General features: G+C 41.5%; 1 protein-coding gene and 1 non-coding gene across 3 annotated transcripts; one reads left to right on the top strand and one right to left on the bottom strand.

The window, feature by feature from the left end:
• Window positions 1–64,738: 64,738 nt before the first annotated feature.
• Window positions 64,739–236,926, top strand: LOC126278070 (transforming growth factor-beta-induced protein ig-h3-like). 2 transcript variants are annotated; one of them, XM_049977900.1, is made up of 16 exons: window positions 64,739–64,920; window positions 121,874–122,017; window positions 164,388–164,536; window positions 169,340–169,463; window positions 207,502–207,651; window positions 209,056–209,150; window positions 209,756–209,928; window positions 210,070–210,216; window positions 214,543–214,759; window positions 221,019–221,162; window positions 221,478–221,693; window positions 222,098–222,408; window positions 227,342–227,527; window positions 230,220–230,376; window positions 230,466–230,644; window positions 236,364–236,926. In XM_049977900.1, exons 1-16 carry the CDS (start codon window positions 64,892–64,894, stop codon window positions 236,451–236,453), a joined length of 2,511 nt encoding a protein of 836 aa, XP_049833857.1. In that variant the 5' UTR covers window positions 64,739–64,891; the 3' UTR covers window positions 236,454–236,926. The 2 variants fall into 2 exon arrangements, with proteins under 2 accessions (XP_049833857.1, XP_049833858.1); XM_049977901.1 differs by lacking the exon at window positions 64,739–64,920 and having other exon boundaries at window positions 121,650–122,017.
• Trnas-cga (transfer RNA serine (anticodon CGA)) lies at window positions 196,809–196,883 on the bottom strand. Its single transcript has one exon. It is a non-coding gene; the product is annotated as a tRNA-Ser (tRNA).
• Window positions 236,927–288,358: the final 51,432 nt, after the last annotated feature.

Here is a 288,358-nt window from a genome sequence, read left to right as displayed (position 1 = left end):
ATTCTTAGGGAAGATGATGTTTATTACTTGGTTGCTATACTGGATATGATCTGACTTCATTCATATGCTGAAATGATTGGCAGTAGTCAACGCTCTTGCTTGTGTGCTCTAATGAAGGAATAGCAGTAACCTTTACCTACATTCTAAGGAAGAGGGTGCTGATTTAAACGACTACAGTAAAAGCCTTAAAGCTGCTGAGGGTGAGGGGAACGTGGGTGAAAACAGACTGCCCAGTTGCTCGGTCTCATTGTGCAGACGCGTTGGATGGCGCCGGTCGGTCGGCGGCCGCGTCCGGGCAAAGCCTTCTAGATACAAGGCCTACGCACAGCGGCCATATTGGAACGTGACGTCACAAACTGTTGGCCATCTTATCTGAAAGTCGGCAGTCCTGTTGGCGTGTATGTTGTGTTGAAAATGTGTGCCACGTGAAAGTGATATATATTTCATACACTATTCGCCTTCAGTTCTTCAAAGTATGGGATACAAGTGTTGCGTTCCCTTTTGCAGGGAAATTATAAAAAAGGCATGAATGTGCACATGTTTCGATTTCCCAAATGTGTGAAGTTGAGAAATCGCTGGATTGCAGCTATTCCCAGACAGGAATTTGTGTCTACGCATAATTCAAGGGTAAGTAAATGACAAAACTTTATAGCATATTATATGTTTCCAGAATGAGATTTTCACTCTGCAGCGGAGTGTGCGCTGATATGAAACTTCCAGGCAGATTAAAACTGTGTGCCCGACCGAGACGCGAACTCGGGACCTTTGCCTTTCGCGGTCGAGTGCTCTACCAACTGAGCTACCGAAGCACGACTCACGCCCGGTACTCACAGCTTTACTTCTGGCAGTACCTCGTCTCCTACCTTCCAAACTTTACAGAAGCTCTCCTGCGAACCATGCAGAACTAGCACTCCTGAAAGAAAGTATATTGCGGAGACATGGCTTAGCCACAGCCTGGGGGATGTTTCCAGAATGAGATTTTCACTCTGCAGCGGAGTGTGCGCTGATATGAAACTTCCTGGCAGATTAAAACTGTGTGCCCGACCGGTCGGGCACACACTTTTAATCTGCCAGGAAGTTTCATGTTATATGTTTCCATTGCACAACATTTGCCAACTGTTTTTAAAAGCAGTTATGTATCATGTACCAGTATAATTTGTTTCTTCATTCTGGACCATTGCTGCGAGGTTAATACGAAGCTGGCTGTGAAATGTCTCTCATATTTGCAACTATTGTCACACAGAATAGTTATATTAATTAGTGTGGCTCGAAAATGTTTAGTATTCCTTATCATTCCTACCAGATTATTGAGGTTCAAATGGTTCAAATGGCTCTGAGCCATGGGGCTTAACATCTATGGTCATCAGTCCCCTAGAACTTAGAACTACTTAAACCTAACTAACCTAAGGACAGCATACAACACCCAGTCATCACGAGGCAGAGAAAACCCCTGACGCCGCCGGGAATTGAACACGGGAACCCGTATTGAGGTTTCCGTACTTTTATTTGGAAGAGCTGCAAAATAATTTTGTGCAGTTTTACATATACAGCTATACTGAAATAATTTCAATTTGAGTAAACTACCTTAGAAAATTGCTTCAATGAATTCAGTGTTCGACACATTAAGCACTATAAAAAGCAGAATTTCGATGTAAGTGCATTGTGATTAAATTAACAGCACTCTGTGACAGGAATATCAGTCAAGAATATACACTCCTGGAAATGGAAAAAAGAACACATTGACACCGGTGTGTCAGACCCACCATACTTGCTCCGGACACTGCGAGAGGGCTGTACAAGCAATGATCACACGCACGGCACAGCGGACACACCAGGAACCGCGGTGTTGGCCGTCGAATGGCGCTAGCTGCGCAGCATTTGTGCACCGCCGCCGTCAGTGTCAGCCAGTTTGCCGTGGCATTCGGAGCTCCATCGCAGTCTTTAACACTGGTAGCATGCCGCGACAGCGTGGACGTGAACCGTATGTGAAGTTGACGGACTTTGAGCGAGGGCGTATAGTGGGCATGCGGGAGGCCGGGTGGACGTACCGCCGAATTGCTCAACACGTGCGGCGTGAGTTCTCCACAGTACATCGATGTTGTCGCCAGTGGTCGGCGGAAGGTGCACGTGCCCGTCGACCTGGGACCGGACCGCAGCGACGCACGGATGCACGCCAAGACCGTAGGATCATACGCAGTGCCGTAGGGGACCGCACCGCCACTTCCCAGCAAATTAGGGACACTGTTGCTCCTGGGGTATCGGCGAGGTCCATTCGCAACCGTCTCCATGAAGCTGGGCTGCGGTCCCGCACACCGTTAGGCCGTCTTCCGCTCACGCCCCAATATCGTGCAGCCCGCCGCCAGTGGTGTCGCGACAGGCGTGAATGGAGGGACGAATGGAGACGTGTCGTCTTCAGCGATGAGAGTCGCTTCTGCCTTGGTGCCAATGATGGTCGTATGCGTGTTTGGCGCCGTGCAGGTGAGCGCCACAATCAGGACTGCATACGACCGAGGCACACAGGGCCAACACCCGGCATCATGGTGTGGGGAGCGATCTCCTACATTGGCCGTACACCTCTGGTGATCGTCGAGGGGACACTGAATAGTGCACGGTACATCCAAACCGTCATCGAACCCATCGTTCTACCATTCCTAGACCGGCAAGGGAACTTGCTGTTCCAACAGGACAATGCACGTCCGCATGTATCCCGTGCCACCCAACGTGCTCTACAAGGTGTAAGTCAACTACCCTGGCCAGCAAGATCTCCGGATCTGTCCCCCATTGAGCATGTTTGGAACTGGATGAAGCGTCGTCTCACGCGGTCTGCGCGTCCAGCACGAACGCTGGTCCAACTGAGGCGCCAGGTGGAAATGGCATGGCAAGCCGTTCCACAGGACTACATCCAGCATCTCTACGATCGTCTCCATGGGAGAATAGCAGCCTGCATTGCTGCGAAAGGTGGATATACACTGTACTAGTGCCGACATTGTGCATGCTCTGTTGTCTGTGTCTATGTGCCTGTGGTTCTGTCAGTGTCATCATGTGATGTATCTGACCCCAGGAATGTGTCAATAAAGTTTCCCCTTCCTGGGGCAATGACATCACGGTGTTCTTATTTCAATTTCCAGGAGTGTAGGAGAAACAGTCTTTTCATGTTTAAGGTTCTAACGTTCTGGAGAAACAGGGAAATAAAATATTTTTTCAGGTTTTTTGTTTTATAAAATATTATGTCAGGAGGTGCTCCATTTCGTCGAATGATTTGAGTTTCGTGTGACGTCGGCAAATTTTGAAGTGGAGAGGAAAATTTACGAAAATAGCTAGGCAAACAAATTCTTAAATTCTGTAGTAGCTCCAGCTGCTTTATTTAAAATCGAAAACGTCTGCTTGTTAATGCATATTGCCGATTTTTTACTGCAAGAAAATGTAGCTCCTGAGGTAAAAGACAGAATTTAAAATTACAGTTTGTATTCAAGCCTAGAAACTTGTATTTAAGGCAAATCGTCAAAATAATTTTACATCTTGAAATAACATAGGGCAGTTTTGTTCACTTACTTTACGCAATGATATAAATTTCCATAATTTCATTACAAGGCCATGTAGAAGGGGAAAGCACGAGAATCCCTATGCGGCTTCATGTCTAAAACTCGTAAAGTTCGTATAGCTGCAGAGTGCTTTTACAGGAGCGTTCCGATACAGACCTGGTTATCAGTTTGTGACGTCACAAGTGTGAGCGCAGGCCTGTAGTCTAGGTGGTGTTGGTCCACGTAGGCTGGCTAGCGCCGAGGAGTCACTGCTGCTATGGGAAGAGCGTTGATGACTGGCAATAAAGTGGAGGATGGGCCCTTGTTAGGCAGAAAGCTGATGAGACGACTCTGTGTGTCTCTGCGAATTTCCGTGGGACAGGTCAGTGGCGCCCAGGCGTTCAGACTCTGCTACAAAACATATTTGTGAAGGCACGAGGCTTTTAGCGAGTTTATGGCTGTTCTTTCGAAAGTTAGAAATGAACGCAACAGGGGAGATAACAATCTTTTTGTGGAGGGCTGTGGTTCCATCCTGGTCATGGTTTTAGCAAAGACACGGCGTAAACGCGTGGGAAAGAGGCCACTTAGCTGTATCGTTTTTCCTTTTTTTTTCAATTAATTTTAAAGTCGGTGCTTGGTCAAATCTGTGAATGCAGAGCAAGGGGCGGTCTCCCAGCTTCAAATGCCGCTCTCCAGCTCATGATTGGCTTGTGCTAAAGTGGGAGTAGTCTAAGATGTAAATGTGCTATACTCCCGAGCTGCCAAGGAAAGGTGAGAGAAAGGGAAGATGACTCTGTTGTACGGACACTTCACTTGTAAAGAACTACAGCTCTTTGCCTAAATGGTGAGACTTGTGCCCTTTGCTAGTGTGTCACTTAGAGCCTCTGCCAGTCACCATCTGAACTGTCAGAGGTACTGCTTCTAACATCACGCACACAGCGACTGATGCGTGGGTGTACTTATTTGTCTTTTATTTTGTTTATTTAAAGTTCTGTGGGACAAAATTAAGGAGAAGTCTCCATGGTCATGGAACGAGTCAATACATGAAATTATAACACGATTGTAGAAACAGATAAAATGAAATATAAGAAACATATTCAGGCGACAAGTCATAAGTTTAAATAAAGAAAATCAACAATGTAACACTGGAATTTGCTTAATTTTTTAGCTCTTCCAGGAGCTCCTCGACAGAATAGAAGGAATAAGCCATGAGAAAACTCTTCAGTTTAGACTTAAAAGAGTTTCGGCAACTGCTGAGATTTTTGAGTTCTTGTGGTAGATTATTGAAAATGGATGCAGCAGAATATTGCACTCCTTTCTGCACAACAGTCAAGGAAGTGCATTCCACATGAAGATTTTATTTCTGCCTAGTAGTAACTGAATGAAAGCTGCTAACTCTTGGGAATAAGTTTGAGTCGGCCGTCCAAACATTTAACATATTCCGTCACGCATAGTCGTTGCACAGTCAGATTGGTTTGGCAGACCAGTAAACAGGTCCACCTGCACACTGGAATCCACTGGGGTTTCAGAGGCTCATATGGAAGTTCCTGCGTTCCGAATTAACCGAGCACGAGACCGCGTACTTGCATTTTTCGGGCACGCGCTATTAATAACAGACTGCTGCAGTCGATGACTTCAGTCGCCGAGTGCATCGTGGTGTGCTGCCCTGATCTGCAGAAGGAGAAAGTATTCGCTGCTAGCGTAGGACTCCAATATATGCTTCTCAGCACCTTGTTCTTTGGAAATATATTTTTCTTTATGGAATAGTAGAGTATAGATGCTTTATAGTAGCGTAGTTTTTGGGCCATATCGCGAATTCACTTCTATGAAATCAGGTTCAAAAGGTTCAAATGGCTCTGAGCACTATGGGACTTAACATCTGTGGTCATCAGTCCCCAAGACTTAGAACTATTTAAACCTAACTAACCTAAGGATATCACACACATCCATGCCCGAGGCAGGATTCTAACCTGCGACCGTAGCAGTCCCGCGGTTCCGGACTGAGCGCCTAGAACCGGTAGTATGAAGTAAGGTAAAGCGATTAGTTCTGGGCAGTGTCGTGTATTGATCCCCAGCTGATCACTTTGTGCACCAAAACAGTATATCATTGATAGCGTTTGTCCAATAAAAAATGTTTGTGTGCCGTTTCTTTATCCATTTTTTTATCTTGTGATGCTAAAAATGAATCAATCTATTGTTATTTTCATCATGGCAGCGACAACAGCAACCGTTACAAAACTGTCTCGAATGAAAAGCAGCCCACAGTTGCACTAAATTATGCTTATTTTAAACTTTGACCGTAGTCATAGGTGCAACTGTGGGCTGTTTTTCATTCGAGACAAAATCTAGTGTTATTTAGATCATACCTCCTCCCAGTGTTCTGATTAACATTACCTTTGCCATTTTCGTTAGTCTTGATTATAATTGAAAGTTGGAAGTTTGCAGTCGCAACAATGGTCGCCGCACTGACGGTCTGTAGGTCTGCAGAGGTCGTCACACTGGCCTTGTGGAGGCTCTACTTGCTGCTAATAAACCTGTTTGCTGACCCAAGATACATGAATGGCACTACTATCCTGCACATGCAAACCGAGGGAAGTGGCGCAGCGATTAGCACACTGGACTCGCATTTGGTTGGACCATGGCGTTGTAATAGTCACAAACATATGGCTCACAATTTTAGACGAACAGTTGGTAACAGGTAGGTTTTTTAAATTAAAATACAGAACGTAGGTACGTTTCAACATATTATTTCGGTTGTTCCAATGTGATACATGTACCTTTGTGAACTTATCATTTCTGAGAACGCATGATGTTACAGTGTGATTACCTGTAAATACCACATTCGTGCAATAAATGCTTAAAATGATTTCCGTCAACCTCAATGCATTTGGCAATACGTGTAACGACATTCCTCTCAACAGCGAGTAGTCCGCCTTCCGTAATGTTCGCACATGCATTGACAATTCGCTGACGCATGTTGTCATACGTTGTCGGTGGATCACGGTAGCAAATATCCTTCAACTTTCCCCACAGAAAGAAATCCGGGAACGTCAGATCCGGTGAACGTGCGGGCCATGGTATGCTGCTTCGACCACCAATCCACCTGTCATGAAATATGCTATTCAATACCGCTTCAACCGCACGCGAGCTATGTGCCGGACATCCATCATGTTGGAAGTACATCGCCATTCTGTCGTGCAGTGAAACATGTTGTAGTAACATCGGTAGAACATTACGTAGGAAATCAACACACGTTGCACCATTTAGATTTCCATCGATAAAATGAGGGCCAATTATCCTTCCTCCTATAATGCCGCACCATACATTACAATGCCGCCATGCAATTCCTGGTGCATAGAAATATGGTACTGGTGCAATCGATGTATATAGCATTCTCAACACCGACGTTTTTGAGATTCGCGATTCTCGCGCGATTTGTCTGCTACTGGTGTGCGGATTAGCCGCGACAGCAGTTAAAACATCTACTTGGGCATCATCATTTGTTGCAGGTCGTGGTTGACGTTTCACATGTGGCTGAACACTTCCTGTTTCCTTAAATAACGTAACTATCCGGCGAACGGTCCGGAAACTTGGATAATGTCGTCCAGGATAGCGAGCAGCATACATAGCACACGCCTTTGGGCATTTTGATCACAAGAGCCATACATCAACACGATATCGACTAAAACATTCATAACAATTTGTCCATTTTATTTGGACTGTTGAGCTCCGTGGCCGTGGATAATAGTATTTCACTGAAAAAATACAGCAACCAGCCACTTTTTAATGCGTTTTTTATTTACGCCAATATGCATTTCGGGTTTGCACCCATCTTCAGCTGGCAAATTACATGGATCTTCAGTTACTACAGTAGTACAATCTCGACAGCAGTTTGGATGCTGCAGCAAGCCTGTGCAAAGCAACGACTCCAATCAGTTACTTCAATTTCGCGAGTTTAAAGTCACACACTATCAGCTGTTCATTTTACTTACTTTCTCCTCTCCTTGTTTTTTCCTGAAGAAAAGCCAGGAAAAAACAAAGAGAGGAGAAAGTAAGTAAAATGAACAGCTGATAGTGTGTGACTTTAAACTCGCGAAATTGAAGTAACTGATTGGAGTCGTTGCTTTGCACAGGCTTGCTGCAGCATCCAAACTGCTGTCGAGATTGTACTACTGTAGTAACTGAAGATCCATGTAATTTGCCAGCTGAAGATGGGTGCAAACCCGAAATGCATATTGGCGTAAATAAAAAACGCATTAAAAAGTGGCTGGTTGCTGTATTTTTTCCGTGAAATACTAAAACATTCATATTTCTGTACGTACTACACGAATGGGTTGCTATTTAAAAAAACCGCAGTTGATATCCGTTTCACCTATGGCAGCGCCATCTAGTGGGCCAACCACAGAACCATCTGCTTTCCCCCTTCACGCTAGACAAGTTTCGTTCTTTGTAGTCTATGTTTCACTTCCATTCATGACTACACCCCAATCAAATACTTTCCGAAACGCCTTCCCGACACTTAAATCTATACTCGTGGTTAACAAATTTCTCTTCTTCAGAAACGCTTTCCTTGCCATTGCCAGTCTACATTTTATATCCTCTCTACTTCGACCGTCATCAGTTATTTTGCTCCCCAAATATCAAAACTCCTTTACTACTTTAAGTGTCTCATTTCCTAATCTAATTCCCTCAGCATCACCCGACTTAATTAGACTACATTCCATTATCCTCGTTTTGCTTTTGTAGATGTTTATCTTATACCCTCCTTTCAAGACACTGTCCATTCCGTTCAACTGCTCTTCCAAGTCCTTTGCTGTCTCTGACGGAATTACAATGTCATCGGCGAACCTCAAAGTTTTTGTTTCTTCTCTGTGGATTTTAATACCTACTCCGAATTTTTCTTTTGTTTCCTTTACTTCTTGCTCAGTATACAGATTGAATAACATCAGGGAGAACCTACAACCCTGTCTCACTCCCATCCCAACCACTGCTTCCCTTTCATGCCTCTCGACTCTTATAACTGCCATCTGGTTTCTGTACAAATTGTAAATAGCCTTTCGCTCCCTGTATTTTACGCCTTCCATCTTTAGAATTTGAAAGAGAGTATTCCAGCCAACATTGTCAAATGCTTTCTCTAAGTCTACAAATGCCAGGGACATAGGTTTGCCTTTCCTTAATCTTTCTAAGATAAGTCGTAAGGTCAGTATTGCCTCACGTGTTCCATCATTTCTACGGAATCCAAACTGAACTTGCCCGAGGTCGGCTTCTACCAGTTTTTCCATTCGTCTATAAGGAATTCATGTTAGTGTTTTGCAGCTATGACTTATTAAACTGATAGTTCGGTAATTTTCACATGTGTCAAGACCTGCTTTCTTTGGGATTGGAATTATTATATTCTTCTTGAAGTCGGAGGGTATTTCGACTGTCTCATACATCTTGCTCACCATATGGTAGAGTTTTTGTTGAGTACATAGTTACGCGTAGTGAGCGCGTACACAACTTTCCCACTAGAGCACGCCCCGCTAAGCACAACAGCGCAGGCGCAGCGCTCGTCCGTCTCCGCACTACGAGATAGCGCTGTCTTAGAGACGGAACAAATTCTGCTTCCGCCGATCCGCGTATTAATATGTAACGCAGTCAATGAGATTGCTGCTAACGTAGAATCTTTTCTCCTCACGGATCACACTCGTGCAGTGATACCTGAACGCTCAAGGTATTATAACGAGTGTACAGACCTCCGATTAGTCAGTCTGCATTAGTCTGCATATGTCTGTACCAGACTATAGTCAAGTTTCAGTCTGCGCCTAATAATATTATCATATTCCTGTACATAGCCATGCAGATAAATGTATAGACACTTTGTCAAGTGTCAGAGATATGTGAGAATAAGATTAACGTACCAAGACCAAAGGAACTTCTGATTGTCAATTGTAAACAGTATCCAGAATCAAGTTACGTAATCTCTATGATTTTTATTATTTTAATAAATGTGTGTGAAAATTAATCAAGTTCTGTTTTAAGTTGGTCACCGTCAAGTGGCATTTCAATCGTCTGACCTAACGGCAGAAGATAAACACGCCACGATTAGACCACGAGACATATTTCTGACACTCGCCTACTTCGTTATAGTGACAAGTCAAATAATCTGATGGTGTGTGTACCGAAGGTCTTACAGTACGCACACCACAGTTTTGTGGGCAGTACCGGGTTTGTGAGCTAGTCTGTACGTAACTTTTCGTATCACGGAAAGAATAAAAGGTTTGTGACAAGAAGAACTGCGCAGATGCGATGACATAAGGGCGCGCAGGGAGTGCGGTAGCAGCTGTGGCCGAGACGCTGACGCAGCGCGGCCGTGGGGCCCGGCAGGAAGGCGGCAGAAGCGACCAGAAGCCGGCGTTGCGCCACGCTGATGGCTCACTTCCCACCCACGCGCCACTCTGGCCAATGAGGCGCGGCCGGCGACACACAGGACGCGGCACGCCGGGGCCCTCCGCCGCGGCCCAACGAGCGACCAGTTAAGCAGCGGTGCCGGCGCACTTCACCCACACCGCCGTGGAAGGCCAGCGGGCGCGTGCACCGAACGCCGGCCACCTGCGTCCCTACGAACTGAACAGCACGTCTTTGGACGATGTCCAACCAATAATATTACTGTTTCTGTTTTCAAGTCCGTGTTCACTTAATACTGGCGTCCGACATAAAAATAGCAGGAAGAGGATCCCGAAACACAGAAAGTAGTTACTACAGAATTGTTAAGGCTTTCGTGGCCATCTGTTGACAAACTGCCTGTTCGCTTCTGTCTCGGGTTCTTCGGCCGACGTTCATCTGACGATTTTTCTGACATTTCGCCAGCACGAGACAAAGTTTCACCCTCCATTGCTGTCTAGTCACCAGTTTCTGCCTGCGCCAGAAGCCGAAGAGCAAAATCAGAATGGTGCTGCCGATCATGTGGCTTCGTTGCTGAACCAACTAGATCTTGTACGGGTACCAATCTAAAATAGACCGCAAAAATTTCCCTATTGTAGGCCATGGGCTGGACGACTGCCGTGATACTGCACGAGCACTAGCACTAACTGGGCCACACGCTTCATGCTCAGTTACAGCAACTGGAATACGATGCCTTCCTCTTCCAGGTGTCTCACCAAGTTCACCCATGTTTTCGATTCCACCCTCTGTCTCCCTCTACAGTTTTTACCCTCTACAGCTCCCTCTAGTACCATGGAAGTTATTTGGTTGGGTTGATTTGGGGGCAGAGACTAAACAGCGAGGTCATCGGTCTCATTGGATTAGGGATGGATGGGGAAGGAAGTCAGCCGTGCTCTTTCAAAGGAACCATCCCAGCATTTGCCCGAAGTGATTTAGGGAAATCACAGAAAACCTAAATCAGGATGGCCGGACGCGGGATTGAAACGTCGTCCTCCGGAATGCGAGTCCAGAGTGCTAACCACTGCGCCACCTCGCTCGGTCATGGAAGTTATTCCTTGTTGTCTTAACAGGTGTCCTGTCGTTCTGTCCTTTCTTCTTCTCTGTGTTTTCCATACATTCCTTTCCTCGTCGATTCTCCGGAGAACTTGACTCATTCCTTATCCTATCAGTTCTGTCCGGGCGGTTCTAGGCGCTTCAGTCCGGAACCACGCTCCTGCTACGGTCGCAGGTTCGAATCCTGCCTCTGGCATAGATGTGCGTGATGTCCTTAGGTTAGTTAGGTTTAAGTAGTTCCAAGTCTAGGGGACTAATAACCACAGATGTTAAGTCCCATAGTTCTTAGCGCCATTTGAACCCCCCAAGGCCGGCCGGAGTGGCCGTGCGGTTCTAAGGGCGACAGTCTGGAACCGAGCGACCGCTACGGTCGCAGGTTCGAATCCTGCCTCGGGCATGGATGCTTGTGATGTCCTTAGGTTAGTTACGTTTAATTAGTTCTAAGTTCTACGCGACTGATGACCTCAGAAGTTAAGTCGCATAGTGCTCAGAGCCATTTTAACCAACCCTCCAAGACGCCACTCCAGGCGGGTGTAAAATGAATGTGCACAACGTAAAATAATAAACCCTAACATGAAGAATTGCCCCTGTCTGACTATCCCCTGAAGCAGATCTTTGGATCTCTTAATTCTATAAATTACGATCTAAACATAAATGAATGATGAAGGCAACTAAACCTACTAAATGATAAGAGTTGTTCCAGCTTATATATTTATTGTAAATTTAAAAAAAATCTTTATATTAAAAAGTTTACATTTCCTAAGTAAAAATACTTATCAGTTTCCCCACTCTGCCCCTTATTATGATTGCGCGGTCTAATATCAATAACGCGAAATGACTGACATCATCTACGTACCAAACATTACAAGACACTACTTTCAAAGATGATCTACAGTGGTGTGGAACCTCAGAGGAAATAAACTAATGTGATCACAGCTGTTTACCTTTTATAGCCCTAATAAACCGAAGCAATTTGCGATATCACCGTATGTACTGCGTCCGGTGCGTCGAAGTGGTGGTTCTCGTCCTCGTCTGCGACGATGGAAGAACTCCAGCCACAAAAATAAAAACTCTTTCAAACATTAGGACGGCAGAAGGCGGTCCACTGACTAAAATACTCTTAATACTGTCTTCTCCTCTCTGTGTTCTACAGACGAGAAACGCGAACTCCCAGCTACAAGGACGAAGTTCCGATAAGGTCTCAGCGTAAGTATAGGCAGAGGAAGTGCTCTCAATTACTGAACGCTGCGTACTCAACGACGACTTCCAACCTGGAGGTGAAGTCCAGAATCGTATAGGTTCACAACAGTACAGTGCCTAACTGTTCTAACTATAAACTCTCCTGAGAGCAAAGACAGCAAGTCCGTTTGTACCAACAAAGCTGATATCGAGCGACCGCCACACACGGGCGGTCACAACGGAAGACCTTGTCTCTCCACGTCTAGCTTCCCAGCAATGCTCAGCTCCCCACCATCGTAATTCCGAATACGAATCACATTCCCGAAACCACGGAATATTCTCCCTCTCCTCAGATTCTTCCGAACGCCGACCAACCATATTTTAGTCTTTTGTCACCCAGCGCGGAAAGTTTGCGAGGTAAAACCTATACTCGTACAATGATACGCTTCTGAGTAAAAATGTGTGGAAATAACCCAACCTGCGTGATTTAAAAGGTGACACTTCCTCGTTCCTCTCACCTGCTTCCAAGATTTTCAGCGTACGGAAGTATTATCCGGTTATCCTTCCGGCCCCTACTACAATAGCAGCCGGCCGTCACCCTATCGTGCTCCAGAGCTCAGGTGTCCTAACGTCCATCTTGCTACTTCTGTGTTTGAGCAGCACCAACACACCTGCGTGGGCCTTCCACCTAGGGCTTGAGCTCCGCCTGCCGTTTCATTTACACTGTCGTTCCAACCTCTACTAGTATTGGCAATCATTCATTACGCCGTTCTGATAATAAAGACACTCCGTCACCTTTTACGCAATAAGCATTAACAATTTTTTAAAGGCGTACGTGACAAAGTTAGTCTCCTTTATATATTCATATATGCGATGTACAGACTATCACATGATACCTAATTGTGTTTGTAGATCACAGCAAAGTATGTGGATGGGTGCTTGTAAGGTGCGAAATTCTAGCCACCTTACAACCCTACGAGTCCATCTAGTTTTCAACATTCTTCTGCAGCACCACATGTCAGATTCTTCGACTCTCTTCATATCCGGTTTTCTCATAGCCCATATTTCGTTACTATACAATGTTGTGCTTCAAACGCACATTCTCAGAAATTTCTTCCTCCATCTAAGGCCTATGTTTGACACTAACTGACTTCTCTTGCCCAGGAATGTCCTTTTTTCCAGTGCCAGTCCACTTTTGATGGCCTCCTTGCTCCGTCCGTCATTGGTTATTTTACTTCTTAGGTAGCAGAATTCCTTAACTTCATCTACTTCGTGACCATCAATTCTGATCTTAAGTTTCTCGCTGTTCTCATTTCTGCTACTCCTCATTACTTTCGTCTTTCTCGGATTCACTCTCAATCCATATTCTGTACTCGTTAGACTGTTCATTCTATTCAGCAGATCATGTAGTTCGTTCACTCAGGATAGCAATATCACCAGCGAATGGTGTCATTGATATCCATTCACCTTGAATTTTATTTGCTCTCTTGACCATTCTTTTGTTTTCATCATTGTTTCTTCGATGTACAGATTGAACAGTAGGGGTGAAAGACTACATCCCTGTCTTACACCCTTTTTAATCCGAGCACATCGTTGTTGCTCTCCCGCTTTTATTATCCCCTCTTGCCTCTCGTACATGTTGTAATTACCCGTCTTCCCCTATAGCTTAACCCTACTTTTCTCAGCATTTCAAATATCTTGCTCCATTATACGTTGTATTCTTTTTCCAGGTCGACAGATTTTATGACAGTGTCTTGATTTTTCTTCAGTCTTTCTTCCATTATCAACCGCAACATCAGAACTGTCTCTCTGGTTCCTTTACCTTTCTTAAAGCCACACTGATCGTCCTCTAACAGATCTTCAACTTACTTTTCTGTTCTTCTTTATATTATTCTTGTCAACAACTTGGATGTATGAGCCGTTAAGCTGACTGTGCGTTAATTCTCGCACTTGTCAGCTCTTACAGTCTTCGCAATTGTGTGTATGATATTTCTTCGAACGTCAGATGGTATGTCGCCAGACTCATCATTCTACACACCAATATTGTCACTTCCCACCATAATTTTAGAAATTCTGATGGAATGTTATCTACCCTTTTGCCTTATATGATCTTAAGCCTTCCAAAGCTCTTTTAAATTCTAATTCTAATACTGGATCCCCTATCTCTTCTAAAACGACTCCTGGTTCTTCCCCTATCACATCAGACAAATCTTCACCCTCACACAGGCCTCCAATGTACGCTTTTCACCTGTTCGCTCTCTCCTCTGCATTTAACAGTGGAATTCTCCTTGCACTATTAATGTTACCGCCCTTGCTTTTAATTTCACCGAAGGCTGTTTCGACTTCTTATATGCTAAGTCATTCCTTACGACAATCATTTCTTTTTCTGTTTCTTCACATTTTTCATGCAACCATTGTGTGTTAGCTTCCCTACACTTCTTTTTTATTTGATTCCTTCTTTTACACATGGTTTCTTCGCAGTTATCTTCTTTGTACCCATCTTTTTCTTCCCACCCTCTGTCACTTCAGCCTACCCTTCATCACGCTCCATTTAAGTCTATAATTGTTTCTGGATACTCCCTAAAATAAAGCATCTGATTTCGGAATCTTTGTCTGATCATGATGTAATCTAACTGAAATCTTCCTGTATCTCCTGACATTTCCCAAGTATGCCTCCTCCTCTTTTCATTCTTGAATTCGCTATCAGTAGCTGAAATTTATTACATACTCAATTAATCTTTCTCCTCTCTCATTCCTACGACCAAGCCCATTATTAAACCCTTTCTTCTCCTCCTTCCCCTTCACCCGCATTCCAGTCCTCCATGACTATTAGATTTTAATCTCCCTTTACGTACTGAATTACTCGTTCAGTACCCTCATATACTTGTTCTAACTCTTCATCTTCTGCTTGCGACGTCGGGATGTATACCTGAACTATCGTTGTCGGTGTTGGCTTGCTGTTGATCTTGCTGAGAGCAACTCTATCACTGAACTGTTCACAGTAACTCACTCTCTGTCCTACCTTCCTATTCATATAGAAACCTACTCTCGTTATACCAGTTTCTGTTGCTGTTGATGTTACCCTATACACATCTGACCATAAATTCTTGTCTTCTTTCCATTTCACTTCACTGATCCCTGTTGTTGTTGTTGTCTTCAGTCCTGAGACTGGTTTGATGCAGCTCTCCATGCTTCTCTATCCTGTGCAAGCTTCTTCATCTCCTAGTACCTACTGCAACCTACATCCTTCCGAACCTGCTTAGTGTATTCATCTCCTGGTCTCCCTCTACGATTTTTACCCACCACGCTGCCCTCCAATACTAAATTGGTGATCCCTTGATGCCTCAGAACATGTCCTACCAATAGATCCCTTCTTCTGGTCAAGTTGTGCCACAAACTTCTCTTCTCCCCGATCCTATTCAATACTTCCTCATTAGTTACGTGATCTACCCATCTAATCTTCAGGATTCTTCTGTAGCACCACATTTCGAAAGCTTCTATTCTCTTCTTGTCCAAACTATTTATCATCCATGTTTCACTTCCATACATGGCTACACTCCATACAAATACTTTCAGAATGGACTTGCTGACACTTAAATCTATACTCGATGTTAACAAACTTCTCTTCTTCAGAAACGCTTTCCTTGCCATTGCCAGTCTACATTTTATATCCTCTCTACTTCGACCATCATCAGTTATTTTGCTCCCCAAAGAGCAAAACTCCTTTACTACTTTAAGTGTCTCATTTCCTAATCTAATTCCCTCAGCATCACCCGACTTAATTCGACTACATTCCATTATCCTCGTTTTGCTTTTGTTGATGTTTATCTTATATCCTCCTTTCAAGACACTGTCCATTCCGTTCAACTGCTCTTCCAAGTCCTTTGCTGTCTCTGACGGAACTACAATGTCATCGGCGAACCTCAAAGTTTTTGTTTCTTCTCTGTGGATTTTAATACCTACTCCGAATTTTTCTTTTGTTTCCTTTACTTCTTGCTCAGTATACAGATTGAATAACATCAGGGAGAGCCTACAACCCTGTCTCACTCCCATCCCAACCACTGCTTCCCTTTCATGCCTCTCGACTGCCATCTGGTTTCTGTACAAATTGTAAATAGCCTTTCGCTCCCTGTATTTTACCCCTGCCACCTTTAGAATTTGAAAGAGAGTATTCCATTCAACATTGTCAAAAGCTTTCTCTAAGTCTACAAATGCTAGAAGCGTAGGTTTGCCTTTCCTTAATCTTTCTAAGATAAGTCGTAAGGTCAGTATTGCCTCACGTGTTCCATCATTTCTACGGAATCCAAACTGATCTTCCCCGAGGTCGGCTTCTACTAGTTTTTCCATTCGCCTGTAAAGAATTCGAGTTAGTATTTTGCAGCTGTGGCTTATTAAACTGATAGTTCGGTAATTCTCACATCTGTCAAGACCTGCTTTCTTTGGGATTGGAATTATTATATTCTTCTTGAAGTCTGAGGGTATTTCGCCTGTTTCATACATCTTGCTCACCAGATGGTACAGTTTTGTGGGGACTGGCTCTCCCATGGCCGTCAGTAGTTCCAATGGAATGTTGTCTACTCCGGGGGCCTTGTTTCGACTCAGGTCTTTGAGTGCTCTGTCAAACTCTTCACGCAGTATCGTATATCCCATTTCATCTTCATCTACATCCCCTTCCATTTCCATAATATTGTCCTGAGGTACATCGCCCTTGTATAGACCCTCTATATACTCCTTCCACCGTTCTGCTTTCCCTTCTTTGCTTAGAACTGGGTTTCCATCTGAGCTCTTGATATTCATACAAGTGGTTCTCTTTTCTCCAAAGGTCTCTTTAATTTTCCTGTAGGCAGTATCTATCTTACCCCTAGTGAGATAAGCCTCTACATCCTTACATTTGTCCTCTTGCCATCCCTGCTTAGCCATTTTGCACTTCCTGTCGATCTCATTTTTGAGACGTTTGTATTCCTTTTTGCCTGCTTCATTTACTGCATTTTTATATTTTCTCCTTTCATTAATTAAATTCAATATTTCTTCTGTTACCCAAGGATTTCTACTAGCCCTTGCCTTTTTACCTACTTGATCCTCTGCTGCCTTCACTACTTCATCCCTCAAAGCTACCCATTCTTCTTCTACTGTATTTCTTTCCCCCATTTCTGTCAATTGTTCCCTTATGCTCTCCCTGAAACTCTGTACAACCTCTGGTTCTTTCAGTTTATCCAGGTCCCATCTCCTTAAATTCCCACCTTTTTGCAGTTTCTTCAGTTTTAATCTACAGTTCATAACCAATAGATTGTGGTCAGAGTCCACATCTGCCCCTGGAAATATCTTACAATTTAAAACCTGGTTCCTAAATCTCTGTCTTACCATTATATAATCTATCTGATACCTTTTAGTATCTCCAGAGTTCTTCCATGTATACAACCTCCTTTCATGATTCTGAAACCAAGTGTTAGCTATGATTAAGTTGTGCTCTGTGCAAAATTCTACCAGGCGGCTTCCTCTTTCATTTCTTAGCTCCAATCCATATTCACCTACTACGTTTCCTTCTCTCCCTTTGCCTACACTCGAATTCCAGTCACCCATGACTATTAAATTTTCGTCTCCCTTCACTATCTGAATAATTTCTTTTATTTCATCATACATTTCTTCAATTTCTTCGTCATCTGCAGAGCTAGGTGGCATATAAACTTGTACTACTGTAGTAGGTGTGGGCTTCGTATCTATCTTGGCCACAATAATGTGTTCACTATGCTGTTTGTAGTAGCTTACCCGCATTCCTATTTTCCTATTCATTATTAAACCTACTCCTGCATTATCCCTACTTGATTTTGTGTTTATAACCCTGTAGTCACCTGACCAGAAGTCTTGTTCCTCCTGCCACCGAACTTCACTAATTCCCACTATATCTAACTTTAACCTATCCATTTCCCTTTTTAAATTTTCTAACCGACCTGCCCGATTAAGGGATCTGACATTCCACGCTCCGATCCGTAGAACGCCAGTTTTCTTTCTCCTGATAACGGCATTCTCTTGAGTAGTCCCCGCCCGGAGAGCCGAATGGGGGACTATTGTACCTCCGGAATATTTTACCCAAGAGGACGCCATCATCATGTAATCATACAGTAAAGCTGCATCCCCACGGGAAAAATTACGGCTGTAGTTTCCCCTTACTTTCAGCCGTTCGCAGTACCAGCACAGCAAGGCCGTTTTGGTTATTGTTACAAGGCCAGATCAGTCAATCATCCAGACTGTTGCCCTTGCAACTACTGAAGAGGCTGCTGCCCCTCTTCAGGAACCACACGGTTTTCTGACCTCTCAATAGATACCCCTCCGTTGTGGTTGTACCTACGGTACGGCTATCTGTGTCGCTGAGGTACGCAAGCCTCCCCACCAACGACAAGGTCCATGGTTCATGGGGGGGGGGGGGGGGGGGCACTGATCCCTACTGTACCTAAATTGCTTCTTGGCATTTTCCTTTTCAGATTTTATAGCTTCCCTAGCACGTTCAAGCTTCTGACATTCCTCGCTCTGACTCATAGAATGTTTTCGTTTCGTTGGGTATTCAGTCTGTTTCTCATGGGCACTTACCCCTTGGTAGTCCCCTCCAGGAGATCCGAATAAGGGACTATTTTGGAACTTTCTGTCAGTGGAGAGATCATTATGACACTTTTTCAGTTACAGACCACATGTCCTGTGAATAGCCATTGTGTGGCTCTTACTCATAAAGAAAAGTGAACCTATAGCAACAAATGCAGACAACAGTAAGTGAAAGTATGATGTAAAAAAATTATTTTGTTATGTTTTTAACTTCCAATGCTATGAGAGTGAATCCCGAATCTTTCCTGGTCATGCTGACAATGTTTTATGAATTTATTTGCAAAAAGTATAGACAGTGGAAATGAAAGTGTCCTTTGGTGCCTCTGCTGCACCAAGTCGGCCCGTTTGACATCCTCCCCCCCCCCCCCCCTTCCCCCCAACCCAAACTGTAAGTTGGAAAGCAGTACCATTGTATATTTGTTTGTTACAGAACAATTAAGTTACAATAGTAATTACATGTGTGTTTTGCACTGTCGTAGAAGAAATCTTTGTGTTCTTCATAAATAATATTGACTATTTTATTTTGGTGGAAAGATCAAATTTTCGTTTGAGATCAGAGATCTGTGTGGAAGCTTGTCCATCATTGTCTTTGACTGAGAAATGTTTATGAAGGTAACATATCGTATTTTGTGCGTTTGAAATGTATGCTTGGCAAATAAAAAAAATATGCTCTTTAAGTGGAACTATGCATGAAAGGCCTCTTCAAAACACGTCATTGCAGTACAGGGTTGTTGTCGTCAAGTGACCAAAAATATACATTCAATAATTTAGTAGTTGATCATGCAGATCCAGTCTGTAAAAGTTTTTAGATAGCCTTGGTGTCATAGATCCGATCAGTAAATGACACAGCCTTCCTCGAAAGTTCGTTTTTGTACACCAGTGGTATAAATATAACCACAGGTAGTTCCAATACCAAAAGTAATTAAAATGCTGTATTAGCTGGTAAATATCAGTCATATTTTTCTTGATATTATCTTCTTACTCTAAAATACTGCTTGGTCAGGTGATGAAAGTTTGTAAAAGGATAGACAGTGGAAATTAAAATGTCCTGTGGTGCCTCTCCTGCTCCATGTCGGCCCCTTTGACGTCCTACCCCCCCCCCCCCCCCTTAAACTGTAAGTTGATTTTTTGTATTACCAGTAATATTGCCTGAGTTAAGCATCAGAGGAAGTGTCAGCTATTACTGCATTGCCTGATTAGTATGTTATTTTCGCCACACATGTTTTGTGCTGTTATAGAACAGTAATAGACGCAATTTAGGCGTGTAAATAACATTGTGTCACTTAATTTGAGAGTCCGCGTTTGTGTTGTATGAGGCTAGTGTATCCTAACCTGTAATTTACATAATAATTGCATTCTTCCAGATGGTGACAAATTATTTTAGTTAAGATTTGTTTTGTATAACAATACTGCAAACAATTTTGACGTGCAAATATTTAATTTGGGGCTCCATTGTGCCTTGCACCAAGTGTAGACCAAAGATAAAAGTTTGCTCATTGTCCAGTACAACATAACATGTAAGGAAGATTAGTAATGTCACATATAATATGACAAACAAGTTAGAGATGGAAATAAAATTGACACAGCACTTGGGTGAGTGCTTAAAGATTTTTTAGATGGGTAAGTACTGTAAGTTACTCCTTTTACATATTTTTGACAGACATTTTAAACATGGAAATAACATAGTGACGAATTTCGGGCTTGCAGCCGATCGTCGTTCACTACATCACACGATATTTTATCTCGGCACCTGCCAGTCATCCTCAGGTCACGAAGACTGATGATGACGTCTTCCGTTTCACAACATACAGCTAGTCCGCGCATGCTTCAAAACCAAGTCGACAGATGGACCACACTTCAGGTGGCAACGCCCTCGCCGGTGGAGTCGCAAAACTCAGCTCTCCTGTGCATTACCGCTCGCTGCGGTCGTCGGCGCACTCTGTCGTCTTCGAGTAGGACAAATCGTGGAGATGGTGCGATTCCACGCTCTGTCCATCTGGTGGCCACTATCACGGCTCATCAAATTTTTCGCCAGGCGTAGTTCTACGGATTCTCTAACAGTGAAGTTCCAAACTGATGTTTCTGCGATCTAAATCATTGTTTTATCGTGCTTCATTGTATGACTAGTCGAAATACAGTGTACGGCAACAGAAGAACTGCTCGGTTGTAAAAGCTTTGTGGTTCCACCAGCGAGGACGCTGCCGTCGGGGAGTGTGGTCCGCCTGTCTACTTGGTTTTGACGAGTGCGCGGAATATTCACAGCGCGCTGTATGTTGCGGATTGGAGGACGTCTTCATCAGTCTTCGAGAGCTCATCTGCGGATGACTGGTTAGTGCCCAGTGCTTCATACCGAGGGATGTATTGAACGACGACCGGCTGCTAGCCCGATATTTGTTTGAACATTCAGTTTCCTGGGAGAATCTTAAAGTGCACAACATTGTGACACTTGATGCAGATTGTTAGGTCTTTACGTATTTTTGATACTTAATACAGACATTTTAAACATGTAAATAAAATTGTGACACTTCACATGGTTTGTCAACATTTTATGCATTTTTAATAAATAATACTGACATTTTAGATTAGTAAGTGCATTAAGTTACACCATTATTGTCAATACCTTTATGTACTTTTGAACACGGCACCAACTTAGATTGTGAAGTGCGAGTGGTTGCAATGGATAACTGGACTAGTTCCGTCATCTTGGAACTTCTTGAATTATTTTTCAGCACAAGTGGGATAGTTATGCCCTCTAACATCTTCGAATTTCCTTCTACCACCATCTTAGCTGTTTCGTCATTGCTCCTGGATCCAATCAATCCGCATGTATGTTTCAGAGGTCAGTCACTGCGCTTAAGGTGGCCGGGAGTTGCTACAGCTATGCTACAGTCCACTAACCTTCAACATCACTTACTACTAAACAATGCTGTGCTCCAAACGTACCTTCTCAGAAACTTCTTCCTCAAATTAAGGCATGTGTTTGATACTCGTAGACTTCTTTTGACCAGGAATGGCCTTTTAACTTGTTCTAGATCGCTTTTTATGTCCTCCTTGCCCAGTTAAGTAATGTGTTACTTTGCACCTGAGATAACAGAATTCCTTCACTTCATCGACGTCTTGGTCACCAATTTTGATGTTACGTTTTTCGATAATTTCTTTTCTACCACTCGCCGCTACTTTTGTCTTTCTTCGGTTTACTCTCAACGCACATTCTGTACATATTAGATTGTTCATTCATTCAATTCTTCTTCACTTTCCCTGAGGATAACAATGTCATCAGCGAATCTTATCATTAAAATCATTACACCCTGAGTGTTACTTCCACTTTCGAACCTTTCTTTTATTTCTGTCGCTGCTTATAGAATGAACAGTAGAGGTGGAAGACCACATCCCTGTCTTACACGCTTTTTTATTCCTAGTACTGTCCGCCTCCGTTGCTTAGGATTTGATTGATTGTGTTTCATTCTTTTAAAATACCTATCAGAACACTCAATTTTACGTACTTGAAAAGGTGGGCACTCACAATGAAAAAGTTGGAAAGATCTCGTATTGTCTCATAAACTTCTGATTTACTGTATAAGACGTAACCTGAAATCAATACTAGAGTTGTAATTTTTAACAACACATGAATTTTTCTGAAGCTATGGAATTGTGATCTGATACTGAAAACACTGTTTGGTGATTGAAATTTAGGTTACCATGGTTCCCCAAAATATCTTAAGGCAACTGACAGTGTTATTTCTTTGAAAAAGGCGCCTATCATTTTCCTCCCCATCCCCGTCCAATTCGAGTTTGACTTCGTCTCTGTTGATCTTGTGTCGAAGAATCGTAACATCAGAGGGTTTACAATTGCATAACTGGGATAGTTCCACCATGTTAGATTTTTTTAATTTCCTACAAGCCCAAATGGGTTAGTTCCACCATTCTGAATATTCCTGAATTTTCCACTACCATGATGCATGGATTCTGCCATCTTGGATTGTGATATCATGTCGCGCCCCTGCAGCTAGGCAATCCGTAAATGTGATGTCATGCATTCAGAGTCAGAGACGGTGTCCAAAGTCAATGTGCATGGCGGAGAGCATATTCCGTTGCACCAGTTATGAGGGCTCCTCCAGTTGTATTCGTGTATGGAACACGGGAAGAACGACTGTTTAAATTCCTTTGTGCGTGCTGTAGTTAATCTAATCTTGTCCTCAGTATCCCTTTGGGAGTGATATGCAGGGGGCTGTAAAATATTCTTACAGTCATCACTTACAACAGGTTCTTGATGCTCCGCATGTAGGCTTTGTCAGGAGTCTGCCAGTTCAGTTTCTTCAGCATCTCTGTAAATCTTCCCCATATATCAGACAAACCCATCAACATTCATGCTGCTCTTCTCAGTATACGTTCAACATCACCTGCCAGTCCTACATGGTATGGGTCCCACATACGAAAACAATATTTTAGGATGGGCCACACGTGATTGTAAGCAACCTCCCATGTACATTGACTGCATTTTCCTAGTATTCTGTCAGTAAACGGAAGTATGCTATCTGCTTTACCCACTACTGAGCCTACAAGCTGTTACACCCAGGTATTTGTATTAGTTGACTGATTCCAATCGTCAATCATTGATACTGTAGCCGTAGGATACAACATTGTTTACGTTTTTTGAAGTGCACAGTTTTACATTTCTGGACACTTAAAGCAAGTTGCCAGTCTGTACTCCACTTTGAAATTTTATCAAGATCTTAATAAATATTTGTGCTACTTCTATCAGAGAGTACTTCATTATAGATATCTACACCGTCTGCAAACAGTCTGATGTTACTATTAATCTTGTCTGCAAGGTCATTAATATACAACATAAACACTAAGGAAACCAACAAACTTCTCTGAGGTACACCCAAAGTTACTTCTACATCTGTCAATGACTCTCCATCCAAGGTAACATGCTGCGTCCTCCCTGCCAAAAGATCCTCAACCCAGTCATCAATCTCGTATGATACCCTGTACAACCATAATTTTGATAATAAGTGTAGCTGTGATACTGAGTCAAACGCTTTTTGGAAATCGAGAGATACTGCATCTACCTGACTGCCTTGATCCACGGCTTTCGAAATCCGTGCTGCTTGGCACGGAGAAAGTCATACTGTTCGAGATACCGCTTTATGTTTGATCCCATACCATGGTCCAAAATTCTACAACAAATGAATGTCAAAAATATTGAAAGGTAGTTTTGTGAATCACTTCTGCTACTCTTCTTGTAGACGAGTGTGACCTGTGCTTTCTTGTTCGACGGATGTGGCTCACCACCTCCTCCAAAAACCACAAAATCGTAACACTCCCAGACTTGCAACAAAATCCACAAATGCATATCTAAATCTCCGCCAGCCACATCAGAGATGCTTCCATTCGATGAGTCAATGGACACCGTTTATAATGGAAGATATGGTCCACTTTTCCATCCTTTTTGACTGATCTCGTCGTCGACGGTACTTTAAATCCTAATTTTCCTTCCTATTCTCAGTTAGCACAGTTGTTCGATTCGTCCGTTACAAGCTCTGGTGTACTCCCACTTGTCTTGCCTTTTCGAAAGGAAAGCACGAAAAACGTTAATGCGCATAGACTAGAAAGTGGCTCATATATTTGTATGCAACAGGAAACAATAAAACCAATACAAGGGACTGTAGCAACCACTTGTTTGGTAACATGCAGGCCTACCGCATTTCACCGTTCAGACGCATATCTTCCAACCCGCATGTGACGCCACAGTTGCACCATAAATAATAAATATTACCGTAGCACGACTAACGCCCCCTCCTCATAGCTTCACTTCTACTAATACCTCGTTGCTTACCTTCCAAACTTTACAAAAGCTCTCCTGTTAACCTTCTCCTGGATGAAACGATAGCCCGCATCTCGTGGTCGTGCGGTAGCGTTCTCGCTTCCCACGCCCGGGTTCCTGGGTTCGATTCCCGGCGGGGTCAGGGATTTTCTCTGCCTCGTGATGGCTGGGTGTTGTGTGTGACGTCCTTAGTTAGTTAGGTTTAAGTAGTTCTAAGTTCTAGGTGACTGATGACCTAAGATGTTAAGTCCCATAGTGATCAGAGCCATTTTGATGAAAGGATATTGTGGAGACATGGATTAGCCATAGCCTGGGGGGTGTTCTCAGAATGAGATATTCACTCTGCAGCGGAGAGTGCACTGATATGAAACTTCCTGGCAGAACCTTGCAGAACAAGCACTCCTGGAAGAAAGGAGTGCTTGTTCTGCAAGTTTCGCAGGAGAGCTTTTGTGAAGTTCGGAAGGTAGAGACGAGGTACTGGCAGAAGTGAAGATGTGAGGACGGGCCGCGAGTTGTGCTTGGGTAGATCGTAAAAAAACTGAGTGAACTGAGCAACAATGAACCTGAACGGATCTCATCGGACGTTCGGCCCGAACAAATTCAGCAAAGGTCCCGAGTTCGAGTCTCGGTCCAGCACACAGTTTTAATCTGTCAGAAAGCTTCATATCAGCGCACACTCCGCTGCAGAGTGAAAATCTCGTTCTTTATTTCTATTTTCTTGAGAAAGTCACACATACATATGCGAAAGATTTAAACCCGGTTCAAAACATCTCCTTGCTTAGGATTTGCTTGATTGTGTTTCATTCTTTTAAAATACCTATCAGTACACTCAATTTTACTTATTTGAAAAGAAGGTCACTCACAATGACAAAAATTGAAAATAACTCATATTGTCTCATAAACTTCTAATTTACCGTATAAGACGTAACCTAAAAGCGATACCAGAGTTGTAATTTTTAAGAACACATGAATTTTTTGAAGCTATGGAATTGTGATCTGATACTGAAAACACTGTTTGGTGATTGAAATTTAGGTTACTTTGGTTTCCCAAAATATCTGAAGGCAACTGACAGTGTTATTTCTGTGAAAACGGCGCCGATGTTTTTCCTCCCCATCCCCCTCCAATCCCAGTTTGACTTCGTCTCTGTTGATCTTGTGTCGAAGAACGTTAAACCCTGATTTTCCTTTTAAATCCACAAAACGGAAAACGAGCGCATGATAGAAAGTCCTTCCAAAGAAACTCCATTTTATATAGGAACAAATACACAACTATGGTTTGGACGAACCTTCAAAAACAAACAATAAAATACATTACTCGCTGGAACAGCGTAAAGGACTCTTTCTGTATCGTCATGCGCAAGGACGAAGGGTAACTGTCATAAAAAACTCATACAACTAGTATTTTAAAAAAATATGATCGTGACAACTGAGAAATAATTAAAGTAGAGTAATGAAACTAAGGGAATACGAGGGGCGTTTGAAAAGTCCGCGAAAAAATAAAAACTACTTACGTGTTTGGGGTAAACCTTTTATATTTTTCGAGACAGTCTCTAACGCTGTTCTAATTTGTTGATCCCTTCCGAATAATAGGAATTATCCAAGTCTGCAAAATAGCTATTAGTTGCTGCAATCACCTCGTTTGAATAAAATCTTTGTCCCGCGAGCCATTTCTTCAAATTGGGGAACAAGCAGTAGTCCGAGGGAGCCAAGGCTGGAGAATAGGAGGGATGTCAAACGAGTTAAAATCATATTTCCATTAATTTTGCGACCACAACTGCTGAGGTGTGTGCTGGTGCATTGTCGTGATGGAAAAAGACTTTTTTGCGGTCCAATCGCCGCGGTTTTCTTGCAGCTCGGTTTTCAAACTGTGCAATAAAGATGAATAATATGCACCTGTAACAGTTTTACCCTTTTCTGGATAGTCGATGAGGATTATCCCTTGCGAATCCCAAAAGACAGTCACCATAACCTTTCGGGCCAAAGGAATGGTCTTCGCCTCTTTGGTGCAGATTCTTCCTGGGTAACTCATTGTTTAGATTGTTGTTTGGTCTCAAGCGTATACTAATGTATCCATGTTTCATCCACAGGGACGAAACGACGCTTGAAGTCCTGCGGATTCTTCCTGAACAGCTGCAAACCATCCTTGCAACACTTCACACGATTCCGTTTTTGGTCAAACGTGAGCAATCGCGGGACCCGTCTTGCGGATAGCTTTCTCATATCCAAGTGTTTATGCAAAATATTATGTACTCGTTCATTCGAGATGCCCACAGCACTAGCAATGTCACGCACCTTAAATCTTCTGTCATCCATCACCAAATCATGGATTTTATCAATGTTTTCTAGAGTCGTAACCTCCACAGGGCGTCCTGAACGTTGAGCATCACTTGTGCCCATATGGCCACTCCGAAAATTTTGAAAGCACTTATAAACTGTTCTAATCGAAGGTGCAAAGTCACCGTAATGTTTATCAAGCTTCTCCTCAGTCTCCTAAGGCGTTTTGCCTTTCATAAGGTAATGTTAAACCACCACACGAAATTCTTTTTCGTCCATTTTTTGACAATCACTCGACTTCCTTGATTCACATGAATGCCAAACACAAAGAAATAGACCAATACGGCTGAAACTTGGTGTGTGTTGTTTCTAAAGATGCTGCTAAATAAACATGACCTCGTTCGCCGGTGGTGCCATCTCTCGGACTTTGCACGGACTTTACAAACGCCCCTCGTACATTTGCCTAGGTACCATATTTAAGTGATCAACATTGCAAGATCACAGGATAAAGTAAGCGGCAGATAAGCTACTGCAAATGTGAAATGCTGGTAGGCTAATAGCCGATATGACTGCCATAATGTTGAATCCAAGTGGGTCGGAGTTTCATATCTGTTGAACTTGGTCGGCTAACACAGGGGTGGTTTAATGCTGTTTGTGGATAAGACTGACAGATCTGGTGATCGAGCAGACCAAGGCAACATGTCTTCACTCTGTAGAGGACATTTGGTTACAACAGTGGCATGTGGGCGAGCGTTATCCTGTTGGAAACCTCCGTCCCCCTCCTCTAGTGCTGTTAATGAATGGCAGCATGACAGGTCGAATCATCAAACTGACGTACAAATTTGCAGTCAGGGTGAGTGGGATAACCACGAGAGTTTTCTTGCTGTCGTACGAACACCAGGTGTAAGTGTAGTGTGTCTAGCAAGCAGACAGATTGTTACAGGCCTTCAACTGGCCTCCTTCTAACCAACACAGCGACATCACTGACACCGAGCCAGAAGCGCCTTTCATCAGTAAATACAACGGATTTCCACCCTGCCCTCCAACGAGCTCTGACTTCACAGCATGGCGGTGGTTTGGGAATCAGTGGAATGCACGCCACAGAGTGTCTGGCTCGGAGCAGTCGTTGAAGTAACCGATTTGTAACACATCGATATGACACTGTGGTGCCAACTGCTGCTCACATTGCTGCTGCAGATGCAGTTACGAGACCATACGCCGAAAGAATGGTCATCCCTCTCGGTAGTGCCACTTGGTCGTCCGGAGCTTGGTCTTCTTGCTTCCATACGATTCTCGTGACCACCGCTGCCAGAAATCATGAACAATGGCTTCATTCCTGTCAAGTCTATCTGCAAATCACAGGAGGAAGATCCAGCTTTTCGCAGCCCTGCTACACGACATCGTTCAAACTCGGTATGCTTTTGATAGTGGCATGTTCCTCGCCTTAAAGGAAATCTTGACTAACATCAGCTCACTACATTCAGTCTTAAAGGTAACTAACACTCACGATCGTCACAGCGTGTATTTAAAGCAAACCTGATTTTCATCCTCATTGTATGTATTGTACTGTATGTTAATTGGACGCCTAGAAACGGTGGAGAGGCTCCGTCCTCGCCGCAGCCGCAATGGTCCACAAGCCCACGACGACTACCGCAGTCCGCTTCACCCCTCCACCGGCCCACACCGAACCACTCTTTCAGGGTTATTGTGCAGTTCGGCACCCGGTGAACCCCCCCTCCCCCTCCCAGGGAATGTCTCACACCAGACGAGTGTAACCCCTATGTTTGCGTGGTAGAGTAATGGTGGTGTACGTGTACGTGGAGAACTTGTTTGCACAACAATCGCCGACATAGTGTAGCTGAGCCATAATAAGGGGAACCAGCCCGCATTCGGCAGATGGAAAACCGCGTAAAAACCATCCACAGACTGGCCGACTCAACTGACCTCGACACAAGTCCGCCGGGCGGCTTCGTGCTGGGGATCAGGTGCTCCTTCCCAGTCCGGAAAGCCGTGCGTTAGACCGATCGGCTAACTGGGCGCGCTTCCATTCTCATAGAGTACTAATGCCACTCTTATGCGATTGGAGCGAAATATGAATAGACATTGTATTTCAGATGTAGCAACACGGCTACTAGCTTCCTTTTATGTCGCACAAGTCCTTCTTGGTGTTGCGTTTTTTTTTTTTTCAGTCAGTGTAGTTAAAAGTAGCATCAGGGAGACAACGGGAGTGAGACTAACATTCTGGGAAAGTCAGATAAACAATGGATTTTGCTTGAAGAAAATTTGGACTACTGAAATATGCCGGGAACTTAACAAAGTACTTATTTAGCATTGGTATCTCGAAGAATAGTTTGATAATATTAGAGTTGAGACGTTTTGTATAATTATGAATAACATGTCTTACACAGAAAAAAACAACAAATTTTTTAAGCATTTGAGCTCTCAAGAAACAACAACAGCTCGACAGAACACCCGGATTAGTAATTCACACAATCATTACAAACAATCGCTTCATACAAAGATGTAGTGCCTTTTACCAAATAACTTCTGTAAACGAGGTAATTCATAAATGAAATAGTGATATTACTACCCACAACTCCTGTTTCCTACATCTACATTCTGCAAACATTTTTGAAGTGCTTGGCAGAGGTGACGCCCTACTGTACCAGCGATTAGGGTTTCTTCCCGTTCCATTCACGTATGGAGCGCGGAAGAAAGATTGATTGAATGCCTCCGTGCGTGCTGCAATTATTCTAATCTTATCCTCAAGATCCGTATGTGAGCGATTAATTGGAGGCCGTAGTATATTCCTAGAGTCATCATTTAAAGCCTGTTCTTGAAACTTTGTTAACTGATGAAACTTCCTGGCAGATTAAAATGTGTGCCGGACCGAGACTCGAACTCGGGACCTTTGCCTTTCGCGAACAAGTGCTCTACCAACTTGTTTTTTTCGTTATTGTTCGTTTCAATTCTTCGTGGTGGACGTCACCTGACGCCCATTGAAGTTCGTTACTGATCCAGTCACTCAGTTTTTTTATTACAGAGGGCAGCTAACCCTCTGACCGAACACGCTGAGCTACCGTGCCGGCGGCCAACTGAGCTACCCATGCACGTCTCACGCCCCGTCCTCACAGCTTTACTTCTGTCAGTATCTCGTCTCCTACCTTCCAAACTTTACAGAAGCTCTCCTGCGAACCCTGCAGAACTAGCACTCCTGAAAGAAAGGATACTGTGGAGACATGGCTTAGCCGCAGCCTGGGGGATGTTTCCAGAATGAGATTTTCACTCTGCAGCGGAGTGTGCGCTGATATGAAACTTCCTGGCAGATTAAAACTGTGTGCCGGAACGAGACTCGAACTCGGAACCTTTGCCTTTCGCGGGCAAGTGCTTTGTTAACTGATTTTCGATCGTGGTGCCCTTCGCTATATAATTTCAAAACAGACTGTTAGTTCCATCTGGTACGAGTTTCACACACTTTAGCAATGTTCTAGAATCGGTCGCACGAGTAATTTCTGAGCAATCTCCGTTGTAGACTGACTTCACAGTTAGAAGAGGGGCGAAGTGAACTGGAAATGCAGTATAGACACGGATTGCACTGAGGTCCTGAAACTTTGTTCCATTTTAACGATTTCAGCTTTTTCTCAACATCACTGACATTATTACTTCTTTCACTCTTCTTCTCAGTGCCTCCCGGCGGGGTCAGTGATTTTCCCTGCTTCGAGACGACGGGGTGCTGTTGTGTCGTCTTCATCATCATGATCCATCCCCATTACTGTCTGAGGAAGGCAATGGCAAACCACCTCTTCTAGGACCCTGCGTAGTCGGCGGTGCGGATCTTCCACATCGTTCCCTACGCTTCTCGGAGTATGGGACCTCATCATCATCTCAGTGACACGAGGATTAAATTGGGGCAATTCTTCTGGGTTCTCCTTTGTAAAGGAACATTTGAAAACGGAGTTAAGCCTTTCAGCTTTTGCTTCGCTATCCTCAAATTCAATTCCTGTCTTATTCGCTAGGGACTGGCTAGCGTTGGTGCCAGTAATAGCCTTTATATACGACCAAAATTTCTTTGGGTTTTGTAAAAGTTCATGTGACAACATTCTGCTGTGGTAGTCACGCATTACACTCTTCACGGCCAAACGCGTTTCAGTCAGCATCTCTCTATCTGTAGCCCTACGCTTTGTTTTACACGTATTATGTGGTAATCTCTTTTTCTTGTTTTAAACCTGAGCGATAGTTCCTCTACATGCTCCTGCCCTGTGGTGAAAGTTTCAGGTTCCTAATTAGGATATGACACAATCGATTTTTTTATCTAGTTTACTGAAGATATACATCTTCCTGCTTGTCCTTTGTTCTTTGGTATACATTGTTGTGACAATCGCATCATTGTCTCTGATATCAGTTTCGACGTGGACATCCTCAAAGAGGTCAGGTCTGTTTATCGCCATTACATCCAATACATTTCCATCATCAGTGGAGTTCCGAACTACACACAACAAGAAAAGTTATGCATCACCCCGATTCACAGAACTCCTGAAGATAGACGTTGACTGTGGATATTGTATCACAGACACAGTACCTTTGACTGTTCAGCGATGTCACTAAACTATGCATGAGCAGCGCCTATTCGGCGGAGGGGATCCAACAACCGATCAGTTGCAGTCATTCCACAAGGAAGGAAGTACACAGCTCGTGTTGTCTGTAGTTCAACCATGCCTAGACTGTTAGTACCGCGGTTCGATCGCATCCACATTGTGCCAGGAAGGATTCTCAACAAAGGTAGTTTCCAGGCGTCTCGGAAGGAACCAAAGCTATGTTGTTCGGGCATGGAGGAGATACAGAGAGATAGGAACTGTTGATGACATGCCTCTCTCAGGCCGCCCAAGGGCTACTACAGCAGTGGATGACCTCTACCTACGGATTATTGGTCGGAGGAATCCTGACAGCAACGCCACCATGTTGAATAATGCTTTTCGTGCAGCCATAGGACGTCGTGTTACGACTCAAATGTGCACAGTAGGCTCCATGATGCGCAACTTCACTCCCGACGTCCATGGCGAGGTCCATCTTTGCAACCATGACACCATGTAGCGCAGTATAGATGGGTCCAACAACATGCCGAATGGAACGCTCAGGACTGGCATCACGTTCTCTTCACTATGAGTGTCGCATATGCCTTCAACCAGACATTCGTCGGAGACGTGTTTGGAGGCAACCCGGTCAGGCAGAACGCCTGAAACACTCTGTCCGGCGAGTGCAGTAAGGTTGCCTGATGTTTTGGGGTGGCATTATGTGGGGCCGACGTACGCCACTAGTAGTCATGGAAGGCGCCGTAACGGCTGTACGATACGTGAATGCAATCCCCTGACCGATAGTGCAATCATGTCGGCAGCATATTGGCGAGGCATTCGTCTACATGGACGACAATTCGTGGCCCCATCGTGCACATCTTGTGAATAAATTCCTTCAGGATAACGACATCGCTCGACTAAAGTGGCCACCATGTTCTCCAGACATAAACCCTATCGAACATGCCTGGGATAGATTGAAAAGAGCTGTTTATGGACGACTTGACCCACCAACCACTCTGAGGGATCTACGCCGAGTCGCCGTTGAGGAGTGGGACAATTTGGACCAACAGTGCCTTGATGAACTTGTGGATAGAATGGCACGACGAATACAGGCATGCATTAATGTAAGAGAAAGTGCTACTGAGTACGTCTACATCTACATCTACATCTATGTGATTACTCTACTATTCACAGTAAAGTGCCTGGCAGAGGATTCAATGAATCACCTTCATGCTGTCTCTCCACCGGTCCACTCTCGAACGGCACGAGGGGAAAACGAGCACTTAAATTTCTCGGTGCGAGCCCTGATATCTCTTATTTTATCATCAGGATAATTTCTCCGTATATAGGTGGGTGGCAACAGAATATTTTCGCAATAATAAGAGAAATCTAGTGATTGAAATTCCATGAGATGATCCCGTCGCAACGAAGAACGCCTTTGTTTTAATGATTGCCATTACAATTCACGTATCATGTCTGTGACACTATCTCTCCTATTTCGTGATAATACAAAACGAGCTTCCCTTCTTTTTCGATGTCATCCGTCAGTCCCCCTGATGCGGATCCCACACCTCACAGCAGTACTCCAGAATAGGGCGGACAAGCGTAGTGTAAGCAGTCTCTTTAGTAGACCTGTTGCACCTTCTAAGTGTTCTGTCAAAGAATCGCAGTCTTTGGTTTGCTCTACCCACAATATTATCTATGTGATCATACCAATTTAGGTTATTTGTAACTGAAATCCCTAAGTATTTAGTTGAATTTACAGCCCTCACATTTGTGTGACTTATCGCGTAATCGAAATTTAGCTGATTTCTTTTAGTAATCATGTGAATAACTTCGTACTTTTCTTTATTCAGGGTCAATTGCCACTTTTCACACCATACAGATATCATATCTAAATCATTTTGCAAGTCGTTTTGATCATCTGAAGACTTTACAAGATGGCTACTCAGATTGTCTCGTGTGTCGTTAATATAGATCAGGAACAATAGAGGGCCTATAACACTTCCTTGGGGAACGTCGGATAATACTTCTGTTTTACTCGATGACTTTCCGTCTATTACTACTAGTATTAGAGGTACTAGAGTGTACAGCAATCAGGACCTCCACCTCTGAAGGTGTCGCTGTATAGTTGTAAACATGCAATGTGTGTTTTTCATGAGCAACAAAGACGGCCGAAATGGTGTTTAAGTTGCTATTCCAATTTTCTGTACAGGTTCCGGAACTCTCGGAACCTAGGTGATGCAAAACTTTTTTGATGTGCGTATATATTCTAGGTATTTCTAGGTAGTTCTAGGTAGAAGGCATTTAGCAATGTTCCAAAAGCTGTCTCATCATGCTCAGCTTTAACAGAACTGTAATTTTCCCAGTTGATTGTTAGATTTTTAATGTCTCCACCGATGGTTGCAGTATGATTGGGGAACTTGTGTACAAATGAACTGAAGTTTTCTTTAAAGTTTTTGGTGATATCACGAGATGAGTTTGGTGCGTGATAGAAGGATCCAATCCTGATACTGAGTCTTGCCCAAACAATCTCACATACAGCTTCAATTTCTATCTCGATGGATTTGTGTTTCTTGTCTATTGCGACAAATACACGAACTCAATTTCCCATTTGCGTATCTTTTCAGTGAATACTTAGATTTTCCGAGAAATCTCACTGCTATCAGTTTCAGTTTTCCACCAGCTTTCTGTACCTTGTATTATGTGAACTTTACTGCTTTTCATGAGCGCTTCAAACTATGGTATGTTGTTGCGATTGCTTGGGCAGTTAACAACTAGGATTTCACTACTCTTACCTGTGGGTGGCATTTTTTTCGATCTTACAGTGATACATCTGGGCTCCCTACGGCTATCTTTATGTGGACTGGATGGAGAGCCTCCTAATCTAAAAGAATAATATCCCTTGTGTGCCCCTCCCCCTCCTATACAGCCAGCTACATGATGTGTCGTGCACACCTGACCCATTAAGGATGACCCTACAGTGTTCAACCCTACCGCGCAAGCCCAGGAAGTTGCAGCCTAGTTTGTTACAGAACCTTCGAAATCTCTGCTTCAGTCCTTCCACTCGACTCAGAACCAAAGGACCACAATCAGTTCTGGGGACAATGCTCCAAATTGTGAGCTTCGTTGAAACTCCTTGTGCAAGTTTGGTCTTCTTAACTTTCTATGCCAGTCGCTAGAAAGACCTGATGACAGGTATAATTTGTTCCAACGTGTGCCACAGTCTGCATTTCGTTGCACCATTTTCCCTCGATGGCTGCTGGAATATCTTCTTTAGCATGTTGAATGTGGCCCCTGGCAACACACGGGGTGCACCTAGTGTCCTTCCCTGTCTCTTGCTGCCACTTTCCTGACGGGTACCATCATTCGCCATACGTTTGAACTGCCGACGATTAATGGATCCCTACCCTTTTGTACTTGCCTCATTTTGACACAAGACAAAACAGATTTCCACAAAACAGGTGAAGTGAGGCACACTGGTTCAGTTTCAGTTTCAGTGGAAGACAGCACCTCAAAATATTTGATTAGGGGAATCGGTGCAACACATTGAATCCTACCCTGTACAGGACGCGTACTCTACCACTGAGATGCCATCAGGAGCCAAATGGACGAGTAATGAGAGACCCGTAGTTCCTGTAGAGGAGACATGATCCACAGGAGAGGACTGCACCTGAGGTACCTTTGGTACACAACTCTCAGAAGATCTTCCAACACAACTCGCCTTACGGTGGTCAGACCAATTTCCAACTGCTTACGAACATTAACCAACTCGTCCCATGTTCGACAACAGCGTTCACAATGGGGCTGAGTGTTGGCTGGTGCACGGTATTACAGGATAGTGAACAAATAACTTTATATTAAGCCCTCTGATTATCTTTTAAACTGTTGAGCTTCAAGGCTACTAGTTCCGTATAGCAGTGGAAGCGAATACGCAAAACGAGGTTTCTGTTAAGGCAACACAAAGCACCGTGGTAAGAATTAGTAGTTCCCTAAAACTTTTTGAGTTTAATTATAGTTGTAAGCAAACTCGAAAACAAAACTAATTTTCGATAAATATAGATAACATATTGGGATACTCCTCTTTAAGGGAAACTAGATGTAACACAATATGTTAGTTAGAATATCTGCTACAGTGACTAAATTACAAATGGCGATTTACTACAAATTATTTTTAGATAATGCGCAGGAGAATAGTAGCTTCCGAAAGCTCTCAAAAACGCACGTTTATTTACGTTGATGTGAAATGAAATTCAGGGGTGATATATATTTTACCAGTAACTGTGAACGACAAATGCTGGTTTGCTAATGTTTTAATGAGAATATTTACAGAGATGCACATCCGTTGGTAAATTATCTTTCATACGCAAGTGATTTCATTTAGTTGCCAAAAAATTAAAACTCCGTGAATGGAGAAACCGTATCAGGGACAAGTCTGTAAACAATATAACTGCGAAGTTGCATTCATTGGACATCTCACTTTGCATTAACATGTGACTTTACTTGCGAATATGAAAATGATTGATAAAAAAGTTTCATATTTCAGAAACGCTCGGGAAAGAGATACTGCTAGTTAATGTACAAGACAAGAGGACAATTTATAAAGCTATGGCTTTTCGAATGCTGTTATACCGGAAACAGATTGTGGGTTACAAACAGACGGCAAAAAAAGCATCACACCGGACCAATTCAAAAGCTCTTCCTCCTTCCTTTCAAACTCTACAGGAAGTGCTCTGAAAGGAACCGTGCAACGGTACATTTGGCTTATTCATCTCTGGTACACAGTTTTAACTTGCTGCATACAATCATTGCAATAAGTATTCCGCATAGAATAAAAGACCTAATTCTAAGCGCGCACTTAGTTGCTGTAACGCTGAACCAAACGGAGAGGAATGAAATGGGAATAAAATGTGGTAACAAAGAAATTGACATTTAGAATCACGTATTGCACTGTTTGCTCGTTCTTCCACTTAACATAAGAAAAACCAGGGTGGTGTAAGCTTCCTATCAGGATTTACTATTATAGTTAAAATTCAGGCATCGGATTGATTGACTAGTAGCGGACTCACATTGGTAGACTGCATTCGTTCCAATAATTACCGCGTGTCCAAACAAATACGACCACGGTTACATATTCAGTCAAACTATATTTTATACTGATCCTGAGAGAAACTTCCAGAGTTAAGTTTCACAATCACTTTGAATTTAGTTACAGAACAATAACTACCTATGAAGTCAGAGTGACATTCGTTCATTTTTGAAATCGCAACCCTCCATTTTTTGGGGGTAAGTCCATTATCAAAGACATAAATTTATTAGTTCTCCCAAAGTGGATAGTGTGAGCTCTGCATCTTGAATAAATCAATAGCTGCTACAAAATCTTCTGTTAATCCTTCTAAGATTGCTCAACAATCACTTATTGTCGTTGGGGACACGCACATTAGCGAAAATCTTAATTGAATCCAACAAAATTCGATTCGTTCGAAATAATTCGCCATACTTCAGATTGTTCGTATAGTTGACATCATGGATGAAGAACTTCGTCAAAAGACATCTTTTAGGGAATCTTCACGATTTTCTTGCGCGTCTTTTATATCGACGACAATGTACGAACCCATTTCACATTCACTACTCCCCTTCATTGAGACCACGCATTATGGTTCGGCGCTGCGACAATGTTATCGATACAACAGCCCAAAGAGAACGTCTGGTGGAAAGCACAGGTACGTTTGCAAAGGCAATGAATATTTAGTTGCGACATTTCATTTACTCTCCTTATCTCAATATTGTCAAATATTTTCACTTGGCTTTCGCCAAGTTGCGTGAACTGGTGCCAAATAGAATTACTTACTTTAGCAAGACATTTAAAATTGTTTCTCAGAAATGAATGCTCAAGTGACGAGACAACCTTTGCGAGGCATTGAGTAGTCTTCGTAATATGATCTCAGTATACGTGACGAGCAAGCAGGGTTTACTTTCTAATGACCTCCGCTGCAGACGTCGACTACCAGTTTCCTACTGACACTATTGTTCTTCAACATACTCTGGCGAGCGGAATTAAAGGGCGAAAGTAACTGCCGCATGATGTATCACTATCAGTAACAGACTTCGATGAAACTTGGACCATGCGTAAAAAGAACTGCTACAGTTTAGTACAGAAGGTAACCCAGAATTTCGCAATGAGACGAACAGATATGAAACTTTTAAGCAAAGGTAATAATTACGTTGAAGTCACCGCGATTTAGAGTACGATGGTCCCCTGGACATTATAAACGACGGGACATGGTTCTTAACAGGTGAAACTTCTAAATAAGAATTTTTACTTAAACTGAAATAACAGAGAAGGTGAAACTTTTTATTTAAATTACTTAATGCAGCTGAACCTTCTAAAACTGCTGAGTGAAACTGAACGTGCTGCAACTTTTCTTGTCTTTATCGTTTCAACACTGATCTACAGAATTTTCTCCTGACAAATACAGCTCAGACTTATTCATTTATTACCCACAGTATACAAGGATAACGCAGTCTGACTGCTCAAATAATTAACACTAAAGAATGGTCCTGAATTAGAAGAAATCCTAACAATAACCTACATATTTCATAAGTCACTTACTCACAGAAAATCTTCATGACACAAACTACAGCAGCCAGCTAAATAAAAAAGATTCTAACTGCTGTAGGCTCTAACTGCTAATAGGCATATGATTAACAAAGGAAAAATTTTGTTGCAGAGCAAACAATATATTTAGCAGACTTTACGTCAATCATGTGACATTCAGTTCCAGAAGTTATGTAATCGTCCGCGACATCCAGCTCCAAAAATTATATAATCGTCAATAATTCCATTACCCAAATTTTACAAGCCGTGTCCAACCAATATTAAATCCCCATGATGGACACATGTCCGGACCGTCCGCTCGTGACAACACTGCAAACCTCCACCACTGCTAACTATTAACTTCTAACTGCCATCACTGCTATTAATTAACTTCTCACCGCGTGTCCAACCAGCCACAGAGTCTCTTACCGAGGGCGCACAGCGCGGTCAGTGATATTAATGCAGTCTAAAGCGATGCGAACATACAACATATAAACAGGCTATTTACACATGGTATGCGATTGCGACAGACTACAACGTCCTCCCATGGCGGTTACAAGATTGTTAATGAGCTTGCATGAGCCCCCCACTCGTACTAAGTCTTCAGAAAGGTGTCAGTCTAGCCGGTGAGTCCGTAGGTGGTGGTATAAGGGGTGTACAGTCTAACTGTAGGGCGATCGGCAGCAGATGGTCAACTATAGGTCTGTGTCACTCCTATCAGGTTTTTCAAAAGTCATTGAAACACTAGTTCTGCTACAACTAACTGATTTCTTTAACAAAAAAATATGATTTCAGGCCTCAGTGCAGTACTGAAACAGCCACTTTTAGCCATATAAATCGTATTTTAAATTCAGTGAATAATCACAAAAATGTTTCGGGGATTTTCCTGGATTTAACAAAAGCATTTGATCTACTAGACCATTAAATTCTCCTATGAAAGTTAGAGTGGTATGGTGTAAGAGGCCTGCCACACGAGTGGCTGAAATCCTACCTAGAAAATCGCTCTCAGATAACAGAAGTAAAACACATGGGAAAAAACGAACTCCAAGCTTATCAATCGAAACATTCCACAATAACCCACGTTATACCACAAGGCTCAATTTTAGGTCCCTTTCTCTTCTTAATTTCATAAACGACTTCCCCCTACACGTTCAACACTCCGAACCAGTGCTATTTGCAGATGACACAAGCATATTAATTGAAGGTGAAAATGAAATGGCTCTAAGTTTAAATGCTAAAGTCACAAGTGAAAATTTTACAGAGTGGTTTATGAGGAATAAATTACTGATAAACCCTCAAAAAGCAGTCGTCTTACACTTCCATGCACAACAAAATAAAAACCCATTAAAACCAACATGTCCATGGAAAACCAAAGAATTAACAGTGTCACTGAAACAAGATTTCTTGGCATCTACTTACAAGACAATCTTAAATGGAATTCCCACATCACATCATTAAATTCTAAACTATCGAAAATGACTTATGCGATGAGGATTATATGGAAAAACACAAGTCCTGAAACAGTTAAAGCAGTGTATTAACGCTTGCATACACTCCCTATTGGGATATGGCATCATATTCTTGAGGAATTCTCCTCATAGCATAACCACATTCTGGAAACAAAAATTAACGCTTGCATACACTCCCTATTGAGATATGGCATCATATTCTGGGGAAATTCTCCTCATAGCATAACCACATTCTGTAAACAAAAAAAGATCGTGAGTACAATGAAAAATGCTAACAACCGAAAATCATGCAAACCATTCTTTAAAGAACTGGGGATTCTACCCCTACCATGTATCCATATACTAGAAGTTGTAATGTTCCTTTAAAAAATCATGCTAAAAAATGGAAATGTATTTATTCAAAATAAATCTGTACATGAACGCCATACAAGGGCAAATAGTGACATACACAGACATCATTGTTATACCCCACTGAGCAAGAAAGGTGTATATCACTCAGGTTCACATTTGTTTAATAAACTGCCAAGTAACCTAAAGGCCATAAACAAAATCTGTAACTTCATATCTCTTGGAAAACTGTTTTTACTCAGTAACATAATATCTAGAAAAATAAGTTAATTTCGGGTGTAACAGTATAAAAATGTAATGTAACAATGTAGCAATATAACACTGTAACCATTTATAAATGTAATGTATACAATCAATGTAACAGTATATTAATGTTATGTCATTTTGTCCAACATCTGAGGTATGGTATATGTACCTCAAAGATTCAGGACGTAAATAAATAAATAAATAAACTGGCCACGCTTTCCCATCCGAGTTTTGTGGTAATGAAGCCAGTCTGTCCTTAGACTGACATACAAGGAGAGGACGCGTGCTCGTCATTGCCGAATTCGTCCAAATTTATGGTACATGTAGGGCGTGGTGAGACAAAGTGCTCCAAGTGGAAACTCCAGATGGCCAAACGCTTAGGAACTAAAAGGAATTTTGATACGGATCTATCACCATAAGCACCTTATCAATTGTCCCTGTGAGAGTAGGCTTAAGAATTGGTGTTTGGCTCAGCGATAACAGGTCGGATTCGCATTGAAAGGGCGCAGGTTCGTTTCTGCCTGGTGGTAAATATTTTCGTGCTCCTTGGCAAAGCATACACTACTGACATCACAATTAACCGAAACATCACATAGGTCATTTTATTAATTTATATACGCACAGTAAGTATAGGCTACGATGAAATGCGAGTTCATTGTGACGTCAGTAGTGCCAAGGAGCTCAAAAATATTTGCCGCTGGGAGGAGCCAAACCCGCGACCAATTGAAGTTCGTGGGTGATCCTTTCACTCAGTTTTTTTTTTTATTACGGAGACCAGCCAGGTCTCTGGCCGAACACGCTACGCTACCGTGCCGGCTAACCTTTCAACACTAATCCGTTCTCTTACCGCTGAGCCAATCACCGCTTCCTAACCGCATTGTCACAGCGACAACTGATAAGGTGCACATGGTGACAGATCCGATCAACATTCCTTTTATTTCCTAAACGCTTGGCCATCTGAAGTTCCCACTTGGGGTACTTTCATGTCTCACCAAGCCCTACATGTACCATGAATTTGGACGATTTCGGCGATGACGAGTAGCCGCCGAGTAGGAATTCTTCCCATCTGTTATGCAGATATTCTCTCTTAGTTTTCTGTCCCCTTGAAAAGCCGTAGCACCGACGTTGGATTCTGTGAGTGCACTACTTTTGTATGTGTTTTACACAATGAAGAGAGAAGAAGTTTTTGTGCAAATAATTTTTTGCGGAATACGATTATGGTGCATTTACTTAAGAAGCTCTGTAAAATGAATTTGTTTACACTGCTTATAAGCTGACTATTAACGGTACGAGAGCATGGTCTACCACATGACTAGATCGAAAGGTATCCTACCAATGACTGCCAACCGGGGCTAAAGTCTATTTCTTGAGCATACAATCGGTGTACTTCGTATGAGTTCGTACATCTTTGGCTACCCTGAAGTTATTCATTTATAGTATTTATGACCCGTAGACTCCTCCTAATCTCTGAGCAACAAAAGGCAGCTTTTTAACAAATATTTATTAATAAAAATTACTTGTTTCTTGCCACAATAAATGTACTTCCCCTACATATCTCTTCGCTGACGTCACGAGCGATTTCTGCATCGGCACCTCATCCCACTGTCTCTGAAAGCCAGCACGGGAACCTACTGCTTGCTCCTTACTCTCTACGTACTGCAGTGTAGACACATTTGCTACACTCATGCTCATAAAGTAAGGATAATGCTAACACATGGTGAAACAATGTTTTGGTGGGCAGTTTGCAGGTTTAAATCACCTCGGGGTATGACCATGCAGTGCATTTGACCTACGGTCGTCGCACGGTGGCACTGGCAGCAGTCCACATCCGCAGAGGTGTCTTGGTGCACGTCAAATGGTTCAAATGGCTCTGACCACTATGGGACTTAACATCTGAGGTCATCAGTCCCCTAGAACTTAGAACTACTTAAACCTAACTAACCTAAGGACATCACACACATCCATGCCCGAGGCAGGATTCGAACGTGCGACCCTTGCGGTCGCGCGGTTCCTGACTGAAGCTCCTAGAACCGCTCGCCCACAGCGGCCGGCGGTGCATGTCAGAGTACGGTGCAGGGAGTAAGTGTGCAGACGTTTTCAGACGTGCTAATGGTGTCTGTGTGTTTAAAATGGGTCAGAGAACACATATTGATGACGTTATGAGGGGAAGAATACTAGTGCGACTGGAGGCTGGTCAAACACAGCAGGTTGTAGCATGGACCCTCCGTGGGCCACAAAAAGTGATCTCGAGATTATGGCAACGATGCCAGCAGACACGAAACGTGTCCAGGCGCTACAGTACTGGACGTCCACAGTGTACAACACCACGAGAAGACCGATACCCCACTATCAGAGCCCGCAGACAGCCATGGAGTACTGCAGGTAGCCTTGCTTGTGACCTTACCACAGCCACTGGAACAGTTGTTTCCAGACACACAGTCTACAGATAACTGAACAGACACGGTTTATTCGCCCAAAGACCTGCAAGGTGCATTCCACTGAACCCTGGTCACAGGAGAGCCCTTAAAGCCTGGTGTCAAGAACACAGTACATGGTCATTGGAACAGTGGTCCCAGGTTATGTTCACAGATGAGTACAGGTATAGTCTGAACAGTGATTCTCGCCGGGTTTTCATCTGGTGTGAACCAGGAACCAGATAGCAACCCCTTAATGTTCTTGAAAGGTACCTGTGTGGAGGTCATGGTTTGATAGTGTGGGGTGGGATTATGATTGGTACACGTACACCCCTGAATGTCTTGACAGAGGAACTTTAACAGGTCAGGTGTATCGGGACGTCATTTTGCACCAGTATGTCCGCCTCTTCAGTGGTGCAGTGGGTCCCACCTTCCTCCTGATGGATGATAACACATGTCCCCACCGAGCTGCCAGCGTGGAGGAGTACATTGAAACAGAAGATATTAGTCAAATGGAGTGGCCTGCCTTTTCTCCAGACCATCAAGCACCTCTGGGATGCTCTCAGTTGATGTATCGCTGCATGTCTTCAAACCACTAGGACACTTCATGAGCTCCAACAGGCACTGGTGCAAGAATGGGAGGCTATACCCCAGCATCTACTCGACCACCTGGTCCAGAGTACGCCATCCAGTTGTGTGGACTGTGTACGTGAGCATGGTGATCATATCCTATGCTGATGTCGGGGTACATGCGCAGGGAACAGTGGCGTTTTGTAGCACATGTGTTTTGGGACGGTTTTCTCAACTTATTACCAATACCAGGTCGTGTGTGTTCCCTATGTGCCTATGCTATTAGCACCAATTTTGTGAAGTGCCAAGTTGTGTGGCACATCATTCTGCAATTATCCTTAATTTATGAGCATGAGTGTAGAAATGAAGTAAAATGCGCTCTTATCTGCAAGTAAGGGGTGCCTTACAAATTCTTTTACTAATGTACTCCATTCCTCCACAAGCGGAGTTGGCAACTGCTTGATGGTGGTTGGTGCATATGGGCATGCTGAAATACATCTCCCCACTGCATCCCATATGTGTTTGATAAGGTCTATGTTGGGTGAAGGTACATGCCAGCCAGCTCGACAAATGTCCTGTCGTTCCAAGAACTCCTCCTCCCTGTGTGGTTCATTGCTGTCATGCATTGTCATCCACAAAAATTGAAGTCAGGGCTGAAAGCACCCCTGAAGAGCCGCTCATGAGGAAGGAGTGTCATTATAAAGTCGAACGGCTAGTGCACGGTGTTCAAAGACCTGGGTTCATTATGCCCAAGCAGTATTATGCCTTCCCACACCATAACACTTGGACCACCAAAACGGTCATGTTCGTCAGTGTTCCTGGGTCCATTACTTGTTCCTGACTCTTGTCATGTAAGGATATGTCCAGTATTGCCGAATATGATCGTTTCGGCCTTCCATGAGTTATGGTATGGCGAGGCATAGTGTGGCATGGGCGTACTGATCTCCAAATCTTTGAACGTTGTACACTCAATGGTCAACATTGTAATCCTTCCCCACATGCATGTTTTCAGGGTTCATTTGGATCTGCCTTCATTTTTACGGATAACAATGCACGATGCATCGAATTGCGCAGGTCGAGGAACTCTTGGAACGAAAGGATATTCGGCGAATGGACTTGCCTACTTTTTTTTTCTTCATTGTAATTTCATTCCCCTGCCGTGGGGCAGGGGAGGTCTGATAGCGGCACAGTCCACCGCTTTTCAGCCAAAGGGATTTACAACATACATAAAAGGGGAACGCTTACAAAAGAAGAGGGTGATAAAAGGGGCACATAAAAAACACAGCAAACGGAGATGATGGGAATTAAGGTATACAGCTGGCAATTCATTGCGCACTTTAAATCACAGGAGTCAAACACAAGTTAAAAGTCAGCCACAGTATAAAAATCACACAGCGTGAGACACTTAAAAAAAACCGCTGCAAACGACGGAATGCTCACAAAGAATAAAAATCACTGGTGGGAAACTGCCAAGGGACTGGAGGTCAGAGAGGACGTAAAAAGATGGGAGGGGGTATGGGGGCGGGAGGAAGAGGAAAAGGGGGGGACAGGGGGCATCCCAAGAGGCAGGAGAAGGGCTGGGCGGGAGATGAAGAGGGAAGACAAGGCACGAGGGAGTGCAGACACACTGAAGGGGAGCACGGGAGAGGCTGGCCTGCCAATTACCGTGACTTAAATTCAATCGAGCATGTATGGGGCGCGTTGGGGAACGTATTGCAGCACATCAACATGCACCAACGATCATCTAGCTGTTGTCAACCACACTGGTGGAGCACTGGAGCACTGTATCACAAGAACTCCTTGTGGCTGTAGGGAATTCATCACCGTCCGCAGTGATCACACGCCTTATTAAGAACCATGTTGCACCTTTTGTTATGTCCAGGGGACCACCTTACTCATAAATCGCGGTGACTTCAGAGTAATTATTATCTCTGAATAAAAATTGTAAGGTGGCTATAATTTCGCACCTTAAAAGCACTCATCCACATACTTTGCTCTGAACCACAACCACAATTAGATATTAATTGATAGGTTGTACATCGCATATATGAATATTTAAAGGAGACTGACGTTGTCACGTACGCCTTGTAAATTATTGTTAACGCTTATTGCATGAAAGGTGACGAAGTGTCTTTATTGTAAAAACGGCGTAATAAATGACTGCCTATACTAGTAGATATTGCAACGCCATTGGTGGTGAAACGGCAGGAAGAACTCAAGCTCTGGGTGGAACGCCCGCCTGGGTGTTGGTCCTGCTTAAACACAGGAAGTAGCTGGACGGACATCGTGGCATCTGAGCTCTGGAGCACAATAGGGTGACGGCCGGCCACTATTGTAGTAGAGCCGGAAGGATGACCGGATAATACTTCCGAACTTTGCAAATCTTGGATGCAGATGAGAGGAACGAAGAAGCGGCACCTCGAAAAACCATGCAGGTTGGGTTATTTCCAAGGATTTTTACTCAGAAGTGTACCATTGTATGAGTATAGGTATTTCCTTGCAAACATCCCGCGCTGGACGACAAAACACTAAAATATAGTTGGTCGGCATTTTGAAGAATCTGTAGAGAGGGAGAATATTCCGTGGTTTCGGGAATATGATTCGTTTTTGGAATTTCGATGGTGGGGAACTGAGCCTTGCTGGGAGGCCAGCGGTGGAGAGACGAAGTCTTCTGTTGTCAGGTCAGACGGACTTGCTGTGTTTGTTCTCAGGATATTTTCTAGTTAGAACAGTTAGGCACTGTACTGTTGTGAACCTACACCATTCTGGACTTCACCTCCGCGTTGGAAGTCGTCGTTGAATACGCAGCGTTCAGTAACTGAGAGCACTTCCTCTGCCTATACTTACGTTGAGACATCTGAACTCTGTCTTTGTGGCTGGGAGTTCGCGTTTCTCGTCTGTAGAACACAGAGAGGAGAAGATAGTATTAGAGTGTATCAGTCAGAGGACCACCTTCTGCAATCCCAGTTTTGGAAAGAGTTTATTTGTGGCTGGAGTCCCTCCATCGACGCAGGCGTGTACAAGAACCAGCACGCTGACACACCAGACGCAGTACGTACGGTGATATCGCAAATTCCTTCGGCTTATTAGAGCTATAAAAGCTAAACAGTTGTGATCACGTTAGTTTATTTCCACGGAGGTTCCACGCCACTGTAGATCATCTTTGAAAGTAGTGTCTTCTAGTGTTTGGTACGTAGATTGTGTCAGTCATTTCGCGTTATTGATATTAGACCACGCAGTGGTAATAAGGGGCAAAGTTGGGCAATTGATTAGTAATTTTACTTGGGAATTGTAAACTTTGCAATATAAAAGTTTTATTTGATCAGTTGCCTTCACCATTTATTTATGTTTACATTGTAATTTATAGAATTAAGAGATCCTAAGATCTGCTTCAGGGGGTAGTCAGACAGGGCGAAATATTGATTTTAGCGTTTATTATTTTCCGTTCCGCACATTCATTTTACACCCGCCTAGAAAGTGTAATTGCTGTTCGTCTCGTTACGTATTTCTTTGAGTTGCCTTCCTTACTACAGCGCAGCAGTTCTCATTATGTATGGTCCAAGTTTCGTTGGGCTATTTTACTTGGCAATGTCACATCAGTGTACCTGTAGACCTAAAGCCTTCCGAGGGGAGGTCTTTTTTCGGAGCACATAGTGTATGTCACTTCCATAGACACCTTATGGTCGCCAGGCCATGTTGTGGAAGGAGTTTCCTTTCGGCAGCTGATCTAACCGCATAGTTAAACTTGCTTCTCACTGGACATCAACGGAAGAAAGCGCCACCGCCAAATCGTGGCGTGTTGACACTAGACGGAACGTCGAAACAATATCACTTCACTTAGGCCATACTGAACGATGAAAGTGAGTTTAATTTGATGTTGTATGTCAGATTTTATGTACTGCCGATAAATGAGAGAATAGGAAAAGAGACGTTCGAACGTTTCAAAACATCAACATTTATTTGGTTCAAATGGTTCAAATGGCTATGAGAACTATGGGACTTAACATCTATGGTCATCAGTCCCCTAGAACTTAGAACGACTTAAACCTAACTAACCTAAGGACATCACACAACACCCAGTCATCACGAGGCAGAGAAAATCCCTGACCCTGCCGGGAATCGAACCCGGGTGCGGAAAGCGAGAACGCTACCGAGCGACCACGAGCTGTGGACTCAACATTTATTTGCTCGAGAACATGTGTACATATATACAAAAGCTTAAGATGTCTAGGAGGAGATACATAGTGTCTTTTTACCTTATTCATTGTTTTTCTTCTTCTTATAAGTACAAAATTCCGTGCAAAAAGAAAAACCCGTGATCATTCCCTGAGGACCACGCGACAGATGACCAACTGCCGTGTCATCCTCAGCTAATTGTCATCGGAAAGTAGCGTGAAAGCAACTGTATCTTCTCCTTCAGTAGAGCTGTCATTTTCACTGTTAATAAAGATTCGTCGGAGGATATCGCTACATCAATTTATGTCCTTTTTAATTCAGGCTTTTTCTTTGGACAAGTATTGTAAAACGAAAACAAATTATCGCTTCCAGATATCTGGCCTCTTTTGTGGCAGAAATAGAAAAATTATCAAAATCCTTACGAAACCTGCGCAATTTCACAAAAAAGAAGCAAACAATAATACATCGTTTAAAAGCACAAATTCCATTACTATATAATGAGTGAACATAGCAAAACTGGTTATTTTTTACGTCCGAAGACGACGTCACTCTTCCCCGCCAACGACGTCAGAACTTTATTCCCGAGAACCCTTGACATTGATGTTCCGTTCCGTCCTGTCACGCTCGGTTCCGTTGGCAGCCCGTGTGAATGCCGCCATTTGAAATGCTCTGTGCGTTTCTTTGACGTTCCGTGACGTCGTGTGAGAATCGACCTCAATACGCATGAGACGTCGACGGCAGACTTAAGGGCGTTCACCTGGAGGGGATGGGCTGTATGCGCCTCACGGCTGCCTTCCTCTCGCAGCTACTGTGAGTCTGCGTTTTTCTCCTGGACTCCTAACGGCTTCTCTCTCACGTATACTAGCCTCGTTTGATCATCAGGGTACATCCTGACGGTACTAGTATGAAGCTTTGCGTTTCGAGCAAGTCATTGGCTTTGTTACACACACTAAAAGACCCACAGAAACGCACACCACACCTTCATATTCATGCCCGAGAACATTGTCTCATAAACAAATAATAAAAATGTGCTGCTTGCGAAATTTCCAATGCAGCAACTGCAGGGTTCCGTAAAAGGCACCACGGGCTAAGTACACCAGGAATATACTACATCTCAATTCAGTATGGGAAAATCAGACATAGCCAGAAGCGTCGTACTGTTAAAGACCAACGCGATGAACACAAGACTTCACGCCGTACAAGTCAGCCAGAATCTGTGGGTTTTTTTTCACTGAATTTATTTGCCTTTATCTTGCACCATACAGCCAGTTCAGACTCACATAAAATATACAGGTACTAGTGTAGCGCCGGCTGCTTCGTTCGCGTAGAATGTATGACCTGCAGAAATTTTTTTATTTAATCGAATTTTTAAGTTGTTCACAGATTGCTTTTAAGGCTAAATAAGGTCATATAAGCATGGTATTTTCTCCGAGTCTACTTCTGACTAAAAAGCGATTGTGGTAGTTGGAGTCCAAAGTTTTTGTCAATGAGCCTTTTTCGTTCTTGTGGAGATATTTCCATCCCAACTTTCATCCTTTAATAAATATTTCTTTATATGTAACGGAGAAGTGAAGTGAAATACCATTTTTCATAAATTTAACTTTAAAATTTTTTAACGTAATGAAATATTTTCTTTAAAATTTTCATCCCGTTTTGCATACCCTTGGGGGTTGAATTTCCAGAAACACTGAAACACTTTTTTTTATTATTATTTCCAACTGAGTAGTCAATTACCAATTGTAACAGATGTAGCATTAAAATCCTTTAGTAGTTCTTCAGTAATTACTTATAATTATAAAACCGTTCACCCACTATTTTCCCCCCTTAGTGGTGGAATTTCCAAAAATGCTGAAAGACGCATTTTTTATTTTCTGACTCAGAAATCAAATCACGGTATTCGTAGTTCTAGCTTCAAAATTCCAATAATAGCAAAATACTTTCAAAAAGCCTTTGATCCCCTATTTCACCCTCTTAGGAAAGTGCTCTGAAGCGCCAGAGACACTGGTGTAGTCATGCGATTTCAAATACAGAGATATGCAAACAGGTAGAATACGGCGCTGCGGTCGGCAGTGCCTATAAGACACAGCAAGGGTCTGGCGCAGTTGTTAGATCATTTACTGCTGTTACAATGACAGGTTGTCAAGATTTAAGTGAGTTGGAACGTGGTGTTATAGTCGAAGCACGAGCGATGGGACACAGCATCTTCGAGGTAGCGACGAAGAGTGGAATTTCCCGTACGACCAGTTCACGAGTATTCCGTGAATATCAGGAATCCGGTAGAACACCAAATCTCCGACGTCGCTGTGGCTGGAAAAAGATCCTGCAACAACTGGACCAACGACGACTGAAGAGAATCCTTCAACGCGACAGAAGTGCAACCCTTCCGGAAATTGCTTCAGACTTCAATGCTGGGCCACCAACAAGTGTAGGCGTGCGAACCATTCAACGAAACATCAGCGATATGTGCCTTCGGAGCCAAAGACCCACTCATGTACCCTTGATGACTGCACGACACAAAGTTTTAGACCTCGCCTGGGCCGTCAAGTTTGAATTTTGGCGGGAAAGTGCCACGCCCCCCTCCTCGTGGCGAGAAGTTCAAATTCCAGCATGATAATGCGTCACACCCCAGATATCTCTACTAAGCAAGGAAAAGGGCGGGAAAAAAGGACTTTTCTTTATTATGTAAACAATTTCAAGAATGTGTGTTGGCCACTGGGTCTGGACTCCAACTGGCTTAGTTCATATCGTCGCCGCCAGAGAGCGCCAACATGACGTCATCCAAGTAGCAGGGAGGCAATGTCATCCTGTTCTTTCTTTCTACAGACGCTACACTCAACGGTAATAAACTATTTTACACTGATCACCATTTTGCACCGACAACTAAATATCGCAATGTTGTCTACAGGTCATCAAATACATACCAGACTCGCAGGAATATGGGAGCTTCAAACCGATCTCCATCCAGGGAATATATCACCGAGTACCGTCTCGACTCAGTAAACATGCAATTCATATCCCCCACCACACCAAATTATCCCCTTTACATCAGCGAACCGAAGTCACTCTCAGAACTGATGTGCAAGGAGAGGCTCGTCTCTACTCGGCACAAACATGTTTCCGCTTTCTTGCACGCATTTCTACAGGCATTTCCAGACTCGTCGATTACAAGAACATCCATACTTTCGCTATAATATTATACCATTTTAGCTGTACTTCTCGATATCAAGCACCAGGGAGCATAGTCCCGATCACTCGCGCAACAATTCCGAACGTATAGACTGGGAATTATTTCTTTACAAGCCCGAAACTTTAGCTAAGTGGAGCCTGCTCTAGACAGCTCAATAACAAGAAACAAACAGACGTTGAAACCTCGTGATAAAATCGGTGAATTTTGAAAGTCATTCGGCTACGGAACGCGGTATGTGATTGGTATTTGCAACTCCCTCACGCCGCTAGATATTTATCCAGTATGTGTAACGTATTCTGTCTCGATACCCTGTCAGAGGTTTCGTTATATATCCGCCGAGTTACCGGCGATGACTGATTGACAAGGATCACAAACAGTAGTAAATCGTATGCTTTTTGAGGTCGTAAGAAATGTACACTAGCTTTTCACACCTCTAGTGTTACGCTAACCGCTAGTGATGTCTATGACTTGGAATCAGGTCCTCCCATTCAGCCACATACCTGCGCTGGATTACAACCACAAGTTAATCATATTTCTGGCGCTCCCATATCTCGAAACGAGTCACATTTCTCGAGCCTATCTGCTACAGTAAAAATCCAACATGGTCTTAGTCAGTCCCTACACATCCTGCAACTGCTTTCATTTCTACAGCTTTGCGCATGTGATGATTCCATTTTAATTCGCAACTGTGTAGAAGTCGGACAAAGCCATATACACCTCCTTCTGCAGCCCGTCTAGAAACAGAGTGAACTGAGTTAGTGCGACAGGACCGTGTTTTGACCATTCGGCGGAAATGCGCGCATTGCGGTGCGTTCCCAAACTACATACAAGTATACTACAGATCCACGTCCATTCAAATCCATCAGCCCAACATGCTATCATCGCTATTCTCTACCCCCCCCCTCCGCTCCCTCCCCCCCCGCAGAGAAAAATTAACAACTATAGAAGCTCAAATAACTTCGTCCAATACAGAACTCACATAGAAGCCATTACACGCGCGATGACGCAAAGCTGCTTTGCGGGTCCAGTGCAGAGAGAGAGAGAGAGAGAGAGAGAGAGAGAGAGAGACAGAGACAGAGACAGAGAGAGAGAGGGAGAGAGGGAGAGAGATAGAGGGAGATTTGGCAGTGCTTCCCAGAATAGCACAGCGTGCAGCCCTCCAAGCATTCCTAGCGGCATCCTTCGTCCCTCAGTGAATTTACATGTCAAACTGCTGCTGCTACCGATCCCTGTGTGGAACGAACCTATTAAATACACGCGTACTGATACACTACAGAGGGTAGTTTAAAGTTTCATCACCTCTACTCTAGGAGAATGATCGTATCCCACGTACTATACTGTAAATCGCAGGAAGCGCCCCCTGTGGTCCTGTTTAGTTGCTTGAAACACTGTTTTCGAACACACTTTGTACACTGCCAAACATTTCGTTTTTCTGCCACGACTCCAAGGCTTACACTAGGTTCTAAACTGACATTAAGAAGTTCTGATCCACGGGCTTTCGCAGGAGTCTAAACGTTGCACGGTGTAAATCACGTTCTTAGGGCTGATTCCATAACATGCCACACATCGGATGATATTAAATAAAAGACAGCTACAACATAAGGAAACCGGAAGAGTTTGCTCGCATTGTGTAGAGTCTCCAAACTACAGTCCAAAGGTGATTCACGAGCTCTACATTTAGACTCATCTCTCACACTGATGGAATAGCTGATAACTCTACGTTCCGTTTGCACTCCTTCATCATACTGCATTCTTGTACGTGATCACTGTTTCGGTGCTATCCGCCCCAGGAGGTATAGCACAGCCGCCAAAACTCTCCCTCCAACTCAAACAGGCATTATCACTTAATCATTATTTCGTAACCAACAGCATGTCAGCGAACGGATGGGATTGAAAAGACAGCACTGATATAGTCTAATAATAAGCATCATAGTTGATAGTGTGAACAATTTTAACAATTTAACACTAATTTCAACACCGACCGCTGATGTGACAGCATGGCCCTCAATTTCAGTATCGCAGCTAAACCACCCCTTCTACATCACTTTGCGAGTATGATTGCGAATGTGGATAGATTACTGTGCAGTACGTCCATTCATTGTTAATTCTCGAACACATACATGATCAAAGTACATCAGACAATGCTCTACATATTTGTAACACCTCGAGCATAGTACTTAATTTACAATCTATCTCTCTGCTGATGGTAGTCACAGAGCATTCTCACAGCCTTAGGGTAAAATTAGACACTGAAAGACCACCCTTACAATGTCATTGGCCACCCGCTCTGCAGCACGGTTACTGATTTAATCTGCAACCCATCAAAAGTAGACCTCTAGATTCTACGTCTCGTGAAGGAATGAAGCTTGCCGAGTCCTCGCCCATCCAAATGCACAATATTTGTCGAGATGCGCCCATGTGGAGGAGGTTAGCACTCTTTATCGATATATATTAACATATTTTAAAGTGTCGTCATTTAATAGCAGACTGTTAAGAAGAACAAGAAATGCATGATTTATATCGATGGAGTTCGACTCATTTTTACCTGAATCAACCAAGCTATCAATTTTAAAGTATTACCCCAGAGTCTAGGATCATTACCTGGAGGGTATAAGTAAGAGAGACCATAAGCACATGCACTCCTAAGTCTACAACGTTCTGCACTTAAAATGGGCTATAATGTTAGATCACTTGTGTTTCTGACCTATCGCTCGTATGGAATGTAGTGCTGTTAATATTCCAATGTAAGGCGACGATATGAACTAAGCCAGTTGGAATCCACACCCAGTGGTGAACACACATGCTTGAAATTGGTTACATGATAAAGAAAAGTCATTTTTTCCACCATTTTCCTTGCTGAGTAGAGATAACTGGGGTGTGACGCATTATCATGGTGGAATATGAACTTCGCGCCATTTTTTCTGGGGGAGGGGGAGCGTGGCACTTTCCCACAAAAATTCACACTTCCCGCTAAAATCCGTCATCTTGGATGACGTCATCGCCACCATCTTGGATGATGTCATCGCCCTCATCTTTGAGAACGGTACTTAGGGGTAGTAACCCCATTGTTCCAATACTCCTGCATGGAGGTCAGAATGGGGGAGTATTTTTCCTCCGGAATATTTTATCCAAGAGGACGCCATCGCTGCATTCGTGGACTGTGCGGCTGGTCCCGGAGGAGGTTCGAGTCCTCCCTCAGGAATGGGTGTGTGTGTTTGTCCTTAGGATAATTTAGGTTAAGTAGTGTGTAAGCTTAAGGACTGATGACCTTAGCAGTTAAGTCCCATAAGATTTTACGCACACATTTGGACGCCATCATCATTTAAACGTACAGTAAAGCTGCATGCCCTCAGGAAAAATTACGGCTCTAGTTTCCCCTTGCTTTCAGGTATTGAGCCGGCCGCGGTGGCCGTGCGCTTCTAGGCGCTGCAGTCTGGAACCGCAGGACTGCTACGGTCGCAGGTTCGAATCCTGCCTCGGACATGGATGTGTGTGATGTCCTTAGGTTAGTTAGGTTTAAGTAGTTCTAAGTTCTAGGGGACTGATGACCTAAGAAGTTAAGTCCCATAGTGCTCAGAGCCATTTCAACCATTTTTTTCAGCCATTGACACTATCAGCTCAGCAAGACTGTTTTGGCGGATGTTACAAGACCAAATCAGTCAATCATAAAGACTGTTGCCCCTGCAACTTCTGAAAAGGCTGCTGCCCCTCTTCAGGAGCCACAAGTTTGTATGGCCTCAGAATAGATATTCCTCTGTTGTGGTTGCACCTACGGAACAGCTATCTGTATTTCTGAGGTGCATGAGCCTCCCAACCAACGGCAAGTTCTACATCTACATCCGTACTCCGCAAGCCACCTGACGGTGTGTGGCGGAGGGTACCCTGAGTACCTCTATCGGTTCTCCCTTCTATTCCAGTCTCGTATTGTACGTGGAAAGAAGGATTGTCGGTATGCTTCTGTGTGGGCTCTAATCTCTCTGATTTTATCCTCATGGTCTCTTCGCGAGATATACGTAGGAGGGAGCAATATACTGCTTGACTCTTCGGTGAAGGTATGTTCTCGAAACTTTAACAAAAGCCCGTACCGAGCTACTGAGCGTCTCTCCTGCAGAGTCTTCCACTGGAGTTTATCTATCATTTCCGTAACGCTTTCGCAATTACTAAATGATCCTGTAACGAAGCGCGCTGCTCTCCGTTGGATCTTCTCTATCTCTTCTATCAACCCTAGCTGGTGCGGATCCCACACTGCTGAGCAGTATTCAAGCATTGGGCGAACAAGCGTACTGTAACCTACTTCCTTTGTTGTGGGATTGCATTTCCTTAGGATTCTTCCAATGAATCTCAGTCTGGCATCTGCTTTACCGACGATCAACTTTATATGATCATTCCATTTTAAATCACTCCTAATGCGTACTCCCAGATAATTTATGGAATTAACTGCTTCCAGTTGCTGACCTGCTATTTTGTAGCTAAATGATAAGGGACCTATCTTTCTATGTATTAGCATCACATTACACTTCGCTACATTGAGATTCAATTGCCATTCCGTGCACCATGCGTCAATTCGCTGCAGATCCTCCTGCATTTCAGTACAATTTTCCATTGTTGCAACCTCTCGATACACCACAGCATCATCTGCAAAAAGCCTCAGTGAACTTCCGATGTCATCCACCAGGTTATTTATGTATATTGTGAATAGCAACGGTCCTATGACACTCCCCTGCGGCACACCTGAAATCACTCTTACTTCGGAAGACTTCTCTCCATTGAGAATGACGTGCTGCGTTCTGTTATCTAGGAACTCCTCAATCCAATCACACAATTGATCTGATAGTCCGTATGCTCTTACTTTGTTCATTAAACGACTATGGGGAACTGTGTCAAACGCCTTGCGGAAGTCAAGAAACACGGCATCTACCTGTGAACCCGTGTCTAAGGCCCTCTGAGTCTCGTGGACGAATAGCGCGAGCTGGCTTTCACACGATCGTCTTTTTCGAAACCCATGCTGATTCCTACAGAGTAGATTTCTAGTCTCCAGAAAAGACATTATACTCGAACATAATACGTGTTCCAAAATTCTACAACTGATCGACGTTAGAGATATAGGTCTATAGTTCTGCACATCTGTTCGACGTCCCTTCTTGAGAACGGGGATGACCTGTGCCCTTTTCCAATCCTTTGGAACGCTTCGCTCTTCTAGAGACCTACGGTACACCGCTGCAAGAAGGGGGGCAAGTTCCTTCGCGTACTCTGTGTAAAATCGAACTGGTATCCCATCAGGACCAGCGGCCTTTCCTCTTTTGAGCGATTTTAATTGTTTCTCTATCCCTCTGTCGTCTACTTCGATATCTACCATTTTGTCAACTGTGCGACAATCTAGAGAAGGAAGCACAGTGCAGTCTTCCTCTGTGAAACAGCTTTGGAAGAAGACATTTAGTAATTCGGCCTTTAGTCTGTCATCCTCTGTTTCAGTACCATTTTGGTCACAGAGTGTCTGGACATTTTGTTTTGATCCACCTACCGCTTTGACATAGGACCAAAATTTCTTAGGATTTTGTGCCAAGTCAGTACATAGAACGTTACTTTCGAATTCATTAAAAGCCTCTCGCATAGCCCTCCTCACACTACATTTCGCTTCGCGTAATTTTTGTTTGTCTGCAAGGCTTTGGCTATGTTTATGTTTGCTGTGAAGTTCCCTTTGCTTCCGCAGCAGTTTTCTAACTCGGTTGTTGTACCACGGTGGCTCTTTTCCATCTCTTACGATCTTGCTTGGCACATACTCATCTAACGCATATTGTACGATGGTTTTGAACTTTGTCCACTGATCCTCAACACTATCTGCACTTGAGACAAAACTTTTGTGTTGAGCCGTCAGGTACTCTGTAATCTGCTTTTTGTCACTTTTGCTAAACAGAAAAATCTTCCTACCTTTTTTAATATTTCTATTTACGGCTGAAATCATCGACGCAGTAACCGCTTTATGATCGCTGATTCCCTGTTCTGCATTAACTGATTCAAATAGTTCGGGTCTGTTTGTCACCAGAAGGTCTAATATATTATCGCCACGAGTCGGTTTTCTGTTTAACTGCTCAAGGTAGTTTTCAGATAAAGCACTTAAAAATATTTCACTGGATTCTTTGTCCCTGCCACCCGTTATTAACGTTTGAGTCTCCCAGTCTATATCCGGCAAATTAAAATCTCCACCCAGAACTATAACATGGTGGGGAAATCTACTCGAAATATTCTCCAAATTATTCTTCAGTTGGTGAGCCACAACAGCTGCTGAGCCCGGGGGCCTATAGAGACATCCAATTACCGTGTCTGAGCCTGCTTTAACCGTGACCTTCACCCAAATCATTTCACAATTCGAATCTCCGTCAATTTCCTTCGATACTATCGCACTTCTTATCGCTATAAACACGCCTCCCCCTTCACTGTCCAGCCTATCTCTGCGGTATACATTCCAATCAGAGTTTAGGATTTCATTACTGTTTACGTCTGGTTTCAGCCAACTTTCTGTTCCTAGTACTATATGGGCGTTGTGACCGTTTATTAATGAGAGCAGTTCTGGGACCTTTCTATAGACGCTTCTGCAGTTTACTATTAGCACATTAATATTGTTATTCCTTGTTGCATTTTGCCTACTCCTGCCTTGCCGCGTCTCAGAAGGCGTCTTGTCGGGCCTAGGGAGGGAATTCTCTAACCTAAAAAAACCCCATGTGCACTCCACACGTACTCCGCTACCCTCGTAGCCGCTTCCGGCGTGTAGTGCACGCCTGACCTATTCAGGGGGACCCTACATTTCTCCACCCGATAGCGGAGGTCGAGAAATTTGCACCCCAGCTCTCCGCAGAATCGTCTCAGCCTCTGGTTTAAGCCTTCCACTCGGCTCCAAACCAGAGGACCGCGATCGGTTCTCGGAACGATACTACAAATAGTTAGCTCTGATTCCACCCCGCGAGCGAGGCTTTCCACCTTCACCAACTCCGCCATGGCTCATGGGTGAATGTGTGGGTGGGTGGGGAAGGGGAGGGGGGTTAGGACATAGTGTGCAGCACTTAAATGTATGTAGCTTATAATACACTCTAAGAGAAAAAAAAAGACCATGTACCACGAAGGGATTATTCGAATGGGATGAAAATCTGTAGAGTGATGTATATGTACAAACAAACAAAGGATGGTAATTTCAGAAAAGTTGATGATTTATTCAAGAGACAGAGTTTCGGAAATTCAGAAAATAACGTGTTGGTTCACCTCTGGCCTTAGGCAAACAGATATTCGGCTTGGCATTGATTAATAGATTTGTTGGCTGAGGGATATCCCGTCAAATTCTCGTTGGAGAGCCCTGCCGGTGACGCTCCAAAATTTCTCACATAGGGAGAAGTTTGGTAAGCCTGAGATGGTTTGCCACGAAGGACAACAAAACAGGGCACTGAATGTTGTCGACGCGCCGCTGTGCTGTAAGGATGCTGCGGTTGACAACCAAAAGGGTCCGCCTATGAAATGAAAGGCTGGCCATCACCCCTGGCTGTCGGACTGTATGGCGGACGACAGCCATATTGGTATTCGACTGATGCCCAGGGCGTCTCCAGACGTCTTCGGCCTGGAATCTCATTGACTGGAGTAGAATTTTCTTTAGTGATAAGTTCCACTTCGAACTGAACCTCGATGAACAGCAAAGATCTACCTGGAAATGCCCGAGATAGCAATGAGATACCAACCTTACTGTCGCCCGACGTCCAGGAGACATTGCTCCTAGTCTGTGGTGCCATTTCATTTCATTGCAGGACCAATTTGGTTGTCATCCGCGGCAACCTAACAGCAAAGAGCTACGGTATCGATATTCTGCGCCTCGCTTTATTGCCCTTCATAGCATGCCACGCTGGGTGTACATTTCAGCTAGATAATGGCCGCCCGCGCATACCGAGATTTTCTGCTGCTTGGTTCAAAAGGCTCTAAGCACTACAGGACTCAACATCTGAGGTCATCAGTCCCCTAGACTTAGAACTATCTAACATTCATGGTGGTGTCTGTTTGTTCTATATCGTGTCTCCCTACCACTTTCGCGCAACGACGCTCTGAGCGTGTTTTTTTTAGGGAATTGACTAGTTTGAACCTGTGACCTGTTGCTGGTAAGGAGACGCCAGACCACACATGACATGTAGAATTCAGAAGAGTTCAGTGAGACTAGCGATGATATAACCAAATAATGATCTCAGCGTCAGCTCCACTGCACTCCCTGTAAAAGAATCTTAATACTAACTAAATGTAGTGGAAGGGGTTCAAGGCTTTCCTATTTTTAGTGAGCTGGTAAAATAACGTCAAAAAGCAGTTAAGTTTACCATTGGAAATTTTATTCTAATCACGAAACATTGTTTATAAATTGCACTATTGATAAAAGGAAATGTTTCAATACAGGATGGTAAAAACTGCGTTCAACAAAAATGTGAACGAATATTCCCTGAATGGGTTTCCAAGTTCTACAATGGATCGAAGGATGACCTATGCCATATCACATCTATAATCTAGGATTAAATTAAGTTTCGCAAAAGAGAAAACTATCAAAATGGTCTACAGTGACCCTCAATCATCTTTAATTACTTATTTAACTTGTCGTAAATTACAGTGGCTGATGTGGCTTCTCAATAACTATATAACAGAAAAATCATCGCGTTTCAGATTTTTAATTCAAGTGGCAAATGTGAACACCATGAGCTTTAATTGACGATCGACACTAGTATTACGCAAAAAGGGGGTGTAACAGATAAGACTTCTGCAGTTCTGAGTGAAGCTTTATGCGCTGTTATGCGGCATCGCGTGCGTTCATTACGTTGTCGGTGTTCGTCAGGGGGCCTCGGGCAGCATAGCTCCGTTCACCTCTCCGTCTCGGAATCAACTCTGTCCTCACTTCTCCTTACTACCATTTATCGAAGTTGGTTTTTTGAAAAAAAAAACTATCTGGCTGTGTTTTCATCTGACCAGTCAGGGTCTCAATGTTAACCTTAAGCTCCGCCTACAAAAATTCTGTCTACCCAATGAGAAACGTTATACTTTTCGTGGTGGGGCAATGTTTTTAAAGTTTGCAACGTAACAGAGACGCGAAAAAGTCTCACGCGAAAACCTGCAGCTGGTGTGGCCCTTTTTGTGTTATCGTAAAATCTATACTGTTTTTCTGGAGGGCTCTAGCTTATAACATGGGCTGGGGGGTGGTACTTGACGTAACAGAGACGCGAAAAAGTCTCACGCTAAAACGTGCGGGTGGTGTGGTCTTAGCGGTAGGCTGGCGACGTGGGAGTCCAGTCCGGTCCCTTATCGTAGGGCCTTCTAGCTTAACACGGTTCTGCTCTCGGCTTCTGTTCTCGTTTATCCCCTCGGAACTGCGTCTGTCTCACGGTGGGAAGATATGACATGCATTTAGGCATTCTTGTGTTAGTCTGTGGTATTCCATTTGCTCACTCGTTACTCGTTTTACTTTGGTTAATTTAATGTCACGATTTATTCGGAGATATGTGACACACCACTGGATTTGCTTATCATGTCAGGGTTTTCATGGAAGTTGTGGGATTTGCCTGACGCATTACAACTACTTAAAACTAACTAAGCTAAGGACATCACATACATCCATTCCCTAGGCAGGATTCGAACCTGCGACCGTAGCAGCAGCGCGGTTCAGGACTGAAGCGCCTAGAACCGCTCGGGCACAGCGGCCGGCCTCTGCTGCTTGTCTTCGTGCTTGTCACACCCTCCCTTCGCCAGAAAGAAAGCTTGGTCTCTCCACGGTTGAGAACGTCTAGAGCATTATGGACAGGCCCTCCAACCAACTCGGGACACTTACCGCAGAAACGGTCTATTCTGTGGACCTTGGTGCGTCGATCGTAAGCCATTCTAGACGCTGAAAGCCTGTCGAAGTAAGTGAGCCGCATACGGAAAGTATTCAAGGAAAACGGCTACAACAACATACACATTTCGCAAGCCGTCTCTCAGAAGACACGTAAGCAGCAGGCCTCCGACGAGGACACGAAGAGGCTTGCCTTTTGTCATTGTGTAGCTTAGTATCAGGAAAGATAGCCGGCTCCCAAAGCGAATTTTAGGTCTCCCGTAAAAATCTGAGGACATGAAGCCTGTGAAAGAACATAAAGGCCTCAGAAGGGCAGGAGAATGTAAAATATCCTGAATTTGTGGCCAGTTTTATGGTGAACAGATTCTGCGTACTATTGAACAGACCAGTGTAGAACACGATAACTGTTTCCGCTTACGATATCGTGAGAAATCAGCGTTAGCAGAGAATGCTCTGGAAAAAAGACACCAAAATGCATTAGCTGAGATATCTGTCATTAAACGGACTAATTATTTCTGTTATGGCATCATAAAAGAAGCTATCGAATGAAAAATTCGTGGTATCACTCCCCGGCGGTCTGCGGCAAAGTACAGCTTGGGACGTGGTCATCGGAAGGGTGTAGCGGTCGCGTCGCTTGCGTAACACAACCTTTACCATATATGGCGCTGGGGAGAGCACTAGTGACGTTACAGAGAATATCGCAGCTCTGTAAGGTCAGCAGCTGCAATTACACGACAGTTAACAATTACCACTTGGCAATTAATGGCCTAGGAACACACGACCGCGAGCTTGTACACTACTGGCCATTAAAATTGCTGCACCAAGAAGAAATGCAGATGATAAACGGGTATTTATTGGACAAATATATTATACTAGATCTGACATGTGATCACATATACACGCAATTTGGGTACATAGATCCTGAGAAAGCAGTACCCAGAACGACCTCCTCTGGCCGTAATAACGGCCTTGATACGCCTATGCATTGGGTCAAACGGAGCTTGGATGGCGCGTACAGGTACAGCTCCCCATGCAGCGTCAACACGATACCACAGTTCATCAAGAGTAGTGACTGGCGTATTGCGACGAGCCAGTTGCTCGGCCACCATTGACCAGACGTTTTCAATTGGTGAGAGATCTGGAGAATGTGCTGGCCAAGGCTGGAGTCGAACATTTCCTGTATCGAGAAAGGCCCGTACAGGACCTGCAGCATGCGGTCGTGCATTATCCTGCTGAAATGTAGGGTTTCGCAGGGATCGAATGAAGGGTAGAGTCACGGGTAGTAGCACATCTGAAATCTAACATCCACTGTTCAAAGTGCATTCAATGCGAAAAAAAGGTGACCGAGACGTGTAACCAATGGTACCCCATACCATCACCCCGGGTGATACGCCAATATGCGGATAAGATGCTGTTATCTTGATTGTTAGTGATACGAGGTCGTTGGGATCCAGCACGGCGTTCCGTATTACCCTCCTGAACCCACAGATTCCATATTCTGCTAACAATCATTGGATCTCGACCAACGCGAGCGGCAATATCGCGATACGATAAACCGCAATCGCGATAGGGTACAATCCGACCTTTATCAAAGTCGGAAACGTGATGGTACGCATTTCTCCTCCTTGTGATCACAACAACGTTTCACCAGGCAACGCCGGTAAACTGCTGTTTGAGTATGCGAAATCGGTTGGAAACTTTCCTCATGTCAGCACGTTGTAGGTGTCGCCACCGGCGCCAACCTTGTGTGAATGCACTGAAAAGCTAATCATTTGCATACCACAGCATCTTCTTGCTGTCGGTTAAATTTCGCGTCTGTTGCACGTCGTCTTCGTGGTGTAGCAATTTTAATGGCCAGTAGTGTAAAATATCGTGAGTTTTTGAACAGTTTTATGGTGGACAGATTCTGCGTACTATTGAACAGACCAGTGTAGAACACGATAACTGTTTCTGCCTACGATATCGTGAGAAATCAACGTTAGCAGAGTATGCTCTGGAAAACGGACAGCAAAATGCATTAGCTGAGATATCTGTCATTAAACGGACTAATTATTTCTGTTATGGCATCATAAAAGAAGCTATCGAGTTAAAAATTTTTGATATCACTCCCCGGCGATCTGCAGCAATGGACAGCTTGGGACCCGGTCATCGGAAGGTGAAGCGGCCGCGGCGCTTGTGTAACAAAAGCTTTGCCAAACATGGTGCTGGAGCGAGCACCAGTGACGTCACAGAGAACATCGCAGCTCCATAAGGACGGCAGCAGCAATTACACGACAGTTACAACTTACCACTTGGCAATCAATGGCCTAGGAGCACAAGGCCGAAAGCTTGTAGATTTAAAAATCCTTGACGACGCTGGAAGCCCGAGAGAATTTTATCAGTCTGTATCGCCGGGAAACCATCCAGTCGTATATAACTATTCCCCAACTCAACACATGAAGATGGCGAGCAAATGTGTCACCGAAATATTGCGCTGTTTTCACTGCACCATTCGACGAAGACAACAATTCAAGCAAACCTTAAGGTCTCCGGAAGGCATCCTTTCATTGTAAGGTACATGCAACAATTTTTATTTCCCTGTCATGTATCGGAAATCTGAGGACTGTCTGCTTGAATAGATCCGAGTTTTACGGTGGGCCGTTCATCTCATACAGCCCTCCTTACCATAGGTTAGGTTAGTGTTGTTTAACGTCCCGTAGACATCGAGGTCATTAGAGACGGAGCGCAAGCTCGGGTTAGGGAAGGATGGGGAAGGAAATCGGCCGTGCCCTTTCAAAGGAACCATCCCGGCATTTGCCTGAAGCGATTTAGGGAAATCATGGAAAACCTCAATCAGGATGGCTGGAGACGGGATCGAACCGTAGTCCTCCCGAATACGAGTCCAGTGTGCTAACCACTGCGCCACCCCGCTCTGCCCCTTAGCTTACCTTAGGATGGGGACTGAAGGCTATAAAAAGTCACCTTGAATTATGGATGTCTTGGACACTACTGACACGAAACATGCTCCAAGATTGTGATCTTTACCCTATACAGGAATCGCAGCGTCTGCTTTTTATGGATCGCAGCAGCATAAGGAATATAGAAGGCTGTAACACATGTGTTTACAGGCCTGTCAGGCTCCATATTTACTGACAGGTATATGACAAATCACGTGCAGTCCACTTATAGGCCTGTTACAGTTGTAATACGGTCTCCTTGTTCTTCTGATCTTCAGTACACACGCTGATTTGATGTAGCTTTCCACACTAGTATATTCCGTGCAAGCCTCTTTATATGTACTATTACAACCTACATTCCCTTGACCCTGTTTACTGTAGTCAAACCTTAATCTCTCTCTTCAGTTTTTAACCCCACACCTCCTCCATTAGCGATTTAATCAGCTCTTAATGTCTCATAATCTTTCTCAATTGTTTCTTTAAATCAGTCATAAATTTATTTCTTTGCTACCTGATTCCATTCAGTACCTCGTCTCTAGTTCTCTGATCTACCTTTCTGACCTTCAAAATTTTTCTGTTCAGCCTCATTATGGAAGCTTCAATTTTATTGTGGCCTGTACCTTTTATTGCTCTCGTTTCACTTTCGTACAATGCTATACCCAAAACACTTCCACAGAACCGGCCGGAGTGGCCGAGCGGTTCTAGGCGCTACAGTCTGGAACCACGCGACCGCTACGACTGCAGGTTTGAATCCTGCCTCGGGCATGGATGTGTGTGATGTCCTTAGGTTCGTTAGGTTTAAGTTCTAGGGGACTGATGACCTCAGAAGTAAAGTCCCATAGTGCTCAGAGCCATTTGAACCATTTTTTATATTAGATGTTAGAATATATATCTTTCTCGGAAACAAAGTTCTCTGATAACTGCAAGTCTACATTTTATGTGCTCTTTATTTAAGACATCTCCAGATAATTTTCTTGTTAAACAGCAAAACTCATCTCGGTCCTAATACTTTTAGTGTCTCATTACCTAATCTAATTCTCTGTATCGTCTGGTTTGATTCGGCTACATTCCATTATTCTTGTTTTTCTTATACTGGTAAACTCTTTTCAAGATCGTCCATTGCGTTCAGCTCATCTTTCAAACCCTTGCAATATCATCGGTAAACCCCAAAGTTTATATTTCTGCTCCATGGACGAGAATTTCCTTTTCGGTTATTAAAATGCGATTATGTAGGATATATAAATGACAGAAACTTTGTTACACAGATACTTAAACAATTCTGAAGACTATGCAGGTTGACTGGGGCATAACGGATTTCGAGATATTAGAAGCACTGATGTATCTTTCGTGTAAGTGCAAGAGCGCGTGAAATTTTGTAGCTCAATAATTAATGTACCATTTGACTACACTAAATGTATACGAATATCACAGCACAATATCTATATGGTTAAATTTAGTTGAGGTTTTATCCCTCTCGAAACCACATTGCTTTAGGCCATAGATTACAAAATACAGTGTTAACCATGGAGGTATATTATGCCTCCATGATGTTAACTATCTGTTAAATATCTAGGATCTTTGAAGTAAATTCCTTGTAGCTGATATTCTGTAGAGAACGGTGTGCTCGTTGACACGAAATTTTTGATTGTCAGCCAGGCGCAGAAATGTTACAATTGTCTCAGACCTTATCTTGGTGAGTGAAACATTCATTTCGAAAAATGTAAACTTACAGTAAAGAAGCAGAAAATAGTTGTGATCGCTGATAATGAGACAGGGAAGCTTTGTTGAAGGAATCAATTCATTCCATTAAGATCGGCGCGTTGTGTGCGTCGATTATTGGTTTAAGGTTACTTATTGTCTCTCCCTGGCCCTTTTCCTTTGCCTATAATTCGTATTATAATAAGGATGAAATGTGTTGTGTGATCTGATAGTGGATCTTAAACGGTTACGATAGGAACTGGCTTGTGAGAAGTTGTGGGAACCACAAAACAAATGTCAACGAATTTCAAAAGTTTCTGTACTTCAGCGCCTATGTTTTTTGACGTCATGACGTCTATATCAAATAATGCTGGTGCATATTGATCTAACTTCCCGCTTCGAGAATTCGAGCGTTCGATATACATCGCTCTCAGTGAGGCCGGAAATAAGATATACAATGACAAATGCATATATCGGGATACGCTGCATTTCAGTTTGCTATGACAATCTTCAGTGGTGAGAATTTTGGCTTCGTCATTTCACAAATAAATTGTCGCATTCCAACCTAACCTAGACTTCCGCCTAAGCTACACATCCTTCTGCTCACGCAACCACGTTTCTTGCTTTCACCTTCATTGGCTTCGCCAACGGTACAGACCGATCTGTCACCTAAACCAGGCTTTTTGCTTTCACATTCGTTGGTTTCGTCGACTCAACTAGCAAACTGTATTGCCACATTCGACGTAACCTACTACTCAGGCCTCTCTAATGGTTAGTCTGTTTTTCGTTTCAGTCACCAAAGAAATAAAAAAATCAGTAAGTGACCTTAAAATTCGTAATAACCAGATCTTTGAAAGTTATTCTGGCACTCTCCATATCGAAAACAAATGTAGTCAATTTGCATCTTATGCTGAAAGGACTCATTAGATTCGACGATTCTCTTTATCCACCGTATACTATCAGCTGATTGGCTACGACGAACGTCAAAGAATTGCCAACATCGGCACACAACAGCAAGCACTGTAGAAACAGAAAATGCACGTTAGTCTAATTCTACGTACTATCTTCATTGCATTTCACAGTGGTTTCCAGAATATGTCCTGATCTGTATCTAGTTAACTGTTAATCAGAATTTTTTCTTTTCTTATTAGTCTTATTACAATTACTTTTCAGGTCTACTTTTAAACTTCCTCCATTAATTAGTTCTGTTACTTGTCGAAATTTATCTGTAATGCTCAAAACGGAGGCGTCAACAGATATGTTGTTACTAATACGTAGTCCTCTTATTTTTTCTCGCCTGGCTTCTGCGAGTAGTTTCCATAGTATGAAATCCGCTCACCTGACTCTTACAGAATTTCTCACTATGCTGATGAAAGCTAGTCAAAACTGTAGAAAATACACTGCACAAAAAAATTGGTACACACTTTTAGAGGTTTCTAATTCACTAAAGATTTATTGTTGTAACAATGCATTAAGTACACGTAATTGTACTTTTTAAGAATGATTGCCTATCGAAGTCGCGGGGTCCAAACGATAGATATCGAAAGTGCTATCCGGGGTCGATCATGCGACTGCAGTGGTGGGCGTTATGATCAACTATTTGTGTTCGTAATTTTTATCTGTTTTCCGTCGTTCCCTCAATTGCTCTAAATTTCATACCTGAAAAGTCCCCTTAGAAATATTATACATGACTGTGCTTAAACTGACACACAATATTTTTTTAGCGCAACGCAACCTGACTTTCAATAATCCCTACAAAAGAATGGCCCTGACTAACATTAACCTATACCTTTCACAGATCACTTACCTCACAAAAATGTATGATAATGATCATACATTTAACACACATCAACCAGAATAAACTTTTTGTAGATAACCCAAGTATTCTAATCAATTTGAATATAAGACAGTAGAAAAAACTGTAATTAAAGTGCTCACATGAACACTGGTTTTCTCCAAATGGTGTCCCTGTGTTAAGAGAAGGAGGTGTATTCAATTCTGTAAATCAAATGGTAGAGTACCAATGATACATTTAAAGCGTGAGCCGGCGTTAGAAAGAAAGTCAGCAGTTTCAAAATTTTCAGGTGTACATGTTGATAAGAATTTAATTTCGAATTAATCAACTTAATTCAGCCACTTTTGGACGTCATGTTATTGTAAGACTCGGAGAGGGACTCATCAAAGAGTCAAAATGCTTTGTTTGCTTCTATTTTGATCCATAAATGTCACTGGGATAACTCATCTTTAAGAAACAAAAAAGCTTTCATTTCTCTAAGTGTGCCATAACAATAATACGTGGTGTTCACCCTCAACCATCTTGTAGACACCTTTTTAAGCGCCAGGTATTTAACTACAGTATATATATAACTACAGGTTATATTAATTGTAAATAATCCATTAAAGATCAGAAGGAATAACTAAGGTACTATCAAGAAAATTAACGTTAATTAATCTTCATTAAAATTGATTTTAGCTCATAAATGAGTGAATAATGCTGCTACCATAATATGTCATTTTTTACTAATTGATATTAAATACCTAACAGACTGCAAAGTTAAATATAAAAGTGAGGTGAAAAAGTTTCTTCTCGCCAAGAACTTCTATTCTGCAGAAGAATTTTTGTTTAGAAAATTTTAGCTCGCTTAGTGGAAAAGCGTTACATACTTACTTGAGGGATTTAACTCAATATTATTTTCTGTTATGTGAGACCATCAGTAAATGGTCATCACGCAGCCGCATTTAAATGACAATTAAAATAATATTCTGCAAACTGACTCGTTCCATACCATTACAGTATATCGTGTAAAGTGAAACACGCAACATGTTTCTTATTAACTAACTCATTAACTCCTTTCGTTTAAAATAGAACACCTACAGCATTATCCCAGTTTTATGGAGACTGTGTCATTCCGTAGTCATTCTGCACATAATATTCCTCGCTACTCTTGTATTAATATTCTTTAGGTCTTAATCATTACTGTTAAAATACGATCATCTTCAGGTGCCTTTCCTTTTTTTATACCTGTGGCTGTGTGCATCTTATCAGGCGTTACTATAGAAGTATCATTATCATCCTGCTTACTATCAATGTGACCTTCGAGCAAAATTGTTGTACACATGAAGTGACTGTTACAGAACGCGAACTCAACAAACAAACGAAATGGGAATGCACGTTTTACGAGTACCTGAAGTTACTCAACGAAAGAAACACACCGTTTGACGTAACTGCTCATCTCCCCGATGAGGCTCCCTTAAGGGTGGTAGTTAAACTTTTACCGCTGCATTGCTTGTGTATTTACAGGCCATGATAAATTACTTGTCTCAACAAACTTTGAACGTTTAAAAAACACCGCGTAGTGTTGAACGTCTTCATTTACGAATGAAATCAAAACACTGAAGCACTCGTGTGTTTTATTCTCCGAAGAGGAATAGAAAAGACATAGCGTTGCGTACAGTTTCTTACAATATTAAATTACCTCTGTTATTTTCGTCGGTACGAGTTTAGAGGCCAAGTGGTGAAAAAGAAGAATTCAAATAAAGTGAGCATTGTTTTCGGAAAACGTTTCTAACACAAAACGCAAACCATTGTACTCATTTCGTCCAGCGCTGGCCTTAAAACCAGAACACGATAAATTCATCAAAAACTGTTTTTTTACGTAATTAGCCGTTTTCAGATCGAAATTAAAAACATTACTCTTGATGCCACAAAACACCAGGACTTGTTGTTCAACTCGACAGAGGTGCACGCCGGTCAACAATACTATAGTAGCATCAACGCCTGAGCTGACTCAATGAGCAAAACCATTTTGATCCCACATATGAAGACTGCACGAAAAAACAGCGTTAGTATGTAATATGTGCACGAGCAGTGATATGACGCTGCCCCCTTCTCTTTCCATACCATACCTATCCAGTCATGCATTGTTTGAAAGTCAGTTGCACTACGTTCAATAATTTTTTTTTTTTGCATTTTTTTTTTTACTGATAAGAACATAGTGACGTGTGGTTTGCAATGTGAAGTAGATACATACGATTTTTGTTGTTGTTAAGGATGAGTAATTACACAAAGTTATAAAGTTATTAGATACCATTTATTTTTATTTATAGCAGGAGCAGAGTGCCAGTTTACAGGTTGTACGCCTAGTTAGCAGCAATCAGACTGTTCTGTTCTCTCCAGTAATACAGCATTGGGAGTTGTACAGTCACTGTCAGGTGCCGCTGTGTTGCTACGTCCGCTGCGCAAAGGATTGTGCGTGCGAGTTCTCAGTAAGAATAGTTAGGGGCGTGAAACATTCATCTATTTCAAGCAAAATCATAATTCTAGAACCAATTAAAATTAAGAACACATTCAGAAACACAGTTGAGAGCTATATTGCATGAGAATTTCGGAATTTTTTATTTATAATAATATTGGAGATTCAGGGATGGAGCAATACATATTAGGTCTGTTCAAAAAATTCCGGAACTTTGTCCATAAAAATTTTCTACGCTTACTACTTATTGTGCATGATCTCCTTCGAAATACTCTCCTGCACAACTGATAACACCGCTCCCAACGCCGTTTACACTTCGGAAACAGTCTTGGTACGCCTCTGCTGGATCACGCGAAGAGCCGTCTACGGATTTTCTTTTAACTCATCTATCGTTGCTTTTATCTCGTCTACTGTTGCAAAACTTCGTCCTTTCAACGTGGTTTTTAACTTTGGAAATAAGAAAAGTCCAAAGGGGCCAAGTCTGGAGATTACTAAGGGATGAGACAGCACAGTGATCTCCTTTTTCGTGCAGTAGTCATGCACCAGCGGGGATTAATGTGCGGGTGCGTTGTCGTGATGCAAGAGCAATGAATAGTCTCGCCACATTTCACGTCGTTTCTTTCCCCCATTTTCTCGCAGGCGTCGCAACATATTCCGATAACAAACAGTATTCCATTTAAGTCCGCAGGCGTATCACGGCACTGCACTGAACAGATATTTGAATGTTCTGCAGGGGTAGTTGAGTTTAATGAGACCTAACTTCTAATTTATGTTGTTTATTGCTTTAACATCTGACATCTGAGCACATTCGCTCAAGATTGAGACAATTCTTGATTCACTTTATACCAGAAATTGGTTATATGCGGTGACTTCAATATTAATTTTGTATATGGTTGTGCAAGAAAAAGGATGTTGGAAGATCTAAGTTCATATGATCTTATGCAGATTGAGTTTTTTTCAGCTAGGGTACAGGGGAACAGGAGCACAGCCACAGACAATATTTTCATTCATTCTACATTACTAGATGGGCATTGTTTTAGTAAAAGGCTGAATGGCCTCTCAGATCATGATGCACAAATTTTAACAGATGGCTCTGAGCACTATGGGATTCAACTTCTAAGGTCATTAGTCCCCCAGAACTTAGAACTAGTTAAACCTAATTAACCTAAGGACGTGACACACATCCATGCCCGAGGCAGTATTCGAACCTGCGCCGTAGCGGTCTCGCGGTTCCAGACTGTAGCGCCTAGAACCGCACGGCCACTTTGGCCGGCCAACAAATTTTAACACTGAAAGGCTTTTGCACTCAAACAAATGTCATAGTTAAAAACTATGTAGGAAAGTTAATCGACCGGCAACAGAGAGTTTTTTAAACCTGTTCAAGGAACAAGAGTGGCAGGATGTTTATAGAGCCGATAACATAGATGGTAAATATAATGCTTTCCTTAACACATTTCTCATGCTCTTTAAGAGTTGCTTTCCATTGGAACGTTCTAAACGGGATATTAGCAGTAAAAGGCAGCCTGGGTGGCTGGCTAGTGGGATAAGGATATCATGAAGAAAAAAGCGGGAATTATATCAAAATGTAAGAAGTGGTCACAATCAAGCTACAGTACCGCATTATAAACAGTATTGTAAGGGGCTTAAAAATGTTAATATGAAGTAAAAGAGTATGTGGTACACATATAGAATACCTAATTCACAGGACAAAAACCATATAGTCGCTTGTGAAGGAAGTGTCTGGTCATCAGCACAAGGTTGACGATGTAAAGTCAGTTAGTAGTAAAAATATTTCTGTTACTGATAACTCAGATATATTTACAGTATTTAACAATCGTTTTCTGAACATTGCTGGCGAATTAAATAAAAACCTAGTTTCTACAGGGTATCGTATTTCTCTCTTGGCAAATGCCTTTCCGACACTGATATCCGAAATACTGCTCTGTGATACAGACAAGGGGGAGATTGGGTCAATATTAAGGACACTCATGGATATGACGGAGTGCCAAGCAGAATATTAAAGTCCTGTGCTGCACATGTTAGACCTGTACTTAGCCATATTTGTAATTTTTCCTTTAGGAATGGTCAGTTTCCTGAACGATAAAGTATTCAGTAGTAAATCCACTTATAAAGGGAGAAAGGGATAATGTAGACGTATTTCTATGCCATCAGTGTTTGTTAAAGTTATTGGAAAGGCTGTGTATGTAAGGGTAATTGATCATTTTTATCACATAATTTGCTATCAAATGTACAGTTTGGCTTTAGAAGTCGTTAACAACTGAAAATGCTATCTTCTCTTTTCTCTGTGCGGTACTGGATGGGTTAAACAAAAGGTTTCGAACGTTATGCATATTTTTTGATTTAACTAAGGCGTTTGATTGTGTTGATCACAAAATATTGCTCTAGAAGTTGGACCACTGCGGAATACGGGGAGTAGCTCACAATTGGTTCACCTCTTACTTTAACAACAGACAGCAAAAGGTCATTATTCACTGTGTTGAGAATGGCTGTGATGTTGGGTATGAGTGAGGTGTGGTCAAATTGGGAGGGGGGGGGGGGGTACTCCAGGGATGAATGTGGGCCACTCCTGTTCCTTATTTATATGCCCTCTAGTATTAAAGGTAAATCTAAAATATTTCTGTTTGCTGATGACACTGACTTGGTAGTAAGTTTTTTTTATCCTCTTAGAAACATTACAGACATCCATACTATAGGTCTAGTTCAGAATTTGTACGAGATTTTTGAATACGATAGACATTTCGAAGCGATTATCTATCACTACTGCAGTCACAACTACACTAACCCTTACAGGAGTATTTTTATTGTGCCTTCCTGGCATATTACAAATGTGTGCCGAACCGAGACTCAATCTGGGACTTTTGCCTCACTCGGGCATGTGCTCTACCAACTGAGCTACCCACTGACGTCTCACAACCCGTCCTCACAGCTTTACTTACTAGGAGCAAGGTACCACTGTGCTTACGAAGTGGCAACATAGGTACCATCGTCAGTCAAGAATGCACATCCATGCTCTGTATCTATCTCAATGACATCCACGAAGGTACAGTAAGAGTAGGGGAACTAATGTAGTAGGAGAATTAATGTATACAAATTCCCAGCTATCTCTTGGCCTCCACAGGTCATCCAGGTGTCACAACACACAGCCATAAACCTCAAGGTTTCAGCTGTCATCATACTCAAGGGCCGGCCGGGGTAGCCGAGCGATTTTAGGCGCTACAGTCTGGAACCAAGCCACCGCTACGGTCGAAGGTTCGAATCCTGCCTCGGGCATGAATGTGTGTGATATCCTTAGCTTAGTTACGTTTAAGTAGTTCTGAGTTCTAGGGAACTGATGACCTCAGAAGTTAAGTCCTATAGTGCCCAGAGCCATTTGAACCATTTCTGAAGTATAAGGGAAGTGATGGAAATTGCGAAGCAATTGCAAACCGGACAGAAAACAATAGTTTATATTTGGTGTTTCATACAAAGGATAAAGGAACGTTCGCATCTGCAGCGTGTAGACAGGAGTATAATTTAGATCTGTGCTTTGTAACAACTAATGAAAATAAATTACCTCTCCATAGTTCGCCGTTCGTATTACAAGACTTACCACACAGCCAACACCGTCCAACCTTAATTGAAATAGGTACAAATATACCACTAGATGGTTCCTTTTCACGACATAGATGGAACTTAAGAAAAGCAAAGTGGGATGTATTTGCTAAAAATCTGGACAAATGTCGTGGTTGGATTTCCATAGAAGAAAAAAAAAAACCCTGTGAAAGCCTTGTTGGAGTTATAATAAGTGCAGCAAAGAAGGCCATGCCTAGGGGATACCGGAAGCAATATACTCCAGGCTGGAATGAAACTACTGAGAAACAGTATGATGAATTTCTAAGAAGCGGAGACCGGGAAATAGCGGATAACCTACTTCATAACCTCAATACAGCCAGACGAACTAGGTGGATGGAGACTGATGGGTCATCCAGTTTTCAAACATCAAAAATCCTAAGAGATTCTGGTCGTATGTGAAGTATGTTAGGGGCAAGAAAAAATTAATGCCTTCTCTGCGCGATAGCAATGGAGATACTATCGAAGACAGTGCAGCCAAAGCAGAGTTACTAAACACAGTCTTCCGAAATGCCTTCACAAAAGAAGACGAAGTAAATATTCCAGAATTCGAATCGAGAACAGCTGCCAACGTGAGTAACGTAGAAGTAAATATCCTCGGAGTAGTGAAGCAACTTAAATCACTTAATAAAAGCAAGTCTTCTGGTCCAGGCTGTATACCAATTAGGTTCCTTTCGCAGTATGCTGATGCATTACCTCCATACTTAACAATCATATACAACCGTTCGCTCGACGAAAGATCCGTACCCAAAGACTGAAAAATTGCACAGGTCACACCAATATTCAAGAAAGGTAGTAGGAGTAATCCACTAAATTGCAGGTCCATATCGTTAACGTCGATATGCAGCAGGATTTTAGAACATATATTGTGTTCGAACATTATGAATTACCTCGAAGAAAACGGTCTGTTGACACACAGTCAACATGGGTTTAGAAACATCGTTCCTGTGAAACATAACTAGCTCTTTATTCACATGAAGTGTTGAGTGCTATTGACAAGGGATTTCAGATCGATTCCGTATTTCTGAATTTTTCGGAAGGCTTTTGACACTGTACCACACAAGAGGCTCGTAGTGAAATTACGTGCTTATGGAATATCGTCTCAGTTGTGTGACTGGATTTGTGATTTCCTGTCAGAGAGGTCACAGTTAGTAGTAATTGACGGAACGTCATCGAGTAAAACAGAAATGATTTCTGGGATTCCCCAGGATAGTGTTATAGGCCCTTTGCTGTTCCTTACTTATATAAACGATTTGGAAGACAATCTGCGCAGCCGTCTTAGGTTGTTTGCAGATGACGCTGTCGTTTATTGACTAATAAAGTCATCAGAAGATCAAAAGAAACTGCAAAACGATTTAGAAAAGATATTTGAATGGTGCGAAAAGTGGCAGTAGACCCTAAATAACTAAAAGTGTTAGATGCACGTGAGTGCTAAAAGGAACTCGTTAAACTTCGGTTACACGATAAAGAAGTCTAATTTAAAAGCCGTAAATTCAACTAAATACCCAGGTATTACAATTACGAACAACTTAAATTGGAAGAAACACATAGAAAATGTTGTGGGGAAGTCTAACCAAAGACTGCGTTTTATTGGCAGGACACTTAGAAAATTTAACAGACTTACTAAGGAGACTGCCTACACTACGCTTGTCCGTGCTGTTTTAGAATACTGCTGCGCATCGTGGGATTCTTGCCAGAAAGGACTGAGTACATCGAGAAGTACAAAGAAGGGCAGCAGGTTTTGTATCATCGTGAAGTATGGGAGAGAGTATCACAGAAACGATACAGGATTTGGGCTGGATATTATTAAAGGAAAGGCGTTTTTCGTTGCGACGGAATCTTCTCACGAAATTCCAATCTCCAACTTTCTCCTCCGAATGCGAAAATATTTTGTTGACACCGACCTACATAGGGAGGAACGATCACCACGATAAAATTAGGGAAATCAGAGCTCGTACGGAAAGATATAGGTGTTCATTCCTTCCGCACGTTATACGAGATAGGAATAATAGAGAATTGTGAAGGTGGTTCGATGAACCCTCTGCCAGGCACTTGAACGTGATTTGCAGAGTATCCCTGTAGATGCAGATGAAGTAGAAAAGCGTGGTCATTACTAAGGAAGTTAGATGGAATCAAAGTTAAAGTAAAGAACAACACTAAAATATCAGCTAATAGGATTGCGTCACATCTACTGTCCACATCAAGAGCAGTAAGGGCAAAACTCATAGAAGATGAATCAGACGCAAACTTACATTGCTCAAAAGGACACAAATGAACAATCTGACTTCTCAAGAAGTTTCTCTATACCTGAAATTTCTGCTGCTCTTGAAACTCTAAAACCCGAAAAAGCATCTGGAAGCGACGGAATCCACCCAGAATTTCTTCTGCATAGTGGGAACTACGCAAAACGATGGCCGGCGGATTTCGTCTCTGACACTATGATATCTGGTTCAGTCCCACAAAAAATGAAGCAATCAAAAATCGTAGCAGTAGTTAAGTCAGGCAAGGCACCAGATTAGCCTACGAACTCTCGCGCAGTCGCATTATTGAGCACAAGTTGCTTGAAAGTATTCTGTGCAATCGGATTAGTCCAGTAATCTTTCAAAATCTTCCTCTTGAGCGAGCTGTCCAGGACGGAGCTGCGCTGATCAAGTATTATCTTTAACAACAATTATTGAAGAAGGATACCAAATGAGGCAGAAAACATCAGTTGCTGTCGTCGATCTAAGCACTGTAACTTGTCTCATGCAAACGGACAACAAAACTAAGTGACAACATGTTAACTGGAAGGACATTTACTGTAACTATAGGAAAATATACTAGCAGCCGAAAAGTATTGAACAATGACTTGCCACAGGGATGCGTCCTTGCTCCTCACTTGTTTAATCTATATATGCCGGATATCCCCCCCCCCCCCCCCAATACAGTCCAAAAAGTCTGGCTATGCAGACGACTGGGCAATAACTACCCAACACAAAACTTTTGAAAAAACTGAAGAAATCCGAACTTATGATCTGTAAATAATAAGCCACTAATCCCACAAATGAAAATTTCAACCAAACGCAAATAAAACAAGTTTCATGTTTTCATCTGTCCAATAGATTGGCACACAGTGCCCTCGGAGATCTATTTGAAGGAGACAAAATTCATCATAATATGCACCCAAAATACCTTGAGATCACGTTAGATAGGACTCTTCCTTTTAAGGAGCACTTGACACGAACATCTGCTAAGCTCAAAACCAGAACCAAGTTTCTCCATAAACTCTGCGGCTCTCGCTGGGGATCATCAGCAGACACTCTGCAGGAATCAGCAGTCGGTTTGGTTTACTCAGCAGCAGAGTTTAATAGTCCACACGTAAAAAAGACACGCGTACAATTTAACGAGGCCATGCGCATTGTTAGTGGGTCAATACGATCTACTCCCACATACTGGCTACCTATGTTGAGCCGCATTCCACCTCCTGATATCAGAGGGAAGAGCGCGCTGCTGCATGAATACCAGAAGACTGTTAATCCAATAATGGAAAACGTATTCCCTGCAGAGGGAAAAAGACTAAGATCGAGACATCCTACTCTCATCACAACCAAGAGTCTCACGGGGATTGAATTCAATCCCATCGATGAATGGAAACGCTGATGGCAATAAAGCTATTCCCCACAATGCCCGGAGCTGCCTTGCGTCCAGAAGAAACCCCTGGATTCCATCAGCCTTGGGAAATTTGGACTATCTTGAACCGCATTCGAACGGGCCATGGACTATGTGCAGACGAACTGCACAAGTGGGGCAAATCTTCAACACCATCCTGTGATTGTGATACGGAACGACAGAGAGTCGCTCACGTCGTATGGACATGTCCCGCACGTGCCTACAAGGGTACTTTCGAAGATTTCCTCACAGCGAGGAGTGATGTTGTAAAATACATAAATGACCTTGATATCCATCTATAACTGTTGTTATTTGTGTTATTTCATGCTGGAGAGCTGTGCTTAAATGTTGATGTGTAGTTGTTTTATAATCTTTTTATATGTATTGCCATACGATAAATAAATGAACGTATGTTTTATTAAAAAAGCGTCAAGAATTTTCACATAAAAATTTTGGAAGCATTACTTTTCAGCACGCCCTTACACATTTCGCACCTCGTATGCCCTAACACCGCATGCAAATGCAATCGCGTCCTCTTCCTCCTACACTGTATTTGCACAAAAAGTAAAATTTCGCTATTTGACGCCCTTCGCTGTATTGCTATGATAATGTCCGCTACGTAAAAAAATTAGTAGCGTAATATCTGAATTTTACAGTGCATGTATAGTTCGATGCAATGTTCCCTCGGACATGCACGCATGTTCGAGGGAACAAACACTATTGACGATGACAGCTGCATTAAATTATGAAGTGCATCTTCAAATTGCGAATACGATTCCACAGTACCTAGACGATGTACTAGAAACATATGAAAATTGGTGCCAGATCGGGACTCGAACCCAGATTTACCGCTTTACGCAAACTGTCGCCTTAACCACCTTTCTGTGCCGGTAGGAGATTCGATCCCGGAATCTCCTGCTTTTACTTTTTTGAATTGCGGTATGCACTTTTTTTCTTTTTTAAATTGGTACAAAACATCGTTCTGTTTTATCTGTTCACATGGCATTTCAAGGGAAGAAACATCTCTCAGACGCTTTTACTTAAACTAGTGACAGAAGTTTTGACAATCTGCAAGAAATTTCACTTTTCTTCTTCGGATAATTACATCATCATTTAAACAAGAACAAAAGAAAATAATAAAACTGCCTTTATGTAGCAGTTTACAGAATGAGATTAACAATTTTTTTATGTAAGCTGAACAGTATTACAAAAAAGCCAGACAGACACAAAATTAACATTGTAATAAATACTTTGGAAAGTTAGACATAAAAAATTGAAAAACACAATAAAATTATATTAGCAAAACAGTTCTGCAACCGTGCTTCAAATTTTAATGAATATTTTTCACACATTAAAGCAAATCATCTAACATGTATAGCAATTAAGTAAAGTAAAATTTCATTGTCATACCACAAATAAAATTCGGATTGCTCATGACCTTCACATGTCGTTCCTGTAAAAAGGTCCAAAAGTCCATCACGTTATTTGGACCATCTCTGAAGGAAACCACATTAGTGCATTCGTTTTAGAACATGGATAGTACGTTACGGCCGGGAAGATTACAATCACCAGTGCAGTGTTGTGTTGTCCCATTCGAAGAAAGAAAGCGGTCATTTGTGTCACCAAACGCCACACTTCACCTGAGAGGCCGAGTATGAAGCGGTATCATCGTTGTCCAGAGTTTAGCACTGAGTGCATAGTAGTGAATACGTCATATGAATCGCACAGAATCTGGATCGGGTGACATTTTACTGTTAACTGTGGGATACCACATAGCATGTGTCTCTGTGTCGAAGAAAACATGGTGTATCGATCGCCATACTACATGCCAACTGAAATCTAGATGCTTCCTCTCAATAGGTTTGCTCTGTCATCCGGTCGTTTGTGTCCGATAGATGTCTCGCGCTGTCGCAGGTCTGGTTTCCTGCACAGCCATCTGAACGTAGCTATTTTCGACAAAAAAAAGATCGCGTATGGTGAAGTGACTGGGGAATGTGCTGGACCACCACTGGTGTCATTCATGAAACTGGTGACACGTCTTCTGTTAATATTCCCGTCAGACGTACCTGATGTCTTCTCCACAGTTTTAATATCGTGGCCGGCCGGGGTGGCCGAGCGGTTCTAGCGCTACAGTCTGGAACCGCGAGACCGCTATGGTCGCAGGTTCGAATCCTGCCTCGGGCATGGATGTGTGTGATGTCCTTAAGTTAGGTTTAAGTAGTTCTAAGTTCTAGGGGACTGCTGACCTCAGAAGTTAAGTCACATAGTGCTCAGAGCTATTTGAACCACTTTTTTTAACATCGTGCTGATATACAGCTCCGCTGCGCGACCGTGAACATACAATAAGACCCAGTCCAGTGGCCCTGGCCATCCGAACCCACCTGCAGGAACGAACCAAGCTTCCGTATGTCTACTTCCCATAGTATTCGCACACAAATCGTGTGATTCCCGAACAGGGAGAGACTTTGGCATGAAATACAGGGCAGTGTCTGTACCTAACAATGTCTATAGTTCGATGCAATGTTCTTTCGGACATCACACTGTCGAATACATACAGTGCATCACTGTACTTCGCGCCTGAGCCAAGGCAACCTCATCCTTGGCGCTTGTTCGGGATGGCCGAGGCTCGCTTAAAGTGGGAAACCCGGGTTAGATTTCCGGTCTGTCACAAATTTTCATATGTTTCTATAGCTTTGTGCAATCGTATTAGCAATTTGTGAATGAATTTCATTTAAAAAATTAAGATTTCTGGGATCTCAAAAATTCGTGTAATATACCTTCGCATCAGTACAGAGAACATATCGTGGTATACAACACACACTGGACAAGTTTTGTTTCTCAAATTATTCTAAGTCTTGAGAAGAAGATAAAGTACTTTTTATTCGGCCTTCAGACGTATCGCTTATGAGTAACTTAAATTGTGATGACTTCTTTTCTTCTGAAGTTACGTAACCATTGCTGAAGTAACAAGGGTAAGGAATTCATTAGCTTCCGGAAAGCAACTGAATCACACAGAGTATGATTCAGAGATGTGATTCACTTGTCGCATTTCTGCTTAGGAGCACTAATATCCTTTCGCAGTAGTACAGAGAAACAGATACCAGACAAAGTACTAGCTTCTAGAACTGACATCGCCATGAGCTCTCTTTGTTTGTCATGTTCTGGCAAAAAGATACCCATCCTGGAATACAAGGTCGCCTGCAAGCGTGTTCTCGAACACATCCAAGGACCTTTTTTTCTGTTTCTCTGCCAAAACGTTCGGTAGTTATTGGCAACTTACTTTTCCATTCTATAGCGTAAATACAATAGTCAGGAATAAAAATATATAATTCCTTTCCCTTTAGAGGACTGTAAGAAATCGACAGCGGGAAACATCTACACGACGGAAGTATCTTGAAGCAAGGCGAATTGGGACTCAATAGTTGCAAATAATTTTATTTCAAAGTAGAGACTTTCCAAAGACTTTGAAGATAATATTCACACACTACAGTCGACATTAAATAATATTTCATATGTTAATATGCGTTGCAAGTTGGTCAAGTTGGTATCCTGTTCCAAGAGTAATTTGCACGACTTACGTATATAGGAACGATGTGGAACAAGTTATTTTGCAATTTATTAATCGAATTTCTATTTAAATATAGTTTCATGCTGATTATGTCCAGATGAGTCCTCGAGCTATCAATTTCATTGTAGAGCTGTGGTTCAAAATGGCTCTGAGCACATCTATGGTCATCAGTCCCCTAGAACTTAGGACTACTTAAACCTAACTAACCTAAGGACATCACACAACACCCGGTCATCACGAGGCAGAGAAAATCCCTGATCCCGCCGGGAATCGAACCCGGGAACCCGGGCGCAGGAAGCTAGAACGCTACCGCACGACCACGATCTGCGGACGTAGAGCTGTGGAAATCACCTTTTATTCTAATGTTATAATTATGGCCATCATTAACCAAAGGATTATTTACAACAAGGGCAATCAGGGAAATTATTTACTGTGATATTATAGTTGGGTTTATAGTGTGACGGTATTTACGATGTCTTGCCTTCGCCTGGTGAGTCTAAATTGGTGAGAAATATGTAGTTAGTATTGCATAATAAATGCGAAATAGGAATAGGAAAAAAATTCTTCAATCACTGAAACTATTTTTTTATTTTTCGATGTAGTCTTCTTGTAGATTAATGCATTTGGTCCAACGACGTTCCAGTGCCTTGATCCCATCTAGAAAATGAGTTTCCTCCAGGCCTACAAAATAGTTGTCAACCCTGGCTCTCAGTACTTCGTTTGAACAGAATCTTCATCCACCAAGAAAAATTTTCAGTTTTGGGAAGAGATGGAAGTCTTACGGTGCCATATCACGTGAATAATGCGGATGTGGCAACGACTCATATCTTAGTTTGTGTAATTTTGCATGGCGACGGCACATGTGTGCAGGCGCGCATTGTCTTGATGGAAGATAGCTTTCTTCCTTGCTAAACCTGTCCTTTTTTCGCGTATCTTTTGTTGCTATTTGTGCAGGATGGTAGCATAGTATTCTCCAGTAATTTTTTGCCCTGTGGGGAGATAATCTACAAACAGAATCCCCTTCGCCGGTCAGTGTGGCCGTGTGGTTCTAGGCGCTTCAGTTTGGAACCGCGTGACCGCTACGGTCGCAGGTTCGAATCCTGCCTCTAGCATGGATGTGTGTGATGTCCTTAGGTTAGTTAGGTTTAAGTAGTTCTAAGTTCTGAGGGATTGATGACCTCAGATGTTAAGTCCCATAGTGCTCAGAGCCATTTTAACCAGAATCCCCTTCGCATCCCAGAACACTGATGCCATGACCTTTCCTGCAGAAGGAATTGTCTTTACTTTCTTTGGTGGCTGAGAATTAGCATTTTTCCACTGCTTTGATTGTTGTTTTGTCTCTGGGGTATAGCAGTGCACCAAAGTTTCATCTATGGTCGCAAACCGGAGCAAAAAATCTTGTTCGTTTCTCCTAAAACTGGCCAAATATTGTTCCGATATGTCCATTTTCATGCGTTTTTGATCCAGCGTCAAGAGTCGCGGCATCCATCTTGCAGATAATTTTTTCATTTCTAATTCTTCAGTTAAAATGTGATGACATCTGGCAAGCGTGAGCAATTTCGCGCACTTTCAATCGGCGATCCTCCATGACACTTTTACAATTATTCCTGGAGCAATGATACATACCACTGCGCGGATCATCTTCTAAGCTCTCCCGACCAAATTTAAATTCATTTGTCCACTTGGCAACAGTTGAATATGAAAAAGCAGAGTCTTCCAGTGTATTCTGGAAATCGGCATGAAGGCCCTTTGCTTTCATACCTTTCCCTACGAAGTACTTAATCACTGCTCGAATCTCGGTTCTTTCCATCTTCGCAAATCACTATGCTGCGCCACGACACCGCCACAGCTCTCTTCCAAGAGCACTTGACGTGGCACGTGTTTACAGGCAACAGTTCAATGAATATCACCTGAACAACTCGTTGCGCTAGCGCTGACCTCTCGTGGTGATTACGAGAACTTTTCAAACCACCCTCGTAGCTGTAGCCTATGAATTTTCGAATGCCAAGAAAAGATACGTCTAGATGATGGCCATAGGCACTGATCTAGCGTTCTGTTCTCGCTGCAGCTAGCTTCCTTCAAGAGAGGGAAACATAAAATATTAATGCACTCATAGTTTCCTCTCAAAGGGTCGTCTTTTTATGATAATGCATACCTGGGTAACTTCTTTCGTTTCATCGCTAGAGGATTGTGAACCAGTATCTATAAATGTCATTATTTGAGCTCTTAAGGGATTGTATAAATTCCAGTGCCTAAATGAATCAACGATCAACTTGAACGGATGATGTCTTCTGACGTCCGCCCCGGCCAACTCAACAAACATGGCCGAACAAAATGAAAAAAGTGCCGAATCCTGTTCGTTGTATTTTTTTGCAGTAAGAGAACCTTTTCAGCGCAAATGTTGCAACAAACGTCATATCAGTTAAATATTGTCAACTAGACGACAGTTATGTTAGTGACTTACTGGTGCCAAAGTATTATACAGAAAATGCAACGCATTGTATGAGAGATTAAATAATAGATATGGATGAAGAAGACGTCTCTAAATGAAAAAGGCTACTTCTAAATCTCTTTCCTTGAGAAAATGTTGTAGATGAGAAAACAATTTATGGTAACTGAACAATCGCATTGCTGACGAATACATATCGCCACGAAAGTTATCCAACACGCAACAGTCAGTCACAAAGATTCTGCAGTCCATTTACATGACTGACGCTGGCAATTGCGACACGCTATTCAAGTTCATCCTCAGTGTTATCTATGAGCCGTACCGAGAACGTAACACTGGAGAAATTACCGGTGCGCTCTTCATCCAACGCCTCCTCGTCTTCCCATTTCTAACTTTTATACACGAACGACAATTAGGAGGCTGAAAAATGTTTTCAGCTTATTGAATGAAAACCTGCTCACTGAATTTTCTAATCAAGCTTTTTCGAGAGTTTTGGCGTCTTTATTCTAGTGCCTGCTGGTTAAGGATCTTCAGTCCTTCCATCAAAAGCCTCTGATTATTTTGGGACCCTTCTTTATATTTGTTTGTTGTTCCGTAGTACTTCAACATGATACGAATCCGGAGCTTTTTACTTTACGCATGTCGATGGAAGATGGTATGGTAAAGGCATTCGTCAAAAAAGGACTTTTTCTTCTTTCACATTAGCGTAAGTTTCTACTCAGACATGTCAACTTCGCAGCTGTTCTCAGTAAATTTTCCCGAAATTATATGTCTACAATGAGTTGCTATAGAATGTGTTCTCATTTGTCGAAATCCAGCTGCTAAGTTCTAAAGGGCGAGGCTACTGTTGCAATAAAAAATCGACGAAAGTCTGTCGATAAGAAATTTATAGAAGGCCTAATATGGATACTTATGAACAAGATTTATTTAAGGATTTCATATTTTTAAGATATCCTTCAATATACTGCAGCTTTGCGAACGTCCACAATTCCAGGTAAGACCAGATAGCACTTGGATATTCATTTCCTGCACACAAACAATGTGTGATTAGCGCCTCCAAATGTAACGTTACCATAGTTTTTTTTCTTTATTGCATTTCAATTCGCCATCGTGGCGGGCTGGCAGCAGCATATGCACTGCTCTTCAGCCGAAAGACATAGATCATACAATAGAAGACATTTAAAAATAACATAAAGAAGAAAATATGGCGTACATAGATATAAAAAAACGGGGGAACTTTATGGAAGAATTTACACAAAAAGGGGGTGACTGTAAAATGGAGATAAAAACTGTAAAAAAAAGTAGCGCGCACAAAAAACCACACACTGGGACAGTTAAAAGTAACACAAGGCGAAGTATGACAAGAGCATAAAAGCATCGATGGACGGTGTAGCACACAACAATCATTGGCAGTAACATTATGTACAAGTCCAGCACACAATTGAAATCATAGCTATTAAAGCAAAGGAGAACAGCACCAAACACAACACTGACACAACACACTGATGACGATGAGCCAGGGGCATGGTGATGAGGGAGAAGGGAACAAGGGAAGGATGGTTGTAGAGGGGTAGATGGGTGAAGGGTAGGTTAGAGAGCCAGGAAGGCGGTGTTATCAGCATATTGGAGAAGGTGGACAGGTGGGGGTGGCTTGGGCATATCAGCAGTGTACAGGAGATAGGGGAGAGGATGGAGCCCTGGGGAACGCCAGCAGTGGGTAAAAGATGTGGGAGTTGGTGTTGTAGAGGGCAGGGGAGGGAAGGACGTAGGAGGGAAACAATTGAGGAGGGGGTAAAGGGACTCAGGGGGGTTAGGAGGAAAATCCGTTCTGGGAGAAGGAGGGGAGAGGAAAAATGGGGCCCTGGAGAGGAGAGGGAAGAAGGCTAGGTTACAGTTGGAAGGAAGGGTAGATGTCATGGCGAAGCTCAACATCTGGGAGGGGGAGGTGTTGGAAATTGCCCTGCAAAAGGAGATTGAGGGTGTGGAGGTGGGGAGAGCGATGGATACAGCAATAGAGGTGCAGCAACAGGTGGGGGGGGGGGGGTGGAGAGGAAGGAGGAAACCAGGGGGTGGGGGGATCAAGCCTGCAGGCGGTGTAAAGGATGCAGAGATGTTGGAGGAAAAGGAGGAAGTGGGGGAAGGGGATGAGGTCATACAGGAGCCGAGTGGGGGAAGGAAGGCAGATATGGAAGCCAAGGCGGAGCACATGGTTTCCAAGGATTTTGAAGGCCTTGTAAAGGTGGGTGGGGGTGGAGATCCAGGCAACGTTGTTGTAACTGAGGATAGGATGGATGAGGGATTTCTAGATGTGGAGGATGGTGGAAGGATGTTATTCCCATGTCCAGCCAGACAGGAGTTTCAGGAGGCAGAGGCGAGAATGGGCTTTCTGCTGAATGTTCAGGAGGTGATGTGACAGTCGAGGGTGAGGCCGAGGTATCTCAGGGTGGGAGTGAGCTGGATGGGACGACCATAAAACGTAGAACTCATGGAGACAGAAGGAGCGGCTGGTGCAGCCTATGATGATTGCCTGGGTTTTGATGGGGTTGAGACGAAGGAACCACTGGTTACACCAAGTGGTGAACTGGTCAAGGTGGGTTTTCAGGGTCCATTGGGACTGTTACAGGGTAGGATAGAGAGCCAGGAAGGCGGTGTTATCAGCATATTGGAGAAGGTGGACAGGTGGGGGTGGCTTGGGCATATCAGCAGTGTACAGGAAATAGGGGAGAGGATGGAGCCCTGGGGAACGCCAGCAGTGGGATAAAAGATGTGGGAGTTGGTGTTGTGGAGGGTGACATTGGAAGGACGATGTGGGAGGAAGGAAGCGACCACACAAACAAAATTTATAGGCAGGGCGTAGGTTTGGAGTTTAAAGAGGAGACTGGGACGCCATACACGGTAATAGGCATTTTGGAGGTCGAGGGAAACAAATGCGGTGGAGTGACGGGAGTTAAGCTGGAGGGAGAGAAAGTGAACTAGGTTAAGGGGCTGGTCTTCAGCGGAGAAGGTGGGTCAGAAGCCACACTGGGTAACGGGAAGGAGCTGGTGCTGATTAAGGTGCTGATGGATGAGATGGGAGAGGATGGATTCGAATATCTTACTGAGGCAGATGGGACGATAGGAAGAGGCGACGGAAGGGGTTTGTTGGGTTTGAGGAATAAGAGGACGCGGAAAGTATTCCACAGGTCCTACCACAGTTGCAGTAAGGGGCGTCTTTAAGTCTCATGCTATAAAGATGAGGGATCATCGTAGTAATTAAGTTTCAGGCAATTGATACTTGTGACGAAACGTATACTTGTTGTGACCTTTTTGAAGCGTGGCTGGCTCGGAATATGTGGTTGCATGAGGGCTTCATGGTATAAGTTTTATAATGTATTTGGAATTCCAGATAGATTACCAACTTTCTACCGCTGTTTTATTTATCTGGACATAAGTGCGAAAGCAAGGAACTTTTTCATTTACTTTGATCCTGCTAACAGTGGATTGTCAGTGTCTGCTTAGACACAGTGTAACGAAGTTTCAACCTGTGAGTTGGTCGACTGTTTTATTCTACAACCATATCAGGTGAAAAAGTCGTACTTACTGCCAGTGAATTACCCTGTCACACAAATGTTCCCGCATTTGCTTTTGAAAAAAATGGTTTATATAACCGGACACGTATTTTCACGATGACTTGTGTTCTACTCAAGTCTAATGACTTTTCATACTTTAATAATTAGTAGCCTAAGACTGAAATTTAGATTGTGGGATTAAACCTGTTGTTCAGGCGATTAAATCTTTCAAAAAGTTTTATATGACTGTGGCACCTCACCAAAGTAAAATCATTATTAGTCAAACATTTCCGGAAAGCTTTTGACACCGTTCCTCACAAGCGACTGCGAATTAAGCTGCGGGACTATGGGGTATCGTCTCAGTTGTGCGACTGGATTCGTGATTTCCTGTCAGGAAGGTCGCATTTCGTAGTAATAGACGGCAAATCATCGAGTAAAACTGAAGTGATATAAGGTGTTCCCCAGGGAAGCGTCCTGGGACCTCTGCTGTTCCTGATCTACGTAAATGACCTGGGTGACAATCGGAGCAGTTCTCTTAGGTTGTTCGCAGATGATGCTGTAATTTACCGTCTAGTAAGGTCATCCGAAGACCAGTATCAGTTGCAAAGCGATTTAGAAAAGATTGCTGTATGGTGTGGCAAGTGGCAGTTGACGCTAAATAACGAAAAGTGTGAGGTGATCCACATGAGTTCCAAAAGAAATCCGGTGGAATTCGATTACTCGATAAATAGTACAATTCTCAAGGCTGTCAATTCAACTAAGTACCTGGGTGTTAATTTACGAACAACTTCAGTTGGAAAGACCACATAGATAATATTGTGGGGAAGGCGAGCCAAAGGTTGCGTTTCATTGGCAGGACACTTAGAAGATGCAACAAGTTCACTAAAGAGACAGCTTACACTACACTCGTTCGTCCTCTGTTAGAATAATGCTGCGCGGTGTGGGATCCTTACCAGGTGGATTGACGGAGGATCACCAAAGGGTGCAAAAAAGGGCAGCTCGGTTTGTATTATCACGTAATAGGAGAGAGAGTGTGGCAGATATGATACGCGAGTTGGGATGGAAGTCATTAAAGCAAAGACGTTTTTCGTCGCGGCGAGATCTATTTACGAAATTTCAGTCACCAACTTTCTCTTCCGAATGCGAAAACATTTTGTTGAGACCAACCTACATAGGTAGGAATGATCATTAAAATAAAATAAGAGAAATCAGAGCTCGAACAGAAAGGTTTAGGTGTTCGTTTTTCCCCCGGTGTTCGGGAGTGGAATGGTAGAGAGATAGTATGATTGTGGTTCGATGAACCCTTTACCAAGCGCTTAAATGTGAATTGCAGAGTAATCATGTAGATGTAGATGTAGATGTAGATGTAGAAGACTCCCATGTCCGAGGGTATCCAAATGAAGCGAGACTTCTGTTGTAGTTAGTGATTTGCAAGGTCTTCTGTAATAACACAAACAGGGAATGGAGAAATTCTGCCGAGTAACACGTCATGGAAGACGTGGCGGACACGACAGACAACGAGGCGTCGGCAGTACCTGTTCTGTGTCAGCCGCCTCCGTGCAGTGACCTCGCTCTGAAAGGCACTGGGTCGTGCGTCATCGAAGGAAAAGTGGCTGGAAATTAGGGTAGACAACTGTAGTGGGGAAGACATGGCGCAGTTTCTTCCAAAAACACTGAGGCGAACAAACTTCTTGTTACTCGACTTCGGACTCTGCACTCCTCTCTTACGCAAAGTTCTCCAGCTGGATGAGCCACCAACGCTTTGCGTATGTGGCAAGAATAGGCGTTGGATAAAAATATGGAAAAGCATGAGAAATGCAAAAAATGGTTCAAATGGCTCTGAGCACTATGGGACTCAACTGCTGTGGTCATCAGTCCCCTAGAACTTAGAACTAGTTAAACCTAATTAACCAAAGGACATCACATACATCCATGCCCGAGGCAGGATTCGAACCTGCGACCGTAGCAGTCGCACGGTTCCGGACTGCGCGCCTGGAACCGCGAGACCACGGCGGCCGGCGAGAAATGCATCCCTGAATATAGCATGCTAGACAGGCCTGCAGGTTGCGTTTTTGTGTACTGCATAACTACGAACGTCACTTATGTAATGTCCTCAATGCGTTACAAGTGTGAGTCGTGTTCAGAACAGCATTCTGTATAGTTGTGAGTGTATTATGTCAGTGATAAGTGGATTAGAAAAGGGGCAAATTGTTAGTGGTCGAACGGACAGTGCTTCCGTAACTAAGGTAGCCGACGTGTCTGGTGTTTCGAGAGTCACCATATCCGAGATTTATGCTGTGTACCGGGAAAGCGGAGAAACATCATCCGCTAAGTCACAACGTGGACGAAAGCGGTGTTGAGTGATCGTGAAGGACGGTTACTGAGGAATATTCGACGAAAAGAAAGATGACGACAGCTGCAAACGCCCGGCCAGAGTGGCCGAGCGGTTCTAGGCGCTTCAGTCTGGAACCGCGCGACCGATACGATCGCAGGTTCGAATCCTGCCTCGGGCATGGATGTGTGTGATGTCCTTAGATTACTTAGGTTTAAGTAGTTCCAAGTTCTAGGGGACTGATGACCTCAGATGTTAAGTCCCATAGTGCTCAGAGCCATTTGAACCATTTTTTGGCTGCAAACGTCACTGCAGAACTGTACGTCGTACTCGCGAATCCTGTCAGCATCTAAACAACACGAAGTAACCTCCATTAACAGGGCATTGCCAGTGCGATCTGGAATTCCAAAACCACTCATTAGTGATGCAAAGGCACATAACAGGAAAACGTGGTGCCGAAGTCAAAAACCTGGACTGTCGAGCGAGGGAAGAAAGCCATCTGGTCGGATGGGTCTTGATTCACACAAACTTCTAGCCTACCATTGAAATATGGCATGGGTACGATTATGATTTGGGAAGCCATATCGTGATATTCCACGGGCCCCATGGATGCTCGGCAAGATCATATTACTACCAAGGATTATACGAAAATTTTTACTGATCAGGTCCTTCCTGTCGTACAATAATAGTTCCTCAATGACGATGCTGTGTCCCAAGACGACAGGCCCCTGTTTACACAGCTCGCATCTTCATGGACGTGTTTTGTGAGTTGCATATCTCACCACATTCAACAGATCTCAATATTGTGGCCTACTTTGAAGAGAAGGGTGGTCGGTTGCTATCCGTCTCCGTCATTGTTACTTGCCCGCATCTCGTGGTCGTGCGGTAGCGTTCTCGCTTCCCACGCCCGGGTTCCCGGGTTCGATTCCCGGCCGGGTGAGGGATTTTCTCTGCCTCGTGATGGCTGGGTGTTGTCTGATGTCCTTAGGTTAGTTAGATTTAAGTAGTTCTAAGTTCTAGGGGACTGATGACCATAGCTGTTAAGTCCCATAGTGCTTAGAGCCATTTGAACCATTGTTACTTAAACTTACCACTGTTGTGCAGAAAGACAGGAATAAGAGTCCCTTGAAAACAATACAGGACCTGTATTTATCCACTTGGAGACGACTGTAATTTTTTGTTTTTAATACAAACTAGATTCCCTTTCGGATCTCTGGGCGGAACCTACTTCGAAGAAAGAGATGATACCTGAAGAGTGGCAGGAGTCGATTCTGATCCCAATTTTTGAGAAGGGCGACAAAATGGATTGTGTTAATTATAGAGGATATCGCTATTACCAGTATGTTCCAAAATTTTCTCGAATATTCTGCTAAGCAGGCTTACACTCTATGCAGATGAAATTGTGGGGGATTACCAAGCCGGCTTGCGGAGGAACAGATCAACTACAGACCAAATATTCACCCTGTGTTAAATTTCGGAAAAGAAATGGGAATACAATAAACCAGTTCATAATCTTTTCATAGATTTTACAAAATCATATGATTCAGTATTGCAATCAAAATTGTACAGAATTCTTTTGGAACTTGGAATACCAAAGAAGTATGTTAGATTTATAGAAGCGAGTTTTAAAAACACAAAAGGTAGAGTACGCGTGGGGAAATTGGAGTCAGAAGAATTTGTAATAAAGGACGGACTTAGGCAAGGAGATGCCCTGTCTCCGCTACTTTTTAATTTAGTCCTAGAATATATTGTACGAATGGCAGCAGATAATTCAGAGGGTGTGGAGTTAAATGGAAATATGAAGATATTAGAGTATTCAAATGCTCTAAACACCATTAGCGATAGGAAAGAATCTGTAACAGCAAATGCGAATGCGTTAATCAAGGCTAGTGGAGATGTAGGTCTAAGGATAAGTGAAGACAAAACTAAATACCTGGTTACTACTAGAATGCCAACAGCAGTAGATCAGGAAATGTTAAGAGTTGCAGTCATGCATTTTGAAAAAGTGAACACATGTGAGTATCTAGGCGTGGACATCACTTCGAGAAATGAGATTGAATCTGAACTGAAGAAGAGATTACGGGCGGGAAATGCGTGCTACTTCTCACTGAATAGGATATTGTCTGGCAGTTTAAAGATTAGAATGTACAAAACTATTATTCTACCAGTTATGCTGTATGTGTGTGAGACTTAGTCTCTCACTGTGCAAAATGAAAAGCCGGTTCGAGTATTCGAAAACAAAATTTTGAGGAAAATTTTCGGAGCAAAATGTGATGACATTAGCGGAGAGTGGCGAAAACTGCATAACGAAGAGGTTCACGAACTCTATTCAAGCCCTGACATAATCAGTATTATTAAATCACGTAGGCTGCGATGGGCGGGTCACGCAGCTCGAATGGACGAGGGCAGGGCAGCGCGCAGAGTACTGGTAGGGCACTTAGAGGGAAAACGTCCTGTGGGGAGACCGAGGCGTAGATGGGAGGACAATGTGAAGGCTGATTTGAGGAGCCTAGGTATTGAAGGTGAATGGAAGGAAATGGCCCAAGACAGGGACAGATGGCGAAAATACGTTGCTGCAGTAATGTGGACTCTCGAGTCCGGTATGACCAGTAAGTAAGTAATACAAACGGTTTTCCAGCCCCAGTATCTGTACAGCATACACAGCAAGAGCGCATGAACTTTTCCGATTAGAGTGCAGCGTTTCAGCTGGTTGGGGACATCCTTAACGTCTAAACTAGGTTTCATCTGAGCCCAGTTATGCAATATGGAACCAACTCCAGATTTATAGTTTTGAGCTACACCATGTTTTTCAAAACATTAAAAATAAAATTCTGCGAGTACAATATAGACAAGGTGAGAATGCTATTACAGTGTACGTTTTAGATACCAACGTCTAAAATAAAGAAAGGTATAAAATATAGATTTCCCTAGGTGTAAAGGGCCTAAATGGGAGTTGATTCCTTATTTCTTACCTCAATAAGTTAAAATGACACCTGGATCTTATGTGTTGTATTTTGAGGGACTGGGTAGTGTTCATCAGGAGCTTGAAAAACTTGGTAATAGTGATGTTTGCATGTATTAGTATGTTGAACTTCAATTATTTACCAAACAATATGAACATAATACAAAGAAATGGCAACAAAAATAATTCATTTTGACCAGTGAATCCCATGTTATTCCAAGGTGAATTCCAGCTCTCCATCAATCCCATCAATATCATCCACAATACCACAATCTACTGAAAGATTACTGTAAAACATGGTAGCATCACTCAGAACGAGATGCATAATGTACGCAATGTTGTCCAATTTTGACTGTGATGTAAGTTTTCCATTAGGACACAAAGGTAACAGGAGCGATGATAAGTCTATTGCAGACTTTGGGCGACCAGCTCTTCTTTTCTTGGCATCAATTTCAACAAAATTCTCATCTAGTTCTGTATTCATAAATACAGAGAAGGGTTTGCTCTTTAAGCTTCTAATCTGACGGAGTTGCAGCCAGCTTGCTTTCTTCTGATATATGTCTTGTTTCCTATTAACAATACTCTTTTCAAGCTGTGCGGTTCCTTTAAAGTCATGTTTGCATCCTATTGACCTGTAGGGGATTCTTCTTCCTTGCCCTCTGTACTACATGGATATAGTCTTCCGGCATATAGAGTCTATCGTGCATCTTCAGAGCACGTTCTATATGGCCAAAGTCACTATCGTTAGGCAAAAAAGAATGGCCTGAGATAAAATATTTCAATGTAATTGTCTCCTAAGAACTATGCTCTTCTAGAGTTGCTTTTAATATTAAAACTCTTTTTATATTACGATTTTGTCCCCCACATGAAACCGACCACAAAACCAATTCCTTCACTCCATGATTTACATTGAAACTTCCTAGCAAAATAAAACTTTGTGTCAGACCGAGACTCGAACTCAGGACCTTTGCCTTTCGCGGGCAAGTGCTCTACCAAGTGAGCTACCCAAGCACGACTCACACGCTGTCCTCACATCTTTACTTCTTCCAGTACCTCGTCTCATATATCGTTCAGTTTGTGGCGTCGAAGGCATGACCCAACTTCTTGAGCCCTACGGCCGTCAGTGCCTTCAATCCAGGTATAGCAGTGCACTTCATTACATTTGCCAGTATGGATTCCGCAGTTGTACATCCAGAGCTATCTTTTGTAAAAGATATTTGTTGGTATCCGTGGTAATGGCAATGTTTTTTTCTAGATCATAAGCGAACGTTTCAATCTGATCTTCCTCCTGAGCTCTAATCGTATCTTCTTTCAGTATTTTCTGATCTTGTCCTGCTCTGTATATGTGTTCGTCATGCCGATCTTTGAGCATTGCCTTATCCACTGCAGCATTTGCTGATACAACTTGTGCCTTATTTTTGTTGCAAACGTTACATGTGTGTTTTTGAACTGTCTTTCTTCTTAAATCAAAATCTTTCAGAAATGAAACGGCCTGGCAGATTAAAACTGTGTGCCGGACAGAGACTCGAACTCGGAACCTTTGCCTTTCGCAGGCAAGTGTTCTACCAACTTTTTTTTCTGCATAGACCAACTGAGCTACCCAAGCACGAATAAACCCCTCGTCCTCACTGCTTTTGCTTTACTTATGCCAGTACCTTTCAGGATGCAAGTTCTGCAAGGTTCGCAAGAGAGCTTCTGTAAAGTTTGGAAGGTAGGAGACGAGGTACTGGCAGAAGTAAAGGTGTTGAGGATGGGACGTGAGTCGTGCATGGGGAGCTCAGTTGGTAGAGCACTTGCCCGCGAAAGGCAAAGGTCCCGAGTTCGAGTCTCGGTCCAGCACCCAGTTTTAGTCTGCCAGGAAGTTTCGTATCAGCGCACACTCCGCTGCAGAGTGAAACTCTCATTCTTTCAGAAAAACTTCCTTATACTTGGAAAATGAGACAGTATCACTATGGACCTCCTTATATAACTCAGAATATTTTGCTCATGTTCATTGTGTTCTGCATCTGACTTGTTTCTACTGTAGTAACTTAGTATTTTGGGAACTTACTAATATGGTGCATAATGTCGCGTTTATACTGATCTGTAATCTTCCTAGGACTTCCACTACACCCCCTTTTATCTACTAATGCATTGTTAACTTTGGATCTGCTCTTCTCCATTGCTGTATTCACCTTCTTAGTTGAAATACGCAATGTCTGACAGAACAAATCCGTGCAAGCTCTAATATCATTAATTGCGTAGATCCTACTGTAAGTATGTTTATTATTGTCTCTGTTTCTCTGAGACGGTAGACTTCATGTTGCATAATAATTCTACCTAGCACTGCAGTTTGTATATTATAATCTCCACTTTTCCAAAAATTATAAAAGCACAGTTTCCTCTCCAGTATGCTTATTTTGTCACTACACTTTCTTGAACAGTTGCAGTTGTGATCTCTAGACAGTTTTGGCTCCACTGATTTCTTTGCAGCGTTAACATATTTTTTGTTACTACTCCTTAGGATCTTCCGCTGCTCTCTTGACAGACCTCCAGATTTTCTCTTCCTTCCTTTTGTGGGCCTCCCTTTATGTTTACCTCTGCTACTGTTGTTACCACTATAACTGTCTTCTGCATCATGTTCCGTAACTGCATTTTCCATATCTATAGATCCATTAATATCCACGACACCTTGTCCTAACCCACATATGATAATTCCATCTTCTTCCTGTAATACATCAAAGATAGGCTCTTGTTAGTATGCAGTACCATGAATATATCACCCAGTTCAATATCAATGACAGTCATAAAAAATAAATGAGTTAAAACGTTATACTAGCCTCACATTCTCTTAATTTGTTTTGGGCTCGTGGAAATTGTTCCGTAACATTCCCCCTCCTGCAACAATAACAAGCAAAGCCTTGTAAGTAATATCATCTACAAAATACTATGTTTCAGTTGTGCACAAAGTATTAAAAATGTTATTTATTCCACTAACCTGCAAACTCACACCGTCATGTAAACACAAAGAGACCGGGTATTTTCCTCTAGACAACTTGTTCGTTGTCATTGGTTTCTACTCAGTAAGTGTTTTAATATGAATAATATAAACCAAAAACACAATATTTTGTTTAATTCAGTCGTAACAAAAACACTTACACATAGACGGCTCATGAAGACACGACTTGGTTCCGTATTGCAAATCACTCCACCTTTGATTCTAGCGCTGGCAGTTGGTTCTGCACTCTCTAGATGGCAGAGCATTACAGAAAGGAGCTGGTTCTATTTTGCATAACATGTCACACACCTTCAAGCATATTTTGCAATATAAATCCAAAAATCCAGAAAATAGTGGTTGGATCCTTATTGCATAACTAGGCTCAACTGTCTTGCCGGTTTCCAGTGCATCCCAGATTTCTGTCGTTCATTGCCAACTAGGTATTTAGTTTATTATTATTCCATCATTTGCTTCCTGTGATGTCCTCTAATTCATCCACGTTTCTTTTACAGAGACGTACCACAAACCTTCTGATGATTGGTCATACGAGGTACAGGTCCAGGGTAGCTAGCAGAAATTTTGCAGGCATGTTTTGGAGGCCCAAGTGAACCTCAATGACTGACGACTCTGACTTATAAACGCTTATGTCGTCACACTGTTTCTCCAAAACTCGCTATTGTTATTGTTAGACGTTTATTTATTTTAGCCGTCATAGTTAACTGACCTATGCAGCCGATATCGCTAATGCACAGTTTTGTGATGGCACTCGACTCATCAGTAATCAATTCGAATCTTGATGATGGAAGAAATGAGCTCCACCAGGGGAGGTATTGTGTCGTCAAGTTCCTCATCGGCAGACTTTGTGGTGATGTACTGGCTTAGATCGCAAACGTCTCCGCCGTGTCTGTTGAGGGTCGACGTGCCACGTTGTTGGTAACGATCCCTACTTCGGATGCTGTTCGACAAGTGTGGGCTATGAGCTGGCACCAGATTTCGCCTTCTGCCTTCTGTTCATCCATAACAGCATAAACACATAAGCACACAGTATCCAGTTTTATTATAGATTGGAGGAAGACAACGGCAAACCAGTTCCACTTTGGCCTTGTCCAGGATTGCAGTTCGCTGTTTCCGCTTGCTGCCTAACTGTTATTGCTTGGGTATGGGGCCAACTACGGCATTTTTGAGTTTATAGTTAAATAGTGTCTTGAAAAGGCGTATAAAATGAACATCCACAAAAGTAAAACAAGTGCAGTGGAATTTAGTTGAATTAAGGGGGGACCAAAATTGTGGCTGTTTTTATTTGATATTCATTAACATATGGTATTGAAATTTCAATTCCTGAATATTACGTTCCAATTCCACTCCTAAGTTTGATCAAAGTAATAACTGCCAAAAACTTGCACGAAGCCAAGCCTCTTTCTTGTTCTGTATAACCTCATATTATTTATTCCTGCGGTGTTTTATCCCAGTTTTCTGCACTCACAATATGTCAAATATTTCGGTGTTTAGCGGATCCAGAACTTCTACAAAAGTGTGAGCATGGAAAAACTCAAAATCCTAATGAAAATTACAACTCTTCGATAGGAAAACCATGCCTGAAGATAAGATTTGCTTCAAGACAAGATTTGTTTCCACAACCTACTGCGTATAACAAAACGAAGATTCCCATTAATATACGAGTACAACATAAATGCCCAGTCATTGGAAACGGTAACATCCGTCAAGTATCTTGAGTGTGACAATCCGAAATGATCTCAAATGGATAACACAAGTAACGGGTAAGGCGAACTCTAGATTGCGGTTTATTGGTAGAATCCTGAAGTGATGCAGTCCTTCAACAAACGAAACTGTTTACAATATTTTAGTTCGTCCAGTCTTAGAGTGTTGTTCGTCTGTATGGGACCCTTACCAGTTGCGTCTGATTCAAGAGATTGAGTAGGTCCAAAGAAGAGCCGCAAGATTCGTGACTGGTACAATTAGCCATCGCGAGAGCGTTACAAATTTCATAGAAAGTATGAAGTGGGAGGCACTTGCAGATAGCCGACACTAAACGGAATGGGCTGCTCACTGAATTCCAAAATCCAATCTTAGCCACGGATATAGAGCATATATTATTACCACCAACTTTCGTATAGCGCAATGATCAACATTCAAAGATAAGGGAAATTAGAGCTCGTAACGAGGCGTTCAGACAGTCATCCGCGATCCGCGAGTGGAACAGAAGGTGGGGGAGGGAACATGACTTTGGCGCGAATAGTGCCCTCCGCCACACACCGCTTGGTGGCTAGCGGAGTATATATGTAGGTGTAGAGGTTGCAGCGTATGATACTTGTTTAGTCCCTCTGCTAATCACGCAGACTACGAAGGCTGCAGAGGTTAGTATTTGCCCAGGAGCTTTCACAGTTTCGATATTAATAATAGGAGAATTGATGCAGCTGACATTTTGGAAACTTTATATACTTTTTCCTCACAAGCCACTGACGTTATAGTACTTATGTTTGGCGTGCTATATACTATAGTGAAAAATTCTGTGGAAGGAATTTTTGTTTAATACAATAGTAAGGCTTTTATGTAAGGAAAACCCCTAAAATTCGGTAAATTTTTTTCACTGGTATTTGAAGAGATGTAAAAAGATAGCAAAAAAAGATACCGAAATTCTGTCACACAGATATTTGTGGTAGTGGAATATAAAACTTTCAAAAATACATTACATTTGTCCTGACACATTTTAAAAAAATAATATATTTGTACTCGCCTTACAAATTTCCATTGTTTATAATTAAAAGTCTTCTATATTAATAAGTGTGAAAACTTACGTGTGTACGCATATAACATTTCTTAACAACTGGGCCAAGTTAAGTTACATTCTCTGGACACCTTTGAACTTTACATGTTTTTTCAAAGTATTTTAATTTCGCAATCGTCCCCCTTTAAATGAGATGATGTTGAAGGATACACTAAAAGTAGTAGAAGAATTTCGTTACCTGAGCAGCAAAATTTCTGATGACGGCCGAAGTAGAGAGGATATAGAATGATGGCAGCCTATTCCACCGAAAACATTTCTGAAGGAAAGAAAGTTGTTGATACATATTGCAAATTGAAGTGTTAACAAATATTTTCTGAAGGTAGTTGTCTGGAGTGTGGACTTGCGTGGAAGTAAAACGTGGATGATAAGCAGTTCAGACAAGAAGAGATGGAAGTAGTTCAACAAAAAAGAAAATGGAAGCTTTTTAAATGTGATACTATAGAAGATCGCAAAGATAGGTGCATCGAGTGATTAATGAGGTGGTACTGAATTAAACTGGGAAAGAAATTGTCAAATAATTATCTTGAGGTTGAAGCTCTTCTGTCCGTCTTCGCTTACAAACAGATTTGTTTTTGGAGAGGTCTGCATTACCAAAACACAATTTTATCTTTTATTTTATTTTCCAGATATGTTTCACTGAAGTTTCAGCAACATCAGAGAGCTTTTATTTTCTTTGTTGTTACCACATGCCGTGATTTCTCTGGGTTCTAATGTTTTTTATTGCACTTGTTTCCTTCCACAGTTTGCCATTTTTTGTGGATTCCCCATAATCTTCACTGTGGAGCAAAGTTGGCAAATAGTGACAGTGAAAGTTACATTATGCAGATCTTCACAGTGAAGATATAAAGATAATGGGGAAACCAGAAAAAATGGCAAACTGTGAAAGGAAACAAGAGCAATAAAAACATTAAAACCCAGGAAAGCCACGGCATGTGGTAACAACAAAGAAAATAAAAGCCCACTGATGATGCTGAAACTTCGCGAAGCATGTCTGGGAAATAGAGGAAAAGTTTGTGTTTTGCTCAGGGCGGGCCCCTCCAAAGCCAAATCTATCTGATGAGAAGTGTCCTGGACACCTCTTAGTCTAAATTAGTATGAAGTATCTCCACCCTTCGCCTTTACGACGGCATGATATCTGCTGTGGACATTTTGAATGAGATACCTGAATGTCTGTGGAGAAATGGCAACCCATTCTTCCTCAGGAGCCGAAACCAGAGAAGGTAGTCATGTTGGACGTTTGGGTCTGGGGAGAAGTCGACGGTCTAATTCATCCCAAAAGCGTTCCACAGGCTTCATATCTGATCTCAGGGCTGACCATACATTTCAGGAATGTTATTGTCCACAAGCCATTGTATCACTGATGCAACTGCATGACAGGGTGCATCGCCATGCCTACACAAGTAATCACTGTCTATGAACATTACATCTACTGTAAGACGTACACAATATGGTAAAATGAGTTCATACCCTTCAGTGTTTAAGGTTTTCTTAAGCGCAACAGGGGGACCACTCCCCAATCACGGAAAAGACACCACATCCGCACTTCACTATTGGCACTAGACATAATGGTATGTAACGTTCTCCTTTCACCGGACTGCCGAATTACATAGCACGATTCATCACTCCAAATCATTCGTTTCCAGTCATCCACTGTCCAGTGCCATCGCCCTTAGGCACTTCGCATTGGCTACAGAAAGGCCGGACGTTGTGGCCGAGCGGTTCAGGGCGCTTCAGTCTGGAACCGCGCGATCGCTACGGTCGCAGGTTCGAAACCTGCTTCTGGCATGGATGTGATGTCCTTAGGTTAGTTAGGTTTAAGTAGTTCTAAGTTCTAGGGGCTGATGAACTCAGATGTTAAGTCCCATAGTGCTCAGAGCCATTTGAACCATTTGGCTACAGAAATACCTGGCTTATGAAGAGCTGCTCTACCGTTGCACCCATTGTTTTTTAAGTCGCTAATCACAGTTATTGCACTATCAGGACTGCTGATAACATTTTGGTACTCACGAGTGATTTCCTTCGCTGACATGCCATTTTTACAACTACTTTCAGCAATGCTCGACCCTTGTTGCCGGGTCTCGGTTTAACTATGATTGTCCCTCCGCGTTTCCACTTCACAATAAAATCACCAAAGGTCGACTCGGACAGCTTTAAAATATTTTAAGTAGCCCTGGTAGATTTGTTACTCAGTGACATCCAATGACTAACTCTATTAGAAGTGACTGAGCTCTCCTGACCGAACAATTCTGCACATACTGCTTCTCTTCTGACAACACAATATTCCATGCCTACTTTTATCCTGTCGGGTCTGCCTCATGTGAGCAGACTTTCATATCGCAGCCAAACAAAATACGAAGGGAGGGTGATGGATGGTAGCTACGTATCAGTGACAATTTAATTTGTGTGCACGCTTCCGGAAGAGCAACACGTAATAACAGGTTCATAGTCTGTTTTGCAAACATCCATGGTAATATAGTCGATGCTCTGTGTTTATAGAACATTATACGCTACGTTTCATTATTACTTTCCCCACAAAACGAGGGGAGAGCATCTGCGACAGTGTCTGAATTAAAATTACATCCCGTGAGTAAATACTGAAAGATGAAACTCAGCGTAGCTATTATATGGTTGTCAGTCATACATCCAGCGACAAAAATGGAGTGCGGATGATGGATGGCAGCAGAAGGTCTCAGTGACGACAGCTTACGAGAAGAGCAGGAGAAACGAGAGACGGGTGTAATCCATCAGCCACACTACCCCACTTGGCTCTAATTGCGAGCTGTTACACTGTGGATGCCTGCTTTTCGCGTAGTTCTGATACTTTTCTTTTCGTGTCATCAGTCTTCGCTGGCTAAACGCCACCCTTCTCCATTCCACTCCTAAAAATGGTTCAAATGGCTCTGAGCGCTATGGCACTTAACATATGAGGTCATCAGTCCCCTAGAACTTAGAACTACTTAAACCTAACTAAACTAAGGACGTCACACACATCCATGTCCGAGGCAGGATTCGAACCTGCGACCGTAGCAGTCGGGCGGTTCTGGACTGAAGTGCCTAGAACCACTCGGCCATCACGGCCGGCCATTCCACTCCTATCCCGGTCCTGTTACCTCACAAGGAGATGTCCTCAGTGATTGGGTCGACTTTTTGAAATCGTCTGTATGGAGATCTAGGATGAAGTCTCAGTTACCACACCTACAAGCTGTTCGTCCTGGGGGCCCCTCGTTTGTAAGTAATCGACAAAAAAAGTTTGGGTACTTTGGGTGATCCTCTGCAGCTTTAAAGAAGAAATGTTTAACAGACTGGCTGCACGGTGTAGAGTAAGGTACTGACTTCATTACATGCAAATTGAAGGTGGAAGTGTGGGAGGGGGAGGGGGGCGGGGGGGGGGGAGGAGAAAGGAAAGGGATTACTGATGTCGGCTGCATCGGGGTATTACGCGGAATCTGTGGCGACGAGTGAAAATCTGTACCGGACTGGGATTCGAACCCAGGATCTTCTGCTTAGTAGGCACGCACGTTTACCACTGCGCCATCCGAGACACAGTGTTACGGCACCTGCGCGGACTATCTCTGCACGCCTCACGCCCGATTAACATTCCTACCAAGCGCCACCTATCCGAAATCCCTGTACATACATGCTTCAGTTTCATACATGTACTGGTTTCACATGCAAAAGATTTTTGATTCAAATCTTGTTAGGTGCTTTGAATTTTTTTATTTTAAAATATTTATTGGAATGACTTTCCTCATTATTTTTATTCTGTAATTTGGGTTAAATATATTTCTCTGAATTTGTATTCCTTAGTGACATCAGTTTCATCACTATTAATTTTTTAATTTGCTCTCATGTTTTCTTCCTACAATTCATTTTCCACTTGGAATCTTTGTATATAATCTTTAGTAATTGTGTATTAACTTCTATTTAATCTTTTCTCTTTTATCGTCTTATGTTTTTGATTAAATTGTTGCATTCATTTTGAAATCTTCTACATGGAGATCTTAGCTGAAGTCACGGCCCGCGCGGCTCCCTCGTCGGAGGTTCGAGTCCTCCCTCAGGCATGGGAGTGTGTGTTCTTCTTAGCGTCAGTTAGTTTAAGTTAGATTAAGTAGTGAATAAGCTTAGGGACCGATGACCTCAGCAGTTTGGTCCCATAACACCTTACCAAAAATTTCCAATTCAGTTTCTCATTTTGCTTGAATTACATTTTATGTACAATTTCTTTCAATTAAACCTTCATCAGCATTACTTTGTCCACAGCGCAATAGGGATTTATGTTCTAAATGTCTGTATGGCAATAACCATCCAAAAAAAGTCTTGTAAAAAATTTAAAAAGAAATAAATTTCGGCACCACTGCACTTTCAATAAAAAATGGCTCTGGGCTCTATGGGACTTAACTTCTGTGGCCATCAGTCCCTTAGAGCTTAGAACTATTTAAACCTAAATAACCTAAGAACATCACACACATCCATGCCCGAGGCAGGATTCGAACCTGCGACAGTAGTAGTCGCGCGGTTCCAGACTGTAGCGCCTAGAACCGCTTGGCCACTCCGGCCGGCCACTTTCAATACAAAAAGAGTATTTCGTCATATGTTTTACTCGATATATCGCCAGATTCAAATGTTTAAATATTATGTTAGGTAAAATAAGAAGAATTAAATTCACACTCATAAAGATTCCAAGCGAAAAGTGAATGATGAGAAGAGAAAAATGAGAACTACTGAGCAAGTTTACATAGTGCTTAAAACAATGTGCCAAAGGAATAGAAATTAAAAAATTACATTTAATCCAAATAATGGAATAAAAATAATGACCAGAGTTATTTCGATTAAAATTTAAAAATGAAAAATTCCAAAGCACCTAACAAAATTCGTACTCACAATATTTTGTATGTTAGGCTAGTTCCTTAATTGTTACACAGCTCAACCATTCTGTTAAACATCCTTTTTACAAAGCTGTAGAGCATCACGTAAAATTCCGGGTTTTTTGTTTTTTTCTCGCCAGACTGCTCGCAAACGAGGGACAACCAGGGTGAATGGCTGAATACCTGGCACCTTAGCCTACAGCACAGTAGAGACCTTTTCAATAAGTTGTTCCCACTTCTGGGGATCTCTCCTAGTCAGTATAACACCTACAAAGAGGACGTGTCTCCGGTGGCATAACGTGTGCCTAGGGCCTCTGGTTGCTTCTGGGCAGGACAATTCCCCCACCTTCACCCTTTTACACCTCTCCCACTTCTTCTTGCTTCTCTCTCTTCGTTCACTTGATTCTCGGATACAATCGAGTCTACTGAGATTGGCCTTGTGTCCTTTCTCTTTGGGGTTATTTACGACTAGACACACAAAGGATTCAGCGATCGACTACCTCCTAGTTTGGCCCCTTCAACCCCATCAATCAATCCATCCATAATCGACAGGCGAAATACCCTCAGATTGGAAGAAGAGTGTAATAATTCGAATTCCAAAGAGGGCAGGTTATCACAGGTGTGAATACGACAGGACCATCAGTTTAATAAGTCAGTATTGCAAAATTAAGATACGAATTTTTTGCGGATGAGCGGAAAACTGATGGAAGCCACCCTTTGGGAAGAGCAGTCTGGATTATGGAGAAATGTAGAAACATGCGAGGCAATTTTGGTTCTATGACTTATCTTGGAAGACGAGTTGAATAAAGGCAAACCACTATTTATGGCAATTGTAGATTTGGACGCTTTTGAAAATTTTAACTAGACTGTGCTCTTAGGAATTTTAATTGTGGCTGCGGTGAGGTGTAGGGAGCGAAATATTATTTACGACTTGTACAGAAACCAGACTGCAAATATAGGTGTCGAAGGACATGAAAGGGAAAGCAGTCACTGAGAAGGGAGTGACAGAGGATTGTAGCTTAACTCCAATGTTTTTCAGTCCGTACACGGAGCAAGCAGCAACGGAAACCAAGAACACATTGGGAAAGAAATTGGGATATAGAGAAATGTTCTGTGTGTGTCGTCGGCTTTGACCAGCTACATAGGAAACATGCGACAAACGCCGTAAACAATATGACGGCTACAACGTGATGTGATCGGCAATTTTTTTTTTCAAATGGGCTAAGCTACGCATCAGTCTGTCATCACAACAGGTTTTTGCAGTATCACATTCATTGGCTTCGCCAAGTCACAACCAAATTGTCACCGTTCAACCTAACCTAGATCTCGGGCACAGCCACAGATCAGTCTGTTACCACAACCAATTTTTTTTGTGCCACATTCGTTGGCTTCTCCAACTTACAACCAAACTGCTATCTTCCTATCCAACCTATAACTCGGGCAAAGAAATGCATTTTGGGATGAGACCTAGTCATGAATACTGTAAGCAGACACAAAAGGATGTAGCTTACAGTAGTTATTCGTGGTGAAGAAACTTGCAGAACATACAATACCATGGAAAGCTGCCTCGAACCAGTCTTTGCTCTGAAAACCACAAAACAATTCGAGTATCTTCCAATCTCTGCCGTCCCCTACAATTTTTAACCTCTATGGGTTCCAATAGTACCACGGAAATTATTACAGGTATTTTAACTGATATCCCATCACCCTGTACTTTTTCCTTATTAGTCTTGTCTACACATTCCTTTCCTCGCCGATACTGTGGAGAATTTCCTAAGTTCTTATCAATCTGTTTAATCATCAGCATCTTTTTATACAAATGTCCAACGCTTCGATTATTTTCTTTTTTGGTTTTCCCGTAATGTTACGAGTACGAAAGAAAGAAGGAAAGAAGAAAGGTTAGGGTGAAACGTTCCGTCGACGTCGAGGTCATTATAGACGGAGCTCAAGATCTGATTTCGAAAATAAACCTACATCTGGATGGCCGGAGGCAGATGTGAACTGGGGTTTCGCCACGTAACAGTCCACTGTTTTACCACAGCGTTACCTCGCAGTTCAATAAAAGTATCATTTCTGTAAGAAATGCTGTTCCGTTCCGGGTCTCCAAAATAACTCCTTTGGATCAATGTTCTACTTTAGAAATATACTGAGTTTCCACTGCATTTATTATGAATAAGGTTTTGTTTGATGTACTAATAGAGAGCGCCATGACGGATACAGAGATTACTGAACACAAGGTCATTGTAGCGACGCTCAAAACCATATCAACCTAAACTACTACAAATAAATGCAAAATATATTTATTTAAAACAGCAGATAAAAATTCGATCGATGCCTTCCTAAGAGAGAGTCTCCATTCCTTCCAAGCAAATTATGTAAGTGTAGACCAGACATGCCTCAAATTCAAAGACACAATATCGACAGTAATTGATGGATTCATACCGCATTAGTTAATATGGGACGGGACTGATCCACCATGGTACACAAAACACGTCAGAACACTCTTGCAGAAGCAACGACTAAACGATGCCAAATTCAGAAGAACGCAAAATCCTCAAGACTGGCTAAATTTCACGGAAGCTCGAAAGTTAGTGCGGACGTTAATGCGAGATGCTTTTAGTAGTTTCCACAATGAAACACTGGCTCAAAATATGGCAGAAAACCCAAAGAGATTCTGGTCGTATGTAAAGTACACCAGTGGCAAAAAAATCTGTCATACCGTCACTGCGCGATAGCGATGGAAGTGTTACTGATGATTACTACGCACAGTATTCCGCAATTCCTTCACGAAAGAAGATGAAGTAAATATTTCAGAATTCGAAACCAGAACAGCTGTTAGCATGAGTGACATCAAGTAGATATCTTAGGTGTTGCAGAACAACTCAAATCACTTAAGAAAGGCAAGTCTTCCGGTCCAGATGGTACACCAAATAGGTTCCTTCAGAGTATGCAGACACAATAGCGCCTTTGTTAGCAATCATATTCAACCGCTCACTTAACGAAAGGTCTGTTCCTAAAGATTGGATGGTAGCACAGGTCACATCAATATCCAAGAAAGGAAATAGGAGTAACCCATTGAATTACAGACCCATATAACTGATCTCAATTTGCAGTAGGATTTTGGAGCATCTACTGTACTCGTACACTATGAATCACATTGAAGAAAATGATTTATTGACACATAACCAACACGGATTCAGAAAATATCATTCTTGTGCAACGCAGATAGCATTTTTTCCCCATGAAGTAATGAGTGCTGTCTATAAGCGATTTCAGATCGATTTCATGTTCCTAGATTTACAGAAGGCCTTATGATACCGTTCCTCACAAGTGACTATTAATCAAATTGTGTGCATATGGAGTATAGTCTCAGTTGTGTGACTGGATTCGTGATTTCCTATCAGAGAGGTCACAATTCGAAGTGATAGACGGTAAATCATCGAGTAGAACAGAAGCGATATCTGGCGTTCCGCAAGATAGCCTTATACGCCCTCTGCCGTTCCTGATCTACATAAATGATCTAGGTGATAATCTGAGCAGCCCCCTTAGGTTGTTTACAGATGACGCTGTAATGTACCGTCTAGTAAAATCATCAGACGATCAATTCCAATTACAAAATGATCTAGAGAGAATTTCTGTATGGTGTGAAAAGTGGCAATTGGCACTAAACAAAGAAACGTGCGAGGTCATCCACATGGGTACTAAAAGAAATCCGAAATTTTGGGTACACGATAAATCGTCCAAATCTAAGGGCTGTCAATTCGACTAAATACCTAGGAATAGCAATTACGAGCACTTAAATTGGAAAGACCACATAGATAAATATTGTGGGGACGACGAAACAAAGACTGCGTTTTGTTGGCAGAACACTTGGAAGATGCGACAAACCCAATAAAGAGACAGCCTACATTTCACTTGTCCGTCCTCTGCTGGAATATTGCTGCGCGGTGTGCGATCCTTACCAGGTAGGATTGATGGAGGACATCGAAAAAGTGCAAAGAAAGGCAGCTCGTTTCGTCTTATCGCGCAACAGGGCTGGGAGTGTCACTGATATGACACACGAGTTGTGGTGGCAGTCACTGAAACAAAGGCGGTTTTCTTTGCGGCAAGATCTACACTCCTGGAAATTGAAATAAGAACACCGTGAATTCATTGTCCCAGGAAGGGGAAACTTTATTGACACATTCCTGGGGTCAGATACATCACGTGATCACACTGACAGAACCACAGGCACATAGACACAAGCAACAGAGCATGCACAATTTCGGCACTAGTACAGTGTATATCCACCTTTCGCAGCAATGCAGGCTGCTATTCTCCCATGGAGACGATCGTAGAGATGCTGGATGTAGTCCTGTGGAACGGCTTGCCATGCCATTTCCACCTGGCGCCTCAGTTGGACTAGCGTTCGTGCTGGACGTGCAGACCGCGTGAGACGACGCTTCATCCAGTCCCAAACATGCTCAATGGGGGACAGATCCGGAGATCTTGCTGGCCAGGGTAGTTGACTTACACCTTCTAGAGCACGGTGGGTGGCACGGGATACAAGCGGACGTGCATTGTCCTGTTGGAACAGCAAGTTCCCTTGCCGGTCTAGGAATGGTAGAACGATGGGTTCGATGACGGTTTGGATGTACCGTGCACTATTCAGTGTCCCCTCGACGATCACCAGAGGTGTACGGCCAGTGTAGGAGATCGCTCCCCACACCATGATGCCGGTTGTTGGCCCTGTGTGCCTCGGTCGTATGCAGTCCTGATTGTGGCGCTCACCTGCACGGCGCCAAACACGCATACGACCATCATTGGCACCAAGGCAGAAGCGACTCTCATCGCTGAAGCCGACACGTCTCCATTCGTCCCTCCATTCACGCCTGTCGCGTCACCACTGGAGGCGGGCTGCACGATGTTGGGGCGTGAGCGGAAGACGGCCTAACGGTGTGCGGGACCGTAGCCCAGCTTCATGGAGACGGTTGCGAATGGTCCTCACCGATACCCCAGGAGCAACAGTGTCCCTAATTTGCTGGGAAGTGGCGGTGCGGTCCCCTACGGCACTGCGTATGATCCTACGGTCTTGGCGTGCATCCGTGCGTCGCTGCGGTCCGGTCCCAGGTCGACGGGCACGTGCACCTTCCGCCGACCACTGGCGACAACATCGATGTACTGTGGAGACCTCACGCCCCACGTGTTGAGCAATTCGGCGGTACGTCCACCCGGCCTCTCGCATGCTCACTATACGCCCTCGCTCAAAGTCCGTCAACTGCACATACGGTTCACGTCCATGCTGTCGCGGCATTCTACCAGTGTTAAAGACTGCGATGGAGCTCCTTATGCCACGGCAAACTGGCTGACAATGACGGCGGCGGTGCACAAATGCTGCGCAGCTAGCGCCATTCGACGGCCAACACCGCGGTTCCTGGTGTGTCCGCTGTGCCGTGCGTGTGATCATTGCTTGTACAGCCCTCTCGCAGTGTCCGGAGCAAGTATGGTGGGTCTGACACACCGGTGTCAATGTGTTCTTTTTTCCATTTCCAGGAGTGTATTTACGAAATTTCAATCACCAACTTTCTCTCCCGAATTCGAAAATATTTTGTTGACACCCACCTACGTAGGGAGAAATGATCATCATAATAAAATAAGAGAAATCAGAGCTCGAACCGAAAGATTTAGGTTTTCCTTCTTCCCAAGCGCCATTCGAAAGTGGAATGGTAGAGAAGTAGTATGAAAATGGTTCGATGAACCCTCTGCCAGGCACTTAAGTGTGAATTGCAGAGTGACCATGTAGATTTAGATATACATGTAGCCTGTAATATTGTACCGTATGAGAGTAGATTGTGGCGCCCGCTTAGTGTGTGTAACCGTGGCAAGAATCGCAAGTCTGCTAGCTGAATCTAAAGTTGCTGCATCTGGTAGAAATCCTCGTTAGTTATGAAGGATTGTTGTCCATCGGGATTACCGATCTCCTAAATGGATCTCTAATGCAGTTTTCTCCCACTATTTCTGTATTCTCATGCTGCTGACCACGATCGGTAGATGAGATTTCAGAAGCAATTCCCATACACCTAGTACAAGAGAGAGCCTTATTTCATCGCAGTATAAACCGGATTACTCATGCCGGCAGTCATTCGGTCCTTACCTATTGAGACTGTCGTTGTGGGAGAGGAGCAGGTTATGTTCCTTCTTTGGGAAGGGATCTTAAAACCATTCCCCATATACCTACGGTACGAAAGGCTAAACTCTCGTTATGTATACTAGGAAGAGAAACCATAGCGGACATATTAAAAACAAAAATTCTGATTTCTACAAACTTAGAAGGGAAAAGAAGCAGAATTATAAGGTGATACCGAATTTTGACAGGTATGAGGGAGACAAGCAGTATTCCACCAAACCTTAATAAAACGGCAAGGAATAGGACACTGTGAGAACAGAGTTCAGCTGCAACCTGCCTTCTGACAGATTTAGATGTAATAATAATAATAATAATAATAATAATAATAATAATAATAACTAGTTACTTTTCCATTGACTATTTCTACAATGACAGAGACAAGAAATTTTATAAAGAGGTACACAATTAGGCCCATAGAACTGAGACAGTATCATAGGGAAACAAATGTAAGTATCTTAAATACGCATAAACAAAAAAAAAAAAAAAACACCGTCTGAACTGGCCTTGAATGCCCAATGGTACCGACCGGCCGCCGTGTCATGTCCACCCATTAAGCCTAGTTTACAGGACAACACTAGGTTGCAGGCAACTGCGCTACCGGCCATTGCGCATGCGCGCTGTGCGTTTGCGCAATTCGTTGGTGAAACTTAACGCTTTCGGCATGTTCCAACTTTGGCGACACTAAATAGTTGCATGAGTTTTAAGGTTATGTGTGTTCATAGAGTGTAGAAAAACTGAAATTTGAAGTGGGGAACCGGGAATAACGTTGGCTTTTTGGGTATCTATGCTTTGTACAGATGTTTGTGGCATTTCAATAGTGCTGATTACAAAAGTAAGCAATATATTGCTGCCCCTGAGACCGTCATGTGCGATTATAACATAGATGGTTTGACAATATCTGAGCTGCAGGTCAAAATTTATTGAGTTAGGAGCACATATACAACTGAATTAAGAAAAATACAAGCAAGTATAATTCTAGCTACGGCAATGCTCTTATCTACAAGACTAAAATCCCTTCATTCGAGCTGACCAACTCTTTGTTAAGGAATGTTGTTGACAGGAGGGAAGGCTATACCAATTCAAGAAGCTGCATTCTTTATTCAATATTCATCTAATTAAAGCGTCGCTGCAGTGCTCTCCATTCACATAATGTTAGAATTTTGAAATATTGACATTGTAAAGATATCTCTTCAAGAGAGTAGTTTGCAAACCATTCTCTTCTTAGTGTGGCCTGCTTCGAGTAATTATTGTTGCTAATGTTAATAATTATTACTGTTAATGTTAATAATTATTGATGTTAATGAAATAGCGTCATCACCAACTCAAATTGCATCTTACAGTATGGCGAGTGTTCTCGATTGTAACGCACGAAATGTGATATGTAATTTCAGTTCTGGCGACAGTGCTTCATACATTACAGTACCTTTATTCCTTGTCGCATAACTAACTCTATTTATAAGAAACGTGAACAGTTCTGGTGACATTCTAAGATAATTAAAAGAACTACTTGGATCTTCCGTTATAAATTATTTCAGTCAGGATGCTGAGCAACCGAGCTGACGTCTTTTCTTCATCCAGTCACGAATCGAAACACGTTTTTTTATTTTTTTCTTATGCGGCGATTCCACGTAACAAGCCTTTAACTCCATCACAACTCGTGGGACGTGCAGCTGACACAACTTTCATTTCAGACACGACTCAGGGACCCACAAACTGACGAAACTGAAGTGTATACTGGTGTCGCCCGTTTCTACAGTCATATGTGAAACCACTTGCGTGCAACTCACTTCACGGAACGAGTGGCGCAACCCCATGTCGTCGTGTAAACTAGGCTTTAAGTGTCACCGGATGCGGACACGGCAGAGGTGAGGGAGGGCCATGTGGTCAGCACACCGCTCTGTTTTCGTTACCGGAGCCGCTGCTTCTCAATCAAGTAGCTCCTCAGCTTGCCTCACAAGGGCTGAGTGCACCCCGCTTGCCAACAGCGCTCGCCATCCCGGACGGTGACCAATCCAAGTCATGGCCAAGCGCGACAGCCCTCAACTTCTGTGATTTGATGCAAATCGGTATTACCACTGCTACAAGGCCGTTGGATTTAAATATGCATAAGGACAATGAAAACTTTTATGTTATGATCCTTTCACACATCTCAACACTTCTAGAGTTTTACATGTACCCGCAACAGTCCAAAATCTTTCGAGACCGAATTAATAGAAAACAGATAAAAGTTAAGATAGTAGATTTAATGCTTCAGGTATTCTATAAAGTCACTCCCCCCACCCCGGCTTGAGTACAACGCATAAAACATCCATGTGAAACTGTCAGAAAAGTCCATCTCTGGGATGTTATTCAACTCACACGTCACATTGGCACCTTCTTCGGTCTTGGCTAATCATCGGAGACCCGTTCTTCAGTTTTGTGGTAGGTTCATATTGATAACACCAAGTCTTTTCCACAAAAAGAACTGTACACATGTTGGATTTCGCTCAAGTCGGGGTAGGTGTCTACGAATCGTCGTATTTTGTTCAGAGTGAAGGTGTGGGTGCCAAACTTGCACGATTTTTTGTGTACTTGGAAATATTCTACAGACTGCCTTGACAAATTTAAGAGACGTTCAGTTCGTCGCTCCATTGCGATCTGTGATACAACAATGACATGCTACGTTCGCACGTCCGCTGCTTAACACTACCTGCTGCCGGCCGCCGTGGTCTCGCGGTTCTAGGGGCGCAGTGCGGAACCGTGCGACTGCTACAGTCGCAGGTTCGAATCCTGCCTCGGGCATGGATGTGTGTGATGTCCTTAGGTTAGTTAGGTTTCAGTAGTTCTAAGTTCTAGGGGACTGATGACCACAGCAGTTGAGTCCCATAGTGCTCAGAGCCATTTGTTCCATTTTTTGAACACTACCTGCTCACAACTGACTGGTCGAATGCACTTCAGTTGTTTACAATCGTTAGTTCCAGTTGCCACGTTGATTGCACACCTGGACTAAAATTAGTCTCGGAACTTTTTTGGACGGACGGTGTACACATAAGTCTACAACACACTCTCAGCGTCAGTCACACAATCGTTAATGTTCTTCCACAGGCAAGCAGAGCACCCTACTGCACTGAAATACACACAAAACAGAGAAACAGCAGCAGAAATATTTTTTTAAATTAAATGTTGTAGGAACTATGTCTCATCTACAAAGGGCGTTGATAAAGTTTTGCACAGTCCTCTCTAATTTTTTTATTTTTTGCAGGAGGAGAATAAAATATTTTTGAACATACGTGGAACATGGTTGGGAAGGGAGTGAGACAGGGTTGTAGCCTCTCCCCGATGTTATTCAATATGTATATCGAGCAAGAAGTATAGGAAACAAAACAAAAATTCGGAGTAGGTATTAAAATCCATGGAGAAGAAATAAAAACTTTGAGGTTCGCCGATGACATCGTAATTCTGTCAGAGACAGCAACGGACTTGGAAGAGCAGTTGAACGGAATGGATAGTGTCTTGAAAGGAGGATATAAGATGAATATCAACAAAAGCAAAACGAGGATAATGGAATGTAGTCGAATTAAGTCGGGTGATGCTGAGGGTATTAGATTAGGAAATGAGACACTTAAAGTAGTAAAGGAGTTTTGCTATTTGGGGAGCAAAATAACTGATGGTGGTCGAAGTAGAGAGGATATAAAATGTAGACTGGCAATGGCAAGGAAAGCGTTTCTGAAGAAGAGAAATTTGTTAACATCGAGTATAGATTTATGTATCAGGAAGTCGTTTCTGAAAGTATTTGCATGGAGTGTAGCCATGTATGGAAGTGAGACATGGACAATAAATAGTTTGGACAAGAAGAGAATAGAAGCTTTCGAAATGTGGTGCTACAGAAGAATGTTGAAGATTAGGTGGGTAGATCACATAACTAATGAGGAGGTATTGAATAGGATTGGGGAGAAGAGAAGTTTGTCGCACAACTTGACTATAAGAAGGGATCGGCTGGTAGGACATGTCCTGAGGCATGAAGGGATCACAAATTTTGCATTGGAGGGCACCGTGGAGGGTAAAAATCTTAGAGGGAGACCAAGAGATGAATACACTAAGCAGATTCAGAAGGATGTAGGTTGCAGTAGGTACTGGGAGATGAAGGAGCTTGCACAGAATAGATTAGCATGGAGAGCTGCATCAAACCAGTCTCAGGACTGAAGACAACAACAAACAACAACTTAGAACATTTAGCTATACGTTGAGCCTACTCAATGTAGCCTCCATCAGCTGTGACGCATCTGGCCCAGCGTTCTTTTCATGATGTAAATGCACTTTGGAAAAATTCTGAAGATTGACTTTTACACCATCGCTTGACACAGGAAATAAGGTCTTTCTTACTATCAAATGTTTTACCTCGCAGGTGGGCCTTCAGACGACCAAAGAGGTTAAAATCAGACGGAACCAAGCCCGGATTGCAGGGAGGATGAGGAACAATTTTCCAACCCATTTTCATTATTTTCTCCTGCTTTATAAGGATTATATGGGATTTGGCATTATCATGGTGCAGTCTGATGAGCTGACCCTGAAGCTGTGGTCTGTGGGTCTTGATGCTACGTCGCAGCTTGTCCAATGACAAACAGTAGCTGTCCCGGTTAACTTTGGAGCCAGGTTCCAAAAAGTCAATGAAAATGACACCACACTGATCCCAGAAGAAGGAGGCAATCACCTTTCGGCCTGCTGTTCATGAAGGTCTGGGTTTCTTCTTCCGAGGGGAACCTGGATGACGCCACTCCATGGATTGGGTTTTGCGCTCAGGTTCGGACAAAAACAACTATGTTTCATCCTGGGTAATGACGCCGTCAAATCAATGTTTCCATTCTTCAGTAAAGGTCTTCATGAGACACCCGCACACATCCTTCCTCATCGTTTTCATTTCTCTTGTCAATGATCTAGGCACCCAACGTGCACAGATTTTTCTGTACCCTAGTGACTGTACGAGTGATACCGCACTACCCAATGACAAACCAGTCATTTCAGCAAGCTGTCGTGTCTTCACACATCTGTCATTTTGGATGATTTTATCAATGGTCTCCTTATTCACATCATTCACTGCTGTCGATGGTCTACCGCATCGTGGATTGTCCGGTAGAAAGAAATCACATTCTTTAAACTTCTGCAACCACCACTGAATACTGCCGCGATCCACTGTGTCCTCCCCCTAAACAGGGAGCAACTTCCTGTGAATCGATGTGATAGAGTCATCACCGGTCTTGAAGAGGAATTGCATCACCGACCGTGGTCACAAACTGACTCTACTTCACGGTCCATTATGGCTCACCTGCAAATAAAAGAAAATACTTTTAGATACCAACTTACAGCTAAATGCTCCAAGTATGTTAACAAAAAATTTCATTCTCCTTCTGTAAAAAATAAAAAAATTAGAGACGACTGTGCAAAACTTTTTGAACGCCCTTTGTATTATTCAACGAAGTGGCAGGCCCTCGTCAGTGAGAACAGTTGGTACATTATCCGGCGACTATGATGTTTTTGGTGTCACAACCGCACACAGATGGCTCTGAGCACTATGGGACTTAACATCTGAGGTCATCAGTCACCGCACACAGATGGCTCTGAGCACTATGGGACTTAACATCTGAGGTCATCAGTCCCCTAGAACTTAGAACTACTGAAACCTAACTAACATAAGGACATCACACACATCCACGCCCGAGGCAGGATTCGAACCTGCGACCGAAGCGGTCGCGCGGTTCCAGACTGTAGTACCTAGAACCGCTCAGCTACCCCGGCCGGCCCGCACACAGAGTTCAAGGGAAAACTTTGTATTCAAAGTTCCGATATGCCAGAATTAGTAAACTTACTAATGGTGACAGGGGAGGATTAAACAGAATTGTCAACGATATTACAACTATGGCAACAAAAGCGCCCTCGACTAGGAGACAGATATTTCAAAAACTATCCAAGATATCGAGAAGCGACGATACGCCAAGATAGGAGTATTTACCTGCATGGTTAATAACCTTGGATTCATAATTGATCGATATATTTAAGAAATCATTTGTTTTGAAGTTTCCCTTGTGTTTCTTTAGGAGGGAATGGACAGTCACTGGAAATAGGAAGGCGATGAGACACACATGACAGTAATTGAGAACTACGCCGGATATGAAGCCGGCATTTCCCGGCACGATGGTATTGTACTTCCTTCGCTCGTAAACATTACATAAGGGAGCGGAAATATGTCGGTATTACGTTCAGCGTATTTCCCAACTGTTTGTAAAAAGAGAGAGCTATCGAAAACTGTTTAGGAAAGTACAAAGCTGCACATTAACACTGTTCCGCGCGGGATTACCCGATCGGTCTAGGGCGCTGCAAAACAATGGATCAAATGGTTCTGAGCACTATGGGACTTAACATCTGAGCTCATCAATCCCCTAGTACTTAGAACTACTTAAACCTAACTAACCTAAGGACATCACACACATCCATGACCGAGGCAGGATTCGAACCTGCGACCGTAGCGGTTGCGCGGTTCCAGACTGTAGCGCCTAGAACCGCTCGGCCACCCTGGCCGGCTAGGGGCTGCAGTCAGGGACTGCGCGGCTGGTCCCGGTGGAGGTTCGAGTCCTTCATCTGGCATGGGTATGTGTGTTTGTCCTCAGAATAATTTAGGCTAAGTAGTGTGTAAACTTAGGGACTGATGACATTAGCAGTTAAGTCACATAAGATAAAAAAAAAGGATGATGCAATTATCTAAAGGGCTATTCCGTGATGATTTTCCGTGATGGTGGAGAGGGATACATGCATCAACATGAGGTATGGAACCGCGAAAATTTCTGAGACACCTGACTGCGGAATACGTGTAGCGGTACTTCTATTGCGAACACTGTAGGTTGGGGAACTTTCAGATGCGGTAGAATGAAACAAAACAAGAAAAAAAAAAATTCCAGTAAACATGGGTTCTATTGTTCGTGCCTTAAGAGCTATGAGATCATCTTCGCTAATTTGCTAATAAAAAAAAAGGATGTTCAAATGTGTGTGAAATCTTATGGGACTTTGCTAAGGTCATCAGTCCCTAAGCTTACACACTACTTAACCTAAGTTGTACTAAGGACAAACATACACACCCATGCCCGAGGGAGGACTCGAACCTCCGCCGGGATCAGCCGCACAGTCCATGACTGCAGCGCCCTATACCGCTCGGCTAATCCCGCGTGGCAATCTGCTAATCTCTTCTACTGGACAAGTGACCCTAACTCTTAAGATATGCATTTAAGGGCCATTTTTACAGGACTTTTTTCTTGTTTTGGTCCATACTACCTCCTGCAAAAATGTGGAAACCAAAGAGCTTGCAGTAGGAGAGATGTGTTCCACAGGAGCGAAGATGAACAAGCCACATATGTTTGAGATCCAATGTTCCTAGACATTGTTTTCTTGTTTTAGTCCATACTACCGTCTCTGAAAGTTGCCTACACTACAATCTCAGCAACGTCAGTACTGGTGCATGTATTCCACTTTCTGAGATATCAGAACGATTTTTGTTTATAACTTTTGAGTCGGTCGTTTCTTGACCAGGATCCTTTGCCTAAAATTGGTACATGTACCTTTCTCCATCATTACTGCAAGCTTGTAACAGCATCATGGGATCACCCTGTACAAGGAAGTACTGTGTGAAAAAGTTGCACAAATACTCAGTCGGGTTGCGGTTGCGGTAACAATGAGTCACAGATGGAATCAATCATCTACACAAATACTTGTCTGTAACAATTTGTGGCGAAATGAAATGATAACATAGGTTCAGTCGTAGGTAAAGAAGTTGCCACACTTTAGTTCGTTAACAGAATACCGGCGAACTGTAATCAATCTGTAAATGACATTAATTACAAAATACTCATGCCACCCATCCTAGAATGCTATTTCTTTGCCCTGTACCCTTTGAGACTGGAGCTCTTTTTGATCTTTCTCGAGACTGTCTAACCTAAAAAACTGTCCAGTCCACGCCACACAGACCTTCTACCCGTGTAGCCGCTTTTGTGTGTAGTGGACACCTGATCTATTTAGCGGAACCCGAAACCCCACCTCCCTACGGCGCAAGTCGAGGAATCTGCAGCCTACGCCGTCGCAGAACCGTCTGAGCCTCTGATTCAGACCCTCCTCTCGGCTCTGCACCAAAGGTCCGCAGTCGGTCCTGTCGACGATGCTGCAGATGGTTAGCTCTGCCTTCATATCACTGGCAAGACTGAGAGTCTTTACCAACTCAGACAGCCGCCGGAAACCAGCGAAAGCCTCTTCCGATCCTTGGCGACACACGTCATTAGTACCATTAGAGCCACCACCTGCAGTTGGCTGCACTCTGTGCCCTTCATGGCATCCGGAAGGACTCTTTCCATATCTTGGATAACTCCCCCCGGTATGCACACGGTGTGCACATTGGCTTTCTTCCCGTCCTTAGTTGCCATATCCCTAAGGGGCTCCATCACCCGTCTAGCATTGGAGCTCCCAGTGACAAGCAGTCCCACCCTCTGCGCTTCTCCGGACCTCTCAGGAAGACCGGCCACTGCCGCAGCAGGCGATGCCGCGCTTGCTGGCTCAGAAGTACTTTCAACAGTGGGCAGTACCTCAAACCTGATACGGAGGCGTAAGGGGACAACCTTGCGGCCAGCACTAACATACGCCTTCCGCCTAGGGATTCGCGACCCCGCCACGGTTTGTCAATCACCGTCACGCAAGTAGTATTCCGACAACAAATCGCAGTCTTTGGTTTGCTTTACCCGCAACATTAACCACGTTATCGTTCCAACTTAAGTTATTCGTAATTTAGTCGAGTTTACAGCCTTTAAATCTGTGTGATTTATCGTGCAACCGAAATTTAGCGGATTCCTTTTAGTACTCATGTGAATGATTCACACATTTATTTTAGAGTCAATACCCTCATTTTGCACCTTACAGTTACCATGTCTAAGTCATTTTGCAATTCGTTTTGGTCATCTGATGGAAATGAGCGTTTGGCGCCCCTTGCGGGGCAGGTCCGGCCGCCTTGGTGCAGGTCTTATTACATTCGACGTCACATTGGGCGACCTGAGCGCCGGATGGGGATGAAATAATGATGAAGACAACACAACACCCAGTCCCTGAGCGGAGAAAATCTCAGACCCAGCCGGGAATCGAACTCGGGCCCGTAGGACGGCAATCCGTCACGTTACCACCCAGCTATCGGGGCGGACTTGGTTATCTAATGACTTTACAAGACGGTAACTGACAACATCATTCAGCAGCAATCTAATAGAGCTGCTCAGATTGTCTTCTAAATCGTTTCTGTAGTTAGGAACAAGGTTGTAAATCCGGACAAACTCTTTATAGATTATAATTTGTGTAAAATTATTGTTATCCGTTACTAAAATATTGCACACATCGGATGCATATAACTCGCACAAGACGGGTTAAAATGAGTGTTCATCACCAAAAATGCTCTGGTGTGGACTAATGCTCAGCAAATTTTGTTGGTGTAGCTCTGTAATGCTCTATATTTTGTATACTTCAACATATTTAACTGCTTCATCTACTTTTCTGTAAATCACACTGTTCTCGAAATTTTCATTATTCAGTCACATCCCCAGCTACCAAGAATGATTGTAAAACAAAAGCCATGCAAACTCTCTATTTGTGTTTGTGTAACATTCATACACCAATATCGCTAGTCATCACAAGTTTAGAGTGCTTATTACTGCATTCAAAATGAAAGACACACATTTTGTTGAAATGTGGTATTACCGAGTGAATTACTTTGTACGAAATATTATAGAGCTTATTGGCAAAGAATATTAATGAAACTTTAAAATAGTTGTTCCAGAACTAATGCCAGATTAATTTTTATCTCGTGCATCACCATACGTCTACTTTTGTCAACAAAATGAATCGATAATCAATTAGTGATATGCAAAACTGAAATAATTTCATCATAATTATAATAATGTTTGCTGAAAATGTATCTGAGCTGAGACTCATCAGTAAGTCTAGGACATGAGTTTCCCAGTTTAGGCTTATTACCTCAAAAATGTAGCCTATGAGCTTATTTTATTTCAGTATTTGTAGACTACAGAACAGATTCTTTTACACCATAAGTAGAGCTGAAATGTTTGTAATGAGTCGTATCAAAATTTAATAACAAATTAATTGCCTAAAATAATGTGTTGATACTTTCAAATCTTTCATTAGCTGCAGTTTGAGTAGGATAACTGGTACTACTTTATATTCCAATGTTTATTTCATATGCAAAAAATACAAATTTTCATTTCTTGACTGTGTAAGTAAAGTATCATTAATGTATGTAAATCACACCTAAAGACCAAAAATATTATCGAAGACTGATACCAGGACGCACTGCAATGTTCTGGAAATCGCTGCTAATGGCATTTAGTTGTCTGCAATGAAGTGACGCGTACAGAAACTTTTTAATTCCTGGCATTTGTCAGAAGAAAGAACGTTACGATTCCGATTTTCCAAATAGTACAGATTTTTATTTTATTCACAAATAGAGAACACTGCTGTGAACACAAGCAACAAAACTGTTGTTCTAGTTTTCAAAGATTTTAGGTTTAAAATAACAGCTGTAAAAGAAAATCAAATAATAAAATTACGTGGCATGCATGTATAACCTCATTTGTCTTATAATGCTTTTACACATCTGTATTAAAATTTTTCGTTAGCGAAGGCATCCTGCTAGATTATTTTGTGAACTATGTAACGAGTGAGAAGAAAATTTAGAACTCGATAACCAATTGATCAGTATGCCATTTAGTTCAAGCATTTAGCGTGAATTTCAGTTTCATCTCAAGCTTAAGATTACTGGTAGATGAAACATCATTTCGTATAATGCTTTAAAATCCGTAGTTCACTCCATCCTAGCTAGAAGTGGTGCAGAGACTGCACTGCTCTATTGTGCGATATCGGTGTCAACTCTAGCAGGGGCTATTAGCAATTTACTAAAAAGAGCGGCATGAATGATCACCGATTTAACTTGTTAGATAGTGTAATAGGGACACTGAAAGATCTCCACTTATGTATACTAGAAGAAAGACGCGGAATAACGTCGCAAAAACAAGATTACACTACTCCAAACAACCGTTTTTGAACATGTGTATATGAGTGGGGTGAATGGGAGAGAGGGTGTTGAGGTTGTGAAGAAGCGATGATGGGCTATCTTGGCCCTGAGTCCAGATCCTGTTAACGAATTTCTCCTGTAGCGGCTATGAAGCTAAATCTCATGGCAAAGAAAGTGGAGAACATTTCCGAAATCTTAGAAGATGCAACAAGTCCACTAAAGAGACAGCTTACACTAAACTCGTTCGTCCTCTGTTAGAATATTGCTGCGCGGTGTGGGATCCTTACCAGGTGGGATTGACGGAGGACATCGAGAGGGTGCAAAAAAGGGCAGCTCGTTTTGTATTATCGCGTTATAGGGGAGAGAGTGTGGCAGATATGATACACGAGTTGGGATGGAAGTCATTACAGCATAGACGTTTTTCGTCGCGGCGAGAGCTTTTTACGAAATTTCAGTCACCAACTTTCTCTTCCGAATGCGAAAATATTTTGTTGAGCCCAACCTACATAGGTAGGAATGATCATCAAAATAAAATAAGAGAAATCAGAGCTCGAACAGAAAGGTTTAGGTGTTCGTTTTTCCCGCTCGCTGTTCGGGAGTGGAATAGTAGAGAGATAGTATGATTGTGGTTCGATGAACCCTCTGCCAAGCACTTAAATGTGAATTGCAGAGTAGTCATGTAGATGTAGATGTAGATGAACACCGAGAGAATTTCATACAAAACGCTACCCGGCAAAATAAAAATTTCACAACGCACTTTTCGCAGAGCGGAGATTTAGATGTTCAGGAGGTTCAAGCCAGATCAAGCAATGTGGAATAAAAAATAACACTTCGGTCTGTACTGCTTTACTATTCTTTAAACTATGAAGCAGTAAAGGAATGACTTATTCTCGAATGCGCTGGCTTAATTAAACTTGTTCAAAATACTAAACAATTATTTACATTCAACACTTATTGCTTCTGTATATCATATACACACAAATCTTTTTTCATTATGTAAATTCCGTAAATAGTGCTACATATCATGAAGAGATAGCTTTCATCCTAAAAAAGGCCACTTCAAATTTTACGTAGGGTGTGTAATACAAACTGCTTTTCTTGACCTCTCTTCTTCATAATGCTGTACATCTCGTCTAGGTACGATCCGAGTAGCATGTATAATATCCACATACTAATGTTGCTTGTAATATCCGTATATTAATGAGTGTTATAACTTTTATTTTCGTATATGTTTGTGAAATGATAGGAACCGGATGTATCTGTATTTGCAAAACAGTATTCTTGTCATCCTTGTTCGAAGTCGTTTTACACCACATAAAACGTTTTTGATATTGTCAGTGAGTCCACATTTTTATTACATATCTGGAAATAATAATGTTTAAACAATAATAGTGATGACTCAAAACTAGAATTACATAGTTCTATTTTTCATTTCTAACCTATGTATTTAACCTTAAATACTACTTTATCGCGTCGTAGATCATTTAGCAGTTTCTAGGGCAGCCTGTCGGCGAAAGCTAGCCAAATAAAAAATATGAATAATTTGCACATCAAACGAATTAATTGCAACAATACAGTAATTACAACAATAAATGCCGGTATAGTTCTGCACTAATTTCTGATCTTCGCTGTCATTTTTCTACGTATTAATATTTTCAGGTATGTAAAAAAAATTAAGAGCTCACTGATGATGGCACAGACGTTCTGAACGTGTAAGGACAAAAAAATCAAGTAGAATTTGTGTTTTTCCATAAGTGGAAGGCGCTCCCGCAATCTCTTTATGCTAACCCGGCTACTTCACTCACTGCAAACCAAAACTGAAACTCTACCTTCTCCAAAGCACAGCGTATTTTCATACTTTCGGTTACTCATACATTTTTCGGCACCTATGTGACACAGTCCATGGGTATCCACCTCTTTGTTTTTGAATGTGTGCATTATAGGCGTTACTGATTGGTACACTTTAGGTCTAAATAAGCATCATTATGCACCTCTGCTGCCATTGCATGTCTTAACAAATGCCGGTAACGTCTTGGTATGTAGGGTTACAGTTTAGGATGTGATAGCTTTTTTACTAATTTTTGTCGGCAAGTGTCATGTTTAATTTGCTTTCATTTGTCATAGTATCTTTCCCTGCCGCCTGCTATGAGACAAGAAAATAGCTTTCACAATACAAAATAAAAGAGAGAACATACCAGCAGAAGATATGACAAAACACGGCTTTTACCAACAAACATACAAGTCGATGTGACAAAAAGGTGAAATATTTATGCAGAAAGGAGAGTTCGAAAAAAAGTTAATTTATGTATGCTATCACCACTCGCGGTTTAGCAAGAAGTAATTAATTACAAACAACATGCTGTACTGTGAACTATATGCGTGGCATATGATGTATAAGAACGCAACAGGCCTTCTGCGCACAAGATGAACAGCGTGTTAGTTCTCCGCAGGTCGCCAGATAGCGTTGAATGTCGGCCAATAGGGCAAAGGCGAAGTTTCTGGAGTTCGCCGTTGCAGCGGCCGGCCGCCGTGGCGCTACAGTCGCCTACAGACTATGTATATAACGTACGCCAGCGGCGCGTCAGTCATAGTTTGTTGTTAGCCAGCGCTCGTTGTAGAGGTTTCGAGGCATTAATTGCAGATTCTGTTAACCATGTCATTTAGGAGCTTGCGATTAAGCTTCCTGGGGGTGGCGGTATGCGCCCTGCTGCTGCCCCTCGCGGCTTCTGGGGCGGCGGGCGGCGAACGGCAGGAACGAGACATGAGCGGCTTCTTCGGACACGACTTCTGGAAACAGTTCGAGCGAGGGTAAGTCTCCCATTCATAAAATTGATAAACTAATTCGTAACAACTAAATGCTTGAATTTCAGTGCGTTGCTGTCCATATATAAGGTTAATTGTCTGCTACTTTAGCCAACTCTTTACTCTTCGTTGAAATTTAATCGTTATCTGCCAGTGTTTTGCAGATAGTTTTTTTTTTTTCTCTCTCAGTAAGACAGGAATTTTTAACCGTTGAAGTATGTAAAACTAAAAAGAAAAATTAAGTTTCTGGAAAAATGGAAGTATATTATCATCTGCAATGCATTTAGCAATAAACAAGTTCAAGTTAGTGTATTGTTGACAAGTTTGCGCATTACTTAAGGGGTTGACTAATTTCTTATCTGTGCTTGCAGCAAAGCTCATATTTTCGAACATTTTTTACTCATATGTGATAGTGTTTCATCTTTGTAATTGCTAAGAAAAGACAACAAACAACTCGTTACAGTCTACAGCGCAAAAGAGTAGAACTTGGTACAGAATGAAAAGAGTGGAACTTTGTTCAGAATGATTTTGGCGCTGTATTTATGTAGAAGTTCGCTAGTGGTTGACGTCTTCGTACTCTGAACGCAAGTAAAAATAAATTCTATAAATGTTCCACGAGTCGCTTCTCTCATACTGCCGTAGATAAATGTATTTGACAGTGCACTGCGTAAACGAAGACAACTTGTGTAGCTACAACACATATGATCTGTGTTAACAGGCTTCGTTAATGAAACCAGATACTTCGCTGAGAGCCGTATTTATTGCAATTTTTGCATTAACTGATTACGCATTTTCGATATATCAAAAGGTAATCGGGTTAACCGATCAAAAATGTTACATTACCGATTCTCGTAAACATTTTCACATGTCATTAGTTTCTTTGTTCCCACGTCAGTAGTTTCCATCCCATCTGCTTCCTCCGAATTGTCTTTTTAAATTTTCAGATTTCAGTTTTACCGTAAGTTGGTTGACGTGAATAATTCATGTCTAAATCTCGTAAATGAAAACAATGAAATAATTGGTTCGGCTGTGAAAATGTGATTGTATACAGTTGTCGCCGTGCCTATAGTCACACCTCAGATCCGAGTAACTGCAATTAGCGAGATTGAAGGGGAATCTTGAAGCTGTTCCCGCCCAGTTCCCGTCCACGCTATTGAAAAGCGAGAATCGCAACAATAGCATGCAGTTGTGAATTGAAGACACCAGCGCAGTCCTTTTAAAATACAATGAGTCTGTAACCATGAAATAGAATAATGGCAGGGTTTGATGTGTATTAAATGAGGTAAGGAGAAGCGAATATTTCCCCAAGCCATGGTTTCAGAACTGCGTGACATCTTAACATCGCAGGGACCACAGGACGAGCTGAGTTCAGGTTTCTCAGCCGCCGAATTCGTTGAAAGCGACTGCAAAGCTGATACTCGAAATACAGGGAAAAGAATTAACAATGAATCAGTTGTAGGTACCAAAAAATGGCTCTGAGCACTGTGGGACTTAACATCTTAGGTCATCAGTCTCCTAGAACTTAGAACTACTTAAACCTAACTAACCTAAGGACATCACACACATCCATGCCCGAGGCAGGATTCGAACCTGCGACCGTAGCAGTCCCGCGGTCCCGGACAGAAGCGCCCAGAAACGCACGGCCACCGCGGCCGGCAGTTAGGTACGAAATCTGGTTGAATATTAGATATTTCGTGGGCATTTGGGGCTATTTCTGTGCTCGTTCATGAAATGCATTAAGCAGTACGTAGTATAGGTCAAATCGACGCTGTGTTACTTTCGGCTTTTGAGAACAAGTGCATGCGAAATATCCAGATAGATACTTGACTGAACTTGTCAAACACCGTGTTTTTCTGAAACGGCGAGGCAGCCTAAGACTCAAAGGTAGCATCCAACGTGTCTAAAAGTAGTGTGATAGGACTACTGCTGTTCACGATATAGGTAAATGACTGGGAGAATAACGTAGTAGCCATGTGAGCTCGTTCACAGGCTAAGCGGTTGGCTAAGGGAGGTGATATCATTAGAAAGTGCCTAAATGGAAAGATACTTGTAGATGATCAGCACCTACAGCAAAGATTGACAGCTCACCCCAAGCATGTGTAAACGTAATGAGACGCGTGTAAACAGGCTATAGGATTTGATTTCAGAATGATTCTTTCATTCTGCAGCTGATTATGCGCGGTTTTCAGAAAATTCGTAGCCGCGGTTAAAATTGGTGCCGGACTGGGGCTCCAGCCGTAGGCTGAGGCTAAGCAATCTTTCAGCAAATTAATCTCTTCCAGAGTGCTGCAGTGTGGTAATGTTATTTATTGACTGAAAGGTAAAAAAGTTGATACGAGCATTTTCGCGAAAGGGAAGGTGGTGGGTTTGTGTCCCGTTCGGCACTCTGTTTAAATCTACCAGGAGGTTTCAACCCCTTGTCATTTTACTACATGATCGTCGAGCAGTCACTGCAATCAGTCATAACCTTGAAGTATCTCAGAATTTCTGTCGGAGCGATATAAGGTGAAGCGACCACATACTCTTTTTCATTAAAAGTATCCGACCACCTATTAGTGCTCATTAATATAGGGTATGTGGACTCTTAGCCTTTATGACGGATTGAACTCTGCTGGTGACATTTTCAGTATAGTGCCTGAATGTCTGTGTACGAATGACAGCCAATTTTTCCTCAAGAGTCGAAACCAAGAAGGTATTGATGTTGTTGCCGGGGTCTTGAGTGAAGTCAACGTACTAACTCATTCCCGGATCGGGACTCGTGCAGGTCACTCACATGTTATTGTCCACAAATCATGCCTCTGTCATGTTGATACATACAATCAGCATCTCCGAACTGTTTCTCTACTGTATGCTGTACAGTTCTGCAAAATGCGTTCATAGCCTTCCGCATTTGGAATTTCTTAAGCGCAATAGGGGATCACTCCCAAACACGAAAAAGAGCACGTTCCATAACACCACCTCCTTTGTTCTTCACTGCTGACCCTACACACGATGGCAGGTAACATTCTTCAGGAATTCGCCAAACCCAAACCCTTCCATCGGACTGGCACAGAGATCATCATTTAACGTGATTCATCATTCCAAATCGTTCTTTTCCACTCATTCAGTGCCCATTGGCGACACTCTTAACACCACCACAAGCGCCACTTAGCGGCATTGACCACAGAAATGTGTGGCTGATGAAGAGATGCTCGATCATTCTTTTTAAGTGCGTATGTACAGTCATTGCCCTAGCTGGACTGTCGATAGCACTTTGGAACTCACGAGTGATTCCTTCTTGTAATGTCATGTATTTTTTACAACGATCCTTCGCAGCACTTGACGCTCTATGTCCATCATTTCATAAGTTATGCCAGTTTTGGTTTAGCTGTTTTTTGCTTCGCGTTGACACTTCGGTCACATCACAAGCAATCGACTTGGGCATATTTAGCAGAGTTGGAACATCACCGCTGGATTTGTTGCCCAGATGATATCCAATGACTAGTCCAAGTTCGAAGTCACTGATCTCTCCTGATCGACCCACTGTGCTTTCCATGCTTCTCTACCGCAACGTACCACCACGTTTTATGCTTGCGGCCCGATCCTCCACAATATGTAGGGGTGTTCACATACTTTTGATGAGAGAGTTTATATTTAGATCTAGCCCTGGATAAGGACAGATGCCAGATGCAAATTTTCTTGGAAAGATACTTTGGAGCCGGCCGAGCGGTTCTAGGCGCTTCAGTCTGCTACGGTCGCAGGTTCGAATCCTGCCTCGGGCATGGATGTGTGTGATGTCCGTAGTTTAGTTAAGATTAAGTAGTTCCAAGTTCTAGAGGGCTGATGATCTCAGATGTTAAGTCCCATATTGTTCAGAGCCATTTGAACCATTATGGCACTTTGGATGAGCCACTGGTTCGCGAAAGGGAATGCTTACAAATCCCACATCCGATCTATTCCAGAGTGTTGTTAGTCATTTGGCACACTCTTGAGTCGTATTAACGAAAGAAGTAAAACTGATTCAAAGAAGAGCCACACAGAAATGTACAACAAACGTTAGTGCGAAAACTTACAAGAAAGACGTTGTGCATTGCGGAGAAACTTACTTTAATTCTGAGAGGCCACGCTCCGACGACGACATTAAAGGTAGAGAAATTCTATACGTAGATAAATTGCGGGGAGTTGGTATCGTGTTACGTACCGTTCGGTGACTTCAGGAATTCAGATGTAGTTATAGAAGAATATTAATTTTGTTGTCATTTTAAATTGACGTAGGTATGTAGGGCTCATAGCAATTAAAGCTAACAGGGGTTATTGGAATACCAAGAAGGAAAGCAAGAGTGTTGATAGGTTTGTTGACTTATGTGACACTGATGGAAATGTTGAAAAACCAGAATTGGCTCTCTCTTGAAGACAGATGCCTATCATCCCGTTACCTCGTGAAGACCTCCAAACAAAGTTTATAAATTGGAAATTTGTGACAAGGACTTATTGGACCAAATTGCTGAGGTCATCGGTCCCTAAGCTCACACACTACTTAATTTGCCTTACTCTAAGGACGACAGACACACCCATGCCCGAGGGAGGACTCGAACCTCCGACGGGGGAAGTCCAAAGTTTATAAAACCAATATCAAGTCAAAACAGGAACATACTTCGGCCCCCTATGTACCACTCCTGTAATAACCGCGAAGACAAGGTTAGACCAATTCTCCAGCCAAGCCGCGATGTTCATTTATTTCATTTTTGTTTATTTATCTTTATTCATCGAAGGATCATCTCAGAATGATGTAGATCAACATATACAACACACAGCATATATTATGTGTTTTTTTGAGGATAGTACAGGTAATCTATGAGGGTAAGACGTGTGATTCCAGACCCATTTCGTTAAAGTACCGGGACAGCAGAGTTTCATTCCTTATGTCTGCATGTAATGGCACGAAAAGGAGGTTTTAGGAGACTTCGCAGTATTTGATTGCATGTTGATGATTATGACTACAACAATGAGGGATAGTGATGTTGGTGGAGTAACTCGCAATCCCCTCCACTAACTGGGAGGGGATCAATGTTCCAAACAAGACGACACCACCACCACCTGAACTTACTACACCGGTTAATACTGATCAGACAATCCAAGCTCTCACTGACATCATTATGGAATGCTGTACAGTAGCTACGTCTTCAGTTTAAGGGCGCGCGTGAAAAACGTTCTGAATGTCGAGAGAATGAAGACAATGTATGCCTTTTTTGCACATAACGTATTAATATTAAAAAAAATGAGTTAGTCACAGGATTATGTTGCTCCTCCAAATCACTGCAAAAAAAAAAAAAATAGTGCGACAAATTAGAAAATAAATAACTGATGTTTTAAGTGCCATAATAGGAAACTGACTGGTTCTAAGTGCCAATAAGACCGTTTTTGTTCAAAGTGCCATTGATTTGGGATAATACAAGTAGAGAAACACAACAGAAATATTTTAACTATTAGAACTGTAATCAACATAATCAATTTCTCACTTCTTTAACGTTAATGAAAAAATCTCCCAATTACACAACTCCATTTTCGGATGAGACGTCGCAAAGTTTTAAAGTAATACCCATGGGCATGGAGGAAGAAATGGCAGCATTATAAACAGGTCTTTCTGTTTCGCAACTGATAAACATGGCTGCTCTTTCAAATAATTTACGATGTAGCATATATCTGCCATGGTCTTTCTTCTTTCGGATACATTTAACATTATCCATACTTCTGTTTCAGGATAAGTATTTTTAATAGTTATTTGAGATGGGTGAGTGAGACACTTTGACTATACTGCATTTGGAGGTCTTACACGCCTGCATTGCAACATCTTTAAAATCAAAGAAATCAGCTGTATGCACTGCATTGACATTTGGAACTCCCGAGAGAAGCCGTACTTGGAAAAACGGTGTAACAGTGAATGTTTGAAACATTTTTCTCCATAATTTGACGCCTGGGACAAGTCTAAGGACATGCAACATAGTACCGAAAACACACTAACACTGTAAACGCGTTTTTGGAAAAAAGTCACTTCGAATTTTTCTATTTCCACTCTTCAATTGTCCACCAGTCTGCCTGACAACTACTACCGCAACATACACAAGATTTCATTTCAGAGCGACGGTGGGAAACCTGTCGAGTTCTGAAACACCTGCGTCGTACGGATAGATTAAGCCACCACGTCAGGCATCAGTTACAACACCGATGATCGTGAGGACATGGTAATCAAATCGATTTCAAGAGCACTTCGAACCCGCTTGATAACTTCATTCCCATGGATCACGTCAGCCACTGCGTGTGGGCACATTAGACATGAAAAACAAAAATGCCCTGAGTCTGATAATATTACTCCACTGAAACTGAAATATTTGCTGCCACACAGCGTCGTTATTCTGAAGAATGTTTATAACACCTGTCTTCAGACACCTGTCTGTGGTGTTAATGCAGTCTTCCTTCCTGCTCCCAATACGCGACTGGAACGGAAGCAGCCCTGACTCGTGTTACGATCCTAAGTATCCTCCGCCATACACTTCAAAGTGGTTTGCAGCGTACGTATGCAGATGTTGACGAAACTTCATTTTCTAACCTATCCACAAAGCAGTCCTCAACTGCAGGCCTAACAGCAGAAGGGCTCTGGCGTCCCATGGAATGACGAGAAGAAAATTTTAATGTTAGAGCATAATTGTCGTCCTAGGTTTATAACATGTCACGATGACCGCTCCATGTTAGTGATACAGAAGCGGAAAAACAACACGGTTGTAAGGCTAGACAAATCTGAGAAACCTCGTAGGCGCGGTACAAGACTAACGGACTTAATCCAGATCTCGGGATCTGGCTCACCTTTGAACAAAAATCAACATAGTTTAAAGGCTTGTAGGTCCGCATATGTTGGGTACTTCACATCCTTGTTAGCACACACACACACACACACACACACACATGCGGCCAGGAAGCACAATAAAAGGGTCGTTATGAGCTAGTACAATGTGCGAGAAGCTGCCGATGTATTGTCCAAAAGCTAAAAGATCTCCAGCGTTGCGGCACTTAACGCTATTGTGTCAATTTTTGCTTCATGAGGTAGCTTCATCTGTGAGCAAGGGCTCCAGTTTTTACACCGGGACATACGAGTATGTTTTTTTTCTGCCGGAACCGGTTGTTGCAACATGTGGGTTTGACAAGCATAGAGCACAATAGGGCAGAGAGAGCGTAGTGGCAGGTCGGCGGATGTGTCGATTACAGCTATCACGCTGCGGAAGTAGCGCACGGGGATCGCGCACGCCGAACTGCCCGCTGATCTGCGGGTGGCGAATGATAAGCTCCGTACGGACGTCCGAGTGTGTCCAGTGATAGTGAAGACGATCGATACTCAGCCCACTGTCACTCTGTGACAAAAGTACTGCGCCGCAGGGGCTGACATAGCTGACTCGTAATGAAGCCATGTGCAGCTCGACTAGAGATTGAAGCCTCGCTGTTGCTGTTTCTGAAACAACTGCTACTCGTTCAGACGAGTAATTCGACAGAACATTCGTAAGTCTCATACTAAAAACCGATACTAGGAATCCTGAGCAGGCTTTCGCGAGAAATTAGGCGTTTTCTTTGTTTTTGTAGGCTTCCTTCTGGCTGATTTTTTTTTTTTTAAGCACTTCCTATGAGTTTTTCCGCACGTTTTCAGCATGAGACAATGCGTGCCGTAGCACTTCGTATCTGCTCGTTGCCCAGTGTTAATTCGATATAATTTCCGTCTACCGTGAGGTAGATAGATTCGTAGTTTAATCTTGGGTTGTACAAGTAGTGGGCTGGACATCGGCAGAATTTTATTTGGAGATCAATCCAAACATTTGCTGGTGTAAATGCACTTTGACTATTGCGCTTCCGAATACTAGTGCACTATCTCAACGTCTGTGAGGCTTATTGGAGCCGGGCGACCGCTACGGTCGCAGGTTCGAATCCTTCCTCGGGCACGGATGTGTGTGATGTCCTTAGATTAGTTAGGTTTAAGTAGTTGTAAGCTCTAGGGGACTAATGACCTCAGATTGTAAATCCGAAAGTTCTCAGAGCCATTTGAACCATTTTGAACCCGTCAGAGGACATTAAAAATCTTCACACACTCGCCGATTGTGTGTTCATGTAGGAAGTTACTTTGACATCGGACCATGTCTTCTTGGTGATTGATGTCGGGTAGTGTATATTCTTCCTCATGGGCAATTACATTAGCAGGTGTGAGCGATGGCGGTGAAGTGCGCCAGCGTGTGGGGGGTGACCTTGGTGCAAAGTGCAGCGCAGCCAGGGAAGCCGGACAAGAGCGGCTGCAGACGGGCAGCTGCAGAGCTCGGCCTATCGACCGCAACAGCAGGCTGCTGCAGCACCGCTCTTCAATCTGTACCCAGCAAACCTCCCGCGCCCAGAGGCCTACAGCCGCCGATTTTTGTTGAATCAGAAGCGTACCTGTCCTCGTAAACCTTCCCTGTTCCACTGGAGACTCCAGCCACTGGTCCTGCAGCAACATGTAAATCTCCATCCATTCTCCGCAAGCCACCTGACGGTGTGTGGTGGAGGGTACCTTGAGTACCTCTACCGGTTCTACCCTTCTATTCCAGTCTCGTATTGTTCGAGGAAAGAAGGATTGTCGGTATGCTTCTGTGTGGGCTCTAATCTCTCTGATTTTATCCTCATGGTCTCTTCGCGAGATATACGTAGGAGGGAGCAATATGCTGCTTGACTCTTCGGTGAAGGTATGTTCTCGAAACTTTAACAAAAGCCCGTACCGAGCTACTGAGCGTCTCTCCTGCAGAGTCTTCCACTGGAGTTTATCTATCATCTCCGTAACGCTTTCGCGATTACTAAATGATCCTGTAACGAAGCGCGCTGCTCTCCGTTGGATCTTCTCTATCTCCTCTATCAACCCCATCTGGTACGGATCCCACACTGCTGAGCAGTATTCAAGCAGTGGGCGAACAATCGTACTGTAACCTACTTCCTTTGTTTTCGGATTGCATTTCCTTAGGATTCTTGCAATGAATCTGTTTGGCATCTGTTTTACCGACTATCAACTTTATATGATCATTCCATTTTAAATCACTCCTAATGCGTACTCCCAGATAATTTATGGAATTAACTGCTTCCAGTTGCTGACGTGCTATATTGTAGCTAAATGATAAGGGATCTATCTTTGTATGTATTCGCTGCACATTACACTTGTCTACATTGAGATTCAATTGCCATTCCCTGCACCATGCGTCAATTCGCTGCAGATCCTCCTGCATTTCAGTACAATTTTCCATTGTTAAAACCTCTCGATATACCACAGCATCATCCGCAAAAAGCCTCAGTGAACTTCTGATGTTATCCACAAGGTTATTTATGTATATTGTGAATAGCAACGGTCCTATGATACTCCCCTGCGGCACACCTGAAATCACTCTTACTTCGGAAGACTTCTCTCCATTGAGAATGACATACTGCATTCTGCTATCTAGGAACTCTTCAATCCAATCACACAATTGATGTGATGGTCCATATGCTCTTACATCTGCGACTTTTTCATACACTATCTGATCAAAAATATCCGGACACGTGTTAGTGGACATTAATGCAGCCAACCTTCGTCTTTATGACTGCTTGAACTCTGCTTTTGACACTTCCATTGATTTTCCGCATGTCTGTGTAGGAATGACAGCCCATTTTTCCTCAATAACCGAAACCAGAGAAAGTTATGATGTTGGACACTGGGGTCTGGAGTGAAGTCACTGTTTACCTCATCTGAAGGTGTCCCATTTGGTTCAGGTCGGGATTATTGGCACGCCGGTCCATTTCAGGAATGTTATTGGCCACTCATCATTCCCTCACTGATGTTACCTCATGACAGGGTGCATCGTCGCCTGCTACAGTTATCGTTTCCTAACTGTTCTTCTACTGTACGCAGTATGAAAGGCTGTAAATAGTGATCATGTCCTTCCCCACTAACAAGGGGAGGCCACGGCGTTCGGAACGCGGATTTACTGCAAACTTCGTACACTCGTAGTACTCCACGAGGACAACAAAATGTGTAAGCAGAAGCGCGTACTTCTCAAGCGTTATTGAGAAAATCGCAAGATAATTTCGGTCGTCAAGTATAGACATGTGCTTGACCGTTTTTACCAGGAAGAGGCGGCAGCGTTCAAGTCCCGTAATTGCTGGATCGAGTCCCGTTCGTCAGTTTTTTTTAACACAGTCATTTTCTTTACTATTTATATTACCATTGATATAATGGAAAAAATACGTATAATCGGATGAGCTTTTATTAAATTTATTTTTATTATCACAAATAATATAATATTCATAACTATCGACTAGTAAACAAACTGATACTGAAAATGTATGCTTGTCCGTGTCTTCAAAATTGTTCGTATTTAATCGAAAAAGAACGAGGAATTGCTTCTCGTGAAGACGCTATTAAAATACACTCGGTACCGCATGAGCAATTATCAGCGGCGATATTTGAGGAAATGCTGCGTTATGCATGGTTTGCTTCCAAATAATCGACTGAAAGAGAGGTTCCTGAAAATGTTAACGAGGTTTGTTTTTCCACGGAAAACCTCAAAAGACCTTGTGTACACGGAAACAGCATTTATTCAATGCAGCTGGTGCGTTTGACATTGTTTTCCATGTTTTTACGAAAAATACCATCCTGCCATTGTACTCGTAATGTCGAAAGCGACGATTAATTGTACATCTTTCGAAAGCCATCTGTGACGGTCAAAACTTGGAGGTAACAAGTCGTTTCCGGCTCCTTCCAGGTATAAGGACCTTCTCATACATTTTCAGTATCACTTTATGCGTTTGGTCGTTTACTAGTCGATAGTTATGAATATTATATTATTTATGGTAATAAAAATCTGTAGACTGCCAAATAACATTGTAAATTTAATAAATGCTCATCCGATTACACGTATTTTTCCCATGAACCATGGACGTTGCCGTTGGTGGGGAGGCTTGCGTGCCTCAGCGACACAGATAGCCGTACCGTAGGTGCAACCACAACGGAGGGGTATCTGTTGAGTGGTCAGACAAACGTGTGGTTCCTGAAGAGGGGCAGCAACCTTTTCAGTAGTTTCAGGGGCAACAGTCTGGATGATTGACTCATCTGGCCTTGTAACAATAACCAAAACGGCCTTGCTGTGCTGGTACTGCGAACGGCTGAAAGCAAGGGGAAACTACGGCCGTAATTTTTCCCGAGGGCATGCAGCTTTACTGTATGATTAAATGATGATGGCGTCCTCTTGGGTAAAATATTCCGGAGGTAAAATAGTCCCCCATTCGGATCTCCGGGCGGGGACTACTCAAGAGGATGTCGTTATCAGGAGAAAGAAAACGGGCGTTCTACGTATCGGAGCGTGGAATGTCAGATCCCTTAATCGGGCAGGTAGGTTAGAAAATTTAAAAAGGGAAATGGGTAGGTTAAAGTTAGATATAGTGGGAATTAGTGAAGTTTGGTGGCAGGAGGAACAAGATTTTTGGTCAGGTGAATACAGGGTTATAAATACAAAATCAAATAGGGGTAATGCAGAAGTAGGTTTAATAATGAATAAAAAATAGGAGTGTGGGTAAGCTCTTACAAACAGCATAGTGAACACACTATTGTGGCCAAGAGAGACACGAAGCCCATGCCTACTACAGTAGCACAAGTTTATATGCCAACTAACTCTGCAGATGATGAAGAAATTGATGAAATGTATGATGAGATAAAAGAAATTGTTCAGGTAGTGAAGGGAGACGAAAATTTAATAGTCATGGGAGACTGGAATTCGGTAGTAGGAAAAGAGAGAGAAGGAAACGTAGTAGGTGAATATGGACTGGGGCAAAGAAATGAAAGAGGAAGGCGCCTGGTAGAATTTTGCACAGAGCACAACTTAATCATAGCTAACACTTGGTTCAAGAATTATGAAAGAAGGTTGGATAGGTGGAAGAACCCTGGAGATACTAAAAGGTTTCAAATAGATTATATAATGGTAAGACAGAGATTTAGCAACCAGGTTTTAAATTGTAAGACATTTCCAGGGGCAGATGTGGACTCTGACCACAATCTATTGGTTATGAACTGTAGATTAAAACTGAAGAAACTACAAAAGGTGAGAATTTAAGGAGATGGGACCTGGATAAACTAAAAGAACCACAGAGTTTCAGGGAGAGCATAAGGGAGCAATTGACAGGAATGGGGGAAAGAAATACAGTAGAAGAAGAACGGGTAGCTTTGAGGGATGAAGTAGTGAAGGCAGTAGAGGATCAAGTAGGTAAAAAGACGAGGGCTAGTAGAAATCCTTGGGTAACAGAAGAAATAATGAATTTAATTGATGAAAGGAGAAAATATAAAAATGCAGTGAATGAAGCAGGCAAAAAGGAATACAGACATCTCAAAAATGAGATCGACAGGAAGTGCAAAATAGCTAAGCAGGCATGGCTAGAGGACAAATGTAAGGATGTAGAAGCTTATCTCACTAGGGGTAAGATAGATACTGCCTACAGGAAAATTAAAGAGACATTTGGAGAAAAGAGAACCACTTGTATGAATATCAAGAGCTCAGATGGAAACCCAGTTCTAAGCAAAGAAGGGAAAGCAGAAAGGTAGGAGTATATAGAGGGTCTATACAAGGGCGATGTACTATGGAAATGGAAGAGGATGTAGATGAAGATGAAAGGGGAGATACGATACTGCGTGAAGAGTTTGACAGAGCACTGAAAGACCTGAGTCGAAACAAGGCCCCCGGAGTAGACAACATTCCATTGGAACTACTGACAGCCTTGGGAGAGCCAATCCTGACAAAACTGTACCATCTGGTGAGCAAGATGTATGATACAGGTGAAATACCCTCAGACTTCAAGGAGAACATAATAATTCCAATCCAAAGAAAGCAGGTGTTGACAGATGTGAAAATTACCGAACTATCAGTTTAATAAATCACAGCTGCAAAATACTAACGCGAATTCTTTACAGACGAATGGAAAAACTAGTAGAAGCCGACCTCGGGGAAGATCAGTTTGGATTCCGTAGAAATGTTGGAACACGTGAGGCAATACTGACCCTACGGCTTATCTTAGAAGCTAGATTAAGGAAGGGCAAACCTACGTTTCTAGCATTTGTAGACTTGGAGAAAGCTTTTGACAATGTTGACTGGAATACTCTCTTTCAAATTCTGAAGGTGGCAGGGGTAAAATACAGGGAGCGAAAGGCTATTTACAATTTGTACAGAAACCAGATGGCAGATATTAGTCGAGGGACATGAAAGGGAGGCAGTGGTTGGGAAGGGAGTGAGACAGGGCTGTAGTCTATCCCCGATGTTATTCAATCTGTATATTGAGCAAGCAGTGAAGGAAGCAAAAGAAAAATTCGGAGTAGGTATTAAAATCCATGGAGAAGAAATAAAAATGTTGAGGTTCGCCGATGACATCGTAATTCTGTCAGAGACAGCAAAGGAATTGGAAGAGCAGTTGAACGGAATGCATAGTGTCTTGAAAGGAGGATATAAGATGAACATCAACAAAAGCACAACGAGGATAATGGAATGTAGTCGAATAAAGTCGGATGATGCTGAGGGGATAAGATTAGGAAATGAGACACTTAAAGTAATAAAGGAGTTTTGCTATTTGGGGAGCAAAATATATGTTGATGGTCGAAGTAGAGAGGATATAAAATGTAGACTGGCAATGGCAAGAAAAGCGTTTCTGAAGAAGAGAAATTTAACATTGAGTATAGATTTAAGTGTCAGGAAGACATTTCTGAAAGTATTTGTATGGAGTGTAGCTGTGTATGGAAGTGGATCATGGTCGATAAATAGTTTGGACAAGAAGAGAATAGAAGCTTTCTAAATGTGGTGCTACAGAAGAATGCTGAAGATTAGATGGGTAGATCAAATAACTAATGAAGAAGTATTGAATCGGATTGGGGAGAAGAGGAGTTTGTGGCACAACTTGACCAGAAGAAGGGATCGGTTGGTAGGACATGTTCTGAGGCATCAAGGGATCACCAATTTAGTATTGGAGGGCAGCGTGGAGGGTAAAAATCTTAGAGGGAGACCAAGAGACGAATACTCTAAACAGATTCAGAAGGATGTAGATTGCAGTAGGTAATGGGAGATGATGAAGCTTGCACGGGATAGAGTAGCATGGAGAGCTGCATCAAACCAGTCTCAGGACTGAAGACCACAACCACAACAACATATAAATTGCAATATAAATAGTAAAGAAAAATAACTGTGTTAAAAAGAAAAAAAACTGACGAACGGGACTCGATCCACCGATTGTGGGGCTTGAACGGTACCTACACAGCTGCCGTCGCTTTTTGGTAAAAACGGCAACGCACAGGTATATATTTGACGACCGAAATTATCTTGCGATTTTCTCAATAACGCTTGAGAAGTACTCGCTACTGCTTACACATTTTGTTGTCCTAATGGAGTACTAAGAGTGTACGAAGTTTGAAGTAAATATCCTTGTTCCAAACGTCGTAGCCTCGCCTTGTAAGTATTTTCTTAAGCGCAGTGATGCTACCCGAAAAATACCCCCACACCGCAACATCAGCACCTCCGTTCTTCACAGTTAGTACTAAACATGATGGCAGTTGCGTTCTCTAACCAGTCGGTAAACTCAAACCATTCTCCCGGATTTCCACAGGGCATAGTGTGATTCATCTCTCTGCAGTAGGGTCTCTGCTTACCCACCTCAAGCGCCGCTTTGCATTGACTACAGAAATACATGGCATATGAAGAGCCACTCGACTATTGTACCCTATTCTTTTTAACTCCCTGTGCAGTCATTATGTTAGCTGGATTCCTGGTAGCACTTCGGAACTCACGAGTGACTGCTTTTGTAGATTTTATGCTATTTTTTTATAACCACCCTCCGCAGTACTCGGTGGTCCCTGTCCGTTGGTACGTGTCTTAGTAAAAGTATTGAAACACTCCTGAGGGATTTGACATCCAGTGACTATTGAGCTTTCCTAACTGACCCATTGTGGTGTTACCACTTCTCTACTAACAACAGAACTCCTACCGCCTCCTACAGCATCCGCCTACCGTGACATTTTGTAATCGCCGAAAGAATATCATGGTCTCCCTCAACCCCTGTAGTTACATTTAGTTTCCTCTTCCCTTTCTGGTGCTCCGCCTTTTAGGTAATGTATTTTGCTGAGTGTCTGTGCTGATGTGGACATGAACAAGACAACTGAATTAGTCTTCAGAATAGTTTATCCAAAAATGGAAACGTTAACTTAGTTTTAAACCCCAATCTAGCTCTCCTTGCCGAGACAGCGACTTGCTCTTTCCACATATTTTTCTGTTGAAGTGAGTAATGCGGTATGGTACAGTTCGTAGTATTTACCCAGAATACATGGATAGCTTCAACCGTTTTCCCCTAAGCACTGCTCAACACAATGTTCATAGTCATGGAAAAAAATATTCATATCCCTTTGTTCGGATAGTTATAAACCAGAACTGCACAAGTTATTTGGTAAACTAACGGTATAAGATTTCCGTCTTAGCCTGTATAAATAAAAGGTTAATTAATTGGCCATCTGCTAAAAGTAAAAATAAATAAACAAATAAATAAATCTGTTCCAGCTTGCTTCACATAATGGGGAAGAAGTATTCATGCACTATTAAACATGTCAACATAGAAACGAATAACGTTACTTGCATTGCTTGCAGCAATGATCTCCTTCAGTGGCAAGCCGCATCTCGTGTATGTTCACCTCTGATACGGGGTGAATGCTGTGCAGCAACAAAACTGGCCGCAAAGGGAAGGAAACAACTGTAGAGCAAAGGATTTTGTCCCAATGTGCAAAGGGAAAATCGTTTTCACAAATATCTGATATTGTTGCAAGAAGCCTAGCAACTGTAATGTCAATAATATCGCGATTGAGAGAAAAAGATCCTTAATTAACAGCTTCTGCATTGTCTGCGCATATTAATGATCGTTTCGGGAAGAAAATCAGCAACGGTTCTTCGCTACATTTTAAGTAGCGTAGGTTATGGAGCTAGAATACCTAGAAGAAAACCAATCGTTATCAAGAAGAATAGGAAATTGGGACTTGAATTTGCTTGAGAACATATAAGCGACGACGTAAGTTTCTGGGACAAGGTACTGTTAAAATGCTTCAAATGGCTCTAAGCACAATGGGACTTACCATCTGAGAGGTCATCAGTTCCCTTGACTTAGAACTACTGAAACCTGACTAATCTAAGGACACCACACACATCCATGCCCGAGGCAGGATTCAAACCTGCGACCGTACCAGCAGCGCGGTTCTGGACTGAAGCACCCAGAACCGCTCGCTCACCGCGGCCGGCCAAGATACTGTTAATTGTAAGAAGTTGTAAGAAATGTAGTCATGCTACATGATCAACTGTGCATGAATACTTTTTTTTCCATGACTGTACGTCTTACACTACGCTGGTATGGTATATGGGTCGGGTGACCCAACGTTGGCGCTGCACATAGCTGCTCCCCGACCTCCGCAACTGCTCGGCCAGTCGCCGCTGTTGGCAACGCTGGCTTGGGGGCTTCGACCGCGTGCGCCAAACTCGCCGTTCTGTTAACGGCGTGCGAGTCCTCTGTCCCTCCGCCGCCTCTGTCTCCAGACTCGAGAGGAAGTGCTCGAGTACTAGACCGCTGACACTGGTAAACGTAACGGTGCCGAATTGTTCCCACTGTCACCGACTCACTCCTTCCCAGTTCGAAAAGTCTTGGACGGCGTTTCCATTTCCGGGATTTGCCTGATAAACAATTCAGATCTCCCGTAAACCTTGGTCGGAACTAGGGGACTGGAAATATTTCTAATATATTTCTCGGATAGCATTGTCTATTCTCCCAGACAGAAATTTAAAATGTGTCTTTGGTGGGTGGCCTACAATGAGAGAGATTTTGTCTAGTCGAAATTCCTTTCAGACGATAATTTCCTCCAACTTCTATTTTGACTAATTTAAGTACGTCATTTTACGCCATCGTTTTAGGTTCCTTTTGCGCCGGCCGCTGTGGCCGAGCGCTTCTAGGCGCTTCAGTCTGGAACCTCGTTGCTGCTACGGTCGCAGGTTCGAATCCTGCCTCGGACATGGATGTGTGTGATGTCCTTAGGTTAGTTAGGTTACGTAGTTCTAAGTCTAGGGGACTGATGACCTCATATGTTGAGCCCCATAGTACTTAGAGCCATTTTAACCACTTGATTACGTTCCTTTCCACTTTACGTGTTTTTTTTAATCTTTTTGTTTTTAATATTTATGTTGTGTCTTATATGTTATGGTAATATGTGATAAGATCACGCTACTTCAATCTGTGATGTGCTTCTGTGTGTGAGTTAGAGACAGAATTTTGGCTAATGCCCTGGACATTACTTAAGGATAAAGACAAACAAAGCTAGAACGTTGGTAGTGTGTTAAATGGGCAGGGAAGTGCGAGCAAACATTAAGAGAGCAATTATAACTTTGAAATAAATACTGTATTCTGTTACTTAAATGGTGCGGTGAGCTATGCTAACAGAAGCCTTAAGCCTGATGGCTGTTAAAAAAGAGAATCAAGATGGGCAAACAAACCTTCAAGGGGGGGAAATATTAACAAACGGCTACCTAGGTATAATAATAAGAACGAAATTTAACATAGGTTTATTTGGAATTGACAAGATGTGAATATCGCTTGTGGATCCATCGCAAACAGGTAACAGTAATCGAACTGATAGGGAGTTGTTTATGTGGGGGAGAATTAATAGAAAAATGCGAAATGATAATGCCGAAAGAATAAGGGACCCTAGTTAACATTTAACAAGAAAGAAAAACTTAACTAATTGGAGGTCCGTTTACCATAATAAATTTAGAAAGAGCGTCATTAACAGAAAAATCGTTGACAGTAAATCAGGAGCCAAAGCAATAACAACCATGCTAACGAATGTGATAAATGAAATGAGACAGTTACTCCGAATGGTATGGATGGTGAGAGTTAGAGAAGGGTGGTTTCGTCAGTAAGGTGCCACCTTTAGTGAACACGGTGATACAGCATTGCACGTATTTTCAGAAGAAAATTTAGCGTGCACCATGTATCATGAAAAGGGTTGAATGCGTCTAGCGAATTAGAATAGCGGTTAGCGTGCCTGGAAAACTGCAAAGAGAACCTTGCCATGTGGAGAGCAGGAAGTAACACGTCATCGATGTCATTAGAGGAGCACCACTAATGCAGGTGAAGTAGTATTGTGATGTTTTCATCAGTGGCTCACTGAATAGTCAGTTCAAGCAAGAGCTCAGAATAATGTTGGGAAACCACTTAAGGTGTAGGTAGTCGGATGGGGACCATTCCTCCGGATATCTAGTGCCTGAAGCACTTTTTTTTTATTGGGGGTAGTAACACTTGGATAAAACCGAAGGCTGAGTATGACTGCATCGTAAAAGACTCATTCTGCAGTATGTTTTATTTTCCATGAGTCGAACTTTCATCTTCCATAATGATCATCTATGTTCATCACCTAGCTGTCTGATTTCTGGACACCCACTGGTGGACATTAATGTAGGGTGTGCCCACTCTTCACTTTTATGAGAGCTTGAACTCTGCAGGGTACACTTCCAATTAGGTATCTGAATGTCTATAGAGGAATGGCCGTCCATTCTTCCTCAAGAGCCGATATCAGAAAGAGTGGTGATGTTGGACGCCGGATTCTGGAACTGTCTGATTCTCCTCTGTGGTTTCAGCTGTATAGTGCTCGAGACCTTCACGTATCATTTGAAATTCTAACAGCTGGCGCACATTTGGTAGTCCAGACTCCAGACAATGGAATCCAGCTGTGTGCAGTCGCATCTTTTGTTTACTTGTCGCACGCACGATCGCGGTCTTTCATGACGTGCTGTGCACGCGATGACATGAATCACATACCAAACAGATGCCACAGAGAAGATCATAGTTTCTGCAAGGTGGCATATCCACTGAAAAACTTCGTTTCTCTCCTAGCCAAACAGTTTATCATCATGCCGCTTATCTCTCTCGCTTGCTGTTAACCGGTTTTTATCCGCTTCATCTTACTTTATATGACGTGGCGCTTCATTATCGCGTCTGCCGTTAGATACATACAGGATGAGGTAGATGAGCAAGGCACCCCAAATGTATCCACAAGAGTAAACATATGGAGGCGGGTTTGGTGCTAAGTTATAGAGAGACTGCTGCATACACAGGTATTTTTTAACGGTTGTTGCTGCTGAATTATGACATCGAATTCGTTATTCCAGTGGAATTCTATACTTTTTATGGAACTTCCTGGAAGATTGAAACTGTGTGGCGGACCAACACTCGAACTCGGGACCTTTGCCTTTCGTGGGCAAGTGCTCTACCAACTGAGCTACCCAAGCACGACTCACGCCCCGTCCTCACAGCTTTACTTCCGCCAGTATCTCGTCTCCTACCTTCCAAACTTTACAGAAGCTCTCCTGCGAACCTTGTAGGAAGGTAGGAGACGAGGTACTGGCAGAAGTAAAGCTGTGAGGACGGGCCGTGAGTCGTGCTTGGGTAGCTCAGTTGATAGAGCACTTGCCCGCGAGTCTCGGTCCGTCACACAGTTTTAATCTTCCAGGAAGTTTCATATCAGTGCACACACCGCTGCAGAGTGAAAATCTCATTCTGGCTATATACTTTTTATTTTGCATTAGGAAGAGCCTTCGAAGAGCACTTAAACGACATAACGTATGCGGAACAATAATAATGGTGCTGAAGACTACATCTCGATGTACACTATCGGGTCAGAAGTATCCAGGCACCTACTAGTCGACATTAATGTAGGCCGGGTCCACTCTTCACTTTTATGAGATCTTGAACTCTGCTGGGTACACTTTCAATTAGGTGCCTAAATGGTTCAAATGGCTCCAAGCACTATGGGACTTAACATCTGAGGTCATCAGTCCCCTAGACTTAGAACTACTTAAACCTAACTAACCTAAGGACATCTCACACATCCATGCCCGAGGCAGGATTCGAACCTGCGACCGTAGCAGCTGCGTGGTTCCAGACTGAAGCCCCTAGAACCGCTCGGCTGCAGTGGCTGGCGTGTCTGAATGTCAATAGAGGAATGGCATTCCATTCTTCCTCAAGAGCCGACATCAGAGAGAGTGGTGATGGGCGCTGGATTCTGGAGCGAATTCGAGGTTCTAACTCGTCCCAAACGTGTTCCATTGGGTTCAAGTCGGGACTCTCGCCAGGTCAGTCCATTTCAGGAATGTTGCTGTTTTTTGTCCACAAACCAGATACGATCAGTCATCCTCTCCAAACTGTTCCTTTGCTGTACACTGTACACAGTAGTCCAAAATGTGTTCATATCCTTCCACATTTAGCATTTCCTTAAGCGTGATAGGGGGATCACACTCCAACCATCAAGACACCCTCATATCGTAACATCAGCTCCTGCATACTTCACTTCAAGCCGACATTCGTCAAACCCAAACTGTTCCATTAGATTTCCACTGAGTATAGCGTAATTCACCAACCCAGATCACTCTTTTCCGGTTGTCTGCTGTCCAGTGGCGTTGCTCTTTACACCATCTCACCATCTCAGATACACGAGGTGCAACAGTAAAGCAATGAGACTGATTTTCTTTGCAAGATGTGACAACCCTGCAGGCTCGTGTAGGCACAATACTTTCGACCTTGTTCTATAAGCTGCTTCTAGTCCAAGCGGCACATCGATGCAACTGCTCAGTCGTGAGTTGTGCCGTAATAAGTTAACACGTGTCTGTGTCTCTCGCCATGGAAATGGAACCGCATAATATTGCACAATGGTGCGCCATTTATTTTTGCGTTAAATTGAGTGAAAACGCGACGACAACTTACGGTAAGCTTCAGAAGGCTTTCGGAGAGGAGGTTATATCAAGAGCTGAAGTTGTTTGTTGGCATAAAATGTTTAGTGAAGGCAGAACGAATGTTGAAGATGTCGACTGCAGTGGACGACCATGCATCCTTGTGTGCTTCTTTGATTCCAAGGTAATTGTTCATAAAGAGTGGGTGCCTCCTGGACAAACAGTTAAACAATATTACTACAAAGAAATATTAGAAAGGCCTCGTAAAAGAGTTCATCGTGTCCGTGCCAACATTGCTGATAATTGGATTCTGCATCACGATAATGCGCCATCCCATACAGCTCTGTCAGTACAGCAATTTTTAATCTCGAAACAAATTTCAGTACTACCACAGCCACCTTATTCACCAGATATCACTCCATCCGACTTTTCCAAGAGTCGAAACGGCGGTCAAGGAACACTGTTTTCAAACAACACAAGCAGTCCAAAATGCTGTGATGAGGGTCTTGGGTGATATTACAGAAGATGAGTTCCAGGAATGTTACCATCAGTGGCAGAAGCGCTGGAAAAAGTGTGTGCAATCAGAAGGGAACTACTTTGAAGGAGACAACACAAAACTTGACTAAAACGGGAAGCAACATTTTTTTTTCACATCAGTATCATTACTATATTGTCACACCTCGTAGCTTAGCACTGACTATAGAAATGTATGGCTTATGAGGAGCTGCTCCACCATTGTACTCCCTACGCATGGTCACTGTGTTAGCTGGACTTCTAGTAGCACTTTGGAACTCACGAGTGATATTTTACAACCACCCTCAGCAATGTTCAGTAGTCCCTGTCCAACAGTATGTGAGATCTCCCTGGTGTTGGTTTAGCTGCTGTTGGTCCTTTGCTTTCCCATTTCACAATCACCAACAGTGGACTTTGGGTGCTTTATAAGGGTGGAAATGCCCCTGTTGAATTTGTAGTCTAGGTGACATCAAATGACTAGTCCACTGCCTTAAAGCCACTGAGCTCTCAAAAAATGGTTCAAATGGTTCTGAGCACTATGGAACTTAACATCTATGGTCATCAGTCCCCTAGAACTTAGAACTACTTAAACCTAGCTAACCTATGGACATCACACAAATCCATACTTGAGGCAGGATTCGAACCTGTGATCGTAGCAGTCGCGCGGTTCCGGAGTGCGCGCCTAGAACCGCTAGACCACCGCGGCCGGCCACTGAACTCTCCTAACCGACCCATTCTGCTGTTCTATTGACTACACAATACTCCCTATCTCCTTTTACACTGGTGTGTCTAGCTCTAGTTAAATCTGGTGTACAATTTCGCATTACATATGCAGTTGTTTTTGGTCACATTGTGTATTTACTCATTATGAATATACAGGGTGGAGCAGAGGAAATGCATGTTTTTCACTATTGAATGAACTGGGACACGGTTTGATAAAAATAATAAAAACAAGCATTAAGTGATAGATTTTTAAATTCTGCTTTGAAATATACCTACTTTAATTAGGCTCGAAAGATAATGTCTTGGAGATGACGTCCTTCTTGCTGGATAGAAGTTTGGATCCTCTCCTGAGAGTTACACATGGCTTTCTCCAACATTTCATTTGGCACAGCTTCGTTTTCTGGCGAATGGAGTTATTCAGGTCATCGATTGTGCGAGGATTGTGCATGTAGACTTTTGAGTTTAAACATCACCATATCTCGAAATAACATGTCCTGGGAACATTTGTCGAACCACTTCCACGGATGCTCTCGTCGTGTGAGCTGTGGCACCGTCCTGTTGAAACCATATTTCTCTCATGTTCACTTGATGCCTTTCAAGTTTTGGACGAAGAAAGTAGCTTAACATTTTAACATAGTGTGCTGATGACACAGGAACTGCAGTTCATTCCTCTTCAAAAAAAAATAGGGTCCAACAATCCCCATCTTTGAAATGCAGCACCACACTGTTACTTTTAAACTGTGGAGAGGTCTTTGGTGTAACTCATGTGGGGTCTCCGGCGCCCAATCCCGATAATTTTGAACATTGAAGTAACTGTCTACATGAAACTGTGCTTCATCACCCACGAAGACTGTAGGATTTGCGTCTTCTGTTAAAAATTTCGTCCATTATGCGCTGAAACTTAAGATCATCATGTAAGATGTGGTGAAGCGAAAGACGTGACATACCCAGAGCTACAGCCTGTCGCCTAGCCGATCGTTTCGGACAAGCAAGAACTGCCGTTCTCACTCGGTCTACATTTTCCGGAGGACGAACTGTGTGACTACGGAACCATTGTTTCTCAAGTACTGCTCGACAACGAACACACGATGCTCTACGCTCCAACGCTCCATAGCAACTGAAACTGCATTGTTTGGGCAGTCTGCCAACTTTCATTCAATGTCAATACCCCCTCTCCTCGCCGCGTACTAGCGGTTCAAAAAACATGCGTTTCCTCTGCTCCACCCTATATTTGTGGTGACCTGACGTAGTTGCTTCACCCTGTATAACAATAATACAAAGGTGGACCCGTCTGTTGACAAATTCCATGCCCTTGAGGTACATTCTTTAATTGTTAGTGTTGCGCATGTCTCATGGAACACCATGGATGTCGCCAAGCTAAATATGAGAACCAGCTACATCGCATCCTCTGCAAAAGCTCCTACCACTGATGACATGTAACGCCACATACGAGGCTCTTCGCCTCGCATACAGATCACCTTCACGAAGCCTTGACGGTATCACGTTTCCGGTGACTGCAGCGGGGGCGTTCCATAATTGGGGTGGGGTCGTAATCGTATTATGTAGAGTGTGCAATTGCAAATAGCCGTCGTCGCCACGCATCCTGTACCTGGATCAGAATAACAAGTGATTGACAGCTTGTTGTTTGTAAGATGTCTTCCATGTCAACAACCAGAAAAATGAGCTTGCTCTTGCCTCCTGTTATGTTCAACTTGTCATTTCGCGTTACTACCAAAGATGCCAGTTGTCACAGTCAGCTACAGAAGACGCTGCAGCCGGTAGCGCAACATTACTATTCCTTCTTGTTAATTGCATTTTTTCTCCGTGCGTCGTGTTTATTTTACTCAACACACTGCCTTAAACTAGTTGCGAAAGAGCGTGGAAAAGTTCTACGATGATAAGCAAACCTATTAGTGGGCGTTAACGGGCAGCGAGTGAAATATATCCAGAACGGAAACGCCCAGCTGTTCCTGCCGCAGCCATTTTTTTGCTCAGATAAGCGTAAACCGAGAACATGTATCTTTGTTCGACTGTAACTCTCTTCGTTATTTTGATCACGCTATATTGAGTAGATCTCATTGAATGGTGAACCTGTGATTAAATTTGTTGCCACAGACTATGAACAACTACATATTTGGCCCTCTTTATCCGATGGTTATACGATTTCAATGTGGCTGCCCAAGCTGTAGTCTATGTTTCAGAGAAACTGCTATCTTCTTACTCCGAAATATGTGGTTGCCGCTGTATAGATGGCAAAAGTGGATAGCACAGCCACTGCCCTGCATGAGTTAACTGGTTCAGCCATATATTTTGAGTGAATACCTCGTATATGCAAAGTTTTCAGACTTCCGTAATTCAGGCCGGCCGCTGTGGGAGAGCGGTTCTAGGCGCTTCAGTTCGGAATCGAGCGACTGCTACGGTCGCAGGTTCGAATCCTGCCTCGGGCATGGATGTGTGTGATGTCCTTAGGTTAGTTAGGTTTAAGTAGTTCTAAGTTCTAGGGAACTAGAACCTCAGATATTAAGTCCTATAATGCTCAGAGCCATTTGAACCGTAATTCAGTGTCAGTCCATTTAAAAAGAATTAGTCCGTCTATGCGTGCTAATATACCTTTAGTAGTACTGCTGTTATTTATACAACTACGATTTCGTGCAAAATCGCTCTGAGCACTATGGGACTTAACATCTGAGGTCATCAGTCCCCTAGAACTTAGAACTACTTAAACCTAACTAACCTACGCACATCACATACATCCAAGCCCGAGGCAGGATTCGAACCTGCGACCGTATCGGTCGCGCGGTTCGAGACTGAAGCGCCTAGAACCACTCGGCCACATCGGCCGGCAATTTCGTGCAAATTACGAATTTTTCTGTGGATCCCTTCCCTGACATACGAATAGTTTCGTTAACTTTTGGGGCAAAAGACATAATATTTACATCGAATGAATACATTACAGTCCTGAAGGTATAAGTATAAGCTCTTTCAAATACATCTCTGCAACTACTAAAAATGTGTATTTATTGGAGGAATCGTATATAAAATTTTGGCTTTGATTCTCAAAATTGTATGTTTGATTCCAGACCACTAGTGATATTTTAAAGGAATAAAAGGAAACTTGTATGGTACAATAAATAGGCATTTTTAGTGGTTGCGAAGACGAATTTGAAACACCGTCAGTAACTAGATAGCAACTACGGACGCCATGGTCACACAGATGACGAATATAAATTACATATATGCGTCAGGTCAACATAAAATAGATGGCACGTACAAAACGGGGTAGCCAAAGTTTTCCTGTCAAGTAAGATATGGTAAAAACATGTTTATCTGTGAAGAAATGACCCAGCATAATGTAATGCTATAATTTTATAGAGTTAATGATCTATAGAATTAATGAACTTCTCGACTTCAATTAACATGGAGGTCGTCACAAAATAGGTAATTCCCTTTTAGAAAGACGAGCTCCGTTTTCATTCGGGTGACAAGGTTTGCTTCCATGCCTCCAGTATTTCTGAGATGCCAACGCAAAAAATCCTATCAAATGTGTTGGTACACTGTTAACCACATACTCTCACTAAGCCTTTCGTAGTACCAGTGGCCTATCCACTGGAGGAATGCATTGAATTGTTACCTTTCGGTGTGGCCTTTTTTAAAATATGTATTACTGTGACGCCTGTCTTGGCTGAGGCGAACAGAAGAGTGTTGGCAAATTATGATTGCAGCTCGAACCGTTTTTGTTGGAAAAAAGTTTTTATACATTAGCCGTGTTTAAATCAAATATTGTAAAAATATTGACATTCAACGTGGACTAATGTTTGGCGCTGAGGCATTCATTCTTGTTGCTGACAGGGCTGCTTATTGTCAACACTGCTACTTTTAATGAAGTTGCCTGGTTATTGCGTTCTTTTTGTTGTTTGGGACCTTCCTTTCTTTGTATGACGTTACTTGCCACCAAGTTTGCCACTTCGAAAGAGCTGCAAACATTGCTCTAAGCGTACTCGTTACCTTTACAGCTGTTTTGTTTTATTGTATCCAGAAATTCAGAACTTAATATGTTCGTTGATGATACACTAAAAATAGTCAACAATCAGTGTTAAAAATCTTAACCACATGAAATCAGACAAATCAGCTTTTCCAATCTCATTGGAGAACATAACATACAAAATACTGGAGTTTCCCGCAACGATGTAACATCGCTGGAATAGTATTTTTGATTTGGAGCAATTGAGACAATTTTTTTTATTAATTGTGGAGATACCAAGTTCTCATTAGACGGCTATACCAAGAGCACATTCAACTATCTTTTGATTTACCATCATGTTTTTCTAGTTGTTTCTGTGATTTATCGCCTATTTGTGGCAACTATCGCGTGAGGAATGTTTTCTAGTGTCCTAACGCTGGATGTAGAACTTCATTCCGTTTTGTGGCCTATAGCGATCGCGCGGCATTTCTGCTCCGAAAAATAAGTAAAATAAATAAATAAATAAATAAACCGCTAGCGTTACGTTTCAGTGTTGCTGTCGTTCTGTTTCAGAACTCCGACATTTCGATATTTATGCGCAATTTGTATTTCTTGCTCGCGTGGGAAGTAGTGAAAGACGTACATACGGCACCCTATCGTTTTATGACGATGCCATATGCGGAATACTAATGCAGCTATCATTTTGCTACCATAATATAGATCGTGCCTGAAATGTAAAGAAGCCTGTACGCAAGCATCCTTACAGCAGCTGTCTGCATCTACATCTAGCCTTGAAAATAACTCATTGACGCCGTAACAGTGATCGTAAATGAAGTTACTTCTACAAATTATATATGTTTTGCCACATTTGTTTTACATGCGTTCATCACCTATGTATAGTCTTCCTCCTCCGATATTCTAATTCATTTATGTCAGTAGTGTGCTAAATTCCTGTCTTTTGATTTTTGATGCTATATGACGAGACTGTTTGTTGACGTTAGAAATAATCCCCAAAAGCAAAGTATTCCTGAATCACACAGAGCAAAATCTTTGTGGCGTATTTGCTTTTTAAACAGAGTTAGATGGCACACAGGTTAAGTGTTGGCAGGAGCATGGTTCAGAACACCTTCTGGCCATCCAGATTTATAGTTTTTTTCCAAATTACTTAAGATGAATACTGTGATGTTTCCTTCGAAAACATTACGACCTATTTTTCTCTCGATCCGTCCCCAACCGAAGGGTGTGCACCGCCTCTGTTAATCTCGTCGTCGTTGCGGTGTTAAACTCTAATGTTTAATTCTTCTTTCCTTTTTCAATGCGTTTGCGGAAATACCTCGTAGAAAAGCGGGAGAAATCTGTTTTAATGTTCGGAAGTAATAGGAGGAAACATCAGTGATGAAAGTCTGAATGCGGGCTGGAGGCGTATTCAGATAGCATGTATGGTCAAGAGTACAGCTCGCGAGAAGCAGGAAATGCGGGTTCGTGTCTCGGTATGACACAAATTTTCATGTGACATGACGTGGTAGTGTAAGTTCCTATGGGACCAAATTGCTGCGGTCATTGGTCCCTAGTTTTACACATTACTTAATCTAACTTAAACCAAGTTACACTAAGGACAACACCCTCATTCCTGCTCGAGGGAGGACTCGAACCTCCGACGGGGGCAGCCACGTGAACCGTGGCAAGGCGTCTCGGACTGCACGGCTAACCCTCGCGGCTGACATGTATTCAGTGCTTTACAGCTCCAGAATTTGAGAATAGTTTTCACTGATATCAATTCATTCATTGCATTTTTATTGATTTCATGTGCTGTTTATTTGCCTGCCATAGATATTTCGTTTCATACATTTTGAAGGGTTTTCAGTGCCTGTAATACACATTTTGTTTCTTACGGTAGGTGTATTCCTAGACAGATGACAGAATAGTTTTAAATTCGTAATTTGCACGAAATTGCCGGCCGCTGGTTTTTGCTTTAGCCTCTTATTATTATAGGCACAAAAGTTACTCGTGGTTTTAACATTTCGTTGATTTAATTTACGGTTCTGCATGACTTTTCCATTGCATTTCTGCGCTACAGAGCTAATTCTTACCCGGCACAGTCCAGAATTCCTTATTGTACATACTTGCAGAATCTTCTAGGTACAATAGACATCTCGTTTTCATTTATTATTTTTTTTACGTATATCGGCAGTTTGCTCAATGTATATCGTGTTACTAAATACAGCACTGCGTCCTTCTTTGTCGTCTTTCCTTTGTGTTGTGATGGTTATATGCGGTTTACGTTCATTTGTAGTGTATGTTTGTACATTTTTCTTCCTTTAATGAGCGTCAAAGCATAGGTACACATGGTGGCAAATATCAAAACACTGCTTACAAAGCATTTCAGCGCCCCACAGCGGAATGATCTCAGATCTATTGAACGCAAACCAAATACGACTAACAAAGGTTACTGAAGTAGGGCAGCACTAACGGTCAAAAGTTTGTTTGACGAAAAAAAAACTTGAGGTAACAATGCTAAGCATTCTATGGCCCGGAATTCACCAAGATAGGCGTTGTAATACAGAGGTTGTTGTTGTTGTTGTTGTTGTTGTTGTTGTTGTTGTTGTCTTCAGTCCTGAGACTGGTTTGATGCAACTCTCCATGCTACTCTATCCTGTGCAAGCCTCTTCATCTCCCAGTACCTACTGCAGCCTAGATCCTTCCGAATCTGCTTAGTGTATTCATCTCTTGGTCTCCCTCTACGATTTTTACCCTCCATTCTGCTGCCCTCCAGTGCTAAATTGGTGGTCACTTGATGCCTCAGAACATGTCCTACCAACCGATCCCTTCTTCTAGTCAAGTTGTGCCACAAACTCCTCCCCAATTCGATTCAATACCTCCTCATTAGCTATGTGATCTACCCATCTAATCTTCAGCATTCTTCTGTAGCACCACATTTCGAAAGCTTCTATTCTATTCTCTTCTTGTCTAAACTATTTATTGTCCACGATTCACTGCCATACATGGCTACACTCCATACAAATACTTTAAGAAACGACTTCCTGACACTTAATCTAAACTCGATGTTAACAAATTTCTCTTCTTCAGAAACTCTTTCCTTGCCAATGCGAGTCTTCATTTTATATCCTCTATACTTCGACCATCATCAGTTATTTTGCTCCCCAAATAGCAAAACTCCTTTACTACTTTAAATGTCTCATTTCCTAATCTAATTCCCTCAGCATCACCCAACTTAATTCGACTACATTCCATTATCTTCGTTTTGCTTTGGTTGATGTTCACCTTATATCCTCGTTTCAAGACACTGTCCATTCCGTTCAACTGCTCTTCCAAGTCCTTTGCTGTCTCTGACAGAATTACAATGTCATCAGCAAACCTCAAAGTTTTTATTTCTTCTCCACAGATTCTAATACCTACTCCAAATTTTTCTTTCATTTCCTTTACTGCTTGCTCAATATACAGATTGAATAACATCGGGGAGAGGCTACAACCCTGTCTCACTCCCTTCCCAACCACTGCTTCCCTTTCATGTCCCTCGACTCATATAACTGCCATCTGGTTTCTGTACAAATTGTAAATAGCCTTTTGCTCCCTGTATTTTACCCCTGCCACCTTTAGAATTTGAAAGAGAGTATTCCAGCCAACATTGTCAAAAGCTTTCTCTTCAGTCTACAAATGCTAGAAACGTAGGTTTGCCTTTCCTTAATCTTTCTTCTAAGATAAGTCGTAGGGTCAGTATTGCCTCACGTGTTCCAACATTTCTACGGAGTCGAAACTGATCTTCCTCGGGAATACAGAGAAAGTTTCCTCAATTCAGCTGCTTTACTATATTCCACGTGCTGACTGAGAATAATTGTGATCAACTAGATGTGGCCAATTTGAAATGTGAATGAAGCCTGTTGAGTGTATGCTCATTGAAAAGGCCAAGGTCAGGTATTGGTAATGCCAAGGACAAATTTGTCAACTGTTTATTACGATTGCCGAGCACAATGTGACTGCGGGAGAGAAAAGACAGTGGATCACATGGGCCTCTGTTTATTCCGCCCTGAGTCATGCAGTGATGAATTGATGACAGAAGGCAGTGTAGTTGTCGTTGCCCAATTATAGGAGAAGATATTTTAGTTTTCTCGTCTTTTGTACAATTATGTGAGTTACTTAAATTGTAAATCACATATGTTGTCTGAGCAGTATCCCATGACACTGTGCAGTTGTGCAATGTAGAGTTTTGAAGTTTCTAACTCGAGTAAATAAAGTCTCAGTGGTTTGCAGACTACGTAGCGGTATATACAGGGTGTTACAAAAAGGTACGGCCAAACTTCCAGGAAACATTCCTCACACACAAAGAAAGAAAAGATGTTATATGGGCATGTGTCCGGAAACGCTTACTTTCCATGTTAGAGCTCATTTTATTACTTCTCTTCAAATCACATTAATCATGGAATGGAAACACACAGCAACAGAACGTACCAGCGTGACTTCAAACACTTTGTTACAGGAAATGTTCAAAATGTCCTCCGTTAGCGAGGAGGGTACAAGCATCTACCCTCCGTTGCATGGAATCCATGATGCGCTGATGGAGCCCTGGAGAATGGCGTATTGTATCACAGCCGTCCACAATACGAGCACGAAGAGTCTCTACATTTGGTACCGGGGTTGCGTAGACAAGAGCCGTCAAAATGAAAGTCAAGAGGGTTGAGGACAGGAGAGCTTGGAGGCCATTGAATTGGTCCGCCTCTACCAATCCATCGGTTACCGAATCTGTTGTTGAGAAGCGTACGAACACTTCGACTGAAATATGCAGGAGCTCCATCGTGCACGAACCACATGTTGTGTCGTACTTGTAAAGGCACATGTTCTAGCATCACAGGTAGAGTATCCCGTATTAAATCTCGATAACGTGCTCCATTGAGCGTAGGTGGAAGAACATGAGGCCCAATCAAGACATAACAAACAATGCCTGCCCAATGAGTCGCATTTACAATTTGATCACGTTGGAATGAAGCTCATCCGTAAAGAGAACATTTGCACTGAAATGAGGATTGACACATTGTTGGATGAACCATTCGCAGAAGTGTACCCGTGTAGGCCAATCAGCTGCTGATAGTGCCTGCACACGCTGTACACGGTACGGAAACAACTGGTTGTCCTGTGGCACTCTCCATACAGTGACGTGGTCAACGTTACCTTGTACAGCAGCAACTCCTCTGACGTTGACATTAGGCTTATCGTCAACTGCACAAAGAATTGACTCGTCCATTGCAGGTGTCCTCGTCGTTCTAGGTCTTCTCCAGTCGCGAGTCATAGGCTAGAATGTTCCGTGCTCCCTAAGACGCCGATCAATTGCTTCGAGCGTCTTCCTGTCGGGACACCTTCGTTCTGGAAATCTGTCTCGATACAAACGTACCGCGCCACGGCTATCGCCCCGTGCCAATCCATACATCAAATGGGCATCTGCCAACACCGCATTTGTAAACATTGCACTGACTGCCAAACCACGTTCTAGATGAACACTAACCTGTTGATGTTACGTACTGATGTGCTTGATGCTAGTACTGTAGAGCAATGAGTCGCATGTCAACATAAGCACCGAAGTCAACATTACCTTCCTTCAATTGGGCCAAATGGCGGCGATGCGAGGAAGTACAGTACATATTGACGAAACTAAAATGAGCTCTAACATGGAAATTAAGCGTTTCCGGACACATGTCCACATAACATCTTTCCTTTATTTGTGTGTGAGGAATGTTTCGTGAAAGTTTGGCCGTACCTTTTTGTAACACCCTGTAGCTGAAGATGAGGCAGGGAGAGTGAGAGAGTTGTTAAGTATTGCACTGGCCTATACCTCAATTCGTCATTGATTCAGTAGCTACCAAAATCGTTGGATTATTACTTAAATCACTTTGGTCAGTAATTGCTTTTCTAGAAGTCAGGCGCTTTCTTAGGTTCCTCTTCTCACTATTTAATCGAAATTAGTAACTGGCCCGGAAGAAAACGCCCAAATTCGGAGTCTCCTCGCAAGTTAGATGGGCGCTGTTGGAGCGTGACGGGTTCCATTGTGCGTTGGACGTTGGTGTCCTGCCAGAGCGGAAACCCGTCCAAGGGCGGAGGCGCGGCGCATGCCAGATGAGCGTGCTCTGCGTCTGGGGATATCCCAGCAGCTCGTGAGTTGCGCCGATCTTCGAAGTCCTGGCGACATACAGATCGATGGGGACTAAGCTCTAGTTTAAAGGCGAATCACACAGGACGTCACAGGAACGGAACTGGTGACGACATTGTCAAATATAGGTGTGTTCATACTACACAGGAGGCCAGCATTGTGCTTAACCCAGTACTGAACAGCGAGAGTGAGATTATTAGATACCGTATACTGTACAAACAAGGACGTACCCAGGATCTGAACTGGGGGCGGGGGGGGGGGGGGGGGGGGCAGGTCATATTAGTCTAAACTGAAGGGAGATTTTGGGTCTACCTTTATCGATTAATATGTTGTGAAAGAAGGAGATGTACTGAATAACAATGTCTTCGTGTTCTAAATGAGTTTTTTTTCTTTGGGAGAATATGCAACTTGCTCGTCAAAAATCAGAACGTGCGTTCCACTCGCATTCTAGCCGCCGATAATTTCTTGGTAAATAATCTTTCTTCGTCACTTAGTAACAATCCTGAAAATGGACTCATTAAATTATGCAAGTGAGCAAGGGCTTCAGGCATCCCTAATGGGGTTATTACTGAAGTGCCCGGGGTAGTTTTTTTCCGTGATGGCCAGTTCTGTGGAACGTTTTAAAAATTATTTTATAAATCACTTGCACTAAATGTCTCGCCGTCTACTGCTTGTCATAACCTGGACGTCAACTGCTATTAATCTACAGTTAGCGTCAGCTGTAACTAAAAAATTAATAGTTTAGGAGCAGAAAAGCATTTTACATTTAAATATCGTAGGAGAAACGATGTTGTTCGTTAGAAACTTCACATAGACATATTCCCTTACAGCCTACAAGTGAAAACGCTGTTCCTTGGCGACGTAACATGCCTGCGAATAGCAGAGCGGATAGCTTATCGCTAAATTTATTGTTTGTGTAAACTTCCCTGCCGACAGTAACCCGCCAAAGATGAAAAAAATTACTCCCGGATCTGCGCGAACGAGTTAGAATATTTGCCCCCCCCCCTGTCCCTCGCTGGGTACGCCGATGTATACAAAAAGTCAGAATACAGTATCAGAATAAAATAACTACCAATGATATTTATTAATACGAAAGCAAAATGCACAACAAATGTTTTTGAAAATGGTTGTAGGGTAAATTTTCCTCACCGCTGACAAGTGAAAGAATAGGAAACATCTACATTTACGTGCCTGAATATATCACAAACAAACACATGAAACAAGGCAAATCATACAGCATTTTTATATTATCCATTGCATTGTTTTTCCAGTTACCAAATAACGCCACACGTATATTTTTCTCCTTCAATAAAGCTGACTTTTTCACAGTTAAAAAAGTCTTTTTAATGAAAACTGATTAATCTGTTTACAAGGCGTATTCTGAGAGTAAGGTCCGATCGGTCGCGAAATGGAAACCACAGTGAAAATCCGATAAATCTTTGCATAGGTATGTTGGACAGTGTCTCTGGTATGCCCGATGGTCGCGTCACGTCTGTCTTTTCAATTCTGAGCGCACAGTGAGCACGTATGAGTGTCCGTCAAATTGCGCCTGATTTGATGCAGCCCACACAACATAACTGTCACGCATTTCCTTTTCATGAAGTTCTCGGCCGTACTCTGCAGGGGCAATGAGGACACCCCTGCAGAGTTTCCGATGGGAAGTGTTTGATCGCCCTCCATGCCAGCCTGGACTTCGTTCCCTCAGTTTTTCATCTCTGCTGACATGAACCGCTCTCTATGAAGTCAGCGATTTGGCAGACAACGAACAGCAGATCAGCGCAGAGAATCAGCGAAAATTGCTGGCGGCTGCCTTCTATGACAAGGGTAGTGGAAAATTGGTACAACCCTACGACATTTATCTAGGACGGAACGGCGACTATGTAGAGACATTGCTGGAAGGTGTGACAAACTATTGCAAATAAAACACTTTTGATTTTCATTGTGGTATCCATTTCGCGACCTATCGGACCTTACTTTCGGAATACGCCTCGTATGTTTTTACTTGTGCATAATTTGGAGCTGGCCGGTGTGGCCGTGCTGTTCTAGGCGCTTCAGTCTGGAACCGCGTGACCGCTACGGTCGCAGGTTCGAATCCTGCCTCGGGCATGGATGTGTGTGATGTCCTTAGGTTAGTTAGGTTTAAGTAGTTCTAAGTTCTAGGGGACACAGATGTTAAGTCCCATAGTGCTCAGAGCCATATGAACCATTTTTTTAACCACAATTTGTATATATATTCGTAAAAATATTTAGTTCCTCATGGAACGTTTGCAGTGTGTCACGATAAAGAAGCAAAACTAAAGTAAAGCTAAGAACGCGCGCGCGCGCGCGCGCGCGCGGACTCGAACCTCACACAGTCCATCACTGCAGCGCCTTAGACCGGGAAAGCCCTTTCTTTGGTGGGATGTTCTTCAACTCACACCTCATATGGCTTGAATGCCGATTATGTCGTCAAAGCGTTGAATTCCGTGTGAAATTTCTGCGCTTTGTGGTTTTTTGGAAGGTGCGTATTGATGACTTTTTTTTTTCAGGAAAGAACTGACCGCGTTTGGCATTTCAATCAAGTCGCGGCAGGCGTCGACACGTCGTTGTTTTTCTTCGGGAGTCAAGGAGTGCGAAACAGACATTGGACCACTTTTCTATTCTCCAAAATATTCTGCAGAATGTCTTGAACATTTCATTTAGATATGTTGCTCACGTTCCGGTTTGTGACACAACAACGTTGACACATTACGGCCGCACGTGCACTGCTTAACACTGCCTACTGACAATTGCTGGTCAAATGCACATCTGTTGTTTAAGGTTGTTAGTTCAAGCTACCACCGTAATTACATCGCTGACGTCACTGATACGCCAAGAATAAAATCAGTCGAAACTTTTTGGACAGATCGTGTGTATATACGACTCGAACTCCTCTCACATCATTAGAGGACGACAGTGTTCCCACCAGCTTCAGCGCCAAAATTTTCTTCCCGAGAAGCCTTGACGTTGACGTGCTGTACGGCTCTTCGAGTGCCTGCGTGAATGCCGCCATTTGAAATCTGTCGTGCAATATATTGACGTTCCGCTCCATTTCGTCAAGTGTCAATGATCTTTACTGAGACGAGAATGGAGTGGGGGGGTGGGGGTTGGGGGGGGGGGGGGGGAGCAATTTACTATCTGGCACTACAGTAATAAGCCAAGTTCACTGACACTACTGACACAAACAGCAGAATTGCCGACAAATGAATTCGTGTCGTGAACTGATAACCGACACTGATACTAAGAGCTACAATCAATGAAACCACAAACAGAATAGCAGGGTCGGTAAACAGGTGATCTGGTGGCAAGACACGGACAGCTTTCGTGCCTTGTCAGTCATCGCCGGTATAGACACGGCGGGCTTGTGTCCTAAACTGCAAAAAATAATGAATGTGTGTTAATAGAACCACATTCGTTTTGCATATGACATTTTTTCTTTGTGTCCACCCAGATAAACTTCAACAACAAATGGAGAGCTCAATAGATAAAGCTTGAAAGCAGGCCTGAAAATCAATTACAATAGAACTGGGATGATCAACACGTCAAAAATAGAGCAAATTGACAATTAAGCCGGACGATGAGGAAAAAAGAAATAGATGAAAACTAATGGACTGAATTGCATTAGGTAAATATGGTTTTCAAAACAGTTTCCGGTGTGTGCGGAACCGAAATTTTGTGATCAGTGAATATTTATAGTGTTGACGTATGTTCGTGAGACATGAACTTTCATTCAGAAAATCTTTGTAAAACGCTGGAGGCTTGCTTAGCACGTTTAAAGTCGGAGATCAATAGGCGAGACAAGGAAACAATTAGGGCTTGGGCTGAAGTGGGGTTTGTATTATTTTTTCACACGAAGAAGGACCTCGGCACGTGGCTGTCGAGAGTAGCTTTTTAGATAGAAGTCATAAGATGGCGCATGGCTTGTAACTGCGGACCGATATTCACTTGTTTGCGCTCTCTACCAACCTTACCTTTCAACCAATGAGCCCCCGAGTCTTTAAGTCTTTAAAGAATCGAACTCCCACGTATGAAACATCTTTAAACGTCTAATTTCTTTACAATTGAGTTAATTTGTTAAATATTTGGCGTTAAGCGGGAAGCGAGAAAAGACTTAGAAAAGGTCTGAGATTGTGTTTTAAGTTTGTTGGAAGTCACTAAGTGCTCTCATTGTACGATACTGGACGAATATAGTCTGGGTGGCGCGTAGTGGCTCCAGACATATACAGTTTCAAACCGTAGTACCTGACTTCTTGTGTTAATCTTTTAACGTGAGGTTATCTCTAATAGTGAGTAGATTACGACAGCATATTATCTTTTTAAATTCAGTCAATACCTCTACGGGATATTGAAAATCAAACATTTGTTGCACCTGTAATCCTTTAGATAGGCAACTGCAACTGTGTCACGGCGACCGTGTCCTGGTTTATCCGGTAAATAGATAGATACTGTGTGATATATGTATATATAGTACGCTGACATACTTGTAGCCATATATTACTTATGTGATTTGTTAACGTTGTGATTATTTATCAACACATCCACTTTCCAGTATTTGTATCTACAGTGTAATATAAATACGTTTGTGAGAAAGTAGACGTACTGAACACAGTGTCGTCTGCTAGCTTAGGTAGACTAGGTTGGATACGCCGAGAAAGTCGTCACTATCGACCGAGAACATTTTATTTCAATCGATGAAGCTACTACAGTCGTCCATCGAACCGAGAGGCCTTTTAGCATGAATAATTAAAAATTGTGCCGTTGGTGAAGTTGAAATGGAGGTGGGCAAAGCTTGTAATCGTAGAATCGCAAAGAAGCCCTTTGCTAGAATCCAAATCGTTAGTGAAGATAATGTCGTCGTCTAATAGGTATGGGTACATGGCAGTAGATAAAGCTCCCCGTACACGAACAGTATGTCAAACTTTACTACGTTTGTGAACTAATTGACCGTTTTCAGTGCTGTTTGACGTGGTTTTCAAACATAGAGGATGTTTGGCTTGTTTGAGAGAAATTTTGATTGACGTTAGATTTTATAAGATAGCGGACGTTTTTGTATCCTTTTTTCCCACCCAACAGTGAAAGATACGACAGCGTGTTTCGACAATTCAGGAAATTCATTAGGGCCAAGCTGTATCCTCGAATGAAGGTACATATGCTTATATTTTTCATATTTGACTCACGCAGGCGATTATCGTATCATTTATGACGGTACGAATGTCAGGACGACAGAACAACCAATCCCCGAGTGGAGAAAATCTCCGACCCGGCCCCTTCGGTTAGCGGTCTGCCGAGCTGACGTGTCGATGTTTCGCCGGGCACGTTTAGCGAAAAGGAGTTGTTTACAATTTATCTCACTGTATCGTGAGTTTCCACAACTGTAAACTGTGCCATCAAGATTGAAAACGAAATAGCGCTGTCATTTACCAGAATGGCATATGCATTGCGTCTTTCCCAGCCATAGGTTACACAGCAAGAGGTTAAGTAAAAAATAAATATTCTACGCAAAACATACAAGCGGAAGTGCAACAAAATAAAATAAATCGAAGCTCTCTTGTTCTTCCCTGGACGATGTGTATGTTCTCACATTGTGTTACTGTGAAGAACTGCCATTAGAATACGAAGTGCCGGTCTCTGTGACCGAACGGTTCTAAGCGCTCCTTGCTGCTGCTACGGTGACAGGTTCGAATCCTGCCTCGGGCATGGATGTGTGTGATGTCCATAGGTTAGTTAGGTTTAAATAGTTCTAAGTCTTGGGGCCTGATGACCTCAGATGTTAAGTCCCATAGTGCTCAGAGCCATTTGAACCATTTTTAGAAGACGAAATAGTAGAGAAAATATTTTCGTATATTTGTGTTCTTTTCAATGTTAGAGCGAGGTAACTCGGTCATTAAAAGTTTGGCTAACTATTCATAGAAAGTTACTGTAACCATGAGGTTCCACTTAATATTTCCTTTAGCAGAATGTCGTGGGTTCAAACGGCTCTGAGCACTGTGGGACTTAACACCAGAGGTCATCAGTCCCCTACAACTTAGAACCACTTAAACCTAATTAACCTAAGGACATCACACAGATCCATGCCAGAGGTAGAATTCGAACCTGCGACCGTAGCAGTCGCGCGGTTCCTTACTGAAGCGCCTAGAACCGATTGACCACCGCGGCCGGCAATTTCGTGGGTATATCAACCATTCCATGGAGAGCTGCATCAAACCAGCCTCTGGACTGAAGATCACAACAACAACAACAACAAGATAAACCATTCCCTGGAGCAGCGTCTTGTTTTCTTCTTCTTCGGTAAACACAGTGCCAGAGTCAATTTTAGAAACGCTTTATCTACATTTGCAGTGATTGCCATTGGTGTCAAAATACTACACGACACGAACAGCGTCCGCTTCAAAAGTGATGTTAAATTGGCAGACATTGTTAATACGTGCACGGACGTGTTTGACAAACCCTTGGTTAGGTAATAACGAGTTTGACAAACACGTTTCATTGTGTACGGGCTGCTTAAAGAGCGGGTGCTATAAGGATTGCTATAGCTGAAGACATTAATACGTGGAGAAGTCTAGAGGAAATGATTATCCGACAGTGCATCTCAGTGATGATGATGATGATGACATTCTATATGCAGGCTATCCATGTAAGGCCTCAGCGAGCGATAGATTTGAAGCAAATGTGGTGCCTTCGATCCGACGCTGCACCGTATTAGCGTGTTGTGGCGTGACGTAAAGGCAGTCGGACGGTGGGTGACGTGGCTGAAGTGCGCGGGCGTCCCCCAGGGTCGCTGCTAGCAGCTGGCCCGCTTCCGGAGCCGCCAGAACAAAGCCGCTCTCTTCAGTGGGCGGTGCTGTTTGTTGTCCCAGGCTCTGTCGCTCCTGTACCTTCGTTACCCAGCGCCCGCCGTCCTGTCCTGCGCTTTGCTCACAGATTTTTCTGGATGACACACAGGAGCCACGTCGTTAGGAAATTGTTGCGAAACCACGAAAGACTCATACATCGTCTACATCTTCATCTATATACCGCAAGCCACGTTATGGTATGTGGCGGAGGGTAGTTTATCATAGACACTTCCCTATTTTCTGTTCCAATCCCGAAAGCTGCACTGGGGGTACCAATGTTAAGTGTACGTGTGACCTCAAATCTCTTTTAATTTTGCTGTCGAGATCTTTTCCAGAAGCATACTTAGAGGGAAGCAATATCTTGATTGACTTTATAGGAATGTTAACAGTTAACCACACCGTGATGCATAAAACCTCTCTTGTAGCGCCTGGCACTTGTGTTGGGCGAATATCTTCCTCTCCTGCTAACCGAAGTTGTGACAAAACGTGCTGCTCTTCTTTGGATCTTCTCGTTTTGCACTATCGTTACTGCGACGTAAACGTCTCAGAAAGATGAGCAAAATTCAAATATCGGCCGAATGAGTGTTTTGCAAGCTATTTCCTTCGTGGGTGAACTACACTAAGGTTTATTCTAAGGATTGAGTGTGGTATCCGCCTCTCCTGTGATTACTTTCGTGAGGTCGTTCCAGTTCAGATCGCTTCGTGTGCATATTACAATGTATTTAGCGGGTGAGACTGTTTTCAGTGGTTTCGGTGAAATTAAAAAAAAAAAAAAGTCAGGTCTTTCCGTCAGTTAAGCTCGCATATGTTGGGGACCAACCGACAGTGCCTGCACCAAGAGTCGATCCTCTGCGGGTTTTCCTACATTACGCTAGTTTTCTAACACCTCATTCGATACAGCGGTCCCTTATAGGTCTAGTGCGGTATTCGTTTTATCAATATGTATTTACAGGGAGAGTAGAACACGAAGAATAAGCAGCAAGTAGCGTCTGACCCCTAAGCCTCCAGATCTCAGACACTGAGATAGATACCAAACGTTGTGTGTCGATGAAGTAGCAACCAGAAAACCGATTTAGTTCGTGCTGTGCACTGTTCTCCACTAGAACTTGCGTGAACGGTAATTAAAAGTAACACTAGAATTACACGGAGTGTATGAAAAGCCTGTCTGTGGAATGTGAATGTGATCTCTGGTAGGTGAGTTCCCAGAGCGTATCGTTGTACTAAAGGTCCCGAGTTCGACACCCACTGATGGCGATTTTTTTTTTAACAGCGCGTGAAATTGGTACATGGGAGAACATTTTTCTGACATGTAGAGAGCCGTTTCGGAGTTGGTAGCAATGTTCTTTTGGCAGCAGCAAACCTATAGCGTAAATTTGTATAGATAACACTACACCTACCTATACAAATGCACGGTATAGGTTTGCTACTTTCAACTACCGAAGCGAAATCAGACTGCCAAAAGAATATTACTACGAACTCCGAAACGTCCTTTTACATTTCAGAAAAATGTTCTCGCATATAACAATCCCACGCGTAAACTGTTAAAAATATCGCCGTCAGTGGGTTTCGAACTTGGGACGTTTAGTACAACGATACGCTCTGTCAACTCACCTACCAGAGATCTTCAGATATACATCTCAAAGGTACTCTTTTCATACACTCCGTAGTGTTACTTTTAATTGCCATTTACGCATGTTCTACTGGACGACAGCACACAGCACGAACTAAATCGATTTTTTGGCGGATACCCTATCGCTACACAACGTTTGGTACGGACCTGTGTGTCTGACATTTGGAGATTTGGGGTGTAGCAGACAACGCTGGCCAGGGCGGTGCCTTCACTGTTGAAGTACAGATTGTTCTTCGATTTTTACTGCCCTATTAATACATATCGATGAAACTAATATCGGACTAGACTGGACTAAAATGGGCACGTAGAATTCCGTTTTTAAAATCATATTGTTTGTAACGGAAAACAAACTGACGCTCCCCGTCGACACTAGGTGTCGCATGGAAGACGTGGAGAGCAGTATTTATTTGCTCTGATTTCAGCTTAACCTTGTAAAAACGAAATTGCAAGTATCTGCCGAAGCACCACAAGAAGTGCTCGTGACGTCTCTTCTGAGGGACACCCTGTATAAATGGCATGGCGGATAACGTCTGTAGCCGTATTAGGTAGACGACGCATTGTGTACGGGAAGGTGACCTCGTTAGAAACTAATTACGAAGCTAGACTTTCACATGCTCAGCGTCTTACGCGGAGATCGACAGCTGACGTTAGACGTAAACAGATATAGCTGGTGGCGGAGCCTAGTTCCGTGTCTTTCCACCTTCATACTTAACGCTGTGGACGCGAGAAGCGAGGGCAAGGCAAGCCGACTAACGCCGACTTTATTTTAAAGAAGTTGGTCCAGTGGGATCTCTGAGACGGTTTGGCGACCGAAAGTACCCGTTGCTTACCTTGCCTCCCACTGAACGAAGCTGAGCTGCATAGACAAAGGCTCAAGTCCGATAACGACCATGCCATGCAGATATCATTACTAAATCCAAAAACATGTGCAAGATTACTGGAAACTTCTCAGGTTCCTTCTGATTTGGGTGGTCTTTCCTACCCTCTTCTCAAAAGAGCAGTTCGTGGTCTTGTGGTAGCGTTCTCGCTTCCCGCGCGCGGGCACCCGGGTTCCATTCACTGCCGGGTCAGGGATTTTCCCTGCCTCGAGATGACTGGGTGTTGTTGTCTTCATCATCATCATTCGTCCTCATTACGGTCGGAGGAAGGCAATGGCAAGCCATCTCGGCCAGGACCTGTCCTAGAACGGCGGTGCGGGTCTCTTGCATCGCCCCCTAAGCTCCTCGGAGTATGAGGCCTTATCATCTCCAAAGAGAACTTGCATTAAATCAATTTGCTTATCACGTTTGTAGCTGTATCTTTTCCATATACGATTAACATGCGTTAATACAGTGTACTAACAGTCATGATGTAATACCGAAACTGGTATATTGCTACAGGTGATGGGAACAGGTCAGGAACAATTTACTACCAGAGGAGTATGTGAAATGTATAGCACCGTCTGACGAAGTGATGGGGCTTCCAGCGAACTTTGACTGGGTGGTTGTATTGTCTTTTCATTATCATATTGAATTCCTATGTCAGAAAAATGCTCCTCTTCTATCTTAAAACACCTGAATGATGCGATCTCTGACTCGTCCTTTTGCGAGTATTCAGCTTTTGTGTGGGGCATGTGTACCCTAGGACCGTGGTCAATTGTGGAACGTACATTGAAAGAACGAGCATTTTTTTAGAGCGTGGTTGTAGATGTAGAAGTTATTTATACATGAAAATGTTGTTGGCAGATTTAGTGATGCTGACATACATTTGCAGATTCCGACACATGGAGGATTCCGTCCGTGACGATGCGACACGACTGGAAGGCATGTTCAACTCCTGGCTGTCACCCCGCCAGCAAGCATCCCAGAAGCACCACCACAGCGATGTCGAAATGCTGCCAACAGCTGAAGAGCGCGATACCGGTACGTATCTGAGTGGTTTGCAACATATCACCATAAATCTGCTGTCTATCTTATTTTCGATATACAACGGTTGGACAAAAATATGGAAACACCGCGAGAAATGCGTGCATTAACATACATGCTGATGCTAGACAAGCTTCCAGGTTGGGCTGTTGTATTTCACGACCAACGTCTCCTGTGCAATGTGCACGATAAGTTGCAAGTCTCATTCGTAGTCAGAACAGTGTTCTGTTTAGTTTTGAGTGCATTATCTCGGAGCTAAGTGTAGTCGAACGCGGGAAAATTGTTGGTGCTTATATGGTGGGTACTTCCGCAACCAGGGGAGCCAAATTGTTCGTTGTTCCAGTAGGTGCCATATCTAATATTTATGACGCATACATGGAAAGCGGAAAATGAAGACGACTTAGAAAAATTTCCAGTTGGCGGAGGAATAGCAGCTAATCCTTAAATGTGGAAAAATGTAAGTTGATGCGGATGAATAGGAATATCAAACCTGTAATGTTCGGGTGCAATGTTACTAGTGTCCTGCTTGACACAGTCACGTCGTTTAAATGTCTGGGCATAAGGCTGGAAAGCGATATGAGGTGACAAGAGCATGCGAGAACTGTGGTAGGGAAGGTGAATGATCGACTTCAGTTTATTGGGAGAATTTTAGGAAAGAGTGGTTCACCTGTAGAGGAGACCGCAAACAGGACGCTGGTGCGACCTATTCCTGAGTATTGTTAGTGTTCGGGAATCGTACCAGGTCGGATTGAAAGACGACATCGAAGCAATTCAGAGGCGGGCTGCTAGATTTGTTGCCAGGGTTCGAACAACACGGAAGTATTAAGGACATGCTTCGGGAACACAAATGGGAATTTCTGGAGGGAAGACGATGTTCTTTCCAAGTAACATTTTTAAGGAAATTTAGAGAACCGGCAATTGAAGCTGACTGCCGAACGATTCTACTGCCGCCAACATACATCGCGTTCAAGGACCACCAAGATATACCAGGGGCAGCCAAGACTTTGGCTCATGGTCTGTGACCGTGAATGAGTACCAAAGTGCTCAGTCTTGCTGCATGTTTCACCCACCGCCACACCGTGCAGTCTGCGTGTGGGAAGAGGCAAGATGGGGGGTGGGGGTGGGGGGAGAGACTGCGAAATTTGCACTACATACGACTTGGTGTTATGTTTCACAGTACTCAACAACATAGATCACAAACAAAATAAATTTGCGTATTAATTAATTATTTTTGGCGCGCTGAAGACATAATTTGTACCTGTCAGCATACAGGCAGACGCATACAATGGCACAGGTTTGCGGTTCTAGGCGCTTCAGTCCGGAACCGCGCTGTTGCTACAGTCGCAGGTTCGAATCCTGCCTCGCGCATGGATGTGTGTGATGCCCTTACGTTAGTTAGGTTTAAATAGTTCCAAGTCCAGGTGACTCATGACCTCAGATGATAAGTCCCACAGTGCTTGGAGCCATTTGAATTTGGGTACTAAACGTTTCATGGTGTACAGATCAATGAATCCGGTCTGTCGAACATCGTAATTTTTTGCTTCTCCGTTGGCAACTAAATTTTTAAAATCTGACTGCATGATATTGTAATGGCGTTTCATAGCAAATTTGCAGTACCCGTCGATTATGCGACTACATATTAGGTATTGGAAATTCTCATTCTACAGCTAAATCCACACTCCGCAAGCCACCTGACGGTGTGTGGCGGAGGGTACCCTGAGTACCTCTATCGGTTCTCTCTTCTATTCCAGTCTCGTATTGTTCGTGGAAAGAAGGATTGTCGGTATTCTTCTGTGTGGGCTCTAATCTCTCTGATTTTATCCTCATGGTCTCTTCGCGAGATATACGTACGAGGGAGCAATATACTGCTTGACTCCTCGGTGAAGGTTTGTTCTCGAAACTTTAACAAAAGCCCGTACCGAGCTACTGAGCGTCTCTCCTGCAGAGTCTTCCACTGGAGTTTATCTATCATCTCCGTAACGCTTTCGCGATTACTAAATGATCCTGTAACGAAGCGCGCTGCTCTCCGTTGGATCTTCTCTATCTCTTCTATCAACCCTATCTGGTACGGATCCCACACTGTTGAGCATTATTCAAACAGTGGGCGAACAAGCGTACTGTAACCTACTTCCTTTGTTTTCGGATTGCATTTCCTTAGGATTCTTTCAATGAACCTGTTTGGCATCTGCTTTACCGACTATCAATTTTATATGATCATTCCATTTTAAATCACTCCTAATGCGTACTCCCAGATAATTTATGGAATTAGCTGCTTCCTGTTGCTGACCTGCTATATTGTAGCTAAATGATAAGGGATCTATCTTTGTATGTATTCGCTGCACATTACACTTGTCTATATTGAGATTCAATTGCCATTCCCTGCACCATGCGTCAATTCGCTGCAGATCCTCATGCATTTCAGTACAATTTTCCATTGTTACAACCACTCGATACACCACAGCATCATCCGCAAAAAGCCTCAGTGAACTTCCGATGTCATCCACAAGGTCATTTATGTATATTATGAATAGCAACGGTCCTATGACACTCCCCTGCGGCACACCTGAAATCACTCTTCCTTCGGAAGACTTTTCGCCATTGAGAACGACATACTGCATTCTGTTATCTAGGAACTCTTCAATCCAATCACACAATTGGTGTGATAGCCCATATGCTCTTACTTTGTTCATTAAACGACTGTGGGGAACTGTATCGAACGCCTTGCGGAAGTCAAGAAACACGGCATCTACCTGTGAACCCGTGTGTGTTGCCCTTTGAGTCTCGTGGACGAATAGCGCGAGCTGAGTTTCACACGACCGTCTTTTTCGAAACCCATGCTGATTCCTACAGAGTAGATTTCTAGTCTCCAGAAAAGTCATTATACTCGAACATAATACATGTTCTAAAATTCTACAACTGATCGACGTTAGAGATATAGGTCTATAGTTCTGCACATCTGTTCGACGTCCTTTCTTGAAAACGTGTATGACCTGTGCCCTTTTCCAATCCTTTCGAACGCTACGCTCTTCTAGAGGCCTACGGTAAACCGGTGCAAGAAGGGGGCAAGTTCCTTCGCGTCCTCTGTGTAAAATCGAACTGGTATCCCATCAGGTCCAGCGGCCTTTCCTCTTTCGAGCGATTTTAATTGTTTCTCAATCCCTCTGTCGTCTATTTCGATATCTACCATTTTATCATCTGTGCGACAATCCAGAGAAGGAACTACAGTGCACTCTTCCTCTGTGAAACAGCTCTGGAAAAGACATTTAGTACTTCGGCCTTTAGTCTGTCATCATCTGTTTCAGTACCATTTTGGTCACAGTGTCTGGACATTTTGTTTTGACCCACCTACCGCTTTGACATAAGACCAATGTTTCTTAGGATTTTCTGCCAAGTCAGTAAATAGAACTTTACTTTCGAATTCATTGAACGCCTCTCGCATAGCCCTCCTCACACTACATTTCGCTTCGCGTAATTTTTGTTTGTCTGCAAGGCTTTGGCTATGTTTATGTTTGCTGTGAAGTTCCCTTTGCTTCCGCAGAAGTTTTCTAACTCGGTTGTTGTACCACGGTGGCTCTTTTCCATCTCTTACGATCTTGCTTGGCACATGCTCATCTAACGCATATTGTACGATGGTTTTGAACTTTGTCCACTGATCCTCAACACTATATGTACTTGAGACAAAACTTTTGTGTTGAGCCGTCAGGTACTCTGTAATCTGTTTTTTGTCGCTTTTGCTAAACAGAAAAATCTTCCTACCTTTTTTAATATTTCTATTTACGGCTGAACTCATCGATGCCGTAACCGCTTTAATGATCATTTGCGTATCACAGCATCTTCTTCCTGTTGGTTAAATTTCGCGTGTGTAGCACGTCATCTTCGTGGTGTAGCAATTTAATGGCCAGTAGTGTAGTTCACCCGCTATTTTATACGCAGACGAGGGTGTGTGTTGAGGTCACTGAAGAATATTTAACGAAAAACGAGAGGACGACCGCTGCAAAAGTCACTGCAGATCTGTATGTCGCACTCACAAACCTTGTCAACACCAAAACAACGCGAAGGGAGCTCCATAAGCAGGGAACTGCAAGACTAACTGGATTTCCAAAACCACGTATCAATGATAAAAATGCGCATAACAGGAAATCGTGATGCCGAAGCCATAAAGCCTGGACTTTGAAACGACGAGGGAATGTCATTTGGTCGGATGAGTCTTGTTTCACTCTTCCTCCAACTTCTGGCCTAGTTTACATGTCAAGAGTGGAACATAGCGGAGGATCGGTGATGATTTAGGCAGCCATAACGTGGTATTCCATGGCTCCCATGGTTGCTCTGTACGCCACGTTACTGCCAAGGATTATGTGACCGTTTTAGCTGAGCAGGTTAATGTGCTGTGTTTTTGGTTTTCCCTATCTTTGTCCATCCCCTGTGGTATTCTGCCGTCTGTCGTACCTCTACGAATTGTTTCATAGAGTTAATTATACTAGTTGGCAGATTATAATTATGAATCATTCGTAGCGTATCCACAGGATACCAAGTTTTCTCATTTTATGAAGTGCGCAGTTTTACGTTCCTCATCATTTCAAGCTAGTGATCAGACTCTGCCCACATTGAAAGCTTACCAAGGTCCACAGATTTTTTCAGTCAGTGCTTCATTACAAATAACTTTATAATCTGCGAGAAGTCTGACGCTTTTGTTTGCCTGATCTCTACTGTGCATCACGAGCAACAAGGGTCCCGACACACGTCTTCAGTAATAAACAAGAGTGATTCGATGTATAAGTCTGGTTGCATGGATGTTTTCAGAGCCTGTGGAGATAGATGGCGACATTGATGACATCGACGGCGATGTGGATGACGTGACCGACGACTTCCCAGGGAACTTCTTCAACATCTTCCATGGACCGACAACGAGATCGTGGTGGTCAGGGTGAGTACACGATAAACACTCACTTTACGGCCCTCAGATCTCAGCTTCGGATTTGTTGAGAGTAGATTGCTTCATTATTTAGTAATCTTCTCGGCAAACAATCAACTCCTGCCTTCTCTTCCTTCTTACGTTCTACCTGGAGTGGCTCTGTTTTTCGGATCTGTGATCAGACGAAACAATTAAAGACACTGGGATATTAGCTGTTTCAAAATGAACGATTGCAGGGACAAAAAACAGCTGAAAAGAGACTATTTTGGCATTATCTTTTTCGTACAGAAAGAATCAGCAGCGAGGTTTCATTGTTACACTACTTATTAGTCAAAAATAGTGTCGGTTGCCTCATATCTATTCTTGAATCATATGCCACGCTTGGTGGACTGTTGTTTCTTTGTTTTTCTATGGCAAAAACATGCGGTCCACAAGTACTTAATCTTTCGCGTAGCTGCGAATGGGGCGACATGGTTATATAGTTCTGCAAGTTATGAGTGTCGGTGTTTGGCCTCTGCCATGTCCTCCATTTGTCATATCAGGCCATTGAGTAATGTGATATAATTTGTTTCCTTTACACTTGGCGTGGCCGTACGAGTTTCCTGGTGTGTCGACCTTCCCCGTAGTACTTTATATATAGATTTTAAACTCTCTCCCAATATTTATACAGATATTAGATAATTTTCCACTGACTGCCCTAATTAAATAATCTTACTCAAAGGTAGCTCTTCGAATTTGTGTCCCCGCGCACCGTATGGTAACACATGGTACGGAAACAAATTATTTTTAAAATTCGCAAAGTTAAACGCCTGTTTCTTGTTGCAATTTATGTTCTAGGTACGTTTCGCCTTTTACATTGAGGCATCTTTTAGTGTATTTAATCTCGAACATTAGTTTTATTTTAGTACACAATATTTATAGATTTGAAAACGGTTCGCCTCATAATTTTTACATTAACAAATAATTACTTACAGTTATTCCTTTTCCGACCGAATTGTGCGTTTCCTCTCACTTGGTCACAGGTTAAAGGTCGCACATTGTCTCATTTTCACGTCGAGATCTTTCTGTTTTGTAGCCTACGAAAAATGGAAATAAATGTAGATTGGAGCAGTAAAAAGGCTGTTCATGTTATAAAATATTTATACACAAGAAGCGATCAAAAAGTTTCCGTTCCAAGGCTGTTCAGTCTAGAATCGGTATGCCAGTCAGGCAGAATCGTGATTATTTGAGGAAATCTTCCCACCGATGCACCAGGTTGAGCACTTTTGCTAGAATGCCGTGTTCTGTTCCTTCAGGTAGTTTGTGACTGCCTGCTGCACATCCTCATCCGACAGGAATCCTCGACCCTTGTTTAAGGGACCGAAGATGTGATAATCGCATAGGGAGGGATCAGGACTATAGGCGTGGGCGCTGGAGTGTCCCCCACTGGAGATGGCGTTACTTCTGCGTTACGACACTTGCCATATGGAGTGAAGCGCCAGCACTTCTTCGTGAACCATTCCAGAACGGTGGTTTTCGACAGACATGCTGTCCCATACACAATCTTCATTCTCTGATGGGTGTGGATATGTACTAGTGTTTGTTCTTCGGCAGCCAATAAAAGAATAACAGAGCGTTGATCCTGTTTGGGCGCATTTGGTAATAACACCGCCGTAGCTCACGTTTCCGCATTTACCGCACGCACGTCGGAAAGACACGAATGCAACAGTGATCCCTTGCCTACATGGCGGTGCTTATATTCCCGCATCGTAGACGCTTTACATTGCTTATACGATGCAGCAATGCCCTCAGATCAAAACTTTTCTTACACTAGATACAGATAATAGGCACACCAATAGGCTTGTAATTTTTGAAATCCTTCTGAAGCGGAAACCTTTCGTTCGAAAATAAAACGAAAACTTGCTTTTTAAGGTAGGTAAGTATTCGTGTACAATTCGCTCATAGAAACCCATCCCAAATTATAAACAAATACTCTACAACAAAGAGTGAATGAGAGGTCCGCCTGGGGCAGTGAACTTGCGCTGACCTATCAGAGGGTTTTCCGGACGTTGCATAGCAATTGTGCTCTGCGTTGGTAGCTCTACCTGTGATCCGAAATCACGAAAAGACGTTTGTTCCTTTTCCGTGCCTTCCACAAAAGTTTGTTGTTTTCACATAATGCGCGTATCAAAGATCCCTGTCACTGTCACATACCTCGCTATAAGTACGTGCATTTCTCTTCATGCCAGTTAGATGATGAAGTCCCGTACTCCTCTACAGAGCGTAGGGGAACGATTCGGGAGGCCCACACTGCCGTACTAGGCAAGGTCCTAGTGGATGTCGTTTGCCATTGCCTCCCCTCCGACCGTAAATGGGGATGAATGATGATGTTGAAGACGACACAACAACACCCATTCATCTCGAGGCAGGAAGAATCCCTAACACCCCCCTCCCCCCCCCCCCCCCCCCCCCCGGGAATCGAACCCCACCGCGAGACCGCCAGTCAGAAGACTTATGAAATTCGGTGTGTCTATATATATATGTGTGTGTGTGTGTGTGTGTGTGTGTGTGTGTGTGTGTGTGTGTGTGTGTGTGTGTGTGTCACTCTACGCCCTGAGAGATGCAGTCTCCAGAAAAGGGAAACGTAAGTTGGGGGAAGATTAGAACAACAAGTGTTGAGATAACATTGGACTCCGATGCAACATTGTCTCGAAATCTGGTAGAAAATCCGAAGAAATTCTGGTCGTATGTAAAGTACACAAGCGGCAAGATGCAGTCAATACCTTCGCTGCGCAGTGCCGATGGTACTGTTACCGACGACTGTGCCGCTAAAGCGGAGTTATTGAACGCAGTTTTCCGAAATTCCTTCACCAGGGAAGACGAATGGAATATTCCAGAATTTGAAACACGAACATCTGCTAGCATGAGTTTCTTAGAAGTAGATACCTTAGGGGTTGCGAAGCAACTCAAATCGCTTGATACGGGCAAGTCTTCAGGTCCAGATTGTATACCGATTAGGTTCCTTTCAGATTACGCTGATACTATAGCTCCCTACTTAGCACTCATATACAACCGCTCGCTCACCGATAGATCTGTACCTACAGATTGGAAAATTGCGCAGGTCGCACCAGTGTTCAAGAAGGGTAGTAGGAGTAATCCATCTAACTACAGACCTATATCATTGACGTCAGTTTGCAGTAGGGTTTTGGAGAATATACTGTATTCAAACATTATGAATCACCTCGAAGGGAACGATCTATTGACACGTAATCAGCATGGCTTCAGAAAACATCGCTCTTGTTCAACGCAGCTAGCTCTTTATTCGCACGAAGTAATGGCCGCTATCGACAGGGGATCTCAAGTTGATTCCGTATTTCTAGACTTCCGGAAAGCTTTTGACACCGTTCCTCACAAGCGACTTATAATCAAGCTGCGGAGCTATGGGGTATCGTCTCAGTTGTGCGACTGGATTCGTGATTTCCTGTCAGGAAGGTCGCAGTTCGTAGTAATAGACGGCAAATCATCGAGTAAAACTGAAGTGATATCAGGTGTTCCCCAGGGAAGCGTCCTGGGACCTCTGCTGTTCCTGATCTATATAAATGACCTGGGTGACAATCTGAGCAGTTCTCTTAGATTGTTCGCAGATGATGCTGTAATTTACCGTCTAGTAAGGTCATCCGAAGACCAGTATCAGTTGCAAAGCGATTTAGAAAAGATTGCTGTATGGTGTCAGGTGGCAGTTGACGCTAAATAACGAAAAGTGTGAGATGATCCACATGAGTTCCAAAAGAAATCCGTTGGAATTCGATTACTCGATAAATAGTACAATTCTCAAGGCTGTCAATTCAACTAAGTACCTGGGTGTTAAAATTACGAACAACTTCAGTTGGAAGGACCACATAGATAATATTGTGGGGAAGGCGAGTCAAAGGTTGCGTTTCATTGGCAGGACACTTAGAAGATGCAACAAGTCCACTAAAGAGACAGCTTACACTACACTCGTTCGTCCTCTGTTAGAATATTGCTGCGCGGTATGGGATCCTTACCAGGTGGGATTGACGGAGGACATCGAAAGGGTGCAAAAAAGGGCAGCTCGTTTTGTATTATCGCGTAATAGGGGAGAGAGTGTGGCAGATATGATACACGAGTTGGGATGGAAGTCATTACAGCAAAGTCGTTTTTCGTCGCGGCGAGACCTTTTTACGAAATTTCAGTCACCAACTTTCTCTTCCGAATGAGAAAATATTTTGTTGAGCCCAACCTACGTAGGTAGGAATGATCATCAAAATAAAATAAGAGAAATCAGAGCTCGAACAGAAAGGTTTAGGTGTTCGTTTTTCCCGCTCGCTGTTCTGGAGTGGAATAGTAGAGAGATAGTATGATTGTGGTTCGATGAACCCTCTGCCAAGCACTTAAATGTGAATTGCAGAGTAGTCATGTAGATGTAGATGTAGAACACTCAGCGCAGACTAAACAAATGAAACGTAAACAAAGGGTCAGAGAAGGTCCATATCTTTTAAGATACAGTGCATTTTCTATTTCATAGCCAAATGTGTTTTTGTTGCGTACCATCCTCGGCGAACATTACAGTTAATTTTGAAAATGATGCTTACATCCATATATACGAAATAGATCAACTTCGGGCTATTTATGGGAAAAGCTCATACTTCACTTTTTGAAACCTTACCTAATGTCTCATTATTTATCTAATGTCAGTGTCGCCTTTATATCGGAATGGTCTGGGAGAGTTAGGATCACACATCAAAGCCGATTTTTTATTATTTTTATCAGCTGGTATGTCCAATATAACTCCCTCATAAACAAGGATTCTATAGGTAAAACAAGTGCACATTTCTTCATTTTGTTCTAAGGATATGTTACTCTGAAAGTCAGGAGTTATTGAGATTAGGTATTCATGCCATGCTTTTGTAATATTTAATAGAAACGTGACTGAAAACAGATTTAACTATTCTTACAAATAGCTTAGGGTTTCTCTTCTTACTCTTGCTAGGAACGCATCAATAGCACTTGTTGGTCAAATGGTTCAAATGGCTCTTAGCATTGTGGGACTTAACATCTGAGGTCATCAGTCCCCTAGAACTTAGAAGTACTTCAACCTAACTAACCTAAGAACATAAAACACATAAATGCCCGAGGCAGGATTCGAACCTGCGACCGTAGCGGTCGCGCGGTTCCAGACTGAAGCGCCTAGAACCGCTCGGCCACACCGGCCGGCTGTAGATCAGAAAACAGAAGTACAGTTACTCACTTTCGAACTGAAGAGTTTCACACACAGCTGTACCAACGGTTTTGTTTTGAGCCTTTATCACGCTTATAGAGTTTTCTTTGGAAGTTGTACACCCTATTCAGTGGCGGCATTTCCTTCAAATCCGTTATTTTTTTATTGATTACCAGTAACACTAAGTATATTTTGGAATGAGACGTAGCTGTGATATTCCACTACATAGTGTCCAGAGATATCTTGAAAAATACTTGCTTTTAGGAACACGAGATTAATAAACCACAACTTAGCGTAGGCGATGTTATAATTAGTTTCGATTAAGGGACCGTTTTTCTAGTTAACTCCCGGCGATGCCGGTGGCCCATTACAAAATCTTGTTTTTGCTGAAGCGGAAGAAAGCAATACCGAAATTTATCTCCTCTATTGGGATCGGATGATATCGGAAATTCATCTGGGGACAGGGAGACGGGGACCAATCACGAGAAACTTATTAGCAGACCAGTCTGCCGACTCTCCTGCCTTCGGGCGTTTTATCGATTCTGCTGTTAACGTGCCACACCCTGGGCGCTATCGATTACCGGCAACGACGTTGTCGACCACACCCTCGACCAACGATGACTATACTGTAGAATGTAGCTCGTTTTCGTAAAGTCCTTGCAGACAAAGAAACCAATTCTAACTTTGTTTGGAATATCACAGTTAACAATTCTCCAACTACTGAACGAATATCTCCGCCATTTATGGGAGGACATTCATTTAACGTGGAACCGCCACCAAGTAGGAACTGGTCAATTTTTCACGTATGGAAATTATTGATGGGAGTGGAAACCGAACCTAAGACACTTGGCTCTACCTGGAACTGAGACCCGAAACATTTAGATTTATAGCGTAGAAAATCTTTTTATTCATCTACAGAATAGTATTGTGGTTCAACGCTTAATTGCGAGGGAGTATCCAAAAATACATGTGTTCCATATTTCGAAGTATTAGTTGTAGTCATCTGTAGAAATGGCTGACAGCTCCTCACTAGTGTTTTCTTGACTTCTTCAGTGTTGTCAGATCAGTGCCTTTTCATGCCCCTTTTCACGTGTGGAAACACGAAAAAGTCAGACTGAGGCAGGTCAGGTGCGTGGGTCAGCGGAAGCCTGCCATTTTTAGCCAAAAACTGTCTTAATAGAGATGGCTGCGTGTGCATGTAAGTTGTTGTGGTGGAAGAATGTCTCCTGTGTGTAAACAAGCCCCGAATGAACTAAGCTCTTGGCATAAAAAACATTGTTTTAATGTTTGATTTGACTTCACAATTTTTTTTTTTTTTTAGCGTGAGGGACTGAGTGCCAACGACGTCTTCCATTGTCTTGAGTGTTGTTTTTTGTTTTGTTTCTGGGTCGTACCCACAGCACTATGACTCATCAGTAATGAGATTTGACAGAAAATCCGGATCAGTTTCAAGCTGTTGTTTCAAAGCATGACATGTTCAACTCGACATTTCTTTTGCTTACTAGTCACAACCCGAGGAACAAACTTAGCAGCAACTCTTTTTATTCCAAGATCTTCCGTTAAAATTCGCTGAACCGAGCTCAAAGATAACCCACTAATCTGTTACAGTTGATCAATTGTCTGTCGTCGTTCTGTGAGCTCAAGCTCTCGAATTTTTTCAATATTTTCGTCGATTCGGGCAGTTGTTTGTCATCAATCGAAATGTCGCCATTTTTAATCCCGCAAATCACTCGTTCACTTGAGTTTTTCCCATAGCGTCATCTTTCTTTGTAAGCTGTTTCCAACATTAAAACCGTATCAGCAGCACTTTTGCCGAGTATTTAAATATTTGGGGGTAGTCCTGATCAGTGGTATGAATTGGAAAGAGCACCTAAAATCCGTAATAGATAAAGGAAATGAACGACTTACTGGAAAGATTCTGGGAAATTCCAGTGATCTGTAAAGGAAATATCGTAAAGGCTTGTGCGACCAGTTCAAGAGTGTTGCTCCTGCGCTAGGAGTCCTTTTCAAATAGGCATGACGACAGGTTTGAAAGAATTTAGACACTTCGTTAGGCTTGTAACGTGACAGTGTAGGCCAGACGAAAGTATCAGTGAGATGCCTGCTGGACTTCCCTTCAGCCATTGGCTATTTTAGACCATTTTTATGTCGCTCTTGGGAAAAAATCTGGGCATCCAAGGCCGCCGTATCAAACAGAATCAACAAAATTTATCAAAAGGAGCCTGATTTTCCTAGGTTATTTTCTGCCTACTTTCACCGATAATAGATTAAGTGTGAAGGTACAACCAGACGCTACTAAAAACTTAAAGATTCTAACATGACTGCAAGGCAGTTATTTGTAAAGGATTTTCCCAAACTTCGAAGAAAGTCGGGGTCTGAATGAAGCTTTTATGAGCCTGTACTTTCCACAAGATGATAGACGGATGTCCCCTTCAGTAATCATGTAGGAGACACCACGTAGGTTGATACACGCTCCCTACAATTACTAACAGGACACACGGAACGGAACGACACGCAAGGGGCGTCTATGCCTGTAATTGTTGTTTGCGGAAACGACGGAAGGTTCCATCTGGTTAATTTTCCGCTGTTATGCTCCGACATAGCGTGACTTTACAGTCTTCAGATAATATGCCAAAGGTCTGCGCAATCAGGGTGACATTGACAGCTCGTGCGTTCCTTCTGAAGACACGAATTGTCTGGTACGTCCTCTGAAGCCCACTCTGATTCAACTGGAAAATGTAAGAATTGACACGAAATTGATCATTTGCGCCATCCAGCACTACACCATGTAATTCTGGCTCAACAATGTTATGCGAGAGCCATTCCGTAAGTCATGGCAACCATGATATATCGTGCGAACGTGTGACATCACCCTTACCGCAATAAATATAATTCGAGCCAGCGCCAGACACTACCGAAATTAACCGACAGGTTGCGACGGCATGCGAGGATGGATCGGTACCGCCTGAAACAGTGTGTGAGATTGGCCGTGCTACAATACGTATCCTCCGCACGCACCATTACCTCTCCTCCCCCTCCCTCACTCCCACCCTACTCACCAGACCTCAGTTGATGTGAGTTCGACCTAATTCCTCAATCGAGGAAACCATCACATTCGGGGGGCCTTGCAAAGGGGTCGAATATCTCACGGCAATTTGGCGGCACGTAGCACATATTGATGGCAATGCCAGTGGCATTCAACGCATTTTCCATCGTTGGTAACGCTGTCTGTGTGAACTGGCGGACTGTTTTGAAGCGCAGTAGTTGATTTTGATTAACTTTTGTTCCATTTGTACTCGTGTGCACAATAAATTTACACAGAATTCCAACGTGTGTGTTTCATTTGAACCTTCATCGTAACCTCAACTCTATCTTCTGCTGGCATTCACATCGGTTGAGTGCAATCGCGAAATTCTGATGTTGCCGCATTATCACGAGGCATACCACAGTTCCATGACACACTTACATTCTCATGTAAATAATAGCTGTCGGCGTGTGAGATAGCTTAATTTTAGTATTAGTGTCTCTGTCCCCAAATTAATCATTTTAAGAGGCATTTTTTTTTTACTTTTAAAGGGGGTAGGACGTCAAACGGGCCGACTTGGAGCAGGAGAGGCATCACAGCATATTTTAATTTCCAGTGTCTATACTTTTACAAATAAGTTCATAAAACTTTGTCAGCTTCACCAGGAGGGATTCAGAAGTCACACTCATTGCAGTGGAAGTTCGAAAACATAACGAAGTAATTTTTTTACATGTGAAATTTCATCATTTTTTCACTTACTAATGGCTGCATTTGTTGCTATATGTACACTTTTCTTCATAAGTTGAAGAGAGTCTTCGATGAATTTTGCACAGCATACATACCATACTTACAGGTGTATGAAACTCTAAAATTTAATTTATGAAAAAAGGAATGAGGTGCTATATTTTAAACTTCATGTTTAGAAAAAACACAAATTTTGTAGTTAATTACCTCAATTTTTACCACAGTTTTTAATAGATTTTGAAAATTCTAGAGTTTCGTACAACTTTAAGTATGCTTTGTATCCTGTGCAAAATTCATCGAAGAATCTCCCTTACTTATGAAGGAAAGTGTACCTATAGCAACAAATGCAGCTATTAGTGAGTGAAAAAAAATGATAAAATTTCACATGTAAGAAAAAATTACTTCGTTATGTTTTCGAACATCCACTGCTATGAGTGTGAATTCTGAATCCTTCCTGATCATGCTGACAAAGTTTTATGAATTTCTTTGTAAAAGTATAGACAGTGGAAATTAAAATGTCCTGTGGTGCCTCTCCTGCTCCAAGTCGCCCCATTTGACGTCCTACTCCCCTTAACAACAAAATACAGGAATTACGAAGACGATTTTTGAATTGGCTTCTGGTAGCATATGTCAGCACGAGTGAGCTATATGCATGGTCTTTTGCACTCTGTGTTGGCAGGCGGTAAGGTATTTGGGCAGCTTCTGCTGATAAACCATGAAGCTTGGAGAAGGAGGAGGAGGAGGAGATTAGCGTTTAACGTCCCGTCGACAACGAGATCATTAAAGGCGGCGCACAAATCGGATTAGGCAAGGGTGGGGAAGGAAAGCGGCTGTGCCCTTTCGAAGGAACGACCTGAAGCGATTTAATGAAATCACGGAAAACCTAAATCAGGACGGCCGGACTGTCTACCCTAATAAATATGAGGCTTTACAAAAGTTCTCGAAACTGAGATAGCTTAGTGGTCAGGACTTTTTCTGTGTTCATCGAAGGCACTACTGGAGAAAAAGATACTGTCAGTTTCTTCTCCCGTATTTCTGCTACAGAGAAAGTACCCTGACTATAATCACAGTGTAAGGACATAAGACACCAATCTTCTATCGATCCTTAGTCCATAAAAATACGAGGGTCACTCCAAAAGAAACGCACAGTATTTTTGTAAAAATACAGTTTTCATTATGCATGTGTGAAAGTTTTACAGTGTGTAGATACATCCTTGCCGCTTGTTTTCAAACTTAGTTCAACCTGTTCCCGCTAGTGGCGCCGTCACAACATGTCTTCAAGATAGTTGCTACACTTGATGTTCGTCAGCAGCAACGTGCTGTCATAGAATTCCTGTGCTGTGAAAACGAGATAGTGGGAAACATCCGCAAGAGGTTGAAAAAGGTGTATGGAGATGCTGCTGTCGATCGCAGTACAGTTAGTCGGTGGGCAAGCAGGTTACGTGATGAAAACGGGCACGGCAATATTGAGGATTGTCCTCGCAGCGACAGGGCTCGTACTGCACACACTCCAGGCAATGTGCAGAGAGTTAACGAATAGATGACTGCTGACAGACGCATCACGGTGAACGAATTGTCACACTACGTTGGGATAGGGGAAGGAAGTGTTTGCAGAATACTAAAAGTGTTACACTTAAAAAAAAGGTTTATGCCAGGTCGGTTCCCAGGATGTTGACAGTGGCTCACAAAGAAACAAGAAAAAACAGTATACAGCGAACTTTTGGAACAGTATGAGAATGATGGAGATGAATTTCTTGGAAGAATTGTGACAGGTGATGAAACACGTCTCCATCATTTTTCACCAGAGACGAAGAGGCAATCAATGGAGTGGCATCATGCAAATTCACCCAAGGAAAAAAAAAATTCTAAACCACACCTTCTGTTGGAAAAGTTACGGCGTTTTTCGATTCCGAAGGACTCTTGCTTGTGGACATTGTGCCTAGTGGAACCACCATAAATTCTGATGCATATGTGACGATACTGAAGAAACTTCAAGCTCGACTGAGTCGTTTCGACCATATTGGCAAAAGCAGGATGTTTTATGTTGCACGACAATATGTCTGTCAAAAAACCATGGAAGTGATCACAAAACTCGGTTGGACAACACTGAAACACCCGCCTTACAGTCCTGACCTGGCTCCATGTGACTTTCATCTCTTTGGGAAACTGAAAGACTCTCTTCGTGGAACAAAGTTTGGAGATGACTCCCTTGTGCACGCTGCCAAACAGTGGCTCCAACAGGTTGGTCCCGAAATTTTACCGTGCGGGCATACAGGCGCTGATTCCAAGTGGCATAAGGCAGTTGAGAGGGATGGAAATTATGTGGAGAAATGAAAATATTGTTCCTAAAGGATGTATCTACTCACTGTAACACTTTCAAACATGTACAATAAAAGATGGATTTAAAAAGAAATAGTGTGCATTTTTTTTGGAGTGACCCTCGTAAGAGTAAAGTGTAGCAGACTTCGTGACGCACCACCTATCGTATTGTTCCATGAATATGTTTGTACGGTTCTTTTATTTCATCCATGCCAGTTTTATGGTTGCAAACACTGCTTCTCAAGTTATTTCTTGCAGCGCACTTCATAAGATAGCGCGAAGAAAAAATACAGAAGGATATCCCTTTTATTTTATCCCGCCCCTCCCCCCTTGATATAATTTATTTCAAGATGGGTGGCGAAGGAAAGGACTAAGATATACACCCTCTCGTCCTTATTAAACTTTTAGCAAGTTCTTTGTGATGATTAAACGGAGACAATGCACTGTTTCGCTCATTTTGGTAAAAACTAAATTCTGTGGAACTTCTGAAAACAAATGGAATCCAGTAGCTGGCGCTCTATCTCTAGAGTAGTTAATCAGCAGGAATTCCGCCTGAAATGGTTATTTCTGTTCTAAAATTTACTGCGACTGTGTAAAACGAGACTGTAGCTCAGTCTCAGTGGGCAGCGGGTCAGGAGGGAAGATATAAAGCACCAAGACTGTGCGCCACACGATATTTTACTGGAGAGCCGTGGTAAGGAAGAGCCCGTCGACGACGAGGTCATTACAGACGGAGCACAAGCTCGGTTTCGGAAAGGATGGAGCAGGAAATCGACCGTGTCATTTTCAAAGGAATCGTCCAAAGATTTAAGGAGACTAGGAGAAACCGAAACTAGGATAACCAGAAAGGGGATTTTAATGTGGGTCCAGTGCGTCATTCTCATGGAGGAGTAATAAGGTACACAAATGTTGGAGTAACAAGGTACTTCCCAAGAGTGCTGGTAGTAATATTAATTGCATCGGGAAATACTACACTTGATAAAACTACACAAGTTAGCCGTAATTTTCTTAGCTGACTCTCTGCCTGTTTATGCGGACATATGCTTTTGGTTTTGTTAGGTATTGCGTTATTTGCAGCTGTTAACGAAAAATACTCATCGACATTTACGGTAATGTGATCAATCTGTCAACAGTTTAGAATATCACATACGCCGTCGTCAACTAGCAATAGATTGAAGAAGCAAGTAAATGTAAAACAAACTGAGAAAGGCGGTTGTTTTTGGTGAAAATTACGTACATATGCGGATTGCTTCAGCGTTTTCCATAGCGTCACGTTTTCACTCCGTGCAACTAGTTCGCAGAAGGCCTCAGTAAGAATGCAAAATCAGAAGATTCTGCAAAAATGAAGCGGTACCAGTACGCAAGCACTTGTAACATCATCGACAACAGTGATAGCGTACGTTCTTATTAAATAATAATTTTTGCTTGCTTACTGCGCAGTTTTGGCGACTATGAGAAAACCGCAATACACTCTCGGATTAATGCTTCCTATGTAATTCAATAGTAAATATTGCGTACATAGATTTCGATAAACAACCGAGTATAGATAGTGGGGTTCACAGTCATGTAGAATTATTTTGTAATACATTATATTTGCCATTGGCTGTAGAAAATATTTATCACAATTACAGTTTCGGCCTTAAAGCCATTATCAAGTGGTATATTGTCAAATTTTAAAAATTCCCAGACATATAAACATGTGATCGCCATATCTGAGCCTTTTAACAGTGTTAGCACAGAATGAAATTTTCACTCTGCAGCGGAGTGTGCGTTGATATGAAACTTCCTGGCAGATTAAAACTCTGTGCCGGACCGAGACGCGAACTCGGGACCTTTGCTTCTCAAGTAGAGCACTTGCCCGCGAAAGGGAAATGTCCCGAATCCGAGTCTCGGTCCGGCACGCAGTTTTAATCTCTCAGGAAGTTTCAATGTTAACATCCTTAATACAAATCGCAAAAAAAAGAAAGATTTACGCAATTTGTAACAATGTTGTTGACTTCGTAACCTCCGTGTGTGCAACTATGTTGTCTGCGAACGTTATCAGAGAGCTAAAAACGTTGTCTGCTACGCCGTTAGTGTAAATGAATGTCTACAGTAACACTTGTGGAAGGCTGCAGCCGCAGTCTGAGGGCTGCCTCGGCGCTGGCCTTGTTTGCTACAAGAGGAAACAATCGTGGCAGTTCCCGGTGGTCCCTCGCCCTTTTCTTACCTGCTCGCCCCTTTGTGTACGGAAAAGGGGATAGTGGGATGGTGTTTCTTTCCGAAACGTTACCCACCCTTCTCCGAACTGCCCGTAGGGGTGGAATTTCTATGTTGCGAGCACAAAACAACCTGTTATTTCTCATTCACGAAGTTACGTTTCATACGAGAACTAACGGGATTATAAAAGACCATCGAAATTCTAATATAAATTATACATCCTCTGTACTGTAAGTTACATATTTAGAATACTGGAATTTTTTTCAACATATTTATTTTTCTGGCCTGTTACGTTGTGGTTTCATTAATTCTCTTGAAAATCATAACGTTACGTTTGTGTTGACAGAGGACGTCGTAATGTGTGTCGAGAGACTTTGCTGTGTGATCCCCCATGAAGATTTCACGGATGGAGCAAAAAGTTGGGATTTCCAAGAGCAACAACGCAACCACGACGTTATAGCCCGTAAAAATATTATAAGTTAAAAAAAAAAGTATATTCTCTGTCTTACTGCGAGCAAAATATGAGTCACTCAGCCGCACCTGTCTTTGAACTGAAGCTCGTATCAGCTTTTTGATACTTCAGTCGAATTCCATTGAATATTACTGAACACTGTTCCACTCCATCCTTTAGCACACCGCTGGTGACAAACTGAGATCTTTAGTGTCCTCCAGAAAAAGTTCCATGTATCAAATTTCAGTGCTACCAACGGGGTAGCTCAGTATGTAAGGCGGAAAACACTTTTTGGGAGGAAGTATGGTTTAAATACTTGACCAGACATTCAATTTTAAGTTCTCCACGGCTTCCTTTAAACCGTATAGTTGCGGATTTACTTTTAAAAGCCACTATCTGCTTCATTTGCCCAGTTTGTACAGTCCAGGTTTGAAGCTCATCTCCAACGACTTTGTCGTTGACGGAAAGTTAATTCCTAATCATCTTCACTTACCGGAACTTTTGTGAGCGTCCACAGATCACTCATACTCACTACCAGAGGGCGGAGACTTTGAGGAGGGATAATGAGGCTGGTTGAATCTTTGAGTCAGTCTGTGAGGGCTCGTAGCCAACAGATTGTGGAAGTAGAGATTTATATTGCAGACACACTCCATTCAGGAATACAACGCAAGAAAAGCTGGTGTCGCAGAAGCAGACATTGATTATTATAGTGTAAGGTTTTACTGGGGAAATCAACAGTTTCGGAATGATTTTGCGTAATGAGAATGACGATTCTGTTAGTCATTTGCATATGGCGCATTACACCACCCAGGCGGATTAGATTGGGAACAAAAAAGGGTGCGTCAGTTAGTCTTGTCAGCAACAGAACGGAGAGAACATTAGTTTATCTGGAATTGACAGACGAGGAAGACACTGTGACATTTATTAATGGACAATATTGGGATGTCATAGTTGAAAGACTAATGGTATTGGACTGGAGTCGTTATGATAACAATGAGAAACCTACATTACGATAGCTGGACGGAATTAGAATGCTGTATCTACTTAATAAGACCTATTGAGATGACAGTCATTAAGGCACTGGTCTCGTAGGCGGAGCTCAGATCCCCTTTCGACTGTCTAGATTTAGGATTTGGGTGAAAGAGAATTACTGGACTGGCCTTCATCGACCTGACAGCCGCATATGACACTGTCAGCTGCAGAAATTGCTGATTAACTATATAGTCTGACGAGAGGCCATTGTCTGAAATTCATGGTTGGCATAACTCTCCACAGAAGATCCTGTGTCAGCTGCTATGGGTAGAACAGTAAGCGAAGGAAACAGAAGAACGGCTCAACACAAAGGAGCGCCCTGGCACCATTGCTGTAGAAGCAGTACCAAATAATACCAGGTAGTTCTCGTACTCGACGATACAGTACTGGTAGCTTAAAGCTCGACCTCTTCTGAGGCAGAAGGGATACTGACATAAACTTCGATCACTCTCTCTCTCCTACGGTGCTACCACCTGAAGCGAAAACTTTCGCTTTCCTCACCAATAACACACGACTGCAAATTTATCCTTTGTAGTTTTGTTTTTAATCATTTTAGGTGGTTCTAATAATTTATGGAATGCTGAGTTAAAAAATGCTAAGTTTGGTTGGTTTGTGGGATTAAAGGGACCAGAAAACTACCCACAGACTGTCCGGTTCACTGAACCTCGACACAAATCCGCCAGGCGGATTCGTGCCGGGGACCAGGCGCTCCTTCCCGCCCGGAAAGCAGAGCGTTAGACCGAAAATGCTAAGGGTTTCCCTCTATCAGATAAAGGATTTTTTCTCAAAGTAATGATGAAGATCCAGAAAATTAATCCAAAACACACATTCAAAAACGTTCTTTAAGTAAACACGATAAAATAACACTCCTAACGCTATAATGAAGTATCATGTTCTTCAGGTTTAATACAAAGACATAAACTTTTATGTCCCTCGCTTTCCACTTAAGTCTCCGTTGCGTATTCTGACTGAGGACACTCCCTGCTCGTCATCCAGCAGTAGTCAGCTTCAATACTGACGTCCCGTCGGTCTTCGTGCACCCGTTCCATACGTTTAATGGCCTAATGAGTTCTTTCTTCTTGTTACTCACACGCAACACCCAGATTTTCTAGAAAATAGCTGACGTGGAAATCCATAAAGTGCAAATACAAATTGGTTGAGACGTCCAATGCTTTGAGGTTGCCCAGCATGTTTTTTTTACTAATTGTTGTACTCAAGGTCTTCCCATTTGCCAAGAAACTTATTGATAGATTCTTTAAAGGGTGTTCAAGATGGTATTTAAATTTCATTCATTTTGTCTTCAAGTGTGGCGTCTTTCATTCGTTTCCGAACGTCAGACGAGAACATATGAAGTGGCGAGGCGAACGATTTCAGTGTTCTTCACAGACGAACGATGTGCTCCTGACCCTGGATCGCACTGTGACGTTTAAATAGCATTACATCGCCATCAAAGCCTAGGTCTATGCCAGGAATAACATTATCACGTTTCTCGCTGCGGATGTCTGTTAGTCTGGCACTGTGTATATGTGCTGCTGAGTACGCTACTCCTGTGTGGAGTGCATATGCATGTCCGAAGAAGGTGAACATCTCAGTGAACGAGTCAGTGCCTGAAGCTAACACCACCGTAGAAACTCTGTTCGCTCATTGGCACTGTAGCCTCTCACGTAGGCTAGGACATAGCGTCAAATATGGAATGGACAATTTGTGCAGAAACCAGGTGGCAGTTATGAGTCGAGGGGTATAAAAGGGAAGCAGCGGTTGGGAAGGGAGTGAGACAGGGTTATCTCCTGTCCTCGACGTTATTCAATTTGTATATTGAGCAAGCAGTAAAGGAAACAAAAGAAAAAATCGGAGTAGGTATTAAAGTCCATGGAGAAGATACAAAAAAGTAGAGGTTCACCGATGACATTGTAATTCTTTCAGAGACAGCAAAGGACTTGGAAGAGCAGTTGAACGGAATGGACAGTGTCTTGAAAGGAGGATATAAGGTGAACATCAACAAAAGCAAAACGAGGATAATGGAATGTAGTCGAATTAAGTTGGGTGATGCTGAGGGAATTAGATTAGGAAATGAGACACTTAAAGTGGTAAAGGAGTTTTGATATTTGGGGAGCAAAATAACTGATGATGGTCAAAGTAGAGGGGATATAAAATGTAGACTGGCAATGGCAAGGAAAGCGTTTCTGAAGAAGAGAAATTTGTTAAATCGAGGATAAATTTAAGTGTCATGAAGTCGTTTCTGAAAGTATTTGTATGGAGTGTATCCATGTATGGAAGTGAAACATGGACGATAAATAGTTTGGACAAGAAGAGAATAGAAGCTTTCGAAATGTGGTGCTACAGAAGAATGCTGAAGATTAGATGGGTTGATCACATAACTAATGAGGAGCTATTGAATAGAATTGGGGAGAAGAGGAATTTGTGGCACAACTTGACAAGAAGAAGGGACCTGTTGGTAGGACATGTTTTGAGGCATCAAGGGATCACCAATTTAGCATTGGAGGGCAGCGTGGAGGGTAAAAAACGTAGAGGGAGACAAAGAGATGAATACACTAAGCAGATTCAGAAGGATGTAGGTTGCAGTAAGTACTGAGAGATGAAGAAGCTTGCACAGCATAGAGTAGCATGGAGAGCTGCATCAAACCAGTCTCAGGACTGAAGACAACATCAACAACAATGGAAAGGACGAAGATGAACACAGATTTCTCTAGCCAGTGCGTGGATCGCAGTCCGCTAAGAGACGTCTGCAATCCAGGAAAAAGTTCATGCAAAGAAGGGAAAGGTGGAGGAGGCAACTGGAGAACCCGGACATCCTCCAACGAGAATAGCCAGACTCTGGCAGTGAGCTGCCCCACCCTGTGTGGGGAGCTTCGAGCGGTGTGGGGGTAGGAGTGCCGTGCTACAAGAAGAACATACAGAAGTGCGGCCTCCAAGCAGATCTTCTATGTGAATGAGGCGAGGTGCGCACGCTAAAATACCGTTCTGAAGTTAATAAAAAGGCCATTTCGGCCGCGATTTTCCGGAAACGTGTTTGGACGTGCACGAAAAAGTAAAGTAAATTAGTTGCAAATAAGACTAAGTATTTGTGGCATTGCGATTATGTGGCGAAAGCAAAGAAAAAAATTGACGCATGGGGAGAACCAGAAATGAATCAGATTAAAATTTACGATATGTGCAACTGCAACTGGTTCTGTGTAGAAGGCGCCTCTTACCGCTTCTTTCCCGTTCCGCTGTGAGGCAGGTAGCATGAACTGGTTTGTGCTACGACCTAAGCTTTCGGTTCCTCCTTGCCCCTGTTCGGCAGACATCAAACTCAGGCAACAACATATTCGGTTGGTGGCGACACAGATGGCTTCCTTTTCTGGTCCGAGGCGTGCTTACATACAACGTTTTCAGTTCTGTGGACGCCTGACTTTTCGGTATTTTAAGCACCTAAAGCTGTAATCAGTTGTGTCTTATTTGAAGAGGCGCTGACTTTCCTTATCCATCGACGGGTAGGATCTGAATAGAGGTGATTATCAAGTCATTAGAAGCGCTCCATTAACGCCGAAAAATACGAGCATCTACTTCAGTGGATTAGGGCATCCACGGAAAACGTAAATGAAGGGAGTTGGTCGGGGTATCAAGACCTTCGTCCTGAATATAAATTCCGTCTCGTTGTCGCTGCGCCACCATAATCGCTCCGGAAGATGAGCGACGGGTCTCGTCCCGTGTTTTACATGGCATGCTGAGGTCGCGATTTGTCTTCTGACAGAACTTTGTCGTTCTGTGAGATGATGTTCTCGTATATAACATAATGTCGGAATTAAGTGTTAACAGATGTGGATCTTTTCTTATGCATCTAACTGTTTGACTGGTAGCTTAGTCCACCTGGCAAAAGTATCCGGAAAGCCCTAAGTGATGCCGAGAATTAGTGTAGTGTGTTGTCAGTAGAGAAGCAGTAATTTCGGAATTGACCATAAGATGTCGCGAGAGGCGGATCCACGATGATAAAATGAGACGAGAATTAGTGTTGTGTGTCGTCAGTAGAGAAACAGTAGCAGAAAAATGGGTCGGCCAGGAGAGCTCAGTGACTTCGAGCGTGTAGTCACTGGATGTCAGCTTAGAACAAATCCATGTTGGACATTTCAACTCTTCTAAAGCTGTTTAAATCCGCTGTTAGTCATCTGATTGTGAAGAGGAAACGGAAGGAGCAACAACAGCTAAATAAAGGCCAGACAGACTTAACGTACTGATGCAGAGGGACCGTCGAACATTGCGGAGTGTGGTCGCACTCGAGAGTTCCAGTCCAGCGAGCACAATGGGTATGCGTAGAAAGTTAAAAAAGAGGTGCAGCGGTCGAGCAGCCTCTCATAAGCTATACGTTCCTGTAGTCACTACGAAGAGACACTTCGACGTGGTGTAAATGGCGACGCCACTGGAAAGTGGCTGACGGGAAGCACGTCATTCGCAGTGAAGAGTCACTGTGGCAATCCGATTAAAGAGTTTGTTTGGATGACGCCCGAAGAAAGTTACCTGTAGTGACAACAGTCCACTATAGGGAGAAAGTGGTGTTAAGGTATGTATGAGAGTGCTTTTCAAGGGTAGGTACTGGTCCCTTATTGCACTTGACAAAACAAAGAACTCTGAAAGATATGATCACATTTTACTGCATTGTGAGCTGCATACAATGGGGGAACAGTTCGGAGATTATGGTTGTTTGTAGCAGAAGGACAATGAGCGCAGTCGTTTCGTCCCCTACCCAAATCTACCAACCTCACAATCACATGACCAACAGTCATCTCGGACAGTTCCAGAAGAGTTGAAATGTCGCTGATGGATTTCTTACTCAGGTGACATCCAGTGACGAGTCCACACTCGGAGTCACTGAGCTTTCCTGACTGACCCATTTTGCCGTTACTCTACTGACAACACAATAATTCCCCACCTCCCTTTACACACATGTGTACACGTTTCGTGACATCTAGTGGCAAATTCCGCATTACAATAGGAGCAACTTTTGACCAGATAGTGTGCTTAGAAAATTTCCTTGTATATTTTTCCAAAATTTTACCGTGTAGTTCGGAAATAACCTGAAAATGACATGCCACGGAAGCATGAATTCGCACATACTTTGAACTTCTTTGGCTGCGGTCGGATCCTACTTATTAACATAATTTCAAAGAATCCGTAGACCCACCTTTCCCGCTCATTATTGTCGTGGTGGAGTGGCGCCTCTCTAGTGATTTTGTTGGCGGCAGTGTATTCTTCTCCTGATGCGTATCCACGTAGTCGTGAGTCGCGGGGCATTATCATTACTGTGAATGCGGGTCAGCTGCAGAGGAGCGTGCGGTGGTAACGGTGGCGAGATTACCAAAGGCAGCGAGCGGGAAACTCCGCCGGGAGGTAACGGGGCTGACGGCCGCTATGTGGCGCGGGTGAACGCACCGAGGACGGGCCAACCCGCCAGACTGCACGTCTCGGAGGCGTGCGGTGCCTCCTCTTTGTACATAGTCACTAGTCTGCCTGTGGACTGGGAGCCTGAATTAATTCTCGCTACTGACGAAGAGAGGGCAGCAGTTCTACTTCTGAAGTTCTTTGGAGGCTTTTCGTGGATGATGCTATTGTGTCGCGACGATAGAGAACTGTAGGGAAATGTAGGAGAGACTGCAGAAGATTGACGCTTGGCAGTTGACTCTCAGCGTAAATAAATGTAACGTATTGCGTCTACGTGGACAGAAAGACTGATTAATGTATGATTAGATGACCGCAGAAAAATAAGTGGTAACAATTACTTATATAAAATGTCTAGGGACAATTTTAAGTGGAATGAGCAGGCAAAAGTAATCACATGAAAGACAGATGCCAGACAGGTTCATTGGAAGAAATGTAGGCTGTCAGCGAAGGAGATAGCTGCAAAACCTTCGTTCGACCGCTACTTGAATATTGATCTACAGTATGGGATCCGTACCAGATACAGTTGATAGAGGGAAGAAGAGCATCGCGTTTCGTTACAGGTTGTTGTTGTTGTGGTCTTCAGTCCTGAGACTGGTTTGATGGAGCTCTCCATGCTACTCTATCTTGTGCAAGCTTTTTCATCTCCCAGTACCTACTGCAACCTACCTCCTTCTGAATATGCTTAGTGTATTCATCTCTTGGTCTCCCTCTACGATTTTTACCCTCCACGCAGCCCTCCAATACTAAATTGGTGATCCCTTGATGCCTCAGAATATGTCCTACCAACCGATCCCTTCTTCTGGTCAAGTTGTGCCACAAACTTCTCTTCTCCCCAATTCTATTCAATACTTCATCATTAGTTATGTGATCTACCCATCTAATCTTCAGCATTATTCTGTAGCACCACATTTCGAAAGGTACATTTAATAAACCCAAAACATCACCGAGATGGTCAACCAACACTGGTGGTAGACGGAGAAAGAGACGCGTTCTGCGTCATGGTGTAGTTTACTGTTATAGTTCCGAGAGCGTCCATACCTAGAAGAGTATAGCTTCCTCCTACGTACATCGCTCGAAAATACCGTGAAGATAAAATTAAAGAGATTCGAGCCAACACGGATCGTTCATCCCGCGAGCCGTTCGCGACTATAACAGGGAAGGGGGAATGTGACAAGACCCATCTCTACACAACGCAAGGTGACGTGCGAAGAGAAGATGTAGCGAAGGATAGCGGACAACAAGACCGATTTAATACTAGAAACATCGGACTTTCAGATCGGTATGTGACCTTCGAGTGGAGCGAAAAGAACGTACTTCTTAGTACGCTGAACAGGTCAAGTTTAGTATCTACCACGCAGCACTTGCGGGAAGAGTTATTCTGCTTCTATCTCAAAAAAATCTAGGAAGTCATCTTTGCTACTGGAAGCGTATGGAGAACATTGCTTCCAGAAACAATGTGCAGAGAGTGATTTCGACGATTCCAAGACGACGAGTTTGAGGGGCTTGAAGAAATGCGTCCTGGTCGGCGTGCTGTGGCATGAGTTGCTGCAACCCGCTCAAACAGTGAATGCTCAACCCTGCGAAGCTTCCGTAGTATTAGTGTCCTCCCATCTGCTGCCGCAGGCAATGGTTACCCAATTTTATTTTCCTTTACTTGTGCAGTGAAACCTTGCTTCTTGCCAAATTTCATGATTCTACAAAATATGACACAAATTACCGTATCTTTTGATTGAATTCACTTAGAAGTTAACGTTTATTATACCGTCGTGGGACCACCGACCTCAGAGTGTGACTTAATTTTCACCGTGGTACGTCTAGCCGTTCATGAGAAGCGGGGTTTTAGCAGACAGATGTGACAGTCTAATAACGAGTAACAAAAAATTTTTTTCGCGTGAGATAATTCCAAATTAAAAATTTTCGGCCTTTTTCTTTTGATTGTACTGTGAAATGTTGCTTCTTTCCAAATTTCATGATTCTAGACCAACGGGAATATCGTACAGTGAGTTGACGAGAATCAAAATATGACGTAAATGACCGTATCTTTTGGTCGCATTGAGTTAGAAGCATACATTTATTTCACCATCAAAGGTCCATGACCTTAGTATGTGACATACATTTCAGCTTGATACGTATAACTGTTTCTGAGAAAAGGGGCCTGACGGACGTACACGTGTCATGTAATTACGATTATCGGATTTTTCCTTTGGTTGTTCTCTGATACCTTCTTGCCAAATTTCATGATTCTAGGTTAACGAGAAGTACCCTATAGGTACTATGAGTGAGTTTGCGGGTATCGAAATATGTGACGTACGTGGCCATATCTCTTGAATGCGTTGACTTAGAAGCTTCAGTGTTTTTCACCGCCAAGGGACCATAGCTCTTTGTAAGTGACATAAATTTGAACTTGATATGTGTACCCATCTCTGAGAGTAAAGGGTTTTTAACAGTCGGACAGACACACAGACGGATAAGCAAGTGATCCTATAGGAGTTACGTTTTACCGATTGAGGCACGGAAAAAATGTCTGAGCAGAATTCGAAGCCCGCACACAGTAATGCACTTTCGAATGCTTGGTAAGATTCCTGTACCATAAAAGCAATCTCGTTGATCATCTACATCTAGGTGATTACTCTGCTATTCACAGTAAAGTTCCTGGCATAGGGTTCAATGAACCACCTTCAAGCTGTCTCTCTACCGTTCCACTCTCGAACGTCACGCGGGAGAAACGAGCACTTAATTTTTTCTGTGCGAGCCCTGATTTCTCTTATTTTATCGTGATGATCATTTCTCCCTATGTAGGTGGGTGCCAACAGAATCTTTTCGCAATCGGAGAAGAAAACCTGTGCTTGAAATTTCATGAGAAGATCCCGTCGCAACGAGAAACGCCTTTGTTTTAATGATTGCCACTCCAATTCACGTATCATGTCTGTGACGCTATCTCCCCTATTTCGCGATAATACAAAACGAGCTGCCCTTCTTTGTACTTTTTCGATGTCATCCGTCAGTCCCACCTGATGCGGGTCCCACACCGCTCAGCAATACTCCAGAATAGGGCGGACAAACATGGTGTAAGCAGTCTCGTAAGTAGACCTGTTGCACCTTCTAAGTGTTTTGCCAATGAATCGCAGTCTTTGGTTTGCTCTACCCACAATATTATCTATGTGATCGTTCCAATTTAGGTTATTTGTAATTGTAATCCCTAAGTATTAAGCTGAATTTACAGCCTTCAGTTGTGTGACTTATCGCGTAATCGAAATTTAGCTGATTTCTTTTAGTACTCATGTGAATAACTTCACACTTTTCCTTATTCAGGGTCAATTGCCACTTTCCGCACCACGGGGCGGGAGGGGCCACTGACTCCTGATCTCCGAAATCTTCACCGTTTTAAAGCACGAATTCCTCAACAAAGGGCCCACTACTTGCGTTAAAAACCCCATGAAGGTTGCGAAGTCCACACTGCTTCAAAAGACTATTTAACTATTACGATTTTTTAATTCACAAACTGCAGATCTAAATGTACTCCAGCTGCACTATTTATTAGTGACACATGAACATTTGTGCTGGACCTGGAGTCGAACATGGATCGCCCGCTTACCGCGAGTGGTCGCCGTAACCACTTCGGCCATCCGCGCACGCCTTCGGGACTGACCCGAACCTCCATATGCTAAACTTCTCCACATATCCTAATGCTCACACACATTATGCGACTCTCGCAACAGGGAGGGATATTCGTTGTGGTTGTCGTTTTAAGCCTTCGATGCACGTAATACTTATTATTTTAACTCTAGAATTTCTGTGTTTACAATTCATAATGTAAGTATTACATTCCTAAACTGGTTGAAACAATGATCATAACGAATGTTCCTCCCTGTTCTGGTTCTATGACTTTTCATTCTTAATTTGTACTATTTTTGATAGATATGTTGGGAATCACAAATGGTTCAAATGGCTCTGAGAACTATGAGACTTAACATCGGAGGTCCTCAGTCCCCTAGAACTTAGAACTACTTAAACCTAACTAACCTAAGGACATCACACGCATCCATGCCCGAGGGAGGATTCGAACCAGCGACCGTAGTGGTCGCGCGGTTCCAGACTGAAGCGCCTAGAACCGCTCGGCCACACCAGCCGGCCTGAGAATCACATAATGTGACTGCGAGCATTAGGAAATGTGGACAAGTATGACATATAGAGGTTTCTGTCGCTCTGCGAAGTGTGCACAGATGGCAAATGTGGTCAAGGTGACCGCTCGTGATAAGCTGGAAATTTGAGTTCGAGTCCCGGTACAAATTTTCATGTGTCACTAATACATAGTACAGCTGAAGTCAATTTGGATTCGCAATTTATGCATACAGTTTCGTAATATTTAAGGAGCAGCTGTGGATCGTCAGCTTGGATAATGTGAGCCGGCCGTTTAGCCGAGAGGTTCTAGGCGGTTCAGTCTGGAACCGCGCGACCGCTACGGCCGCGGGTTCGAATCCTGCCTCGGGCGTGATTGTGTGTGATGTCCTTAGGTTAGTTAGGATTAAATAGTTCTAAGTTCTAGGGGACTGATGACCTCAGATGTTAAGTCCCATAGAGCTCAGAGCCATTTGAACCATTTTGATAATGTGAATTGTAAACACAGACGCTGCACAGTTAACATAATAAGTAAATTATTTAGTTCAGGCTATCCAGCCAACCCCAGACTGGAACTCAATGTATGTACGCCTTCTCATGTATAGTTCCTACTGCTGCTTACAGCGCTTCTTTAAGGTGTCTTCTGGAAGAACTCTGAAAATTTTTGCTGCAGACGTTCGAAACACCGGCCTTAACAGGGAAATTTTCTTGTAAGCCACTCATGTGGGTTCCGACCGTAACCCATTTAGGAGTATTAAGGAAGATCCATTAGCAGCACGCTGAAGAAAAGTTCCCTTCCCCATATAGTCCGATAGTGGTCCAGGCGATTACTTAACCGAGCTGATCTAGCACACATGACCGGCTAGTTAACGATAAGGTACGATCCATCCATTCTTGTGTGGTTTTCGAATTAATGTTCCATATCTTAAACTGCCTTTAGTCAAAAGTAGCAATACACACTAATTGCGAACTTTAATTTTCAGACAAACGAGAAGCTTCGTTTTGATAAACCCTGTTTGCTTTAACTAAAACCACTCTAGGTTAGTTTTACTACAGTGTTTATTTCCTTTGCTCTTCAATCAGTATTCGTTGTTTTCAGTTGCTCTAATTGCAGAAACTGATTCTATGACTTCATTCTTAATTTGTACTATTTCTACCTCGGTTTGTTGGTAATTGTGTGCCCCGAAAGGAGAAAAAAGAGAAGTACATTCTTGGGCACAGCAACTGCACTACCATCTTACTTATCTCGCTGTTAAACACCTGAAAGCACGAGAAAGTAGGTGGGCCACCATGTTGTAAGTAGGCCCTTCCGCGAACTGAGGTCTGACCTACTGTGCCCTTGCTGTTTGGCCTGCAGTTTGCTGGACGTTAGAATCCTTTCTCATGTCGGCAGAACCGTGTTTGGTTGGTTGTGAATCATTCACTTGCACCTACATAGTATCAAAATTGTTTGGAGAAGGTAGGTTCTGATATTTCAGACAAAAAGATATCAATTTTCGCTATTGATCTACACTGAAGCGTAAAAAAAACTGTAATAGGCATGCGTGTTAAGATACTGATATATGTAAACAGGCAGAAAACGGCGATGCGGTCGGCAACGCCTGTGGGACAAAAAGTGTCTGGCGCAGTTGTTAGATCGGTTACTGCTGCTACAGTGGCAGATTAACACCACGTTCAAACTCACTTAAATCTTGATATAGTCAGCGCACGGGCGATGGAACACAGTGTAGCGTGAATATAAGGAATCCGGTAAAACATCACATCTCCAGCATCGGTGCGGCCGGAGAAAGATCCTGCAAGAACGGACCAACGATGACTGAAGAGAGTCGTTCAACGTGACAGAAGTGCAACCCTTCCGCAAATTGCTGCAGATTTCAGTGCTGAGCCATCAGCAAGTGTCAGCGTGCGAACCATTCAATGAAACATCATCGATATGGGCTTTCGGACGTATACCCTTGATGACTGCTCGACACAAAGCTTTACGCCTCGCATGGGCCAGGCAACACCGACATTGGATTGTTGATGACTGGAAACATGTTGCCTGGCCGGACAAGTCTCGTTTCAAATTGTATCTAGCGTATTAAGACAACCTCATGAATCCATGGACCCTGCATGTCAGTAGGGGACTGTTCAAGCCGGTGGAGGCTCTGTAATGGTGTTGGACGTGTGTAATTGGAGTGATATGGAGCGCCCGATACGTCTAGATACGACTCTGACAGGTAACATATACGTAAGCATCCTGTCTGATGACCTGCATCCACTGTGCATTCCGACAGACTTGGGAAATTTCAGTAGGACAATGCGACATCCCACACGTCCAGAATTGCAAAATAGTGGCTCCAGGAGCATTCTTCTGAGTTTAAACACTTCAGCTGGCAACCAAATTCTCCAGACTTGAACGTTATTGAGCATATCTTGGACGACTTTGAATGTGCTGTTAAGAAGAGGTCTCTACCCCCTCGTACTCTTAACAATTTATGGACAACCCTGCAGGATTCATGGTGTCAGTTCCTTCCAGGACTACTTCAGACATTAGTCGAGTCCATGGACACGTCGTGCTGTGGCACTTCTGGGTGCTCGCTGGGGCTATACTAGATATTAGACAGGTGTACCAGTTTCCTTGGCTCTTCAGTGGCTATCACGGGAAGAACTGCCACCAGGAGACATACAGGAGTGGGGCATATGGAAATTTTGGAAATACTACGTTCCAGAATTAAAAGAACTATAAGCAACGTGAACAGATCCAGAATGAGATTTTCACTCTGCAGCGGAGTGTGCGCTTGATATGAAACTTCCTGGCAGATTAAAACTGTGTGCCCCCGACCGAGACTCGAACTCGGGACCTTTGCCTTTCGCGGGCAAGTGCTCTACCAACTGAGCTACCGAAGCACGACTCACGTCCGGTACTCACAGCTTTACTTCTGCCAGTATCGTCGTGCTTCGGTAGCTCAGTTGGTAGAGCACTTGCCCGCGAAAGGCAAAGGTCCCGAGTTCGAGTCTCGGTCGGGCACACAGTTTTAATCTGCCAGGAAGTTTCAACGTGAACAGATGTTGATTATCAGACGAAGTGGTTTTATAGATTGTGAACAAAAGCATATGCAGTGCGAGCTATGCCTAAGCACCTGGATGGTTGAGGAGCTCATGAAGGGTACCCCAGATGCGCTACATGTGGGAGGCTTCCGATCCAAAATTCCGTAGCCCTATAATGTTACATTTGTTTATACACACCTGTTAGTTTACAAATTTCATCCATTATTTGTTGTTGCATACAGTGTTTGGTGCGTCTGACACGATTACATTAACAAATAAAATCATTTTTGTCATTGACATGCATGTTGTGTATGTAGAAAACATGAAGATAGGATACTCGCGTGAAATTTTGACGTGACAGATCAGTGTGCATACAATCTGATTTAAGTTGTGCACGTCTATAGCTGAGTACTTTTAGTTTTTAGAGCATAAGGGGGCTGGATTGAGAGGGCAGACTGAAGGAGTTCGGTGGCGCGCAGCTAACTTTCCCATTGAGTTGTCCAATCAGTACGACTGTAGTTCTTATATGCATTGGGAGAAACAAGACATTACTTTTCACGAAATGTTATTAGGGAAGTTTTATGAATCGAACCTGGCTGTAAAACGGTTCTACTACCTCCGTCGTATACCTCCAGCAATGACTCCATAAGTTCAGATAAGAGATTACGGCTACGGCTCAAGCGGAGGCGTAAAACAGCACTTTTCTCCGCGCGTCGTTAGCGACTGGAAAAGGCGGAGGGACAAATAACTTCGGTGAAGGTGAAAATAAATAACCTTCTTGAAGGTGAAAATAAATAACTGCAAAGTGCTCTCCACTGTGAGCATTATTGTGGATGGCAGCTTACGTATCCAAGGATATCGCATTTACCCCACAGGCGTAGGATACTAATTCACCGAGGTGGGTGAAAAAAAATTCCTGTCTAATAAGCAGTTGGGCTTTTTATGAATTGGATTCTTGATGAAGGGAATGTATGATGTGGCGTTCCAGTTCTTTCATATGAGAGGTAAAGTAACGACTTCAGTCATGTAGATGTATGGTAAAATGCGTGGCAATCTTGCTCCACAATAGTTGTTCGCCGAATTCTCTTTCATTCTGTCTGTGATTTTAGTCAGTTCTCTTTTACCTTCATCACTCAGGGATTTTCGTCTTAACGACTTTTAGCGAGCCCGATTGAACGGAAATGACAGACGTAGCGAGAAATAACGCATTTCCTACGCTTTTTTTCACGAGACTGTAGGGATTCGCTGCGGATTTGCCACAGTGGCCAAGGTCACGACGCAAACTGCAGTGGCGGTGACCTTTTCTTTTTGCGGCTGGTGCTTCAGTCACTTCTTTTGTGAGTACAATAAATAGTCAGTCAAAGGTAGGTTTTAAAATCAGAGTGCCCTGTCGGACGTTATATTAGAAGTGACAGGGTTTTGACTTCCTCGAAGATGAGAACTGACTCACCAGTCCCGTCGCAAGTGCATGCACTGCTTAATGTGAAATACGAATCGCGGAGCAACGTATACAAAGTATGGTTAAACGTAGAAAAAGCATGAACTATCAGAAAATGATGATGATGTCCCATACTCCGAGTAGGACAGGGGACGATGCGGGAGATCCGCACCGCCGACTAGGCAAGGTTATCAGAAAATTGATACTTGATGAGAATGGCAGAGCGAAGATGGTCTCAAATGTGTGAAACTGGAAACCATCAAAAGATGAAAGAGACTGGGGAGAACACGAGGCAAAGCAAGCATAATGATAAGCCAAGAGAGAAGACAGGAGAGAAGGTCGTTACAGACAGAATGCAAGTCATTTTGCGGAAAGTATGGTGAGCAAAACAATTTTTAGCAGTTTCGGAAAAATGGTTTCACCTGCCGGTGTCACTTTCTCCGACATTTTTGTCCCATGGACATCATGAGAAATGACTTGCTTTCGAGCGTTCATTAGTTCCTACACCTCCTCAAGCACCGAGAACATCTTCGTCTCTCCTAAATCTTCTGTAAACCTGAGTGTATTCTCCGCCATCTTTGAGAACCCTCGAATGCTGTTGCCCCTCTGTCAACACGTCCTACCTTTCCTCCGTATCCAAGCACTCCATGTCCTTTCCCAGCGTAATTTCAGTCACTTGTCCCTTCCAAAACATGAAATCATCCACTTCCTTGCAGTCATAAGCTACTATACTCATCCTGTTCCAAATGAAGGCTCCACTCTATCCTTTCCTTGCCCAGCTCACATCTCCTAACACAGACATCCCATCTTCAGCGCCTTCTGTTGTAGACATATCACATCCTTTCCCATACAACATACTCTCCAGTACTTACCACATCACAGTACAAACCCAGAGGTACCATGAGCCCCAATTATATCATCCTCATAATGAAGAGAATGTACTTAAAATGACCACCGTCTTAGCAGTAACATAATTATTTTAAATTATGTAAGCCATGACTGAAGAACGTCGGTTTGGATGCTGCACCCCTCCCCCCCCCCCCCCCCCCCCAAGACAAGAGGATAAGAATTTAACTTCCCGTCGATGACGAGGTCATTACAGACGAAATACATGTTCGGTTCGGGGACGGACGGGAAAGGTGACTTTTCAAAGGAATCATTGTGGATCGTTAGACGGGAATTCATATCGCCGTCATCACAAAAGGTAGTCCAGGGTCTTCGCAAAGGATCATCTCGCTTGGACATTTTAGGTAGGAGCGGGATTCGAAACCAGAGCAACCATCATGGTATAGGTTTCCCGTTGTTATACTATTTTCTGTCAAATCCAAGCTCGATTGCTTCATAACTGACGAAGTCAGGCTGTTCCAATAAAAATGTTATATCGTCTTCCTTTCCATTTCAGTTTCCAGATGAGCTAAGATCTCAACTTCTTCGTGACGTGACGTTCAGTAGACTTATAGTTTTCGTCTTGGATATCTGAACCGCCGTGATGGTGTAATGAGGCGTGTCCCAATGTAAATGTGCTCATTGCACGGAGTAAATTCAAATTCTTTTTAGTGAAACTGAATATTTTAGTAGCACGCAATTTTAAAAGGGAAAACCATCAATTACGGCACTTAAGCTACACAAAATTGTAAATCATATACGAGGGGCGTTCAGTAAGTAATGCGAATTTTTTTTTCGGCCATATTTGGTTGAAAAATGAGGAATTTCTTGTGGTACATAGTGGAATATCCCCGCATCAGCCCCTGTAGTTTAATTCGGGCAGATGGGTCCGTAACAAGTAGCCTTCAAAATGGCGTCTCTAACGAAGGTGCTTTCCAAACAGAGGGTCCGCCCCGGTAGCTGAGTGGTCAGCGCGACGTACTGTCAATCTTAAGGGCCCGGATTCGATTCCCGGCTGAGTGGAATATTTTCTCCGCTCAGGGACTGGATGTTGTGTTGTCCTAATCATCATCATTTCATCCCCATCGACGCGCAAGTCGCCGAAGTGGCGTCAAATCGAAAGACTTGCACTAGGCGAGCGGTCTACCTGACGGGAGGCCCACGTCACACGCCATTATTATTATTCCAAACAGAGAGTTGGTCGAATTTCTTTTGGCGAAAAACCAGAGGAGTCCAGACAGTCATAAGCACCTAGAGTATGTCTACAGAGAGTGAACAAAAGCACGGCGATTCGTTGGGCAACAACGTCGCACAATCTTGTCCAGTCTCCGGCGTGCCGGCCGGTCGCATACAGCTGTGACTCTTGTAGTGTTGGGACGTGCGGACACTCTCATTCGAGGTTATCGACGGATCATAATCAAACACCTCTCTGCACAACTGGACGTCTGAGCTGAGTTTCTCGCCGCCTAACAGAAGACCATAAAGAGCAGTGAAGGAGAAACTGTGCGGAATTGCTTGCGTATTACGAGGCTAATCGTGGCAATATTTCGTCGTCGACCATTGTCACAGGCGATGAAATACGGGTTCATCACTTCGAACTGAAAAAAAATGGCGATCCACGAAGTGGCACCACGCCACCTCTCCTCTGCCGAAAAAGTCCAAAGCCGCACCTTCAGCCGGTAAAGTCAGGGTGACGGTCTTTTGGGACTCTGAAGGGGTTATTCTGTTTGATGAGCTCAGAAAACTTCATTGGATTGTCTTTCCTCATCCACCCTACAGCCAGGATCTCACACCTTCCGACTTCCATGTGTTGGGGCCCCCTGAAGGATGCACTCCGCGGGAAGCAGTGCGTGGGTGATGGTGACGTTATTAATGCAGCAAGACGTTGGCTCCGAGGCAGTGGCATCAAGTAACGTGAGTTAATGCCGTCGCATTGAACGGAGAGTATGTTGAAAAATAGTGTTTTGTAGCCAGAAGAGTAGGGAATAATATGGTGTATTGGAAACTCGACTAAAACCAACCTGCTTTCAGAAAAAAAGGTGTTGCGTTGCTTATTGAACGCCCCTCTTACGTTGCTTGACATTTTGCATCTATCAGCCAACCACACCACAGGACGTGTGCTTTCATTTCCTACCGTTCAAACTTTGGCAGTAGTGCTGCGACTAAGGAATTCATTGTGGCGTCGGTGTTTATTTTTGCGGAGAGCAGAGACCTCTGAGATAGCATTGAGGCGTTTGGCGCGTGGCGTAGGCCAAGCGACCAAGCGATCGACCGCGTCTCACCGAGAGGTCACGTTATCCGTGTTCTTCACCGCCATGGGCGGTGGAAGAGGGCAAGTCGGAACATTGAATGTGAAGTTCACGGTTCACGCGCCGATAATCTGCAAACGTGGATTTGCTTTTAGTACGGTTATGAAACCTTGATCAACTTCGAAAACGTTACACGAAACGTGTTGGTTACTTTCTAACCTCCCAAGACAAACTATAGGTGGTAAAACCAGTGGTGACAAATAGACAAGACTAGTCACTGGCCGGAGTGGCCGAGCGGCTCTAGGCGCAACAGTCTGGAACCGCGCGACCGCTACGGTCGCAGGTTGGAATCCTGCCTCAGGCATGGATGTGTGTGATGTCCTTAGGTTAGTTAGGTTTAAGTAGTTCTAAGTTCTAGGAGTCTGATGACCTCAGAAGTTAAGTCCCATAGTGCTCAGAGCCATTTGAACCATTTTGAACTAGTCACTGAAGAAAAAACTATACAAATATCGCCTTCTGCACAGAGGATGCGGTGTTCAGACAATTTGAGCCCAGCCTGGGCTGTATTTCATCAAAAGTGAATTACGGAAAAAAGATATCCGTATATATAAAAATGTTGGTATTTAGGTTTGTATGTACTGGTATGTACTAAGTACACACTTTACTTGGCTTCCGAATGACGGATGCCGGGAATTGAAGCTTGCGATCGACTCCTAGCATGTTGGCTGCTGAGACAAGCCCTGTCCCCTTTTCCCAGAGCAGCCAGCTCACAGCGTAAAAAAGAAACGAACATGTAATGGATGCGTCGTAGAAGTGACAAGAGCCGCTAGAAGGATCAGGTGTAGCCTCTTTCTTTATTTTTGTAATATTAACAGTCAGTACGCACAGCAGCGCACACGGTTCAACACTGCAATTACTCGAAACAGCTACTTATGGTTACGGCGCTCAATACTGTTGCGTAACGAAGTTTGATGATGAGCGTGCCCGCATCTCGTGGTCGTGCGGTAGCGTTCTCGCTTCCCACGCCCGGGTTCGATTCCCGGCGGGGTCAGGGATTTTCTCTGCCTCGTGATGGCTGGGTGTTGTGTGGTGTCCTTAGGTTAGTTAGGTTTAAGTAGTTCTAAGTTCTAGGGGACTGATGACCATAGATGTTAAGTCCCATGGTGCTCAGAGCCATTGAAACCATTTGATGATGAGCGTAAACATTACGGAGCGACACAAAGTCAGCCGATTTCTACAGATCAGAGAGGGGCCAACTGAAAGTGTGCGACTAGTACGTATGTTTGTTCCACATCTCTTCCGAAGCTGCTGGGCCGATTTCAATTAGACTTGATGCAAAAATCACTGTCTGGAAAGAATCGCTGTGAAGGTAAGAACTGTCTTATCTATCAAAGGGATGGGGGTGGGGAAGAAAGAAAGGTACAGGCCACGACTCTCGAATACCCAGATCTTATTCATCCAGTATTTGATAATGAGAGCATTTGGTGACTTCAACAAACTGCCCGCATAATTTCAAACCTTTAGACACTTTTTCTCGCAGACAATTCCACTACATTTTCGCTGTTCGTGCAGGAAAACTTCGTGTCAGGCATGACGTTTAATTAATTACTTCTTCAGTACTAACTGTATTCGCAACACATTTTGCAGACAGTGTCTATGAATGTAGCCACAAAATTATATCTTTGTACGACGCAAAGTTGACGACATATGACGTCATAAACAATGATGTGCGTGAGAAATTGCCGCATTATGCTTTACATTTAAATTTATTATTTGTTTGCTATTAATTAAATACGCAACACATTTCGCAGACAGTATCCACGGATTCCGCTGAATGTACCTACAGTACTGTATCATTGTAAGAGTCATAGCTCAGGAGATAAACACTGAACTGCATGAAAACGCAACTGTAAGGGCGATAAATGGCTCTGAGCACTATGGGACTTAACTGCTTTGGTCATCCGTCCCCTAGAACTTACAACTACTTAAACCTAACTTATCTAAGGACATCAGAAACATCCATGCCCGAGGCAGGATTCGAACCTGCGACCGTAGCAGTCGCGCGGTTCCAGACTGTAGCGCCCAGAATTGCTTGGCCACTCCGGCCGGGTAAGGCCGATAAATGACGAGTTGCAGATATAAAATGTATTTTAATAACAATCTCTTAAACATAGTAGAAAGAACAAGGAAAAACAGTAAAAACATAGCAGTGCGCATATGAATGTATCACCAACTTCTCCGTCCGAAATTATGAAAATCATACATTATCTCAAAAATAAAAGCTCATCTGGTTTTGATGGTGTTTCCAACAGAGTACTTAAGATTTGTACCCCATAATAACCCCAGTCTTGACGAAAACATATAATGCATCACTGACTCGAGCTATTTTTCATTGAGAGACTGAATTATGCCATTGTCAGACCCTTATTTAAGAAAGATTACAAGAGAAATGCCAATAACTACCGACCTACAGCAGACATCGTTTTCCAGAACTTTTGAGAAGATGTATTCTAGAATAGCATCTCACCTTAGCAATAGTAATATCCTCAGAAAATGACCCTTTTGGGTTTCAGAAGGGTTGCTCAACTGAGAATGCCATTTACATATTCACTCGCCAGATTTTGCAAGCATGAAATAGTAAAGTAGCGCCAGTTGCTATGTTCTGTGACCTATCTAAGGCATGAATCACAGTATTCTCCTAGATGCGTTAGTTTTATGAGATTGCCGGTATAAGCCAACCAGTGGATAATGCCACATGTAACCAAAAGAATGCCGAAAATTGTACTTAGTAATTCAAGCAGTATAGTCCGCAGACCTAATTCTGACGGGAGAGGAATCTTGTATGGGGTCCCCTAAGGCTCAATCTTAGGTCCACTACTGTTCCTCATATACGTAAATGATCTTCCATGTAATATACAACAAGCAGAATTAGTTCTTTTTGCAGATAACACTAGTATTGTAATCAATCTAAGTATACATACAGAAACAGGGGAAATGGTAAAGAAAGTTCTTAGAAGCATCGTTGGCTGGATTTCTGTGAATGGCCTCACCCTCAGTTTTAAAAAGAAGCAATATATATTGAGTTCAGCACATCTAGGCATATTACACCAGTGATAAGTGTAACACATGGTGAGGAAATAATTAAGAAGCTGGAAACCTCAAAATTCTTAGGTGTTATTAGTGATGAGAATTTAAATTGGAAAAAGCATATTTTGGAACTCTTAAGACAATTAGTTCTGCCTCATTTCCACTTAGAATCATTGTAAATCATGGAGAGACAAATCAGTAAGTTGATATATTTTGCGTATTTTCATTCAATAATGTCATATGGAATAATGTTTTGTGATGACTCATTAATAATAAAGTAAGTTAATTGTGCAAAAACGTGGTGTAAGAATAATATTTGGTGCTCAACGAAGACCATCTTGTAGACATACGTTTAAGGACTTGCACATTCTGACTACTATTCACAGTATATTTACTTCCTCATGAAGTCTGTTGTAAATAATCCACTACAGTTCAAAAAGAACAATGATGTACGTAATTTCAATACGAGAAGGCAAAATTATATTCTTTACTTCACACTGAGGTCTTTAGGGCAAAAGGGTGTTCTTAACACTGCAGCAAACATTTTTGATCAGTTATCCAGTGATGTGAAACGTCTGACAGCAAAGTATAATTTGAAAACAAACTGAGAAAAATGCTCCTTGAAAACTACTTTTATTCCCCAGAACAAATTCTTTAACTGTAATGTCTAAGAGATGGTGGGCTGGATTTATTGACCCACATCTCTATTTTTTTTTCTAAGTTCACTTAGAAATGCCCAGAATGTAACCATATGTAAAAATTAATTTGCCATGTGACTGTAAAATAACTCATTCCACATAATTACGATCTACCAGGCAAAATGATCCATGGAATGTGTGACTGACTAAATAACTAACTAATTCATTAGAGATACGGGTGAAGTATATACACACTCCTTGCATGAAATTTGGTATGGAGATAGTTTGAACAATGAGGATGACTATAGGCTACCTTAAAAAGTGTGTAGTACAAGACACTTATTGATTTTAAGAATATTACGCAAATTAGGGAAAAATGATTCGAATGGCGTAAAATCATATGACACTATTTTTGTCTGATGGATTTGATAAGGACTTTTATTTCAAAAATATAGGATGCAAATAATTATGCCACAGATAATCATCTAGCCCAAAACTAAATCACAATCCACTAGATGCAGCGTGCCTCAACAGAAAGAGAAAATCAAAGAAAAATAAATATGTTTAAAGTCAAATTTCTGCCATTCTGCAGTGGATCTTGAATGAGATCAGGATTCATATGGGGGAATTGTGTCTGCTTGACAGAGGCAAAGCTCCTTTCTCTTTGTAAGCAAGAGATGACCCACTTGAAAGATACTGATGCCTCTGTACTAAGGGATGGTAGCCTTTAATGAAAGTATGACCTCAGTGGGGAGAATGCTAAAGGGTGTCAGAAGATATTTCTCAATGACAATAACCACACCTCATCCCTCCCCTGCATAGCAACTTGCAAGTTATGGCTGTATTAATGAACAGGCAACGTTAGGTGACTGTATGATCTCTGTACCTGCCTTCCTGAATGGAGCTGTACATAGCAAGACTCCAACCAGCCTTATCATAAAGCTTCCCTCAACATTCCTACTTTGTGGATATTTTACTGCACACAGCAGTTATGGCTGTCTGTAGAGATAATGAGAACTTCATCAAAAGTAAGAATTATGTCTTCTGAAAGTGGGACTGAGCACACATTTCTGTACAGCTATGGGATACATTTTAATCTTATTTGCATCCCCATGAATACTGCTCAATGGCAAGTGGTGGACAATTTGCTCTCAGATGTCTACTTCTTAACTAGAATACACACTCCATATTGAACACTGGCCAAAATAATAATTTCAAAATGAATGCTCAGCCATGCTAACAGGACACTCAACAAATAACTGACTATGTTTGAACATTAAGTGTCCAGAGAAATAGGTGTAGCCTGTATATCACATCTTCTAAAAATTCTTCTACTGAATAGAAAGTGATCTAATAAGATGCCCAAAGGTGTTACAAAAAAGTGAGACTTATGAAATAATTTGCATCGTATGTCACACCATTTGTAGTAATCAAATAATGGAAAATCCAGGATGGAATGTAAGAATATTAGAGGAGAAAAGTTGCTACTCACCTTATAGTAGAGATGGCTGAGTCGCAATAGGCACAACAAAAAGAATCACACAGTTATAGCTTTTGGCCATTAAGGCCTTTGTCAGCAGTAAACACACATACACATACGCACTGACACAAACACAACTTGCACACACGTCTGCAGTCTCAGACAACAGTGTGGTTTCAGTTGTCTGAGACTGCAGATGTGGTTTTGTGTGTGTGTGTGTGTGTGTGTGTGTGTGTGTGTGTGTGTCTACTGCTGGCAAAAGCCTTAATGGCCGAAAGTTATAATTGTGTGAATCTTTTTGTTGTGCCAGCATCTCCACCATTTGTAGTAAGTAGTCTTACTGATTTGCTATTGAACTTTTATTTTGCCATGGGTCATACTCTTTGATATTAAAATTTTTATTTATGTCTTTTTAATTCCTTCTAACATATTTACAAGTTTCTAGTGTATCTGATACACTCAGTGTGACAGCTTTGTCTGGTGAAGCCGTAACATCCTTCATTGTGGAACTTAACCTCTGGTTTCTTCCCTTGTTTCATTCTGAATGTTGTGAAGCACTTGAAGCTTTCCATTCTTGCTAGGGCTGAAATTTGTGCATAAGTGTGACCAATTATAATAAACATATTGATGATGTTTACATTGGAAAAACTTTTCAACTAGAATTTTCTAGACAGTAGTAAAACAATCTTCTCTTTTGCAGGCCTAATGTGTGTGTGGACAGGGAGGAGATTAATGAAAGTCAGCGACACAATGACACAGAGTCAACAGATGAAGATGATGACAGCATCCTCGGCAGCTTCCAGTTCTCCAGCTGCCGCCAAAGCGAAACTAAATACACATGCACAACAAAGTAAGTCCAGTAAATAAATGAATTGTGATATAAAATGCGTTATTGTTAATTCTTTCTCTTTACTGTTGAAATTGTGTGTGTCTGTGTCTGTGGAGCATTATAGTGACTGGCAAGAAAAGTTAATAATAGCAGTACACAAAACAAGAGAATACAAAAGAGTTATTTTATGCACTAGGAGGTTTATTCGTGAATGTGGGAGGCTGTAAGTAGTCTATTGCACAGGGTGTCTTTGCACCAAACATCTGGGGGTGATGGTCGCATCGTGGGGAACAACTTGTGTTAGAGACAAAATGTTCATTTACGCATCCCAGCGAGCTAATCATCCTTTTGTACTGGTTAATCCTTGAAAGGCAGCAGGGTGAGGGCACTATGTGAGGTGTGTATGCCTTGTATCTCCTATAATCCAGTTATCTGCCCTGAATGAGAGGGAATAGAAATAGCAATCTTAAAAGTTACAGATTCTCTTCTAAAATATCTTTCTCTGTTTAGTGACACTCATTCTTATGATTTTCTTGTTGAACATCACTGTATCAATTTACTGGGGGAGGTAGTATGCAGCTATTATAGACCCTGCTAGTTCAGTGAAATCTCTCCATCTCAGGGCTGGTGAATACTAATACTCAGTGTTGCCAGGAAGTGTCTACGAACATATTGTCTCTAACAAAAGTTGTTCTCCATCACATGGTATATCATGCCTGAGCATTTGTTGCAAAGACTGTACATTCTATATTTCCCAGTCAAAACTTGATGTGAAAATAAGAATTATGTTGATGATAGACATCAATAAAAAGTCGTACAAAAGCTTGTTGGTAAAAGTGACAAAGACACTTGTTTGAAAGTTTGTTTGCAAGACAGTAATCCACAGAAAGGATATAAATATTTGTTTTATAAATTTAAACAGCTTTATCTTGCTGTAGTCTTATTTTATTTGCTCTAATGCATTTCACCTTTTACAGATCTTAAAGGAGTTTAATCTGAAAGTTTACAGATTTGTTTTTGTATGCAGTATTTGTAGATTAGAAGACAGTTCACATCCTAATTTGCACATAAGTAAATTACTACTTTCGGCTGGACAAACAAATAACTGTAAGTAGTAATGTATTAGTATAAAAATTCTGACATGAACTGTTTTTCAGTATACAAATATTGCATATAACATCAAAACTTTATCATTCTACAATGAGTCCACTAAAGATGCTTTAAAAGAAAAGCTGAAATGCACCTGGAGCAAACATCTGGGGGTAAAGGCATTTATATTTATAAAACAAGCATACATGTTATTATTGATGTACTTTGTGGCTATCTCGTTATTCTTCATATTGGAGGAATGTGATTGCATTTTAGTACTCTCCCAGTTTTAGACAATACTAACGGCACATTATCAAAATAATTTATTCCTAACAGGATTCGCAGTCATGGGATTCGAAAGACCTTCATTGTGAGGTACCAGTGCTGTCATGGTTACAGGAGAATTCCAGGAAAACCAGGCTGTACAGAAGGTCTGTATTAATTTTATCATCAGGATTAGAATGCTGTATGGAATTTTGTTTCCTTTTTATATTGCTTCCTTTTAATTGCCATGGCAGTTAAAAGGCAAGGTGGCTTAGTGAAGAGACACAGAACACACATTCAGGAGGTTTAGGGAACATATCCCTATTTGGCCACCCAGAGATAATTTTTCCAAAGTTTTCTTAAATCCATGGACACAGGAAGGAATAGTTCCATTGTAAAGGATAAAACCAATTTCTTTCCTCATCTCTGTCCAATCTGAGCTTGAACTTCCTTTCTAACGACCACTTTGATGACAGAACTTTAAACACTGATTTTATTCCTTTTGTCATAGTTGTACTATTATTGTGCCCATCATGTTTCTAAATTTTATTTCATTATTTCAGTTGTTTTCTTTTAGATCAAAGTGAAAAAAATGAATTTCAGATTTGAGCATTTTCTTTATCTTTATACATAGATGGTTGTATGGATATAGATATATGGTTGTGGGGATATAGTCTTACACCGAATATAGTATTCTTACACAGAAGTCGTGCAGTTTTGGAGAAACAATGTCCCCTGATCAAGCAAAGTAATAATGTTAATTGTCTTGCAGTGAACTTGAAGCCAATGGTGCAAACAATGGAAGAATTAGGAGCAAAGGTCTTCCCAGAGATGGCCCGTGCTACAGGTGTTGCTGAAAAGTTGTCGTCTGAGAATCTGACAGTATTTACTCCTACTGATGAAGCTGTACGTGATTTCTCAGAGAGTCTTCAGGCTGCCAACCAAGTAAGTAGTGTCTCTTGCTCTTGTACCAGATTTTCTAACTCTGTCTTGAGGGGAAACCAGTTACATTCTTTGTTCTCTTATATATTTGTTTTATAAGCACTTCATGAATGGATAACTGCAAACATTCTCTTTGTGACGTAGGTGGATTTTTACATCCCCCCGGGGCGCAGCCGACGAGATACAACAAACTGGGAAAATGAAGCGGCATCTGGTGTCAATATGAAGGAGGTGGTTCTAGGCCACATGGTACCAGGTTTCCAGGACATTGGAGATCTTGTTGATGAGCAGGTAAGCATAATAATGGAGAAGTGTATCTGAAGGCGTATCTTGGTTAGGATTATCAGTGTTAATGGGTAAAGAATTAGTGCTTGAAAGGAACCAATAAATACGTGATTCATTTTATTTGATGTTATTACAGCTGACTGTTGTGGCTGTTACTGCCATACAGTGTGTAGCTGGATTGATGAACATCATATGATTGATTAGCAGTGGTGTTGTGGTAAAGTCTGAGGTACCAAGAAAAAATGACACCTGAAATTACTGGCATGCACATGTAAAGTGCAAAGAAATGCAGCTACATATTTTCTTCTTTCACATGCCTACAGATGAGTTCTGAGTGCAACTGACAAGAAACGCTGGGTGTGTAAATGGAAGACCATATGAACCAAAGCAGTATCTCCAGATGAAGCAGTCTTCAAAACCCGTTTTGTCTGGTGTCAGGCAAATGTAAAAGAATAGGGCCTGTTAATCGTTGACAGTTCAAACATAAGGCGAATGACGCCCTTGGGGAAACAGCAGCAAGGGACAGGAAAGGACACGAGGTGCACTCAGTATATATGCCTGGGGTCCTCATTCAGCTTGCGGAAGAGGCTATTCTAGCAGCCATTGAAGGAACAGGGTGCAACCAACTGCAGATTGTGGCATATGTTGGAACAAATGATGCATGTTGTCTGGGCTCTGAGATCATTCTTGCATCATTCCAGCAATTGGAAGAGGAGATTGAGATGATGAGCCTTGCGCATGGAGTTTCAGTAAAGCTGGCAATCTGCAGCATTGTCCCTGGAACTAATTGTGGGCCTTTGATTCTGAGTCAAGTGGAAGTACTGAACCCAAGACTTCAAAAGTTCTGTGACAAGCTAGGCTGTGACTACCTGGGCTTGTGTCATAGGGTTGAGGACTGTAGGGTCCCTCTAAATGGGTCAGGTGTGCACTACAAATTAGAGGCTGCCATCAGGTAGCTGACTGTGTGTGGGGTGCTTACAAGGGTCTTTTTGAATTAGGTGACTATCCATCCATTCCAGATAATGACAACTGTCGGAAACCCAGAAGTATCAGTGTAAAATCGAAAGAAATGCCTCCACAGGTGAAAGTATTAAAATCCTAAAGGTTAACTGCCACAGCATTCGCAACAGAGTACCAGAGTGTAAAGTGCTGATGAAAAACAGTGAAGCTCACATAATATTAGGCACAGAAAGGTGGTTGAAACCTGAAATTGACAGTAGTGAGATTTTTAGAGAAAATTTGAGTGTATATTGCAAGACTAGACAAATGGAAAATGGAGGTGGTGTGTTTTTTGCAGAGACAAGAAACTCAAATCCACTAAGGTAGAAATTGAAGCCGCATGTGGGATTGTTTGGGCATAAAAAGATAATTGGATACTTTTATCACCCACTAGACTCATCTCGTGATGTAACCAAAAACTTTAGAGAAAACCTCAGTTCATTTGTACAAAAGTTCCTCAATCATACTGTAATCATCGGTGAAGAATTAAAACATCCAACAATCAATTGGGAAAATTGCAGTTTTGTTAGTGGTGGATATGATGAGGCATCCTGTGAAACTTTATTTAATGCCTTCTCTGGAGACTACCTAGTACAGGTAGTTAGGAACCCCACTCATAATGGAAATATTTTGGATCTAACGGCAAAAAAAAGTAGACCTAATCTCTTTGAGGATATCCATATCGAAACTTGGATCAGTGACCATGTTGTGGTTGTGACAACAATGTTTAGCAAAGTACAAAGGACAACTAAAACAAGCAGAAAGATATATATGTTTGGTAAACTAGATAAGATATCAGTAGTATTATATCTCAGCGAGGAACTTGAAACTTTCAGCATAGGGAAGGGGCACGTATAGGAACACTGGATCAAGTTTAAAAGAATAGTTGGCCATGCACTGGATAGATATGTACCCAGTAGAACAGTTTATAATGGGAGGGAACCTCCACCGTATACAGTCACTGTAAAGAAACTTATAAAGAAACGGACATTACTGTGTAATAGGTGTAAAACAAAGCATGGGGCTATAGAGAGAGATGCTGAATGAGATGCACTTAGCTGTCAAGAGAGTAATGCATGATGCCATCAGTGACTACTGTAGCAGAATATTGTCAACTGGTCTTTCATAGAACCCATATGTAAAGGCTGCTAGTAGCATCAAAGTTAGTGTCCAGTCCCTAATGAACAAGATGAATGAGACAGGAGCTGAAATTGAGGGTAGCAAAGCAAAAGTGGAAATGCTTAACTCTTCATTTTCAAATGTTCCTATACAAAGGAAGACCCAGGATAAATGCCCCAGTTTAGTCCTCGTACCACAGAAAAGATGAATGAAATAAGTATTAGTATTAGTGGTGCTGAGAAAAAGCTGAAATTTTAAAAATTGAACAAAGCTCCAGGGCCTGGTGGAATCCCTGTCAGATTCTATACTGAATTTGCCACTGAGTTAGCTCCTCTTCTAACTATAATCTATTATAGATATCTCGAACAAAGAACTGTGCCCAGTTCTTGGAAAAAGACACTGGTCACACTTGTCTACAGAACGGGTAGTAGAAGTGAACCACAAAACTACCATCCAATATCCTTGACATCAATTTGTTGTAGAACCTTAGAATATGTTCTGAGCTCAAACATAATGAGGTATCTGACTGAATGACCTCAATGCCAACTAGCATGGATTTCAAAAACATTGATCATGTGAAACCCAATTTGTACTTTCCTCACATGGCACACTGAAAGTTCTGGATCAAAGCCAATGCTGTATTTCTTTATTTCTGAAAGCCATTTGATTCAGTATCACACCTACACTTATTGTCAAAATTACAGTCTTATGGCATGTCAAGTGAAATTTGTGACTGGATTGAGGACTTTTTGGTATGGAGGACACAGCATGTTGTCTTGGATGGAGAGTCATTGTCAGATGCAGAAGTAACTTTGGATGTGCCCCAGGGAAGAATATTGGGACCCTTGCTGTTCATGTTTTATGATAATGACTTTGCAGACAATATTAATAGTAAAATCAGATTTTTTACAGATGATGCAGTTATATATAATGATATACTATCTGAAAGAAGTTGCATAAACATTCAGTCAGATCTTGATAAGATTTAAAAGTGGTGCAGAGATTGGCAACTTGCTTTAAATGTCCATAAATGTAAAATTTTGCACTTCCCAAATGAAGAAACATAGTATCCTAAGACTGTAATTTCAGTGAGTCACTATTGGAAGCTGGCAACTCATTCAAATATCTGGGTGTAACACTTTGTAGAGGTATGAAATGGAATGATCACATAGGTTTAGTCAGGGATAAAGCAGATGGTAGACTTTGGTTTACTGGTAGAATACTGGGCAAGTGCTGTCTATCTACAAAGGAGATTGCTTACAAATCACTTGTGCGACCGGTTCTAGAATATTGCTAAAGCATGTGGAGATCCATACCACATAGGACTAACATGGGATATTGAACGTATACAGAGAAGGGCAGCACAAACGGTCACAGGTTTGTTTAATCCATGGGAGAGTGTCGCAGAGATACTGAAGGAACTGAACTGGGAGACTCTTCAAGATAGACATAAACTATCCCAAGAAAGTCTGTTAACAAAATTTCAAGAACCTGCTTTAAACGATTAGTCTAGAAATAATCTACAATGCCCTGTCTGTCATTCACATAGCGATCATGAAGATAAGATTAGAATAAATACTGCACACACAGGGCCATTGAAGCTTGTAGTATATAGTATACTTGGCTCTTGTGCTAAGTCTGTATACTATAATTAGTTATTGATCTGCTCTTACAATAATAGTCTTGGTCTTATAGTGTGAACTAAAATATGCAAGAAATGAAAAATTAATACTGCTGATAGAAATGTGGAAAAATACCCTATACTCTCTTACCTTTTTGGATCCATTAGTTCTGTCCTTGAGATAAAAAGAGAGGGATAGGCCAAGGAAGGTTAGAAAAGAAGAGCATGTCACTCAGACCTCATGATGAGAGCGATCTACCTCTCTTAAGGATGAAGTGAATCATTTGCATACTGGGGTCCGAATGACTTTCTCTTCCTTTTTAACCATCCTCAACCTACCCCTCTCACATCCCCAAGGAGGGACTATTAGTTTAGAATGGTAGAATAGTGTTCTGTATTTTTGTATTTACCTCTTGACAGCATCAATATTTTGCCTCCTGAAAATAACTGACCAGCAGTTCTCTGTTATATTTTTTCTTTCTTGAGTGAATTTTCCTTTTGATAAAAATATTGTTTTAAAGACAAGAAAATGACAAATGATACGAAATGTATCACTTAAATATTACAATACAAATTTTAAAAATATATCACAGGTGCTCTACAGCGACAACAATAATTCAACACTGCGATTCAACATGTACGCTGCACCTGGTGAACGACTTCTGACTATCAACTGCGCTCGAGTCACATCTATCAACAATTATGCTGAGAATGGCATCGTGCACATCATTGACCGTGTCATCCGACCTGTCACTCGTACTATTGGACAACTCATTACAGAAGATGCCCAGTTTACTAGACTCAGAGAATGTGAGTATCCATATCACTTACAAGGGATTTCTTTCAGATACTAAAGGTAATTATCCATGTTATTTTGTACAGAGTATATGCAACAAAACTATAATCCCATGAAAGAAGCCTGTTAAATTTCCGTTACATGAGAAATCTCACAAATCTAAAGGCTGTCATTTCAACTAAATACCTAGGAATTACAATTACAAACAACTCAAATTGGAATTATTTCATAGATAATGTTGGAAAGGCAAACCAAAGAATGTGATTTAATGGCAGATTACTTAGAAAATGCAACAGGTCTACTAAAGGGATTGCCTGCACTGTGCTTATCTGTCATCTGCTAGAGTATTGTTTTGCAATAGGGGATCCTTACCAGATAGGACTAATGGAGGACATAAAAGAAGTCCAAGGAAGAACAGCATTATTGTGAAACAAGGGAGAGTGTGTCACAGATCTGATAAACAAGTTGGGGTGACAGTCATTACAACAGTCATTTTCCATTGCAGCAAGATGTTTTCATGACATTTCAATCACCATCTTTCTCCTCTGAATATGAAAATATTTTATTGTCACCGACCAACATAGCAGGAAATGATCTTCGTAATAAAATAAGCAAAATCCGAGCTCATATGGAAAGATTTAAGTGTTCATTTTTCCCACACACTGTTAGAGTGGAACGGAAGAGAAATAGTTTGAAAGTGGGCCGAAGACCTTTCTGCTAGCCACTAATATACGGATTGTAGAGTAGTCTTGTAGGTGTACATCTTCCAACTTATTATCCATGATCCACATCTTTAATTATTCTTACAGGAAACGCACAGTTTGTCCAATAAATCATATAATCTCAGTTTGTTATTGGATACATTCACTTTATGTCAAAGCCTCAAGTGCCATAGAAAGTTATTTTATTCACAAAAATATATACACAATTATGATCATTCATTTAGAATAATACAGAGTGATTAAACAAATGAAAAAATTAAGATTTTTTACCACACATCAATTTTATATGTAACTAGTTGTGCCTAATACGTGTTGCAATGCCTCTTTTACTTTCTAAGTAGGTACACAAAAACAAAGCAGACACATTTACATGTTGTCGCTGGCAACTGATTTCTCCATTGTTTTATACCATGGGACTCTTAGAGAGGACGTTCAATGTATCTGTAGTACTGAGCCATGTGGCATGATCTTTGGCCCTGAAACATGATATTTCTGATGCAGTGAGGAATGAAGATGGGAGACTGAGGGCATTTCATACTTTCAAAATAATCCAAATCAACTAATTACAGGAAAGAAATTCCAACAGATCACTTTTGGATGTTTCTACATGTCACCACTTCTCATCATCATTTCATCACCATCTTATCACCATCTTCTGGTGTGACCCAGGAAGTCTGCTCGACTCTTCAAAGCCATGTTGTATATTAATGACCTTACAGTCAATATTAACAGTAACCTCAAATTTTTCACAAATGATGTGGTTATCGACAAATTAAGTGCTGTCTGAAAGAAGCCATACAAATACAGTCGGATTTTAATATGATTTTAAAGTGGTGCAGCGATTGCCATCTTGCTGAAGTTGTTCTGATGACTACAATATCAATGAGTCACATCTGAAATAGGAGAAATGGATTTAGCCTACTAGTGCAACCAATCCTGGAATTTTGTTCAGTGTGTGGGGCACATATCAAATAAAACTAACAAGGAATATTAAATGAATACATAGACAGGCATGAATAGTCAAGAGTATGTTTGAGCCATAGGAGAATGTCATGGAGATGCTGAGGACAGTTGAAGGTAGATGGAAACTATCCTGTGAAAGCTTGCTTACAAAGTTTCAATAACTAGCTTTAAGTGACGAGTGTATAGATATACTGGAAACCTCTGTGTAACCATCTTGGATCGTTATATTGTAATTGATGACATTTGTCCAAGTTTATATTATTATTATTATTATTATTATTATTATTGTGATAACACTAACAACACTAATTGCATGTAAATATGCTTAAAGGTGGAATAAAACATTTGTAATATCATTCCCATAGGAATCACTAAGGCTAGATCAGACTAATTACAACATGTATCTTACCATAATATAAATAAATTAATTGCAGCTACTGTGGAATAAGTGTATGTACCTAAAATTTACAAATGTTGCAAAAATCAGCATACAGAAATCATTAACTGTATTGCATTAATTCTGTGTGAAGTTCTGTAGTTGACAAAATGCGTATTTTCAGTCATATTGACATCACTAACAGAAACATTTGTCCAGCCACTAAGAAGGAGGCTGATCTACAAAGAACTCAGAATAGGTAAAACATCAAGAAGTTAATGTTGTTGTTCTATTGGAAGTCCACCATGTGAAGTGCTGTAGTTGACAGACTGTGATGTTCAGTCGAAGTGACATCACTAAGAGAAACATTTGTTCAAACATTGTTCTTTCCAAGAAGGAGGCTGATCTACAACGAACTCAGAATAGATATAACATCAAGAAATTAATGTTATACTACATAAAAAAAGAATATTTGTTTGTTCGTCTTCCACACATTCCCAAGCAATTCATGTTTTGTTTTGTTGTTTTCTGGTGAGTTGTTGCCCTCTTGCGTGCAAAGGTTTCTGTTGGGGTAAGAACTACCTACCCCACCTGTAGGGGTGCGAGTGTAAAGGGGTGATACTGAAGCTGAACTCTGGACATTTGGAGAAATTTAAATCAGATTATGTATATGCATGCCTCATTTATATAAAAATAATGTACAGTTAATTTACCGCAAACTCTCCTCGTGGTGCGAATAAGGCTGAGAAGATATGACGTGTAAAGATATTTAAATACTTGATATTGACAGTCATGACAACTCTTAGAGTTGGTGTGGGAGGGGGAAGGGGGGGGGGATAGTTAGGATGTGAAGTCAGAGACATACCAGCATATTTCTATGAAGCATGAAGGAATTTCTACCAAAACTGTTGCCCGTTTCACTTGTCATCTGGAAAATTTTGCTGTGATAGTAAGACACCCTTGGCATTCCTATGGCTGTGGGTTTGGGGTGAAAAGGTGAAACATAAAATGAATGTCTGGAACAATCCCAGTCACATTTGGTATATACATGACTCATTGTTTGCATAGAAATACCGTGGGAGTAAGATACCCGTACTACTAGTGACTGTACCTTTTTGTAAAATGTGATCCACACCCAGTATTAGTTTGTTCATGAGTGATATGTATACAATGTGCTATTGGGAAACAGTGCAAGCTATTTGAGTCTGTATTCCAAGCAGAGTCCAGTCAGTCATATCAAAATTCTATGTACAGGGTGCCTGTATAAAGTTGAGACAACTAAATAATTCCAAAACAATATACCATATGAAAAAAAAGTTCTAGGTGATAAGTTAAAATAGTAAAGGGGACATCTGTCTATGCTACAACTGACCACCTCCTAACTACCTGTCCTGCATTGGTGGGATCAACCTTGTATTTTTAAATGGATCACCCCATTTTTATTGCATATTTGAATTCTGCTCCAAAGAATACATACGGTTTACTGAAAGTGCTGTTTATCATTCATGATAGAAGACACTGTAATCGACAAATATCAAGTGTGCCTGTTTCTGCAAATAAGAACTGATGCATTTGATTCTATATTTCATTTATGATGTAAATGTAAACCTTTGTGTTCAGATGGTTGATATTTATGTTTGACATTTAGTTTAGTGTTGCTGTTTGATTGTGCAATACAATATGGGTAGCTGTTTCAACGTCTTGTTAGAGGCTGTAGCATTATTCAGGAATGACATGGATGTAATAGTTTTCTATTCCCATCGGAGTGCTTGATAACAGTGAGTCCCCTTGCCTCTCACCATCAGGATGCTTGATTCCTGTGAGTTCCTATGCCTCTCACTGCTGGTGTGCTTCATTTTGGTGAATATCCATGGCAGGTGCACCTGTTATCACTTTATGGACATTTTACGTTATTGCAATGGTTGCAGGTTGTATTCTGCCAGTAACCATGTAGCAGTGAGTTCAGGAGTTTGGCTGTTGGATGGAAATGTACCGAAATTAATCACCCTGATCGTGGGATTTAACAATGCCCGCCAAAATGAAGCATTCCATTGGTCAGGCCTCATCATGATCGACCCCATAGGCAACAGCAGTTTTACCACTTGTATAAAGTGGCTTATTTGCCAGAAATGTCACATTTGCAACACTCAAGTAATTTTTCAAACAGTGATATAAACCACTAGAACACAGATTTACATTTAAAACATAAATAAAATTTAGTCAAATCAAATGTGTCAGTTCTTAATTGCAAAACAGCCACGCTTGATATTTGTCGATTACAGTGCTGTCTACCATGATTTGAGTAAACCATATGTATTTTTTGGCATAGAATTCCAATATGCAATAAAATTAAGGGTTTGCCATTTGAAAATATGAAGTTGACTCAGTCCAAGCATGAGAGGTGGTTCGGAGGTGGCCATTTGTAGCACAGACAGCTGTCCCCTTTATTGGTATTAACTTTACTCGTAGAACTTTTTTTTATATACAGTACATTGTCTCATGTTAAAACAAACTGCCTGTATTACAAATGGAGTCCACCACAACAGCACTATAGCCAATATGACAGCACTAGGAGTGTGCAGTCCACTTCTTGCAGCATACACACAGGAAAGAGTGTCAGAGCGGCCATGCACCACTTTATTTGCTAAAGTCTGGCATGATCCCATTGGAGGGCTTGCATGAGCATCAGAGTAGAGGTGCCACTGTGGTTGATAGTAAATTTGCATCAGTTTTTTAGTTTCCATGGAACATCATGTGGTGTAACCCCCTCCCTCCCCCGTCCCCACTCCTCGAGCATTGACCACAGGGAGAGAACAATGTAGATAGTGCACGGTTCAGAGGAGCTGCCACTGGGAAAGATAGTGGTCGATGTCCGTGGGTGTGTCTGCAGAAAGCCAGGGCAGGGTGACACTCAGTAGGAGCTTTATGAGTCATTCCAGAACTAGAGGGTCCAGCAGGGACGGGGAAACTGGCAGCCACTTACCAGGATGGTGGAAGCAAAGTTGATGTTTCCAGAATGAGATTTTCACTCTGCAGTGGAGTGTGCGCTGATATGAAACTTCCTGGCAGATTAAAACTGGAAACATCCCCAGGCTGTGGCTAAGCCATGTCTCCGCAGTATCCTTTCTTTCAGGAGTGCTAGTTCGACAAGATTCGCAGGAGAGCTTCTGTAAAGTTTGGAAGGTAGGAGATAAGATACTGGCAGAAAAGTAAAGCTGTGAGTACCGGGCGTGAGTCATGCTTCGGTAGCTCAGATGGTAGACCACTTGCCCGCGAAAGGCAAAGGTGCCGAGTTTGAGTCTCGGTCGGGCACACAGTTTTAATCTGCCAGGAAGTTTCAACGTTGATGTTGCTGGTGCCACAGAAATCTGTAGGCAGAGGGAAGGCCATGAGATATGTCATGGACTCCCAGTGGCTGGTGGTTGTACCACAGATAAAACGCGGGGCATCTGAGCTTGTGGGTCCACACTGGGATGCCCAGCTGGAAGTGAGAAGCATCAGCGGCAGACACAAAATATTCAAGGGACAGCCATGAAGCTGCTATAGAGTGTCTTATAAGTTGCTAGAAGACTACACTGGGTGTCAGGCATGCATTGTCAAACATCATTTTATTGCATGTGGTGGTCATGACATAATATTTCACGTGTTTGAATCCATTGGCCGAGTAGCGGTAAATAAAGTACATCCCTAGTTGTTGGCTGTAAGAACACTTGTGCAAGTTACATTTTAGTCCTTTGCTGTTTTACAAACTGTAAATCCAGAACTGTGAAGGGAGTCCATCCCAAAAATACTGTCCACTGTGTGATCAGCTGTAACAAGGACATTTACTGGACAAGTGACTATGTTGTAGGTGAGTAAAACCAAAATTTTCTTAACAAGGGCCTCTGATAATGTCCATAGCTCCACAGGTTTGTCTCAATTCCCTGACACCACTACAATATCTATACTGTGCATGGTCACTGTTCTCCCAAGTGTGATAACTTCTACATGCTCCTGTCCAGAACTAAATATTTAGAGCTTCTCTTTGATATATCCCGCTACTGGCTCTATACCTAGTTTCCACAGATATTGAAGAATAAAGAATTTGCTTTCTTTGTGTTAAACACATTTATTTTTGTTAAATTACTTTACCATTGAGTAATGAAAATCTTTTGTTCAGACTCTTGGGTACACTGTTCATTACAATGTGTATTTATTTTCTCTTCTCCACAGTCCTGGAGCGTACAGGTCAAATGCAGCTTTTGAATGAACCTGGTCATCTGACTCTGTTTGCACCTATTGACGTAGCTTTTGACAATATGGACCCTGCCATTCGTGACAGGCTGCTTTCCTCAGCATCCAATACCTGCCTGAAGAGTAAGTAACTGTGTTCATTGTTATTTCAATTGGAATAGCTCTATGGGTCTAAATACAAGAATTTAAAGCTATTATCCTGTTGGAGAACAGTGTATTACTTACAGAACCAATAACATTATCTATAAATTTATACATTTCATTATATTAAGAGAACCTTCTCCTTTCCCTCATTGATATGTTTTCTTTGATGTTTGTCAAGTGCTAATTATATTAGGGGATCAATTTCTGGAAAAGCACTGTCTTATTCTTAATGTGACTATTGATTCAAATGAAAATGTCAAACTATTGACTGAGAAATCTAATGACTTTTTTTAGATGTCTTGGGTCACCATTTGCTGACACACACACTGTGTTCATGTGCTGTAACACAGCGAGTAGCAACACACACTTCTGTTGGAACTCCTTTGATGCTAGAACGTTCTGAGGATGGAAAGCTGTTTGTGGGTTCTGGAACTCAAGTTGTAGCTCGTGATATAATGGGTACAAATGGAATTATACATGTTATTGAAGAAATTCTTCTTCCTGACTCAGGTACGATAAGAAATTGTAAATACATCTTACATTATATATAGATGGTAGCATATGCTCCCTATTGGTTAACAGTATACTGATTCTATGACACTGTAAATTCATAAATTTAATTACTTTGTATAGTGACTATTACTTGTGACTAATACAAACAAAGTTGACTATTTATGTGTGTTGAACCATTATAAATGAAGAGTTGTTGAAATAAATCTGATAAAATGGTGATGGGGTTATAAACGTAGAAAACACTTTGTGGTTGCATTGTATAACTTTATTTCCCAGGCACTTGGCCATATAAGAGATTTATTGTGAATTAAGTTTTTGAGTGAGAGTGAGTAGGATACTATGGAATGAAGTACTATTTCTGGTGAGTTCAGCAACTTATATCATTTTGTGTTTGTGTTCAGGACTGCCAGTTACAACGGTTTTGGAACGACAGAACCTAACACAGTTTGCTGGCCTGCTGAAGGAAGCTAGTCTGGCTGGTGTAATTGATTCAGCAGACAATGTGACTGTATTTGCCCCAAGTGATGATGCCCTGCGGCGTCCTGAAGCAGTTGCTGCAATTGAATTAGCAAGGAAAAGTCCTGAGGATCTCCGTAACTTGCTCCTCTTCCATACAGCGAAGCCTGAGGTGCATTCATGTGATATTACAAACAATAAAGAAATTGCATCTGGTTTGGAAGGCCATAGCCTCAGGATAAACCTATATGCTACTGTGAGTACTCATATTAATATTGTGCTTTCTGCAAAAATTAGCTTGCATATTTTTTGCTTTTATTTTATGAAAGCTGTATACTAGAATATGCTTGAGCAGGATTTGCTGCAGTCAGTGGGTGTTTATTTCTCTGTAAATGGGTTTAGGCATTTACATAAATTATCAAACTGCTGTCATGATATGGGGTTCCTTTGTTGTTAATTTTTTGCCTTGACTTAGGGGGATGGTTCTTTATTGTATTTTTTTTGTGTGTTTAGTCAGTCATTGTACAAGAAGAATTAATTTACTGTTTTCTAAATACTGACCAACTGAAATGAGCATATTAGATCTGGTGGAACAGTGGTTAAGAACTAGATAGATGGAGGATTTGCAGTTTCATCTGATTATCCTACTGTAGGTTTCTTCCTAGATCACTTCAAGCACATTCTTGAGTAATTATCATGACTGCACCATCAGTGGCTTCATCATTTTTTATACTGTGTTCATCATAAAAACAAACCTGATGTACCCATTACAATATGTACTCTTCTATGTTTGGTAGATTTCATTTAACATGGAGCAGAAACCAAACTGTCTCAAGTATGGTCAAGTACATTTTATGGTGTGTGTTATGCACACATTGACTCCAGGAGAATATGGGACAACAGCTTTACCTCCTCATTTAACTAACCTGCTGTGATGTGAACAGCTGCAATTAAGATGTAAAAGAAATGACCAGAGAAACAATATAGCTTCAGATGTTATTTAATTTTAAACAGAATGTGGCAAAACTCCAGCAATATGCTTCTTGGGGCACCAGACAGAAAACATAACGTGCTCTCATTCCTAGCTAACATAGTATTGTAATTAAAAACAAGAGTTATGGAAAATTCCTATTTGAAACACAAGATAATTTTTCTGTGTGTGCTATGTGTGATGTAAAATCATGTTGCAGGGATTTTATTGTGTAGTTAAATATTGAAGCCACTGAAGGTATTACTTACAGTGTAGAAGTCCCTTTATATGCAATTCTGAGGAATATAGCACTGGAACTGTCATATGTTATGTTGATAATGAGGTGGTTACCAATAGAGCCTATGAAGCCATGAAAGCACTACATTTTCTCCTCTTCTTTTATGACGTGATGTTGTACATCCTGCCATTCTTTGGCAATGGCATCTGACATTGATTCGTGCATTAGTTCCACTTTGCCTGGCATCTTAAATGCCTAGTTATTCCTCACAATAAATTCGTTAGACTGGCTCCAGATCAATTCTATTGGGTTCTGATTGCAGTAGTACGGTAGAAAATGTAAAAATGCAGCATTTGAATAGAGTAATTGATGCCATGAAAATTACTGTTCTCCATGTTCTTCTTAAGTGAGACAACATATGTGGTATAAAACAGTGGACATAGTGCAAATCAAGAGTATTTGATTTTTATTTCATCCTAAAATATTAATTTGCAATGTTTCTTAATTTAAATCTTTATTAGAAATCTTTTACAAAACGGTGATGATTAAAAATTTACATTTGCAATGAAAAATTGAATTTTAAGTGTGACGTGTAATTCAAAACCAGAACATGTGAACTTTTCATAAAAGATGATATATATTAATTAGCATATATTTGATGAAATTTATATTTAAATGTGTAGGTATTTGAACTGACAGAAATGAAATCTAAGAAAAAAGGACACCTGATTACCATTCTCCAGTTCGCCCCGATAGCTGAGTAGTTAGCGCGACGGATTGTCATGCCAAGGGGGCACGGGTTCGATTCCCGGCTGGGTTGAAGATTTTCTCCACTCAGGGACTGGGTGTCCTGTTGTTCTAATTATCATCATCATCATCATCATCTCATTTCCATCGACACACAAGTAATCGAAGTGGCGTCAACACAAAAGACTTGTGCTAGGTGACTGGCCTACCCGACGGGAGGCCCTAGCCACATGACATTTCATTTCACTATTTTCTAATGCTACTGATTAAGCCATGCTTCATGTTTACAAAATTGCCTTAACTTTAGTAAATACTGCTTCTTGAAAAACTTCAAACCTGATTTTCTCTGTAATCTTGTGAAAATATTAAGAACAACTTGTTTCTCACCATTTTTATGGTGTTCTACGCATGCTTCATCATGGGGCAGGAAGCAGCATCAGCTGTTTTCACAGTAGATGTTAAGAACATCACACTAAGAGCACAACTAGTATTTCCAGAGATTATGTCTGTTCATGATTTTTTTAAAAACCACACAGCCAAGGTACGATTAAGAAAAACATTAATGACTGTTAATACATTACATCTTAATGTTTCTTTGACAGTAACACACTGATAAGATACATAATTCATAAGTAGGATCTACTTTTAGGAGTAACATCACTAGTGTACAGGCATTATGGTTGTTGACCAATCAACACATTTGTGTTTGTTTATATCATGCTTATTCTTATGATGAACAGTGTATAGTAGATTTAATGCTATAACTTACATACAGAAAACCTTTGATTAAGCAAGATGAGCAGTCTGAACTGATTATATACACGAAAATAATCAACTCGCCAAGCAGTGGCTAGAGAAACTCGGGTATTATGTATACAAGCTTTTGGAGCCAGTGGCTTCTTCTGGCAGAAAGGTTGAAGGGGGAGGAAGAGGGGTGAAGGATAAGGACTGGTAAGGTTTAGGAAATGGCTCACCATTCCTTTTCCTCAACTCTCCTGTCAGAAAAAGGAGCCAATGGCTCTGAAAGCTTGCATATGTAATATCTTTTATGTGTGTGTTTTCCTGATGCTGCATGGCAAGTAGATTTTTGATTAATATTTCTGACAAGCATTCTTACTAGACGAGAAATATTTCTTTGTAAATATTGAGTTTAGCAGATTGAAACCATTAATTTTGTAAATATGACTTTATAATGATGTGAAGGCACTTGTGATGCTATATTTATTAATTTTTTCCCCTGAAAGAATTGAAAAAGTTTTGTGACAGCTTTGAACCATGTAAAATGGTCATCTTCAGGTCAGGAACAGTGCACAGGTCGTAGCCTTGTTATGGACCACACATTGTCACTTACACAGTGTGTGACAATACATTGTCCTCAACAAGACTAAGACTGGCCATTTGATATGGTTGAAACGGGTAATTTAAAAATTTAAATGTGAATGTATCAAGAAGTAATTTTTGAACTTTTTAAAACATTGTACAACAATGACCACCTGATAGATGGGAATCAAAGCTGTAATTGGAAAATAAATAATGTAAGACACCCGGAAAAGATGGCTGCTGTAAAAAAATTGATGAAACTGTTGGAAATACTTTGGGTAATAGAAGAAATTTCAAAAGAAATGAAGAATGTGCTCTTTTGCTATGCAAAGGTGGTAGAAAAGATGCTACTGATAATGCAGATACCTCATTCTGGCTGTTGGCTTGAGAGATTTTGTAATAACTCTTCATTCTACAGTGCAGGCTGAGCTAGATAACCAGCTGTATGAATATTAGACTGGGCCCAGAAAGGACATACAGGCATAGTACAGTTTTCCAGATTAAAGTCGTCAGGCCAGAAGAGATTGATAATTCCATAGCATTCAAGGTGATATTATTTTGTGAACCATAATCCTAGCTAGAGTCCAACAAATATTAACAACAAGAACATACTCCAAAAATATTTAGTCATAAAAAATGGCATTGAGACTGAGAGGTAATGTTTCCTCACTCTTATTAATTTTGACATATCCCTAAAACACATCAATCTCTCTCAAACATTGTATTCTTATTTCATCCACTGTCCTTCAAGAGAGCTACCACTCTCCTACTGATGGTCTCACTGTTGATGGAAATTGAAGATAACAATAAAATTAATGTGTATTGGGTAAATAAAAACTGATTTCATTTGATTATGATCACCAGTTAGGTTGTTCATTTTTAAGATGATCCTGAAACAAATTCATACCCTGTGACATGTATCTTCAAATCCCAGTGTAAGCATCTCATTAAAGAATAGAGTACACAGTCTCAGAGAACAAAAAGAAAAAAATAATAATGTGAGTTATCTACAAGACTGACACTGCACCTCTTACTGATTGGAGGTTAAATAGCTAGATGATATGTTCACACCCGGTATCCAATTCCTTTCTCCATGCTTCTCCAACTGGCCTAATTTTTTCCTCCAGTGATCTCATTGTCAATGAAATGCTTCACCATCAATGCGACATTGCTTCTAAGTTTCATTTTCCTATCAGTAGTGACAATGGAACATTGACTGAAGGAATTCAAAAGATGGAAGTGACATTCAAGCTTTTACAATACACACAAAGTAAACAAATCTTTTTCAATGTATAATTAAGTTTCTTCTATATCATAGTTAGAGCACAGTTCCTTTGTTATAGATAAATTCAACATTATTTGTATTTCATTTGATAAAATAGAAATACATGTATTACCTCCTGTCTGAGTTATCACAAGGAACTGTATGAGAGAACTGTCACTACCATGCAAAATAGAACATGTGCCTTTCATGGACATTAAAATATGTTGACTATTGGTAGAATGGTACACAGAATACTTTGTGTAAGAAGAAATGTTAATCCCCTTCCTACTGATTGGATGAATACTGGGAAAATGAATGTATGTCTTGTTAAATCATTTTAAGGTGTAGCAAATTAAGCAGAAAGAAGAGTCACAGAAAGGAGGGGGGGAGAGTGATTGGCGGTGGGGTGTCTGACAACTATGTATTTCAATGCATCAATTACTGAACAAGAGTTAAGGAGTGAAAAGTCATTGATAAAGGTTTAAGCTTCTCACTGACAAAAAGTTCACTGTTAGTTTGGCTTACAGCTTACATTTTTATTTAATATAAAACAATTCTGATGATAAAGGAAGAAGAAACATATGCTCACATGCCTCTACTAAAAAATCAGTTTAGAAATCATTGTTGTCTGATAACAAAACATATTTCAGATGCCACATTTCACATTGCTGGGGAAACGAGCCACGGTTCAATGTGCACGCATAACAAACCTTGATGAACATGCGTGTGGAGGACTGATTCACCAGGTGGATCGTCTTCTGGTACCACCTGCAGGTGATGCAGTACAGCTTCTTGAAGCTAGTGGAAATTTCAGCACATTTTTGCGACTACTGCAGGTATGTTTAGTAAATATTAAATTTGTGATAACTTACAGTATATGAAGATGTTTTAATTTTTTGTAGGTGTGTGGTTATTTTGGTTGTGCCAGCTGAGGATGAACTGGAAACCTAAACTAAATTACTTAACAGTTGTTAGGAAATGATGACATCTCCACTTTTTTTACTATGTTGAAACAATTTATCTGTATCAAGTTAGGTGTAGCAGACACTAAGCAAGTAGTCTGTTCCGATGCTTTGTCAGATGTAGTGAGTAATTCTGGTGCAGGATGACTGAAATATGAGGTCTGAGTGTTATCAAAGCATTGTCCGTTGACTTAACATAAGAGAAAGTGTCACTATCATTGCGCATGTGAGAAAAAGGCAAAAGGAATCATCTTACCACTAAGGAAGGGTGCTGTCCCACATTAACTGCTGTGCATGGGCTTCCCTAAAGTTGTGGAAGATGCTCAGCAGGCTAAGAAGATATGACATTTGGTGGACAGGGCCATATCTGCTACTTGTATGCAAATTGCTTCATATCTTGATAATGCTTCAGATATCCACATTTTTTCCAAAACAGATATCCACATTTTTTTCCAAAACAGTTTCCCAACTGGACGTAGGTAAAGCATATTGTTGAAAGCCTATGCATGGGATCCTATAAATGGGACCCATGTCATAGAGCTGGGGCAGTCTCTATCTGAATTAGTAATATGCAAATGCCCGTATGGTGTTTATAACATATCATACATATTTTTACCCTTCCTGGTCTATCTCTCAAAGAAAGATTATCTATGTTCCATCTCCAGCATTGTTTAAATCCAATTTTTATGTAATTTTTTCATGTTGCGATTAGCAGAGATTTGTATTGGAGGAATTAGTTCTTCGCTTTATTAGAATTTTTATTAGATTTTTTAGGATAAAGCTCTCCACATCACCACATGACACCTACCTTGTAGCATCTTCCATTGGATTGCTGATTTTTGCACTAAATGCTTGCCAACTGATGAAGTCCCATCGTATCATTACACTTTCCTAATCACAGCCTCTCATTTACACTACAGATCAATATGTAAAAGTTAAAGAACTGAAAATGACATTTATTTTAATTGTGAACAGTAACAGTCCTGTCACATTTCCTTTATATGTGCCAGGTACTACTTTCCCTTATGACAGTGTTCTCCCATTGAGAGTGAATGGGAACTGCTTGTTAAGAAGTCTTCAGTTTAGTTTTCAGTTTAACTGAGGCATATTCCTATATCTATTTTTCCTGAATCCATTTGAAGAGATAAGTAGGATCTTTGAACAAGCATTTTTCAAGTATGGTATCATATTCCAGTGATGGATTTTTGTAGGACCAAATTCATTGTGCTTTTTGACAATTCTGCAGGAAAATTATTGCTTTGAAATTCAGTGAATTTTTCTCATCTACATGTTTGTACTGATTTAGTTTAGTTTTTGTTTGTCAGCAAGGATTGACTTGGCTGCTTTAATAATCACAGTCCAATTCCTTTCTCCATGCTTCTGCAACTGGCCTAATTTTTTGCCTCCAGTGATCTCACTGTCAATGAAATGCTTCACTGTTAATGTGACATTGCTTCTAAGTTTCATTATCCTAGCAGCAGTGACAGTGGAACAGTGACTGAAGGAATTCAAAAGACGGAAGTGACGTTCAAGCTTTTACAATACACGCAAATCCAGATGGACCTCTTTCCATGTACAATTAAGTTTTAGAACAAATGACTTTGGGTGATGCCTAGAGTGAGGATGGTGCAATACATGTTACACTGCCAAATTCATACTGGAATATTCTAGTTGTAGTAACCACAGAGGTAGCCATGAAGTCACACTGTGGCTTGTTATCATGGTCAGTGATAGTAAATACTAGCTATCATTGCAGCTGTATTGCACTTAGTGGTAATGGAAGAATATGCTTGACTTTGTGCTGCAATGGACGCTGACTACATGCACAAGGATGACATACTTGCTACCCAAGAATACTTTCTATTGCTGGGTACTGGAGAGCAAGGACAAGACTTCATCTGAATGGCTTGTAAATATAGCTAATCTGAACTGTACAGAGCAAGAATGGAATGCTGTCGGGGCATGCAGAGGGTGTCAGGGTGCTAGCACTTCAGATAATTTGGGATTTAAAAATTACGCTACAGAATTCTTGAACAGCTTTGTGGAAACAGTGAGTGAGATACACAGAGCACTCAATGTTGTCCTTACTTGCATTTGTTCAGTTGCACACATGGATAACCTCAAAATTGTTAGGATACATTAGTAATTACCAAGAATTCACAGAGGAGGAACATTAATTTCTTATAATACATAATTTTTCTTGCATTTTGAAGAATTTATTGTATAGATACGGAGGCTTACTGATTTTTAACTACAACATAATGAGCATAAGTTGAAAATTGTCTTTTGTTGTTTGCATTTGTTATTGAATTAAGCTCTGAATAAATATTTCTATTGTTATTGATAACTGATGGCTCATTTATGTGCTGAGTTAGAAGCAGATGTTAAACAAGTTATATTTTAAATTTCGAGTAGTGTTAGCACTCTGCAAACATTACAAAAATAGTTTTGGCTTACAAATTTGGTATTTTTGAAGTGAAACATTTTGTTTGATTTATAATAATAGCAACTGAAATCTGTATTTCTCATATATTGATAGCTAATTCAAGTATATCCCATATTACAGGAAACTGGCCTTATAACTGAACTGAAAGAAAACAGTCCATTTACTCTCCTAGCACCATCAGATGAGGTTTTTGCTCGCATTCCAGAGCCACAGATGGACACACTGACATCAGACAAGGAGCTGCTAACTCATGTTCTACGAAAGCACATTTTACCAGGTATGTAGACCCTTTTAGGCAATTTTTGAGTGGCTGTCTCTGGGATGAATGGAAGTGAATGTGTGGTTAATTCCTTTTTTATTTCTCAGAGGTGCTTTGCTGCTCTGGAGTAAGTGTAGCTACATGGCCCTTCTCCAGTCGAGCAGAATCACTTGGTGGGCCTCTTCCCCTCCGCCGAGACTATGAGGGTCGCATTCATATGGGAGGAGCTGCCATTACCAGTTGTGATCATGTATCCAATGATGGTGTGGTTCACTTTGTCAACAAGGTATGTGTGTTTTGTTGTTTACAACCATTTTATGAAGGCTGATAATGATTTCAGTCATGGGGAATACATAAAGGTAATCAGTCGTAAGTATGTTGAAAGTATTGTTGTTATTTAGTGGTCTGTTCTATTCACTGATGGTTGTGGGAAAGAAGATTCTGATTTGTACCATCTGGTTGATAACATTGCCTACCTTTCTCTTAGCAAATGGCAGTCACATTAAGATAAAACTTAGTATGAGAAAGCTTGAAAGTTATTTTTATCCCTTCTATAAACTGTTTTTGTGTCACTAGCTTGCTATGTATTGTAGCCAATATGTTACACTCGACATTCACTAACAGATAACCTAAAAGAATGACAGGTCACACTGTTGTGATCCTCAACTGGGGCCACAAAATTTGTCAGTCCTCAAACGAAACAATAATAGTTCTAGCCAAAATATTAATCTGAGCCACAAATAAATTACTCTGAGGTCATTCCGGAATAGAAGAATAAGTTCAAAATACGACTTACCTGGATAGCATGTGTTTCGTAATCAAAATTCCATATAGGTAGGAGGTGATGGAAACCACAAGTTCAGTGATCATTGCACTAAACACACAGTAAACAGTTGTGTCATCGCAGAACCCACATGTACAGGCAAGTCGAAGAACAGTAGTCGAGGAAGTGAGTGGCAGTAGGCACCTTACATTTGCCTGCTGTTTGATTAGCCTGTGATATTGGTTGTATCTGCTGGAGTTTCCCTCACTGTGCATGTGTAGTATTACACATACTGATACATTTGTATCATCCATTTGCATGTTCAGCAAAGTTACTAAATTCCTCTCATCTCGAACAAGGATGTAGAAGCAGTATCTGTCCAGTTAGCGTGTGGGAGGATAAGATGATAGAAATAGTTGTGAGCTAGATAATGTCCTGACAGGAGGCTCAGGGAAGATGTCTGGGACCAAAAGCTATGCTGGGCTGGATCTAGAGTTTCTTGCTTAAACCTGGATATTTTTGGAAGCAGAGGCACTCGTTTGAGACATGACACGGTAGGCGATTTAACTGTTGGTGAAGCCAGATTGACGTCAAAGAGTGCGTCCCACAGTTCATGGGAAAGAAGGACCAGGTGGCCGTCTATTGGGACCTCGTTATACAGAGACTACAATGTGACTGTGTCGGTGGTATTGCTTAGCACAGAAGTTGATCTTATCTTCTGAAAAGCATGATTGCTCTTAATACTATTGAAATGAAAATTACATTTTGTGGAAAGGATTTAGTGGGTCTGCTACTGAGGTTGTCTGGGAAATAAATTTCGCATAGTGATTAAATTTTCTGAGGAATACTTGAGGCTGTTGATTGATTTGGGTACAGGCATATTTTGAATAAACTCTGCATCTTTTGTGGTGGGCTGAAGTGCTCTTAATGTAGAATACACCCTAACTGAGTAACCACTGACTGAAAGAAGGTGCATGAGCTACACACAAGTCCTCTGTGTGTAAGGACCACAAAAATGAAGTGGTGTTTGCACAAAACTTCAGCTGTTGTACAACCAGTGACTAGAATAGTGTCAAGGGACTTTACACAAAGTGTGAATTCATGCAGTTGTCTGCTTATGGTGTGGGCACTAACCATTTCAAAATGGTACCTATTAAAGCAATGCTTTCAGCCTGGCACATTCAAGACTAACATTTTATGTGAGAGTTCATCAATATGTAACTGAAAATATGTATTTGTGAGATCAGTTTTGGAAAGCAGTTTACCTCCTGAAAGTTTTGAAAAAACTTGTCTGAACGAGTCAAGGGTTTGCTTTAAGATTTTATGACCAAAGAGAGCCACCCATAATTCCTGACTACCACTAATAATGACTCCCATTGACTAGAGGAAACGAGAGACAAAATCTGTTGTTCTAGTTAATCTAGCTCCATTTTAATCTCATCTGCAATGGTCAATGGAATAGTCAGGCTTTGCTAAATGTAGGGCATGCTGTTGGCTTTTGAGAGAATATGGGCCTGAAAATAAACTTGCTTACCCCAAAGCAGGTTCAAATAGTGGTGCGAATTCTGTACAAATTATCTATGGCAGCACAGGATGCAGATGAGCTTGAGGGAATGCACTGTATGATGTAATGAAAATCCAAAAGCAGAATATGGAGGGCAAAATATTTTTGACTGATGGATCCTGGCACAATCAAAGTAGACAATGTCTGTGGACAACTGATTATAAGTGCTCATGAGTTTCTATAAGCACTCATGAGTTTCACACATCATAGATGTGGCACTTCACAGTGGCTGCACACCCATAATGTTAACTGCACTTACTGAGAGAGGGTGTACTCAGCCTAAAATCTGCAGATTGGCTTATAACTGAGGCTGGTGTGCCAGTATCAAAAATAAGTCATTGAAATGTTAATTCGTATCAGATGAGGCCACTGGCTGATGTCTGCTGTGCTACAACAGTTCACAGTGTGACCTTTGTGAAGACACTTATGACACTCATCTTCATAATGTGGACATTTCCATTTAGAATGCAAAGAAAAACAGCCCAGGTAACAAAGGGTGTCATTGTGAGCAATGTCCAGTAGATGCACTACATCGTGAATTAAACTTTTCACATATACTATTCCACACTCACATACTAATTTATATTTTCAACTCAACGCTTGCAGTTTTACAATTCAAACTGAATAATTTACAGCTTGTGACTTGTGATGTAAGAATTATAGATTTACTGATACCACATGCAGTTTTTTTCTAAAAATACTCATAAAATAGAAAGAAAATGCCAGATAACGGCACAGAGAGGCTAACTCTTGAACCTGCTGAGGATTTGTAGACAGAAAGACTTGGTAATCTGGACATATCACCTCACTTGCTCAAAGATGTTGCACGAGGCATTATTGATATACTTCCCAGTCCTTTTTGAGTTTCATTAAATGGCTGGAGAGCTGGGGTAGCTGATAGCAACTGTGACTACTGCAATGGCGAATCAGTTAAGTCCATGATAAAGTTCAATTGATGCTGCTGCTGTTCCTGTTTCTCTGAATGAATTAAGAGGCCAATCAAGTTCTGTTGCTGCTATCGTGTGTTGTGACTGCTGTTGCTGCCAAAGGTCAGTAAATCTGGCATCCATGGTAGATCTTGGTGAACCAAAATTGTGACTGCCTTCTTGTGAAGGTTGGGACCCTCACTCCAGGTCACGAAGTTTTTGAACATAAGTAACTTGTGTGACAATGATGGAAATTATCAATTAGTCATGAATCAAACAAAAATAGTCCATTGCAAAATATTCATCTGAGCATCAAAGAAACTGAAACAGTCTACAGAAGAGAGTGCCAACCCCCCAATAGCATATTTCAAGTTATCGTGTGTTAGGAGTTAGATTAAATGGAAAGACAAGAACAGAGATGCAATGAGATTAAGCAATTTGTATAGCAGACAGAGATTTTTATTGGCACACAGGGAACTACTTTTCACCAGTATTTAGTGCATCTAAAACACAAGAGACAACACAATCACTAAACTGAGGGTCAGCACGTTGACATGTATTTCATAATCTGTACAGGCAAGAGGTGGTGGAAAGTACAAGTATAGTATTCATATCACAAAAACACAGGAAACAGTCCAGATGTGACAGATAACAGCAACTAGGAAGGGACCACCACCGCGTAATCTTACATTTGCTTGCTGTGGAAGCTCATGTGACTGGCATGCGAGAATGGCTTTGTTTTGCTGCACACACTTCAATGAATGTGTGCAACATTACACACATTAGGACTGTTCAAAAAATTCCAGAACTTTGTCCACAAAATTGTTCTATGTTTACCTTTGTGCATGGCCTCCTTCGAAATACTCTCCTCCAAAATAGATACACTGCTTCCAATGCCTTTTCCACTTCCAGAATCAGTCTTGGTATGCCTCTTGCTGGATTTGTGAAGCACCGTCTGTGAATTTTCTTTTATCACATCTATTGTTGCAAATCTTTGCCCTTTCAATGGGGTTTTCATCCTTGGAAATAAAAAAAGGATCACAGGGGCCAGGAATGGAGTGATTTCATTTTTTGTGCAATGGTCATGCACCAACAGGGATGAATGTGTGGGTGTATTATAGTGATGCAAGAGGCATGAATTGTCTCGTCACATTTCAGGCCATTTCCTTCTCACTTTTTCTCACAGGTGTTGCAACACATCCCAAGAGTACCATTGATTAACAGTTTTTGACTGTGGCACAAATTCATTATGAACGAATCCTTCAAAGTCAAAGAAAATTATCAACATGGCTTTGACATATGACCTGACTTGTCAAGCTTTTTTTGGTCTTGGAGAACCTTTCTCAACCCATTGTGAAGAATGAACTTTGGGCTCATCATCAGAACCATAGATCCACATCTCATCATCAGTTATGGTTTTGCTTAAGGAACATCTCATTCTCATTTGCATGATCCAAAAGCTCTTCACAGATTACAAGCCTTTGTCACTGTTTTTTTTTTTTTTTTTTTCTCATAAAGTGGGGTAGATGCTGAAGCAAACATCAATATTTATTGCCACTGAAGGAAAGTGCATTGTGTTTTATAAACTGTTAGAAACATACATTAAATACATCACAGTAGGAGTACTACGGATGCTACACTTTGAGTACGTTTGATAGATTATTGAGAAAATGCAAAGTAAGCAGGATTTGAAATTGGAGAACACTAAAATATGGCTTAGATCTGTGATAAGAATTATAGATGGAATTTGAAAATGATATAATTTATCTTTGTATCAACAATGTTATCTATTCCATGTCAGGCTTGGTAGTCTTATGATGAAAATGTATTCCTTGGAACCAAAAGATCGTCGGATTGAATCCCAGTTGGATGATAGAATATTTCAGTCTGCTTTTAATGTACCCATCATCTCAATGCTGTGAAGAGTTACTAGGATTCAACATTAAATTGTAGATACTATTTCCCTGGTTGGATTACTGAGACAGGTTAGAGACAAGCAAATCACCAAAAACAATTCTAACTGGAAGACTTGAATCCGCCTGTTTAAGCATATTATTATTATTATTATTATTATTATTATTATTAGCATCTTCCCTTTGATGGGCAAACTAAATGCCATGTGCTTGCTCCAATTCCTTGTTTATAGCTCATTTGTTCCATTCCTTCCTGTCTCCTGGCCTTTTCAGACCAGTATTTCTAATTTACCTAAATGTTAGTTTAATGCTAGACATTTGGTTGCACTACTGTATTATAATGCCTTATTTTTGCATTTTTAGACTTTTTGTTCTAAAAGTTTTTGGTTATGCTATATGCCTTCCCATTCTATGCAGCCTTTCATCTGTAGCAGGTTTTTCCAAACCATTTTCTTGGATAATTTCCCAAAGATATTTAAATTTTTAAACATTTTGAATTTGGCTAATGTCTGTTTTCAGAAATTTTTATTGTATTTTTAAAAGTTTTCTGTGCAGAAATTCTTAAGCTGGCCCTGCTTGCTATTTATTCTAAAAGATTACTTTGTGTTACAGCAGATGAAACATTTTTCAGAAAGTATAGCAAAATCATCTACAAATGTGAAACAATTTATTCCATTTTTTCCCCTCTTCCCAACTTTATTGGTGATATCTTACCCTTCATTCAGTTTTTATTCCAAATTCTGACTATTTTTGTATAACAGACTATTATTATTATTTTCCATTATCAAAGCAACTATGCCACTTTATTATGTTAAAGTTTTCATGACTGTTTGTTGCAGGTGATGATGCCATCAAACCCCAAATACAGGAGAGTTATTGGCCACCGATCCAGGAATCCTAATGTAGAAGTATTCCTTTATGGTCTCTAGTTTCATTTGCAGAAGCTACAACTGTGTTTACAATGCATATGTTTGTCACTTTTTATTTTCCTAGTTTGAAGATGAAAAAAAAGAGGACAAAATCTTTGTAATAGTGTGTTAAGTTATAAGAAATGTACTGACATATCAGAGCAGTATTGAACTGCAAAAGTCACATTGTGACTAAAGACTGGATACCATTTTTTGTTTGTTTTCATTGTTTGTAATCATCTCAGATCCAGAGTAGTTTCTGATACATGATTACCATATTTTTACAAGTCGTATTAGTGACAGTGGCACACTAATTTGTATTAGGCTTTCTCTCAAAAGCAAAAACAAGGCCTTTAATCAAAAATATCATTCCTGTTGGTTGTTTTATGAAGCTACAATCCTTAGCAATTATTTATTCTTGAATGCACATGTTGTTCATTATTTACAACACATTTTGTACTGTAATTTGTGAAAATAAAGTTAATTAAAAGCGATTTTACAGTCCAATCATTTAATGTCTGAAATAAGAAGAAATGAAATATGATCAATGAGATCCTTGTTCTTTCCCTATAAGCTTTGAATTTCAAGGTGTCACTGCCAGTTGATGTTATAGAAAATTATGTTAAGAATGGGTTATGATCTAACTAAGTTATAGGAAAGTAAATTCGTATTATTTTTATTTTATTGATGGGGACAAGTAAATTAAATCCATTAGTTATGTACATGTATTTTCATCAAATGCCTGCCTCATATTGTACCAGTAGAGGTTAATCACTTCTTTTGTAAACCATCAGACTGATAAAGTTGTGTGAAATACTTCACTACAAAACAAGAACTCTGGCCATAGTCCACGTATTGCTGGTTCATTATTCATTGCTGTAAAAACTGTTTAGTTTACTCTTCTATTTATTTTCTTTGTGTTTACCAGGATTTACCTGCAACTTCTCTAAATATAAGTCTTTAGCTACTGGTTCTGTGACTTCATTTTCAAGAATTCAGCACTATCTGGTTTGGCAGAGTGTGCAGAAACTAGATAGAGCATGACAAGATTGCCACCAGAGTGCTGCATCAGGAGGCTGTGGGGCAGGGAGTTAGGAAAAGGGAGTGGTGGGTGGGAGGAGAGGAGCAGGGAATGCCAGAAACTGGCTGGTATGGAGCGTTGCTATTGGCAACAGTTTGATGGTGGCCATTCATCCTGGTGGGCAGCTAGTTGATAGTCATACCAATATAAAAAGCTGAGCAAGGTTTGCAGCAGGGTGACATGGCTGATTTCAGAGGTGGCCGAGGATTTGATAGGATAAGCCTGTCACAGGGCTGGACTAGGAAGCCATGGGTGGGTGGATTGGGCAGGTGTTGCAAGACGTCCTAGTCCATCCCTATGCCACTCTCAATCCCAACCACTTTCACAAGGATCCAGACCTGGGTGCAAGACCTAGATGCAAGGCCTGTCCCATACATTCTCCCACCAGTCCTGTCCAATCTAGTCACAAGCATCACCTACCTGTGAAACCAGTCACAAGATAAGCTGCAACCACAGTGCTGCATTCTACATGACAACCAACAAGCTGCATGTCTGAATGTCCGCTGGCAAACTGTTGTCAAGAAACAGGTGCTGAGCACAATGGCCCAACATGACGTTCTTCATTTCAATGACAACTTCACAGTCTGTGCCATCTGTGTCCTTCCTACCACTGAATTGTGTGGATAGAAACTCTCCTTGGAATATATCCTATGTTCCTGTAACTCTCCTGTCCTTAAACTTTGTTGGTTATTGTCCTTTACCTACCTATCACCTTCCCTGTTCCAACTCCAAGACTACACAGCCTTCTAATCCACTAACACCCTCACTGTCATTCTAATTCTCTCCTTTTCTGCTCCTCCCCCACCCCCCCCTCCTCCTCTCCCATACCCTGCCCTCCATCAACCTCCTGACTGAACCATCTGCCTTACCCTCTCTCCACCTCATCTCTGTTAACATCCACAGGCAGCACTTTACTGTCCACACACTACACAGCTATCCCTCCCAGTCCCGGCCCCAGCCTCCTCCTTACCCCAACCACCCAGATTGCTTCTCCCATCATGCATGATTGCTCACAATTTGACCTTGGCAGCCGAGACAGTGATCACGTGATTGTGAGATGCGTTTGCCTATACTTGGTTGTGTATGTTGTCTAATTCAAAAGAAGGCCTTTTGACCTTAAAGTTTATTTGTTTAGCTGTCTTTGTGTTCTGCCTGTCTGCAGCTCAACATCTCCACTATATAGTGAGCAGCATGCATGTCCAAAGGTACATTGCATCATAATTCTGAATAACACGAGCACTCCAATATCATATTTAAATAACACAAGAGTTTTCCAGTGCAACATTTTTTAAGATTATTATTTTTAACAATCAGTATTATAATAAATAAATTTTCATAAAAATAAAGTAATAACCCACTTGCCCTTTTTCTTTTTTTTTTTTTTTCTCCATCAGTCTGATCCTCAATTATTTGCCGGATGTATTCCAATCTCTGTCTTCCTCTACAATTTTCCTTCTACAGCTCCCTCTAGTACCATGGAAGTTATTCCCTCATGTCTTAACTGATGCCCTATCATCCTATCCCTTCTCCTTATCATTGTTTTCCACATATTCCTTTCCTCTCCAATTTAGTGGAGAACTTCCTCATTCCTTACCTTATCAGTCCACCTAATTTTCAACATTCGCCTGAAGCGCCACATCTCAAATGCTTAGATTCTTTTCTGTTCCGGTTTTCCTGCAGTGCATGCTTAATTACCATACTCCAGATGTACATTCTCAGAAATTTCTTTCTCAAATTAAAGCCGATATTTGATTTTAGTGGGCTTCTCCTGGTCAGGAATGCCTTTATTGCCATAGCTAGTCTGGTTTTGATGTCCCCCTTGCTCCATCTGACATTGGTTATTTTACTGCCTAGGTAGCAGAATTCCTTAACGTCATCTACTTTGTGACCATCAATCCTGATGTTAAGTTTCTCGCTGTTCTCATTTCTACTACTTCTCATTACCTTCATCTTTCTTTGATTTACTCTCAGTTCGTACTGTGTACTCATTAGATTGTTCATTCCGTTCAGCAGATCATGTAATTCTTCTTCACTTTCACTCAGGATAGCAATGTCATCAACAAATCATATCATTCATATCCTTACACCTTATATTTTAATTCCACTCCTGAATTTTTCTTTTATTTCCATCATTGCTTCCTTGATGAACAGATTGAACAGTAGGGGAGAAAGGCTACATCCTTGTCTTACACCCTTTTGAATGGAAGTACTTCATTCTTGGTTGTCCACTCTTATTATTCCCTCTTGGCTGTAGTACATATTGTATATGACCCATCTCTCCCTATAGGTTACCCCTACATTTTTCAGAATATCGAACATCTTGCACCATTTTACATTGTTGAACGCATTTTTCAGGTTGAGAAATCCTATGAATGTGTCTTTATTTTTCTTCCATTATTAACCACAATGTCAGAATTGCCTCTCTCATGCCTTTACCTTTCCTAAAGCCAAACTGATCGTCATTATTCTTGTAAGTGACTTGGATGCATGAGCTGTTAAGCTGATTGTGTGATAATTCTCGCACATGTCAGCTCTTGCCATCTTCGGAAATGTGTGGGTGATGCTTTTCTGAAAGTCATAAGTTACGTCGCTAGACTCATAATGTTCTACACATCGGTATGCATATTTGTTTTGTTGCCACTTCCCCCAATGATTTTAGAAATTCTGATGCAATGTTATCTATCACTTCTACCTTATTTGACCTTAAGTTCTCCACAGTTCTTTTAAATTCTGATTCTAATACTGGATCCCCTATGTCTTCTAAATCAACTTCTGTTTCTTCTATCACATCAGACAAATCTTACCCCTCATAGAGGCTTTCAATGCATTCTTTCCACCTATCCACTCTCTCTTCTGCATTTAACAGTAGAATTCTCGCTGCACCCTTAATGTTACCACACTTGCTTTTAATGCCACCAAAGGTTGTTTTGGCTTTCCTGTATGCTGAGTCTGTCCTTCCTACAATCATTTCTGTTTCAATGTCTTCACATTTTTCCTGCAGCCATTTTGTTGTAGCTTCCCTGCACTTCCTATTTAATTCATTTCTCAGCAACTTATATTTATGTATTCCTGAGTTCCCCAGAAAATTTTTGTACTTCCTCCTTTCATTAATCAACAGGTATTTCTTCTGTTACCTATGGTTTCTTCACAGTTACCTCCTTTGTACCTATGTTTTCCTTCCCAACTTCTGTGATGGCCCTTGTTAGAGATGTCCATTCTTCTTCAACTGTACTGCTGCCTACTGAACTATTACATACTGTATTATCCCTTCAATATCCTCATACACTTTATCTCTTCATCTTCAGCTGGTGACGTCGGCATGTATACCTGAACTATCACTGTCGATGTAGTTCCTTCTCTAGATTGTTGCATAGATGACAAAATGGTATATATCAAAATAGATGACAGAGGAACAGAAAAAAAATTAATATTCGCTCAAAAGAGGAAAGACCGCTGGACCTGATGGGATACCAGTTCGATTTTACACAGAGTATGCAAAGGAACTTGCCCCCCCTTCTTGCAGCGGTGTACCGTAGGTCTCTAGAAGAGTGTAGCAATCCAAAAGATTGGAAAAGGGTATAGGTCATCCCCATTTTCAAGAAGGGAAATAGAACAGATGTGCAGAACTATAGACCTATATCTCTAATGTCAATTAGTTGTAGAATTCTGGAACACTTATTATGTTAATCAGCATGGGATTTGAAAAATATAATCGAATGAAACCCAGCTCGTGCTATTTGTCCATGAGGCTCCGGGGGCCATATCCACAGGTTCCCAGGTAGATGCCATGTTTCATGACTTCCGCAAGTCGTTTGATACAGTTCCCCACAGTTGTTTAATGAACAAAGTAAGAGCATATGGACTATCAGACCAGTTGCGTGATTGGATTGAAGAGTTCCTAGATAACAGAATGCAGCATGTCATTCTCAATGGAGAGACGTCTTCTGAAGTAAGAGTGATTTCAGGTGTGCTGCAGGGGAGTGTCATAGGACTGCTGCTATTCACAATATATATAAATGACCTTGTGGATAACATTGGAAGTTCACTGAGGCTTTTAGCGGATAATGCTGTATTATATCGAGAGGTTGTAACAATGGAAAATTGTACTGAAATGAAATGCAGGAAGATCTGCAATGAATTGACGCCTGGTGCAGGGATTGGCAATTGAATCTCAATGTAGACAAGTGTAATGTGCTGTGAATACATAGAAAGAGAGGAAGACCCTTTGTCATTTAGCTACAATATAACAAGTCAGCAACTGGAAGCACTTAATTCCATAAATTATCTGGTAGTAGGCATTAGGAGTGATTTGAAATGGAATGACTATATAAAATTAATCATCAGTAAAGCAGATGCCAGACTGAGATTCATTGGAAGAATCCTAAGGAAATGCAGTACACTTGTTTTCCCACTGCTTGAATACTGCTCACCGGTGTGGGATCCGTAGCAGATAGGGTTGATAGAAGAGATAGAGAGATTCAAGGAGAGCTTGCGCTTTGTTTCAGGATCATTTAGTAATTGCGAAAGCATTACAGAGATGATAGATAAACTTTAGTGGAAGACTCTGCAAGAGAGACGCTCAGTAGCTCGGTATGGGCTTTTGTTGAAGTTTTGAGAACATACCTTCACCAAGGAGTCAAGCAGTATATTGCTCTCTCCTATGTATATCTTGTGAAGAGACCATGAGGATAAAATCAGAGATTAAGAGCCCACACAGAGGCATACCAACAATCTTTCTTTCCACAAACAATACGAGCCTGGAACAGAAGGAAGAACTGATAGAGGTGCTCAAGGTACCCTCTGCCACACGCCGTCAGGTGGCTTGCAGAGTATGGATGTAGATGTAGATGTTGGTTTGCTGTCGATTCTCATAAGAATGACCCTGTCACTGAACTGTTCACGGGAACACACTCTCTGCCCTATCTTCCTATTCATAATGAATCCTACCCGTTATACCATTTGCTGCTGCTGTTGATATTACCATATACTCATCTGACCAGAAATCCTTGTCTTCTTTCCACTTCGCTGACCCCTACTATATCTATATTGTGCCTTTGCATTTCCCTTTTCAGATTTTCTAGTTTTCCTACCACGTTCAAGCTTCTGACATTCCACACCAAGACTTGTAGAACGTTATCCTTCCGTAGATTATTCAATCTTTTTCTCATGGTAACCTCCCCCTTGGCAGTCCCCTCGCGGAGATCCAAATAGAGGACTATTCTGGAATCTTTTGCCAATGGAGAGATCATCATGACACTTTTTCAGTTACAGGCCACATGTCCTGTGGATACACTTTGTCTTTAACGTTGTGGTTTCCATTGTGTTCTGCATCCTCATGCCATTGATCATTGCTGATTCTTCCGCCTTTTGGGGAAGTTTCCCACCCCTAGGACAAGAGAGAGCCCTGAACCACTGTCCACTCCTCCGCCCTCTTTGACAAGGCTGTTGGCAGTATGATGGTGACTTCTTATGCCAGATGTCTTCGGCCGCCAATGCTGGTTATTAATCAAAAATTAAGCAGAGTTGGGATTCAAACCAGGGTCCGAAAACATTTTGATTATGAATCAAAGACACTATCCCTAGACCACAGGTGATCCCCACTTGCCTACAGCAGTGATAATTCTAATTCTAGATCTTCAGCATTTTATGCAAAATATTGGAGACTAGTAAATTAAAATGTGTTTCTAGTATGAACAAATGATTTCTACCCATTGATGTATAATTGTTATTCTTCATGACATTCACAATGACAGGAGTAAGTTGAAAATTATAACATGCTCATACTTATATTTTTACATAGTTTAGTTTTCATGTACCATGAAGTATACTAAAATGATGTATGTTATACCATTATTTGGGAATACTGGCCTGTTGAATTACACGTCACTCGTGCTATACAAGGGGAGTGAGGTGGCAATGTCACACATAATGGGAAAGTTGAAACAACTGAATCCACACCTGAAGCCAGCTGATAACACACTGATTCGTGTTGGTTGAAGGCCAGATTGGCCCCCATGGGGAATCAGGCAGTGCATCCAAATTTGCATGTAATGTTGCTGCTCCATAGTGAAAATTAGACAAGTATGAGTTGTGATCAAAGTTAATGAGAATTTTTGTTTTTCTTAAATAATATTTATTTATTCATCGACATCAACTGTGTCCCCTTGAAAGTAATCCCCCTCAGATATAATACACTTTGCTAGCCCTTTTTCGAATCTTGGAAGCACTTCTGGAACTCAGTTTTCATTATGGTGATCAGCTCCTTCAGCGATTGTGTTTTTACCTCAACAACAATGGAAAAATGATGTTCTTTTATTGTCCTCTTCAGCCTCAGGAATAGAAAGAAGGTTCAGGGGGTCATTTCTGGTGAATACAGTGGCTGAGGCAACACAACAGTGTTGTTTTTTTTTCCCAAAAAATCATGAACAAACATTGTGGTGTGAGTGGAAGTATTAGCATATTGCAATTTCCATGCGTGCTTGTCTCAATTCTTCATGCGAATAGCACATTAACTTCCAGTTAGTATTTCTTATTGACCATAAGGATCATAAGGCAGGAACTCATGATGCACTACCAATTATAATTGAAGAAAACAGTGAGCAGAACCTTCACATGTGATAGAACTTGTTGAATTTTTTTTTTCTATCTTAACCCTTCAGGCAGTCCCCATTGGGATGATTGAGCCTTGGCTTCAATGTCACACCTGTGTACCCATGTTTCATAACCTGTTATGATCTTTAGAAGTTCTGGATTATTATTGACTTCATACAGCAAGTCCTGAGAATGTCTACATGAAGTTTTGATTGAAATCCAACAATTTCAAAACAAACTTTACTGCTTTATGTTTCATGCCCAAAACATGGAAAATAATTATTTGGGTGAACCAAAGGATATGCCGAACACCATCGGCAACTTCTCTGGTGGTGATTCGGTGATTTTTCAAGAACCATTTTCTTTACTTCTTCCACATCATCAACAGTAATTGATGTACTACGGCATTCACGGCAGTATCTTCTCGCTGCCCTTTGAAATACCAGAGCTTGAAAATACCACTACAGTTGTAAGGTTCTTTTATTTAGAACATGACCAGTTTTGGGCTCTTATACACCCATCTTCAGGTGTTATTATTTTGTGCTGTGGCCTCAAGCACCGCAGTGAAATGTTTATACCATTCAATAAACTCTTGCCTTACTCGTAGCAGATTTGCCAAAAGCAACCGCCAAACATTTCGAATGTGGTGCTGCACTTTATTCCATTTTTTTAAGCAAAATTTAATGCAAATTCTTTGCTCCATGTTTCTCAAAAGTAGAAATTTGCTGAGCATTCAAAAATGTGTATAACCTTTTTTACTGTAAACTAAATATTCTAAACAGCTGAAAATGCAAACATTCATCAGGAACATGTGTACCAACAAGATAAAGAAATTGAAAATGAGACATATAAACTGTGCAAAATGAAAAAGTTCCCATTAATTTTTGATCACATGTCATGGCATCCAGTATGTTGAGTGGTCCAATCTGGTAACCAATTCTTAGTGCCAAAGAAGGTGAGAGTATATGATGATCTGTGACAAGATGGAATTTCTGGCCAAAAAGTGATGATTTAATTTTCTGAACTGCATAAATGATAACTAGGGCCTCCTTCCATATTTGAGAATGGCATTACTGAGGAGCAGATAAGGTCTTAGAACAGTAAGCAATAGGGCACTCAATGCCATTCAAGTACTTATGTGACAGGTCTGTGCCGATACCAAGAAATACATCTGAGTTGCTATGACCAGGGGCCAACCCACCCATTTATACCTAGGTGTTATAGCTGTTTCAGTTTGTATGAGAGTTATGCTAGGTTCACAACAAATCAGCCCTAGTAGTTGATCTTACCCAGGATCACTTACAAGTCTTTTATATTCACGGGAGGCTTTATTTTATTAACTGTTGCAAATATAACCCGTTACCACTTTGATTCCAGAGAATTTAACCCCTAAATATGTTGAGGAAGGTTGCATTTGCATGAAAGAACTATTGTGCATGTTGCTTGTAAGTATTTTTGTTATCATCTGCTGGAACAAAAGTTTGGGATTGTGAAGGTGATACTCTGGGGAAACATTGTGACCATAATATTGTCCATGTCTGTAGCACAGTTAGAAATAACGTAAATCCCACATGACAAATTTTCTCTATGTGAGCTTATGATGCTGTATCTGAGGAAATTTGAAAACATGCCACTGCAAGGTCAGTTTTAGCAAATAAAATGTCATAGCTTAATTTTGTAAAGATTTCATCTGGGGTTGGTAGCAGAAAAAAAAGTTTCCGTTTTTGCTGTGTATTATTTTTACTTTACAATTACGAAGAAGTCTTAAGGTGCCATTGGGCATGTATATTGTTATCTGGGGACTGGCCCATGGATTAGGAATAATAGATGTTAACATGTCTTCATGAGTGAGTCTGATCTGCTCTGTTTCAGCAGTGTCATTTAGAGGCAAGGGCACTGCTGAGCTTTGAAAAAAATGCAGGGTAGCTGTTACTTTAAGAACAATATGAGCTTTGAAATCAGTTGTCTTTTCTAACTCAGCTGAGACGATTTGAGCACCTCTATCACAAGAGTCTCTATGATGCACAAAGCCCTTTGGACTTCATGGTGAACACTATTTCATGAATCCATAAATCCAAAAGCGTGGAAAGAGTCTATCCAAAAAAATTGTCTGCCAGCACCCGAATATTTACTGGATGACTGACTTGGTTGTGAGTAATTAAAACAACAAACTTTCCTAGCAAAGGCAAATGACAGCATCCACAGGCCTGTAGATTTGTCTCAGGTGCCTACAAAGTGGCAATGTTAAAGTAGATCAGCTTAGCAAGGACACTGAAGCATCAGTGTTCAATAGTAAGCTCAAAGGTTGGTTGCCAGTGAATGCATCTACGCACATTTTCTGAGCTTTTTTCTGAGACATCTAAGCTGAAACTTCCACCATTTGGTCACTCAATTGGTTCACTAATGGAGGTTGTGGTATATTTGCAGTTGCTAAAACATATCTTTGGCAAGTGTCCCTTTTTGTCGCACCCATGGCATGTTGCATGCTTGTGGGGGCATGCGTTGCTTGTGTTGCAAAGGAAACAATATTTACAGTTGGGTAACATTGCTGCTGTTGATGTGGATCATTGCCTCTGGTGTAGTTGTTTACAGAGTCATCTGGGGGCGGAGGAGATGTGGGTCCAATCAGATGTGTCACGACATTCTGCTCAACTGATGTCAGGGAGCTGACTGCGACATCATCATATACATTTTGGGCTACACAGGCAACTTTTTGAGTTTGAGCTATTCACATCAGTACTATCAGAAAAGTGTGTGGGTTCTCACTTCCAAGTCGGACCTAAGCCACACTATAATGTTTCTGATTAAAGAGTTTGCATGCGTCTGCTCACACAAACATCTGAAATTACAATTCCTACTTCGATAAAGATTGGTGGCCCATTCTGCATACCTTTCTTCACTACTAAAATTTTAATCTGGCAGCAATAACATGTTTTTGTTGTTGAAAAATGTTGTTCTAGTAAAGAAAATATTCTATAAAACTCAAGTTCATTGTACTTGTTATTGTGTCCAATGTCTGTATCAAACATTCCTGAATGTGGTCATTTCTCTTTCCCTTTCAGAAATGTGACAGACCAAACAATATAACTGAAATCATCAGCACTAAGCACCTCACTCTTTGTATTGTTCTCTGAATGCTGGAAAAGTCATAAACATGAGTGGCACAGATATGTTCCTGCTAATTATGCTAATGCTTGCACTGCCTCTAATATAGCCGTAATTCGCTCCTAATAACCTGGTGTGGTTTGTGTTAGTAGGTGTAAGCAATCCATGACTGAAAGCCTCCAGGCTCACCTAATTATAAAAATGTTCGTGTGTTATAGGTCTCAAGTCATTGCACTGTTTGTAAAAGATGATACATACATGAGACCAGTGAGGTATGGCCCCAGCTTATTCACAATGAGAATTGTCCTTTATAACAATGCAAGCTATTTTAAACACACATTCCAGAGCAAAGTCCAGTCCTTGTTGTGTCAATGTTCAGCCTGAGGATGCCAATCCCTGTAGGCATAGGATGTGGTGTCCATGGTACCCCCCCCCCCTCCTCCCCTCCCCCTTCTCATTCCAGTTCTTGGGGAAAAGAAAAAATACAGTGAGATGTTTTTCTTTAGAGGAAATGACTTTAAGGTTGGTATTATACAGGTTTTTATGGCTAGTTATAAGTTATAGCTAGTCTTCCAAAATATTAAAAATACTTCATACTGCCAGGTCCAGCCCTCCTCCCCCCTGAAAACTATCATATGGTCAACTTTGGTACAGCCTGCAACAAACAAAAACCACAACATGAACATCTTAGCAAAACTGTTGGCACACCCACCATACACACTACAGATTGTATACCAATGACTCAGATTGGTCCCACACCAACTTACATGCTGGTTTCTGGTATGGATCATAAGAGGGTGTCCTAAAAAGCATGTGGCCTCTGAGTAACAGCACCACAGTGGTAGATAGTAATTGTAGAGTTGTATCACATGTTTGATTTCCATAGTGATGTGATCTCTGTCCCCTGCCCCCCTCCCTTTGCTGCATGCAGAAATATAACACAAACTACCTCCCACCACCCCTCTTCCTCCACATTTATCAAGTGAAAGTTAATTAATTATTTGCACTTTTCTGTGATGGTATGTAAATGAACAATCAACTGGCACAAATCTAAAATACAACAGGTCCACCAACACACCAACAGTGTGTACCCTCTGTCAGCATAAAGAGTATATGAATCTGTTTATTATGAGTGTATCTACCAGTGAGTGTTTCTTAAAATGTAATTCATGTGTTATCTCCAGCATTTCTTACATATAGAGGGTGCATGTGCATGCTCATGTGCCATCCTCCCCTCCCCCCACTCTCTCTCTCCCTCTCTCTCTCTCTCTCTCTCTCTCTCTCTCTCTCTCTCTCTCTGTTTCTTCCTTTTTCTACCAATATAACACAAAAACAATAATTTTACCACTGTTAGCAACATAATTATTTTGTATGTCTTTTACACTTAATGTGTTTGACATACTATCCCACTTGCTTAACTGTACAGTAAAAATTAAGTTATGTAAAAGAATCTGTAAGCATTGGAGATATTTCTGCACATATATGCAACTAAAGACCACTTTGAGGTTTATCCCAATATAGTGTTTTGCTTTTGTCACCCTTGGTGACATTATTTGTTTATTTGTTCTTTGTACTGTTTAGTTTCTAGATGCCATCTTTGTTCACTTCAGTGATAACAATGTGCATGTGAATGACAGATAAGGAGGGCTGTGACCACAGGAGATACTGGTATATTTACTTCTACTTTTATATTTTTGTTCATCTTTTCTATCAAATTCCTCCACAAAACCCTTAGGCATGTTCTAATATAGTATTTTATTTTTGTCTATTTCTACTGGACAGTGCCACAAGTTACCCCAAAGTAGTAGCCACAACACATATATGTCATAGCAATGTACAGAAATCCATCTGATAATGGATTTTTTGTGAATTGTGCTTTATTTGTCTCATAACGTACATAATCTAAATCATTCAATTCAGGTACAGGAGGCACGTCAAACAGTGGAAAAATTTCACCATAAACAAAGAACAGCTGATGTTAACAAACATAATAATAATAATAATAATACAATTTTGATATATATACATACAATAAAATCTAACACTTAATTACTATTGCTCAAATTATCATTTCATCTGCTATGAATTCTTCTATTTAATAGTAGCATTTTTCCCACAAAATCTGCTGAAGCCTGGGTTTTAGAATATCTGGATCCATATTAAATATGTTTTTCCCCGTTAATTTGTTATACATTGTCATCCTCCTATATTGTGGAGTCCATGCATATAATTTCAACTGGTGTGTAGGTAGCATAAAATTATTTTTATTTCTTGTGTTATATGTATAGTTAAAATGATTCACCTCAAATAATTTTTATCTGCTGTGTAGGAAGATTATAATTTCATAAATCCATATGGAGGGAACAGTTAGGATTTGTAGTTTCTAAAATAATGGTTGATAAGACTCTGATGTGCAGTACACATGAATACAACAATTTTCTTCTGCAGTTTCAGTATTCAACGTACACTACTTGAACCTCCACAGAAAAAATTATCCCATATTGAATGACAGATTCAAAATAGAAATGACAATCAATTTTTCATGTTCTCAAGTCAGTGGAATTTGCTAGTATTGCAAATGCAAAACTGCTTAGCTTATTTAATGGCTAATAAATACGTGTATTTCAGCTTAAGTTCTTGGCCACATTTAGTCCCAGGAATTTGACTGTGTCAACTTTTTTCATAGATTGATTGTTATGTCATGTTTGAAGTTCCACATACTTTGAATGTCTGACTTTGAAATTTACCATATGGGATTTTGCAATGTTCAGTTTCAATTGATTTAGCTGGAACCAGTTTTCTAAGGTATCCAGTGTGCTTATGATGGAGTTCAGAATTTTTTCTGCATTGTCATCTCCAATTACAATAGAAGTATCATCTGCAAACAGAAATGAGGAGGAATTTATATTTATGGGTAAGTTATTTACATTGAACAGCAATAGGATTGGCCCCAAAATGGAGCCTTGAGGCACACCTTGTGATACTGTACTCCATTTAGAATAATAATTAAATGCATCTGAGGTGAAAGTTAGCCTTTGTTTTTTGTTCTGTAAGTATGATGTTAACCAATTGAAAGCAATGTTCTTAATCCCGTATTTGTCTAATTTATAGCCAAGAAAGTCGTAGTTCACAGAGTCAAGTGCTTTTGTGAGATCACAGAAGATACCTGGAACTTTACTCCTCTTATCCACCAATTTGCCTATCTTTTCAGTAAAGTTATTCACTGCATCCAGAATGTTTTTTCCTGGTTGAAATCCTAACTGATTACTTATAATAGTATCATTTTATACAATAATGTTTTAGTCAGGTTTGCAGCTAGTTTCTCTAATGCTTTTGACAGGATGTGAAGAATAGAAATAGGCTGATAGTTTCCTATGTCTTCCCTCAACCCTTTCTTGAACATAGGTCTGACTTCAGCAAACTTCAAAACGTTGGTAAAGCATCCTTGTTCAAAGGACTGGCTGAGTATTTTAGTTAAGGGAGATGCTATTATGCCACACACTGTTTTATTCACTTTAGGGGTATCCCATCACACCCAGCAGAGTTTTTATTTTTTAATGATAATATAACATTTTCCACATCCTGTATTGTGATTTTTTTTTAAAATCCGTAAGATACTCAGCTTCTTGGTAGATTCCAGAGGGATTAATTTCTCTCATACTCCTCTACATCAACACTTTTGCCACATGTATGAAGAATTCATTTAAACAGCCTGATATTTTAGCTGGGCTTACAATAAAGCTGTAATATCTCTTTATTTTTGATGAATTATTCTGATACAATTCTACCCTGGAATGACGTTTACAAATTTTCTATCTTCATACTCACAGAATCCATGCGCAAAATAGTTTCATACAATAGCTATGCCATGAGCGCATAATTATTCTTTGTAGTACTCTCTCTGGTGGTTGTTAGGAGAAAAAAGAGCTTCCGAGATAGTCTTCGTGCCGATTAGCCTGAGTTTTTGTTTGAAGAATTGTAATCTGATTATTGAGATTTGTGACAGAAGATAACTGGTACGAAACTGTACGATTAAAAGGGAAATATATATATTGCTCCTTCAAACAAAAGGTGTGTATTTAACATTTGACAATTAATGATATTCATCGATATATTGCGTAGTTGTTAATCAGAAGGGAACTTCCGAAAGACTGGATACGAACCTGCATTTAATAATTGAAGAGCTCCATTACGTCTTTGGAAGGTTAAACTTCATCAAAGCCAAATATCCGCTTGATCTGAGGTTTCCCGACTCATTATACAACGCTCCCAAAATTACGAGCCATTTCATTTGTACAGATTAGCAGACTGCCGCAAAGCATGAGCCTACAGAGAAGAAGAATCATTGCCTGATTTCATTCTAACAAGTAAAATTTCTGAATCATTTTGAATGACTGAGCTATGACTGTGTTTCCTATCATGAATGATTGATTGCTCGAACAAATTTTGAACTACATAGATAGGAGGAAAAATTACAAAGCTATCATCTACTTTAATCCCAGATATTTCTTTATTATTAACTCTAACACCTAACTCTGATTTGGCAGCAGACCACACTGCGTTTGCTTTACTTTTATATTGTATGACAAACTTGTTTGACATTTGTTTGGCTGCCTTCATAACTTTTTTAAGTATAGCTTTATAATAACAAACATACTAAGTGAAACATATATTTTTATTATATTTCAGTTCATTGTGGAGTTTCCTCTTCATAGCACTAGAAATTTTTATACCCTAGGTCATCCATTTAAGTTTATTTGTCGTTTTGTTGCATGTGGTTCTAAGTGGAAAAGTTTCATTAAATATTTCAAGAAAGCTACTTAAAAAACTATTAAAGTTGCTATTACTCGAAATACAGCTGTTGTAAGGCCATTCAACCTCTCTTATATTATTTCTAAATGTAACTGAATTTTTTTCATTGAAGTACCTTTTCATATGGCTGTTATTACATGAAATTTCTTTCGTAAGTTTTGGTAGGTCAATGAATAATGCAGAGTGATCAGAGATTCCTAAATCTATCCCAAATTTATAAACATCTTCAAATACATAATTTGTTAGAATATTATCAATACAGGTAGTTGACTGTGCATTAACTCTAGTGGGTTGCATGAAGTTTGCTTTGAAGCCAAAGTTTTTTTTATTAAGTCAGCGAATTCGGACATGTTATTGCTTTCAACTATAATATTAATATTGAAGTCAACTGCTATTACTATCTCTTTCCTTTTTTCTCTACTTAGTTTTTCAAGCAGGCAATGAAATTTCAACAGAAAAGCTTCAATTGTAGCTTTCTCTGGTACTCTGTAAATAGAAACTACTACAAAATTTAGGTCCCTTAGCTCGATACAGCAGCTTTCAAATATACACACTTCACATAATTGATTAAAATTGTTTCTTATTTCATATTTTATATCAGAATGAGTAAGTATGCAGGAGCCTTCATGTGATTTCTCTCATCTGCAAACTTTGTTGGCTAATTTGAAATTTTCAATTTTATCAAGAATTTTAATATTGTCAGATGCAAGCCAATGTACTTTGAGGCAAATGACTTTAATATTTCTACATTCAGACAGAATAATTTGTAATTCATCCACTTTATGACTTTTCTTAGAAAAAATCCAGTACTTGGACCATTTATATTCAAGTGCATTATGTAGGGACATTCTTTTCTATTTGTGTTCTCAAGCATACTCTTCATTGGATACCATTTTGGTCTTGCCATTTTCATTACCAAACACTGTTTCTCATCCCCATCATTTCTTATAAGTTTCTCCTATTTTGCAAAATTTTACATGTATCAGCGAAGATGTTACAAAAAATTTTGGATCGTAACCTTTTTAAATGCAGACCGTTTTTACCCAAACATTTATTGCTTAAGAATTTATTTGGGTTTATGAACAAAACTTCTAGATTTTACAGTTTTCATTTAAATCATGGTTTATTCTCTCAATATATCGACCACTGACTGATCTTCTGTAGATAATACCACTCATGACGGTTCTAGACTTTGTAGAGGTTACTGGCAGATTGAATTAAATTTCTTGTTTCACCTACAATTTCATCTTCAGTGCTGCATCTAAGAGAATTTGTACCTATTTGGATGAAGACTCCTTTTTAATTCTTCCAAGATGTCTCTGCTGAACCATCCTGCAAGCTATACATGTTGCTTAAGTATTTCTTGAACTGGTGGTTTCTTGATTCATGGACGAATGTCTATTGTGGAATTTGGCACTACCACATTTTTTTAGCACCGAATCACCTATAATAAAGAATTCTTTATTTAGTCTATTTTTAATTAGTTATCATTTAAAATTCTTTTGTAACTTATAATTGTCCATTTGTACTTATTTTTGGTTCTTGAAACTTCTGCATAAGTTTCTTCCTTAGATGCAGCAGCCTCATTTACCGAGCTGATAGCTGTATCATTCCACCTGTTATTGAGGTTATTTTTGTCTATCTACTCTGCTGTTTTGCAAACTTTTGAAATGCCTAGATGAAGTAAAATAAATTATGATTGGTAACAATAGACATGATGTTTCAGTCAATACATTAAAGAATAATGCTTAATACTGGATTCCCTAAAAACATTCAAACCTAAATGCCTTAAAAAAAAAAAGAACGTACTTTAAGTGAATCAGATGCACTAAGTTGTGACAGAAAATTTATTTGGTCTGGAAGGTATTAGGTTACATGGGTGATAGATGTAATTACCTTGGTTGATGTCACTACAGTAGTACTCAAACCTATCAGCACCTCTCTCCTTTGGTATTGAGATTATGATAATATTCTCTAAGCCTGGGAATATTTTTCCTTACTTACATGTTCTGCATACCAGGTGGAACAGTTTTGTCATGCTTTTTAGTCCCAAGGATCTTAATAATTCTGAAAGAATCTCAAATTCTTCTTGCTGTATCACATGCCCCATCTTACAGGGTGATTCAAAAAGAATACCACAACTTTAGTAATTTAAAACTCTGCAACGACAAAAGGCAGAGCTAAGCACTATCTGTCAGCGAATTAAGGGAGCTATAAAGTTTCATTTAGTTGTACATTTGTTCGCTTGAGGCGCTGTTGACTAGGTGTCAGCGTCAGTTGATGCTAAGATGGCGACCGCTCATCAGAAAGCTTTTTGTGTTATTGAGTACGGCAGAAGTGAATCGACGACAGTTGTTCAGCGTGCATTTCAAACGAAGTATGGTGTTAAACATCCTGATAGGTGGTGTATTAAACGTTGGTATAAACAGTTTACAGAGAATGGGTGTTTGTGCAAATGGAAAAGTTCTGGATGGCCGAGAACGAGTGATGAAATGTAGCACGCATCCAGCAAGCATTTGATTTTTTCTTATGGGGGTATGTTAAGGATATGGTGTTTCGGTCACCCCTCACAGCCACCATTGATGATTTGAAACGAGAAATAACAGCAGCTATCCAAACTGTTACGCCTGATATGCTACAGAGAATGTGGAACGAGTTGGAGTATTGGGTTGATATTGCTCGAGTGCCTGGAGGGGGCCACATTGAACATCTCTGAACTTGTTTTTGAAGGAAAAAAAACATTTTTAAATACTCTTTGTAATGATGTATAACAGAAGGTTATATTATGTTTCTTTCATTAAATACACATTTTTAAAGTTGTGGTATTCTTTTTGAATCACCCTGTATTTTCACCGAACTACTCTCCTACTTTAAGAATATTTATGTTGTACAGCTCTTACAACTTATGACCTTCCCTTCTTGCCATTTGAGCTCTTTATCTCCAAACAACTGTTCTCTCTTCTCCATGGAGCTCTTTTATTTTTTATAAGTGGCTTCCATCTGTCACTTTATCATCTTTGCATCTACAGATGAAATTTCAACTCTAGTCATTTATTCTTTAATAAGCTCATTAAGTGTTTGTTATTGTCATACCTGAATCACTTTTCCTCATTACTATATTATGAATAAAATGAAATCAGCTAAAAAACTGATTACAAGAAACTAACATTCTTGCATTGGTGCCAGTCTTTTCTATCTCACATTGGTGATGATTTAATTGAATCAAATGTATAAAATTAATTTTGTTTTTGCTTCTGTGATCACTCAACACCCACTTTCATCTTTGTTGTTGCTTCGTGGATGATGTTTTCCATTTTCCCTGTGTGTTATAAATCTTTGATGCAGTATCACTTGAACCACTAAACACTTCCGTTACTTTGTTCATGGAAGTATGCACTATATGAGCATCATCAATTTGACCACATTCAAATTCACTTAACTCCACACACATCAAACAATGGAAATCCAGGATGGAATGTAACAATGTTATGAAAAGGAAAGTTACTACTTAACATATAACGGAGATGCTGAGTCGCAGATAGGCATGTGTGTGTGTGTGTGTGTGTGTGTGTGTGTGTGTGTGTCTGTCTGTCTGTCTGTCTGTCTGTCATCTATTTTTGATGAAGGCCTTACTGGATAAAAGCTTTATTTGTGACAGACTTTTTGTTGTGCTAATCTGTGACTCAGCATCTCTGCTATATGGTGAGTAGGAACCTTCCTTTTCATAATAATGCACTCACAACTACACAAAGTACTGTTCTGAACATGACTGACACTTGCAATGTGTTGAGGACATTGTACAGGTGTTGTTGTGGTCAAGCACAACAGTGTAACCTGCAGGCTCAGCTATCACAAGCATTTATGTTCAAGCATGCATTTCTCATGGTGTTTCCATATTTTTGACTAACCCCTATACACATTTATAGCTTTTGCACTCTTAGTGAAGACTTCTGAGAGTACTGACTGGAGTACAATCTTTCAAATTATGAAAGTAATGGGGGTAAAATACAAGGAGTGAAAGGCAAATCCAGACAGCGGAAAGTCCAGGTTGGAATATTAACAATGATGAAAATGACAGATTGCTGCTCACCATAATGATGACATGCTGAGCTGCAGGCAGGCATAACAAAAACACTGTTAAACACTGCCAGGTAGTCTGGCCAGAGTGGCCAGATATAGCAGTCATGCATGTGTAAGATGTGTCTGCTTGTGTGTATGTGTTTTTCTTCCTTTTCTGAAGAAAGCTTTGGCTGGAGGCTCATTTTTCAGCTGTCTGCAGCTCATGTGTCATCTTTATAGTGAGTAGCAGTCTATCCTTTTCATAATTCTTGATACTCTCCAACAGAAAGTGAAAGGTTATATACAATTCGCACAAAAACCAGAATCTAAGGGCATGGAAGAGAAGCAATGGTTGCAAAGGGAGTGAGAGTTGTACCCTAAATTAAAGTTCAGGGAGGGATAACATTTCAAAAAACTTGGAAGTGCAGTTGAATGGAATGGACACTGTCCGCAGAGGAAGATATAAGATGAATATTAACAAAAGAAAAACAAGGGTCATGGAATGTAGTCGAATCAAATTAGGTGATGTTGCAGTGACAAGAACTCTTTCACCCACTATGCTGAGGGTCTTACTAGGACCTTCACAGGCAGGCACTATCCCGCAGACCTAGTCCACAAACAGATCTCCCATTCCATTTCCCCTCACAAGCCTCAACCCTCTGGCTGTAGTCTTGTACCAGAAGGAAATGAGGGTGAGGATGTTGTTATGGGTAGCTGGTATCCTCTTTCTAAAACACAAATGCACACATAGATTAATACATTTCATTGTTTACATGAACATTAATTAAACTGAACAGAGTCCATGTTTTGTAGTGCAAGCTCATTGGTAATAGTCTTGCTATAGTCACTAATCTGGTCGTTATGTACTGTTGTAGCTTCTGTGAGTATACTGACACACACGCCACAATAGAAGAGTGAGTGAGTGCATCCAATCAGCAGCAGCAGCCTAAATACATGCCGTCAAGAGGGCATTAGTGGTGTGTTGCTTGTGATGTGTCTCTGGCTCCAGAGGGCAATTGTGAAGGCCACATGGTCCAGTAAAGTGAGGTCATGAATCTGGGGGAAGAAAAGCAGCAAATGACACAAATGAATTTGGTTCTGGTGGCAGTGTTGCAATCCATCGGGACCTGCAGTCAAGCACATAAAAGGGCCAATGCATTACTGGATCACACCTCTTTCCAAGCGCCCGTGGTTGCCATACCATGAAAAGCACAAGATCGCGTGGCACAAAGCAATATTTGCAGACCATTGGCAGTGCCGGATGCTGTGATGGATGTAGTAAGTGTGGCAGCGGGCACACATTGATGGTCCATCTTGTGGGTGGAAGCGATAGGAGGTGAGAAAGAGTTGCAGTGTCTGTTCTCTTGTGTGGGTGGTGTGAAGTTTGGCCATCTACTGTTTAAAAATTTATATGAAGCATTCTGCTTCTACATTGGACTTTGGGTAAAACAGAGCACTTACTACATTTTGTTCACAAAATTTCAGAATCACATGAAATGAACTGTGGTCCAGTGTCCAACACAAGTACTTCTGGCAAATCTTCTACGCAAAATATGGAGGACAGTACTTGAATGCTGCTATGTGATGTTGTAGAAACTAAAGGCACCACAAATGGGAACTTGCTAAAAGAGTCTACCATTATGAGCCAATGAGTGATCCAAAATGGTCCTGCAAAGTCTATATACGTTTGTTACCATGGGGATTGAGTGTTTGGCCAAGCTGAGATTGTCTGAGTGGAGCAGATTTGTTTTCGACGGATGCACAACATTGTGATGTAATCTGTTCAATGTGGGCAATCCTGCCCTGCCAAGTAAAGTGCTGTCACACTAACTGTTTGGTGCAAACAATTCCTGAATGTTCTTGGTGGGGCAATCACAACACATCCTTTTGCTACACTTTGGGAATAAGCACATGTGATTGTCCACTGCCATTTTGAACTAGAATCACACCCTGCTGAGCTGAAAGGTTATGCCAATGTGCAAAATATTGGTGCACAACTGAGTTCTTGATACTGTTCAATGAACAAGGCTAAGATGTGCAAATGTAATGTATCTTGAGATCTGGTTCTACTTCTGTGGCCTGTGCAATTTTTCTGAAGTTCAAGGGGAAAAGATTCCAGCAATTCACAGTCCTGCACACCAATTTGGCAAAAAGATGTGACAGATGCATCAAAATCAGAGTCTGGGGCTATCAGAAGTGATATAGGGCATCTGCATTGTCATGCTTTACCATAGGACTGTACACAGTTTCATACTCATACTGCAAAAGCAACAAAACCCAATTTTTCAGCAGTGCATGTAGTAAACAGTTTGGCAGATGAAACGAGGACTGAAAAGGTTTGTGGTCTGTTACTAAACAGAACTTGTGACCAAACAGATAGTGATGGAATTTGGTCACACTATACACAATAACAAGAATTTCTTTTGCTGAAAGTGGGCAGAATTGGTGTTTTTGTGCCATTGTGAACAAACTGTTTGGACATGGCCTTTTTTTCTCACACATCTAACACAATGTGTTATGTATGGGCAGGCCTGTCTTTTATGGTGAGCAAAACATCTAGGGTAAGACTTCACTAAATTCACACATCTGTATACATCTCTACATGGCTGTTCATGTGACTGTGTACACATTCATTGTTGTGGCTGCTTGGGGCAGTCGTGAACTAGGGGTGACTTGATCTGATAAATCTGGGCCTGGTGAAACTTATCAGCTGCTGTGGCATCCGAATCATGTGTATGTGAGGTGTGATTGCTTGTGTGAATGAATGTGTGAGTACTTCTTTTTGTGGCAGAAGCTGTGGCTGAAAACCAATGTGCAAGTGTCTTTTAGCTGTGCCTGACTGCAACTTAATGCATCATGTTTATGGTAAGTAGCAACCTATTTTTTCCTTACATTGCCGATACCCCAACCTGCAGTTTCTGTCATTTGATAGTGAGGGAATTAGATTAGGAAATGTGAGACTAAAATTAGTAGATTACATTTACTATTTGGGCATTAAAATAACTGATGATGGCCATAGTAGAGAGGATATAAAATGTGGAACTGCCAATGGCAGGAAAAGCATTTCTTTAAGAAGAGAAATTAGTTAACAATGAATATAAATTTAAATGTTAGGAAGTCTTTACTGGAAGCATTTGTCTGGAGTGCAACCTTGTATAGAAGTGACATGTGCATCATAAACAATTCAGGCAAGAAGACAACAGAAGCTTTTGAAATATGATGTTACAGAAGAATGCTGAAGGTTAGGTGGGTAGATCATGTAACCAGAGAGGAGGTACTGCATACAATTGGGGAGAAAAGAAGTTTGTGGCATAACTTGACTAAAAGAAGGGATCGGTTGGTAGGACATGTTCTGAGATATCATGGAATCATCATTTTAGTATTGGATGGAAGTGTGTGTGTGTGTGTGAGTGTGGGGGAGGGGAGGGGGGGGGAGGGAAGGAAGGGAAGTTAAGAGAAGAGTACTGGTACATTAAGTGGGTTCAGTTGGATGTAGGTTGCAGTAGTTATTCGGAGATGAAGAGTCTTACATAGGACAGAGTAGCATGGAGAGCTGCATCAAACCAGTCTTTGGACTGAAGACAACAACAGAACAACAACAACAGAACAACAACAACAACAAATCTGAAAGTTCTTGAAATACATTGTGTGTTTGTAATGTTATTATATTCTGGAATATTCAATGTTTGTATAAATAACAGTATCCTGGAATATTCAGCGTTTGTATAAATAGCTGCAATCTCTGTCTAAGAAGTACTAAGTGCTGAACTTACAGGTTGGTAGCCTTGCACAGCCTGGGACTAGCGCAAGTTTTGGTGTTCTTGTAAAGATAAGTCATTTTAGATTATAATAACATTTAGTTTAACACTGATTACATAGCAAATAGGTGTATTAGCGTGTTTTTTAAGCATACCATTAAAGGTTTCGTTTTTCTTTACGTAATATAGCAGAAAATGCGGAAAGATTGTACAGTCGGGTCATAGTCATATTTTCTGTTTATGTTTTGCTGTAGCAAATCAATAGAATATTGTTTAATTATTCTTTGCTCTCTCCAGCAATTTAACTGTAGCATACTTCTTCATTATTTAACTCACATTTCTGGAAAGTAGCGTAAAATTTAAGTTGTTGTTTCTGAAACTTTGCACTGTTGGCTTTGTTTACATACAGTTGCGTGCAGGCCAAACTTGTGGAATCATATTTTCATGTTTATCTGTAATTTAACTAACTTATTCCTGATAAACTATTACGTTTGTCATGAGTGAAAAGTGCTTGACTTGCGGTAGAATTGTTAGGTCGGGGCTTTGGTGTGTCGGGTGGGTGACTGTAGTGGTGTGGGAGTAGGGGAATTAAATGAGACTCATCAGTGGTTCTGCAGGATATGTAGTAGAGACAGGAAGGTACTAGAACAGGAGGGGAAAATTGCTGCCCTTCAGGCTGAGCTAGACAAAGCGAGGGAAGATCTTGACAGGTTAAGGAGGGAGAAGGGTAAAGAGAGGTGGGAAGTGGCAACAAGCAGCAGGAGGAACAGGCCTAAAACTTTGTCTGACAGCCTCATGGTGAATGTGGAAAATAAATTTGAGTGGTTGCTTCAGTTAGACACTGTTGAGCCTCAAGCAGTTTCAGGTATAGACAGGGCACAACAAACTTTCAGCCGCAAACTGAAAAGTAAGAATGTAGGGGAATCAGTAAAGAGAAAGAAAGTGTTGTTGTTAGGTAGTTTCCATGGAAGAAGTGTTGGTCAACTCTTGCAGGATGAACTGGGATCAGAATACCAGGTTACCAATTTTTTAAACCTATTGCTGGTGTGTAGCAGGTGACAGGGGATTTAGGATCACTTTGCAAAGATTTCACTAAGGAAGACACCATGGTTATAGTGGGTGGGCCAGATCCTGGGAACAGTATAGAGGGTGACCTGGCAAAGATTTCATCAGCATCAAAGCATACTAGTGTTTAGTTTGTATCTGTTCTTGGGCGCCATGACCAACTTCATTTGAACTCATCTGTCAGGGGAGTTAATGTGGAGTTTGAACGGCTGCTTATGTCGGGTGTAGGGTGACACATTGGTGTAGTTCCTGTTTATGCTCTCAATAGGTGGGATTACACTAGGCATGGCCTTCACCTTACCAGGAAATGGAAGGGTAAACTGGCTGGGAAAATAGCAGCAATGATAAAGGGGGGAGACACTGTCATGAGTGATAAAATACCAGTGATTAGAGTGTTAAGAAAAGGCACTTTTTTTAGGGTATGGAGGACAGAAAGAAACCAAGTTTTAAGAGAGGTTAGGATTGGGACAAGCCTTCAGTTTGAGAAAGAAACCAAAAAAAATAATTCTAGCTTATTATATCAGCATAAACAGCTGTTGGTTAAGAATTTTCAACAATCAGCAGAAATTTCAACTGTACCCAATTTTAACTCAGTCAATGTGAAATGTCCGCTATCTTCATTGCATCAAAATATTCAAGGACTGAGAAATAAAATTAATGAATTAATTATCTGCATTGATGAATTACAGTCCTCAAACCCAGCTGACATAATCTGCCTCTTTGAACATCATGTGACTACTGGTATAGAACTTTTAAGTGTTACAGGATTTAGGTTAGCATCTCAGTTTTGTAGAGCAGAAATAGAGGAACGAGGACTTGCCACATTCACCAGGAAATGTTATAAATTTAAGAACATGGACAGTCATAAATTTTACCTAGATCAGCATACAGAAGCATGTGCAACAGAAGTAGAATTTCATAAAAAATCCTTCATAATATTAAGTGTATGGGATCTCGCCACTATTATTCAACATAGTTTTAGACAAAGTAATGGAAGAATGGGAAATCGAACTAAGGAAACAAAACTTCTGGAAACCAATTGAACTAGGAAGAGGTAAAGGAAAATTGAACATCCCATATTTAGCATTTGCAGATGACCTAGCAATTATAACTGACAGTGAAGAAACTGCAATAAAACAAATTGAGATCCTTAAAGAATGTGCAGAGAAGGTTGGCCTGCAAATCTCTTTTGAGAAGACTGAGTTTATGTGCTCCAAATTAGATATTCCGAAACTGGAAACAAATTTTGGTGAAATCAACAGAGTCAAACACTTTAAGTATCTCGGCGAAGTTATTGAACCAACAGGACTCGAGAAAATAGCACAAAACAACCGAGTACAGAAATTCAAGAAAGCATTCGGACTTGTTCAAAGCATATATAACAAAAAATGCCTGTCAAAAGGAACTAAAATCAGACACTACAACACAGTTATCAAACCTACAGTCACATATGCAAGTGAAACGCTCTCACTGAATAGAAAACTAGATTTACAAGATATTAAGAAAATAGAGAGAAAAATTATTAGGAAAATTCTGGGACCACGATACACACAAGATGGATACAGACTGCAGACCATCGAAACAACTGAAAAACTATCAAATATCGAAAGTGACATCAGAAAGAGACGAATGAAATTTTATGGACACCTACACAGCTTACCTGGAAACAGGTTAACTAAACGTCTATTGGACTATGTGACATCACTTAAAGCAACAATACCCTGGGTAACTGAAGTTAAGACGGATTTGACAAAAGCAAAAATTGACATAACAGACGCATCAGACAGGGATACATTCAGAAGAAAAATTGACAAGTGGAAGTTTACTTCAGAGACGGCACCAAAACCATACCGACCAAAGTGGACTGAAGAAAGAAAGAAGGCTTTTGGGGAGAAAATGAAGAAATATTGGCAAAACAAGAAGAACCTAAAGAAATATTGATAAATCACCTGCTTATCGTTCTCCTATGGGGACATTCGCTAATAATAATAATAATTAAGTGTATATTGAGCACCTGCAGGTAACTTTAATTTGTTCACAAACCACCTTGAAGCTGTACTGGCCCATTTAACAACAAAAAACAAAGAACTCATGGTTGCTAGTGATTTTAGTGATTTCAATGTAGATTCCTTTAAAGACTCTCCCAATAAGAAGTTATTTGAGTTAGTAACACCATCATTCAACTTAATTCCCACTGTAAAGTTCCCAACTAGGGTAGCCAATTGCTCACAAACATCCATTTATAATATCTTTATAGAAAAGTCCAATGAACAAAAGTATATTACAAAATAAATAGTCAAAGGCCTCTCAGACCACGACATGCAATTCCTTCTGCTAAATATTGATACTGAATAGGATATAAAATCTGTTAAATGTGAACTCAAGAGGGTAACCAATAAGCCAAAAATTGATTATTTTAGGACACTCCTCAGAGACATGCACTGGAGTGATGTTTAGAGTGCTCATGGCATGAATGAAAAGTATAACACTTTTGCTAATAAAGTGCTTATCTTATTTGAACACTGTATTCCCCCAAAACTAACCAAGGTTAGAGCAAAGTCTACAAAAATGCCATGGATTATTCAAGGAATATAGGTATCTTCTAAAACAAAAAGCAAACTTTGTCAGTCCGAAACAGTTCTGATGTTGATGCTGTAGTGTAATACAAGAAATACTGCAAAATATTAAAGACTGTAATACAGACATTAGAGCAAATATATTACATGGAAAAGATAGTCATATCAGATAAGAAAATAAAGACAATATGGGATATAGCGAAGGAGGAGAGTGGTAGAACTAGACATGAAGAGAGGCAAATAGCATTAAAGAGTAAATGATACACTGGTGACAGATGAGTATAGAGTGGTAGAACTTTTTAATGAACATTTTATAACTGTTACTGAAAAGATGGGGTTGTCAGGTTCTGTAGATGCTGCCATGGGATACCTCAGACCAGTCATTTCACGTAACTTTCACAATATGAATTTGACACTCACTACCCCAGCAGAAGTAATGTTCATCAAATAATCTTTAAAATAAAAAATATCTAGTGGGTATGATTAAATATCAACAAAGTTAATTAAAGAAAGTAATTCTGAGTTAAGTAACATGTTAAGCTATCTGTGTAACCAACCAGTCATGTATCAGTGGAATGTTTCCTGACTGGTTGAAATATGCTGAAGTTAAGCTGTTTAAGAAGGGAGATAGAGAAATAGTGTCAATTTTCCATCCAATTTCACTTTTGCCAGCATTCTAAAATTTTTTAGAAAAGGTAATGTACAATTGGCTTTATAATGATCTTATTACAAATAACACACTGTAATGTCAAAGTTGCAGTTCAGATTGCTAAAGGGTTCTGACATTGAGAAGGCTATCTAAACTTACAGTGAAAAGGTGCTTAATTCATTAGACAAAAAATGATGGTCAACTGGTATATTTTTTAATCTGTCAAAGGCATTTGACTGTGTAAATCACAATATCCTTTTAAAGGAAATGCTGCAAAATGGTTTAAATATTATATCTCTGGCAGGAAACAAGGAAAGAGACATGTATTAAGCTAGCAGGCATCATCCAACTGGTAACTAATTATGTGTGGTGTTTCCCAAGGTTCCATCATAGGGCAATTACTTTTTCTTGTGTATATCAATACCAGAGGCTGAGTTTGTTTTGTTTGCTGTTGATACAAACATTGCAATAAATAGCAAATCAAGTGTAGTCTTAGAAAGATCAGCTATTAAAGTATTTGTGAACATTAATCACTGGTTCCTAGCCAATTCTTTGTCACTTAACTCTGAAAAAACACACTACATGCAGTTCAGAACTTGTGAGGGGTGTCCCACGAGTATATGCATAACGTATGATGACAGGCAGATAGAAGATGTGGACAGTGTTGAATTCATGGGATTACAGCTTGATAATAAATTCAACTGGGAGGAGCACACCACAGAACTGTGTCTTAACAAATCTCTATTTACAATGCGAATTCTGTCAGACATAGGGGATATAAAAATGGAAAAGCTGGCATACAATTTTACTTTCACTCCATTATATCATTTGGGACTATTTTTTGGGGTAATTCATCAAGACAAGCTAAAATTTTCCGGGCACAAAAGTGCATTAAGAGTTATATGTGGTGTGAACTCAAGAATGTCCTGCATAGACCTGTTTAGGGAACTAGGGATACTAACTACTGCTTCCCGATATATTTATTCCTTAATGAAATTTGTCATTAAAAATATATCACTTTTTTCCAAACCAATGGCTCAGTTAATGGAATCAATACTAGAAATAAGAATAATCTCCACAAAGATTTAAAGTCACTTACTCTTGTACAAAAAGGTGTGCATTATTCAGGAACACACATTTTCGATCAGTTGCCAGCAACCATACAAATCTTAACAACCAATGAAAGCCAGTTTAAAAGAAGCCTAAATGATTTGCTGGTGGCCAACTCCTTCGACTCCATTGATGAATTTTTCAATAGAACCAACTGATTATATATAAAGTACAATCTAACTTCTGCACCATTTAAGTGCAGTAATGTGTTCATTGTAAATAAGTATTCTAGTAGTTCTGTTATATTTCTATTACCTTATAAATAAATAAAACATTTCTTTAAATTTTAAATTCACTGCATTTATGTGATCTTAGTAAATGAGTGTTGTAAAATGATCCCTTTATATAATGTTCATTAAAAAAAAATGACGATCATTCCACATGGGACCTGTGGAAGGTACAGGAGCTTATTTGCCTTAGTTGTAAATATTTGTCATGTATTATTGTTTTTCTGCCATGTTCTACATCCTGGAAGATCTCCTCACTACAGATCTATTGGAATGAAAGTAAATCTAATAAAATCTAATCTTCATTAACAATCCTGTTCAGATTTGGACTTGACTGTGGTTTGGATATGAAAAAATAAGCTGGCTCATGGCTGGTCAGAATTAGTTGTAATTCAGTCAGTGAAGTGCACACTGATTAGCATATTAGTTTGGTTTATGGAATTTTCATGTCAAATTCCAATTGTTATTGGTGGAACTGTAATATTGTGTAAACTGGACTTCTACTGGAATAATTACTTAAAATTGCTTACACAGCTCTGGGAGTGTTCTGTACCAGATCTCAAATTGAGGCAAGTGCCCACTGGTTTTATGTGTAACTTGCCATTACGAAAATTATTGTACCATCAGTTACAGTTACAAAGAATGGAGCTGAATTATCTGCAGAAGAATCAGAAGAATAGAATCACTGATAGAAAGTGGCTTGGGATGAGTATTATTTTACATTTTGGAGGAATGTAGGTATAAACAAACCGATACGGACTCTGTGAGTTATCTTAAAAGACAAAGTGAAGAAAGACAAACTTATATTTACAGCATTTGTTCATTTAGGGAACTGAAATAAACATCTGAAAATTGTGAAATTTGGAGTGAAAGGTTATCTCCAACTTGTAGAGCAGCCAGATTACAAAATCAGAGTCAGTGCACATGAAAGTGAGGCAGTAGTCGAGAAATCAGAGATACAGGATTGTACTATATCACCAATGTTATTTAATCTGTGCTTAGAGCAAGTAATAATGGAAACCAAGAAGACATTTGAAAAATGAATTAATGTCCAGGGAGAAGATATACAATCTTTAAGATGTGTTGATGAGATTGTATTTCTGTCAGAAATGGTAAAGGATCAGTTGAACAAAATGTGTAATGTATTGAAAGAGGTTAAAAGGTGAACATTGATCATGGTGAACTGATGGTATTAATGTATATTTGACAGTGGCTGAGGGAATCAGAGTAGCAATAGAAATGCTAATAGTAGTAAATGAGTTTTGTTACTTAGGCAGAAAAATAACTGAAAAGGGCAGAAGTAAAGAGGTTATAACATGTAGAATGCTAAAAACAAGAAAAAAATTTCACAAAAAAGGAGAAAACATCAATATTGAATATAAATTTCAATGTTAGTAGGCCTTCTCTGAAAGCATTTCCTGGGAATGTAGCCTTTTGTGGAAACTGAACACAGACAACAACAGTACAGATAAGAATAGGATAGGAGGTGTAAATGTAGTGTTACAGAAGAATGATGGGTAGATCAGATAACTGATTGACAAGTACAAAATCAAACCGATGAGAACTAATTTCAGAACTTGACAAAAAGAAAGAATCAGTTAACAGTACATATCATGACATGTCAAGGAATAGTTAATTTGGTAATGGAAGCAAGTGTGGCAGTAGAAGGAGACCAAGACTTGGCTATGTTAAACAGGTTCTAGTAGACATAGCTTGTAGCAGATATGCAGAAATGAAGAGATTTTCATGAAACAGACTAATGTTGAGAGATACACCAAACCACTCTTCAGACAGAAGACTCCAATATTAAGGCATATGACTACATGAGGGCAATGTGAGCAGGGAACACAGAGAACATAATTAAATTTTGTGCAATATTTAAAATGTTTTAAGATATCTAAAGGTCTGATGTGGCCAGTCCTAGTTTGATGTCCACAATGTCCACAAGGTACTGCTTGGGTTTTGAGCTGAAAGGGGTGCCAGAGACACCACAGTGTTAAGATTTCTGTACAATATGTATTATAGTTAATAACAACTGCTTGTGGCACCAAGCTGAGAGGGAACCAGGGGCACCCAAGTGCATAATCTGTATACTGTGCATATCACAATTTGTAGCAAAATCTGGCACAGGTGAAAATGTAGGACCGAAAAGAGGGAAATAGGGAGAGATGCCACATGGTACATCACTTGTGAGGAAAAGTGTACTTGAACCAGCTGTGGACATGATAGTGGAAACTTGGTCTTGTAAATGAATGAAGTTCTTTTTCAACAAGTTTAAAGCGATTTTCTTCTGTAGTTTTTATGCAAGGGAACTAGCAGTCTGTCCCTAACAAAAATAATATTGCCAGCATTTTTAACAAATAAATAAAAAGAAGATAGAGTATGTTAAACAAAGAAGCATCCCAAATATGGAATTGCTGTCTTGAGAGAAGTGCTGGTGGCTGAATACATATCTCACATTACTGAGGAACAAATTGCTACACATGCTAGTCAAAGTAGGGCAGCAGAACTTGCTCCTTTTGACAATGTGCCTCCAGTCAAAGTTTTGGGATGCATCTGTATACAGGAGGGAACTGTAATCTCTTTCTGGGAGTTGTAAGGGGAAGAAAAACAGAAGAAGCCGTTTCTAATAACTGGTATCCCAAGCAACAGTTATACAAGGGATTTATGGCTCATGCTCAAACATACCATAGAACCAATTAAACAATGCATGCCAAATGAGGTACTGAACAACTGATGATATGAGTGAGAGATGTTGAGAGGAGACATGAATCACATATTAAAGGGAAACTGAGTGTGAAAAAAGTCAAATGAAAGCAGGATAATTATATGAGAAGCCTCCACTGAATTTGATCACAAAACAGATGGTCTAGGATCAATGGTATCTATGTAGCATTTTCACTGAAAACACAGTTTTACCATTTTAAAACTTGATAATTAATAATCTACACATTCAGTTATAGAAGGAAATATGGTGCAGCACATTGTTAGTAAACATTAATATGACAGGTTCTAAACTGAGTTGAGTAGAAAAAGAAAGGTCTTGCTGTTAGGTAGAAACCATGAGAGGGATGAAGGACAATAGCCACAGGAAGAACTAGGAAAAGATACCAGTTGTGAGTTTTGTAAAGTCTAGCATTAGTTTTGGTCAGATAATAGAGGGTATTGAGACACTGACTATAAATTTGAGAAAAGAGGACCACTTACTGATAGGAAAGCAGGCAACATATTGACCAAGAACAGTAGAACACAATATCACATGTGGCCTGGTAACTTAGGTCCAGCAGCCTTATCACAAATGTGGACTTTTTGTAGGTTCTGCAGTGGTATTGTTTTTTTGGGTTGAACAAAGCTGTTAGAAGAGTTAACAAGGAACTGGCTGCCTTACTGCTGACTCTGATTTCAGGTGTGGTTAATATTAGTGCTGTGCCAGTTGCTACTATTGGGAGTTGAAGTCACACAAGATGCAGCCTACATCTTAGTGAATGGTGGAAAGATAGATTAACTGAACAGATATCTGAAAGTATAGGGCTGAGTACACTTTCACCAGTGGCATAATTCCTGTGTTTATGGATGCGGGAGGTGAAACTTTTCAGGTTAAGTACCTTATTCAGATAGGATTAGAAGAGTTCCATGTAAAAAAAAGAAGTATCTTCAAGTAAGCTTACCAGGTGCTGCAAAATGGTAGAGGACTAAAATATAAAATCAGTGTATTCCTTGCCTGCTTAAATAATCTAGGAAGTCAAAAAGAAGAAGACTGATAGATACATTAAGTCTTTATGAAAATCATGTTTATATAGGAATCCTTTAGTTAAACATAGAGAAATATAAATTAGCATCTTATTTCTGTAGGGAAAATTTGGAGAAACCAGGAGTTGTTTTGTGCATTAAAAATAAGATCAAATGTATTGAAACCAGTAGTTCATGCTTAGATCAACAATTGGAAGTATGTGCTTCTTCTTGCTGACTTCAAAGGGGGATAACATCAGTGCTTCATCAGTCAGTTGTATCAGAAGACAACGAAACACAGATTGACAATATATTAGCAGTGATCACTTAATCAATAATTTATATTTGATTATTTTTATTTGATCTTGGATCTTTGGCCTTGGATCTATCTATAACAAGTGATGTGTAATACAGGGCACATTGTGAATATAAAATGTATCAAATATTTTTTAGAGAGCAACAGTTTTGATAGGGCTTCCCAGTATTATCATGTATTTGCACCAGAGCTACCAACATAATGAAATGAAAATACTGAATACTCGAAAGTAAGTTACAGAAATTAAAGTTGTCCAGGTATAGATGTTTGAAAGATTACACCACAGAAGACCAAATGTAAGCAACCTCAAGAACACTTTGAACCACCTAATCTTCCTAAGTGCACAATGAAGGACAGCATCAGATGCAGAGCAAGTAGACCATGGATGCTTCTCTGCAGTCAAAGTTGGTAGTGATGACTGAACATTCCCATTTCTGTTAAGCACTGGAAGTGGCTGGTCATTAGTAAAGATTTTAAAAAGGGCTGGGGCCTATACATTTATTTGTGGTGACTATATTGACCCTGAAATTTTACATGGAATGTTCTGTTTCTGAAAAATACTCCAGTGGGTTTGGTGAAAATTTAGTCCTTGGTAAGTCCAATGATCTTATTTATCAGTAAATGACAATGAACATAATTTTAAGGAGCTGACAGGTTGATGAAAGCTACACCTGTAATAATGTATGTTTCAAACTCTTCTGTATACTAACATTAAGATTCTGAGATGTATATTTTGTTACTGGTCCAACTACAGTGCTACTCGCACTGATAATTATGGGAATTAGTTCTAAGTTACCATAAATTGGAGCTACTTTGTGATGGATTTTAGTATTTTCCTAGATTCTTCAAAAGTTTTGTTGTATTAAATGACTAAATGTAAGTTGGTTTGATAAGTCATCTATGTTTTCAACATGGCGAAGACTATAGAGTTAAATGAATTTGTGCCTCCAGTTTTTGTTAATTCTCAAAAGTTATTAGGCATCGAGAGTAAAAAGAAATACAACAGCAGTGCTCCACAAAGTTTCAAGTATTGTGCTACACAAGAAAAGAAAAAAAAAGCTACAGTGAAAAACTATCCAATACAAAATATAAATGTGTGACACGTGATGTGCACCTTGACAAATCCAAACTTGTTGCAACTATTAATACACTGCAAGAAATTGTGCGCGTATCAATTGAGGAGAAAAGAATGATAGGCTGAGAAATACTGAAAGTACATGTAATAAATTAAAGAGAGCCAAGCAGGCAGAAGGTGCACATAATAAAGGAGAAGTGTCCTTAGTGGCCAAAGATAATGTTATTAATACCTTTACTCCAATGCATGCTGCTCGCTACACAAATCATAGCATGTATACTATGTCATCTACAGTAAGATTTTCTCTTGTGCTGCATCAAAGCGCTTTATCAGAACACCATAAAATCATAAACCAAGAGGAAAAGGTCGCAAAAATTACACAACCATGCATCTGATCCAGCAGAAATCAGCAGTAACAGATAACAAAGAAAGACTACATTGTGTGGTTCAAATGATGTTTCCAGGCTGTTAATGTGTTGAGAACAGCTCTAAACCACCTGAAGCATTCTAACATAATTGTAGTTGACTTTCCACACAGGCATCACTTAACACAATCCATGTGTGTAAATGAGGTAGTTATAGCTAAAAATGGACATTATGCAGAAATCTGCAGCAGTTTTGGGATATGCATAAGACTGAAGTTCACAAATTTTGCAGGAAACTTAACACCACTCAAGGCCTCTACCTCAACTGGCATAGGAAAATCATTTAGCGACTATAACTTGTTACATAATTGCAAATGCAAGCAACAACATGAACCCAGGGCAATCAGATTCGAACAAAGAGTGTACCACTATACAAGATAATTGTAAGACTGAATATAGGCAGATTACACTGGCTGGTGAAAAGAAACAAGGTAAAAATGCTTCTTCCCTATCTGTCAGTGTGTGAAAACAGGCCAAATTGGACAAATGGGTGGTGAAAAATACCTTACCCAGAACTTCAACAGAAACTTCTTCTTCTTTCTTTTTTTTTTGTTTTTGTTTTATAGAAAACAATGTAACTGCTTCTGCTAAGCAAAAACTGGCATTTATCACCAAAACATCAGAGGCCTCCATAGTATGATCATTGAATTAATAATCAATATCCATGAGCCACAAGGTACAGATTATGCCAATGTTCTGTGCTTTAGTGAGCACCTATTAATTCTGGTATAGAAAAACTTATGATAAATTATTATTACTTAGCAACGTCATTTTGTAGGAAGTGTAAAGAAAGAGGTGGTGTTTCCATGTGTTTTAAAAAGAGTGTCATATGTAGAGCACTCATTGTGCAGGATTGTTGTTTAGAACAACATTTGGAAGTGTGTGCAATAGAACTGTCTTCAAATAACTCCCATAATCAGTAATTACAGTGTACAGAGAACCTTCAGGTAACTTTAGTCTCCTGTTTAAGAAGTTATATGCTGTCCTAATGTACTTATTCAAACACAAGGAAGATGTTATAGTGTTTGGAGATTTTAATATAAATTTTCTAACAAATTCCAGAGACAGATCAGACCTAGGCAATCTGATGTCCACATATAATCTTGTTTCTGTAGTTAGCTTGCCTACTAGAATAACTGTATGTACAAGCACACTGATCAATAAAATATTTATGGACCAGGCCAAAATAGGCGATAGAACTACCAGGCAAGTCCTGAATGGTCTCTCTGACCATGGTGGAGGAAGACTCACTGTAAACAGTATTTATGAGAATGGTAGTGAACCCAATTGGTAAATGGTTAGGACAATTAATGATGAAACTATCCAGACTTTTAAATCACATCTCCAAGCCACAGACTGGAGACCTGTGTGCAATTTAGAAAATGACAGTTCCAAGTACAGTCTTTTCAGTAATGACATGGAAATGAACTCACTGACATTAAACTTCGAAAAGACTGACTATATGCAATTCAGAACCTGTAAGAGGTTTCCACCCAGCATATGCATAAAGTACGAAGAAGAGCAGATAGAAGAGGTTGACAGTCTTAAATTCCTGGGATTACAACTTGATAATAAATTCAGTTTGGAGGAGCACACCACAGAACTGCAGAAACGCCTTAACAAATCTGTATTTGCAATTCGAGTGTTAGCAGACATAGGCGACATAAAAGTGAAAAAGCTTGCATACTTTGCCTACTTCCATTCCATAATGTCATATGGTATAACATTTTGGGGTAACTCTTCAAGTCAAACAAAAGTTTTCAGAGTCCAAAAGCGTGTAATACGTATTATTTGTGGAGTAAACTCATGGACGTTTTGTAGAAATCTCTTCAAAGAACTGGGTATACTAACTACTGCCTCTCAGTATATTTACTCCTTAATGAAAATTGTCCTAAATAATATATCTCTTTTTCCAACAAACAGCTCAGTTCATACATACAACACCAGGAACAAAAATGATCTGCATAATGACTTAAAAGCACTTACTTTAGTTCAAAAAGGGGTCACTACTCAGGAACACTCATCTTCAATAATTTGCCAGCAAACATAAAAAATTTAGTTACAAATAGAGATCAGTTTAAAAGGAGCCTGAAAGACTTACTAGTGGCCAACTCCTTCTACTCCATTGACGAATTTTTTTAATAGAAACAAATGATGTGTTGTATATATTTATACTATTAGTATTGTTATTTCAGCTTAAAAAAATAAAAAAAAGGTGACATGTTCCACATCCACGAGGATGTCCTCAACACGGACCTATGGAATGAAAAGCTAATCTAATCTAATCTAATCTAATCTGATATTTGAAAGTACCTCCCACAAAAAATGAATAAGACCCAAACCACAAAATGTACCAAAAAGCTCTGGATAACCATTAAAATTTAATGCAAAATGAAATGAGAGCTATACATCACCACAAAAAATTCAGACAACCACAACCAGGTAAATCACTATGAAAAATATTGTGAAATACTAAGTAAAGTTATTCAGAAGTCAAAAAGTTTGTATCTGTGCTCCAAATTAATAATTCTAGTAACAAAATAAAAATGGTATGGGAAGTGATAAGGAGTGAGACTGGTGCAAATTGCCCCAGCAGGTCACAAAAAATTGTTCTCAGTAATGAAGGTAAACAAGCACTAAATCAAGAGACAGTGGAAAAATTTTTAATGAGCACATTTTAAGTGTTACTGAGAAAATACGGCAAAAGGCTCCTTAGAGGAGGCCTTAAAAATATGGAAAACTCGTTTCCCAAATTCCATTAGAGCAGATAGGTAAATCCCCAATAACAGTACAGGAAGAAACCATTATTTCCTTAAAAAGCAAAAATTCAACATGTCCAGAAAACTGCTAAAAGCTTGCTGCAATCAGTTCAGTGTAATCCTAGCTCATATGTTCAATACCTCCCTGAAACACGTATCTTCCCTGACAGGATGAAGTATGCTATTGTAAAGCCCCTCTACAAAAATGTCGATGCCTCAGATGTTACAAACTATCTTCCTTTCTCTCTTTTGATTACATTTTTTAAAGTCCTCAAAAATTAATATATGGCATGATATGTCAATTAGAAAACTTTGCAATGATGATAATCAGTTTGGCTTTAGAGAAGGTATCTCCACAACTAAAGATATATTTTCATTTACCAATAACGTTTTGGAATGCCTTGACAAGAAGACATTTCCTGTGGGCATATTTTGCAATCTCTCTAAGGCCTTTGACTGTGTCAATCATAGAATACTTATAGAGAAAGGAAGCCCTATGGACTCCGAGGACAAGTTGGCAAATGGCTCAAAACCTGTCTACAGGGCAGGCTTTTTACAAAAGTGTTAGATGGTAACAATACATAGGTAGGAGGGGTAGAGCTCAAGTGGGGAAAAGTAAATTATGGAGTTCCACAAGGTTCTATCCTTGGTCACCTGCTACTTGTCATACATATAAATGTCCCCAAACTAGGCAAGCAACTATACAATGTTTGAAGGTGACACAAGTTCTGTGATGGACAATATGACATGCCCTGACTTAAATTTCAATGCCAGCTAATTATTTGAGAACATTCTGAATTGATCCGCAGTAAATTCTCTATCAATAAACGTCAGCAAATCAATCACATTCATTTCCATTCTGGTAACAAAAGCCCACAGGAAATAAATATTGCCTCAGAGAACCAACAAATACAGAGAGTAGATAGTTTGAAATTCTTGGGCACACATATAGACATCAATCTTAACTGTGAACAACACATCCACCAAACCATGAAAAGGCTTAGTTCAGCAACATTTACCATCAAGACAATTAGCAAAATTTGGGACATCTGTGTCTCAAAATCTGCTTACTTCAGCTACTTCCATTCACTTATGTGTTATGGAATAATCTTCTGGGGCAATTCACCACTGTTGAAGAAAGTCTTTACAAGTCAGAAAAAAGGATGTCCAAATTTTGTGCAGAGTGAGTCCAAGAACCTCATGCCATAACATTTTTTAAGCAACTAGGAGTAAACCCACTACTTCACAATATCTCTTTTCAATCATGACATTCATGCTTCACAATTCTTCTCACTATGAAACAAATGAAAAATACCATCATCGTAACATAAGAAGGAAGTGTGACATACAATGTAACCTGAAAAATTTGTCTGTGGTAAAAAAAGGTGTAAAACACACAAGCACAAAAATCTTCAATGCAGTTCCAAGCAGTATTAAGTGTCTATGAGGTAATGATGTCCTATTTAAAAGTAAGCTAAAGGAGTTCTTGTTTGAGAAGAGTTTACCTACTCTCTAGAAGAATTTTATAGCATAGCTAGCTAAGATTATTTACCATATATTATTGTGTGTTCCTGATTCAATATATCTTGTTGCTTTAATTAAATTAATTGGTGATTTGTAAGTCACGAAGATGATTGCATTAATTCTCTAAAAATTGCTTAGATAAGATCTGAAAATTGTATCTTAGCCTCTGTTTGTGATTGCATTTCTTTATTATTATATTCAATTTGTATTCTTAATCTTTGTTTATTGTCCTGAAGGAAACAAATGTAATAATGAAGCAAATGTTTTGACTCGTTCCACATCCATACATTACCAGTGGAATACATATAGCAATATAATAAAATGAAAATTTAACCTTCTTCTTTCTGAATATGAAATGCATTTTGTTCTGTAACCATTCCTTGCCAAGTGCGCTCCCTCACATTTTGTCCCAATTTTGTCCCATTGGCTGTAGTAACGTTGGGACAAGTCATTTTTCAGGCTAAAACCAATGAAGTAAAAGAACTGTCCAAATGTTAGACTACCAGCTCTTTATTTGTACCAGTATTGGATCGACCACAATGACATTAAAATAACAGTAACACAGAAATTCTGAAGAAATTAATAGATTAAACACATTTAAGAACTTGAGAAATTAATGAGTGACAGTGAACAGGTACAAAATCATGAAAAAATGGAAATAACCAAAAAGTAAAAAAAAAGTATCTGCTAAAATTCAGTCCAGCACATGCAATCCCAACTCCTTAACATAAAAAAATACCTTGACAACCAACTTGCTCCAGCAGGTTGATGATTTGGACAACATCTTCTGCAACATATTCTAGAAGAGCCTCCTACTCGGGTGACTTCCACTCGTTTCCACATTTTTCTGAGGCGGGGACCAAACAATCCTTCATTGTTCTGGATGAAGTTTACTTTATATATGACAAGTATAATACATAGTATACAATAATCTAATCTAATCTAATCTCGCCTCACACATATTCTCTGTTTGGTTCCCTTAGGCAAGCGAGTTGGTGAAGACTCGTCAATGTCCTCGGATCCATCTTCTCAATCTTCAGCATCCTTGGCTATCTGTGTCCTTGTTTACAGTCATCTTTGCTAGATGAGGAGCTCTCTGTGCAGTTTTAGTTCTTTCACTGCAAGTGGATTGCTCATTCATACTGGCAGCAAGAATATCTTCTGCAGAAATGCTCCCTACCGTTTGACACTTCTGAGCTGCTGCATTTCTCTTCTGATTGAGTCGAACCATCATGGTGTCACCAATGATTGCAGTGAGTTTTTTTTTCCTGGACCATTATGAATGACAGAAGGCTTTCCAGCAAAATTTGGTGATTCAAGAGGTAGATGCCAGTTTTCCAGAAGTTTGCTTTCAGGTTATCTCCTCTTGAGGTCATACGTTCCCACAGCTTCACAGCTTCTTGAGCAAGGAGGGGAATTGTTTCTTGGGCAGATTTCAGGGTTATGTAAAGTTCTAATTATAGCTATTCGCCAGCTGGAGTATCCTAGCAGTTCTAGGCGCTTCAGTCTGGAATTGGGTGACCGGGGTATGTCTGAGGTTCGAATCTTGCCTCGGGCATGGAAGTGTGTGATGTCCTTAGGTTAGTTAGGTTTAAGTAGTTCTAAGTTCTAGGGGACTGATGAACTCAGATGTTAAGTCCCATAGTGCCCAGAGCCATTTGTTTTTTTAATTGCTATTCCTGAAATTTTGTCAGTGTTATACACTTTTGGACGAAAAGGACGACACACCACGAAGGAATAGGTGGAAAATCGGTAGATGTGATGTACATGCACAAACAAACAGATTATTACAATTTCAGAAAAATTTGGTCACTTATTCAAGAGAAAGAGCTTCACAAATTGAGCAAGTCAGTATCGTGTTGGTCCACCGCTGTTCCTTATGCAAATAGTCATTCGGCATGGTATTAATTGATACAGTTGTTGCATGTCCTCCTGAGGGATATTGTGCCAAATTCTGTGCAATTGGAGCGCTAAATCGTCAAAATCCCGAGATGGTTGGAGGACCCGCCTATTATGCTCCAAACTTTCTCAATTGTGGCCATCTTTCTGGCCATGGTAAGGTTTGGTAAGCACAAAGGCAAGCAGAAGAAACTCTCGCTGAGTGCGGGCGAGCATTATCTTGCTGAAATGTAAACTCAGGGTGGCTTGCCATGAAGGGCAACAAAACGGTGCATAGAATATCGTCGACATACCTCTGTGAAGTTAGGTTGCCTTTGATGACAAACAAAGGAATCCTCCTATAAAAAAGAAATGGCAGCCCACATCATCACTCATGGCTGTCATGCCGCATTGTGGGCAAGAGTAAAACTGCTATTCCACTGCTGTCTGGGAAGTCTACAGACATGTTTTCGCTGGTCGTCAGGGCTCAGTTCGAAGCGGGACTCATCAGTGAAGACAGTCCTACTCCAGTCAATGAGATTCTATGCCGAAGGCATGCCTGGAGATGGCCCAGAAGTGGTGGGATACCAACCTGACTATCGTCTGCCATACGGCCCAACAAATAGAATTAATGGTCTGGGGTGCCATTTTATTTCACAGCAGGACCCATTTGGTTGTCATCCTTGACACCCTTGTAGCACAGCGGTACGTCGGCGATATTCTACGCTATGTTTTGTTGCCCTTCGTGGCAATCCATCTTGGGCTTACGTTTCAGCAAGGTAATACCTGCCAACACATGACGAGAGTGCCAAACCCTACCTTCACCAGCTCTGTCGCCCGATCTCTCCTCAGTTGAGAACATTTGGAGTATTATGAGCAGCGCCCTCCAAACAGCTTGAGATTTTGATGATCTAAAGCACCAGCTGGACGGAATTTGGCACAATATCCCTCATGAAGACATCCAAGAATTTATCAGTCAGTGTCAGTGCGAATATTTGCACAGGGCTCAGACAGGGACAAACGCGTTACTGACTCGCTCAATTTGTGAAGATCTTTCTCTTGAATAAATCATCCATACTTCCTGGAATTGTAGTCATTTATTTGTCTGTACATGTACATCACGTTTACCGATTTCCTTCCACATTCGGATATTTCGGATAATTTGGTCCCTCAGTGCATGATGTTGGAAATTTCTGTTAATTTTGACAAGGTGTGCTGGAAGTGACTGAGGTGTAAAATGAAGAAAAATGAGTTTCATAGTGTGATGAAACTCCTGTACTTGAAGGGTAACAGTGCCCGGCACATCCATGATGTCGGCTGAAGAAAATGGCTGCCCATCTTATGATACTTTTGTAAGGAGAAAAGGAATTTCCAAACTCGTCACATGTCCCTGACAGACGGCCAAGTACGAAAGTTGGTTGCGAAGATCATGCTGCCAGTTTTTTGGGATTGTCATTGGGTCATCATCATCACAGATTAGCTTGACATCTGTCAAACCATCACTGAAATACACTACAGCAATCTTTTAGACAAGTTACAAGAAGCTATTATTAATTAACGCCGCGGTATGCTCTCTGGATGCGTTTGTCTTCTGGGTGACAATGCGCTGGCGCATTCATCTCACGTTGCAGTTGACAAAACGAGGGCACGTGTCTTTGAGGTGTTACAACATCCACCTTATTCTCCCGACCTCTCACCAAGTGACTTTTCTTCTTCCCAGAAATGAACAATCCGTTGCGTGGTCGACGATTTGACAACACAGACGACTAGATTAATGAAGTGTAAGAGTGGTTTAAAGTAAAATCCGCGGAATTCTACAATCAGGACATACAGAAGGTCAAGAAACACTGAGAAAACGTGATTGATCCAAACGAACTGTCCACGACATTATTTTAAGTGTGATAATTAGACATTTACGATATTCCCTCGCATCTGGCACCCATGTTCAAGCCAACCTAATGCCCAGCTGGGTTAGGACCGTTGTTACTATTAGAAATGACGTCTCCAAATTACATCAAAATTTAATCATGCATCCTTCCTACAATACTGTATATGCTCAATAAGTAAAATTTCGTTGTTCGCTTTCCTTCCTGGTGTTCCAATTTAATTGTCCATCTGTGTACAAAGAAGTCCGCCTCTGTAGCTGAATGCTTAGCGTGTCTGACTTTCATGTAGAAGTCCCGGGTTCAATTACCGGCGCTGCCAGTGATTTGGTGGGAGTGCTGGAACATGGTGCAGTCAGCCTCTTGGTGCCAACTGAGGTGCTACCTGAATGAGAAGTGGCGGCTCCACCGTCTGCAAAGCCTGGAGAGCAGTTTGATGAGACCACGTCCCTCAATACCGCAACCAAATGTTGCCGTTGGTGAGGATAACACGATGGTCGGTCGATCCCAGTTGGCTTGTCTGAGGCCAGAGCGGCGGAGCTATCTACTGTATAAGAATATATGATGCGATAAACGAACGGTAGCTAGAGCGGTACAAATGAAAACGTGTTTTTCTAAAAAGAAAGGAATAACAAGTCGAAAAATTTGAATCTTGAGGCTATAAAACGATTTACGAAATTCAGTGTTTTGAGTACAGCTCTGTATGGCATGAGAAATATGGCCGATGAAGAAGATAGAAACGAAACAACTGAACACTTTGCAAGCCGTGATTCAGAAAACTATTTAAGATCAGATGGCTACGGCGTATTAGGAAGGTAGATGTTCTCGAACTAGGTAACGAAAAAAAAACTTAGTAAAGAACGCAATGAGTCGAACAGGTAGAATGGTTAGGCAAACGTAGCACCAAGAGTAAGCAGTTTCTGAGAAATGTAGGTAAAGGGATGGTGGATGGAACGAAAAGCTAGTGCAGGTCTAGATATGAGTATGTAAACCAAATCGTCTATAACGTGTGTTGCGGCATTTGTGCTAAAATGGAGAGGATGTAGCTGATAAGAGACGGAAATGGAGAGCTGCATGAAAGTAGTCTTAGGGCTGATGATCTAAGTAGTAACAATAAATTCCACGTTTTGTTCGTAATTCAGTATTGTACATATTGTTCGATATATCTGCAAACACTGTAACTATCGTATTTTCTTCATTGAACAATATGATTTTCAGTATTCCATACCATCAATGATCGAATTTAAAAATTTAAAATACTTTCATAATTTACTAATTACAAGCTGCAATCTTATGTTAAAGATTTAACACAATAAGTCAAATACCGTATTACATTTAACTGTACATATGTCCTGAGGCATCATAATTCAGGGCTCCCAAATGACACTGGCTATATTCGTACAGTATTTGAAAGTAAGAGCACTTAGCGACTTCCAACACACTTTGCACATATTTTCAAACATTTTAGTATCTTTTTGTCGCTGACACACTCCACAACATAATTAGAAGAAAATAGTTTATCGCTTACTACATTTTCGCTATTCATGCAGTAAAACTTCAGCTCCCGGTATGATATTTTAATTTATCACTTCTTTACCCCCGATACTCTTTGCAACACATTATGCAGACAATATCGTCACATACCACTGAATGCACCTGCAAAATTATATCATTTTACAACACATAGTTAAGGATGTATGATATAAGTATTGAGAGGCGTGACAAACTATTTTTAATGATCTTTGAGTCTTAAAAGAATCGGCATTGGTGGAGTTACTGTTTAGCCTCAAAAGGCACAATTTATCTCTCCTGTAACCTAACCGGACCCTTGTAAACTTCTGACCAGCCTTAGAGACCTGTAAGACTGCGTCATTGACACTTCTTGCAGTTTACTGTTCTGGACTTACCAGGCACGTAGAGAAGACTGTAGCGACTGTCGCGTCCCACAATACTTAAAAATATGCAAACGAACGATAGTTCAAAGAGGGGATAAGTGTTATAGCAGCTCATGTGCTATGTGATTATTCATGTAGTTGTTATAAATACACAGTGCTTTGGTTTTCAAGTACGGTACCGTAGTGGAGACTAACACAGTCATTTGTGTGCTGTCAGGTGCCGGCACCAAGGTACTGTCAAGAGTTCCCGTCAGTGTGGTAAGGAAAAAGGGAATTCATCTTACTAAGTTGCTGTCACGTGTATTTAGTTAGATTCACTAGAAAAGAGGGGCTTCGGAAATGGACCCTCGGCTGGTGTGCATCGTCCTAGAAGCGAAATTCAAGGTCATTGGTAAGAACTGCATGGCAATCAGACAGTTGTGGAAAGCACGACCGTTACAGAAAATCGCACTGATCCTGATCGAAGCCGCCCGACGGATTAACGATGAGTGCCCTGTGTGCCGGCCAGCCTGAATGTGGTTTTTAGGCGGTTTCCCACATTCGACTAGGTGAATACTGGGCTATTACCCACGTCCCACCTCAGTTATACAATTTGCAAACATTTAGAGAACGTCCTCCCACTTTGACATTGTGTAAAGCTAGACGTAGACAGTTGGTTTCACAAATTTCGCCCAGGTGACAAATGGACGGTGACAGGAAGGGCGTACGAATACCCACAACCAATAACTTTGCCAGATCCAAATTAATATGATGATCTCGTGTAGATAAGGGATAAGGCCAGGAAGAAGAAGAAGAAGAAGGTCATTATAGAAAACGAATGCGCACTCTACCTCTAATCTGCTAGTAGTGAAGTCTGTAGCTGCAATATGTGGTGAGCACAGCAAACAGATGGAAGGCTTAGGATGGCAGATAGATGAGTTATAACACGGGAGACTCCTTTCACCGAATCTCAGAGTCGCTGTCTTTTCTGTCTTGGTGATGTAGCTTGTTTAGCCTATCTGCCCCCTTTTCACGCTCACGTTCTTCCTCTTTTGAATCTTTGAATACTTAATAGCGTATTCGAAGCCCTTTACTCGTGGAGGTGATATCTTGCGGCTCAAGTGGCGTAACATAATCCACGGCTGTTTTTGTTTTGGTGGTCTTCAGTCTGAAGATCGATGTAGCTCTTCACGCCACTCTACCCTTTGCAAGTCTCTTCATCTCCGAACAACGACTGCAACTTATAACCTTCTGAATCTGCTTAATGTTTTCATCTCTCTACTTCACCACCTCTCTCACGCACTTCCCTTAACCGATTCCTTCTTTTAGTCAAGTTTTGCACAGATTTCCTGTCTCTCCAGTTCTATTCAGTACCTCCTCATTAGTTACGCCATCCACCCATTTAATCTTCAGTCTTCTTCTGCAGCACCACATTTCAAAAGCCTCTATTCTCTTCTTGTCGTCCATGTTTCACTTACATACTCCGTACAAATACCTTCAGAAAAGACTTCCTGACACTTAAAACTAAACTTGCTGTTAACAAATTTCTCTCCTTCAGAAACACTTTTCTTGCCATTGTCAGTCCACATTTTATATTCTTTCTACTTCAACCATCATCAGTTACTTTTTTGCTCAAATAGCAAAAATTATCTACTACTTTTAGTGTCTCGTTGCCTAGTCTAATTCCCCCAGCAACACCTGGCTTAATTCAACTACATTCCATTCCCCTTGTTTTGCTTTTGTTTCTCTTCATCTTGTATCCTCATTTCAAGATAATGTCTATTTCATGCAACTGCTCTACCAAGTCCTTTGCTGTCTCTGACAGAATTCCAATGTCGTCGACAAATCTCAAAGATTTTCATTCCTCTCCATGAACTTCAGTTCCTTTTTCCAGATATATTTTCCGTTACTGCTGCTCAAGCACAGATTGAATAACGACCTTCATAGGCCAGAAGCATGTCTTACGCCCTTCTCAACCACAGCTTCCCTTTCATGCTCAGCGATTCGTGTAACTGCAGTCTGGTTTCTGCACAAGTTGTAAATAATTTCTCGTTTCCTGTGTTTTACCCACGCTATCTTAAAAATTCGTAAGAGTGTATTCCAGTCAACACTGTGAAAGATTTCTCTAAGTCTACAAATGATATAAATGTGGTTTTGCCTTTCGTTAGCCTATCTTCTAAGATAAATCGTAGCGCCAGTATTGTTTCGCATGTTCTTACATTCCTCCGGAAACCAAACTGATCTTGCCCTAGGTCGACTTCTCCCAGTTACTGCATTCTTCTGCAAACAATTCGCGTCAATATTTTGCAGTAATCACGCATTACACTGATTGTTTGGTAATATTCACACCTGTCAGTACCTGATTTCTTTGGAACTGGAATTATCAGATTCTTCTTGAAGTCTACAATTGCACACGTGGGATAATAGTTTTGTCACGGCTATCTATTTCAGGGATAAAGCGGTTAAGAGGGAACGTCACCTACTGCAGGTGCTTCTTTCGACTTAGGTTTTTCAGTATTCTGTCAAATTCTTCCCGCAATATTACATCTCCCATCTCATCGTCATCTACTTCCTCTTTCCTTTCTGCAATATTGTCTTTACGTTCATTTCCTTTCGATAGCCTCTCTATATATTCCTTTCCTTTTCAGCTCTCCCTTCATTGCTAAGTACTGGTTTTCCATATGAGTTCTTTTCTGCAAAAGCATCCTTAGTTTTCCAATAGGCGGTATATGTATTTCTCTAGTTATAAATCATCTTAAAGTCTTGCATTTGTCCTCTAGCCTTTCTTGCTTATCCATTGTGCACTTTATATCAACTTCCTTTTTTTAGAAGTCTGTATTCCATTTTGACTGCTTCCTTTTTCTGCATACTTCAGGACACAGCGAGGTCTCTTACTTTCCAGGGGATTTCCTTGCACAGAAACTCTGAAGTATTTTTCTCTCCGGTTGTATCTCTCCGCCTGGGACTTTGAGAAAAAGTCTCCAGTAAGCTACATTTACTATGCTTTTCTACACTTCACCCACTATATGCTTCTCTTCGCTAGCGAACCAATATAAAATTGCTAAAACTCATATTCTAATTTGTGTACTTGGAAATCATACATGTTAACACATTAATTACAAATGCAGGAACAGAGTATAGATTTGGTACATGACGAATAGGTATTTTTTAAAATTTTAATGCAAGTTGTTCGTCCAGTTACACGAGAGAACGGCAAGTTTGCAAAATAACCAAATAGCTTATTTTCCTTTGTACAGTGGAACAGTTCCTAATGGAGTGCAGCAGTTACAACATGATGAAACATTGGGAAGGGCCAAAAGAACTTCGACATCGCTTGGCAACTTCCGCTGGACGGGAAATGTATCTCTCCATGATGACGGCTTTATTCGGAGTTGTTGCGAGCTGCTGGTTGCGCCGCTGTTAGTTATGCAAGCCAAAAGTCACCAGGGACGTGTGTGCCTGGACTGCGCCTAATGGTTCCCCTGTGAATGCGTCGTATCTTCCGATCCATCAGGTTTCTTACCGTATTACTGGACAAGGCCAAAGCATATCCTAGACCAGACGTGGCAGTTTCCGGGAACTGATATGTAGCACAGACATTGTTTCCTAAAATCCAAAATTGTGTCTAACATAAAGGTCTGGAAACTTTAAACTATGAAAAAATAAAAACCAACAGCTTATGGAGTAAACCCTGACCTTCCAACGCATCGCATGTACAATAACAGTCGATAGTTCTTTGATACTTTACTTCATGTTGAAAACTCTGTTGTCTGCAAACACACTCTTTTATAACCTTTGAATATAACGAGAAAGCAGCTTACAGTCGGAGACTACTGTCTGATGCCATAGTTTTCAGTGTTTTCCAGTGCTACTCGAGTTCGTGCCAAAGTGAAGTGATTATCGTATCTGAGTGTAAGAAGAACAGAAAGGTTTCGTAGGACTGCAGATCATGTCAAGTCAAGTGAACAAATCAGTATTTCTTTCCTGTAGTAAACAGAAAAGCAATGTGATTAGTTAGGAATAAAATGATATCAGTTCGCAAGGAATGAAAATCAAGCGACATTACGATATGAAATGTGCTTCGTGATATGAAACTTCGAGGACCAATTTGCTGAGGACAAAGCATTCGAAATTAGAAGTAACCTTTCGAGGCAGCAGTTATTTTTTTAAAAGAATGTTCACACAGTCCGATTCATTCGGCAAAGCGAGTTACTGCTTGCCTACTATTTAGCTGACCAAAAAATTGTGTGCTAAATCTTTAAATTTAGACAGTATCTGGAAGTTGTCACTAAAGTAGTCAATTTCATTAGTACTCATCTTCCACGGTGCAGACAGTTTGTTAACTTTTAGCAGATTGACGATTCAGAACAGGAAGACTTCGTTTATTATTCCGAAATCACGTGGCTTCGCAATTAGATGTTTAAGCGAGTGTTGGATCATAAAAATGAAATACTGATATTCATTACGGAAAATGGGACAACTATTACCAATTTTAAAGACGCAAAACAGACATGTGATTTTGCTTTCCTGGTAGATATAACAGCCCAGTTGAACGGAATAAACGTATGTCTCCAAGAGAAAGATCAATAAATAAGTAGTGTTCGTTATCAATAGAATGCATTCGAAACAAAATTAGGCGCTTTAAAATCACAAACAAAAACAACAATTTCATGAATTTTCTTCTCCCACAGAAGTTGAATAATAATAATTCTAACAGATACCTGCACATCATATATGATCTAAAAGTCGAAGGCAGCAATAGATTCAAAGATTTAAAGGGAATAAAGCGAGCTTCATTCTCGTTTCTTCCCCTCTCTCCACAAACAAAGACGGAGTCTCCTAGGATTTACGGATGGAATTCGTCGATTTTCATAGTAACTCCTACTTGAAGATCAAGTGTACCTCTATTGGAATTATGTCGCAAGTATGTCTGAAGGAAAACAATATTCAGTCACCAACAGGAATGGTGTTAATTTCGCAGCTCTTTTTTTGGCTGCGCCTATAGATATGCTAGCGTGTATTTCCTAGGATGCAACATGTTAAGCACGTTACGAGATATCGAACCGTTGACACTCGTCTAGAGAGTTCACTTCGAGTTCCCTCATCTGGGATCAAACTGGATGCTGGAAGCCTTGTTTGAGAGAAGCTGTGTCAGGTCTCTCATTGACAGATGAAATTTAATGTGATTTAATCAAACAATATTTCCTTTTTACTTCTATAGTGAAATAGATTCAGCCGTAACTGTTTAATTTAAATCTATTCCGTTCTCGCCAGAACATGAATTGAGACAAGCAAGAGTATTTTGTCTTACATAGTCAGTAACGTTTTACATCAGCTCACCAGTTTCTTTCTTTAGTTATATATAAGTCTCGAAGTCTACAAGTCCACCACCCAGTTCTGACAGTATGTACTGCCTGACGAAAAAAAGTTGAAGAACCCAGAAGACAAGGTCGGCTGCCAGCACATGTACACACTGTTGCCGGGTATGTAAATAATTAGGGTAGCAATTCTCTGTGGTAGTTAGAATGGCCACTAGTCTATATTAGTGTTGTCGGTTTTCATTTTGCTACAAGGCGAGGTAGGTTTTAGTTAGAGGCGTGAACAGAGTTAGGTATTGAGTGACCACTGTGAAGGACACGGAGAGGCAGCGTACTCGTGTGAGACAACATCATCAGCACTTGACATAGTTTGTAAGGGGTGTCATTGTTACTCCCCAGTTGACTGGCCGGTCGAATCGTGCAATATGCAGTTTTATTGTGCACTCTGATATGTCAGTAACCCAATATTGGACCGCATGGGAAGGGCAGGTATAATCGTCGTCAGGGTTCCGTTTGACCACTCGGAATATAGCAAATATGGGGAAGGAAATAGAGCTTGGTCCTTGAAAAGAACCATCCTTCCATCTGCCTGCAACATTTTAGAGAAATCACGGAGAACCTAAATGAGAATGGCTGGACGCGGATATGAAGCCCCATCTTTCGGAATACATGTCTAGTGCGTTAACCACAGCTCCCACCATGCTCGGTTTGTGCACCAAGTCATTGTGATCACATCACGTCTATATCTGCCACCCGTGAACAGACAATGGTCTCCCTGTAACATCTGTGTCGTCCTCCATCATGGTCGGAGACTAGCAGCAGACAGACTAGCGAATTATAGTCTTATGTATTGACTGTCATTAACATCACAATACAAACTACTTGTCCCCCAGTGCCACCTCTCGTGCGGTAATACCGTGGTGCCATATTTCAATAGGAAAAGGCTCTTACAGACATGGCACGTGTTTCTATGAACTGTCTGCACGATGATGAGATATTCCCATGGCCAGCAAGGTCTCCAGGTCTACCCTCCATAGAACATGCGTGGGACCGCCTCGGGCGTCAATTCAGTCCCAGTGCCAGTGTCTAGGACCATTTACAGTTATTGTGGACCGTCTTGCCTTTGGAGAGGATACAGCTACTTTATGACATCCTTCCCAACAGAGTCAGTGCGGGTATGGAGGCCAGATGGGGTGCAACGTCATACTGACAGGTTGGCTCATCCTGCCAAGTTCTTTCTAAATTTGACTTGATTTTATAATCACTGAAATAAGGTTACACACCTTCTCAACCTGTTAAGTCCCATATAGAATGAGAGAGGTAGGAGACGAGGTACTGGCAGAAGTGAAGCTGTGAGTACCGGGCGGGAGTCGTGCTTCGGTAGCTCAGATGGCTAGCCGGCACTGTAGCTCAGCGTGTTCGGTCAGAGGGTTACGCGCCCTCTGTAATAAAAAAAAAACTGAGTCAATCGATCAACAACGAACATAAATGGATGTCTTACGACGTCCGCCCCGAGCAGATGAAAAAAAAAAAGATGGTAGAGCACTTGCCCGCAAAAGGCAAAGGTCTCGAGTTCGAGTCTCAGTCGGGCACACAGTTTTAACTTGCCAGGAAGTTTCAAGTCCCATATAGTTTCCTCCTCTCCTTCTGGGCACTTCACTTTTTTGTCAAGTGTTTGTGTGTGTGTGTTTGTTTGTGTGAGAGTGTGTGTGTTTGTGTGTGTGTGTGTGCGCGCGCGGGCACGCTCTTCTATTAATAACCATGCGGTCCGTGTGTCAGCTGATGTAACAGTTGTGATTCTGTGTCAAATAAGGTTGGACAGCTATGTCCTAGACAGAGTGACAGCAACACCGTAAATAGAGAGAGCTATCCAGGGATGCCAACGCCGGACTCTCCCCTTTTCTTAAACGCAGTGTGCCATCACTTGATTAGATTAGATTAGTACTTGTTCCATAGATCATGAATACGACACTTCGCAATGATGTGGAACGTGTCAGGTTAATAAAAGGTGTCTGTACAAGATATTACATTACACAAACTATTACATGACACTTCATTTTTTTTGGGCGGGGGAAGGGGGGGGGGGGAATTACCCACTTACTATATTAAAAA

The sequence above is a fragment of the Schistocerca gregaria genome, chromosome 6 (genome assembly GCF_023897955.1).
Source record: "Schistocerca gregaria isolate iqSchGreg1 chromosome 6, iqSchGreg1.2, whole genome shotgun sequence".
NCBI classification, from domain to species: domain Eukaryota; kingdom Metazoa; phylum Arthropoda; class Insecta; order Orthoptera; family Acrididae; genus Schistocerca; species Schistocerca gregaria.
The sequence above is the reverse complement of the archived record's forward strand: the minus strand, read 5'-3'. Positions and strand labels throughout refer to the sequence as shown.

Bases quoted from the DNA above. Each gene is read 5' to 3' on its own strand.
- LOC126278070 (XM_049977900.1), top strand. From the start codon at position 64,892: ATGTTACAATTGTCTCAGACCTTATCTTG. The intron at 209,151-209,755 runs GTCTGTATTAAT...ATTGTCTTGCAG, and splicing joins AAAACCAGGCTGTACAGAAG to TGAACTTGAAGCCAATGGTG. The intron at 221,694-222,097 runs GTACGATAAGAA...GTTTGTGTTCAG, and splicing joins AATTCTTCTTCCTGACTCAG to GACTGCCAGTTACAACGGTT.